This window comes from Candoia aspera, chromosome 1 (assembly GCF_035149785.1).
Source record: "Candoia aspera isolate rCanAsp1 chromosome 1, rCanAsp1.hap2, whole genome shotgun sequence".
Lineage (NCBI taxonomy): Eukaryota > Metazoa > Chordata > Lepidosauria > Squamata > Boidae > Candoia > Candoia aspera.
In genome coordinates, this window is record NC_086153.1 from 29,988,475 (window position 1) to 30,276,832 (window position 288,358).

At 40.3% G+C, this 288,358-nt stretch overlaps 2 protein-coding genes across 5 annotated transcripts; one reads left to right on the plus strand and one right to left on the minus strand.

Moving 5' to 3' along the window:
- The first annotated feature begins 75,581 nt into the window (after positions 1-75,581).
- FANCL (FA complementation group L) lies at positions 75,582-145,127 on the plus strand. Of its 2 annotated transcripts, XM_063301224.1 has the most exons (14): positions 75,582-75,929; positions 80,155-80,213; positions 93,056-93,116; positions 94,124-94,180; positions 96,371-96,468; positions 97,850-97,946; positions 121,127-121,195; positions 136,079-136,229; positions 137,492-137,575; positions 140,318-140,363; positions 140,442-140,523; positions 143,667-143,783; positions 144,350-144,421; positions 144,618-145,127. In XM_063301224.1, the coding sequence occupies exons 1-14, from the start codon at positions 75,834-75,836 to the stop codon at positions 144,651-144,653; spliced, it is 1,125 nt and encodes a 374-aa protein (XP_063157294.1). In that variant the 5' UTR covers positions 75,582-75,833; the 3' UTR covers positions 144,654-145,127. The 2 variants fall into 2 exon arrangements, with proteins under 2 accessions (XP_063157294.1, XP_063157303.1); XM_063301233.1 differs by lacking the exon at positions 137,492-137,575.
- Positions 144,700-214,986, minus strand: VRK2 (VRK serine/threonine kinase 2). Of its 3 annotated transcripts, XM_063301196.1 has the most exons (15): positions 214,910-214,980; positions 213,440-213,464; positions 213,136-213,166; positions 212,180-212,320; positions 208,927-208,982; positions 201,295-201,364; positions 200,955-201,042; positions 200,502-200,610; positions 199,601-199,693; positions 186,809-186,941; positions 171,835-171,955; positions 163,983-164,041; positions 152,671-152,852; positions 147,640-147,804; positions 144,700-144,939 (listed from the first exon to the last, which is right to left on the minus strand). In XM_063301196.1, exons 4-15 carry the CDS (start codon positions 212,313-212,315, stop codon positions 144,700-144,702), a joined length of 1,452 nt encoding a protein of 483 aa, XP_063157266.1. In that variant the 5' UTR covers positions 212,316-212,320; positions 213,136-213,166; positions 213,440-213,464; positions 214,910-214,980. The 3 variants fall into 3 exon arrangements, with proteins under 3 accessions (XP_063157266.1, XP_063157274.1, XP_063157282.1); XM_063301204.1 differs by lacking the exon at positions 213,136-213,166 and having other exon boundaries at positions 214,910-214,986; XM_063301212.1 differs by lacking the exon at positions 147,640-147,804.
- Positions 214,987-288,358: the final 73,372 nt, after the last annotated feature.

Sequence of the window (288,358 nt, forward strand, 5' to 3'; positions counted from 1 at the left end):
TTATTAACTGTGTGAGCCACCCAGAGTCACATATGTGAAATGGGTAGTGATATAAATTGAACAAAATAAATAAATAAATATCTTCAAGCATTTGTATAAATGCTGTGGAAGCTCCAGTTTAAGAACTACATCTGAAATTAGCCTATAAGGTTTTATATTTATAAAACCTTATAGACTAATTTCAGATGTAGTTCTTCTATACTCTTCTGCACTTTTCATCCCAATTTTGACAATGAGCAAAATCATTTTCTGTCTGAGACGCAATTGTGTAAAATACCTATATATACACCTTTTCTTAACATTGTTTGGCACAAGGTTTTGGCCTTCATATCTTGCTATAGCCAAGGCAAAAAGCACCATCCTATGAGCGTTTGTTCAAACATGAGTTCTGTTTCATTCAGTTTGGCTTAATCACGGTGACTCAGTAGAACTGACTTCTGAATAGGCATGTGCAGGATTCCTCTGCAAGTACATTAAGAAAGGTGTACATTTGTGCTCTGTTTACTTGACCTAATTTTCCTCTTCTCCACTGCCATTTCCCCTGCATTGAATTGTAAATTGCAAATCCTTTGGGGCAGGGACCTGTCATTCTGTATTTCATTGAGTGTGTCAAGCATATTGATATATTATATGAAACAAGAAATAGTATGAGGCCTACTCTTGAAAAGTTCTGTGTGCTACCTGTGCAATTATATGTTTAACCTGCATAGGATGACCATCAGAATACTGAAATCATTGATTGCTTTCAACAGGATCCAAATTGTGTATATAATTAAATTTCCATTCCCATCTGTATTTGATGTGCGTTTAGTTGCATGACCTTTGGAAGTAATCTAGTGTGTATACACCACTTTTGCATTCAGATATGCACCCAATTGAGATTCAGTTCCTAATATGCAGAGACAGCTACTTCTGCATGTGGATTAAGATAAAAAAAAACTAATACACACTGATATAAAGTGAGGGAAAAAAAGAAAAAGAAAGAAATCAAAGAGAAAGCTAAAAGTGCAAGAAAGGGAAAAAAGTGAAAGGAAAACAGAAAGGAAAGAAAAAAGGTACAAAGTAGTTGCTTCCGATCTTTTCTACAGCAGTTGTAAGTACAGTTATAAATTTCCCTCTTCCTCTACGGTTACAAGTATCTCTCTCCTTTCTATAATCTATTCTATCTAATCATCAAAACCATAAATCATAAGTTCATTTTTTTCTGTTTCACACAAAAAGTCTATAAGGGGTTTCCAGTCAGCAATAAACTGAGATATTGCCTTTTCTCTGATCAAAGAAGTCAATTTAGCCATCTCAGCAAGTTCCATCATCTTCACCAATCATTCCTCCATTGTGGGTAGTGCCAAATCTTTCCATCTTTGTACATACAATAATCTTGCTGCAGTTATCATGTACAAAAACAAAGTTCCATGACTTTTTTCTAACTGTTTGTCCATTAATCGCAAAGAGAAACCTCTGGTTTTGTCTCTGTGTATGTTTGTGTATGTATATGAAATAGCTTGGACATAGCTCTTGGTACATTTATTTATTTACATTACTTCACATTGTTAAAAATAATCTATAATGCCATTCTGTGGGAGTTGCCATTACAGACAGTAGCAGCTGTTACGGTCTATTGTGTAACTAAGTAATTATGGAATTTACAGACTGTCATGTAAATATGTAATTATGGACTTTTAAAAGTGTGTGTTATTCCCTCCATGTATTATTTACTCAGCTTGCTACAGTTCCTTGGGATGGAGCCCATCCAGCCTATTTGAAAAAAACATGTTACAACCAAACTATATATATATATTATTTGTTCCATAGTATTAGTTTCAATGCATGAATGAGATGCATTTTAAATGGAAGTATGTGCATAATTACTCTGCTAACATCCAACAGCTCTCTTTGTTTCAGGAAAAGCTGAGCTCAATATACCAATATACTCATTCTCCAGGTGGTAATAATCTTACCGCCCAAACGGTACCAACTATATACAACAGGGCAGTTAACAATAGAATCTGGTGAATCTAAAGCTTTGAGTATCACTAATAATTCTTTAAATAATAATGGGAGGGGAAATAGTATGGGTTAATGAAGACTGAGTATGCTGCTTGGGTTAATAAAGACTGAGTATGCTGCTTCTGGCTGCTTAGAAAATGTAGTTCATGGAGTAGGTACACTCTACACTAGAAGTCATCTAATCATTACTTTTTAAAAGTCTCTCTAAAAGTGAATTGAATTATTTGCATATGAAAGTTATTAACAGATGTGTATCATCATCACCATCATCCAATGATGCATTATTTAATTTCTATATTGTTGTTACTCCCAGAGGAACCTAGAGCAGTGTACAAATAAATAATTTAAGAATCTGATATAAAACTATCTTTATAAAAACCAACAATCCTTAGAAGGTCTGTGTGTGTGTGTAACATTTAAATCATAAATAAAAGAGTCTACATACCGTTTAGTTCTGGAGTAGACTGATATTCTACAAATACACCACTGTGGACTGGCTTTCAGAGGTATTGATGTAATGCAGCTGACATGATTATTGATTTAGCCTGGGTGAAACTGATTTTTTTCTCAAAAGAAAAGCTAGATCCAGCATCAAGACTAAAACAGCCAAATCTTCATAAGGAGATCTGGATGTTCAATGTTTAATCCTTCTTGTGGTTCTTGCTTTGGGATGCTCATCTTCTAAGACCTAATCCTCCCTTGCCTCTGTCATCTCTTAATCCTCAAACATGGTCTGAAATGTAACTTGTTCCTAGGTCCAGTATAGTTGGATATTCTGAGACCTTCATAGTTCACTCAGATCTCTCTCCAAGGCCTAAGCAGAGTCTGTTCAGAGAATATGAAGCATTTGCTTCCTTGCAGAATGCAAACTTTTCAAGTGAAATTCTAACCATAAGAACAAAAAGGCATGTTTAGGGTCTTAATATCATAACACTGACCTCTGAGCCTAAGAAATCACCTTTCTCCTTGTGCAGCCATATTTTATAATAGACTGATAATTTGATACCTTCTGATAAGAGACATCAGGGATAGAGAATTTTAGTTCTCATTTTAACACACACCAGTCTGGTTTTTTTCTTTTTTAACTCATATACAAACCAGAACACAATTATCCTTTAGTTTTTGTACTCCTCAGAATGTTGTGACAGCAGATAAAAAACTGCATACAGAAATGTGAATGTTAGAGAAAATAGCATACAAATACACATATATTAGAAGAAATAAAAATGTGTTTTTAGTTTTTCATGAAGTTTTTTTCTACCAAAAATTCCAACCAGATGAAGAAATACAAAGAAACGAAATACTTCCACAAATCCTAGAGAGAGACTTCAACTACAGAGATGTGACCTAGATCTCTGCTCCCTTGAATGGCTGCACCACAGTGAAATATCATAAGCCACTAGGACCTCCACTGCTCCATCTTTTCCCTAGTGTGACGGGTTATTGCTTTCCCCCACCCTTTATAAAGCTTTTGCTTCTTAGCAGCTGACTTTCTCTGTGCTCAAAAGTCCACAAATATTGAGTTTCTAGCCAGGGGTTACTTCTTGCTGTTTCCAATCACCTTAGCAGCACCCTCTGGCAGGTTGGGAAAGAAGTGAGATACTCTCTTTATTTGTGTGCAGTATGAAGATAAGAAATGGTGGGAGTCCCTTCAGCTGCTGTGGGTTGTTATTGTTTTAACTCTCTTGAAAACTGCAATGGAAATTAGACCTTTGGAGTAAGGATGTATGATGCTGCTGGATGTTCTTCCTTAAAAAGGTCTGGAGGCACTTTCCTCCGGTGAGTATATTTGTGGATGCCTATCAGCACAACAGAACAAAACCCCTATTTCCTCCTGCTTACAAATGCCTATTCTGACAGTCTCTAATTTACCTTCTGTTGCTACATGCTTTTCCTTGGTTCCTCAGCTGTGCCAGTTCCTTCTGCATTTTTCTTTCTCTACTTTTGAGTTATTTGCTTGGTTTGGGGGGAGTTGATCTCATCCTGTCTCTGTAATCTGCCATTTTTCCTCCCACCTAAGTTTATCTTGAGCAGCTTTCAGAAAAAGCTATCCCCTGCATAATTCTATATCCTTCTCCTCTTTTTAGGGAAAGTGCTAAAATTCCTCTTCTGGATCTCAACGTCTGTTTCCCATGTTCCCCCCTGCTTTGTTTATTCTGGAGGCCCTGGTGGCATTCACAAGGTCATGCCAGATATTCCTCGTCACACTATATTGCCTATGCATGAAATCCTCATTTTGTGTGATGCTCACAAATATATATTCATGTCATAATATCTTAACGTCCAGGAAGGATTCAGCAAGCAGAAGCAAGAGAATTCACTGTATGCTTTCTGCATTATTGTAACTAAACAGCCCAGTGGGAAATGTTGACAGTTCAAGACTGGAAATGCATAAGGGAAGGAGGAAAAATAGAAAGGCTTAAGTTAGTTGGCATTGTAGAACTAGGGCATTCAGCCAAAGAATGAGAGAGAGAAAAGTCAAAGGAATAAATTGCCTATCAAGGGTTGCAATTAGTTATGTGTGAAGCTGATGTACCAATCTGAAAACAGTGTCTGCATTTTTGTGAGAATAACTGCAGAGCCATTTTCAAGGTGGGATTATGGGCAAGAAGCCCCCAGGGGCCATTGCTGCCCATGCAGTAAATCCTCATTTCATACAGACTTAATGAGAAAGAGAATTTCTTGTAAGGCATTCTGGGTATTGTTACTTGTTCTCCCACATCGAGACAAGGTTGTACTGTTTGGACAGAATAAAGACAGAGATCATTTGGTACATGTGGGCATAAATCCCCTCTGCTAAGTGCTCCAACACTACAGTCAAGCCAGAATTAAGACTTTTCAGTATGCATTAAAAGCTTCAAGCCAAAGGGCTTTTCTTTCTTTCTTTTCTAGATTGCTGCCTGCAAATTCCTTGCTATATCTTCTGCATTCTTAGTTATGCCACAGTGGACTTGACTGTTCTGGCTGGCAGGACTTGGCAAAGAGGACTACGGGTAGAATCTTCATGCTTTTTTAATGCACAGAGGAATGATAGGGAGGAATGGGGAGGAATGGGGTAGATTGGAATGACAGGGATGATAGCAACGATAGGGAGGGATAGGGAGGAATACGAGTAGATTTCAGTCCAAATTCTACATACAGATTGAAGTAGCTTTGGGGATTGGATCCCACCCTATCATTCCTCTGTACATTAAAAAAGCATGAAGCTGGTAGTGTAGAGGATTTCACCCAAATGAAACAATATAGACCAAGACTTGCATGATACATTGCTGTGAATTGAGATTTAAGGATCTGATTGGTTTGGAATCTGAGGTCTGCATCTATCTTTAGGAAGCTGTACCCTCAGTGACCATCACAACAATATTTTTTTATGATAAATGTGCAGCTGCTATGTTGAACTGGTATAAATAATATGCTAATTCTTTTAATAAGATCTTGAAAGCCAATAGATTTTTCTCTAATTGGACTTTTAAAAAAATATCCAGAAGTGGTGTATCAGATAGTATGCCTATGGTGCCCTATCATTCAACTCCCTTATTACTCAATACCTGCAAGAAAATGTATGCACATGGCATCAAATGAGGAAAGTATGATTAGCAAAATGAGAAATGTCCTGTTGATTTTTGTGCACTAGGTTTTCTGCAGAATTCATTATGTCTCAGCTTCCTGCTGTAAGCACAAAGTCACGCCAGATACAACTCGTCACACTATATTGCCAATGCATGAAATTCTCATTTTGCTCAACACTCCAAAATATATATTCATGTCATAATATCTTACCGTCCACTTATAATCTGGGAGAGTCTTCCTATTACATATGCAGCATGTTGGAAGGCAAATCCAGCAACAGTTCTGAGATTTCTTCTTCCTCAATACACATGCTAACTCCCATTAGATGAAAGTTTTTTAGCGAACTGAGAAGGCAAATTCAGCATGAACATAAATGAAGCTGCCTTAGGACAAGTCAGGCCATTGATCCATTTAGCCCCAACATTGCCTTTGGCTGGAAGTGACTAAAGACAGACTAGGGCAGACCTTTTGATTTGGGACAGAGAGAAGAGAGCTTTGTTGTTGTTTATTCGTTTAGTCGCTTCCAACTCTTCGTGACTTCATGGACCAGCCCACGCCAGAGCTTCCTGTTGGCCGTCAACACCCCCAGCTCCCCCAGGGACGAGTCCGTCACCTCTAGAATATCATCCATCCATCTTGCCCTTGGTCGGCCCCTCTTCCTTTTGCCCTCCACTCTCCCTAGCATCAGCATCTTCTCCAGGGTGTCCTGTCTTCTCATTATGTGGCCAAAGTATTTCAGTTTTGCCTTTAATATCATTCCCTCAAGCGAGCAGTCTGGCTTTCTTTCCTGGAGGATGGACTGGTTTGATCTTCTTGCAGTCCAAGGCACTCTCAGAATTTTCCTCCAGCACCACAGTTCCAAAGCATCGATCTTCCTTCTCTCAGCCTTCCTTATGGTCCAGCTCTCACAGCCATATGTTACTACGGGGAACACCATTGCTTTAACTATGTGGAGAAGAAAGCTCGGAAGTGTTTATTCCTTCACCAGTTGGATTATGCTTATTCCTATTTTGTTCAACCAGCTTTATTAGTAATAAATGACACGGGCAGTGTAGCACAATATAGCACTGTTAATGCCATTGTAAGTGTCAGCGTGGCATAATAGCTTGAAGATGTTGGTCAAGGACTGGGAAAATCAAGCTGTAAATGCAGTCTCAGATAGGGAAGCTCACACCAAGAGACCTTCAATTAGTTGCGATCAGCTCAACCTTCCTTACAGAGTTGAGGCTGTGAGGAGAAACTGTAAGAGTGCTATACAGGATGCCTTGAGCTTCAAGAAGGAAGGGAGAATATAATATAATAATGACTAAATAAATAAAAAATGTCCATAATGTGATCTTAGACCAGAATTACATAACAGTACAAAGAAGTCGAATTGAAAAGGAAAAAATTGTGCCAGAGCAAGCACTGAGTAGAAATGGATCAAGAATGGAATGGACGAAGTTTTCAAGGCATAATGATAGTAGTTCAGGGAATGTTTCAGGATCCAAAAGTCTTGTGCTAAGCAACTTTGAGTGGAAATTCTATTATAACATTCATTTCTTTACAAATCATGTTTCCCACTTACAGTAAGTTGAAATGCAAATCTAAAGTCAAAATAAATTAGAGAAGATTCCAGTGAACTAATTAAATCGATTTCACTGGAAATGCTTTGGAAGGGTAAATTGGAGCTTGCAAATTGGAGTACAGGGCCTAGATCTAGCATTATTACTTATATGGTAGTTACGGACATGCTGTCAGCTTGGAATGAGTATACAGTACAGCGGCAGCTGGAATGTAAACTCCCATTGCTTGGGCAAAAGGTTCTTGGAATCATGACAAGTGGACAAATCTTCACATGCATACCAAAAAAGAGTGGAATCAGATAGCAAAGCTAGAGATGCCACACTATCAGGCAAGACTGGTGGAGAAAATATCCAGAGGGCCTCTACAGAGATATATGGACAATTGCATCTATTTGAACTTTCTGTCCTGCTAACTTGACAGAAAACCTGTATAGGAATCCCCTCCTGCTTATTTCAGGAGTATTTTTCTGCCTCACTCTTGGTTTCCGTCAACAAGCTCTATCTCAAAAAGTGTGTCTATTTAAGTGATAATGAAGGTCCGGCTCTGCATTCCATCTCCATTGGAAGTAAAGCTGAAACTGCAGAATATCACCCCTTCCCACTTTGAACAACCAAGCTTCACTTTAATATTGAACACTAATTGCTGTTAGACTGTTTTTACTAGCTTACTTTGACCCTGCTTCTAATGTGCTTTAATTGGCATATTTTGATGTTTTGACCTTTTAAAGCTGTTTGAATATCTATTTAAGTTGTGTTTTTATTACTATAATAATCAGTTTTATTGTTGGTCTCTTTGAATATGGCTGTATAGAAAAGTGTGTGTGTGTGTGTGTGTCTAGAGAGAGAGGTTGGGGAAGAGAGAGAGAGTCAACTATGCCACCAAATATGTGCTACGTGGCAATGTCCCAGCTCTTTAGCTCTCTTTTCCTCCTATAAAACTATGTTTGACAATAAGTGCCCAAGGAACACACTGATAGTAATTATCCTACCAATGCATTTTACATGTCTATATGTTTTGATCATCAGAATCTCACATCAATTAAATGAGTTGCAATTTTACCTTAAAAAAAGCGTAAGTGATGCATTGCTTACAGTACCACCTAATGTATCTGAATGCCCCAAGAGAGTCTAATCAAAAGTTGAATGGGTAGAAATGCTTATATTTACATTGACATGAGCTTGTCAAGGGAGCCACTTCGATTTCACATAATTAGCAGTTGGTACCAGATTTAGTTATACTAGGACCAGACCTACTATAATGAATGGGATTTAATTTGGTCATGACAAATATTCCATCATTTTAAACAGGTCTACTTTAAATACGACTAGGTCTGGATTCAATCATAGGATGATCTGAACTGGTCCTTCTCCCAAAGTTTCATTCTTGAAACGCACAGAAATTGGAAGAGCAACAGGTTCTAAAAAAATGCAGGCTGGGACATTGTAGTAGTGATAGTTATTATAGAAATTGTTTTATGTAAATATATCTTTATTGTAAGGCAGTGTTTCTCAACCTTGCCAACTGAAGATGTGTGGACTTCAACGCCCAGAATTCCCCAGCCAACGAAGATGTGGTCCACACATCTTCAAGCTGCCAAGGCTGAGAAACACTGTTCTAAAGTGAGCTTACAAAAAACAGTTTCTTAGCTTTAGAGACAAAGTTTATAGAGGTAATAAAAGTAGTAAATTACTCTGTACTGTCTTTTTAGCTTGGGGTTTACGTCTGGCCTTCCTCTTTTACATTTAAACAGTTCGTTTTGTTCTATACTGGTCTTTGGCCAAAATAAACTTGGAACTCAACAGAAACCAGTATATAGTATATACTGAACAGGGATTTGCAAACATTCTCTGCACAGGATAGCTAATTTCAGGTGTTCCATGTCTATAATTAAATGTGTGTTTGGTCCAAGCTTGGACTGAAACATGTGCTTTTCAGGCAAAAGTGTTTTGTGGGGGCAAGAGCAGGAAAAAGGCAAGAACGTTGGTGGCAGCTGCTATAGAGAGGCAGAGAAAGAAAGGTGCTGGAAAGATCAGGAGGGGTGGGAAGGCTAGTGGGACACACCTTGCTTTAACTTGGGGGGAGCAGCAGTAAAAGGGAGGTCAGATGCCACTGGGAAAAGTGGCAGGCAGCCTGGCCCACAGGCCACGCAGAGGAGGAGAGGAGTGAGTTGTGAAGAGTAAGAAAGATTTCCCTGGCCACAAGCCAGCACAACCTAAATGTTCTGCCAAACCGTAGCCTGCCTGGGATGGTTCCCCTGCACTTCCAAAACACAATATGCTCGTTTTGGTTTCAAAATAAAATATATTTTCCATGTTGTACACACTCCTAATATGGAACCTGGAAGTATTATTTGGAAGAGACCTATCAGCTAATGTCTCCAAGCCAAATCACTGAATCCCTGTAACAGTTTTACAGCTCTTTTTAAAAAATAACTCTAGCAATGAAGGGATAAATATTGCATTCCAAAAAATATGATAGATCAAGAAAGGAGTAAGGCCAATGACTGAACCATTGCTACATTAATTTGTAAGATTTTTATTTTATGCTTATTGTGAGCCTCCAGATCAGTAGCAACCACGTACGTAGAGTTACTGGGTATTCTGAGAATACATGGTGAAGTTTCAGCCTATGGAAAAGCACTGTTTATCTATGGAATACCCACACCATCATCCTTGGTCCTCCTAAAGTTTCATACCAGTAGTGGGTCTTCTGCAAGACACTGAGTATTTTATCTAAAGATTAAAAGAAGAGTATTTCATGGTAAGTGGAATATTATAAGGAGAGTAGAAGGTCCTCTTTAAGAAAGAGCAGCTCACACACCCCAATGGCCATATCACTCTGGAGCAGACTGTGTCCAAAAGAATATTCCACTTTCACTACTCCTCCCTCCCCCACTTTCTTGAAGCACTAAATGTCCCGTCTTGGTCTGTTCTTGTGGGCAGCAGAGAAGACTGCTAATGCTAAATGCTCATATCCTTCCTGGAATGTGTGTTTTGCATTTTCCAAATGCAAAAACTGCCTCAGAAAGATATTAAGAATCATATTTTCCTGGGTCACCAGCATTTGTCCAACAGTTTTATACACTAATCAGGACACTACTTTTTGTTCTTTGGTAGGGGCGATGCTTGAAAACATCCAGCCAATCCTGTATTGCTGTGCTGCATATCTTGCAACTGTGGTGCTTAAACACTGTGTGGATTCATCCAATTCATCACACTGTAATGAAAAAGCATAGCACAGAGAAGATAGCTGAAGTGGTTTTTATGTGCCCAATCTGTGACAGCATAGTAGAAAATGCAAATCACAGTATTTTATTATCCTTATTATTGAATGTTTAGGGTTTTTTTTTCCTTTTTGATTGTTGTATGTGCGTAACTATGATCACAACTATCCAGTACCTAGTGATCTTGACTGTTCTCAGAAGCTAAGTAGAACTAGCCCTGATTAGTATTTGGGTGAGGGAACAAGTGAAGAACCCACGGCTGCATGCCAGGCTAAGAAGTGAACATTGATCCTGTAAGTCACTGGGAGTCGGGCAGCATATACATTTAATAAATTGTTGTTGTTGTTATTATTATTAAGAGGAAGACACAAGCAGACCTTTCCTATAATCCTGCCAAGAACATTGCATCAGGAGTCAAGCTCCGTTCTAGGGTGCCTTACCTTTACCTTGCTCCTGTTTTTACCTCCCCCCCTTCCTAGAATTTGGGGTTTGGAAGGTGGGGGGAGGTAAATTCTGGACCGGGGGAACTGGAGTTACTTTCACTTTTAACCATTGTTTTAAAAAGCATATATTTTTAACCTTTCAAGAAATAATGATGGGGGCTCTGCTTGCCTTTGTATTTTTCCATAGCTGCCACCCGACAGAAAGAAGAGGTGTGAAGGGGAACCCTCTCTTCAGCTGCTGACTAGCATCTTGATCTTCACATTGATCAACCAGGCCAATCTCATTAGTGACGTCTGAGCCTATCTTGCTTGGTTGCCTCCACTTCACAGAATATTCAGTAGATTCTATAGAGCCACATCAGTTAAATATCAACTGATAGAATTTTTCTTCTGCGTAACATCATCTATCTTACTTTAAAGGGAGCAGTGGGTTATACAATTTTATGCAGTAGATGATTATTGTAATCTATAGATTTTTCTTTTCTCTCCCAGTGGTCCTGCGATCACTGTCCATCTCACTGGTCGGGGGACCTGGGTTGTTTTATAGAAACAACAGAAACATGGCTTTCCATATATACATTTTGTTCAGCTTAAACCTCCTAGAGAGGAAAGGCTTTATGATTTGATTTAAAAGTAATAGAAAAATTGTTGTACTTTCCTTTTCCTCATGGTATTGGACTGTCACAACCTTTGCCTGTTTTGCACTAGAATTTCCATCTCTGAATACTGGCTGTGCTATTGAGGCTCAAGGAGGTTTTTGTTGAAAACATCTGGAAGAAGGCTGACTTGTATCTTTCCACCTTCACCTTAATTTCGGTTTGCCTTGTTTGCTACATTAAACCTATTCTTGTTATTCCCAGAGAGGATTCAGTGTCTAGTATTCTAGGGGTCATTTTGAATTGGAAAGCAAGATGGCAGGAAGACATTTTGTACATTGCCCAGATCCCTATTTCTTATTGAACAAAATGGAATAAATATGTAACATGTATGTAGTATAACATACGTTTTGCATTTTATAATTAGAATGTTAACAGACTGAAATTACCTAACAAGTAAAAATGAGGTCTGTGTTGCTTATTCAGCAATGCAGGAAGGAAAATAACTCTAGTTATGCTCAGAGATTCAAGTTTTAGCACTACATCTGCATAATCTGCTGCTCGTCAACGGCAAAGGAGGTCTCAACGGCTTGGGTGACCCATATCAAAACCTTACTGGGAGAATGAAAATGCCTGGCACAACTCCCTGTCCCTCTCAGAGCGAGCGAGCGTTTCTTTTCTTCCCTCCACGTGGGAATGCATCCACAAGCGCGCTTTCTCAAAAAGCAAGGGGGCTTTCCTTCCCCGTTCCTTGTTGTCGCCCTTCTCCTCCCAGAAGACGGGGTCCTGCCTTATTCGCCTCCCTTCTTCCCCCTCTCCAATGAACTCGCGCAGCCAAGCTCTTTCTCCAGACGGCTGAGCTGACGGGAGGGCGAGGTTTTCTCGCTGCCTCTCCAAGCCCCTCTTTTGCAACCCCCGAGAGTTCATTCGCGGAAAACAGGACAACTCAGTTACGACCCGCGCCTGCGGAATCCAGTCCCCCCCAGTGAGTTTCTGCCTAGAAGAGCGAGAGCCCCTGACGCGCCCGGCCGTTGCGTAAGAGCAAAGCCTCGCCACACGTTGCGCGCTCCGGCCGCTGCGTAAAGGGCGCGACCTTCCAGAAACCCTCCCGTCCTCCGGGGCAGCTACAACCCACTGGCCCCTACTACTGTACTGGGGAATAGAGGAGGGGAGGGTGAGAGGGAGGGGAAAAGGGGCTTTTTGGGAGGTAAGGGGCGATTCGGGAAGGGTTTTCACCGCTACCCCGGGTTGCTGTCCCACTTACCCGGGCCGCAGCGACGTTCCTGCCATCTCCTGGGGAGTTTCTTCAGTCCATAATCCACACAGCCTTTGAGGGTGCCAAATAGAAACGCTCCGCCATGATTTCTTTTGTTTAGCTAATTCCTCTGCTTCAGGCTTTCCCGCTTACAGCAACCCCCCCCCTCCGTTTCTCTTCTTTATTTATATATTTAATCATTTACTCCATCCCTATTTTTAAGTGGTTGCGGCTGCTTCCCCAGATTTAAGGAAGATTTGCTACTGGTTTACATTCTTTATTTTAAGAAAAGCTTTGTCAGCATTTTTTTTTAACTTTTGCCCACCCCGACAACGTTGTTGTATTCAAAGGAAGGTAAGAAATAGTCTGTTGGTTTTAAAATTCTTTGTAAAATTTTAGAGGAGCCAGGACATAGGGAAGTAAGAGTGCAGATTCCACCTGAAAAGTTGTCAACTTTTCAATTGGCCTTTATACTTAACATGCATTTGCTTGATGTATGACCATTAGCAAGTGAACAGGTATGCCATGCTGAAGGCTTGTGTTAAGGCATAAGAGCTGCTTAGATTGATACAGTTTGGTTCAGTTGGCAATCCTTTTAGCAAATAAGGTCCTTTTCCCAGCCCCAAATAATCACTCTAGACATGCTTAGCAAGTGAAGCTTACCCCTTCACCTTCAAACTGGAAAAGGCCTGGCTAAATTTGTATCCCAAGGTAGATGATAAAAGCCTTGTCAAACTGCCAAGGGTAGGGGGAATGATAGCTTTAAAATAATCACCTCCTCTATCTCACATCTTATAATTCTTGCTACTAAAGTTGCAAATTCTTTGTTTTGTGAATTGATTTCAGCCCAAATTTTTGCTTGTTTTGTGGCTGCAAAAAGAATAATAAAGCTGGCATCTCTTCACTTTTCCCTTAAATAATTGAAAGATTTTATATGATGTGGAATTATTAGTCTATAACTTCAAGTATTGCCAGTTGAAGATTACAACTGTAATGAATTAGAAAGTAAACATAATTGAATGCAATGATACTTAGGGGTAAACATTTTAGGATTAGGCTCAAACCATAATAAAAAGTAAAATCCCAGGGAAAACTGTGTGATTTATTTCTGAGTAAACATGGGGCAATACATTTTTTGCATGACCAGAATTGTCTGCTTTTGACTGACAGTGCTTCTATACATTTAATAGCTTCATGGATGAATTAAGTTCAGTAAGTTCTTATCAGCACAGTTTCATGCTAATTAAAGCTTTATTTGTTGTGCTTTCATTTGTCATACATAGAATCCTTCCATTTTTTAAAAAAAATGGCTACTCTTTGAATCATGAAAGGCATAAACTACTGTGGCAGTTTGCTTTCGTGCTAAGGATTTGTTGAACAACTTCTGCATCATGTTTACTTCCGATGCTGCTGTTTTGAGAATCCCTCTTTCTGTTGGCTCACATAACGCTTCATCATCTTTTATCTGTGTGTGTAACATTAGGAAAGATGGCAGTTCCTCCCTGACCCAGGGGATATAATGTCACATTGAATTAATGAAAGAATTGTTGGGATACCTCTGGCTATGCTGTACCTGCACATTTTCAAAATGCAGGCAGAATATCAAACGAGAAAGAAAAACCAAACAGAAACCCAGTTTCTCTGGGTGAGAATCACATAAGTGAAGGAGTTCATTTCTAAAAATAAGATCTTACACCTCTCAATGTTATTTTAAAGAGAGGGTTTCTGATGCACTTTCTACTGAGCTTCCGAAGATATGTAAAATCCAGAAGATGCAGCTTTCTTTCCAGCATAGACATGGAATATTATAGAAAACTTTGATTGATTTCATGCCATCAAGTCATTTTCAGCTCCTAGTGACCACGTAGATAGATTTTCTCCGTGACAATCTATCCCTAACCTGTTATTTCAAGTCTCCCAACGGTGCACTCATCGCCACTGTAGCTGAATCCATCCACCTTGCTGCTGGTCTTTCTCTTCTTCCCTTTCTTTCCACCTTTCCCAACATTAGAGCCTTCTCCAGAGGGCTAGGTTTTTGTATTATGTGTTCAAAGTAGATAATCTGAGCCTGGTCATTTGTGCCTCAAGTGAGAACTCTGGGTTGATTTGTTTGATGACCAATTGGTTTGTTGTTTTGGCTGTCCACAGTATACCCGGGAGCGTTCTCCAACACCAAAGTTCAAAAGCGTCAATACTCTTCCTATCATGCTTCTTTACAATCCAACTTTCGCTTCCATAGAGTGTGAAAAGGAATATCATGGCTTGCACTATTGTGATCTGTGTAGGTATAGACACATCACAATATTTGAATATCTTTTCCAAGCCTTTAGGGCTGCTCTACCAAGGGCTAGTCTGCAGCAAATGTCTTGACTACTTGTTCCTTTACAGTTCATGGTTGATCCTAATAAGGCAGAAGCTATTTACCACTTCAGTTTATTCACTGTCAATTCTAAGGCTGGTTGTTTTACCTGTTGTCATTAGTTTAGTCCTTTTTATATTTAATTTTAGTGCCATTTTTTCACTGTGCTCTTTGACTTTTAGTACTAGGGTTTGCATATCTTTTGCAGTTTCAGCTATCAGGGTAGTGTCATCAGCATAGCACAGGTTATTGATGTTTCTTCCTCCAATTTTAAAACCATGCTCATCTTCTCTCAATCCCACTTCCATTCAGCATATGGGTTGAATAAATAAGGGAAGAGTACGCAGCCTTGTCGCATTCCTTTGCCAACCTGGAGCCAGTGTGTTTCACCATGTTCTGTCTGTACTGTGGCTTCCTGACCTGTATATAAAGGCTCAGTTCTTAACTATGGGTTGTCCAAAAACTAGGCATTCTTAACTCGGGGACTACCTGTATAAGTGTCTCATAAGGACAATGAGATGTTCTGGGATTTCCATTTTTCTGAGCACTTTCCACAATTTGACATGATCGACACAATCAAGGACTTTTCTATAATTGATGAAGCATCTACTGACTTCTTTTTGGTGTTCTTTGGCTTTCTCAATTACCCAGCGGGCATCATCAATAATGTCTCATGTTCCTTGGCCTTTTAGAAAGCCAGCTTGAACATCTGGCATCTCTTTTTCCATGTAGGGCTCTAATCTGCAGTGGGTGATCCTAAGCACTATTTTGCTAGCATGTGAAATTAAGGATATTGTACAATAGTTTGCACACTGTTCCTTTTTTTGGTATTAGAATGTAAATAGACATTTTCCAATTGTGGAGTCCTTGGTGTTCTCTGAACCTTGCTGTTTTCTTGCAGACGTTTCATTGCCAGACTAGGCAACATCTTCAGTGCAAAGAGGGAGTGGGCCTTGCTCTCAGTTTATATACTGTGGCTTGCCCTGCTTGCGTTGGTGGGGGTATTGTTCTCTCCTTGGGAGTTCTTTGGGCTGTTCTTTGCTGCTTGGTTGATTGCCTGAGTTAATAGTTCCTTGATTAGGGTGTATTGTGCTGTGTGATGGTTCATCTGGTGTTAATCCTAGTGTTGATTTTTGCATATCTGGGTGTTGATTGCTGGCAAGGGAGTGTACTGGTCTTTTGGCTTTTCTATTGTCTCTTTTGAATGGTATGTAAATGTTGTTTACCTCTATGTGTCTGTTGATGGCTGCTTGGTCTGAGTGCCAGGCTTCCAGGAATTCTCTGGTGTTTTTGGATTTGGCTTGGTTTAGGATGCTCAACATTTCCCAGTTGAAACTATGGTTGAGTCTGTCCATGTGTTGTGAGATTAAGGAGTTCTCATCGTGTCTTCTGACTGCTAGTTGGTGTTCGTGGTTGCGCTCTGCTAGTCTTCTGCCTGTCTGTCCTACATAGTGGCTGTTACTGTCTTTGCATTGTATGTTGTAAACAACTCCTGTTTTTTCTTGGGATATTGGGTCTTTTGGGTTGCTTAATATGTTTTGAAGAGTTTTAGTTGGCTTATGTGCTACGGTGATGCCATGTGGTTGTAACAGTCTGTTGGTGGTTTCTGAGATGTTTCTGATGCATGGCAGTGTTATCCTTTTCATAGTTTCCATTGGTTGGGTTGTAGTGGGTTGGGTGGTGAGGCGCTTTTTGATAAAGTTGAGCAGGTATCCATTTTGTTGGAAGATGTTGTGCAGATGTTCTTTTTTCTTTTTTCTGGTGTTCTGGGTTGCTGCAGTGTGTAAGTGCTCATCTGAATAATGTTCTTACACAGCTTCTCTTGTGGGAGGTTGGAGCACTTGGTTGGTGTGGGTAGCTTTCCTGCAGACTTGTGTTTCTAACTTACCGTCATTTCCTCTACTGATGAGGATGTCCAGGAATGGTAGTGAGTTGTTGTTTTCTTCCCCCCTTATGTATTTTATTCCATTAAAGATGTTATTGATGGTTTTGTGGGTTTTTTCCAGTTGTTTCTTTTGTATTAGCATACCAATTCAAGGTTGGAACCTCCTTCTGAGTTCAGACATTGGTTGAAAGACTTCCCTTGTTTTTCCATGTCTGTTCCATCTTCACTGTCTTTGAAGATGTTGTGGTAATACTGCTTCTTTTCTAGCAACTCTCTGAAATTCTTTTTTAAGTCTTTCGTGGCTTTGGCTTCTCTTCTCTTCTTGGCAATTTCCACTGTTTGTTCTGACATCCAGTTTGCTTTCTTTTCTTTCTTCATTTTTGACAGTGTTTTTTTCATGTTCATCCTTAACAACTTCTTTAAGTTCATTCCATAATTCCTCTGGTTCTCTATCAATGACCTTCAGGACTTCAGAATGATTCCTGATGTTCTCCTTGAAAATGGTGGGTATATATTCAAGATCATATTGCGAAAACTGACTGGCTTTCTTTTTCTTTAGTTTAATTTGGAGCTTGCACATGAGCTGTTTGTGATCTGTTCCTCAGTCAGCACCTGGCGGTATCTTTCATGATATAATTGACTCCTCCACCTCCTTTTAGCAATAATATAGACAATTTGATTTCTATGCACTCCATCTGGTGACATCCATGTATAGATGCATCGTTTGGTTGCTTGAGGACAGAAATCATTGCAGTGGCAGAAATTGATAAGTTTGTCTCCTGATTCATTTGAGTTTCCTAAGCCATACAATCCAACTACATTTTTCTCTTTCATGGTTCCAACCTTGGCATTCCAGTCTCCAGTCACAAGCAGCACATCTAGCTTGTGTGTTCTGTCAATTTCAAATTGGACTTGATCATAGAAGTCATCAACCTCCTCTTCTGCATCTGTGGTTGGAACATAAACTTGAATGATCGTCATATTAAAGAGTTGTCCATGAAGTCTAATTTATATTGTTTGGCCATTGATTGCATTGTGGCCAAGTACTGTTCTTGCTATACCCTTCGTAACTAATAAAGCAACACCGTTTCTCCTTTGTTTTTTAATGTCCTGAGTAATAAAGGGTGTGATCTTATGAATGAAAGTGTCTAATCCCAGTCCATCTCAATTCACTGATGCCTAAGATGTCAATCTGTAGTCATTTCATTTCATCTTTCACTGTCAGGCCTAGCCCAAGAATGACAACAAAGCAATCCAGCCAAACTTCAGTTCTTTATTTGTGCATACTGTACAGCTTTCCTGTGTTCATGTTTCTTACGTTCCACATTCCTACTGTAATTCTATCTTTGCAGCTTCAGATTTTCTTTTCCTGTATGGCGGTGTTAGCAACCAGATGTCCCAAAGGCTTTAATGTAGCCATGTCATAAGCACCATTAGTACTCTGAAAGATCCTCAGCTCTTCTTCAGCAGCACGTTCAGTGTCATTTGATCTGAGGGGCCCATCACCCAACACTAAACCACTGCCTTCTCCCGCACAGTACGAATGGATGCCTTTGCCATTGTCACTACATTGTGATTGTCTGCCTCTGGCATCTTCCTATATTGCTGCTGCCCAATACAGGTGCCTGCTTGCTTTAGCTGGCCAGCTGGGATGACCTTCATGCCTTGGGTGACCCTGCTTAGAATATATATTCTTGACATGCACTCCCAACATTGTTCGCTAATCCCTCCCCACCTTGATGAGGTAGCACAGCAGGACTGCATTACAAGTACATAAGAATCATGCTGAATGGGACTGAGACTTCTTAGTGGCCATCACTACATTTTAGTGCAAGTGAATTATTTTTTAAAGTAAAAAGGCCCAAATATTCCTTTTCTTAAGGTCCCTTTTTAAGAAGAAAAAAAATGTTTTTTTATCCCGCCTTTATTATTTTTACAAATAACTCAAGGTGGGGAACATGCCGAATACTCCATCCTCCTCCTATTTTCCCCACAACAACCCTGTAAGGTGAGTTGGGCTGAGAGAGAGGGACTGGCCCAAGGTCACCATTAGCGCAATTCTTTTTCAACTGCATGTTGTGTAAGGGGGACAATGGCATGCTGAGGGATGACAAAAACCTCTTTTGCAGCATCAGTGGCTCTGTACCTAGAACGTGTCTCAGATGGTGAAAGGACGGTGGTAATGGAATAAATCTTAAGATTTGCTAAATGCTGTAAAACCAAGAGGCAAAAATTTGCTGGATGGAATAATTCTGTATATAATGTAGAGTAACAGTCTAACGATGTAGACTTTCCAGGTTAGAAGATTACCTGCAGGGTTATTGTAAGGATTTTTCACAGCATCGGTCAGATATTTTATTTTATTTTATTTTATTTTATTTTTTTATATATATATATATATATATATATATATATATATATATATATATATCCCACCTTTATTATTTTTATAAATCACTCAAGGTGGCGAACATACCTAACGCTCCTTCCTCCTCCTATTTTCCCCACAGCAACCACCCTGTGAGGTGAGCTGGGCTGAGAGAGAGTGACTGGCCCAAAGTCACCCAGCCGGCTTTCATGCCTAAGGTGGGACTAGAATTCACAGCCTCCTGGTTTCTAGCCCAGCAACTTAACCACCAGACCAAAATATTGCTGAGATTGTTTGTGCAGGCTGAGACACAGTGTGATGTGGTTATCTGGGAAGAGTTTGATCCTCTTGACCCTGAGGAAGTAGACAGGATCCTTGGAGCTGTTCATGTAGCCACCTGTATTTTAGATTCATACCCTTCCTGGTTGGCTGGGGGTGGCATGTGGATGGGGCCAAGCAGTGGTATTTTTTTCCTTGAGAGAGGAAGTGCCCTGCCTATGCTTGAGGAGGCTGTGGTCCACCCCATCCTTAAGTAGCCATCACTGGATCTGACCATGCTGAATAATTTTCAGCCTGTCTCCATCCTTCAATTTTATAGATAAGGTTGTTGAGAAGGTAGTCACTCTACAGCTCCAATGGGCCCTGGATGAAGCTGATTATCTGGATCCCTTTCAGTCAGGTTTCCAACCTGAGCATGGTATGGGATTGCATTGGTTGTAATGGAGGTGGCATATCCATAGTGGGCTTCAGGGATGTCTTGGCAGCCTTTGATACCATTGATCATAATAACCTTCTAGCCTGGCTAGGGAATAGGGACCAGGAGGCATGGTATCACAGTGATTCTCTTCCTTCTTCTAGAGCTGGTTCCAGTCAGTGTTGGTGAGGGGCAGAGATCTGGCCCAAGGCCCTTACTTCGTTGGGTACTAAGGGTTCAGTTCTCTCCCACTCTTTAATCAGCATGGATTAGCTATCATTATGTAGGTGGACTTCAATTATATATCTCATCCATGGGCCCTCCAATGGAAGTTCTGTCTTGGTCTGGAGTCTGTAGGGGTCTAGATGGGGTAAAAGATGCTCAGGTTCAACCCTCATAGGAATAAGTGGCTGTGGCTTGTAGAACACTCAGGATCTGGAGATTTTCCATCTTTGGTTCTGGATGAGACTGTTTTATATAAGGCTGCCTTTAAAGACTACCTTGCAATTACAATTAATCCAGAATGCAGCAGCCCATGTCTTAAGTGCTTCCTGTCATTAGGAACATATTACATGTATATTGTATGCCCTGTACTGGTTACCAGTTCAGTTGTGAGTACAATTTAAAGCGCTGAGGTTAAGCTATAAAGCCCTTCATGGCTTGCTGCCTGGATACCTATGGGACTACCTTCTCCAGCTGGATTCAGCCCAACCTGTTAGATCATGTTAATTTTGTTGTAAGGAGGGAGGTTATATAACAACTGTGCTTTTTTGTATTTGTGGACCTTACTGGCACAAAGTGGCTGAAAGATCTATGAAAATCATCCCAGATCTGGATCGCCTGCAGAATTCTGTGTACTGTTTTTTACAAGCCCATTATACTGGATTCTACAGAGCTCTGTTCCTTAGAAGTACAAAATAAAATCAATTGTAGCCAGAAAAAAGGAAGTTTTTTCCTTCTCTGTTGTATTATCCTGAGTTACCAAATTGCTGTTTTATAACAATAACTGTACATTAATTATGCCAATTTTCCCCACATGAGGACAGATTACAGTGAGCAATTCATCATTGTAACATATTAATCGTGAGTATTAGTTTTTAAATGGAAGAATCACATCTGTAACATACTTGTCAGATTAGTGAAAATTACCACAATGATGAAAAATAACCCCCCAGCTTCTACATGCATTGACAAAACAGGTGGGGGAGGGGGGAAGCATGATTTCCTATCCCAGTTTTCTGTAACTACAAATTGTTGTAAAGAATGATAATTTTCTTTTGATAACTGAAGCATTTGGGATGAGCAAGTATGGTCACACCCTTCTCCAAGAGAGAAAACGTTTCTGAATGTAACATTAAACCATGGGATGTGCCCTCTGATTCATGTGGTCTCCTTTTTTTCTTTGGCAGGGTTGTAAGGAGGAAACTCGGAGTTGGGCCCCACATAGGGCTATGCAGAGCTTTGAAGGGGTGCTCCGGTTCAACTCTTTGATCAAAATACTATTTAGAAATGAAGCATTCAGTCAAAGCAAATGAAATAAAGAGATCATAGAGTGTCATTGGTGTACTGCACACTTTGGGAGGACAATGCAAATCACCTTCCAAATGGATTTGGCTGGATCTTCAATGGAAGCTTCAGCTATGAGATGCTCAAATGCCTGCTTTGCATTACAAGCTGCCTTATGTTCTTGTTTGGGTTGTTTTGCATTAAGAAAAGAGAGCTGAGGTGAATGCCTGCCTCTGAAATACGATGTTCAACTCCAGAAAGATCCATTGCTGAAAGCTAGATCCTGTCGTGTTTAGTAGTTTTTACATCTGCTAGTCTTGCACAGTTATTGCTGTCTGAGAACCTGTACTCAACACACTCATGCTTTTCTATATTGGTAAAAAGCTAACTTCTGCCTTTTGTGTCCATTTATACTGGGGAATCTGTCTTGTTCAGAAGTATCTTTAAATAGCGATTCTCCAATATTCTGATCTCGTAAGATGTGAAATCTCTCTTATCGGACAGCGTAAAACTAATTCCACGTCAATGGTTTTTTTCTTTTATGCAAGGTGAGTTTCATTATGTTATGTGTAGGGAAGATGGAGGGCAGGAGATGATGATTCACATGCAGTATAGATGCAAATGCAGATCCTCTGAGTCCACAACAGTTGCTGATTGCTTTAGGTGAGTTGCTGGTCAGAATGGTGGAAGTTAAGGTAAAAAAGGAGTTGTATCTTAATTGATGGAGACCACTGTTGATGCCTGGCAACCACATCTTTAAAATGGAGGATCACAAGCTCATTAGTTCCTGCAAAGAATTTTCGGATCTGGCATCCATGCTCAGCAAAGTGCCAGAAGATTTTAGGATTTAAGTGGCTATGAAGTGACTGGTTATAGCCATTAATGTGAATAAAGTAATCAATGCTTGGTGTGGGAAAATAGATGAAAAGGACTGGAAAGGCATGTGGAATGACACAGGGCACTGTGGGCTGAACACTAATTATTTGTAGGTCTGCCAGCCTTGCACTGATGAATTCTGCCTAAGAAGCCATACTGAACACACACATGCTTTTATACTGTATATTTCTCAACTGCTAATTTCTGCCTTATATTATTAGTGCTCATTTATACTGTGTCAGGCCAGAGAATCTTACTCAGAATTGTTCAGCTAGCAATTGTTCATCAGGGTCTTCAATCATCATCTTTCCTAGACCTTGTACTTAAGGTCTGTGTGTTGGTGATGTCAATGAATGAACATGAGATTAAAACCAGCCCCAAATTACAACAATGCTGATTTATAGGCTGCTGTTCTGTTTACTGAGAGCCATTTGGTGCAGTGGTCAAGGCATCAGGCTAGAAATCGGGAGACCATGAGTTCTAGTCCTGCCTTAGGCACAAAGCCAGCTGGCTGACCCTGGGCCAGTCACTTTCTCTCAGCCCAAACCACTTCTGAAAAACCTTGCCAAGAAAACTGCAGGGACTTGTCCAGGCAGTCTCTGAGGATCAGACATGATTGAACAGATTAAGAAAAAAAATTCTGTTTACTGCTTACATAGGAAACATGATTTTAAAACTGCCATCTGCAAGGCAAATATGTTTTACTTAGATGGGGGCAAAGGCACATTTTCAAAACAATTTTAAAACCAACAGTGATATCAAGCTGCTCCTAATACAGACAGCAGCAGTGCTAAATAGAAAAGTGTATTGGTATTTAAATAGTTTTCAGGTGCTTTTAACTTGTGTCTAAAAAGAAATCTCCAGCAGGAGGACATTGTCATGCTTCGGCACCACCACCAAAAAGCTTCCTTTTATGTTTCCAAAAAGGAGGACCTGAAACCTTCAAGAATTGCAGGAGCTTGGGAGAATTATATTCCCGTGGGTTAGTGCAACTCATCGCCAGTATAATGGGAGAGAAAAGCAGGGAGACCTTTTCCCTTTCTTTTGCTCCAGCTCTTATCAGTGCCAGGCTTCCAAATAAACAGAAGAGGGAAACATATGGGGGTGTACCATTGGATGCCTAAGAGGATTCCACACAATTTCCCCAGGATTCTGGGCATCTTGAAAAAAAATGGCAGTATGAGAAGAGCTATGGAGAAATTGCCCATCTCTAATTGCTATTTAGTCTCATGAGTTTGAATGTTACTGAAGATTTTTCTTAGTAACAACAAATTTAAAAGGGTTTTTTGGGGGGGGTGGAAGATAGGCATGTAAATTAAATACTGGAAATATGGCATTTTCTATTTTGCATTTCAGTTCCATTTATTCCTAGGGTACAGAGAGCAGATAGATTTTTGTTTAAATTCTATCATTCAGCTTCTTTACAAAAGAGGTTTTATATAATGTTTTTGGCTTTTTATAATTAAGCCAGTTTACATCAATTAAAACATGAATAAAGGGAAATGGAGAAGCAGTTTTCTCTCCAAAAGAACAAACTTGGTTTTCTTCCAAAAAGGGATGTATTTTTAACATAAAGCTCTTTAAAAAAAAAGTTAAGAAAGCAGTTCTCATAGAAAATGTCAGTTTTTGAGCATTTTAAATGTTCTCATATGTGTTCATCGGGACTCAAACAGAAGGGAAGCTGCTTTGGAGAGATACAAGTTAGACTGGTTATAAAAATACATTTTCATTTTGGCTTTAAATGTTTTTTTAATCTCTCCTTTTTTAATATCTAAAGCATTTGGTGCACACTGCTTATATTCTTCCAGGTGTTTATATGGCATTTTAGCTGTTCAGTCCCTTGAAAAGGCCTTTTGCACCTGACACCTTAGCTTTATTAGGAAGCATAACGGTGCACAACGTCTACGTGTGGCAGGGAATCGAATGGTGTTTTAGTCAACAAGAGTGCCCACTGGCATTCTTGCCCAGGGTGGTCTGCTATGGGAGTGGCATTGTCCGTTTGGTGTATGTTGCAACTTAGTGCTTGCATGAAAAAGGACTCCAGGAATTCAGGGATAGTTGGGGATCAGTAACATCCGTTGTGGTGGTGCTGGGGTCAAACCAGTCAGTCTGATGAGAACAACGTTATGCCTCCAGTTCACCCTTGCAATGTTGCACACATCCAAAAGGGACAGAGCTGGCAGCACAACAGCATGATGCTGTTTTTGTCATTTGGACCAAATGTCATCCTTATATTGTTTAGGAAATTGTTAAAGGCTGGTTGTCCTCCCAGGTCTTGGGGATAAGGTGATTATGGACCCCCCCCCTTTAGTGGTGGTGGTGGGGGGGTTGGTTGGTTAATGTTTGTTCTTCCAGTCAGTTCTATAAGCATTGTCTTTTATTTGTTAGTTGCCCAGAGTCAGTCAGCCTCAAAATTAGAGATAGAGAGATAGATAGATAGATAGATAGATAGATAGATAGATAGATAGATAGAGTTAGATAGACAGACAGACTGACAGACTGAGCAGCAGGAGCTCTGGACATCCATCTTAGGGATATTCATGCTGAACATTGATCAGTACAATTGTAAGCACATGCTGAGGGCATCTGTAAGCAGTCAAGGTGTCAAGGAATATGGAGATAAACTTGAAGAAGGAATGAATAAACCATTGGGGGGAAAATGACATCTCAGTCCTGGGAAAGTAGAAGGTGTGAAAAATAAATTAAAAATGCCTCCCCACTACATTCTATTTGGTATAAGAGAGGGCAGAGATGGGGTTATTTTCAGTTTCTTTCTCAGGTGTTTCACTTTCCCAGGACTGAGTTGTTTTTCCCTTCATGATTTAGGCATTTCTTCATCAAGGTTATTTCCACAGTGCTTTACACATGAGGACATCTGTGGCATCTCCTCCTCCTCTGACCCATGGAAGATGAGGGGTTCTGGATGCTGGTATGCACCTGTGGGAGCTGAAGTACTGGCTGGCTCATTTGGCACCAAAGCACTGCACATGTAGGCAGGCAGGCTGCATGTAAATGTTTGCATGGCCTGGTCAGACTGGTGTGCAGCACAGCATGCATGACAACTGGGCACATAGCAAAGAGGTTTCTCTACAGAGAATGCTATGGGAAAGGAAGCACGAGGAAGCAGGTGGAAGTGCAAGAGAGAAGCAATCTCCATGTCCCCCAAATGTGGAAGTCCTGGATGTATGTGTGGCTTGTGGGAAGTTTCCATCATGGCGGAGGTGTCTACCTGCTGAATCTGGACTGGAACCCTGGAGTAGTCCCCTGGAACAAAGTACAGAGCAGAATCTGAAAAGAATGTGGTTTGACAAAAGCCAAGAATGGAGCAGGGATCCTTTGGCTATGCTTAGAGGCAGGGATCTGATGCTCCCTGGCACAATGGGAGAGCAACTTTTAGCAGATAGGAGGAGAAATGGCAGAGTGGACCACCAGCTCAATATTATCCCTCCCCCTCTATTACTGCCATTGCACAGTATTACTGCAGTGCAAAGAAGCAGCAGTGTCCATTCATGTAAATGAGTCCTTTCACTTTTCCTGTGATTTACCAATCCAATGCAGCCGCTGCAGGGCCTTTTTTTCCCCTACACATTCTGGCAACGGGACGCTGAAATTTTTGTCATGACCCCAGAAGATTTCTGTCCAATTGGCTGGTTCACCATTCCACGGGTGCATCCCTTTAATAATAATAATAATAAAAAGTTACAAGGGCACCTGCTGTCCCATGAGTGGGATGCTGAAATACTCACCGAGCATGAAAAACAGCACAGTGAGTATTTAACTGTTCACCAGTTCACTAGGTGAGGGGGAAAAAGAGAGAGAGAGAGTGTGTGACTCTAGTTGGGGATACAGAGGAAATATATACACTGAAGGGGCAGGCTGTTGTCGATATGCTCATGGGCAGGTAAGCAAATGATGCTTGCTTTCCCTGCAAAGATGGGGCGAAAGCAAGGAAACAGTCAATTGAGGGGCATGATAGCTGCAGGCCGGAGAGAATACCTGGTTTGCATGGTTGCCAAAGCATTGCAGTGTGGACAGCAATTTCTTAAGTTCTAAAGCAATTTCTGTAGGTCTAGCTGGTATCAGCATGGGAGGCAAGCAGCTTAAAGCTGTTGTTCAGGATTGTCCATTGTCTTCAGTTATTTTACTGCTGCAAATCCTTTAGAAAGCTAATAGGGCTATTATGCCTCCAGATGGTACAAAAAAAGAGTGCAAGACTGCTGGTGGCTAACACATTACACCAATTCTGCACCAGTTGCTTTTTCCCCAGGCCTGATTTAGAAGCTACAAATGATTTATCTGATAGACCACCTTCCTCTGTGTAGGCCTGTGCAAACTGGCTAAAAGAGTTGAGCTGTATGCTATCAAATGGGTACGTTTTATATGTACTGTGATAATAGAAAATATGGGTTTTGTATACGTATTTGCACTTGCAAACCCTAAAACTTTCCACCAAAACATTTATAGTTTATGGCTTCCTTGTTTGATAATTGTCAGTTGTTGCTGCTGCTGTTGTTGTTGTTATGTTAACTGCTTAGTGACCACATAGATAGATTTTCTCCATTATGATTTCTCCCTAGCCTGGTCCCTCAGATCTTCTAATGATGCACTCATCACCACTGAACTGAGTCCATCCATCTTTCTGCTGGTCTTCCTCTTCCCTTTTCTTCCAACTTTCCCAGCATTAGAGCCTTCTCCAGAGAGTAGGTCTTTTTATAATGTGTCCAAAGTAGGATAATTTGAGCCTGGTCATTAGTACCTCAAGTGAGAACTTTGGATTCATGTGTTCAATGATTCATTTGTTTCTTTTCTTGGCTTTCCATGGTATTCTCAGGAGTCTTCTCCAACTTCAGAGTTCAAAAGTGTCAATACTGTTCCTATCTTGCTTCTTCAAAGTCCAACCTTCATTTCCAGAGTGTCACAGGAAATACCATTGCTTGCAGTATTGTGATCTTTGTAGGTATAGACACATCACAGCATCTGAATATCTTTTCTAAGGCCTTCATGTCTGCTCTACCAAGTGCTAGTCTGTGTCGTATTTCCTGACTGCTTGTTCTTTATTGTTGCTGGTTGATCCTAAAAGGCAAAAGCTATCCACCACTTCAATATCTTCATTGCTAATTCTAAGGCTGGTTGTTCTACCTGTTGTCATTAGTTTGGTCTTCTGTATATTTAATTTTAGTCCCATTTTTTCACTGTTCTCCTTGACTTTTATTACTAGAGCTTGCAGATTATTTGCATTTTTGTCTATCAGAGTAGTTTATCAGCATTGTGCAGGTTATTGATGTTTTTTCCTCCAGTTTTAAAACCATGCTCATCTTCCTCCAATCCAGCTTCCCTTAATATGTATTCAGAATATAGGTTGAATCAATAAGGGGAAAGTGTACAGCCTTGTTGCATTCCTTTGCCAACCTGGAGCCAGTCTGTTTCACCATGTTCTGTTCATAAATTCTCATTAATAATCCTGTTCAATTACCATGGAGTAGTAGGTAAGTCAGTCCTTTCAAAAATCAGAACACTGGGTTCGAAGGCATAATTGCAAAAGTTAGGCTTAACTTTGGCTGAACAAACAAGATTCCTCTGGGCCACTAAGTCAAAGGTTCAAGAGCTCTGCTAACACACCTTCTTAAAGAACAGCACAATTTCCTTACACTTAGGCTGACCATATTTCCTTGAAACAAAAATGGGATATTGGGATGGCAAATGGGACGGGGTTAAACTTATGTAATATTTTGTATTCATGAAAAAGATGATAAAAAAAGTTATCAACAGTAAGCTGGGAAGGTACAGGAGGAGGAAGTGTGGCAATGGTTGGGTCCAGAGAGACTGGTGCAGGGGTGGCGTTGGGCAGTGAGGTTGCAGGAGGGCTGAGGGCGGCAGCGAGCTGGGACGGGAGGACACGAATGAGTCGGCAGGAGGCTGGAGAAGCAGAGGGCTGAGGGAGGCGATGAGTTGGGATGGGAGGACAGGAATGAGTTGGCAGGAGGCTGGAGAAGCAGAGGGCTGAGGGCGGCGGCGAGCTGGGACAGGAGGACAGGAACAGAGGAGTCTAGTGAATGGTTGTCCCCAACAACCTGTTCCTCTCTGGCGCACCCTTTTATTTTATTTTCTTCCCGCTGTTTTGGCCTGAGAGCCAATCGGCTTCTTTTCTGGTGGGCGCTTTTCCGACCGTCTTCCACTGCACTGATTGGCAGCAACTCTTCCTCTTGCTCACTGCCAATCAGCTGTTCTTGCAGTTCCCTCTCTCAGTTTCCTGCTGGATTGAGAACTACTGCCAAGTCAGCCTCCTTTTCAATTTCAATTTTTTCCCGCTTTTCCCAATAATGGCTCCAACGTTTTTAAAAAAGGGACAAAATTGACATTTATATTAAAACGATGGGAGGGTCGGGAAATGTTAAAAAAACAGGAGGTATGGTCTGCCTACTTACACTTGTGTTTAGCTACTTGGGGCTGATTCATGTTGTACTTGAGCAGCTTTTTCAGTGATGTTAGAAGACTGGAACCACATGAGACAGGCTAGGCATTGGGTCAGTACCAACCAGTCATTGGGTCAGTACCAACCAGTACCAACCAGTGGTTAGAAAAGTCCACTTCAAGGCACAGTAGAGGTACAGTATATAACATTAAGAATGGTATAGAAAAGATGGAGAGAGAAAACTTTTTCTCTTTGCTCCATTAAACCTAGGGCTGCCAGTTCTCAGCTAGAAAAATGGAAGTATTAGATGTAGCAAAGAGAAAACACTAAGTCAGTGCTGCTGTCTAATGCTTGTCCAGATTTTTCAACCCAGATGTGATGGCCCTATTTAAAACTAAATGCAGAATGCTTCAGAACTGATTAAATGAAGAACCTCTCTATATAGCACTTCATTAACTCTGAATTTGCTGTCCTCAGATGTAATATCAGGGTACAAATTTAGTCGTTTTGAAAGGACTGAACTAATTCAAGGATGGTCAGGCCATCAGTGGCTAGTAATCTGACCCTTGTGTTTTATCTCCTGAATCACCCTAAATGCAATCTGCTGGGAAGTGACAATAGATATTCCTGGAATGTTGGACTACTTATTCCACTGGTATGATTCAGCCCTGCTCTTGTTTTGTTCCGATTATACAGCCCTACTTTTTTTTTCAGATAGAAAAGGGAGGGGCTTTTCACAAGGTTTCAGGGGTGGAAGGATTGCAAAGTTGGTAGTGGGGGCACATGAAAGTGATTAATGCTGATCCAGTTTGATCAGTTAAATTGATTACTGTAGATCCCTAAGCTTCAGGAGATCCTGAAACAGCACATCTTCTGACATCACATTCTCAAGAGTCTCCACATGGTGAAGAGCACTGGGGCAACTGCAGGAGGAGGAACTAAAAAATGCCTTCCTGCAAATAAACTTTAGATGCTGAACTCTAAAGCACTTCCCTTTTATTGAAAAGTATTCCAGCTTCATTACTCTATACAACTCAAATTGTAATGATGCCATTTGAAAGAGCCAATCAAGGTGAGAAAAATGGCAAACACTGTAATAAACACCTACCAAATTATGCTATTAACATTTTAGAATCTGTCTAAGGAGGAAAAAAAAAAGACAATAGGCTCCAAGTTGCAACTACAGACAAAAAGCAAAAATATTTTTTTGAAAAATATGGGCAGGGAAGCAAATGTCTACCAATCGAAGCGAATGACTGCTGTATACTAGTAAAGCACAGCATAATCTTTACAACTTCTGCGATGTTACCTTCTTGTTGAAGTATGACATTGTACTATTGGATATGATTGTCCTACCTTGGTTACTATCTAAGCAGCAGCACAGAGTGCTTAGCAGAACAGTTCTTGAATGAGATATTGGAATGGAGGACCACGGGCAGAACTAGGCTTGAGTGAAAGTTTCTCAAAAAAGATTTTTATTCCATTGTGTGCTTAGGCTTCCTACGAACTGTGGTCTGATTTCCCACTTTATTTGCGGGGAGGGGAGCATCCTTGATAGGGGATTATAACCACAATACATACAGAAAGCACTAAATTGTGGTAAGCACCAAAAAAGTCTCCAACTGGATTTTATAATGAACTTCCTTAAGAATGAAATGTTAAGGTAACAGAGCTAGAGAGTAACTTTGCTGAATTGGTTGAGGAATCATGCATTGGGAGTTATAGGGACCTAATTAGAAGTTATGTTGGGATGTAGATTATATCTCCCATGTCTTTTTTTTATTATTTTCCTGATTACCATTGGGGAAGTAGAGCAGACTGGTTTTCCCCTCCATTCCTCATACACATGTATGGTACCTTGATTCTCATCCAGACCACCTGCTACAACTGTTTTGAGTAGAATGAAATCATGGTGGCAAAGCCAATGCCTTATTCCTCACATTGTAGCCAGTCTGATTCTTTAAGAAAGCATAGTGGGAAATTGGGATCTTCCAGATTTAATTATATTCCTATATTTCTATATATATTCCTTGTTTCTAACAGTTCTGCCTAGACCAGTGGGAGTTATATTCTAATCACACCTGGAGGGCCTCAGATTGTCTAACTTTACCTTAGCAGGAGATTGATACAAACGTTCTGGGAACTGCTTCTCCATGGCTCATACCTTGCTGATCTTATGATAAAGGGAGAAACAAACAGGAAGGGAAGATTTTGGAATGACATCCAGAAGCAATCTTAGATACAGAGAGGGTGACATTACTGTGGACTTCATCTCTAGGCCATTCACATAATTCTTCCATACTTCTGTTGCTCAAATAATGCAGGAAATAGCTATGGAAAAGCTGTTCTCATACTTTTTTTTTTACTACTTGCTTTATTTACTGCTTTCTTTGCTCAAAGGATTCAATATACCTTTGTATGTATGTGGAAAGTCTTTCCTGGTGCTTCCATTTATGTACAAGCTGGATAGGAAAAGCACTTTTCATGTGTATGGAGGTACCCTTGTATTTATCACTGCTTTTCCGATGTTTCTGATAATCCTGGATACAAAAACAGATTCCAGAACCGATTCACACTTTGTGATGATCCATGGCTTGTTAAAGAATAGCTAATAAACCACAATTGGCTTGGTTTGCTTAACCTGTTAATGATAAACCATGGGTTACTAACAGTGGATTTGCATATGCTAAGGCAAAACAAACCACATTATTACTTAGTGCAAGATGCAAACCTAGTCATTGTTTTACTTTTTGTCAATGTTGTGGGCTGATGGAAGAGAAGCTTAGTGATAGAACACATACTTTACATATAAAAGATCCCACAGTTTGCATCTTCATTACCTCTGAATAAGGAGACTTGAGTTAGCAATGGTTGAAGATGACCTCTACCTGAGACATTCAGTAGCTGCATTCAAGCACAGTCAAAAATGGTGGGTTAGATGGAACAACTGCTCATTCAAGATGAGGCAAATTTGCACAGTCCCTGAGCATAATTTAAGCCTAGTAGTCTGGATTTTTTAAACTGGAAGTCCTGCTTTACAGCTTCAAGAGCTTGACAACACGAGAACCAAAGGGATGATTGAACAACTTGACATTCTTTTACCAGAGCATACTGTAAAAAATATTTCAAAGTCAGTTTGACACCTGGGAAAGAAAACCTTAGATCAAGAAATGTCAGTTTGGCACTTCACAGAAAGAGAAGGATGTGATATATTATGTCATTCAGTAGCCAAGGTGGTACAAACCAACACCTATAAACTTTCCTTATTGAATGCTATAACACACCATATCCTTGGAAAGTCCAATCAAATGGATCATTATAGATATTTGTGAAATGTTGTGACATGGAAGTCCCAAAATTGAAACTGACCCATATATCTCGATCTAGCTGTTACAGCTGAAGATTCTCCTCTTTTATCCGGATTGCCCTGCTGGTTTTCTTTGATGTCAAAAAGCTATGTTTGGAGCTGATAAATAGAGTGACAAGCACTCTAACTATAAAGTTTTTCTTAGGGCAAATGAGGGCAGGGTTCTTCAGCCTTTAAGATGATATCCAGTCCATGCAATATACCTCTCAGCTTCCTCCAAGGAATCCCTCATAAAACTACCGTCTTATGGATCTCTCATAACTATAGCTCTGATAAAAACACAGCCCCTTTATGGGAAGGAATTAGAGCTAATTATATGTAAGGAGGCTGTGTCATAATAGTGAGCAACTTTTTCAGCCTGGGAACCATGGTATGATTTTCTGTTCTGCCTGAGTCTGGCAGGGAGTGTGGCCAGACTATTCAAATTGTGGGCTGGGGGAATAAGAGATATCAGGGCAAAATGGGTACCTTAAGCCTTGAAAAGACATAGCATTCATTTTGCCCTTAAACCCTTGAAAATGAAGTGGATGAGTGAAATTTTCAGGCCCTTTGTTTTTGAAAGGGGCTTAATGTAGCAAAATGCAACTACTTTACCCCTTAAAACCCTCAAAAAATAAAGGAAAAACCTGCCATTTGGGGTGCTTTTTCAATCTTTTAAGGGGGGCTTTTTCTGGAGCTTAAATATCCTCTCCCTCTTCTCATTTCACCCTGTTTGCAATTTGTTCAATCTGTTATGGTTTAGTAAAGGCCCTTGTATATGCCATAATCCTCTCATGTGTTCTTACCTCTACAAACATGGAAAGTCCTCTCAGCCTGCTTATATTTGGGATATGTCATGTTATGTCAAAAATATTTAGCACTCTGAGAATGAGCTTGCTATTAGTACACAGCAGATGAGCTTTTGCAACTTGGCGTCTGTCTGTCTGTCTGTCTGTCTGTCTGTCTGTCTGTCTATCTATCTATCTATCTATCTATCTATCTATCTATCTATCTATCAAATTTAAATAACCTTCCAGATTATGAGTGCATCTCCTAAGATCACTAGTCAGCAAGACTACTGGCAAAGAATTTTGAGAATGGCGATCCTCACACATCTGTAGAACATGAGGCTGGGGAACCCCAGGTTGTTATTTTTACAACCCTAAAACACTGTAGGGTAGAACTTCAGGGTTTTGACTGTATTGGAGGAGAGAAGGCACTGAACACTTGCACTGAATATGCAGTAGGACTCAAATTCTGCCTAAGTCATATCCAGTATTGTCTACTTAGACTAGCTGCAGGTCTTCAGCTGTATCTTTCCCAGCCCAGCTATTTAAGATCTTTTTATCTTGGGATGTTAGAAGCTGAAAATTTGGACCTTTTGCATGTAGAGAGCACTGTTGAGTGCTTTGGATGTGATTTCCAAAAAGTGCTGTATTTATGTTCCTGCATACTGGAAAGCACTTGAATCTGAAGCACTGAACAGCCCTTTGACACCATCATAGAACTATGCTCTCTCTATAGCATAGCAGAAGCATGAGGGTTCCCTGCCCCAAGGGTTTCCGAAGAAGGATGCTTATGTAGATGCCCCCTTCCCTAAAGAGAGTAAAGCTCTGTTGAGCCAGGAGCTCCCTTGAACAGCTTTGAATTATGATTGCCTTCATCTGTGTTGTTGCTGTTTTCTTAGTCTTTATTTTTCTCTTCTTTCTATGTACACATTTGAAAGCGGGGGGGGGGGGGGGCTATACATGAGTATTGGGCAAGGCCAGGTAGATTTATTACAGATTATGATTGCTGAATGGCTTGTGTTAAAAAATTCTCTTTGAAATGCCAAGACATTATTTGAAATTCCCTGCCCCTCTTCATGTAATACAAGAGAAGAGCAGTTCTAGAATCTTAAGAATAATCTTTTGAAGCATGCAGTTTCCTTTGAGTTCATCCATTTCTGAAACTAGTTCTAGATAAGTGTTCTTGCTTCAGGCTTTCATAGACTTATTACAAGTATGGACAGGACGTGCTATTACCACAGCAGAATACCCATTAAAACTTCAAAGCACTCTTTTAATCTAAATTTTGCTTATTGCAGAGCATGGAGCACTTATTTGAAAAAAAGGAAGGGGAATGTATGAATATGCACCCATGTGAAAAGCCTGCTTTTTTGTAGACTGAACTAGCACTAAGGTTTTAAAAACATCAGTAAAGAGTCTAGATTTCCTGATTTGTTTTGATTTGTTACTAGCCCCCCTTAAGACACAAGTGAACATTGGTCATGCGCTGCAACACATGTACACAGGCATTTCTGAAAAGAGAAGGCTGTTTTTAAATGACTATAGAGAAAATAACCTAAATGGAGAGTGGAAAAAAAAAAAGATGCTACTACTGAGAAATGAGATATGTATTATAATTCAAAAGATTCTTGTTTTTGTAGTAAATTTTATTAAGTTTGAAGAAAAGAATAAAAACTACAAAGAAACAAAAAAACTACAAAGAAAGGAAAAAAACTAAAAAAAGTGCAAAAACACAATTTTTTTTTCAAATTTACAAAAAGATTTGTAAATTTTGACAGCAAGGATATACAAAGATTTCCGTAATCAATCTCTCTATAATATACAAAACACCACATTATTTCTATAAGTCATTTCGCTTTAACACATAATAAAAATTACCAAGTACAGTTATTCCTCCTCCTTATATTAAAACGAAGAAAAAAAAGTTCATATAAACCTCCTAAACCTCTTTCTCCCCTCCAAAATATAATTCAAAAGATTCTTAAAATGAATGTACAATTGAAACCAGAATTTTTTCTTTTGGGTTTGATGGACAAACAACTTGAAACAAAATTTGGGACTTCGTTTTTGTAAATGGCAATGGCAGAGATGGCAAATATTTCATCTTCTTCCACTTCTATTAACATCTAGAAAAATCTTTTGTAGAATTGTTCTTTATTTTTCTTTGGAGTGTAGATGGAGGCCAGAGTGGTTATTTTACCATCTTTCTGCCATTTCAAAATTAAAATTCTTGCTTTGTCTTTAAATTGACCCAATGCCTACCAAGTTGGTGACTTGATATAAATTGCTATTCCACTGTTCCTGTTTTCTTCAGAGGCTATATATTCTTCTCCTAATTTCCTTTCCTTTCCTTTAACCAGTGAGCATGTCTTATTTTTATATGTGTTTCTTATAACAGACAATATCGACCTTTTGTTTTTTCAATTTGTTAAAAAAATTGCTATATTTTTGTGGTGAATTTAGCCTGCTGATATTCAGCAAGATTAATGTCTCAATTTTGAAATTAGGCCAATGCTGCTGCTATATCCAGTTATCCTTCTTTTTGTCAACAGTATCCTGTTCCATGTTGACACAATTTTGATCTGAAATGTCCTGAGTTGTTAGCTCTTTTTGCAATGAGAGTGCTTCTGAAATTGTTTTTATTAGAACTTTCTTTGTGTTCCAGAAAAACCTCCAGTGCAAATGAAATCTTCCACCTGAATCTGAGTTGTTTTGTTCTTAAAGTAGCTGTCAGTGATGCAATTTTTCTTTTCTTTTTTTAAAACATTCTTGAGGAGACATCTTGCAATATTGGGTAGAGTTGTGAGAGGTAATGAGCTGCATTCTTTTAATTTTTGGAGGACCATTGATTGTCCATCCTTGATGTAGATGCTGTTTAATTCCAGCTGCCAATCCCAGGTGCTGAGATGACAGTGGTGACATATTGTGGTGTTACCTGGACATTTATAACTGTGGATATCAAAGCAGTAGACTTTGTAGATCTTAGTCTGGCCACTTGTGGACTGGGCCCCCATCTGGCTGGTTAAAGTGGTCAGGGAATGGACTAGACTACACACAGTAGTCAATACTTATTTGAGGGAAGGAGAAGTTCTAGCAGCTTTAGAAGAGGTGCTGGTTTGCTATTTCCTTAAGAAGCCAAACTTGAATCTGGAACAGTGGGAAAACATGTGATTGAGAGGATTGATATTCACATTATATTATAACCCAAAAGAGACATTTTACAAAATGATGTACCATTGGTATACTGTATGACTCCAGAAAAATTATCTAGAATGCATAAAGGTACCTCAGATTTACATTGGAAATGTGGACAACATGAAGGGTCATTTTATCATGTGTGGTGGACTTGTAAAAAAGCCACAGAATTTTGGGTTCAAATACTCATACTGATATAAGACTAAAATTCAGCTGAATCCAGAACTTTTTTTGTTGGGATTAATGGACAGACAACTAGAAAAAGCCAGATTATTTTTATATTTGATCTGTCAGCCTTACGAGGTAGATCAGACAGGAAACACAACAAGATGAGCTAATTCTACTTTATTATAAGGTTACACTAACAGAATCTTACCAAGTCTGAAAGTACTTCTCTCTCCCATCCCCTTCACAGCCCAAAAACTAGTGAGGGTCTCTTTTGAGCCTCTTGCCCCACTGCAGGTTAAGCTGCCTTTTATTTGACTGTTCCCTTGATTGTGTCTCATTGCCCTGTCTCCCAAGGTCATTCCCAAATACCATTACATGATCACTGCTGTGAGACAACTATATGTGCAAAAATGGAAAGATTCTGAAATACCCAAAATGGAGGAATGGTTGGTGAAGATGATGGAACCTAGCAGAGACAGCAAAATTAACTTGTTTCCTTAGAGAAAGGTCAATTTTACCTCATTTGTTAGTGACTGGAAACCTCTTACGGACTTTTTGCTGAAAAAAGGAAAAAGTGAACTGATGATTTATGGATTTGATGATTAGAAGGAGTAGATTATGGAAAGAAGGAAACTTTGATGTAACCTTAGAGAGAGAGGGTAAAATATAAATGTACTTAATAACTGCTGTCAAGAAGACTGGAAGCCACTTTATTATTCTTTTTTCCCCCTTTTTTCCTATCTCTTTTTCTTTCTTTTTCACTTTTCTATTCATTTTCTCTCTTTTGCTTATCTTTAACTTAAAATTCGTATTGTTCTTACTCGGTGGCCACATAAAAATTGTGTGTGTGTGTGAGAGAGACAGAGAGAAACTTGAATCCAGCAGTAATGGATAACCATTCTATCTTCCACCTCTACTTCCTGGGGAAGGTTGTTGAGAATGTTGTGGGGCTGCACTTACTGATGGCTCTGAAGGATATACGTTCAACCCTGAGCTACAAATATTCGCTTCAATTGGTATAGGTTATCTGGACCCATGGAATTCAGGCCCAGACTTGAGATAAAAACTGCAGTAGTTGTTCTCCTGGTTGACTTGTTGAAACTTTTAAATGGAGGGAATAGGACTGACCTGTAGATAGTAAGGAAGATGACCTTGGTGGAAATATGCAAGAACTATTAGTGAGGCAAAAGGAGCTGAGATATTTTTTTAAGTCAGAATAACAAGATAGCATTCAGAAAGGGCTCAGGCAGACACCTCTCTAACTCACTGGAGTACGAGAAGGGGGAGGAGGTACAGCACAATCAGACTTGCAAGATTCTGTTGTTATAGTCAATTTCAATAAAAGTAGTTAGCCTGGAATTGATTCTGGTCTACCTAGTGGGGCTGACATAACCTTGTCCTCTAGGAGACTGCCAATACTATCACCCACAATATCTTTATGGACTGCCTGCAAAGTTTGGGAGTTGGGACCATCATATTACAGTGGTTTCACTCTCATCTGCATGGGCAGGTCCAGTTGGTAGGCTCTTGACTGCTCTGTTGTTGTCTGCCTCCAAGATCAGTCCTTTCCCCTATCCCTGTCTAACATCTACATGAAGCATCTGGGAGAGGTCATCTGTTGCTTTAGGGTGAGGTGTCATGGTTCCAGCCTGAACCCAACAAAGCAGCACTTTTGTCACAATGCAGGTGTGAAAGAGTCTTTATTGGGTCAGCATCCAAAACACGTTAAAGATTCGAGTAACTTAGTGACACGTGAGTAACAGTATAAGTACCTTCGTCCCCCCTCCTGTCCAGAAGCCCCTGGCACCTTGGTTTATTTCCCTGTCTTACACTCCTCCATGAGAATTCACTGTCAGCGCGGCTGTTCGCTTTCATCTGTCCAAGGTGCTGAATTGCCGTGTTTGCCTATCAGCTAATCTACAAAGCCTGTCCACTGCGTTCACGCCTCAGCCTTCTTCTGACAGTGTTTCCTATCTATCGGCTGATAAGCGCTTTCCTGTTGGCACCCAGCCAAGGTGGCCTGGTGGCTGCCAGTTGTCAGGATGGTCCCCGGGGGGCCATCATGACATGAGGTATCATCAATATGCTGATGATACCCAGCTGTATATCTCCACCCTGGGCCCAACAGGGGATGCAGTAGAGGTTCTGACCTTGTGCCTGGAAACTGACAGGGCTTGGATTAGAAAAAATAGGCTCAGATTCAGCCAAGGAAGACAGAGTAGTTGTTAATTCAGAAGCTTATTGACTCCAGAAAAGTATCAACTTTGACTCTTAGTGGGGTTTTGTTTCCCAAGAAAGAACAAGCTCATGATATAGGTGTCCTGCTGCACTCCCAGGTTCTGCTGGAACAGCAGGAAGGCACCCAGATTGTAAGCCTGCTCTCTCTCTGTGAAAGCAGAACCTCCAGAAGAGGAGGTCAGGAGGGCTTTTGAACCAGGTGTGGCCTTACCTCGAACAGGATATGTGAAGGGCGATGACTTATCTTCTTATCATTTCTTCTCTAGATTATTTTAATTCATCTACACTGGGCACCACTTGACTATCCAGGAATGTCAGTTGGTTCAAAAGGCAGCAATCTGTATACCTCCTGGTCAGTTGCATCACTAGAATGTCACACTCCTGCTGTGGGAACTACACTGGCTTACCAGTGTGTTTCTGAGCGCAGTTCAACGTGCTGGTTTTGACCTTTCAAGCTGGTTGCTATCTTGGGGCCTAAGAAACAGCGTTTTCCAGATAGTTCTGGCTGCTTGATCTGGACAGAGAGCACCTGCTAAGAGTCCCACGCTACCATGCAGTACGATAAGAGGGGGAATGACCATGTGTGTTCTTTGTGGGGTCTCCCCTCCTAAGGAGCAGCCTGTCCCCAAAGCAGGGACAGCCCTCAGTCTCATGGCCTTCCAGAAGTTGTTAAAATCATGGGTCTTCCAGAGGCCTTTGGATTTACTGTGGTGTCATCAGTGCCAATATAAGTTTTATTGTCTTATTTTATTATCAGTGTATATATTGCTTGGCTTCAGCAAAGGATCATTACCGTGCCGTGGTGCTGGAGCTTGAGCACCTCAATGATGCCATCAGCTAAACCGTGAAGGGCCACCCAAGACGGGAAGGTCATGACAGAGAGGTCAGACTAAATGCAATCCCGGGGGAAGGTAATGGTAACCCACCCCAGTATTCTTGCCGTGAAAACTAAATGGATCAGTACAACCAGAGATATGTCGGTATACCTTTGGAAGATGGGACTCCCAGGTCGGAAGATGGTCAAAATGCTACTGGGGAGGAACAGAGGATGAGTTCAACTAGCCCCAGACGTGATGATGCAGCTAGCTCAAAGCCGAAAGGACGGCTAGCGGCTGATGGTGCTGGTGGTGAATGGCAAATCCGATGTTCTATGGATCAACACACCATTGGAACCGAGAATGTAAGATCTATGAGTCAGGGCAAATTGGATGTGGTTATTGGTGAGATGTCAAGATTAAATATAGACATTTTGGGCGTCAGTGAACTGAAATGGACTGGAATGGGCCACTTCACATCAAATGACCACCAGATCTACTACTGTGGACAAGAGGACCACAGAAGAAATGGAGTAGCCTTCATAATTAATAGTCAAGTGGCTAAAGCAGTGCTTGGATACAACCCAAAAAACGATAGAATGATCTCAATTCGAATTCGGGGCAAGCCATCTAACATCACAGTGATCCAAATATATGCCTCAACCATAGATGCTGAAGAAGCTGAAGTAGAGCAGTTCTATGAGGATCTGCAGCACCTACTGGACAACACGCCTAAAAGAGATGTTATTTTCATCACAGGAGACTGGAATGCTAAGGTGGGCGGTCAAACGACACCTGGAATTACAAGTAAGCATGGCCTGGGAGAACAAAACGAAGCAGGACATAGGCTGATAGAATTTTGCCAAGACAACTCACTCTGCATAACAAACACCCTCTTCCAACAACCTAAGAGATGGCTTTATACATGGACTTCCCCAGATGGACAACACCAAAATCAGATTGACTACATCCTTTGCAGCCAAAGGTGGCAGACATCTATACAGTCGGTAAAAACAAGACCTGGAGCTGACTGTAGTTCCAATCACAAACTTCTTATTGCACAATTTAGGATCAAACTAAAGAGATTAGGGAAGACCCACAGATCAGCTAGATATGAGCTCACTAATTTCCCTAAGGAATATGCAGTGGAGGTGAAGAATAGATTTAAGGGACTGGACTTAGTAGATAGGGTCCCGGAAGAACTATGGACAGAAGTCCGCAACATTGTTCAGGAGGCGGCAACAAAATACATCCCAAAGAAAGAGAAAACCAAGAAGGCAAAGTGGCTGTCTTCTGAGACACGAGAAGTAGCCCAAGAAAGAAGGAAAGCAAAAGGCAACAGTGACAGGGGGAGATATGCCCAATTAAATGCAAAATTCCAGAGGTTAGCCAGAAGAGATAAGGAATTATTTTTAAACAAGCAATGCGTGGAAGTGGAAGAAGACAATAGAATAGGAAGGACAAGAGACCTCTTCCAGAAAATTAGAACCATCGGAGGTAAATTCCAGGCCAAAATGGGTATGATCAAAAACAAAGATGGCAAGGACCTAACAGAAGAAGAAGAGATCAAGAAAAGGTGGCAAGAATATACGGAAGACCTGTATAGGAAGGATAACAATATCGGGGATAGCTTTGACGGTGTGGTCCTAGACATCCTGAAGAGTGAGGTTGAATGGGCCTTAAGAAGCATTGCTAATAACAAGGCAGCAGGAGATGACGACATCCCAGCTGAACTGTTCAAAATCTTGCAAGATGATGCTGTCAAGGTAATGCATGCTATATGCCAGCAAATTTGGAAAACACAAGAATGGCCATCAGACTGGAAAAAATCAACTTATATCCCCATACCAAAAAAGGGAAACAGTAAAGAATGTTCAAACTATCGAACAGTGGCACTCATTTCACATGCCAGTAAGGTAATGCTCAAGATCCTGCAAGGTAGACTTCAGCAATTCATGGAGCAAGAATTGCCAGATGCACAAGCTGGGTTTAGAAAAGGCAGAGGAACTAGGGACCAAATTGCCAATATCCGCTGGATAATGGAAGAAGCCAGGGAGTTTCAGAAAAACATCTATTTCTGTTTTATTGACTATTCTAAAGCCTTTGACTGTGTGGACCATAACAAATTGTGGCAAGTTCTTAGCAGTATGGGGATACCAAGTCATCTTGTCTGCCTCCTGAAGAATCTGTATAACGACCAAGTACCAACAGTAAGAACAGACCATGGTACAACAGACTGGTTTAAGATTGGGAAGGGAGTACGGCAGGGCTGTATACTCTCACCCTACCTATTCAACTTGTATGCAGAACACATCATGCAACATGCTGGGCTTGAGGAATCCAAGGCTGGAGTTAAAATCGCTGGAAGAAACATCAACAATCTCAGATATGCAGATGATACCACTTTGATGGCTGAAAGCGAAGAGGAACTGAGGAGCCTTATGATGAAGGTGAAAGAAAGTGCAAAAGCTGGCTTGCAGCTAAACCTCAAAAAAACCAAGATTATGGCAACCGGCTTGATTGATAACTGGCAAGTAGAGGGAGAAAATGTAGAAGCAGTGAAAGACTTTGTATTTCTAGGTGTGAAGATTACTGCAGATGCTGACTGCAGTCAGGAAATCAGAAGATGTTTAATCCTTGGAAGAAGAGCAATGACAAATCTCGATAAAATAGTTAAGAGCAGAGACATCACACTGACAACAAAGGCCCGCATAGTTAAAGCAATGGTATCCCCAGCAGTAACGTATGGCTGCGAGAGCTGGACCATAAGGAAGGCTGAGAGAAGGAAGATAGATGCTTTTGAATTGTGGTGTTGGAGGAAAATTCTGAGAGTGCCTCAGACTGCAAGAAGATCAAACCAGTCCATCCTCCAGGAAAGAAAGCCAGACTGCTCACTTGAGGGAACGATATTAAAGGCAAAACTGAAATACTTTGGCCACAGAATGAGAAGACAGGACACCCTGGAGAAGATGCTGATGCTAGGGAGAGTGGAAGGGAAAAGGAAGAGGGGCCAACCAAGGGCAAGATGGATGGATGGTATTCTAGAGGTGATGGACTCATCCCTGGGGGAGCTGGGGGTGTTGACGACCGACAGGAAGCTCTGGCGTGGGCTGGTCCATGAAGTCCCGAAGAGTCGGAAGCGACTGAACGAATAAACAACAACATATATTGCTTGGAGTCTGTTTGAATTGAGGCAGTACATAAATCTCATAAATAAGATGGATGGATGATATTCTAGAGGTGACGGACTCGTCCCTGGGGGAGCTGGGGGTGTTGACGACCGACAGGAAGCTCTGGCGTGGGCTGGTCCATGAAGTCACGAAGAGTCGGAAGCGACTAAACGAATAAACAACAACAACAAGGTAATGAATACTTCCTAACTTGTTAGGAATGAAACTAGTGTGTTAGGGACCAGTGGGTTTCTAGAGTAATGAGAACTTTTATTTTGAAAGCTGTATATTGAGTAAGGCAATTAGACTCATTCCGATTCTGCATTCCTCAAGCAGTTTAGGAAGTTTAGGTAAGTAGATTTATTGCAGAGAGTTAGGAAACCATACATGCTACCCAGAGAGAATTCCTGAGTACCTAATAACATCAAGAAACCCTTCCCTTTATATAAGTTAGTCATTAAGGTTTGACTTCTGGGTCTCCCTGTGTTTTGGGCTCAGTGGCCATGTTGGTACAGTACTTGTTTCCCAGCCAGACTCTAGGCAGCTTACAGAATTTGACACAGCCTCTTCCCCCTTCTCTTCTCCTGCATGACCAAAACTATAGGACAGATTGTCTCATCCATGGTATTCAAGGTGTTGCAGAAAGACAGTTCTCCCTTACCAGCCCTGTTGGGGAGGTGTGGTTCAGCAAGTTCTTGAAGAACATAATTTTGTGAGACCTGCTTGTGTAGAACTGCCATTAGTCATAGCAACCAATATAAAGTTACCTAGATAGAAAGTCCCACCTACAGCCTCAAATGTGTTTTATGTTCCACATTGCTCTATCTGATATGAGAAGTACGGAAATAAAAAAACAAAACATGTAAACTACTGTATAGTAGAAGCCTAGAGGCATTTCCTGTGGAGTTGTTATATTCATTACAGCAGGGGTGTCACAACCCACAACCCACAGATCCCAGTTTTTCAGCCTGCAAAGCAACAAAGATTGTGTTACCAGAATCCTGCAACTAAAGGCCCAGTTTTCAGTAGCACTTTTTGGTCCAGAACACCCAAATAGGAATGGAACCGGGTGTTATAGACCTCTGTGAGGCAGAAAGCATCCATTGCCATCTGTAAACAACAACAACAACAATGTTCCCTCCTCCCAAAGCCAGCAATATTCAGTACTGTATCATTAGACATCCTGTGTTACTCAGAAGTATTCTCTATAAGTCTCTTATATAGCTGTATATCCAATCTTCTCCACATAAAAATCCTCATGTGTGTTTTAAATTAACATCAAGCAGAGAAGTATGCTGCAATTTTCTCAAAAATGAGTTAGTTTTCTGCATGTGGACATAGTTGTATTTGTTTTTAAATGCTCCTACAAGTTTAGAAGATGATCTTGCTATATCTCCCAAGTGGTAATGGACCAGAATTCTAGAACCTCAATCACCTCATTTTATGTAATGTGTAGATCAAATTTCCAATGAATAATTTTGGTACATAGCATTTGAGGCCAAGGTGGCTTCAAAATTATGCCTAAAATGCAGAAAAGAGAAGAAAAGAGATTTTATAACTGCATATTATAAAGTAACACTATTTGTTCCAGTAGAGACTTCTGCTTTTGGATTTCTGTGGCGTCCAAAAATGAAAGACTAAAATCTGAAAACTAAGCCTGATGAAAAACTGTTTCAATTGTTATGTATGCTTACTACCATTTATCTCTTGAAAAAACACAAACACACATGCCGAGCAAGAAAAACAATATGATGACTACAATATAAAGGAACACTTACCACATCTTATTTTAACAGGGATCAAATAAATGTCATCAATCCAGTTCAGAAGAGGTATATATACTTGGTACACTAGTTTGTCTAAATTTGTCTCTTTTTTGGAAGACAAACAATTATTCAAGACTTTGTGCCCCCACCCCCAAAAGTCAGCAGAACTGATATACTCTAATTGCATAACCTAAGAGGAATCTTAGAACATTTCCTGATTTATTCTAGGCCAGCCATCTCCAGTCCATTTGCCCCCACAAGTGTTGAAGCTGCTACTCCTTGCCTAACCAACTTGGGCAATAAAAAGGCTGGATCCAGGGGAATTGTAAAATGCAACATAGTTTTTTTCCCCCCTTAATGGGAATGCAATTCCATCTAGGAAAAAAAATGACATGCTGTTCCTGGACTGATAAAATATCATTCTTTAATGACTTACTTTGCATTTGGTGATACATATTGATACATCATGTTAGGAAACTGGAAAATTAAGCTGGGAATGAAGAGATTTTTTTAAATGTATGCTTCCTGACACAATAAAGAGGGAGAAAAATTTGCAAAATTCACTCATGTGCCAAGAAAAACCACCTTTTGCATAGTCGCCACTTTGGGAATGACGAATAAAAGAATATTTCAGGAGCAAAGAGAGAAAAGTATTGGGGAGTATCATCCTTCCTTTACAGCTTTTGCACAGATTTCTGGTCCTCAAAAGTCAGTGTTAGATGGAGTTTCCAACAGCTGGAAGTCAAATCCCTATCAATAACTGATTGATAAGGAATCCCTATCAGCTGTGCTAGTGCTCTTTGGGTTTGCTCACTATGCTCATTGGCTTCCTGAAACTATGGTTCTCCTGGAGCTGGGGACTCAAACCAGTTGAAAGGGTCCATATTAGTATATCACTCTATTCCAGATCCACCTGATCAGTGTCCTATAGGATGTGAAACCCAATTCAGTTGGGTTGCTTCAGGACCCAGACAACCTGTGTTTCCGAAGTCTGAGAAGGCAGCATATTTTAGTAGTTTGATTCAGCTCCTGTAAGTCTAAGTCAGTGGAGGAGCTTGACAGGCTACTGCCTGCATGAGAGTGACAGTGCTGGGCTCACATCCAGCCCTGGAGGAGGGGTGGTCTGGCTTCAGATGACTCAAAACAATTTCTTTCTGGAATAAACAAAAAACTGGGAAGTGTGAGGAAAGCCTGGGCTGGCTTTCTCTCTACAATTCTCCTGAGTGACTTCAGTTATAAAAGGAGATGGAAAAAGATGGAAAAAGAAGATCTGAGCAAAGCCAGGTAGCAAGATGGGGTTTCCTTTTCACTTTATTAGAGATTGATACCTGAGGGAAAAGTATTACTAGTCTAGGTAAATCTCATCTTGGAGAAGTGGGGGACAAATGGGTGATCAAGACTAATAAAGGCAGAAAAAATTAAAAAGTTCAGAAAGAGAGTAAAGGGGGAAATGGAAGTGCCTGGGTTCTGTGAGTCATTGACAAGCTTACTAACAAAATGAATGGCCCAGAATGAGCTCGTGGCTCTTAGCTCATTACCTTACCCTCTTTTGCTACATTTATCTTTGTTCTACCAAGAACCTGCAATGAGAGATTCAAAAGGGAAGAATTGAAGAGCAATGTTTGGGCATTTTTAGTTTGGAAAAGTCATCCCTGTATCCTTTCCAGAATCATTTTTATTCCCAGTTGCCACTAGAATTGCTGTACATGGAAATGACAATTGAAGACACTTGGCTTTTTTTCAAACTGGGTTACCTTTCCCAACTAGAATATCTACCAGATTCCTCCTAGTATATAAGGCCATCAGTGGTCAGAGAACTATTCCTTGCAATCAGCATCTTTGACCTCTTGGTTTGATCATATTATTAAGTTTGTGCAAACCTTGTGCCAAATCTGGAATATAATTTAGAGGAGGAGGGAGCAAATCACATAACTATTATTACTATCTGGGTGCTATTTTACTACTGTGTTGAACTTCTCAGACAATAAGGAATAGAATCCAAATTCATAAATAGATATATATTAATGCCTTCATTGCTTATGAAAGCACAGTTCTCAGGTGGAAGCTTTCTCCATCCTTTTTAGCACATGTTTAAATCAAAGGGCAAGAGTCCTTGATCTGAGGAAACCAGAAGTCCTTTGGATTTGTGCTCATGAAAACTTGTATCTCTTCATCGCCTGCTCCACAACTCTTCCCGCCACTGCCTATAACAAAATTGTGATTTACAACTGTATTCTACGTTATCAGAAAATAACATTGTTGCATCCAGGCAGCTAGCCCCCAGTGTCATACATGGTTACCATTGTTTCTGTGGAAATAAATGACTCTTGGTTATCATGGGCCACTCTGACAAGGTAATGTAAAATCTTATTTGGGGCTCTGGTGTTCATGATGATAACATAACGTTACTAACAATACAAACCTGGAGAAAATTCCTTGGAATTCTTGTTTATTAACGCATTCAGATTCTGGCTACAGCACATTAAAGGGTGGTATTCTTAATACCAGTTGGGAAATTATACTACCAGCAGCCTAGGTTTGTCAGGAACAACACATTCAGCAGGAAGGCCCAACCTCCTGATAGGTATATGTATGTGATGGGTGCATTTGCAAACAAGTGTTTTTGTTATCGTTATAATTATTTACACATTTCTGATTTACCTGATAACCAGGTTCTTGGGACAGCTTCCAGGTGATTGCAATTTTATTTTTTTACATATAAACTATCACCACATTACTCATTTCCAGTGGAGGAGCACAAGAGGATCTGGTTTTCAGCATGAGACAGTTTTTAAATGTTCTAATCCTACTGATTAACTCTTTAGTGCCCTGACTGTGAAGAAACGGTACAGAAAGTACCAGTTCAAATGCCTAGAGCTATGTAGTTTTGGCTCAGCAATCAAATATATAACAGGGATAAGGATGGGATGAGTCCATTTAAATAATGAGCCAACTATGGGCAGCTTCATGATCTCTGCAAAACCTGAAAATGGTAGCAATTTCTCCTAGCCCTCCCTCTTTCTTATGTCCTCTTGTAATTTTTTAATGTCAATCATATTTCTTTGGTCAGGAATGCACTTTTTAAAATATACTATAAATGAAAAAAGAAGTTCCAACAAAAATGTAATATGCTCATTGACTTTTAGTAAGTAAGGACAAAATGTGACTTACAGAATTGTCTTTGGGGCTTCTCAGGCAGCCAACCCAAAATGAACAAAGAGAAAAGTTACATTTTCTTTCCCTCCTGAAGTCCCTGCTATGCAAACCAGTTTTGTTCTCAGTTTTACATATTTGCTTGCTACTAATTAAATTGAACTCTAATTCCAATGAAAATGCTGGTTTTCTTAAACAGAACACAGCAAAATGGCAGTGCCATGTAATTTGGCACGTGACTGTTTTAGCAATAATTTGCTTGAATATCTACTGAGTGAAACCCAGTGAAATCATTACAACTTTACCCATCAGTTTCATTGGGGGCAATATTCCATTGGCTGCATTATTTTAAATTCCCCTTCTAAAATGCTTTAGAGCCTCCCTTCTGATTGGTTGCGATGGATACACAAGGAAGAAATGTAATCATTTTGGGTAACTTGATATTGAAACAGGCTACCACATAATTTTTGTGCATCCTCAGACTAGAAGTCTTTGGCTTGTTTGCTATCTAAATGTTCTTTGTTTTTGTTTTTGTTTTAATTTCACTGAGAAAATGTATAGTCTGAATTTAGGCAGTTTACAGAAATGAGTAAAAAGAATTATAAAAAAGACAAAAAGCGAGAAATATGAAATATGAAATATTGATTGATTGATCAAATTTATCACCGCCCATCTCCCAAAAGGGACTCTGGGCGGTTTACAATAAAAGATAGATAAAAATATAAAACTATAAAACCCTATAATACAGATACAATAAATATAATAAAAACCTCGATGGTTAAAAGTTCTTTATGATTTGCAGGCAGAACTGGGTCCTTCTAAGGAACTAACCATCCCCAGAAATGGCTACTCTCCCTCCCACCCCAGGCATAATTACAAAACCAGGTCTTTAGCTATTTCCTAAAGTCCAGGAGGGAGGGAGCTAATCTCACTTCCAGGGGAAGGATATTCCAAAGGGCGAGTGCTATTGCAGAGAAGGCCTGCCTCCTGGACCCCGCCAGATGGAATTCTCTCACAGACAGGGTCCGTAGCATGCCCTCTCTACATGACCGGGTGGGACGGGCTGATGTGATGGGGAGGAGACGGTCCCTTAGGTTTTGAAACTAAAATTGAAATTAAATTAAATTTAATTTAAATTTAATTAAAACTAATATTAAATTAAATTAAAAATTCAATTCAATTCAATTAAAACTAATATTGAAACTAAAACTGTGAACATTTAATATTAAAATACTAAAATTAGTGTTTTTACCACCTTCTAAACTGTAATGAGGCAAAGGCTTCTACAGTAGTGGCAATTTGTTCCATAATATAGGTTCTAGTATTAAGAAAGCAAAATTAATTGGTAATATAAAGTACATCCATTGTGGGATGTGCAACAAGTATCTGCTTGACCAACTAAGAGACTTCAACTGCTCTAACAAGAAACCATGATCCACTGTATGAAAGGCCACTGAGAAAACCAAGAGTATAAACTGCCTGATGCTCCTCTTGGGGTGTATGTGTGTGTGTATCACATACACATACATATGCGCGTGCACACAAAGACACATACATAATCTCTCTCTCTCTCTCTCTCTCTGTATATAGAGACTAAGTCTAATTTATCTGAATATGCGAAGTTCCCAGTGATCCACCAAATTCAGGGTTGTCTGTTTTGACTGACAGTAGCTCTCTAAAGCCTCCAAGGAGGAGCCTTAACTAATCCAAATATATGACATTTTTTAACTGTAGATGTTAAGGATTTAGCCTGAGACCATCAACACAGAGGACATAAATTATACCACTGAGTTATAGACCTCCCCCTTCTGTCTGCTACCTGTTTGACATTCTGCCTTTTTTTTTAACCTTTCCTAAGACTTGACAATACTCTGCTTCTTCAATCAGTCTCAGTTCCTGCCTCTGCTCACTCATGCTGAGAAGAAACCTCTTTTCCAGCCAACTTCTTGAATGAAGAATGGCTTTAGCACATGAGTGATATAGAAGATTTAGATTCTGGGCTTTCAAAAGCAAAGCAAAAAATATCTGACAATGGTTTCTGCTTATTAGTCAAGTCACATGTTCCCTTCCATATAATGAGATTTATTCAGACTATATCAGGATAGCCACAAGGTTGGTATGAATTACATACATTTGGATCAGAGCCCCATATCCCAATATTGTTGCAAATAGATCAACCTGTAGTATGTGCCAGATTATTTGTGTGACCTCAATCAGTATGGGCTAAGGTGTGGCCCACTCACACAGTCCAGGAGACTGCAGGATTCTATCAGACTTGCAATATGAATGTTTTAAATTGAATTCCAGTCACGAGCTAGGGATTGAACTTTTTTGCCTAAATGATTCTTCCAACTCTCCTTCCATGCACAATTGTTTTTTGCTGTAACAATTACTACAATCATTTCATAAACATATATCAGCTACACTGATGGGGGAAGGTTGTCTGTAGGATGTTATCTCCATGGATTAGAGAGTTAAACATAGTAGAGTTATATGAAGGGGGAACTATATGCCAAACTAATGGTGACTGTCCAGCAGGGATGCACAACTTCCATCAACTGGTTAGCTACACTTAGGCATGCCAAGAACCACATGCTGTAATAAGGTGACTCCTTAAAGCAGAAACATTTTTCAGGTTCACACAGGATGTTTTTACTTTATTTAGTAATTAAGAGGTGCTGTGCTAGAGCTTGTGTAAGGTCCAAAGCACTTCTGAATAATTTTTGCAGCATACACAGTGTTACTAGACAATCCATGTTGGTTTGAATCACCAATCTAATCCTTAACCTCATTCTAAGGCTGCCCCCTCCTCTATCTTCAGCTCACCCCCATCAACATTGGTACATGATGGAATTCCCTTCTCATTAGAATATGTTGGCAGGCTTGGTTCACAAAGCTATATACTTGATCATTTATACAACTCATGTTTCATCCCCCAGCTCCTTTTTTAAAATCACCACATAGTTAAGTCGCCAAGATTTCAGTTTCACCAATGTAAATATGAAGATTGGTTTCATAACAGCAATTATTCGCTTACAATCAAAAGACTTACTGTTCAGCACTAGAAAGACAAACGTAGCTCCAACTATTCAGGAGTTTGCAGAATTGATTAATATACATAAACTATGGATGACTGTAATGAATCATGGCTTCAATTTATTGATATATGTATGTCTGTCAATATAAGTCTTATATGTTTTTGTTACTTTTTTTCAGCTTTCCCCTCTTTTATAATTTATAATCTTTTATAATCTTTTTTGTTTTTTGTATTCAGTTAATGAAAAAATACAAGAATAAAAACAATAATTCACGATCTCTGATTTACTTTTAAAAAAACCAGAATATTAAATTGTCTTTGATCAAAATCCTATTTCCTTTGTAAAAAGAGGACTGTCATCCCTTGTAAAGCAAATATGTCATTTTCTAGAACACTGCAAAGAAAACATTGCCAGCCTGATATTCAGAACTAATCCCCAGCTGAATCCTCAAGTTAATAATATCAGGCATGATTTAGCTGCTTCTTTGAAAATCCTGGAATGAGAAAGCAAAAATCTCTTGCTTCTATCAGAATGATGCCAGGAATATTTGAAATTCAGGTGGCTTTAGAAGAAGGAGAGAAGTTTATGAGTAAAAGCTATCTTTGGAAACAGATATAACACAAATAAGAGAGATTGCTGGTGATGAAAATCTCCTTGATCACACTCAGCTCTACATCACTACTCCAGGCCAGCTACTGAGCCCATTGAAGTCCTGTCCTGGTGCCTAGAGACTGAAAATGTTTGGGTGGGACACAGCAGGCTTAAAATGAATCCTAACAATACAGAGCTACTAGAATAGCAGGTGGAGGTCACACCCAGGAGGGCCTTTCCCCTGCTTTGGCTGGTGCTCTAGTTTCAACCCTACCTAGAGTGAGAGGACCTTGCTACAATGACCTATGCCCTCATAACTACTCATTTAGTCTGCTGCAACACACTCTAGATGGGGCTGATTTAAGAGACCACTTAGACACTGCAGTTGGTTCTAAGCACAGTGGCTTGTGTGTTAGCCAGTGGAAGCACATTACACCAGTGCTATGGACCTTCCATTGCTCACCAGTAGGCTTCTAATTAAAAGTGCCGGTGCTGACCTATTAAGCCATATAAAGTGTGGTGCCAAATTATTGTACATTATCCCATTAGAATCAGCCCATTGAATTTTATCTAGTCAGGAGAAGCTGTGAGTGGTTCCCTGCTTTAGGGAGGTGAAGGGGCTAAGGCTCAGAAATGCAGGTTTTCAAGGACAGTGTTGGTCCTCTGGGATGGCCTCCCAGTGGACATAAAGATATTCCCACTTGGACTGCTGGAAGTAGCTCAAAACTAGGATCTTCTGGAGAGTGTTTGGGCCATGAGACCATATTGGTTCAGTTTATAGAGTGGTTTTACATATTTTACATTTTATGCTTTATTTTTAATTGGGTTGTGGATGTTTTAATTGTGTATTTTAATTGCGTTTTTTAATCTATGTGAACCACCAAGAGTCGTTTGGGATCGCAGCAGTCTATAAATGTGATAAATCAGTAAATCAATAAAATATATTATCCTTCCTATTTTAGAGATGAGATGGCTTTTACAAAATAACAACAATAACAGGAATACAAATTTAAAAATCAAAATTCATATGAAATCCCTTACCTGGTTTCTTGATGCTAGATCTCACACCTTAGATCATTTTCTGTTGGCAAATGAATGTAGCTTTTTTCTTCTTCATGCACATCAAAGACTATTAAATTAGTTGTGTTCCTGTGCCAAACGGTGGTGCTCCTAAGTAGATACAACTGCATTTAAGAGAACTAGCTTGTAGGTCTTTGATGTGGGATAACTCTAAACTTAATTTCCTTCCCTGAAGGTCAGTTTCCATGATATTATGATGGAGCACATTTAAAATGGGTACAAATTCCATTTTCTGGCACTGAGACTTTCTAACCCACTGATTCTAGCCATCCTAGGATCTGAGTGGATGAAGTTCTCAGAATTGTATTAGAAATTTTCCTGCAATTCCTTACATTCTTTAAGTAAGATTTTCTAAAGGCTGAGTTAATAACAAGAAGAAAAGGTAAAGAAGTGAAGGATCACTCTCCATATTTTAATCTGTCCTGATAGCATTCTTGTAATAGGCTCTCTATCACCAACATAGAATTAATTAATTAATTGATTAATTTGTACACCAACCAACTCCCAACGACTCTGGACAGTTCACAAAAAACATAAAAACTATAAAATAATAAAAACAATGCAGCAATAAAAGAAGCAAAGAAGGGGAAAACAGCATCTCACACACACACACACACACACACCTTGAAAGGGGCTTCACCCTTCCTAGCCAAAGGCCTGGGAGAAGGACCAGGTATTCAAGACCCTGCAAAATACCAGTAGGGTGGGAGCCATCCAGATGGGGGTAACTCATCCCAGAGGGCAGGTACTGCAACAAAGAAGGCACACTTCTGGGTCCCGATAGAGGGTGTTGTTTAATCAAAGGAACCTAGAACGCACCAACTCTGCCAGATCAAAGCAGCCAGACAGATACTAGGGAAGATAGGTGGCCCCTCAACTAGCTGGGCCCTATGCCATATAGCAGGGGTTCCCAGGCCGCAGACTGGTACCAGTCCGTGGCCTGTTAGGAACGGGCCGCACAGCAGGAGGTAAGTGGTGGGCGAGCGAGCGAATTTACACCCTGAGTGCTTACAGATGCTCCCCATCACTCGCATTACAGCCTGAGCTCCGCCTCCTGTCAGAGAAAGCAAGCCCATTGGCTGCTATCTCCAAATGGCACGAAGAAAAAAGAATAAAAGGTCGGGAAAAAGAGGAGACGCTTGAATCATCCTGAAACGATCCCCCCAACCCCCGGTCCGTGGAAAAATTGTCTTCCATGAAACTGGTCCCTGGTGCCAAAAAGGTTGGGAACTGCTGCCATATAGGACACATTGAACTGCACCTGGAAGCAAACTGGGAACCAGTGCAGCTTGCAGAGCAGAGGTGTTACATGGGCATAGTGAAGCATGCTCATCACTGCCCATGCCGCCACATTCTGGACCAGTTGAAGCTTCTGGCTGGTCTTCAAGGGCAGCCTCACATACAGTGCATTGCAATAGTCAGGCTGAGAGGTGACCTGGGGCTTGACTGTCTGAAGGGTCTCCCAATCTAGGAAGGGATGCCATTGGTGCACCAGATGAAATTGTACAAAGGCCTTTCTGAACGCAGTTCATCAAGCAGGAGCTGTGAGTCCAGGAAGTTCCCCAGACTGTGTACCACTTTTGAATGGGACAGTAATACCCCATCCAAGATTAAAGATGGAACATCCGCAGATCTGGGTGGCCCAAACACACACAGGCATTCTGTCCTGGTAGGACTGAGCTGGAGATGATCCCTCCCCATCCAAACCTGCACAGCCTCCAGGTTGTGGAGACAGAACTTTGACAGCCTCACTGTTGCAATACTGCAGCTGACAGGCACTCTTTGTAGGGAAGCTGCACAGTGTAGCAGGACAGACGTGTCTAGGTGGTTGTGCTGTACAGCAGGAAACTCAGGCCCCTCATACAGCTTGCCCTGTTAATTGAGGAAAACCTGGATCAAATCAAGTTATCCATTAAAACTTGCCTCCTAACCTTCCCCATACCATATTAAGGAAAATGATTTATGGATGCTTTCTTACTGGATGGAGATGTTTGGTGGGAAGGGAAAAAAACAAAGCCAATGGAATCCACCCAGTCCCTTTCCTTGACGTGACCTGCACACAGTACATAAAAATGCCACCATTTGGTGGAATCCTGCCTATGGCAGGAGAGGAATCAGCAAGGGGAGGCAGTAAGTTGTATGCTAATTCAGTTTCCTGCCAGCTCAGGGATGAGTGAAGAGCACTTTAAATTAGCTATGACAACTACTCTTGATGGTCCAAAGTTAGCAGAAGTGAAGATGATTGTGTGGCTGGTGTCAAAATAGTTTCAAGGATTGGAGTGCCATGTAGAAATGTTCATAGAGAATGAGGGAAGAAAGACTACTACACACAAGGAGTTTTGTAGGAGATCTGGATCTTCACATCCCTAATATGAATTGCCTAATATATGCTTTTCATATCCATGCAAATATTGAAATGACATATTAGAACAGCAGTTCTCAAACAAGCTTTCTTGGAAGAATTTCAGGTCTTTCTCAGAATTAGGACTGGTAGATAACCCTGAATAACTGCTATTATTATAAAGCTTTCCCAGCAATCCTCAATTACTGGGGAATGCTTTCAGGTGCAGCTTCAGTTCACAAGGTCAAAGAAATCTCATGGACTGAAATTGTGGAGTGAAATATGCAGGAGTTCTTTAAATATGCTAAAGGAACCCCATCAAAGTTAAGGCAGAAAATATAGATAATAAGCCTCCTCCTCTGTCCTGGTGTTGTCCCCCTATCTAGTGCCTATAAAGGATGGAAGCTTCGTGTAGCCATATTATGGCAAATATATAATATCAATCTATTCCACAGATACACACAGAGAACATGTCATATTTCTGTGATCTTCAGTTAAAATTTAATAAAATAATCCATCCTGCATACTGTTTGAATGCTGTTGATACATTCATCTGGGGTGAACTGTCTAATTTGAAGTGATAACACACGTCCCACTTCCTAGCTCATTTAATCTTTAGAAAAAAAACCAGGGATTTTTAAAATTAGTTTTACTATTTTTCCCTTCTTTGCACAATATGCTCAAATGGCTAGACTGTGCCAAATGCTAGTCTCCAGTAGTTATGTACCAGACATCCCTTAACAGAAACAGCAAGCATCCAGCAGTGATGTTGGATAATCAATAGAGTCTTCAAGGATAAAAATAAGCTGGGCAAAATCTATAGTTTTTCCTTGCTTCTAGTGTGTTTGGGAAACACTGTTAATGAAAAATGAGGTGGATGTACCCACTGCACATTTTTGGATTACTGTTTGGTGCCATCAATCTGAAGCCTAATGAAACATAGACCACCTACAGGGGAGGAATATTGTGTCCTTCTGACAAACAGCATCTAATTTTCTAGCTGAAACTGGCATCCCTGACTAGCATCAACTGAAAACATTTCCTGTTTCTGATCAAACATTGCAAACAGAAATCTCAGTCCACCCCCCTTATCATCCAAGAAGGAAAATTCTTCTTGTTATAAATGCTAAGAAAGGAATTTCAGCCATCTGCATTACACTGAAATGTCAGATGTCTCTCCTCCAAGGATGGACACAGCTGATTTTCCAGTCAAAGCTAATAAAAGTTCCCTTGCAGTGATGTAATATGACTGGCCAGCACAAGTGCTACTCTAGGAGGCCCCATAAGCTGCAAGTTTGATTCATAAGGGAATTGTAACTCCATCCAAATCAGCATGTCCTCTGAAGCCTGAAGAACAGCCCCCTGGGTTTTGAAATTGACCTGTCCATTGTTCGCTGTGAATAAAAATTTAAAATTTTGATGAAGAACAGTCCTTCCAAACTGATTGTCTCCAGATGTGTTGGACTTTAATTCCTATCAGCCCCAACAAATAAAGCCACTGAGCCGTTTATCCTTATCATATTCCACTGAACTTATCCAGTTGTGTGTGTGTACTTAGGATGTATGCATAGTAGATGCATGTTGCTTACACATGTTCTTAATGTTGTCTTCCACTGGGGATTTGAGGAAAATGGAAAAAAAAATTACTGCTCACTGTATTTAATATTATTATGCAAGAAACAAGCATATTTCCACTTGAATTTGAATGACCTGTCGGTAAAAGAAATAACCTTAAATAAAAATGCCATTGCCTAATCTAATTTCAGCAGGGTGTGGCAGGGTGAGATGCCCTGACTGAAGTAGAGTGTTTTCTATGGTCTGATCCTCTGACACAAAGCAAGAAAACCCAGGCAATGTCTATGCAAGTTTATGCAAAATGTTACAGACCAAGAATTGAAATGGAGGTGTGAATTCTTAAATTAGATTTCAGGGGCATTTTATCTATTCTTCAACTGTGTGGAATTCATTTGCTCAAGAGAAGGTAGGTGTCTGGGTAAGCATTTAAAGAAATCTACTAATAGAGGCTTATGAGGTAGGACTTTTCTCCCATTCCAGTACTGGCACCCTGTTATCAAAGTGACAATTTTACCTTCAGAATGAACATGAATGGCCACCTCCTACATGACTAGGTAAATGAAATGTTCTTAAAATGGCTTACACATATTCATGAAGGAGTGAGACTGGCAGACAAAGAATGGATTGGGCATCTGTTCCTGTCCTAGTCAGAATTTGCCTACATTGGTCACAGACAATCTATTCCTGATGCACTTTTGAGCCATCTCCCTCCACTGGGGGTAGGTGGTTTGTGGCTTAGTGTAAATTCAGTTCAATTTAGTACCATGTGAATTGACCACCAGGAGGCAGTACATGACTGGTTGCATCCTTATTGGAAATCATCAGATGTATGTATGTATGTATGTATGTAGCCAGATCTATTTCTATGAGGTTCAAACCCTCTATCAGGAATTGAACTCATGGGCTGTCACACTTTATATGGCTATATACAGTGCATTAGCTTTAAGAGCTACCCAGGTCCTGGCACTCAGCAATTTTTCAGGAAAGGATATATAGAATCTATCAGAGTGGTAGATAGGGAAGATATACAGTATATCCTATATATACTATTCTGTTAGATTCTACATTAATGTCCATCATTATTTTAGCCAATTCCTTTGGTTAGGGAAAAACACCCTCAAATCATCATGATTATCATGCTGATTTTATTTATTTATTTAATTTATCTATCAAATTTTATCACTGCCCATCTCCCCCAAAGGAGGGACTCTGGGTGGTTTACAATAAGACAAAGTTTAAAATTCAATACAATTATAAAATAATAAATATAAATAATAAATATATTATATATTATATTTTAGATATAATGCCTCCTCCATATACATAGCCTTGAACTTAGGGTAGTATGCAGCCTGTACAAGGTCTTGAGCTGAGCTTGTCCCCCTGCAACTTCAAGGACATATCCATGTAGTTTTCTTTGCAGCAATACAGAAGTGTTTTACTATTGCCTTTTACTGGGATGTTTCTTCAACATCTCAGTCTAGCCTATAGTTACTGGTTTTTCTGGTGGTCTCCCATCCAAAATCAGACAGGTGTTGTGAAATGTTATGGCATGTACGTTATATAACTACCTGTAATATGTTTGTATGCTACTAGATGTAATAGTAACACCTTTTCCCTATATGAATTCATAAAGCATATACTTTAAATCAACCCCTTATATCAATAATTACTTGGATTTAAATTAATTAGCTTTTATATCTGTTATTTTCCTATGCACTTTTCCAATATGTAACTTTTTCAAGCAAAGAATTATAGAAGCCAGCAAGTCTATTTGCCACTATAATCAGTGGTTCAGAATATTTTGTAAAAACAAATCCATGGTAGATTCCTTTTCTATCTTTACTTGAATGTACAAGAAAAATTATCTTCATCAGTTGTGATGGTTAGACTTTGAAAAGTTCAAAGAGAAGTCTGTCTCTCCTGTAATATTTGGTGTCCAGGAGTTACATTTTACATTTGAGGGAGAGGAGAGATGAGGAGGGAGGACCGTATCACATATTTATGGGCCAAGTTTTTCCATTGGTTTCCTGGATTTGGTGGAAGTTTGAAAGGTTTCTTTTTTAAAAACCATGTTAAGCCTACTTTGGGGCTTATACTACATTTTTGTGTGCTTCCCACATCATAGTGGTAGGAAGCTATGCTATTGAATTTTGGCCATTGTGAACAAAGGAGACTCAGAGGAACTGCAAAAACACACACACACACACACACACACACACGAGTTTGGAGGGAGGTGGATGCTATCTATCTCTGCATTATGATCTGGGCTGCTTCTAATTTTGCTTTCTTTTTTGCTTGCTGCTTTTACAGTAGACTGTTTGATTTTTTGGCAGGGGGGTAATGTTTTACTGTTGTATTTGACCTGGTTTAGTCCGACTTATCTCAAAAGTCAAAGAATAAATACCAGAAATAACACAATAAACAATACATAGGAAGGGGTATAGAGAGTAAGAAATACTGTATGTCCTTGACAGATATGCAGGAGCTGTGGCCTAAGCAAAAGAAGCTTTTTTTTTTTAAAGTCCAGTACTTCCAGATAATATTTGGAAGTGACTTAGACAGACATCTCCCTAATTCACTAAACTATAAGGAGAAGGAAGTACAGTACAATCAGACTTGCAAGATACTGTTATCATAGCCAAACGCAATAAAATAATTTTTAGCTTTCTTGTGGAGTTGATTTCCAAATTAAACATATTCAGACTTTCACCAGTTTTTTGTGGGACTTTGTTTCTGGTCTCCTCATTAGTTTGGTTATTGCCCTCCTCTGGACACGCTCTGGTTTTTTGGTGTAAAATAATATTTTTTCTAATAGCAATGGAATATTCTTTTTTAGGTACTCTTCACTATGAAATGAACTTGTCTTTCCCAATATATGAGATTAATTGTCAGTAATTGAACACAGTTTGGAGGCTAATTATGTCAAAATTGGTATTAAAAGAATACTACTGAATTGATGGAGTTTAGCAGTTCATATTTAGTTTTACAAATTACATGAGTTGAAAGGCAGCAGTAAGAAACAATAAAAATCCACTGAGAGCTGCTAAAGCAAATTAAGGTTTACTAGTCCTTTGAAAGACAAATGATCCAAGCACTTGTAATGCAAAGAGGGTAGTAAAATTGTTCATGACATTTACTATAGATTTAAAATATCAAATGGTCTTGGATGCCATATGTTGAACACATTTCCTTTCTATTTTCCTTTTAGGATAAAGACATTTTTATTCCAAAGGATGGTAAAGAACAAAGGAACCCAGCCTAAGCTCTTCTGGCTCTAGTTTTCTTATGTTGCAGTAGGAATTTGAAGATCTTATGGTTTTCAAACCATGTTCCAAACAAAATGCTGAGATTATTCTGAAATACATTAGATATTTTTCTAAAAATAGTTACCTAGGTGTAAGCATGTCCGAGGAAAAGAAATGTGTTAAATCAGGAGGTCCAAGATTCAAATTCTGTCATCTCCAATTAAAAGGATCAAGTAACAAACAAATTATCACCCAGAGTAGTTTGCAGCTATTGTTCTTTTGGCTATTTTTTTCTCAACTGTTTTTATACTGGTCTATAAAGCACTTTTTCTTAACCTTTGTATTTGCTCTTTTATCTTGTTCTGAATCACTTCTGATGAAGGGTGATATATAAATTTGTTGCAGAGGTATGCACAAAATTGAAAATATATTTATTTTCAAATCCAAAATAAACATGTTATATTTCAGGAAGTTCTGCCAAACAATTGCAGGTGGGCTATAGATGGTAGAACCTGGATTAGTAAAAACCTGGAGGTATCTTTTGGAGTCAGGAGGCAATGCTGGTGTGCCTTATTCCTCTCTGCCCTCCTATGCACGGCCTGTACCCCAAGCCCCCAGTCGTCCCCTTAACCACCACCAATGTTTTTGGCTTCAAGCAAGACATATCCAAGTGGCACACTCCCCTGCCGCCAAACTTACCAGTCCCTTCCTACCTCCCTTAGACACATCTACCACTATTACCTTTTTTCCGCACTCCCCCCACACACTTCAGCTTGGAACACATTTTATGGTCAGTGCCTGGACCAAACACATGCGTGTTGGTGCATACACGGACCACCTAAAACTAGTTACTCCATGAATATAATTGTGTATGGATCTTTTGCACATACCTAATTTGTTTTATAAATAAAACAAGGTCTTCCTTGATCCATTAGAAATTTTCCATTGCAACCTGGTTCCTCCAAGAGGAGAAGAAACCATTCTATTTATAGAGGAGCAATTTTAGATCTGACCCCATGAATGTCTTTGATAAATATTCAACTGACATGCTTATACAATAAACTTTTTTAAAAATATGAAATATACTCATGGATGACAAATAGATGTGTTAAAGGTTGACACATAGTCTACTAAAATATTTCAAGTGAAAATTATCCTAGTAGAAATATTAGGATGATAGCTTTTACTGGCAAGCTATTTAGGACAAAGAAAAATATAGCAACTTTATAGGTTCCAGCATTTCTGCAAAAGTATATGTGCCATGTAAAGTTCCATAGCTGATGAGAGAGAAAGCAAAAGTTAAGTTTGACCAGATGGTAAAATTGGATGTTATCAAATGAAATCACATGGTCAACTGGTCCCTATTATAAAACCAAGTAAGCCAAATGTTTTTAAAGTTCAAAAAGACAAGGACAGAAATGGTGCATGAAAGGAAACTACTTGCAGCTCAAGAATGTGTTTGAGGGGTTCATGTATAGACTCCAAATGTGAACAGCTTTCCCCCCCATTTTGGATGCAGACCAAGAGCTTTGGGAGGCAAGTCTTCATAGTAGATTATATAGAATTCTGTACTTTCTTTCAACAGCTGTTTTGAGAAAGCAAAGAGTAATCTCCAGAGATGAGGCAATACCAAAATGCAATGTATGTGAGAGGGATACATTCAGATAAATTGTCCCCAGTATGGGTTTAGCAGATCAACATCAGAACTTGGTGTCTGTTTATGTTAGAAACCAATTTTTTAATCAATCACAAACACTGTAAACCAACCTACATTCATTTCACCATTCTGAAACTGATGAATTGAGGGGTATATATTAGTGGGAAACAACATTTCTTGCAGAACTGGCATACATATCCTTTAGGAATCTAGAATATTTACAAGAAGCATATCTAGTCAAGAGTCAGACATAGGATCAGCTTTATAGCTTAGGATTTATGTTACATTAGTATCTGGTGGGCAGTCTAGAGCCTCTATATTGGCTAGGCCTTGTCTGAAGAACTATGGCTATCTATTCTTGCCTGGCCAACTGACCATTTCCTATCTCAGATCTCAGAGACCCAGAGCTAAAATCTTGATTGATATACAGTTGACTGTAGCCCAAGACTGCCTTGACATAGCCAAAAAAAGCAAAGAGTAATTCAAAGCTAGGCAAGTATTAAAATCCAAGGATAACAAAGCAAGCTAATGGATTACAGCAAGACTTAGAGACTTTTCCTGTCTCTTTAAGTAATACTACTGAGAATTCAGTGGATTTAAGCCCAGTATAATGCATCTGGCTCTAATTTCCATGATGATGTGTGCCAAAGTGCAAGACTTGGGATGAATCTTGACACCATAGGAGATCCAACTTGGAAGTTGTGTACTGAGCGTATGCTAAGCCACCCTTCCACAACCTGGTGCTTTCCAGATGTGATGGGACTACAACATTCAGACTTCCCAGTCCATATGTCCTTGGCCATACTGGCTGTGAATTCTGGGAGTTATAGTCCCAGCACATCTGGAACATGCCAAAATAGGGGACTTCTGGGGAAGAAATGGCCAACTGAAGACAGCTCTGCTAAAAGTGGAGCTGATGGCCATGGTGGAATGAAGAGAGGGCTTCATAATTCCTCCCCGGACAAGAAGAGGAGATCGCCCACAAGTGCGTCAGACAGTTGATCCTCATGAAGAGACCGCAAGACAGTAGTCTGGTGGGTTTAAAGCTCTAGGAAATGAGGGAATGGCTATCTTGGTCAACCCACAGTCGGTGCCTTCAAGGACACTGGGTTTGCATACTTCCTTTTCTAATCACTTTCAGAAATTGCTTGTTAACTGCTTTTCAGCTATTAGGAACCTTTGGATAGACAAGTTCTACAACACTGGGTGAGTTTCCTTCAATCCTTAGTGAAAAAAGTTTTAAATACAAGATTAAGGACTTAATTTTTTTTAAAAAATAAAACGAAAGGGTGATTAGAACTTTGATTTTGGAAAGTTACAAATCGACGAAGGGTCCAGATAAATTTGAAATAAGATTTTGGAATTAATTATAAGAATCCTTCCTGTGAGAAAATGCTTTTGTTTTGAATTCCTTAAAAAAACATGATAGGATGAGACTTTGAAAGTTGGACACTAGAGGGAAGATTACAATTAAAGGAGAAGAGCACTTACATTTGACTTAATACAGAATGAAGCAAAATATTTTAACATTGGACATATTGAAGGAACAATGCACCCAGAAGTTAATTTTAAGGGTGTCTGCCTCTTAAACATCTATAGATTGTGTTTAAAAGGTGTTATGGAAGAGAAACAAGTTTTACCTGACAAGATTGAGACTGATCTGAAAGTGGATTTAAAAATGACAGGCTACAAGCATGATATGGAAAAAAGGAGCTACACTGGACATATAAAAGAAACCGGCTGATGTTTTAATAATTAAAAGGGATGTACAAATAACAAACCAAGAGAGTGACCTGGATAATTTTACTATATTGGATTTACAAAAGAGGGTTGTTAAAGCTTTGAAGGATCTTGTGAGAAGAGACAAAGAAAACATGAAAAGAAATCAAGTTCTAGGACATTATTTGAAGGGACTAAAGATCAAGACTGTTAAAAGTAAAAGGAAGGAATATAAAGTTGGTTTATGTGACCAAGGTTAAAATACATATGTCGTTATCTCTGGTAACCCTTAATGGACTTTTGCTGATCAGGACTGAAACAATGAGGTTTTTAAGGATTTATTTATAGATAAGAGATGGGATATGGGAAGAAGAGATCATTTATTTTAAGAGAAGATGATATGTTACTAACATTGTTTATACTTGTTGTGATGAAGGGGGAAGTCATTTCTTTGTATATTTCTTTTTTCTTTATCCTTATTTTTTCTTTCTTTTCTATTCTTTTCAACTTCTATTTTTCTTTCTTTTTTTTAGTTTGTGTTAGTTTTTTTATTGTTGTAGTTGTAATTTTTAATAAAATTACTATTAAAATGGAATATGCCAAAATAGGAAAGCAGTGCACACAGTTGCTTCACCATATGCTGTTCAATCCACATTTTTGTGTTATTCCTATGAACTGGTCATCTTGCAAGTTAATATATCCAAACAAAAGGTTTATATTATATATAGTGATCCCCTCTATTAACCATTCCACTTGTTCTATATTGAGTTTCCATATATGAGAAAACATCTTTCCCTATGTCCTTCAAGGTTTTTAAAGTTGAGATTCATTCATTCATTCAATTTGCCATCCATTCACTATGTCACCTAATGCTCCTGAATGCCATGTTGGTCTCTAATAAAACTCACCTTATTCAAGATTTGATCCTGGATGAGGGCTGACTTGGTGTATGTCACTGAGGCCTGGCTGGGTGCCAGAGGAGAAGTACTCCTCTCCAAATTATGCCCTTCTCCGAAATGTGCTCAGACAGATTTCGGGATTGCTATTGTTTTTCAGGGAGATTCTGAGGGTTATCAGGGATGCAATGCCATAGATAGATGAGTAGGAAACCCTGTGTGTGAGGCTGGGCCTTAGGGATTAGGTGGGATTGCTGCTACTGTACCAGCTTCCCTGCTGCATAGAAGCTTCCCTGTCCATGCTGCTCAATGTTGTCACTGGGTTGGCAGTGGTGTTCCCCAGGCTTATGATTCTGGGGACCACAAACTGGGCTTCATGTGGATGCTAAATAGGTGCAAGAGAGTCAAACCCCAAGACACTCTACAAAGCATGGACCTAAGTTAGATTATGTTAGATGCCATTTATTTTTAAGACTTATTTTACTATATTACTACATCTTAATTTTCATGCAGTTTAGTCATAACGGTTTATAAAATAAAACTTGTGGTACTTACTGTAATATCTCGAGGAACTTACCAGTTTAGTCCTTTTAGTATCCCTGACTCATCATCTACCAGAATTTTAACAACCCTGCTTAAAAATGTGATATGATGGATAATTTGCCATTAGGTAGCCAGCTTGTCAGGAAATAAATGTTACTGAAGTCAGACAGACTCCTTAAAAAAGACACATGTAGGATTCAGATGTAAGTCTTTGAATTCTGCATTTTTTTCAACTTTCTGAAAAATAACCTTGGGTAGTGACAATGCTGAGGATTTGTCCTGAGGGCTTCATGGTGAGAAGACCTGAAAAACAGACATCTCTCATCTTGGTAGAACATTACTACACCGTTTCATTACATATTGATGAAATCAGACTAGCCTTCTGCTATTTGATGCCCTCTAAATATATTATAATTTTCTTAATTCCTCAGGCTGCTGGGGAAATATAGCTCAATACATCTAGAAAATCAGTACCAGGTTGTGGAAGGCTGATCCAAACCATTTCAATCTAGATTCAAGCTGGATACAACATGGATAAAATCTTATTTTGAGTGATGACTTTTATCAGGAGAGATGGGAAAACATCAGGAGTCTGGTTGCACCTTTTCTGATTAATATTTTTTATTAAACATAAACTTTCATGAGCTGCAGCTCACTTCATCAGACATATCTCAGTGACATTTGACACCACTGATCATGGTATCTCTGTGGATGGGAACTGGAGCACTGTATTGCAGTATTTGTGCCTGTAGGACCATTGCCAAGAAAGTAGAATGTTTAGCCCCAGGGCATAGAGTGTGTGATGTTCCACAAGATTCCATTCTCTCTTGCTGCTAGATGGCATCCATCCATCCATCCACTTAGTGCTACTGTAGTGGTTCACCATCACTAAGGAGTTCATAGAGAAAGGAAGAGGGGAAAAAAAATCAGAGGAAAAGGCTGCTGAGACAGTCAGGAGTTGCGTTCTTTTATGGCTGATGGAGTAAGAACAAACAGGAGTGTAATCAGCCCTGGTTTACAGAAGTTCTGTTTCATTTTTTTTTACCAACAGTTTTCAGTGGGAGAAAGGATCATAAGAATAATCATAATCACTGCAGAGAAGAGATAGTGATTAGGCAGTTGTGTAGGATTATATTTTTGATTATGTGTGTACAGTTTGTTTGCAGTTCAATTTTGTAAGTAGAAACATTCCTCAGTGGCAAGCTTGAGTGAATATCAACATTTAATGTGAATCTACATTTTTTTCTTTCTTGATCTGCTCTTTAAGGAATGGCTCTTTAAGTACTGTATATCAGGATCTTTCATCTACTTCTAAACCAAAATTTAAAATATATAAGGATTTCCTTTTTTGGATTGGAAAAACGAACTCTTCAGTAAAATAGATGATGGCAGACTATTTTTGAAGGTTTGTGCTGCTGCATCAAGAAGATACTGCTGGGTATTCTTGGTTAGCTCCTAGCCCAGAAAAAGTGCTAAGAGTGCCAGGTAGTCAAGAGAAAAGGGTGGGGATATGAGATACAAAGGACATATATTGTCCAAAAATTCCATTTGAATCCAGAGATGTTTATTAGCTAGATGATGTCCAATGAATAAGTTAAACCCAGATTTAGCAGAGGTATTGTGAATAGGTTCCCCCCAAGACTTGTTATACTGTTTCTTCATGATGAGCATGCATGTGTGTTCCTGGGAGGAATGGGCAAAGGGCATTGGATGTGTACGCCAAAAATACGTATTTCCAGTAGGGTCACTAAGCCATGAAGGCCATCCCAGCTGCCCCGCAAAAGCAAGAAGGCACTTATATTGGGCAGCAAAGATATAAGAAACTGCTGGAGACAAATGATCAGTTTAGTGACAACAGCAAAGACATCATTTCATACTGTGCGAGAAAAGGCAATGATAAACCACTCCTGTACTTTACCAAGAAAACCACATGAACAGACAAGACAAAGTGATTGATGATATAAGTTAGATGGCACTCAAGTCAGATGGCACTCAAGTTCCTACTGAGGAAAAGCTGAGGATCTTTTGGAGTACTAATGGATTTATGAAACAACCAAACTGAAGCTTTTAGGACATCTGGTTGCTGATGTTGCCATGACTGAACAGAACATCCAAAGCTGCAAGGTCAGAATTACAGCAGGAACATAGAACATACGAAGTACAAACATGGGAAAGCTCAACACAGTGACAGATGAAATATACCACAGACTAGCATTTGATAAGGTCTTCAGAAAAAGAAATATGAAGGCCTTGGGGAAAAAATATTCAGATGCCATGATATGTCTGCATCTACAAAGATCAGAATTGTGCAGGCATTCTTTTTTCCTGTGGCCCTCTATGGATGACAAATCTGTACTTTAAATAAGCAGGATAGAAAGGGTATTGATGCTTTTGTACTTTGGTGTTGGAGAAGACTCTTGACAATTTCACTTATTTGGTAAATTTATATAGCTGCCCATCTCAAATATGTGACTCTGAGTGGCATTTGTTGTTGTTTATCCGTTTAGTCGCTTCCGACTCTTCGTGACTTCATGGACCAGCCCGCGCCAGAGCTTCCTGTTGGTCGTCAACACCCCCAGCTCCCCCAGGGACGAGTCCGTCACCTCTAGAATATCATCCATCTTGCCCTTGGTTGGCCCCTCTTCCTTTTCCCTTCCACTCTCCCTAGCGTCAGCATCTTCTCCAGGGTGTCCTGTCTTCTCATTCTGTGGCCAAAGTATTTCAGTTTTGCCTTTAATATCATTCCCTCAAGTGAGCAGTCTGGCTTTGTTTCCTGGAGGATGGACTCGTTTGATCTTCTTGCAGTCCAAGGCACTCTCAGAATTTTCCTCCAACACCACAGTTCAAAAGCATCGATCTTCCTTCTCTCAGCCTTCCTTATGGTCCAGCTCTTGTAGCCATATGTTACTACGGGGAACACCATTGCTTTAACTATGCGGACCTTTGTTGTCAGTGTGATGTCTCTGCTCTTAACTATTTTATCGAGATTTGTCATTGCTCTTCTCCCAAGGATTAAGCGTCTTCTGATTTCCTGACTGCAGTCAGCATCTGCAGTAATCTTCACACCTAGAAATACAAAGTCTTTCACTGCTTCTACATTTTCTCCCTCTATTTGCCAGTTATCAATCAAGCTGGTTGCCATAATCTTGGTTTTTTTGAGGTTTAGCTGCAAGCCAGCTTTTGCACTTTCTTCTTTCACCTTCATCATAAGGCTCCTCAGTTCCTCTTTGCTTTCAGCCATCAAAGTGGTATCATCTGCATATCTGAGATTGTTAATGTTTCCTCCAGCAATTTTAACTCCAGGCTTGGATTACTCAAGCCCAGCATGTTGCATGATGTGTTCTGCGTACAAGTTGAATAGGTAGGGTGAGACTATACAGCCCTGCCGTACTCCTTTCCCAATCTTAAACCAGTCCGTTGTTCCGTGGTCTGTTCTTACTGTTGCTACTTGGTCATTATACAGATTCTTCAGGAGGCATACAAGATGAGTTGGTATCCCCATGCCACTAAGAACTTGCCACAATTTGTATGGTCCACACAGTCAAAGGCTTTAGAATAGTCAATAAAACAGAAATAGATCTTTTTCTGAAACTCCCTGGCTTTTTCCATTATCCAGCGGATATTGGCAATTTGGTCTCTAGTTCCTCTGCCTTTTCTAAACCCAGTGTCATGAGTACTGATGGTGAGCAGGAGGGGGCCCCTATCCAGGGGGGAAAACGCATGCGTAGTACTGAGGAGTTAAGCAGCCATTCAAAGAGACACAGATCAGACCCGCCTTGACTTTTGGGGTTTATCTGTCTGGGTATTTCCCACGCTTCTTCAGTTTGTTAGGATTTTCCATCTAATGTAGCAGTAATAAAACACTAAAGACCTATTCCTTGTCTCAGCGTGGTTCCTGACTGTTAGGACACCCAGCTTGTACATTTGGCAATTCTCACTCCATGAATTGCTGAAGTCTACCTTGCAGGAACTTGAGCATTACCTTGCTAGCATGTGAAATGAGTGCCACTGTTCGATAGTTTGAACATTCTTTAGTGTTTCCCTTTTTTGGTATGGGGATATAAGTTGATTTTTTCCAGTCTGATGGCCGTTCTTGTGTTTTCCAAATTTGCTGGCATATAGCATGCATTACCTTGACAGCATCATCTTGCAAGATTTTGAACAGTTCAGCTGGGATGTCGTCATCTCCTGCTGCCTTGTTATTAGCAATGCTTTTTAAGGCCCATTCAACCTCACTCTTCAGGATGTCTAGGACCACACCATCAAAGCTATCCCCGATATTGTTATCCTTCCTATACAGGTCTTCCGTATATTCTTGCCACCTTTTCTTGATCTCTTCTTCTTCTGTTAGGTCCTTGCCATCTTTGTTTTTGATCATACCCATTTTGGCCTGGAATTTACCTCCAATGTTTCTAATTTTCTGGAAGAGGTCTCTTGTCCTTCCTATTCTATTGTCTTCTTCCACTTCCATGCATTGCTTGTTTAAAAATAATTCCTTATCTCTTCTGGCTAACCTCTGGAATTTTGCATTTAACTGGGCATATCTCCCCCTATCACTGTTGCCTTTTGCTTTCCTTCTTTCTTGGGCTACTTCTAGTGTCTCAGCAGACAGCCATTTTGCCTTCTTGGTTTTCTCTTTCTTTGGGATGTATTTTGTTGCCGCCTCCTGAACAATGTTGCGGACTTCTGTCCATAGTTCTTCCGGGACCCTATCTACTAAGTCCAGTCCCTTAAATCGATTCTTCACCTCCACTGTATATTCCTTAGGAATATTAGTGAGCTCATATCTAGCTGATCTGTGGGTCTTCCCTAATCTCTTTAGTCTGATCCTAAATGGTGCAGTAAGAAGTTCGTGATCGGAACTACAGTCAGCTCCAGGTCTTGTTTTTACCGACTGTACAGATGTCCGCCACCTTTGTCTGCAAAGGATGTAGTCAATCTGATTTTGGTGTTGTCCATCTGGGGAAGTCCATGTATAAAGCCGTCTCTTAGGTTGCTGGAAGAGAGTGTTTGTTATGCAGAGTGAGTTGTCTTGGCAAAATTCTATCAGCCTATGTCCTGCTTCGTTTTGTTCTCCCAGGCCATGATTACCTGTAATTCCAGGTGTCATCTGACTGCCCACCTTAGCATTCCAGACTCCTGTGATGAAAATAACATCTCTTTTAGGCGTGTTGTCCAGTAGGTGCTGCAGATCCTCATAGAACTGCTCTACTTCAGCTTCTTCAGCGTCTGTGGTTGGGGCGTATATTTGGATCACTGTGATGTTAGATGAGTGGCATACCAAGTTAAAAAACACAAAAACAATGTAACAAAATGATGTTTTATTTTGTGTTTAAAATAAATACAAATACATAACAAAAATAATTAAAGAAACTTTTGAAAACAGTGAAAAAAAATTAAAATCATTAAAAAAATATGCAGGAGAGCACACTCAATTTCCTTAGCAATACAGCCACTTTGCAGGCTCCATACCCACCTTACCAGATCCCCAGGCCAGAAAGCAAAGCCATGTTTTAAAGCCCTTCTGAAAGGCCAGCAAGGTTGGGGTGAATCTGACCTAGGGTAAATGATGTTCCAAAGGCAGATGCTGTGGCAGAAAGGTTCTCCTCCTGTTTCCTGTCAGATGACATTCCTTTGTAGATGGACCTGCAACACATCTGTCTGCCAGACCTGATTTGAAGGGCAGAAGTGATTGGGAAGAGGTGGTCCCTCAAATAACCTGGCCCCATGTCATGTAGGTCATTACCAGCACCTTGAATTGAACCTGGAAGCAAACCGATAACCAATATAGCTCACAGAGCAGACAGGTAATGCATGCTGACCTAGGTGCGCACATAACTGCCCACATCACATTTTGTACCAGCTTAAGCTTCCAGATCTTCAGGGGAAGCCCCATGTACAGTGCATTACAGTAATCCATGTGGGATTAATTCTATAGCATTCATCTTTATTGTGTACAGTTGCTTTGGAAATATTTCTAATAAAGAAAAACAGGCAAAACATTTTCTAAATAAGTAAATAAATAAAATATCTACTATACTTTCTTTGCTTAGGTCCTGGAATATATCTTTGATGATGGGGAGTTAAGTAAATTGTTTGGAAGTAGACATCTAAACTATATTGATTATCTGGAAAATGCTGAGAGTATATAGACAAAAGGTTTGAAAAGTTACTTGTAGATTGAATCAGAGAATAAAAAGTTAAAATTGCCGGAATGCTGAATTTTAAACTTGGTTGAAAGAAAATCACTTTACTCTGATCAACTGATTACACAGAACAAACAACAAAGTGAGAAAGAGAAAAAACTAAGAAATGAAAAGCATAAAATTAAGGTAAAATGCAATTTAAAAAGGAAAAACATGATGTGGGTTTTTAAATTCTCCCCCCCACCTGTGCTTAACTAATTAAAATTATAGTGAAAATGAAAGAGACTAAACTTGTATCTTTCTCCTACTGTTACTGTCTTTTTAATCATCTTAGTATTCAAAGATGTTACTTTGTTCATTAGAGCCTTACAATTCAAAATTGTTTTATTCCGTTTCTTAAAATGTTTCTCCCTAAATATGAATTTGGATTTTCTCAATTGTTTTCTATCCTGCTTTCCTTTCTTCCTTCCCTTACATTTTTCCTCATTTCCTCTGTTATATCATATATTGTTTCAATTTGTGGGTTATTTTTGCTCTAGAATTTGTTACCTGATGATGGATTTCTCAATTGTTTATCTTTATAGCGATGTTTACATGTAAATTTACCAGTACTATCTATCTGTACTTTGATAAGAAAATCTTATAGGTAGGAAAAACTATAGAAAATACAGCTTTGATGATCAGAAAAAGTTATGCTGAAAAAGTACATTTTGAAGGATTCATAGGAACATTAAAAAAAACACAAAAGAATAATGGTAATGCAAAACATCATAAAGGTCTTATTTGAGAGTTTCAGAATTTCCACCCGCCCTTTCTGAAGAGAAAACCTTCAGCGGACAGTCTGGAAAAGCTCCAAGTATTTTCAAGGTTTGGAAGGGATTAACAGCATCCTTTTGGGCTTTCAAAATCAGTACAGCATATGGATTGGTCTGGTCTTGCATTGTTGGCTATGTCTGCAAAGGGAATATTTTTTATAATTCAAGGAGATATAAATGAGTCATTAGAGAACCTATGTACTTTATGTGCGGAAGGCAGCTGATTTATGTGGTTGCTGTTGGACATTTGCCAGGAAGAAATAATTCTGGGGAGCCAAGATCAAGCTTTGTATATGCAGATAGATAAATCTCAAGGCCGTTGATGTTATGTTTTAGAGAAACAGGTACCAACATTTGTCACATTAGAATAGCTGAGTGCAAGCTGCTGTACATTCCCTCTTTTTGTGCTGGTATGGAAATTGGAACTGATTCGTAACATTCAGCATGAAATCTTCCTCATCGTTGTTGTTCTCTGCTGGATATACTATGGTTGATATTGTTCTTAAATTGTGATGTAGTTGGAAGCAAAACTGAATTATATCATTGCATCTTCTAATTTGGATATTGCTATTGGAATTATTGTAGTTTTGAGTGGCTTATAATTTGGGTGGTTTTATAGATTATATTTTTGTTTTTTTTTTATTTTTGTGAACTGTAATCTTAAATGGGGATTAGCCAATAAATGATGGCTGAAAGCGAAGAGGAACTGAGGAGCCTTATGATGAAGGTGAAAGAAGAAAGTGCAAAAGCTGGCTTGCAGCTAAATCTCAAAAAAACCAAGATTATGGCAACCAGCTTGATTGATAACTGGCAAATAGAGGGAGAAAATGTAGAAGCAGTGAAAGACTTTGTATTTCTAGGTGCGAAGATTACTGCAGATGCTGACTGCAGTCAGGAAATCAGAAGACGCTTAATCCTTGGGAGAAGAGCAATGACGAATCTCGATAAAATAGTCAAGAGCAGAGACATCACACTGACAACAAAGGTCCACATAGTTAAAGCAATGGTGTTCCCCGTAGTAACATATGGCTGTGAGAGCTGGACCATAAGGAAGGCTGAGAGAAGGAAGATAGATGCTTTGGAACTGTGGTGTTGGAGGAAAATTCTGAGAGTGCCTTGGACTGCAAGAAGATCAAACCAGTCCATACTCCAGGAAATAAAGCCAGACTGCTCACTTGAGGGAATTGTATTAAAAGCAAAAATGAAATACTTTGGCCACAGAATGAGAAGACAGGACACCCTGGAGAAGATGCTGATGCTAGGGAGAGTGGAAGGCAAAAGGAAGAGGGACCGACCAAGGGCAAGGTGGATGGATGATATTCTAGAGGTGACGGACTCGTCCCTGGGGGAGCTGGGGGTGTTGACGACTGACAGGAAGCTCTGATGTGGGCTGGTCCATGAAGTCACGAAGAGTCAGAAGCGACTAAACGAATAAACAACAAGCCAATAAATAAAATAACATCTATCTATCTATCTAATTTATCCCCGCCCATCTCCTCCCATCGGAGGCATCTGGGAGATTTAACAACTGATTAAAACCATCAGAATAATACAAAAAAATAAAATAACAGTAAAAATACTATAAACAGAAATAAAGAATAAAGAATAAAAAATCCAAGCAATGAAACATCTAAAACAGTCCAAGTGTGGGAGGAGTGGTCTATAACAACCATCCCCATGTAGCTCTATTCCCCTCTCCACCCCAAGCGAGGCGGCAGAGCCAGGTCTTCCCATCCAGGGTGGAAAACGCATGCGTAGTACTGAGGAATTAAGCAGCCATTCAAAGAGACATAGATCAGGCCTGCCTTAGCTTTTGGGGTTTATATGTCTGGGTTTTTCCCACGCTTATTCAGTTTGTTAGGATTCTGTTTATGTAGCAGTAATAAACACTAGAGAACTACTCCTCGTCTCAGTGTGATTCTCACTGTTAGGACACAAAGGGTCAATTTACTTGGGACAAGTTTTGTAGCCCTTCAACCTCTCCCCTGCCAAGTTGCTTAGTTAGGCATACAGGTAGTCCTTGACTTACGACCACAATTGGGACCAGAACTTCCGTCACTAAACAATGTAGTCATTAAGGAGTTGCGCCTGATTTTACACCTTTTTTGCCATGGTCATTAAACAAATCACATGGCCGTTAAGCAAATCTGGCTTCCCCCATTGACTTTGATTGTGAGAAGTCCCTTAGGAAAGTCACAAATGGCTACTGCCTGACCTTGGGATGCTACAACCGTCGTAAATACATGCTGGTTGCCAAGTGCCTGAATTCTGATTATGTTACCGCAGGAATGCTGCAACGGCCATAAGCGTGAAGACCAGTCGTCACTTTTTTCAGTGCTGTCGGAACTTTGAACGGTCGTTAAACAAATGGTCATGAGTTAAGAACTACCTGTAGTGAGGATTAGCTTCATTATTGTGTGTCTAGCAGGTATTGGATGCCTAGCTAAGGCACCCAAGTGGTGGGAAATAATTATCTAACTGGGGTTAGAGCATGAAGTGTGTTATCTCACAGCTTGGGAGAGTTAAGTAGGAAGAGCTAGCATGTCTAAGCAGCCTCTCTTCCTAGTGTTAACTAAAAAATGCAATCAGAGGACATTGACTATACCTCTTTCTTGATAAAACTGAACAATGTGGGATGGATTGTCCCACTACCAGATGGATTAACAGTTGGTTGAGCTGCATCCAACCTGTGTCCTTAATGGTTTTATGTCTATATGGAGAGAGGTGTGCAGTGGAGAACCGCAGGGTTCTATCCAGTGCTCTTCAATATTTTCATAAATGATTTAGATGACAGAATAGAAGGGATGCTCATCAAATTTGCAAATAACACAAAGCCAACACCTCAGAAGACAGGGTCAAGGTTCAAAGGGATCTTGAAAGACTTGAACATTGGGCCTTATCCAATAATATGCAGTTCAGTGGTGAGAAATGTAAGGTTCTACATTTACGTAGGAAAAAACAGATTCACAGGTATAATGTAGGTGGTGCCTGGCTCAGCAGCAGTGCTTGTGAAACAGATCTGATTATCTTGGTAGATCACAAATGTACTAGTTGCCATAATATGAGAAGGACACTGAAGAACTGGAAAGAATGTAAAGAACAACAAAGATGGTGAGGGGCTTAGATGCTAAGTCCTATGAAGAACAGTGACAGGGATTGGGTATATTTGGCCTAAAGAAAGGAAGACTAAAGGGGGACCCTTCCAATATTTGAAGGGCTGTCACAGCAAAGAGGTTGTGGATTCCACATAGTGCCTGTGGGTAGGACAAGAACCAAAAGGTGGAAGTTTTAGAGGGAGATCCAAAATCAAAGTGAGGAATGGAACAGCCTGCCTTCTGGAATTGTGGGCGTTCTATCACAGGAGATTTCAAGCAAAGGATGAACAGTCATTTATCTTAAATAGTATCAGGTTTCCTGCCCTGGGCAGGGGTTGAACTAGAAGACCTTCAAGTCCCTTCCAGTCCTATATTTCTATGAAATTACCAAATAGCACATGTGAACCCAGTCTCAGTGTAGGAATAGAGTTGAGGTATAAAGTCATCCTATTTGCTCTAGGCTTGTGATTTTACGTGGGCACAGATCTAGACAGAGTACAGCAGTTTCTGGTGAAATATGAGGAAAGGACTAATGATATAGTTACTGAAGAAGTAAATAATTGATTTCTGGATCGTAGATCGTGTGCGTATCTTAATTTTTAATACCCTTCATATAAAAGACTTTTTCAGCATATGAAGGAGAATATAGGACCATTCTTCTACTTGATATGCTAATCTCATGTAATTTATCCTTGATTGCCATTTTATGCTTTTTATTATCTGTTTTCTGTTATTGTTGTTACCTGCTACTTATATTTGGTGTTTTAAGCTGTGTCAACTGCCCAGTTACTCTTGTGACATGGGTGGCCACATCTATTGAATTGAATAAATATATTTTTGGTTACAATAAATAAGTACTGTAAGCTATTGATATACAGTAATCACAAATTTAGAGGGAAACGCCCACATTTTGTGCTACATGCAATCTCCGACCTCTCCAATGAGGCAGTTCTATGTATGGCGCTTTAAATAACCTAAAGACTAGGTACTATAGTTTGAAATGAGCGAGCCCAATCCTCACTGATCAGAAAGGCAGTCTGCCGGCATCTTTAAATAGGCTGATAAATAACAATACTAGCCCTTAAAAACGAAATTATGTCATGGTGATGAGACATACCCGCTCAGGTAATTGGGCCTAGGACCGCAGTCTCCTAGGGCTGCAATATTACCGCGTTTGCCGACAAGAAAATCCTACTGCACTGAACCGGTCTGTAAAGAACCGCACTGTAAATGTTGATTTCAACGCAATCCGCATCGAGTCTCTTTCCTCAGAGAAAGCCTGACGCGAGGAGGAAGAAGCCGGTCCAGACCAAAGAGAGACAAGCCGCCCAAAGGCAGGCGGGCCGGGAGGCCCTGCATCTCACAAGCCCCGCCCCTTCGAGTTCTTTCCCGCGCGACGCTGTGGCCGTTCTGTCCAATCACGAGAGAGCGGCAACTCGCCTCTTCAAAACAGGGCGCGCGATTGTTTTCCTCCGGTCGGTTGCTTCCTTGCACTACTTTCCGTGGTTTTGCCTCATTCTTCTCCAAGGGTTCCGCCGCTTAATCGAGATTAATCAGAAAACACGCATGCGCCCACATAAATATTTTCGCCCGAAAAAAAGTTTTCCTGGCGGGAGAGGAGGCGCATGCGCTTGTTTTGGCGGGGCAGGGTGTCCTGTTTGAAGGGCGAAGGGAAAGGGGCAGCCGAGAAATGGCTACTGGATTCGGGTCATTGCTGCGCGAGTGCCCGCTCCTCCTGCCCCAGAACCGGGAAAAGAGTGTCTATGAGGGCTTCGTCACCGCCCAGGTACCGAAACACTCCGGGGCGGACGAGGGGGTGGCGGCGGCGGCAGTTGAAACATCTCAGTTCCCGTTTATCCGGTACTTTTTCCATTTCTTTTCCAAGAACGTGGTGAAGCAGGTAAGGGGTAGGATGGTCCCTAAAGCCGACCCTGGTGAGTTCCACGCCCAGGGAGGATTGCGATCCTGCGCTTCTTGGGAAATAGATCCACGCCCTGCATTGGCTCTTTACAGCTGCAGAAAGTGCCTTGCCCCCTATGGAGGAGATGCTTCATAAATGTCCCTGTTGCAGTCTCTAGCATCTCCAACAGCATACGCACAGAATAGAGATTGTAGGACAGCAGCGGAAGCCTCAGGTATCAGAGATGAGGAGGAGGCTGGTAGCCCCTTTTAAGGCTAACCAATTTTATTATTATCAGATCCAAAATAATGTAGATAGTGACCTGAAAGTTTTGGGTTACTCAACCCTGGAGAACCCATGCACGGTTCCCAGCCTTAAGCTAGCCTAGCCTCCCAGTTCTGTCCTCTAGAGCAGGGTTCCTCAACCTTGGCAACTCTAAGCTTTGCCGGCTGGGGAATTCTGGGAGTTGAAGTCCACACAGCTTAGAGTTGCCAAGGTTGAGGAACCCTGCTCTAGATTAAGTAGGCTGCAGTCCCTTTATTTTCTGCCAGGATAACTAAGGCCTCTCAGTTCAGAGTGATGGGATATATCCTAGAGCAGTGTTCTGGGAGTTGAAGTCCACACATCTTAAAGTTGCTGAGGTTGAGAAACACTGTCCTAGGGAAACAACTGCTAGAAACAATAGATAGCATCAAGGGAAAAATAACTTCCTATCATAGGAATAGGAGAAAAGAGTGCAGATTACTTTTACTGTATTTTCCTTCTGCTTTTCAAAAGAATTTGCATCACTTGTTTTCTAAAAAAAACCTTCCATTTGTAGCTTACAAAATGAAACAGAGTACACTTGGGAAAGGAAGTAGAGGATAAAAAGTCTCCTAAGATGACTTCAGGGACTTGCCCATGTATAATGTGGCAATAATACAGAGGCAGTTTGATGTTGCTCTCTTCTACAATGTTTTTTCCTGCTTCCCGACATATGCTACAGCCCTGATATTCCCATCCAAGTACTAACCAGGCCCAACCATACTTAGCGGCTGAGCCCAGTCAAGGCTGGCTAGATGCTGCCATCTGCTGAGTCAGCAGAGGATAAACTAAAGATCAGTTTGGTGGTGCCAGGATTGGAGCATGGTTGACCTTCCCATGTTGGCAATTTGGTTGAACAGAGGTGTTGTAACAGACCATGTTTTCTCATTACATCTTCACTAATTTAGAGAAAAACTTTTGCAGCTGCTTATGCTTAGGCTTATGGATGGAGCCAACCTGATATTTAACTATAGATTTAGTTCTCAAAAGCTGGGAATATAGCCTTCAAGTGGAGATTGGTTCATCTAGCTGTAGTAAAGTCAAGATTTTCTGGAGAGTGGAAGGCAAAAGGAAGAGGGGCCGACCAAGGGCAAGATGGATGGATGATATTCTAGAGGTGACGGACTCGTCCCTGGGGGAGCTGGGGATGTTGACGACCGACAGGAAGCTCTGGCGTGGGCTGGTCCATGAAGTCACGAAGAGTCGGAAGCGACTAAACGAATAAACAACAAACTGATAAATGTATTATCTGAAAGAGAAATATCTTTTGATTTTCTTCCTTGTATAATTCTTTCTTTTCCACTGCTTCTCTCCTCAAAACAAGGTAACAGAAGTAACTCGTTGGTTGCAAAGAACAGTTGGAAAAAAGGGAAGAACTACCCTCCTCTCCCCATATATTTATTAAAGCTATTGCCCATTTAGAATTTACATCTATGTCTGGTTCTATTTTTTCCAGTATTGGGCAGGTTTGAAGTTTTTTAAAAAAGTAATGATACACTGAATTATAGTTATTTGACCTTTACAAAAGGTCACAATTACATCTGCTTTTTATTTCATAAAAAGGCTATTTAAATGTAATAGAAGTGAGAGTTATAACATACTATGAAACTAAAGGTTATAGGATACATTAATTGTACTTCTCTGCTTATCACTAAACTGGGCATTAATACTTTCCAAATTAGAGCTTTATGAACCATGCTGGGAAATTGTGACATCTTTGTTTCCCAAATTTGGCCACTAGCAATCCTTATTGGAAAACTTGCCGAAGACTTTAAGATTAATTGAAGGCTGAATTCCTATAGGCACCTATCTATGAGTACAAACCATGAATTTAGTTGAATAGTTTTTCCATTAGAAATTATATCAGTTTTTGTAGCCAATTATTTCATCAGATGATTAGAAATTCAAACCTTTCCTGGCCTTGACATGTTATATTTTAGTTAATATATTTGGTATAGAGTATCTTGATGATGTATTATAATGGAGCAAAATCTATACACTCTATTAATATTGTAATTAAAATATGCCATTTTAGTTGATTTGTGTGTGTGTGTTTTTATGAGACCACACAAAGTTGAAATGGCAGGATTTGATATATTTTCTGTATATTTTGTTTGTTTGTTTCCAAGTACCATAACCTGTGACATTAACACATGACTGGATAGTTTAATTAATAGTTTCAGGTGTTGAACAAATAGTTCTAAGCTGTCTACTGTATTTTCTGAGGTATGAAGTAGTTTTTCATACTGATTCTCTATAGAAATATTGATATGGTGAAATGGGGCTAGCCATACACAAGGAAGAGGTATACGTACATTTGTGGGAACTACAAGTTTTACAGATGTACATGACAACTTTAGGAAAACATAGGACAGAATTATAATATTATATAATTATATTAGTCATGAGAGAGAGGAACTTGTAGGAGAATGAGAAGTAATGGGATAAGGTTTAATGACATTTAAGCATAACTTTTTCTTCAGATTCTGAAAGCTATTCTTGATATACAAGTAGCTGCTGGAATTAAAAAAAAACGAATGCTTAAATGAGATAATTAATTGGTCACTAAGATTTCTTGAATGGGTGTTAACTGAAACTTCTTAATATCTTTAGAAGAATTGTGACCTATAGGATAGTATATAAATGAAGAAAACATTGTGGAGTCCTTGGTGCTCTCTTAGCCTTGTTTTTTTCCTGCAGACGTTTCATTGCCAGACTAGGCAACATCTTCATTGCAAAGAGGGAGTGGGCCTTGCTCTCAGTTTTATATACCGTGGCTTGCCCTGCTTGTGTTGGTGGGGGTGTTCTCTCCTTGGGCGTTCTTTGATTGGGCTGTTGTTTGCTGCTTGGTTGATTGCCTGAGTTAATAGTTCCTTGATTAGGGTGTATTGTGCTGTTTGATGGTTCATCTGGTGTTAATCCTAGTGTTGAGTCTGTCCATAGTTTCAACTGGGAAACTGTGAGCATCCTAAACCAAGCCAAATCCAAAAACACCAGAGAATTCCTGGAAGCCTGGCACTCAGACCAAGCAGCCATCAACAGACACATAGAGGTAAACAACATTTACATACCATTCAAAAGAGACAATAGAAAAGCCAAAAGACCAGTACACTCCCTTGCCAGCAATCAACACCCAGATATGCAAAAATCAACACTAGGATTAACACCAGATGAACCATCAAACAGCACAGTACACCCCAATCAAGGAACTATTAACTCAGGCAATCAACCAAGCAGCAAACAACAGCCCAATCAAAGAACGCCCAAGGAGAGAACAATACCCCCACCAACACAAGCAGGGCAAGCCACTGTATATAAACTGAGAGGATCACACTTTAAGAAACACTGGTATATGTGATAGCAGTTGGTGTATGTTCATCAATCAGCTTTATTGCTGAGTAGGGATTTTAATCTTGGTTCTGCTCCTAGCTTCTTTTTCTTTTCAATCATGTCTTTCCTTTAACAAATGAGATGTGTGTGTGTGTGTGTATAAATAATCATAACCTGTATGTACCAAGTCTGGCTATCTGCCCATTTATTACTATGTTTCTCTATGAAGTTGTTGAGCAAATAGTCCTTATTGCTTTGTATTGACAACTTAGTGCCATGATGTTTGGTATATTAGTTAATAGAGTTCTATTATTGTATAGGGTTTAAAATAGAAGAGTTTAAATGCAAGTTTAAAAAATGTAAAAAGTTAACATTAGTCAAAACATACCTTAAAAACCCATGCCATTCTCAAGCATGTAAGTTTTGCTAAATACGTATATCTGAAAATATTATGCCTAATTTGATTCTGTATTTCCAGGGCAGAGACTTTCATATAAGGATATTGTTACCAGAGGATCATCAGTTGAAAAATGCTAGGTGAGGTGCATAATTTCTCTATTTTTCTATATACTGTATGAAATCATTTCATTTTCCCTTGTGGAAAGAAATGATAATTCATTTGGTTTGAAGAGATTTCCAGTATGTCAGCAATTTTAGTGATAGAATTGTTGTCACTAATCTTGATACTAGTTAGCTCAAGTGTAATCAGTCAGGCCATCGTATGGGAACACTTAATACAATTTATGAGAATGAGAAAATATTTTATAATTCTGCAGGCTAGAACTACAGAAATGTAATAGAAAGAAAGTACTAGAAAGATGTATTTAGGTCTTGGAGCCAACCAAACTGAGGTTAGACAGTAATTGGCTGTTATAAAACTAAAATGTTTTTAATGCACTAGCCAAGAAAGTGTCATCTCCCTTCCCCAGCAGTAAGATATGCACTAGGATGTTCTGACTCATAGCACATGCTATTTGTATGATGTATCTGATACATCAAGATTCACACATTTTTTAGGTAATATCTCTGTCAGATTTGGCTTGGGAGGCTCTGTAGTAAGGTATGGATATCCCTACCGAGTAAGGCCCCAAGTTATTGCAGTATCACCCTTGCCAGATTGGCTCACCCTGTATGTCTCACTTCTCAGAATAGATGTGCTACTATATTTGAGTCACACCCTCTTTACTTCCTTGAGTAGGCTGTTGTTCAAGAAGTTCAAGAATCAGTCCAAGTTTGGCTTTTTAGGGCTTTTTTTTAACTTGATGTTTTATAAATAGATACAAAATTGAGCATCTAAAATTTGATTATATGGTAACAAAAGTCAGCATCCTTATCTAAGGAAAGGAAAGGGGAAATGTCATGTGCGCCGTTTCAATGTATTTGATGCATCGTAACGTTTCGCATGTCATTAATTGGATGCGTGTTTCATTTGTCTAGGGAGGATGGGAACGATTATATTTTGGCTTTGCTTTGGAATGTATTTGTGTTATCTACTGCGCTCAAGGTTACTTTCCCAGGCTAGCAACTCTGACGATTGCTGGCACCTGTGCCGGGCGGGGCTGTTACGAGGGAGGCGGGATACGTTTGAAGCAAGGGTTTAAGTTTGTATTTGGCGCGCTTTTGCTCATTCTCAGCTTTCTCTGTATTTGTCTTTAGTACTCTAATAAATCAGATTTCATTTAGCATCCTCTTGTGAGTCTGAGTATTTGGGGCTAGGGCAATCATTACATAAAGCTGAGAATCTCAGTTCCTAACTCCGCTGGCCCCTGTCCAGGAAAGACAAGCGTCTAACCTGTGAGGGAGAGAGCCCGCGATGACCGAACCCGACATCGTGATGATGGAGGAAGGGGAACCGGACTCGACCGTGAGGCCGTCCGGCCGACCGTCCCAAGGTGGGGAGCTGTCCGCCATCAGAGAGGAGGCGAGCTCCGGGTCGAAGAGCGAAGCCGGGGGGCTGAAAACGGCCCCGGAGACCACCGTGAATTCTCCGGGCGAGCTGCTCACCTGGGATGAGACCCGAGGAGATGCCACAGCAGCGGGGGGCCCATCCTGGAGGCAGAGATACCCCTTATCCCCCAACGTGGTGCCGGTGCAGCCAACGGAGGGCTCACCCACTCCGGATCGGATCCGAGTGCTGGAGTCGAAAATGGATTCGTTGGAGGCTATCCTGAAACAGCTGAGCTTGGATGTAACCTCGATGCCAGAGGTCCGGGAAGAATCAAGCCAGAGGCATTCAACCCCTTCTTCCCAGGGGCTGACCCCGGAACGGCGACGGGTGGTGCGGAGGCGCGAAGGGGACCAGTCGGTCCAGATGGAAATCGCAGCATCGCCCGGGCGATCGCCCCGGGGCCCCGTGCCGCCCCGAGTCAGGGAAGCACCAGCCGCAGCAGCCCCGGTGGTGGGGCGCAGCCCGGCGGGAGGCGGCATGCGAGACTTCCCTGTCAAGTTTGATGGGGACCCGACCAAACTCTCGTTCTTCCTGACGAATGCGAAAGCCTATATGGAGGAATGGGGGGCGGTTTTCCAATCGGAGAAGGCAAGAATCATCACCATTGCCACCAAACTGAAGGGGAGGGCGGCAGACTGGTATGTCCAGATGTGCCAGTCGGAAGCGCCTGAACTGGAAAATCTCGAGGAGTTCCTCTGGGCGTTGAAGCAACACTTCGAGGACCCCTTAGCAAAGGAGAGAGCAAAGCGAGCCCTGAAGGAACTCAAGCAGGGGTCCCGATCAGTGGCCGATTATGCTTTGGAGTTTAAAGCGCTAGCTGGGAAGGTGGATGACTGGTCCCAAGCAACCATTATCGAGCTCTTCAAAGATGGCTTGAATACAGAGGTGCTGCGCTGGTCCCTGGGGAGGGACGACCCATACACGCTGTATGAGTGGATCCTGCTGGCAGGAAGGGCTGAACATGCCCAAGAGATCTTTGCCCAGCGGAAGACCGCCAAGTCGGGGCGGGAGGTGAAGCCCAGCCGCCCATCGACCACCGGGGGGAAACCGGGACAACGACCCTGGGACGAGGAGCGGGAGAAGCGGTACGCAAAAGGCTTGTGTCTGAGATGTGGTAAGGAGGGGCATCGAGTGGCAGCATGCCCGAAGGCAAAGGTAGAGGAACGGCCCGGAAAACCGCCGGCGAAGTCCCCTGCGTTGCCGAGGAAACAGAAAGCTGCGGTGGCTGAGACCGAGGGAGACGATGTGATGTTCTACGAAATTGAAGGGGAGACCGAAATCCCGCAGCCGGCGGGAAACGCCAGCCACCTGCTCTAAAGGGCGCCGCTGGGCAGGTGGTAGAGGACGGGCGCGAGCCTCCATCGGTGAGTGGCACTTACCGCATACTCATGGTGAAATTGAAATTGGGTTCCCAAGTCAAGACGGTGGAAGTATGGGCCATGATTGATTCGGGGTGTTCCCGGTGTCTGATGCACCCTGACGTGGTGGCAGCTTTGGAGCTCCCCACTTTCCCTCTACAAAGACCCATCGCATTTACTCAATTGGATGGGTCCATGGCAGGGGGCAAACCGGTCACCCATTTTACAGGGCGGGTAGCCTTGCAACTGGGCAGTCACCAGGAAGGGTTGTCTTTTGTCGTGGCTCCCGTAGGGGGGCCATTGGTGGTGTTGGGGGTACCATGGTTGGTGCAGCAAAACCCCCAAATAAACTGGGTTTACCGGACCATCACATTTAGGGATGGGTTTTATCAAGCGGCAGAGGGGAAGGGTGCCCCAGAGGAGATGGTGGGGGTTGCGGCAGCTGCGACTCCGCCTTACCCGGCCTCTCCTCTGGAAGGCTTGCCGGCCGAGTACAGGATGTTTGCTGATGTATTCGGTGAAAAGGAAGCTGACCAGTTGCCCCCCCATCGAAAGACGGACTGTGCCATAGAACTGCTGCCCAACACTCAATTGCCTAAACCAAAAATTTATTCCATGACGCAAAAGGAACTGACTCTGTTGAGGGAATTTGTGGACAAAAATTTGGCGCGCGGATTCATTGAGCCGGCGAATTCACCCGTGGGGGCGCCGGTTCTTTTTCGCCCAAAAAAGGATGGGACATTGAGACTTTGTACGGATTTCCGCGGATTAAATGCCGTCTCAATTTCCAACAAATATCCCTTGCCATTGATAAAGGACATGTTGTCACATCTGGCCAAAGGCAAGATCTTCTCTAAACTGGATTTAAGAGAAGCCTACTATCGTGTACGAATCAAGGAGGGTGATGAGTGGAAAACTGCATTCAATTGCCCGTTGGGAGCCTTCCAGTATAAGGTGTTGCCGTTTGGGTTGGCTGGGGCCCCTGGGGTATTTATGCAATTAATCAATGAAGTTTTGCATGAACATCTGTTTAAAGGTGTACTGGTGTATTTGGATGATGTGTTGATTTATACGGAAACCATGAAAGAGCATGTAGCTCTGGTAAAGAAAGTCTTGTGTAAACTCAGATCTGCTGAATTGTATGCAAAGCTATCGAAATGTGCCTTTCATCAGACCCAAATTGACTACTTGGGGTATAGGATTTCTGATAAAGGTATAGAAATGGACCCTGCCAAGGTGCAGGCTATCATGGACTGGGAGAGTCCCCGTACCCGCAGGCAACTTCAAAGTTTCCTGGGGTTCAGCAACTACTACAGATTATTCATAAGGGGGTTCGCTGAGATTGCCTTGCCCCTAACGGACCTGCTTCGAACAAAAGGGGTGGGAGATACTAGGAGAGTCAAGAATCCCGGAGCGCTGTTGAGGTGGACGCCTGCTTGTCAAACGGCGTTTGAGCGGCTGAAAGCAGCTTTCGTCAAAGAGCCCATTTTACAACACCCTGATCCCTCAAAGCCTTTTGTTGTACAGGCAGATGCCTCCGATTATTCTATTGGCGCATTGTTGATGCAAAAAGACGAGGCAGGATGCCTCAAGCCCTGTGCCTATCTATCCCGCAAGTTCTCTGAGACTGAGAGGCGTTGGCATGTTTGGGAAAAGGAGGCATTTGCAGTAAAAGCTGCATTAGAAGCTTGGCGGCATCTGTTGGAAGGGGCAAATCATCCCTTTGAGGTATGGACTGATCATAAAAACTTGGAGGCACTTAGTACCCCTCGAAAACTGAGCCCTAAACAGGTTCGTTGGGCTCAATTTTTCAATCGATTCAATTTTCAGTTCAAATTTATTCCAGGGAAAAAGAACTTCTTGGCTGATGCCTTGTCAAGGCAACCTCAAGACTCCGGGGCGGCGCCAGATGTGGTAAGCACCCTATGGTCGGCGCCCCAATTGGGCATGCAAGCTGTGACGCGAAGCCAAACGCGCGCGCAGCAACCGCCCACCACAAGCGCGGCTCAGCCAAGCACTTTGTCAATTCCCTCCCAGTTGCAACAAAAGTTTTTAAAAGAACTAAAAACGGATACTTGGTTGCTTGCGAATAAAGACAATGTTACTTTTGACAGAGGCTTCGCTTGGAAATCCGACCGCCTTTACGTTCCTGCAAACCTCCGAAAAGATGTGTTAACACGTTCACACGATGACAAACTCGCAGGTCACTTCGGGTTTGTAAAAACCTTGCACCTCGTTCGGAGGCAATTCTGGTGGCCCACATTACGTAAAGATGTCAGAGACTACATTGCTTCCTGCACTGTCTGTGCAATGTCCAAGCGCAAGGTGGGCAAGCCCCAAGGGCTGCTGCAGCCGGTAGCAGCCCCCTCTTCCCCTTGGGAAGAAATCTCCATGGATTTTATTGTAGAGCTACCACCCAGCCAACGCAAAACGGTCATTTGGGTGGTCAAGGATTATTTCTCCAAACAAGCTCACTTTATCCCTTGCGTGTCCATTCCGTCAGCGCGTCAATTGGCCCGCCTATTCCTTGTACACGTGTACAGGCTACACGGATGTCCCTCCCGCTTGATTTCAGACAGAGGTACACAATTTACCTCGCAGTTTTGGCGGGCGTTTCTCAAGCTGTTAGGCACGAAGCAAGCCCTATCCACGGCTTGGCATCCTCAGACGGACGGGGCCACTGAGGCGGTTAACTCTACTCTAGAGCAGTACCTTCGCGCTTTTGTGAATTATCAGCAGGACAATTGGGTAGACCTCCTACCATTTGCTGAAGTGGCTTACAACAATGCGGTGCATCAAAGCACTGGGCAAACCCCGTTTCGGGTGGCTCAGGGTAAAGACTTTGTACCTATCACTGATCTCCCACAACCTCCTGCAGGTGCAGTCACTACAGATGATTGGTCAACACAACTGGCTGACTCTTGGCCAATGATTCAAAAGGCATTGGCTGATGCACAGGCAGATTATAAACTGTATGCTGATCGGAAGCGAGCCCCACAACCTGCGTTCCAAGTTGGGGACTCGGTATACCTTTCTACCAAGTTTATCAAGTCTGCACAACCTTCAAAGAAACTGGCGCCTAAATTTGTGGGTCCTTTCCCAATTGTCGCTCAAATTAACCCTGTGACTTTTAAACTTGACTTGCCTCATAACCTTAAACGCTTACACCCTGTTTTTCATTGCAGCTTACTCAAACCGACTATTCCTTCTGATCGTTGGCATCGGCAACCTCCACCTCCCACCCCCATCATGATTGATGGTCAGCAACACTTTGAAGTTAAAGAAATTTTGGACTCTAGACGCCTTCGCAATACTTTGCAATATTTAGTTCGTTGGAAGCATTTCCCTCATCCTGAGTGGGTCGCTGCACCAGATGTGGCTTCCCCGGTTCTGGTGGCCCGTTTCCACTCCGCTTATCCCTCGAAACCAGGTCCCTAGGGGTATTTTAGGAGGGCGGTATGTCATGTGCGCCGTTTCAATGTATTTGATGCATCGTAACGTTTCGCATGTCATTAATTGGATGCGTGTTTCATTTGTCTAGGGAGGATGGGAACGATTATATTTTGGCTTTGCTTTGGAATGTATTTGTGTTATCTACTGCGCTCAAGGTTACTTTCCCAGGCTAGCAACTCTGACGATTGCTGGCACCTGTGCCGGGCGGGGCTGTTACGAGGGAGGCGGGATACGTTTGAAGCAAGGGTTTAAGTTTGTATTTGGCGCGCTTTTGCTCATTCTCAGCTTTCTCTGTATTTGTCTTTAGTACTCTAATAAATCAGATTTCATTTAGCATCCTCTTGTGAGTCTGAGTATTTGGGGCTAGGGCAATCATTACAGGAAAGAAAAGAGGAAAGTAGGGCATGAGGAAATTTCTCTGAAGGTGTTTCAAAGGTGGAGTGTCTTCTACATTCTGACATTGTTATCACCATTTGTTGTACTTCACTGATCTCTCAGAGTCAGCTTGAGGTGGAGGAGGGATGCTAAGGAAAGCAGGAATTATTGGGGTGTTTTGTTCTAGGAAGCTAAGTGACATTTTCCTTCTAGAGGGAGAAAAAGTGCCTGGGCTTTTAAAATGTAGGTCTCCTTATTCTTCTCATTGGTTCCCAATCCATCTTCTCCATACATGGAGCAACCTTTGGCCTTCTTTCAAAACTCTTTCTTTCCATCTGCACAAGTAATCTCTTTCTATCTGCACAGGCTTGTTACTTGTGTCTGTCTCTGCTTGTGGTTTGATGCCAACTTTATGTTTCTTGCTTCTTCTGAAAACTCTGCATTTAGAATTGGCTTACTGTGTAAAATCTAAGGCCCCTGAGAAAGATCATGGGGGTTACAGAATGCTACATAAAATAGATCGGGGGCCCATGATCCCTCTACAAAAATCATACCAAAGCAAAAGTCAATTTCTGACATGGCTTTCTTTTTTTTTAATTGTAATTTTATTAAAAATTACAATTGCAAAGATAAAAACTAATAGAAACTAAAAAAGGTAAAAGGATAAAAAAAATAGAAGGTGCAGAAAAGAAAAAAAATAGAGAAATAGGAATAGAAAAGAAAGAAAAAATAAGGATAAAGAAAAAAGAAATATACAAAGAAATGACTTCCCCCTTCATCACAACAAGTATAAACAATGTTAGTAACATATCACCTTCTCTTAAAATAAATGATCTCTTCTTCCCATATCCCATCTCTTATCTATAAATAAATCCTTAAAAACCTCATTGTTTCAGTCCTGATCAGCAAAAGTCCATTAAGGGTTACCAGAGATAACGACATATGTATTTTAACCTTGGTCACATAAACCAACTTTATATTCCTTCCTTTTACTTTCAACAGTCTTGATCTTTAGTCCCTTCAAATAATGTCCTAGAACTTGATTTCTTTTCATGTTTTCTTTGTCTCTTCTCACAAGATTCTTCAAAGCTTTAACAACCCTCTTTTGTAAATCCAATATAGTAAAATTATCCAGGTCACTCTCTTGGTTTGTTATTTGTACATCCCTTTTAATTATTAAAACATCAGCCGGTTTCTTTTATATGTCCAGTGTAGCTCCTTTTTTCCATATCATGCTTGTAGCCTGTCATTTTTAAATCCACTTTCAGATCAGTCTCAATCTTGTCAGGTAAAACTTGTTTCTCTTCCATAACACCTTTTAAACACAATCTATAGATGTTTAAGAGGCAGACACCCTTAAAATTAACTTCTGGGTGCATTGTTCCTTCAATATGTCCAATGTTAAAATATTTTGCTTCATTCTGTATTAAGTCAAATGTAAGTGCTCTTCTCCTTTAATTGTAATCTTCCCTCTAGTGTCCAACTTTCAAAGTCTCATCCTATCATGTTTTTTTAAGGAATTCAAAACAAAAGCATTTTCTCACAGGAAGGATTCTTATAATTAATTCCAAAATCTTATTTCAAATTTATCTGGACCCTTCGTCGATTTGTAACTTTCCAAAATCAAAGTTCTAATCAGTCTTTTGCTTTTTATTTATTTTGTTTTTAAATTAAGTCCTTAATCTTGTATTTAAAACTTTTTTCGCTAAGGATTGAAAGAAACTCACCCAGTGCTGTAAAACCTGTTGATCCAAAATTCCTAATAGCTGAAAAGCAGTTAACAAACAATTTCCAGAGATGATTAGAGTAGAAAGTATGCAAACCCAGTGTCCTTAAAGGTGCTGACGATGGGTTGAGCAAGATGGCTATTCCCTTGTCTCCCAGAGCTCTAAATCCCCTGGAGACCGCTGTCTTGTGGCCTCCTTGCAAGGAGCAACTGTCTGGAGCACTTGAGAGCGATCTCAAGTCCTCTCCTTGTCCGGAGAGGAATTACGAAGAGCCGGTCCACTCACTGGCTCTTCATTCCGTTGCGATTTTAGCAGGGCTTTCTTCAGTTCACCATTTCTTCCCTGGAAGTCCCTGACATGGCTTTCTTCATTCTATCTGGCTTTGAAGTCCAGACCTGACATTTGATATGCCTTTAGCTTGAAAAGTTCATTAAAACAAACTAATTTGGATTATTTTAATAGATCAGATAACTTTACAAACGTCTGTACAGCATTTACATATGAAATGTGATGACCTAGGAACATGTATTCCTTTCATTCCTTTGAACAATTTAGTAAGAAATTATTTGTGTAGTAACATTAAGTAGATACTAGCTGTACTAACATTATTTAAATCTAGTAGAATTCATCCAGGATTATATTAGAACATATGATTACAGAAAGTGAGCTTAGCTTGAAAAAAACTATCAATATTACATAGTCCTTTTATGAGGCTGTTTATAAGACACAGGAGAACAGTCGATTTTGTCTTTCAGAACTTACTCATTGCCCATACTGAAAAGGATGTTGTTCTCTCTGCTGCAAAGATTCCATGAAATTTGTACTAGTTTTAAGGATATGTAATAAAAATAAAAGCTGTTAGAAATGGCTGGTTTCCCAGGTTTGGAGGAAAGTGACGAACCCTTTAGTGAAGCTAAATGACAATGAAAATGGCTACTTTTTCTTTTGTAATTATGCCACTCTAAGTAGAGAGAAAATATTCATATGTTTGTTTATTGTATCAAAGTATAAGATGCTGAATTTACAGTATAGATGAAATTAAAAAGTCAGGTACTCCCTTGATTAAAATAGGTCTACTCTAACTATTGATTCACTTATTTAAATGTTTTTAATGCATTCTATCAAGGCCTGTGTTTTATAATGAGACATGAGGCGACCTTTTTGGCGCAACACGTTTTTAAAAAAAGTATCAATTGTTGGTGGTATAGTACGTAATTGTCATGAGTAAGGATAGTGAGCAGGGGGCTCCCTTCCAGACTGTTAAGCGCATGCGTAGCACTGAGGAATTGGTGAGCCATTCCAAGAGGCACAGATTGGGACCGCCTTAACCTGCGGGGTTTATATGGCTTGGTTTTTCCCACGCTTGTTCAGTTGTTAGGATTACTGTTATGTATTAGCAATAAACATTAGAGAACAGTTCCCTGTCTCAGAGTGTTTCCTGGGAGTCAGGACAGTAATGTGGCAAACAGTTACTTTAAATTTGAATTATCATCTTTACTAATGAAGCTATTTAATTAGAAGAAGAGGATGATTGATAAACATTTTCCTATTCTCCTGAGCAGATATCATGAAATAAGGACAGCCCTGCTGGATCCAGCCACAGTCCCATCTAGTCCAGCATTCTGGGTCACACTGATCGACTGTATGCATTTGGAAAGCCAGGACTAAAGGCATTACCCCCCTTCTGTGGCAACCAGTATTTAACACATACTGCCTAAGATTCAGAAAATAGAAAACAGCCATCAAAATTAGTAGCCTTTCATACCTTCCATTAACCTGTCCAACCCTCTTTTAAACCTTTCAAATTGGTTGCCACTACCCAGAACTGCTGGTACAAATTTCACAGTTCTGCTATGTGCAACACAAAAGGAATTTTCTTCTGTCAGTCCTGAATCTCCTGTGTTTATTTCAACAGATGACCTTGAATTCTAATATTGTGTGAGGGAGAAAAAACTATTTTTTATGCTATGCATGGCTTTATGTACCTCTGTCACACCTGTCCAACTTTTTCATTCCAAACTAAACAACCTTAGTTGCTGTAGTCTTTCCTTATAAGGATTGCTGCTCCTGCTCTGTAATGATTTTGCTTGCCCTTTTGTACACATTTGTAACTCAGAAGCTTTTTTAAGGTACAGTCCCCAGAAATGTACATAATATTCCTAGTGTGGTTTAATCATATATTTGTATAAGTGCCTTATTGGATTGGCAGTTCAATTTTCTTTCCTAATGATTCCAACCCAAGAATTTGGCCTTTTTTTTTTTTTTTTTTTTTTAGAGAAGCTGCATGGTAGGTTGATGTTTCATTGAGCTGTCTACCATGACTTAAAAATTTCTTTCCTGGTCAGTCACTGCCAACTCAAATCTCATTGTGTAGGTGAATCTGGATTCCTGTGGCAGCATGTATCACTTTACATTTTCTTACATTGAACTTGCCATTTTGAAGCCCATTCCCCTAAACTGGAGACAACCTTTTGGAGCTTCTCACAATCCCTTTTAGATTTTATTATCCCAAACAGCTTGCCATCATTGGCAAACAGGGCTACTTCACTGCTCAGCCCTGAATTCCAGATCATTTACATACAAGTTATAATGTACTGCTCCAACACCAATCTGTAAGTGATGCCACTTTGCAGATCTTAACATTGTGAGAATTCCCAAGGTAGTCCTACTTTGTATATCCTTTTTGTAGAAATTGGTGTCACATTCACTATTTTTCTGTCTGTGGGAACAGATGCTGATGATAAAGAGGTTCTGTCATGGCAAATGTTCTACAGGGTGGTGAGAAAAGGATATGCTATTTTGCAGTAGCAATGTTTAGAGCTTCCAGATTAAGCAACTAAGTGAGGTTATTAACTGTGTGGAAGATATGGCTGCCAACTGTATAAGTGTAACAGTGACTAGAATTCTGTAAATGTCAAGGTTTTCTTCAAAAAATGGAAAGCTGTCCTGCTGAGGAAAACAACAAGGGAGAGCAAAGCTGTAAAGCATAGCTTCTAAACCTTTTTCCAGTCCCTTGAATAGGAGCTTCATTTTGTGTCATGTGACCAGGAAGGAAGGGCATATAATGGAGCAATCAGCACAATTTGAGTTGCTGCCCCAATGGTGTCTCCCATTGGGATGCATTGGGGGATTGTTCTCACCCTCCATCCCCAGGTTTTTTTTCCTTCACAAATCATGCTTGGATGTAGCGCATTTTCTAATTCAATATTTCTTCACTGGCTTTTCTTCCTGTACCAGATTTGCTCCTGATTTTTAAAGCTTTTGGAGTGTTACTGTGTTATGACTCCCTGTACATAATTCCTTTACGACATTTTACTGGGTTGAAAACATTCTGCATGGATGTGTGTGTGTTTCTGTCGACAGGCAGGTTTTTTCCCTCAAAACATTAGGACAATGTTTATCTAATGAAGCTGATTAGAAGAAGGTTTAGAACAGTTTTTTTTTTAAAGTAATTATATAGTGCAGTGTTTCTCAATTTTGCCAATGCTGGCGGGGGAATTCTGGGAGTTGAAGTCTACACATCTTAAAGTTGCCAAAGTTGAGAAACACTGATATAGTGCATAATTAATCTGTGGACTTCTTATAACTTGATGCAGTACCCATTAACCTGGAAGATTTAAGTGCCTGTATGGAATGGGACTCTGCAGTATTTTGGATTCAGAGGCAAAAAGTGTTTAAGAGTATACCAGGGCATGAGCATAGTAGCACTTATCTGCAACAGCTGTTATACTGGATATCATTTCAATTGAATGAATAGAAGGGGCAGGGCTTCATAAGAGTTGTCCAATGTACTGCTTTGATTTGAACAGTATTTGTTTCCGCAAAGTTTAATGTAAGAAAATGAAACTTACTGAAGGAAAATGCAGTTGGGTTTTCAAAAACCCTTTAAAGTTTGTATTTTGTTATTTGTTGTCCTTTAATTTCTAGAGATTTGTAGTGTTTCAGATTCAGAGCCAAAAAAGTGCTTTGGAGCAGGCATGGGCTCCCATACTGTACTTGTTGCAGGAAAATAAACATTTGAGTTAAGGAGGCGCTGGCAGCTTGCCCACATCCACTCTGAAGCCGCAGTCTTACTCTTGCAAGTTTTCCCTGGGATTGCACAACTACCATGCAAGCCCAGGAAAAGACACACTGATGCATTGACAGGTGCAAGGTGCATGCCCATGCTCTCTCTAAAGTACCTTTTCAGCTTTGGATCTATAACACTGCACAGCCCTACTAATTTACAAAGCATAAACTTGTTAAATGTATTATATAAACATTACAGATGTCGTTCAAATGCTGTATGACAATACTTCATAGAGATTTGGTTTCTTCTATAAACATGTGTAATACAAGAATTTTTAGTTGTAAAGTATTGAAATGTTAATATTTAAGATGCAAAAACTAAAAATAAAATAATGGGCTAGTCTATTTTTTTCTTCTTCCAATCTACAAATAAATACTCAAGCATATCTCTTTTTTTCATTTGAGTCTTGGCTTGCCTGGTTTACTTGATCCTGAAAACCTGTTTTACAGGATTCAGTGTAGCTGGCATCTGAAAAAGTTGCTTCATGGATATCATCTGATTTTAAAGCAGGTATTCTTTCAAACTTTTAAAAAAAAATATAGTATCTACATTTATTCAGAAATCATGACCGCTATATTGATTTCTATTGGAATGCTTCGAAGTGCATGGTTTATGGATTTTATCTAAAGCACAACAAATTATGACCTTAATTCCAAGTTAGGGAGAAAGGGAATCCAACAGTGGGGGCTTCTTTGGAGGAGGAAAGTCTACTCTGGAGTCATGTGCCTATAGCTAATAGAACAAAGTAGAGTTTGTAGGAAATGCAGAGCAGTTAGAGCTACTATCAAATAAGGAAATAAAATGTCAAGAAAATGCTGGGAAAAAAGCCAGTGGGATAGACAAAAATAAAACTGAACTAGATTGAATCAGAGACCAAGCTACAGTGTCTTTCACGAAGTGGTATGGAAAATCTTTCAAGTATTAAAAATAGGAAGGGGGGGGGATTGGAAGTGACCACATTGTTTCCCCAAAGAATGCCTTCATTGTCTATAAACTATGACATACATTATTATTTTTCAGGCAGTACCTTTATATTCTAGTGAATTAGTTACATATTTGGTCTGCATTTAACCGCTCAGTTCCCTGTCAGAATTTTTCTTCATTACCCCTTTCAACCTCCTGCACCTTTCCAGTCTGCAGCTCAGAAACAGGATCTGCATACCCACAAGATAGGGTTTTTTGGGGGTGGTGGTGTTGGTGGAAATCCACTCAGCTGTCAATGTCCATTCTGCTGGTTGATGGTCATGATATGGTAACTCATGTTCCTTCTGAGGAAGGTAATTCATGTTCCTTCAGAGAGCTGAGGCAGCCTTGATAGAGGGACAGGCACTTTAACTATCTGCCTCCTTCTGAACTACACCACAATGCTAGTTTCACACTTTCTGTTGTGAGTCTTCAACTTCACTTTAAGAACATTATTTGTCAACTACATGTTGAAAAAATAGTCCATATCTAGCATAATACATATATTCACCAAAGAAACTGCATGAAGTCATTAACAAAAATGTGTTTTTCAGAGGTTGCAGCATTCTTCAGATCTAGTCAGTTTCATGGTAGAGTTGAAGACTATTTTGGTGAGTTACTATTTTGCAGAGGACTACTGATACCAATTTGTTGATTGTCATTAATGCTATAATAAACGTGATCCTCTTCATTAATAATCTTAATACCTACCTTTAAAATATAATCCTTGTAAGGAACAATTATCTGTACAGAAAAATGCTATTGCTTGTATAATTTCACTTTTCAAATCAATAGTTATAAATCTGGATACTGCAAAACTAGCTGTTATAAAGATCATTTTTGCAATGTTGAATAGTCAGTATGCAGATTAGATATTTATTTCATTGTTAGCAATAAATAGTCTTCAGTTTCTTGTGAATAGGATCAATATCGGTATGACAGAACAAAGAGCAACTGTGTTGAATGTCCACTTTTCTTCCTTGTTTTCTTCCTCATTAAGGGGAACACGAAGCTATATGAATCTATTAGTTTCCATGTATATTTACGTTCTTGAGTATGCCATGTACAGTGCATGATTCTAATGTAGGGATATGTCTTTGCTGTCTATTCTGATTTTATAGTGGTAAGTGGGAATAGCAATAATTTTAGTAAGATGAAGTCTGGTGACAGGTTCAAAAGAACCATTTTTTTTTCATTCATGTAATTAATAAAATATGAACATTTCATTTACAGCAAACAGTATCTGCACACACCCTTCCTTGCTTCAATGTGTTTTCCGCTTTTCATCCCCTTTCCTAGTCTGTAAATAGTCCTTTACTTAGAATGTTTAGAGTGCAATTATTACTTATTACAGAGGATCCTGATTTTCTGTTTAAAGCATAACAATATTTTGCTGCTCAGAGAATGTCATTTGATAGGGTATCCTTTGTAGTAAATACAGCACATAATGTGGTATAAGTGTACCTCTTAGATACTGCTTTTGACATTTTTATCATAGACTCCTCTGTATCTTCCATTATTTTATTCTGTTTCAATTTATTAATTCTTTTAGAGATTGATTGTTCCCTTATTGTAGCACTTGTATAGCCCTTAAAAGAAGAAAATAAAGAGCACAAGCAAAGTTCATGTTAACTAGTCCCTTAACTCCTATAAAAAGATCTTTTAATTATTATTTTGTATGTTAATTGTTTTATAAGGATGTGCCCTCCCCTTCCTGTGCTATGAAGTCTATATCTTTGTACCTTGTTTTTATAAAAAAGATTAAAGTAGACAAGCCAGCAATGCCCTGCACAAGGCAACTGAATGCAATGTGTTAAGTGTGGATGCAGCATTATAGTGCTGCATACTTTGTGGTTTGCATGAGTATGTTACCTAGGGAAAACACTGTGTTTATCACCAGATAATCCTTTAAAAACTGAACTCTTAGAAACTGAACTGAAATTGGATGATGTAGACTTCTCTGTTGTCAGCCATCTTGAGCCCAGGGGTGGTGGTAGAGAAAAAGAATGGCATAACCCAGTAGATAACTGTTAAAGAGATTGTTATCACATTACCTTTAATTTATTTAGGTTACCTCTTATTCTGAAATATAGTCACCAAAAATTCTTCCTGGGTATCATTTTTTTAACTAAGTGCAGTGAAAAAGCTGCACTATATTCCATGGGGAATTGTGCTGATGTTGGGAATTTTCTATATGTGTCTTCCCATTAAGACAGCCATTCATTTAATGGATCCCTTTCTTTTTAAAGTGTGCTTTTAGTCAGAGTGTTTGACTATTACCATTTTTTAAACTCTGATGCATACTTCATATATATGCATATATGCATGGAATAATACCTGTTTAAAATGTGGAGGGGTTTCTAGCCAAGTGTTTAAAAGCAGTTTAATGGATTAAGGTTTTTCTGTTTTAGCCAAGAGACCTGGCTGCTATCCATCTAAAATTGTCATGATTAGAAGTGCAGCCCAATTTGTATCTCCCAGAAAACCCTACTGAAATGATTTACTCCCAGGTAGTTGTGTATTTATGAACAATTACCTGCACCTAATCACTTTGATTATTTTCAAGATTATTTCTGAGTGGCATGCATAGTTGTAGTGTAAGTGCATAGTAATAGTGTAAGTCATATTGAACAGGAATGTGAGTAGAAGTATTTCTGGTTTTAATTTTAAGATGGGTGGGTGGGTACATGGATAGGTAGGAACCATGATATTCAAACCCAACCCATGAAAGAAGCCATAGTTTGCAAGCCACAAAAAAGATGCTTTAAATAAACATGTTGCTTTTTTTTTAAATAAAACAGGAAGTTGCTTTGAAAAACACAGAAGAATTGCATGCGCAACCACCTCCACAATATTATTCTGGCCTCATCGGAGATATAGAAACTTTGGGATGGAATAAGTATTCATGTTTATTATCTTCTGCAAATACCAAAAAATTAACCCTCCAGCTTTTAAAATATTTATATATACTGGATTTTGCTCTGATTAATTCAATACTTACAGTTTTGCTTTTTAAATAACATTTATTGTATAGGTAATCAATACTTAATACAGTTTAAAATCTGAAGATCATGTATATAAAAGCTAATGTCATTTATACTTACAATGATTCTTCTACTGAATTTGGTTTTTTAGAGCAAAACTCCCAATCTTCTTCAGGATATTTAGGGCATTAGCATTTTGGGCTTCTTGCTCTACACTATCTTAAGGGAACTGATGTCTAGCTTAGCTTATGGCTTAGAGGAATTGAGTCTGGCTCCATTCCAATTTAGCCTGAGTTTTGTTAGCAAATCATAGTGTTTTCTAAGGAAGAATACTGTTAGAGGGTCACTTCTTTTATATTCTACCTGATAGGGTAAACACAAAGCTTGTGTAGTGGATAAGGAATGTAGTACAAGCTTCATAGGAACGTTCATCCCCTTATAGAAAAACAGGTGTAATATGCCATGATATGGTCAACCAGCCTTTATATTTCTACCTCTCTCATTTACCTTGGTAGGATTAGCAACTTTCAATAGTAATTGTCTGGAATAACAAGGATAGTGGAGATCAAAATGCATAGAGAAAAAGAAATATTGTTATATGAACAGGCAAGTGGGAGGAATAACCCCTGATGGGTTCCAATTAAAGCTTTTTATCTGCTATTGTCCCTCCCAATTTTGGCTATTACTCTTTTGGATATCTGCCTCTAGAATGAATTTTAAGAATAATTCTATAAGCTTATATCTGGAGTATTTCACTTGTTTGAAGGAATATTTTGTTGTCTATAATCTATAGAATGAATGACTTTTCTGTGAAATGTAAATGTATGCTAAAGCTAGGTTTATAGCTCCAGCCAAAACAGTGTTGTGAGAAATGTGCTTAAATGTATGAACCATTGTAGTACATTTGTGTGTGTGTGTGTGTTTGTGTGTAATGAAAAAAGTTTATTGAAAGTAAAAAAAATCAGATCCCACTGCAAGAATGGATCAAAATGTTGCCAGGAAGTGTAATGTGTAGAGAAATAAAGGCTGACAGAAACACACTGTATATGACAAAGGTTCCAGAGATAGAAAACTGAAACTGTGTTCATTGTCCACAGCATAAGTTCCGATACAAAGTATAAATAACCCAAAGATATATGACTGAATCAAACAGTTTACTTATATATTAACAGCAGTAAATCTGCAACAGCAAAAAGGACTGTCATATGGATGATTTCCAATTAATATATTTAGAATAGACTAATAGGAATGAGTTACTAAGAGTTACACCAGAACTTGTTTCCTTTTTCCTTTTAGGGTTGTGTTTATAGATCCTGGTTTTAGTACCATCAGGTTAAAAGCTGAAGACTCTTCTGGTCGGGATCATCAAATCACTCTGAAATTAAATCCGAAGGTAAGAGTTTTTAAAATGTTGGAGAAATCATAACTTTATGAAACTGCCACACATAAGATTTTTATGGATATTGATCAGCTGAATAATCACATATTTTAAAGCTAATTTAAGGATAATCATTCGTATCTTAAGAACTGCTTTTGCTTTCAGTTTAAATTATGCAGTAGGGTTGAAACTGTCAGAGGTTTCCAATATAAAGAAACCAGAAGGACCAAGAGGGAGTTTTGGATTTTGCCTGGGGAATTAACAGTCCTGTCTAGGCAGTCTTCTGGACTGATACAAAGATTAGGTTTCTCCATTTCTGTTCACAGTCAGATTTAAAATATTTATCTGGGGATCAGTCATTTTACTTAAACTTTGTATTAGTAGGATGGCTTTCCAGTTAGATTTTGTTTAACCAGATAGGCCCTTATCCCTATCTGGGTAAACAGTTTCCTGTACAAGTATATGGAGAGAAGATTGCAAAGGAGTGCATTACAGATGTGAAGTTGAATTTTATTTTTCCATTCCATGCATGTTGGGTATATTCCAAGGCAATTTACTTAGTTACTTTGTGTAATCCTACCCAGCATCCTGATTCTTTGTTAATTCTTATATGCAGCTCAGTAATTCAGAAAAAATCAGGTTGCTAAATTTACTGTCAGAAGTATGAAGAAATTTCTGCTTCAAGTAAATGCTCTAAAAGCACTGCAGCAGACCTGGTAGAGTGGAATGATTTTGAAGGAAAAGACTTGGCATGATTCCAGTGAGGAACCAGTCAACTGTTGCTCTACTTTGAAGATTTCTGTGATATACATCAGTGAACAGAACTGTCACAGTGGTTCACCAGCATCCAAATTGTCTCAAATAAAACAGTATAAACTAACCACAGAAGAAGTTTTAAAAATGCAAAGCAGAGCTATAATAATCAGAAGAAATCAATGAGATAAAAGGCAACTGGCATGCTGAAAATTCTGGGTGTATTAAATAAAAGTCTTCAACCAGCTAGCACTTGGGCACTGTATATTGGGTGTGGGATGAGGCTTGCTGGAGAGGACTTTCAATACAAGGATTGCCAGCAATTAAATATTTATCTACATCATTTTAGAGAAAGGTACTTGTTAGTCTTGTTCATCCAACCTGCAGGGTGTCAAGTAAAGCCCCTCCCTCCCTCAAAGCCTGCCCTCTGTATTGCTTCTAGCAAATACATGGTACGGGCCTGAGTTATTTGCAGACAGCCTTTTCCTGGTTATTTCTACCTGTCCCACTAGGTCTGGCAGGAGGGGTATGCTTGGGGTTCCTTCTATTAAAAAATGTCATATTATGGGACCTTGGAAGCATGCAAGACCTGTCCTCTGGAACACCATACCCCCAAGATCAGATTGGCCCTGACTCTGCTGGCCTTTCATAAAGGCTGAAGACCTGGAGTGCTCCAGGGCCTGGGGGTTGGGACTTTAGAAGGCCTATTGAAAGGTCTATTTATTGTCTTGTTGGGTTAATCCTTGTTGATCCTTGTTGACATTTTATCCCACTGATACTGGTTTTTATTGTTTTAATTGTTAGCTGCCCAGAATCACATTTGTGAGATGGGTGGCCATATAAACTGATTAAATAAAAGCTGATGCTTGGAAAGACTGCAACTGCTATCTGAGAAATACTTGCTATTTAGGAAAGCAGAACAGACCAAACAATAGCTGACGCTTTCAGAGATTCTCATTTGAGAATATACAAGGCCTTGCATTGGCTATGGGACTGGGTGGAAAGGAATTAATTTGTGGAGTCCTTGGTGCTCTCTGAGCCTTGTTGTTTTCTTGCAGACGTTTCACTGCCAGACTAGGCAGCATCTTCAGTGCTAAATGGGAGTCGGGCTTGCTGTCTGTTTATATACCGTAGTTTGTCCTGCTTGTGTTGGTGTTGTTCTCTTCCTGGACATTCCTTGATTAATTTCTCCATGAGGAATTAATTCTCCATGAGGGAGATGCATGGAACAGCAACTCATTCTTCTTTTTCATGGAAAAAATGGCTCTTTTCTTTAATGAGATGGAGGCTTGGAGAACAAGTTAGCCTTTGTTTTAGTGGATAAAGAAATGCTTGCTGATTGTAATGTATGAGGTTTTTGGGACAGAGATTTTCCAGAAGCCTGGCCTATTTAGAGTAAAATGTTCCAATCCATTCCGTAGTCTTGACTGCATGTCTCACTCCTGCTTTTAGGAAGTGTGGATTTGAAGATTTGAAGAAAGCTATCAAGAATCCTGCTGGATTGGGTCAATGGCCCATTTAATCCAAGAATTCATGGCATTTGGGTTGTGCAGATCTACCCAGGAATTTTACAAGAAGTAGTGAAATAGTATGGTTTGCTGCCTTGGATTCAGAATATAGTAGATGGCCATGAGGAGGAGGAGGAGAAGTCATTGATAGCTTTGGTTTTCATGAAAAGTCTAATTTTCAAACTCTCTAGATCAGTAGCTGTTACTGGGTCGGATGGCAGTTCTTCCTATTTTCAATTCCAGATATTCCCTCCTTTAGCTTCAGAATATGATCCCAGTATAAATATTGTGAGGGGAATATTTCCTGTGTCTTCATATTTTCCATGCCACATATACTTTTATATATTAATCTCAAAATGGTACCCAGTTAGGTTGTTGTATTTAGGCAGTGAGGTTCTTTTCTGTTTTCAAGGATGATTTTTCAGTGAGATTGTAATAGCTGAGGTGAGAGAGCAAGATACGAAGTGGATTGTATTTTAGGAAGAGTAGTGGTTGAGAAGGTACTGGATGTCAGAGGATGTATTGCAGGGAAGGTTGTTAGGAGTTGATGAATGGAGGCCTGGATGTTGGAGAAAGAAAGTTATGGAAAAGAGTACTGAGAAGGAGGTGCAAGAGTCTGGACACTGGGAAATGAGTTTGAGCCAAGCCATTCCTGGTGAATAATGGAGACAGAGGGTGAGCCAGCTCTTGGCAACTCTTCCCACAAAGGTAACTGTTTGGGGGATGAGAAAACACTGAAGTGGCTGCCATTGTTGATCACACAGCTGTGGAAGATATGACTAGTGAGGGAAGTCATTCTTGTGGTTAGAGCACAAGTGGAGGCTGTAAAAGGGGCATCTGGGACAAAAGGTAGAGAAATCTATGCCAGAGATTGCTGGAAAGCATTTAGCCCAAGAGATCAGAAAAATCACACATCAGGCATTTCTATAAAAATAAATGTATTTACAGAAAGCACAAAAACATTTTTTTACAAGCTGTGCATTCACACGCGCTCAGAGAGCACCGGGAAGAGAGGCTGTGTAGAAAGAAGGAAACTGAAACTAAAACAAGTCCAGGCAAGTTCCTCCCCCAGGCAATGCAGCTTTTAACACCCAAACTGAGGACAGTTAAGTTCGACCGCTTCACCCTGCCGATACTTAAGGAAGTACTCAATTACCATGGTAACATTAATTTCTGTAGCAGAAAACAATATACCAACAATCTAAAGGTAGATTTGGAGCAGGGTATGAAGCTGGGAATGCTGCTGTTTCCAAAAAGAAGTTTTATAGTGACTGGAGGGCACAGAGGAAGATTTGGAACAAACAGCCAAGAAATCCAAGCAGAAGGATTGATTGTGAATACATTATTAAACCAGACTCCTCAGGTAAAAGACAGGGAGCTGTAAAGAGGTCACTTCCTGGGGAATTCACAATAGGGTGTGGGAACAGTGGGCCTCTCTGAATGGTTTGAAGAGTGGATTGTTACAGATAGTAGAGAGTGGAAGGCAAGGGTCAGTGTGACTGATGGTGAATGATGGGAGACTGAATATTGTCATCATGATTGTGGATTTGAGTTTGGAGTATGTGGATGGGAAATTGGGGTAGGCCTGAAGAATTGTCCTTGCAGCCAGTGCAGGTTGAATGGATAGCAGGAGCCAAATGGGATGCTGGGGTGGGGAGTGAGGAGATGGGGGCTGATAGACTGAGGTAGGTAGAAGAAGTTATAGTGGGGGACACTGGGTAGGCTGTTAGAGAAAGGTAAGCTAGCAAGTCTCCCAACTCCCCATCCTTTTAGGGAACTTTCTTAAAGAGATCAAGCCATATCAGCTGAACAGTTACTAAAAGAAACAGATTATTTAGATCCCTTTCAGTGAATATTTAATGTCTTCATGAAATCCCTGGGAGAGGTCATCCATTGGTTTGAGTAAAGTGTCATCAGTATGCTGTTGATTCTCAGTTGTACATGAGCACTCCAGGCTGATCTGGAGATGCTGCATGAGTCTTGAGCTAGTGTATGGAGGCTATAAAGGACTGGATGGGGAGAAGCAAGCCTTTTGTGGTATGATGCCAGGATACATTAGGGACCACTTTAGTATGTATGATTCTGCCAGCATGGCATGGCCATCTAGAGAAGATCTGAAGTAAATATAAGTGCAGGTAGTACCGACCACTTGTTCAGAGACTGTTCAAAATTATGATGGAGCTGAAAAAAATAACTTTACGATCCATTTACAACTTTTGCAATGTCCCTCAGTCACATGATTGCCATCACAGTCAGTATGTGCCTGACCTGTGTTTTTTTCTTTTTTCTCCCTCTTGAAGAGCAGATTGGTTGGAGAGAAAGGGATTGCAAGAAAATAAGCTTTTTGCTCTTCTACACTTCAAAAGCAATGTGATTGTGCCAGCACCCTGGGATTGGGAGCCACGGCACGCTACTACTCTCTTGAAATCTCTTTCTTTCCAATCTCTCTGCTTTGCGGAGGGTGGGAGAAAAAAAGCAAGCAATTTCTGTAGGCAATCTCTTCTTTGCCTGACCCTTTCCCGCTGCTGGTGCGATTGCTCTTTATGTGTAGAAGAGCAAACAACTTACTATCTTGAAATCTCTTTCCCTCCAATCTCTCCTTTGCCTGACCCTTCCCCCCTCCTCTGGTCCCAGTTAGGGTCGCTAAGCGAGGACTACTTGTAACAAGAGTATAGTCAGAAGGCAGGCCTTTTCTTTATGAGTCCTTGAAGAGTGGAATATGCTGCTCTGAAGGTATGCTTGGTCATTACCCTTCTGATGTTTCAGCAGATGCTTAAAACCATTCTTTTTCAGTAGGCCTTTGGCCTGGAATGAATAATTATAGGCAGCTAGCTAGCTTTGTAGCTTTTGTTGTGTTCATTTGTGGTGAGGTCGGGGGTTAGTTAGGGTTAGCCTTTTTACCACCCAGAATCTGTGGATAGAGGTGGTCTACACATGCTCTAAAATAAATAAATAAATTAGATGGCCATATCATAGTGTTACTAACTTAGCAGAGAGTTGATCTTAGGTAATTATTCATAAGTGAAAAAGAGTGGGTAGAACTGTAATCTGGATCAGCTGCAGATAGTTTTATAATGCTTTCAGCTGACAAAGAATCTATAGCTCTTAGTTTGTCTTATACACATTCTTCTAAGCAAATATTTGTAGCTCAGGGTTGAACTGTGGAGTCCTTGGTGCTCTCTGAGCCTTGTTGTTTTCTTGCAGATGTTTCATTGCCAGACTAGGCAACATCTTCAGTGCGAAGAGGGAGTGGGCCTTGCTCTCAGTTTATATACTGTGGCTTGCCCTGCTTGTGTTAGTAGGGGTGTTGTTCTCTCCTTGGGAGTTCTTTGATTGGGCTGTTCTTTGCTGCTTGGTTGATTGCCTGAGTTAATAGTTCCTTGATTGGGGTGTACTGTGCTGTTTGATGGTTCATCTGGTGTTAATCCTAGTGTTGATTTTTGCATATCTGGGTGTTGATTGCTGGCAAGGGAGTGTACTGATCTTTTGGCTTTTCTATTGTCTCTTTTGAATGGTATGTAAATGTTGTTTACCTCTATGTGTCTGTTGATGGCTGCTTGGTCTGAGTGCCAGGCTTCCAGGAATTCTCTGGTGTTTTTGGATTTGGCTTGGTTTAGGATGCTCACCGTTTCCCAGTTGAATCTATGGTTGAGTCTGTCCATGTGTTGTGAGATTAAGGAGTTCTCATCATGTCTTCTGACTGCTAGTTGGTGTTTGTGGATGCGCTCTGCTAGTCTTCTGCCTGTCTGTCCTACATAGTGGCTGTTACAGTCTTTGCATTGTATGTTGTAAACAACTCCTGTTTTTTCTTGGGATATTGGGTCTTTTGGGTTGCTTAATATGTTTTGAAGAGTTTTAGTTGGCTTATGTGCTATGGTGATGCCGTGTGGTTGTAACAGTCTGTTGGTGGTTTCTGAGATGTTTCTGATGCATGGCAGTGTTATCCTTTTCAAAGTTTCCATTGGTTGGGTTGTAGTGGGTTGGGTGGTGAGGCACTTTTTGATAAAGTTGAGCGGGTATGCATTTTGTTGGAAGATGCTGTGCAGATGTTCTTTTTCTTTTTTCTGGTGTTCTGGGTTGCTGCAGTGTGTAAGTGCTCATCTGAATAATGTTCTTACACAGCTTCTCTTGTGGGAGGTTGGATTGTTACTTTGGTAGTGGAGCACTTGGTTGGTGTCCTAACAGCCAGGAACCACGCTGAGACAAGAAATAGGTCTCTAGTGTTTATTATTGCTACATAACAGAGAATCCTAACAAACTGAAGAAGCGTGGGAAAACCCAGACATATAAACCCCAAAGACTAAGGCGGGCCCGATCTGTGTCTCTTTGAATGGCCACCTAATTCCTCAGTACTATGCATGCGCTTTACAGCCTGGATGGGAGCCCCCTGCTCGCCATCCTCACTCATGACATCACCCTCCCCTCCAGATTTACATTCCATTTCAGCCCCCTCCCTTCCAGAGTTCCTTCCTCCCTCCAGAGTCTCATGAGAGTCCATCTCCCCCTCCAAGCTCCCATGGGAACTGGGCAACGATGGAAAGTCTTCAAAGGAAAACTCCTCCAGGGATGAATCAGTGCTGCTCTCCAGGTCTGATAACGCGTCTGGCCCAGGTGGCCGCTGCTGGAAAATAGCTAGATAATTAGAAGAGTCGTCCCCCCTCCCCCTGGGAAATGCACGCCTGAGGTGGAGGGCTGCGCCCCCCCCCCTCTGTAACTGGAGTCAAGGCTTCAGGTGGGGGTGGAAGGTGCAGACTTATGAATTCCTCTGCCTGCTCATCCAAGTGAGGAATCTCTGGTAGAGTGTGAGGCTTGGGTTTGTGAGGGAAAAGCTGATGGAATCGATGAACCAGTGCTGGAGCATGTACATCTCTGGCATTCTCCCACGTGCGCTCTTCCTCAGGGTACCCTTTCCAGTGTATGAAATATTGGATGCCCCGTCCCCTCCTCCTAGAGTCCAGAATTTCCTCAACTTCGTATTCCTCCTCCCCCTCCACAATTACTGGAGGTGGGGGGGGCAGTTGCGATTGTAAGGTACTTGGGGGAGGGTCTTTGGCTAGCAATGATCTGTGAAACACTGGATGGACTTTCATGGATGCTGGTAGCTGTAAACAATAAGCCACTGGATTTATGTGCTGTACCACAGTGAAAGGGCCCACAAACTTAGAGTCCAATTTCTTGGAGGGCCTGGTAGAGTTCAAAAACTTGGTAGGGAGCCACTCTGTCTCCTACTGCAATCGCTGGCCCCTCTTGTCGGTGAGCATCTGCAGCTCTCTTGTAAGCACTCTTTGCCCTGTTCAGCTGCTCCTTTAACAACTCCTGTGCGGCTTGTTGCTCTTTAAGAAAATCAGCCACGGCTGGAACAGTTCCCTGCTGGGAGGAGGTGGGCAACACCCAAGGGTTAACCCCGTAGAGTGCCTGGAAAGGGGACATCTTGGTAGAGGACTGTACAGAATTATTATATGTAAATTCTGCCATGGGGAGCAGGGCTGGCCAATTGTCTTGCTGATAAGTGGTGTAACACCTGAGATACTGCTGTAACCATTGGTTAATTTTCTCGGCTTGCCCGTTACTAGCAGGATGATGCGATGATGACAGGTGGATCTGGACCCCTAATGACTGGAAAAGGGCCCTCCAGAACCTGGAAGTGAACTGTGGGCCTTTGTCACTCACCAAGTGATTCACCATGCCTCTATACCTAAAAACATGGTCCATGAACAACTGCGCTGTGGCTGGTGCAGATGGGAGGCCCTTGCAAGGAATAAAATGCGCCATTTTTGTGAAAAGGTCCACCACCACTAGTATGGAAGTCAGCCCCTGGACCGGGGGTAAATCAATGATGAAATCCATGGAGATTGTATCCCAAGGCCTACTGGGGGTGGGTAGGGGTTGCAAGAGTCCTGTGGGCTTCCCTGGGAGAGCCTTGGCTCATCTGCAGGTGTGACAAGAAGCAATGTAACCCTTTATGTCTGCAGTCATCTTAGGCCACCAGTAGTCTCTCAGAGCTCTATGGAGAGTTTTGAAAACACCTCCGTGGCCTGCCGTTTGGTGGTCATGGCAAAGTCTCAGTACTTCTTCCCTCAATGAGGGGGGAATGTATAATCGCCCGCTATGCCAGAGGATTCCTGCCTCCACATTGAATGGGGGGGGGCAGTGTCTTGCGGGTCCCTCTGGAGGTCATCCATCCTGGCCCTGGCATACGGGTCCTGTTGCTGCTGAGCTCTGACTCTTGTAAATAGGTCCTCTGCTTGTCTGCCTGCTGCTAAAATCTCTGTTTGGTTCCCCCTCATAGACTGATCAAAGTTGTGAGGTTGTAATATAGTAGCCTGTACCTCCTGGTGAGTGGCGGGGGTTGCCTGAAAGGATCGAGACAGGGCGTCTGCCAAGCAGTTTTGCGCCCCGGGCACATAAGAAATAACAAAATTGAAACAGGAGAAAAACTGGCTCCATCTGATTTGGCGTGGGGTGAGGGATCTGGTGTTTTGTAGAAGCTGTAAATTCTTGTGATCGGTGCAGACTTTCACAGGAAAGGTCGCCCCTTCTAGCCAGTGCCTCCACTCTTGGAATGCTGCTTTAATTGCCAGCAACTCCTTGTTAAAAACATCATAGTTTCTCTCTGCTGGTGAGAGCATGCGTGAAAAAAAGGCACACGGAAGCAATGTATTCTCGGTTTTGTTTGTATATTGCAATAACACTGCCCCAATGGCAATATCGGAAGCATCTGAATGCATTATGAATTGCTTCGTGGGATCAGGGTGTCTTAACAGCGGCTGGGATGCAAAGCGTTGCTTAAATTCTTGGAAGGCTGCTTGCTCTCTCTCCCCCCAAATGAATTTTGATCCTTTCTTCAAAAGCTGTGTGAGGGGTCTAGCCCTGTCACTAAAGTTTTTTATGAACCGCCTGTAGAAATAGCAAAATCCTAGATATCTTTGTACTTCTTTAACATTTCGGGGAGGTGGCCAAGAGAGAATTGCCAGGACCTTAGAAGGATCCATGGATATGCCTTCTGTTGATACTTTATAGCCCAGGAAATGTAATTCAGTTAAATCAAAGGCACACTTCTCTAGCTTGGCGAATAGCTTGTTCTCTCTCAGTCTTTGTAAGACATTACGTACATGGGTTACATGAGTTGTAGCATCCTCAGAGAAAATTAATATGTCATCTAGATAAACGACCAGATACTTATCTAGTAAATCAGAGAAAAATTGATTCATAAATCTGGAAAATATGGCTCCTGCATTAGACAAGCCAAAGGGCAAAACAAGGTACTCAAATTTACCAAACCTGGTGTCAAAGGCAGTTAGATATTCATGCCCCTCTTTTATCTGGATCAGATTGTACGCATTCCTGAGATCCAACCTGGTAAAAATGTGTGCTTTCTGTAAGCGATCCAGCAGATCAGAGATTAAAGGCAATGGATAAGTCTCTTTTTGTGTTTGTTTATTTAAAAAACTGAAATCGTGGACCACTCTCATGGGTGTCTCCTGGTTTGCAGGTGCCAACGGGTCAGGCTTCTTTGGTACGAAGAAGGTAGGAGCAGACGCTGGGGAAGTAGATGGTCGGATGAACCCCTTTTGGAGATTAGAATCCAAGTAATCCTTTAAGGTGGCTAGTTCTTTGCGAGACTTGGGATATTGTTTCCTTGCTGGAATCCTGGCTCCTGGTATCAACTCAATGGTGCAATCACAGTCCCTATGGGGGGGTAGTGCTGTGGCCTCTTGTTCGCTGAAAACGTCTGTGAAATCTGCATACTTGGCTGGCAACTGGACCCCCCCTGCTTCCGTGACTGTGTTGATTGCTGGAGAGTGGGGAGAGGCTTGAATCTTGTGGTGCTGGCATTCCTTAGCTGGAAAGGAGATTGCTCCCGTAGTCCAGTTTAGCATTGGGTTGTGGATCCTCAGCCAAGGCGTGCCTAGGATTACAGGCACATTAAGCGATGCAGTAACATAAAGCTGGATCCACTCAGTGTGGTCTCCTGTAGTCAGTTGCACCGGTTCTGTGAACCTTCTAATCGGCCCTGCCTTGAGGGGCTGGCCGTCAATGGTCTCCACTTCTATGGGACATGGCAATTCTCTGGTCGGGATGTTGAAGTCTTGTACGGTCTGTACATCAATAAAATTGGTTGAAGCTCCGGAATCCACGAGGGCCTCTAGCATGACCTGGTGCTCTGGGTTGACGTGCATTATTACTGGTAAGTAGTAAAAGGATCTTCAGCAAAAGATCGTTACCTTGTCGTGGTGCTGGAGCTTGAGCACCTCAATGATGCCATGAGCTAAACCGTGAAGGGCCACCCAAGACGGGAAGGTCATGACAGAGAGGTCAGACTAAATGCGATCCCTGGGGAAGGTAATGGCAACCCACCCCAGTATTCTTGCCATGAAAACTAAATGGATCAGTACAACCAGAGATATGTCGGTATACCATCGGAAGATGAGACCCCCAGGTCGGAAGAGGGTCAAAATGCTACTGGGGAGGAACAGAGGATGAGTTCAACTAGCCCCAGACGTGATGACGCAGCTAGCTCAAAGCCGAAAGTACGGTTAGCGGCCGATGGTGCTGGTGGTGAACGGCGAATCCGATGTTCTGAGGATCAACACGCCATTGGAACCTGGAATATAAGATCTATGAGCCAGGGCAAATTGGATGTGGTTATTGGTGAGATGTCAAGATTAAAGATAGACATTTTGGGCATCAGCGAACTGAAATGGACTGGAATGGGCCACTTCACATCAAATGACCACCAGATCTACTACTGTGGACAAGAGGACCACAGAAGAAATGGAGTAGCCTTCATAATTAATAGTCAAGTGGCTAAAGCAGTGCTTGGATACAACCCAAAAAACGATAGAATGATCTCAATTCGAATTCAGGGCAAGCCATCTAACATCACAGTGATCCAAATATACGCCCCAACCACAGATGCTGAAGAAGCTGAAGTAGAGCAGTTCTATGAGGATCTGCAGCACCTACTGGACAACACGCCTAAAAGAGATGTTATTTTCATCACAGGAGACTGGAATGCTAAGGTGGGCAATCAAATGACACCTGGAATTACAGGTAAGCATGGCCTGGGAGAGCAAAATGAAGCAGGACATAGGCTGATAGAATTTTGCCAAGATAACTCACTCTGCATAACGAACACTCTCTTCCAACAACCTAAGAGACGGCTTTATACATGGACTTCACCAGATGGAGAACACCGAAATCAGATTGACTACATCCTTTGCAGCCAAAGGTGGCGGTCCTCTATACAGTTGGTAAAAACAAGACCTGGAGCTGACTGTAGTTCTGATCACGAACTTCTTCTTGCACAATTTAGGATCAGACTAAAGAGATTAGGGAAGACCCACAGATCAGCTAGATATGAGCTCACTAATATCCCTCAGGAATATGCAGTGGAGGTAAAGAATCGATTTAAGGGACTGGACTTAGTAGATAGGGTCCCGGAAGAACTCTGGACAGAAGTTTGCAACATTGTTCAGGAGGCGGCAACAAAATACATCCCAAAGGAAGAGAAAACCAAGAAGGCAAAGTGGCTGTCTGCTGAGACACTAGATGTAGCCCAAGAAAGAAGGAAAGCAAAAGGCAACAGTGATAGGGGGAGATATGCCCAATTAAATGCAAAATTCCAGAGGTTAGCCAGAAGAGATAAGGAATTATTTTTAAACAAGCAATGCGCGGAAGTGGAAGAAGACAATAGAATAGGAAGGACAAGAGACCTCTTCCAGAAAATTAGAAATATTGGAGGTAAATTCCAGGCCAAAATAGGTATGATCAAAAACAAAGATGGCAAGGACCTAACAGAAGAAGAAGAGATCAAGAAAAGGTGGCAAGAATATACGGAAGATCTGTATAGGAAGGATAACAATATCGGGGATAGCTTTGACGGTGTGGTCAGTGAGCTAGAGCCAGACATCCTGAAGAGTGAGGTTGAATGGGCCTTAAGAAGCATTGCTAATAACAAGGCAGCAGGAGACGACGGCATCCCAGCGGAACTGTTCAAAATCTTGCAAGATGATGCTGTCAAGGTAATGCATGCTATATGCCAGCAAATTTGGAAAACACAGGAATGGCCATCAGATTGGAAAAAATCAACTTACATCCCCATACCAAAAAAGGGAAACACTAAAGAATGTTCGAACTATCGAACAGTGGCACTCATTTCACATGCCAGTAAGGTAATGCTCAAGGTCCTGCAAGGTAGACTTCAGCAATTCATGGAGCGAGAATTGCCAGATGTACAAGCTGGGTTTAGAAAAGGCAGAGGAACTAGGGACCAAATTGCCAATATCCGCTGGATAATGGAAAAAGCCAGGGAGTTTCAGAAAAACATCTATTTCTGTTTTATTGACTATTCTAAAGCCTTTGACTGTGTGGACCATAACAAATTGTGGCAAGTTCTTAGTGGTATGGGGATACCAAGTCATCTTGTCTGCCTCCTGAAGAATCTGTATAACGACCAAGTAGCAACAGTAAGAACAGACCACGGAACAACGGACTGGTTTAAGATTGGGAAAGGAGTACGGCAGGGCTGTATACTCTCACCCTACCTATTCAACTTGTACGCAGAACACATCATGTGACATGCTGGGCTTGAGGAATCCAAGGCTAGAGTTAAAATTGCTGGAAGAAACATTAACAGTCTCAGATATGCAGATGATACCACTTTGATGGCTGAAAGCGAAGAGGAACTGAGGAGCCTTATGATGAAGGTGAAAGAAGAAAGTGCAAAAGCTGGCTTGCAACTAAACCTCAAAACAACCAAGATTATGGCAACCAGCTTGATTGATAACTGGCAAATAGAGGGAGAAAATGTAGAAGCAGTGAAAGACTTTGTATTTCTAGGTGCGAAGATTACTGCAGATGCTGACTGCAGTCAGGAAATCAGAAGACGCTTAATCCTTGGGAGAAGAGCAATGACAAATCTCAATAAAATAGTTAAGAGCAGAGACATCACACTGACAACAAAGCTCCGCATAGTTAAAGCAATGGTGTTCCCTGTAGTAACATATGGCTGCGAGAGCTGGACCATAAGGAAGGCTGAGAGAAGGAAGATAGATGCTTTTGAACTGTGGTGTTGGAGGAAAATTCTGAGAGTGCCTTGGACTGCAAGAAGATGAAACCAGTCCATCCTCCAGGAAATAAAGCCAGACTGCTCACTTGAGGGAATGATATTCAAGGCAAAACTGAAATACTTTGGCCACAGAATGAGAAGACAGGACACCCTGGAGAAGATGCTGATGCTAGGAAGAGTGGAGGGCAAAAGGAAGAGGGGCCGACCAAGGGCAAGGTGAATGGATGATATTCTAGAGGTGATGGACTCGTCCCTGGGGGAGCTGGGGGTGTTGACGACCGACAGGCGTGGGCTGGTCCATGAAGTCACGAAGAGTCGGAAGCGACTGAATGAATAAACAACAAAAGTAAAAGGATTGCCTGGAATCCTCGGAATGAGCCCTCCTTAATTGATTGATGGTCTCCCTGCTGAGCTCTGTGGAGGGAGACCGACGGAGTTTCCCTGGTTGGAAGCAGAGGCGGAGATGGCTCTTGTTTCAGCTGCTTGCCCTGGGGTCTTACTGAAGTTGCTTGGCTTCTCGCTGGGCAAGCTCGCACCATGTGCCCCTGGGCTCTGCAGTAAAAACAGAGGGCTCTCTCTCTCCTTCTCTGCCTCTCAGCCTCGGAAATAAGCATCCTGCTCGCCCCGATCTGCATCGGCTCCTCTGGTCCTGAGTGAGCGGATGCCACGGAGAGAGCTGGGTATCCTGGAAGTGCTCTGAGGGCCCTGTTTCTCCCGGGCTGCATCTGTCTGAGCTCTTCTAGCCTGGCATTTATGACCACAGACAACTGATATAAGGCTTCTAGGTTAGCTGGTGTTCCCTGGCGCACTAATTCATTCTTAATTTCTTCATCCAGCCCGTTTGAACTGGTCTTTTAATGCACTCTCATTCCAGTCTAGATCTCCTGCTAACAACTTGAAATCAGCAATGTAGATTCCCACCCTCTTGTTACCTTGCTTGAGCTTCCGAATTTCCCGGCTGGCAGTGACCTCTCTGATCGGGTTGTCAAAGTGTGCTCGGAAACTTGCCAAAAAGTTCTGGTAGTCGTTGAGAATCGGGTCGTTGTTCTCCACCATGGGAATAGCCCATTTGGCTGCTGGTCCCTTTAGCAGACTTAGGATGAAGGTGACTCTGGTTCTGTCTGTGGGAAACTCTGCCGGTCTGCTGTCGAAAAACATAGTGCACTGTGTGAGGAAGGTTCTCAACTGTCTTGCTTCTCCTCCAAACTTCTCTGGTAGACTGCCCTGGGATCTCAAGACTACTGGCGGAGCTGCTGCTGCTGGCTCCGGTTGTGGGTTAATCGGAGCTGGTTGTTGTAACTGCTGTAGCATGGCATCTTGTAATGTGTTGACCTGTAGATCTACCGGTTGTTGGTGTTGCTGCAGGGCTGCTGCCAATTGTTGGATGGCGAGCTGAATTTCTTGGTTTTCTGAAGACATTTCCAAATGTCTCCCCTTTAAATTCTTTGTTCCTCCCTCTTTCGATGGGAGTAAGTGTTTGTTAGGATTGATGTCCTAACAGCCAGGAACCACGCTGAGACAAGGAATAGGTCTCTAGTATTTATTACTGCTACATAACAGAGAATCCTAACAAACTGAAGAAGCGTGAGAAAACCCAGACATATAAACCCCAAAGACTAAGGCGGGCCCGATCTGTGTCTCTTTGAATGGATACCTAATTCCTCAGTACTACGCATGCACTTTACAGCCTGGATGGGAGCCCCCTGCTCGCCATCCTCACTCATGACAGTTGGTGTGGGTAGCTTTCCTGTAGACCTGTGTTTCTAACTTACCATCATTTCCTCTACTGATGAGGATGTCCAGGAATGGTAGTGAGTTGTTGTTTTCTTCCTCCCTTGTCAATTTTATTCCATTAAAGATGTTATTGATGGTTTTGTGGGTTTCTTCCAGTTGTTTCTTTTGTATGCTGACAAAGGTGTCATCTACATACCCGATCCATACTTTGGGTTTGATGTGTGGGAGTGCTATCCTTTCCAGACGCTGCATTACGATCTCTGCTATAAGTCCTGAAATCGGTGATCCCATGGGTGTTCCTTTGATCGGTTGGTATATTTCTCCATCAAACTGAAAGTAGGTTGTAAGGCAGAGGTTGATGAGGTCCATTATCCTGGGTATTTCTATTTTGGTGTATTTGGCTAGGTCCGGTGTGTTGCGCAGAACTGCAGCCATGGATTCTTTTGCTAGTGCCGGGTCTATGGTTGTGAAGAGAGCTGTAACGTCGAATGATACCATGATCTCATCTTCTTCTATTTTTATGTTTTTGATTTTCTGGAGGCACTGTAGTGGAGAGTTGATCGAATGTTCACTCTCCTCTGTGAGGTGTCTGAGTTTTCTTGTAAGCTCTTTAGCTATGTTATGTGTGGGAATCCCTGGTAATGATACAATGGGCTGAAGTGGTATGCCCGGCTTGTGTATCTTGGGGCGTCCGTAGAAACGTGGGAGGACGGGTCCACTGCTTTTCATTTGCCTCTGTTCTTCTTGTGTAATTTGGCCTTTCTTGGTGAGGTTGTTGAGAACTCTTTTTACCTGGCAATGAAATGTCTGCAAGAAAACAACAAGGCTCAGAAAGCACCAAGGACTCCACACATTTTTCTGACCAATAACATGAAGAGCAAACACTTAAATGAAATCTTTAAGTTAAGGATTTGATTATTTTTTGTACATTTAATTAGATGTTACGGAATATAGTTTTAAAATGTCTGTTCCTTTTGAGGCATTACTCAAAAAATAGTGTTTACCAAGACTATTCAAATTCAGTTTCTTTTATACTCTGTGTTTTGTATTATCTAACATGAAAACATTGGATAGAAAGTTATTTTAGTTGCAGCTTGCAAAGTTTAGATTATGCAAGTATCTAGTTGAAACCCATGATCATCAATCAACTCTGTTTCACAAGATTATAGTGATGAAAGGATCAATTGTGTTTGTCCTTTTTAAAAATGTGTCTGGCATTTAAACTTGCCACTGGAGAAAATTAATATATGAAACGTGTGCTTGATGACGGGAATTTGATTTGTAGTAATTTCTGTAATAAATGTTCTGAGCAGTTCATTCATATGTTACATTTACTTAAAGAAACAAAAGCAATATGTTTTTTGTGGACAATTCTGCCAAAGTGAAATATATTCAAGGGCTATTGATTTCAAAGGGAGAAATTTAAGCATATGTTAAACTGAACTCTCATTGAAATCAATAAACTTAAAGTACCCTCTTGTCTTATAATGTTCTAAAATTATAAAATGTCAAATTTGGGGGAATTCCTCACATATTTAATGTTCCTTCAATAGAACAAATAACTTTTTTTTTCTGACTCTCTGTGTCCTTCTTCCTTCTCCATTAATTTATGCTGATTTTCCCCAGCGTCCAAACACAGTTTGTGTGCACAAACCTAGTGGAGATTTATAAAATGATTGTGAAGAAAGTATATAGAATTTTATTTCCATCCTCCCATAATGATGGAATTTGGTATATACAATTATGGCATTGATTACCAGTATAGTCTAGGACAAATAAAAGAAAGTCCTTTTTAATGTAACAAGTAATTTACAGTATGCTGGTCTAAAGTTAGATAAGGGACAATATCTTAAACAGTTTTACATGGGACTAAATGTGTTAATGTCATAATTGCAGAAATAGCATTTGAAAATCATCAAAACAAGGGAGCTGTTGTGTTCATGCCATACTTCCCAGAAATAGTGGGTTTGCTGATTAGAACTGGGGTGTTATACCTGATGTCCTTTTAGTTTAATACTATAACTCCATTTAAGTTCTAACGTTATCTCTTGTTCTACTTTCTAGTAATAGTTACTGCAGTTTTCCCTGAGAAGCTACAGTAATCTTGCATTTGGACTACACCACTTCAGAAGAAAGCAAAAAATATTTTACCAGGATTTATAGCCAACGCAGTTTTAAATCTGCACAACAGCAGCAAAGTATTTTGCATTCAAAAGGAAGTTTTAACATTTTGCAGTTTGGGAAACTGTAAAAATATAAATATTTACAAGATAATAAACATTTTCAGAGATACATGATATGAGTAAAATGAGACAAAATTGCATTTCAAATAAATGAAGCAGTAATTTAAATGATACTTTGTTGAAATATGGGCTGATTATTAAAAATATTCTATATTTTATTTCCTTATATTTAAAGAAAATATTGCAAAATTATATATCTACTAAATGAGATTTTTTTTGTCTTTGGAATATCTGAATGTTAATTCGTACATGCTGGTTACATATTCGGTAATGGTGGTTAATATAATTGTAATTCTTAGAAGTAGAACTTATAAAGCCATACGGAACTACTAATTTTGTTACAACACTTTTTATCATCAAGAGTTATTTATACAAAATTTTGCAAGTACAATAGGAAATTTAAGTTAATGATTATAAGAATGAACAGATAAACCCACATGAGCCAAATATTCAGAAAGAATGTAAGATATTTGTATTATTTAGAAACCAATAACTTAACATCTGTATTTTTGAATGATAATTATTGGACTCTTAAGAATAAATTCCATTGAACATACCTGTTATTTCTTCTTCCATTTGAATACACCATTTATATTGCAGAATCATCTAATGCCAAATCATATTTTCTACTGGTTTTTGCTCTAATTTATTGCCATGCTGTTTTTAGCTAAACTTTTTTTCCCTAATATTACAGGTTGAAAATTTGCAGATTCCTTATTTAAATATTATTTTCTACAAGGTTAAGATATTTACAATAACTTAATTTATTTTACCAAATCCAAAAGGTAGTTTGCAGAGAAAGAAAATGGTGCTTGGCTTCTCATCTGTGATTCAGATGAATTTCTTTAATCACTCCTTTTCTATTTTGTCACTTGTTCAAAAGTCATTAGTGTAACTGACTGAAAATAGCATAATAACAAAGCATAAGAGCTTTTGCAAGCCATAAAACTTTTGTTTAAAAAATGGAAAATACAGCAGGGAACATAAAACATAGTAGACATAATAAAATATAAGTGCAAATTTGAATACCAAATAGCCAGAGAAATGAAAATAAATTTGAGTGTAACATAGATGAGGAGCAGGTGTGAAGAATCAGTAGGAGATTACCAGAGGCAGATATAAAGTTACAGAGAAACTGAAGTTCATTACCATAAAAGTCAATTGGATGTGGTCTGCTATTGAATTAAGTTTAGCAGGAAGACTAAAAACAAAGAAGAATAGTACATTCAAAGTAGTAAGTGGCAAGTATCCAACATTTGGGTGGATTCATTTGGGAAGATTTAAATTGTGTTTATATTTAACCTTGGTTCCTCTTAACATGTCAGATGTTCTGACTTTTGATAATGAGTTTTATTAAGGTGGATTAGGGAAAAGTACTGATATTTTAATCAGTGCACCTATTTCAGTACTGGCTGTACTTGGGTTTTTGCTGCTCTTGTGTTCATTTGAATGCACGAAGCTCATTTATATCAATTGGAACACTGGTATCTGGGTGTGTGTGTGTGTATACATATATGCACACACACACATATATGCACACACACACACACATATATAACATACACACATAATGAAATCAGTAGAATGATGTGAGTGATAACTTCTGTGAAGCTAGACAACTGATGGTTAATTTTCTTCCCGCATATTGGAAACATTTTTAATTATTATTGGTAAATAGCAAGTTATCTTGTTTATGGAGCAATTAGTGGACAGCTAGGACCACTGCATGGAGCAGAGTTTAACACAGTGGAGAAGCTGCACCCAGAAAAAGAATATTATCTTAAATAGCTTTAATGAGCACGTCAGAGAAACATAGGTTATTGATCTTACACACTTAGACCTCCCAAGCATAAAGAAACACACGCTTAAACAGAGTAGGTTTAAGGTAAGTAAAAAGAGTCTTAACTGAATTTATTCTTGTTTCAGTTACATCCATCTTCGGTAGAAAAATGATGTTACTTGTTTCTTCTGTTCTTTCCCTATACTTAGTGATCTCTCAGCCCTATAGCTGCCAAGAGCTGCATGTAGAAAATGGGAATTCCAGGCCCACCACATGGCGCCCAGAGATATGGAGCAGCACACAGCCATGTGCTTAGCTCCTGGTGGAAGAAGGAGGAAGAGAGAGAGAGAGGAAATGGGAGTGGCAACAAACAGCTTCCTCAATAGCACGGAGAGTTGCATCCTGGGAGAAACTCAATTTACATGCTAATTGAGGCATGCTGATTTGTTAACATTTCCAATAGTTTACACATACCATGTTTTTGGCTAGAGTTGGAAAAATGCTGAGTAATACCATAAAAATCCAACTATAAGAAAATTCTTTATAGTTTAATCTATAGTTTGGATGAGCAGCGGTTTCCTGACAAGAAAATTGTTGTTGTTTATTCGTTTAGTCGCTTCCGACTATTCGTGACTTCATGGACCAGCCCACGCCAGAGCTTCCTGTCGGTCGTCAACACCCCCAGCTCCCCCAGGGACGAGTCCGTCACCTCTAGAATATCATCCATCCATCTTGCCCTTGGTCGGCCCCTCTTCCTTTTGCCTTCCACTCTCCCTAGCATCAGCATCTTCTCCAGGGTGTCCTGTCTTCTCATGATGTGGCCAAAGTATTTCAGTTTTGCCTTTAATATCATTCCCTCAAGTGAGCAGTCTGGCTTTATTTCCTGGAGGATGGACTGGTTTGATCTTCTTGCAGTCCAAGGCACTCTCAGAATTTTCCTCCAACACCACAGTTCAAAAGCATCGATCTTCCTTCGCTCAGCCTTCCTTATGGTCCAGCTCTCGCAGCCATATGTTACTACGGGGAACACCATTGCTTTAACTATGCGGACCTTTGTTGTCAGTGTGATGTCTCTGCTCTTAACTATTTTATTGAGATTTGTCATTGCTCTTCTCCCAAGGATTAAGCGTCTTCTGATTTCCTGACTGCAGTCAGCATCTGCAGTAATCTTCGCACCTAGAAATACAAAGTCTTTCACTGCTTCTACATTTTCTCCCTCTATTTGCCAGTTATCAATCAAGCTGGTTGCCATAATCTTGGTTTTTTTGAGGTTTAGCTGCAAACCAGCTTTTGCACTTTCTTCTTTCACCTTCATCATAAGGCTCCTCAGTTCCTCTTCGCTTTCAGCCATCAAAGTGGTATCATCTGCATATCTGAGATTGTTAATGTTTCTTCCAGAGATTTTAACTCCAACCTTGGATTCCTCAAGCCCAGCTTGTCGCATGATGTGTTCTGCATACAAGTTGAATAGGTAGGGTGAGAGTATACAGCCCTGCCGTACTCCTTTCCCAATCCTAAACCAGTCAGTTGTTCCGTGGTCTGTTCTTACTGTTGCTACTTGGTCGTTATACAGATTCTTCAGGAGGCAGACAAGATGACTTGGTATCCCCATACCGCTAAGAACTTGCCACAATTTGTTATGGTCCACACAGTCAAAGGCTTTAGAATAGTCAATAAAACAGAAATAGATGTTTTTCTGAAACTCCCTGGCTTTTTCCATTATCCAGCGGATATTGGCAATTTGGTCTCTAGTTCCTCTGCCTTTTCTAAACCCAGCTTGTACATCTGGCAATTCTCGCTCCATGAACTGCTGAAGTCTACCTTGCAGGATCTTGAGCATTACCTTACTGGCATGCGAAATGAGTTCCACTGTTCGATAGTTTGAACATTCTTTAGTGTTTCCCTTTTTTGGTATGGGGATATAAGTTGATTTTTTCCAATCTGATGGCCATTCCTGTGTTTTCCAAATTTGCTGGCATATAGCATGCATTACCTTGACAGCATCATCTTGCAAGATTTTGAACAGTTCCGCTGGGATGCCGTCGTCTCCTGCTGCCTTGTTATTAGCAATGCTTCTTAAGGCCCACTCAACCTCACTCTTCAGGATGTCTGGCTCTAGCTCACTGACCACACCGTCAAAGCTATCCCCGATATTGTTATCCTTCCTATACAGGTCTTCTGTATATTCTTGCCACCTTTTCTTGATCTCTTCTTCTTCTGTTAGGTCCTTGCCATCTTTGTTTTTGATCATACCCAGTTTTGCCTGGAATTTTCCTCCAATGTTTCTAATTTTCTGGAAGAGGTCTCTTGTCCTTCCTATTCTGTTGTCTTCTTCCACTTCCGCACATTGCTTGTTTAAAAATAATTCCTTATCTCTTCTGGCTAACCTCTGGAATTTTGCATTTAATTGGGCATATCTCCCTTATCACTGTTGCCTTTTGCTTTCCTTCTTTCTTGGGCTACTTCTAGTGTCTCAGCAGACAGCCATTTTGCCTTCTTGGTTTTCTCTTTCTTTGGGATGTATTTTGTTGCCGCCTCCTGAACAATGCTGCCAACTTCTGTCCAGAGTTCTTCTGGGACCCTATCTACTAAGTCCAGTCCCTTAAATCTATTCTTCACCTCCACTGCATATTCCTTAGGAATATTAGTGAGCTCATATCTAGCTGATCTGTGGGTCTTCCCTAATCTCTTTAGTCTGATCCTAAATTGTGCAAGAAGAAGTTCGTGATCGGAACTACAGTCAGCTCCAGGCCTTGTTTTTACCGAGTATACAGATGTCCGCCACCTTTGGCTGCAAAGGATGTAATCAATCTGATTTCGGTGTTGTCCATCTGGTGAAGTCCATGTATAAAGCCTTCTCTTAGGTTGTTGGAAGAGAGTGTTTGTTATGCAGAGTGAATTGTCTTGGCAAAATTCTATCAGCCTATGTCCTGCTTCATTTTGTTCTCCCAGGCCATACTTACCTGTAATTCGAGGTGTCATTTGACTGCCCACCTTAGCATTCCAGTCTCCTGTGATGAAAACAACATCTCTTTTAGGCGTGTTGTCCAGTAGGTGCTGCAGATCCTCATAGAACTGCTCTACTTCAGCTTCTTCAGCATTTGTGGTTGGGGCGTATATTTGGATCACTGTGATGTTAGATGGCTTGCCCTGAATTCGAATTGAGATCATTCTGTCGTTTTTTGGGTTGTATCCAAGCACTGCTTTAGCCACTTGACTATTAATTATGAAGGCTACTCCATTTCTTCTGTGGTCCTCTTGTCCACAGTAGTAGATCTGGTGGTCATTTGATGTGAAGTGGCCCATTCCAGTCCATTTCAGTTCACTGACGCCCAGAATGTCTATCTTTAATCTTGACATCTCACCAATAACCACATCCAATTTGCCCTGGCTCATAGATCTTACATTCCAGGTTCCGATGGCGTGTTGATCCTTAGAACATCGGATTCGCCGTTCACCACCAGCACCGTCGGCCACTAGCTGTCCTTTCGGCTTTGAGCTAGCTGCGTCATCACGTCTGGGGCTAGTTGAACTCATCCTCTGTTCCTCCCCAGTAGCATTTTGACCATCTTCCGACCTGGGGGTCTCATCTTCCGATGGTATACCGACATATCTCTGTTTGTACTGATCCATTTAGTTTTCACGGCAAGAATACTGGGGTGGGTTGCCATTACCTTCCCCAGGGATCGCATTTAGTCTGACCTCTCTGTCATGACCTTCCCGTCTTGGGTGGCCCTTCACGGTTTAGCTCATGGCATCATTGAGGTGCTCAAGCTCCAGCACCACGACAAGGTAACGATCCTTTGCTGAAGGACAAGAAAATAGTTTTAAATAATGTGTTCCTGTATTTAGGAAAATATTTGGAAGAATCCTTTTGGTTCTTTATACAGTATTTCATAAGTTCCTGGGAGTCAGATGGCATATAAATTTAATAAAGTATTATTAGACTGACCTTTCTATTTATGAAATAGAGGAAATGCAGTTAATTCAACCTGTTTTTATTTCCTTTTTCTTCTTTGGGTTTATTTAATCTATTGTCTGGTTTTGTTGCAAAAATTACTCATAAGGTATAAACATTATGAACATTTTCTATTTTTCTCTCTCAGTATCCCAGAGAGCCACCGGATTGTCTTGTTGACTTACCAGTTGAGTTTTCTTTTTCCTGGACTCCCCACGTAAGCAACCCTCCACTTGTTCCTTTGTGAAGTATGTATGTATTTGAGAAGCTGTTAGGATCATATCTAATAATACTATTTAAGCAATTTCTTACTGTATGGATTAATAATTCAATTAAATTAATCTTGAATGTACTATAAATGGCATAGTATCCAATGAACCATAAAATGAGTTCTAGGCTTAAGAGTATGTGTGTGTGTCAATTATTCACATTTTGAACAAAGTAAAATTGGAAGAAAAAAGATTTTTTCTTCCAGTGAATCTTATGGATGCATATCCAACAGTGTTCAGTAGGAATTATTCACAAGCAAGTGGTCATTGAACTTTTGTCAGTGCAATATTACTTCTGAACCTTTTTCTATGGTGGCAACATTACCTCCAATCCCATAAGTGTCAATCTTTCTAAAAATAAACAGGGGTGTAACCTGAGAGAGACAATGAGAGACAGTTTGGCGTAGTGGCTAAGATGCTAGACTAGAAACCCAGCAGACCTGAGTTCTGGCTCTCCTTTAGGCATGCAAGCTGGCTGGGTGACTTTGGGCCAGTTGCTCTCTCTCAGCCCAATCTATTTCACAGGGTGGGTTGTTGTGGGGAAAAGCAGGAGGTGGAGTATTATGTATCCTGCCTTGTGTTGTACAAAAATAAGTCAGGATGTAAATATAATCTGAAAGTAAGTGATGTAACAAGAACTGATGATGCAACCTGTAGTACTTCTGGGGCAAAACAGATTTAAGGGCTGTATGTGTGCTATAGATAGCCTACCTGTTAGATGTCAACATCCAGAAAGCACTTTCAGTTTAGCAATGTATAACTTCTGTTGTTTCCAAGAGGGCTCTGGTAAGTCTTGTTTCTTGTTCAAGTTAATTGCAGAGTTTACCGGCAATCCACATTGTTAACAGGGCTGGTGACTGGAATGCAGGCATATCATAGTTATTTCTAAATCCTAAGCAAAGCCTTGAGGTGACTTTAGAAATATTTTGTGAGTGTACAGAGATGACTTAGAACCTTTAATAAGATACACCTGAGATAGACCGAAATAGTTACTAGATACAGATAATCAGAAATTACTTATGACATAGTGAATACTATACCTTAACCTGGTAGAAAATGTTAAGAATCTTTCGTGTCTGTTAAATATAGATTCTTGCAAATCATACTTTATTTTCACACAATTAAAAGTCTGTGCTGCTGATGGGATGCCCCCCTCTGGCAAGAAGGCAAAATGCTTAATTTTTCCATCCTTTTCATGTGGAATGAACATTTTTGATACTGTTCTTATTCCATTGGGTATAAAGAGAGCAGCAGATGAAAAGAAAAGCCTGCCTATCTTCAATCCAGATGCACACAGACTTTTTTTTTTTATGAAGGATGAAACATGTGGCTATCTGCTATGAAATTTCAGGATACTGAATGTTAAACAAAAATTACACTAGAATTCATGCTCAGTATTTCATCTAAAACCATGTGTTGGGTTCTGTGTGTCTAATCAAAGAACAGCTGGTAGGGTATGTCCATTTTTTCTTGGAGAAAGCAAAATTGAATTTATTCACTTTGTTTAGTTTCTAGTTCACAATCCCTTAGGTATTAGACCTATGCCACTATACAGCATAGCCTTAAATTTCTAACCTATGGTTTCCTTCTGGCTATAGCTTCAGAGCTGGATAATCTTTCTTTCTTGTGATTTTTTTCCCTGATGTTACCAGCCCTATAAGTATGTAGCACCTGTTCCCTAAGCAAAATATAGTACATAAGCTTTAGGACTTTCTACTATATTACTGTAAATGTGTTGAAAAATTTCTTCATACAGGTAAATTTTGTGAATATTTGTGTAAGCTCCTATTAAAACCTTTGACGATCTCATTCATTTTCTTAAGAGCCTCCTCAATGTCTTCATGAAGGTTTTTTTGTTGATTTTAGAAGCTGAACAAAAAAAAAGGGGGGGGTTATGGTAGCAAATTTTGTCCATTGTCTAAAGCTGACAGTACCCTAACTTTTGCTGCCAAAATGATACTATCAAGAGGGAGTTTTTGAAGATTTAGGGAAGCTCCAAGATCTGCTGAAGCACAGAAGACCTTAAGAAAAGCAGTGTAAGAAGTGGGATATCCAAAAATACGAAATTGAGATAGTCACAGAATATTTATTGACTCTTAAAGAGGGGAAATGAATTAGAGTCTTGTGGAGAGCATAACTGATGGATGGAAACAATAAGCAGAATATTATTGACCTGTGCTACACCCTAGGAAAAATCAAGCTGTTTAAATATGACTTGTAACTGGTAAAAATGACAGCCTTTTCAAATATAACACTTTAGAAATGGACATTTCATTCTGTAATACATCAGGTCCAATACAAATGTTATAAAGAGTCCCCTTTTCGGGAGAGGTGGGCAGTGATAGAAATTTGAAATATAAACAAACAAATAAATATTTTAAAACTCACCTTTTTATATATTTTGTTACCCAATCATTAACCCCCTAATATTGTTTTTGGTTTTGGTAGCTTCTTTTTATTCCTTTTTTCTTTCATTGTTTTTAATCTAGTTTTTATTTATTTTACTGATATAAACTGCTTTAGATGTTCAAATAAGTGATATATAAATATTTTAACAACAACAATAAATAAAATAATGGTCAAACCTACTATCTTTTTTGTTGTTGGCATCAGCATCAGGCCATGGGTGGTGATAATTTATGCTGCTGTGTTGTAAATGTGGAATATCTTAAATATTAACATATTAACACAGTAAATACCTTTTTGGAAAAAATAGTGGTCTAAAACTGGAAATAGGATTGCAAACATATGTTTTTAAAAGCATAATCTGTAATTTACTGTGGGACAATTTGGTGGGGGGGACATGCATGCCTAAGTAAAACAAATACAAGCTTATCTCCTCAAATAGCATCAAGCCTACATGTATATTGAAATAGTAAAGATTTAATTCCTATGTTAGAACATATTTAAATAAGCATGTCCTAAAATAATTTCATATATAAAGTATCCCTTATGTATAGTTTTGTACCATGTTCACCAAATAAGAAATGAGTGTGTATCAGTATACTGCATGTACTTCCTCGTTAGTGGGATGTTGGCAACAATGTGTTGGCTTGCAAGGTAGTCTGTAGATTAGAGTTCCTAGCTTGCCTAGAATAGTGTGAGCATGCATGATTTCTTGGGGAAACCCAAGAAAGTATCTCCTCCCTTCATAGTCAAATCAGACTGACATATACCATCTGAAGGAGATGGTTCCTATAGTATCCTGGAGCCAAGCTATGTAACATTTTGTAGGTCAAAACCAGCACTTTGAATTAGAATTGTTAACCAGAATAATGACAGAGCACTGATGTTACATTACAATAAAGTCTCAAGTTGTTAACATCCTGGTTATGCATTTTCTACTAACAGCAGTTTCTGGGTTGCCTTCAAAGGTGGCCCCATGTAGAACATACTACATGGTGATGTAGCTATGACCCCACACCCCAGCCACAGCTTTCACCTACTATTCCAATAGGATCCATGAGTTATGAATGACCCCGAAATCACTGATGTGAAGCTTTATTGGCATGGCAACTCTACCCAGAGCTATCACTAGGGCCACCTTTGAGCCAAGATGTTTCTGGACAAACAGTGAATTGTCTTGCTGGTATTTAGCTAAGCTTGTCCAGACTCATAGCCTCCAAACAACAGGTCAGTACTTCCACAGAATCTCCAGGTAAGCCTAGGATGGTGAAATATAATTGGGTAATCATAGCACACTAATGATATATGTTTTTAAAGAATTTTATTAAGTTTCAGAAAAAGATAAAAGATACAGAAAAACTAAAAACTAAAAAAACTAAAAAAAGTGTGAAAACACAAGAGAATTTTTTTTAAAATAATTACAAAAAGAAGTGACTTCTGACTTTAAACATCAAGGATATACAACAATTTTCCATAATCAATCCCTTACTCTATATTAAACCAAAATCACATTATTTCTATAAATCAACCCCTTAGCACATTATAAAAATCACTAAATACCATTGCTCCCTCTCCTTATATTAAAAGAAAAAATATAAATCACCTAATCAACTATCCCCCCAAAAATAACAATCACTTAATTATTCCCTTCCTGTCTACTATAATAAAGATCAAAAATTAATATATATATTTGTTGTTTATTCGTTTAGTCGCTTCCGACTCTTCGTGACTTCATGGACCAGCCCACGCCAGAGCTACCTGTTGGTCGTCAACACCCCCAGCTCCCCCAGGGACGAGTCCGTCACCTCTAGAATATCATCCATCCACCTTGCCCTTAGTCAGCCCCTCTTCCTTTTGCCCTCCACTCTCCCTAGCATCAGCATCTTCTCCAGGGTGTCCTGTCTTCTCATTATGTGGCCAAAGTATTTCAGTTTTGCCTTTAATATCATTCCCTCAAGTGAGCAGTCTGGCTTTATTTCCTGGAGGATGGACTGGTTGGATCTTCTTGCAGTCCAAGGCACTCTCAGAATTTTCCTCCAACACCACAGTTCAAAAGCATCAATTTTCCTTTGCTCAGCCTTCCTTATGGTCCAGCTCTCGCAGCCATATGTTACTACAGGGAACACCATTGCTTTAACTATGCGGGCCTTTGTTGTCAGTGTGATGTCTCTGCTCTTAACTATTTTATCGAGATTTGTCATTGCTCTTCTCCCAAGGATTAAGCGCCTTCTGATTTCCTGACTGCAGTCAGCATCTGCAGTAATCTTTGCACCTAGGAATACAAAGTCTTTCACTGCTTCTACATTTTCTCCCTCTATTTGCCAGTTATCAATCAAGCTGGTTGCCATAATCTTGGTTTTTTTTAGGTTTAGCTGCAAGCCAGCTTTTGCACTTTCTTCTTTCACCTTCATCATAAGGCTCCTCAGTTCCTCTTCGCTTTCAGCCATCAAAGTGGTATCATCTGCATATCTGAGATTGTTAATGTTTCTTCCAGCAATTTTAACTCTAGCCTTGGATTCCTCAAGCCCAGCATGTCACATGATGTGTTCTGCGTACAAGTTGAATAGGTAGGGTGAGAGTATACAGCCCTGCCGTACTCTTTTCCCAATCTTAAACCAGTCCGTTGTTCCGTGGTCTGTTCTTACTGTTGCTACTTGGTCGTTATACAGATTCTTCAGGAGGCAGACAAGATGACTTGGTATCCCCATACCACTAAGAACTTGCCACAATTTGGTATGGTCCACACAGTCAAAGGCTTTAGAATAGTCAATAAAACAGAAATAGATGTTTTTCTGAAACTCCCTGGCTCTTTCCATTATCCAGCGGATATTGGCAATTTGGTCCCTAGTTCCTCTGCCTTTTCTAAACCCAGCTTGTACATCTGGCAATTCTCGCTCCATGAATTGCTGAAGTCTACCTTGCAGGACCTTGAGCATTACCTTACTGGCATGTGAAATGAGTGTTTCTTCCAGAGATTTTAACTCCAGCTAGCTAGCTAGCTAGCTAAATAAATAAATAAATAAATAAATAAATGGTAAAGGTTTCCCTTGACGTAAAGTCCAGTCGTATCCGACTCTAGGGGGCGGTGCTTATCTCCGTTTCTAAGCCTTGGAGCCGGCATTGTCATAGACACTTCCGGGTCATGTGGCCAGCATGACGACTCGGAACGCCGTTACCTTCCCGCCGAAGCGGTACCTATTGATCTACTCACATTTGCATGTTTTCGAACGGCTAGGTGAGCAGGAGCTGGGATTAACAACGGGAGCTCACCCCGCCGCGCGGTTATATATATATATATATATATATATATATATATATATATATATATTGTCATTATAATTAATACAACAACATGAATTAATATTTTTTTAAAAAGCCTTAATAATCTTAATCCCAATAATTAACGATAAATAAAATCCTCCTAAGCCAAAAGACCATCCAGATAAATATTTTTAGCCCCTTAACCCACTTCAAAATAGACCAAAGCATTTACATATCCCCATAATACAGAGCTATTTTCTTAAAGAAATCAAACAGCCCAACTGCTCCCCTCACAAACATTTTTCTCCTCAAAAAATCTCCCATACATAATAACCCCTTCTTTTCCATAACATTCCATCAGAAGATCAAATTCACTCATGTCTTGCAACTCAATTTCTCCCTTAAACTTCTTCAATTCAGCATTGTCAATTTCATCCAGCATTTCATCAGAAGCCCCAATCTCACTCTTAGAAGAAACATTTCCATCCCTGTTAAATTCTTCAATTTCATCCACAACATCCCCAACCAGATGGCACATTTTAGACCACATATTTTCCACAATGCTCAGTTGTTCTTGCACTACTGTTGACTAAAACTGCTGACTGAGATACAAGCGGACTCAGAATGGTGCTTTCAGATCCCAAGACACACAGGTAATTCAGCAAGATAGCATGATTAGTGGTATTACAAACAATGGAGTCTAAAAGTACCAGGAGGAGAAGACTCCCACATACCAGGTCACAATGAAAGTCATCTGCTAGAGTGACTGATGCAGTTTAAATCCTGTGCTTGGACCTTATCAGGAGGAATGTAGATAATCTGCATCATCTAGGATCCCTGTAGCTGATTCTCCACCACCTCTAAAACCTACCCAGAAACTACTTCATTCTAAGAAAGATCGTGTTCACTTCCTGTGTTTCCACATGATCATACTATTCCCAGATAACATTGCAAAATGTTACCCCAGTCATCATGCTAGATTCCATTCAGATGACATCTTCAAACTAGCATGAGCAATTTTAGCATGAAGATAACTTACAGATATTTCTCAATGGCCAGTCAGAACATTGTCCTGCCTGTTCCTTCCCAAAAAACAGCAGGTTACCTAAACAGGGCCTTGGAACAAGAAGCTGTGTAGGCAGTAAGAGCAGAGAAATAAGCATGCTTTGCCACTTTTATGGCTCCAGGGTAGGGCCCAGTGTGTCTGCTTGGTTGTATTTGCTCTTTGTTTTCTGCTATCACATTTACCTGTTTCAAATCACAAAACTTCTCAGTAAGCGATGGTATGCCCTGGAATTGGCACTTGGAGAGATTCTGCTCAGGAGCAAATACATCCAATGTCCTGACTGGCTCTGTATGCAAACGTATGGCAGAACGGTCTGCCAGATCATTGGGAAAATCCCCAAAGGGCCTCAAAAATTCATCAGATGCATCATGTACCTGGGGCTAACCATACCGGTTGGCCCTCCACCTTTGCAGAGCTCGAGGATGGCAATAATATGCAACTTAACCAGAAAATGATTTGGCCACAGCAAAAGACTGATGACAGTGACCTCCATTATCAGATCACACATCAGTTACTCTGAGGTTTTTTCCCCCCTTTCTTGTACTTTTAGCTTTTGCTTTGATTTCTTTTTCTTTTCTTTTTCTTTTTCTTATATTAGTTTGTATTAGTTTTTATCTTTTCAAAAAGCTTTAATAAAAATTAAAGATAAAATATAATTTTATTAAAGGTTGTTTAAAAGGAAGATTAAAAACTAATGCAAGCTAATATAAAGTAAGAAAAATAAAATTAAAAGAGAAAGGTAAAAGTGCAAGAAAGGGAAAAAAAACTCAGAGTAACTGATGTGTGATCTGATAATGGAGGTCATATATATACAGTATATATATATACACACACACACAGTATGCGTATATGTGTGTATATATTGTGCACACACACACACTCTGAGGTGAACACTATGCTTAAGATGACCACCCACATGAACTGGAGATAAGTTTGGATAAGCCTGTTGCCATGGTGACAATCTTGAGCATCTCTAGATTTCACTCCCAGGGCATGGAAGTTAAAATCCCCCTGCACTATAAACCTGGGAAATTCCACCACCAACCCAGCAATGAGATCAGGTCTCAGAAAGGGCAAAAAAGGCAGCAGCCTTAACTGGTACATATAATCCAGTATCATATAAAGACACTTACAACCTTGCACTACCAGAGCAGCACATTTAGGCATTGAAAATATATCACAGTCATGGCACCAGCTTCCTGAGCATTGACATCTTGGCTGCTGGAGGACCTGAAACCAAGACAGGCAAATCTCTCATAAGGTTACATCCTTGTTCTTGACCAGCCAAGTCTCAGTAGTACACTTCAGGACCATCTGTTCATCGACTACCTCATCATGGATGAATAAGGTCTTACTCTGGATGAGCCAGGTGTTTAGCAACAGCAGCCTGAGGCCAAGGTAACCCATGATCCAGACCCCCCTGCAGTACCTGAACCAGAAGTGGATATATGTCAGATTGCTTGTTAATGGCTTCAGCTTGGATGGAATTATTGGATGAGGGAGTTGAGAGGACACTTAGGAATTTTACAGATGACACAAAGCTGGGTGTGTGTGTAAAATACTTTAGAGGAAAGAAGGAAGATTCCAAAACATCTAAATAGGCTTGAGGAGTGACTGAAATGAACAGGATGGGATTTAACAGGGAAAGTTCTGCATCTGAATAGGAAACATTGAAAGGCACAAATATAGGATGAGGGAAATCTTGTCTTAGCAGTAGTACATTGTGAAAATACGCTTGTTTTTGTTGACCAGTAGTTAAATATGAGTAAGCAGTATAATGTAGCTGCTAAAAAGGCAAATGCTATCTTGGGGTGCATTATCAAGAGCATATTGTCCAGATCATGTGCAGTAATTGTTCCGTTCAACTTTTGTTGATCAGATAGGTATTTCACAGAAAGCCAGACTTCCATTTAGATATAAATGGTTCCACATTGTTGACTAAAGAACCAGAATGATTGGCAGTGAATGTTAGATAGATTGTAGTATGCAATGAGAAGAAGGAATCTGAAAACTAATATAACAAATACCAAGGTAGTCATGTTTGATAAGGAAAATTGAGTGCACAATTGCTAGTTATATGTAAACAGCAAAAAACACTTAGAGCAAGTAGATGCATTTGTGTACCTTAGTAGAAAGTTTGCAAAAGATGGGAAAATTGAGAATGTTTAAGTTAGACAAATGCTAGTAAAAAGATAGTGGATAAAATGTGGTCTGTTGCAAGTAATGAATATCAAATAAGTGAAAATGAGTGAGTGTAGTGAATCGTGTTTATTTTTGGCTTGTTGTTTCTTACTCCTTTTTTGCACTTTGCCCAGCACTGCTTATACCCAAAGGGAATAGTATAATGGGTATGTATTGTCTAATGTTCTTGTTCAGGTTGGCTTTTTCCAAAAATTAGAAGATTCATATATGTTCAGTGAGCTATTTGGCAGATTCTCATTTGTTCTTGGTATTATGTGTATTCAGCACGTGTGTTCTAATGCTTGATGGGTATTTAATTCCAACAACTGTAGGTCATCTTAATGAAAATGTTGACAAGACCCTTAACTCGAAGAGGACAAATGTCAGAATTAGAATACCAGCACAGATTTGTTTAAAGAGAATCTAAATAGATTTCAGATACAATAATTGATTTTTTTTCCCCCTAACATCTGTTTCCCAATTTGTGTTCTTCTCGTACTTTTGGACTCAAAGCCTGATGGTGGTTCTCCCCCCTCTTGCTTTTTATATAATAATAGACATGGCTTTATGGCATCTGTATTAAAAATGGGTAATTTTCCTTATGGTCCCTGTCTTCCTGCTGGGTTGATAATGTTTTGATGTATTTTTCTTGTGCTCTGATGAGAGGTCTGCTGCTGCTGCTCTGACATATTCATTTGGATGAATAATTATAACGTGCACAGTGTCAAGCTGAAGATGGTAGGGTTTTGTGCATCATGACAAGCCTAGTAGCCAGTGCAGGTGTCTCACAGCAGGATCAGCAGCAGCCAGTGGATTCTGGCGCAGAGGAGACATTTTAAAATAGTCAGAAATCGGTACTAAGGGCAAGGCTGCTGCCATTGTTCTAGCTGCCATACAGACAGAGAGCTTTCCAGTGACAAGTCCTAGTACAACTACTTACTTCACTTTCATGTTTTCTTTTGTCTCATGAGCAAAATTTATTCGCTCATCTATATCTATTTCGTTTTTTAAAATGTCCAACGACTGCAGGTATTTCTTCACGGGTTAAGTCATTGCCTTTTCCTCTGAATTTTTAGTTAAACTATTTCTATTAAAATACGTCATATTGGATTTTCCAATGCATGGAGCATTTCTAGCTTTGGTGACTATGTCTGCAGTGAAATTGTGGAATATTAAATCAATAATATGTACAAAGCTTTGGATGGTTGACAACAGGAGATGTTTAATTAAAATCTGGCACTAATTTTTCTGGTCAATGTGTGGATCAGGAGGGATGCTGGAGAAAGGGGTTCAGCTCAAGTAAATGGCAAACAGAAGTCATTTTCCAAGCAAATCTGAAAAAAGCATAAATTAGTAAGCGAACTAGAAGGTCATCTTATCCATATTTTTGCTGTGTCAGGACCTGTTCACTACAGTATATTTTTCTTTTGTTTTTAACTTAATACTGCAATCAATGTAGCAAGTCTTTTGCTCCATTATTTAGATGAAAATTTTATTAATTTCCACATAAGCTTCTATCTTTTACCTTTACCTTTACCTGGACTTTTACCTTAAATTATGTGGCTTGATACCCAAAAGTAGTATTGCAGATCATGGAAGCATCTACAGATCAATGGATTGTGAAGCACAAATGCTTTTTAAGATGTTCTAATGAATATGTAGGGAATAGCGACTGTATCCCTTAACATTGTGTTTTAAAGTAAGCTAAATTGGAAAAGCCGGTGGTTGTTATTTTAAAAAAAGTAAATGTTTCAATATTATACTCTGTTTAATAGTTATTCGCCTAGTCAAGTGCCAGTCAGTTTGGAAGCAAGATGTGGTCGAGTAGCTTCTACATACTTGGGGGAGTTTCTTGGTATAAGTTCTAACTAAAAGAGTGTTTTAAAAAAATCCCAAAATTGTCATAAAGGAAATTGTGAGCTTATAACATGCTGATGGAAACTGAGCCAATAAACCTTTGGCCATGCTGGGAACTGCATTTGCAGCATCTCTAAAGGACACCAGATTGAAAGGTGGTGGTGGACAAGAGCTGAACAAATAAAAATCATGCAGGAGTGTGAATTTGTTAGTTCAGTCCAAACTAGTCTTGTCTCATACAGGAATTGCTATAGAATCCTAATTATTTTGATTGCCCTTTGGGTGCATTTTACAGCTCTGTGATAACTTTTGAAATGTGGTAAGCATACCATAAGGAAATTTTAAATATCCAAGCAAAGGGACCATCTCCCCCTGGTTATTTCTACCCATTCCATCCAGTCCAGCAGGAGGGGCATGGTTGGGGTCCCGTCTGCTAAGGAATGTCAGCTGGCAGGGCCCAGGCCCATATCTGCGGTGGCATCTGCCCTCTGTCATTCCTCTGGAGATTAGATTGGCACTGTCAGCCTTCCAGAAGGCCTTGGAGACTTGACTCTGTGCTCAGCCCTGAGTGTATGACTGAGCTTGTTTCTTGATTGTGTTGAATGATTGGGTGATGTCTTTGTAATTTTTCCTGGCTGCTGTGTGTTTATGTTTTTGTATATGTTCATGATTTTTAATATTGTTAGCTGCCCAGAGTCATGTAGTTGAGATGGGCGACCATATAAATTGAATGAATGAATGAATAAATGAATAAATAATAAGTGCCACTGAAAGTATATTGAGGGTGCCATCTGAAGACTGGAGGGAGGACAGGGAAACAAACAGCAAATTGATGTTTTTAAATTCCTAAAAAAGTACAGCGTTCTGGAGATAGCAGTTCAAGTAAGCAACTGTATATATGATGTTAAAACCTCACCTATTCATGCTATATGGCAGAGTTGGGCATCCATGCTGGCAAACTATGTGTGAATTCTTTCCAGGTTCAGAGTGCTAGAATTTGATGGCATGATTTTCTCGTTTGTTAATAGAAAGAGGAAGCAATAGTGATGTATTAAGCCTGCAATAGGATAAATCAGAGGTGTGCAACATGTCCCCTGAGCCACATATGCCACCTTCAGCATCTTGGGATCCTGTCACTGAAATTTGATGGCAAAATGTCCAAAATTTCACTAGTGCATCCCCCCCCCCTTGCTAATGGTAGGGGTGTGTGCATGCTTTGAAAATGATTGGGAAGAAGAGTTTTGGACCATGCAGATACAGTACCTCTTTACTATTCATTAAAGTAACCTGACATTTTTCATGCTTCCAGGAGAACCTCTGAGAAGGTGCTGCTGCTTTAAGAGTGTTTGATTCATAAAGGAGGATCATCTTTTTTTCAGGCTCATACAGAAACCTGCAAAAAGTCACACTGCTTTAGGAATAGCAGACAGATGTTGTGTTCACCTGAGGTTTGAATCACTTCTTCCAGATCATTTCCAAAACATTTATATGCCTAATAAATGGAGTGGAAAGTCCTGATAGAAGATTTTACATATATAGAACTTAAATACAAATATATTTCATATTCATATATCTTACCTTTAGTATTAATATATTAGAAGCATTTGCACTTTTATTATGGCTCTGAAACCATGTTTTATTTCCTTGAAGAGTTGTGTTGGCTTTCTTACTCTTCCTTCCTAACAGGCCTTGATAGATAGCTGTGCCCCTAGAAACAAGATAAGGTGTACATTCCAAAGATAGCTTCTCCAGAGGAAAGGCATTGTTTAATCATGGTCAAGGGGCCCTAGCAAGGAGGGAAGGACGTCCCTTGTATGGAATGATGTTAAGATAGAGTGAAGGAAGAAAATTCCTAATATGGAATGATGCTAAGGGGGAGTATGGGTAACTGAGTAAGGGGTGGTATTCTAAAGGAGGAGTTGAATGGAATGTATATCATGTGCTGTAAGGAGGGGGTCCTGTGTGATCGCCCACCCAACAGCTTGCTGTCACTGCTTTTGCTCTTGGGTGAAGAATAAAGAACTTAATTTCATGCAACTGCCTGTTTCTTTGATCCTGGCTCAGAAGTGAATCTGGTAAGGAAATAAAAAAATTCTAACAGTCCTGAAGTAGAAAAATAACAGAAAAGTTCTCTGTCCTACTCTAGCAATTTCCTCCATTTCTGTAAAGATCCATGAAATGTCTATACCTGTTCTAGAATTAACCTGCAAATTTTGTAGTTTCCTCTTGCTCATGTCTTATTTTAAAATAAAATGTCTTCAATAGGGCTTCACTTGCACCACTGTTTCAGAGAAACGCATATAGCTATTTTCACATTAGTTTGGGTGGGGAGGGTCATTGTATATCAAAGCTTATTCACTGCCTTGAGAAAGATAAGGGGCAGCTATAAATGTGCTAAGTAAATAATGCTTTCTGTCCTAAAAATCATGAGGCAGCAGATTGGCTATCTATTTCATTACTGAATCTTGCCATGTAAATTGTTTAAAGGGAATAAATATGTACAGAAATGTTCTGATTGAAATGTAAAATTAGGAATAAATTCTTTATAATTTGCATGACAAAGTACTGTAGATGTTTTTAAGATAGAGATTCAGATATGCATATGGAAAGTCAACTGCAACATCAATGAAACATGCAAATAAGATCAGATGAGCAGATCACTTTAAGATTTTGCTACCTTTCAAGAAACATCACTGAAAAATTGCAATTAGTATTAAAATTAATTGGATTTCAAAATTCTAATCCCTTGATGTCTCTTTATTTTTACTAAAAAATTCCTTTGAATTCCCCAAAGAAAAAGATAAAAATGACTATTAAACAGATTTGTCTGTATATGATGTAGGAAAATGTAAAAAAATCAAAATGGAAAGCAACTGTTGCAAGTACCAGAAAATTATGCTATTAATTTAAGTGTCATCAGAGCACAAAAGATCACATTCCAAGACTGTGTGAAAATTATTAAAATACTGGAAATAATAGTACTTAAGATGAAGATATTATGCTCTAAGATCTGGTTAAGTGATTGACACTATTATATCACTTCAGGTATTATAAAAGTAACAAAATGCTTTTAAAGATAATAAGCGTTACATTTTGAGATTGGCAGTATTCACACTTTTCTGCTTAAGTGCTTTCTCACTTTAATATAATTTAATAACAGCAGGGAGAATAAATCCAACATGTTCTTTCTCAAGCTCTGTCCTTCCTTTTAAAAATATTTTTCAAGTGTATAAAATAAAAAAAAACTCACCTGAGCAATTTTTAAACCTTCCAAAACTTCATGAAGAAAATCGATGAAAAGATCCATGTTTGTATATTCCTCATAAAAAGTATCATTTCTGCTCTGCTTATTAAACACACTCCCCTGCTAAAATACGAGGCTTCTTTCTGCCATACCTGTGGAAAAAAGTTTGGTATTCTCTGGCTTGGAGATATACATGCTCTACCAGCTCTCTGTTAATCGTGTGGAAGGATTTCAGGATCTCTGTTTATTTTAGAAGTGCGTTAGATTTAATAAGTAACTGCGGAGCTCTTCCTCCTCCTAAAATTAGAAAAATTGGCCCAAATTATTGTCAGAAGATAGTTTTAAACAGAGACATAATATGTTTGTGGTCCATTTTTTAGTTGCTTTAGCATTCCAAATTACTTGGAATTTTGTACGTGAATGAGTTTCAGGAGCTTTGCAAAACAAAACTGCAGTTTTTTTTCCTTATTCGCAGGTACGCTTCATTAAATTCAAAAGAACTCATTTGTTACATGATTGTTAACTATAGAGTTTTAAGTTTGAATTTAAAAAGGTATTATAAATATTTTAAAATATGCTTAAAAGGTGAATCTTTTTAAAAAGGGAAAGAGAAATTGTAATATACTGCTAAAATGAGTATTTGCATAGCTCATTAAAAACATGCTCTTAAAAGTATTGAGTCTTTTTTCTGTCATGTGTTTTACAATTACATGTGTGCTAGATTTTTAAAAGTTGAAACAGTTATTAAAAAGCTCTTCTTTATTGGTTTTGTAAAAGGCCATCTATATCATTTGTTACAATTTCCTTCCACACTAGAGTTCGTTACTGAGCATTCACAGTCAGTTCTTGGCAGCATTAGAATCACTGAAGGAGTTTTGGGATGTTCTAGGTGAAGTTGATGAGAAGACCTGGGTCCTTGAGCCAGAGAAACCCACAAGGAACTCCACAAGGCGAAGGATTGCAATTGGTAAGAATAAAAAAAGATAACTGTATAGTGGCTTTAGTGGTTAAGGGAGATATAAAAAAAAACATAAAAAAGCAAAACTTTTAAGAAATTGTGTTTCTATAAACGCTTTTTTGTCCTTTTAGACATAACATTTCAAAATTTAGATTATTATTTCACTGAGGCAGAAACTTCCCCTTCTCCCTGGTATTAAGTAAGGTATAGTTAGTAATATTAATAGTTACAACTACTACTACTGTTTACAGAGGTTCTCAAACTGGGTCATAACATCCAGATGGTTTATAAGCAACTTTTTTTTGGGGGGGGGGTGTCTCTTTTAAAAAACAAAACAAAACTGGGGTTATAGAAACAAAGTGGTCACCCTATCAAACCACCACATCTGCTTTCCTCGGGCAAGTATTATCCCCTCTAAACTATAAGCCTTTTCTTCAGCAAATCTTTCATTTTGGAAGACATGCAGATACCATACCAGCTATCAGTTTTTATGGCACAGAAGGAAAGGCCTCTTAATACACCTGCCATATATGATTTTTTTAAATACCTGAACATTATTAAATTATTTTTATACAAATGTGCATTTATAATGTATTGAAATATGTTTAGTTGATCTAATTGATAAACGAGTTCAAATAAATAATCAGTATAAATAAATAGAAACAAGGAAGTAGGAAGAAAGGTCAAGTGAACCTGGACTTGTTAGATACAGGTAGTCCTTGCTTCATGAGCACAATTGAGACCAGAATTTTGGTTGCTAAACGAAGTGGTCATTAAGTGAATCCAACCTGATTTTATGCCCTTTTTTTGCGGCGGTCATGAAGTGAATCACCATGGCCATTAAGCAGACCTCATGGTCGTTAAGTGAATCACACGGTTCCCCATTGATTTTGCTTGCCAGAAGCCATCCAGGAAGGTCAAAAATGGAGATCACGTGATCATGGGATGCTGCAATGGTCAAAAATGTGAACCAGTTGCCAAGCTCCCAAATTGTGACCATGGGGACACTGCAATGGTCATAAGTGTGAGCACCGGTTGTAAGTCGGTTTTCTAACCCTAACTCTAACCAAATAGTCATTAAGTGAGGACTACCTGTACTAAGACTAAAGACTAGTCACTTTCACAGAGAGATTTAGAAATGACAGGTTTGAGTTAAAGGGCAGAATTGTAATTCTTGCAGTTCTGGAATATGTGACATCTGTATGGGTAAGAATAAAGCCTTTTTAAAAAAATAGACTGGATAGCTATATATGTGTGTGTGTCTGTTTCAGGGAGCAACATTTCCCTTAATATAGAGGTAGATCCCAGACACCCCACCATGCTTCCTGAGTGTTATTTTCTTGGAGCTGACCATGGTAGGATGACTTCTCTTTCATAGCTTTTCTGTTGCAGTGTCTTATTTTATGCTACTATAGGTTATCTCTATAGAAAATTGAGTATACTTGTTTCAGGCAAGCAATACTAGAATCACATCATTGAACTTAATTTTTAAAAAATTCTACGTGTATATTGTTCAGAAAATCATTAAGATGCAATATGCTACAAAGCAATTTTACACCATTTCAGATCCATTTAGCTGCAAAATAACAGACATGTCATATGCAGAACATGTTTCTTAAAATGTTATATGTCACTTCTCATGCCATAGTAGCAAAACTGCAGGACAACACTGAAAATACAATTATGGCTGGAGGGATGTGGATAGCTCCCTGTCACTATGCCTAATTCCTATGCCCAGGTCTGAAATGAATGTTTGAGTTTTCTGTTTTCTGGGGAAGTAACTCATTTTGTTGAATGATTGATTTTGTAATTTCTGTTTTGTGATCAGCTATGTCAAGGTCAGGCTACAGCAGGACTTCGCTGAGAAAAGACGTATCTTCTTGCTTGTATAGACCTATGTCTTTAGAGACACACCAAGTCTGTATCAAAACCAAACAGGTGGAAAAGGCTCCATGGTCTCAATTCTTATTATTTATTTTCTCTCTCCCCCCACACCCCAAGTTTAAAGAAGACAGAAGGCTTATTTAAAGTGTGTGTTCCTGGTCAAAGACACAATCCTTCCAAGTATTCTGAACTACTTTTTCCTCCTAAATATATTACTAGGGCCTGCATCAAAGTTGGGCAGAATATAGGTCACTCAGGATCTGCTGCTTGTTCAGATCATTAAGTGATTTATATCACCCAGGAAGGCACTTACATATTTTTCAGCAAGAAGTGATTCTTGGCATCACTTAATGCAGATTAATTATGTCATAAATGTTGAGAGGTCTGTGAATGCATTCTTGATTTGTAAATTAGCACATCAGTGAACCACAAGAATCTAATTTTGTAAAGCACATACATGTACAGGAATAAAAGCAAGCTATGCAAAACAATGAAAGGGACGCGGTGGCGCTGCGGGTTAAACCGCTGAGCTGTCGATCGGAAGGTCGGCGGTTCGAAACCACGTGGCGGGGTGAGCTCCCGTTGTTAATCCCAGCTCCTGCTCACCTAGCAGTTCGAAAACATGCAAATGTGAGTAGATCAATAGGTACCACTTCGGCGGGAAGGTAACGGCGTTCCGTGTCATGCTGGCCACATGACCCGGAAGTGTCCTATGGACGCCGGCTCCAAGGCTTAGAAACGGAGATGAGCACCGCCCCCTAGAGTCAGACTTGACTGGACTTTACGTCAAGGGAAACCTTTACCTTTACCTTATGCAAAACAATTCTCCCCATCTTTATCCCAGAAACTGATTTTCTCAAGGGACGGTTCTCATAGTTCTAATGGGGCCATTTTTTCCTTTTTGCCCCTTGTTCCCATTGTAGGAGACTTAAGCTCTGTTTTAACGCAGGGATACTGTGTTTGTCTTTTCCTGTCTTTATCATTAGACAGATCAAAAGCAAGTTGATTATTCAGTTCTTGTCTGAAGGCAGCAGTAAGTTCATAGAATTGGGAAGATTAAATTATATAGATGCTTTATCAAGATCAGAAATGCTTGTTTAGTGGGTTTTGCAAAACTTCAGTGGGATGGTTTGATCAAATTATTGCACTAAAGCATACCCTTGAAGGTGACAGTTTCCAGTGCATGTGTAGAAGCCACTTGGCTTCAAGCAAAACAGCCATACTCACTTGGCTGAATGAAGCTCTGAGGCAGGTTGTACTGATTTTGCCTATGCTAATCAGCCAGAAATCTGATTCCAATCGTTGATGCAGTTTGGAAAATCAATCAGATTTGATTCAGATGATTGAAATGTGAAAATGAGAAGATTCAAATGGAGTTTCCGAATTAATTTGGAAAAAGCTACTTACGTACATGCACAAATATTCTGAAGCTACCTAGCTCCCTTTGTGACTGAGGTGCAATTCATAGTGATTTTATAAAGTTGGTAGCATTCCTTCAGAAATTTGATCCAATTTTCTTTAGTCAAATCTCCAAACTGAGTCATTCTAGAGCCCCATTATCAAGGCTATGTCACATGCGCATTTCTGTTTAGACAAATTTTCATTGTATGTTGATGAGTTCTGAATAGTTCTGAAACAGACATCTGATATCTAATGTGAACAGCTGTATACTCTTGAAAATCAAGACAATTTATGCAAACCAACCGTCACATTCACTTGTACAGAAAACTATCACTGAAGATATGATACATACATGACGCATATACATTAAAAGTATGTGGTGGTGCAATTAAAAAACCATCGTTGAAGATATGATATATACATGGTGAGCATGCCTTAAAAGTACAGAACATGGCGGTGCTATTCAAAAACCATCATTGGAGATAAGATATACACATGGTGCTTGTACATTAAAAGTACATGGTGCAATTCTTTGTGGTTTGAATTTGAGGATACGATGACACATGCACCACATTTCTTCCATTGCAAATGACATTATCTTGATTATCTAATTTATAACTTGTCTTATGAAGTTAGTTGCTTTGAGACTCAATATGAAAAAAAGTTTGGTATAAATAGAAAAATACATTTTTGATCATGAATCCATTCTCTGCAGAATTAGGCAGCCAATTATAGATGTACCCCTTATGGAGTAAGTATTCTAATAATGTTTTCTTGTGAAAAATGTAAACCTGTGCACATTTTGCTTTCAGTGGTGAATCCGTTAAAAATCAAGCTGAATAGCAACATACACATGTGGTAAGTATATCTGCTTGTAAATATGTTTGGTTCATAATTTTATTCAAGTATTTATAATAGTGTTTGTTCCTTTTTTAGGGATCCAGAAAATAGCTTATTAAAAAATTTAAAAGACATTTTAGAAATTGATTTCCCATCTCAAGAAGCTCTAGAAAAAACTGTAAGTTACCTCACACTTTCTATGCTCATCGTGCTTGAATACCATGTATTTGGAAATAACATTTAAGTATTTTTCAAAGAGAATGAAGGTGATTAAAAAATGTCTACTTAGACAGGGGGACTGTTCTCACTCTGAGTGATCCCCTATTCCTTTGATGAGATTTTGAATGGTATGTGTATAGGAAGGCCTTGTATTGTACACAGTTGTTTGGTGTCAGAAATAATTTTAAATGTAATAAATTTAATGCAAAAAAACCTGTTTCAGGTGAGAAAGTGCTCTAAGAGAAAGAAATTCACATTCTTCTGCCCACCTCCCTGTCTTGTTCTTTCCAATGTTGGAAAATTCTGAGAACAGGCTAAATAGAATATGACCTATTTATGTTGGGCAGCTGTGCAGGAAGGCCTGTGGACCCCAAAAATCCATAAGCATTCCCATTCACAACCTTGCCTCTAACACAGGATAAAATGCATCTTAGTTATTGAAGTTGGCCTAAATTTATTTGCTCACAATGAATGAGAACATTAAAAACAAAAACCAGATAGGATAGTGAATACTGCTTCTTCCCTGCCCATAGAATGTTGGGCCTGCGAACACTCTGACTAGGTATTCATTTGCTCTACAAATGAATTTTGGAATGTATCAGTATAATTTTCATGATGTTGTTTATTCATGGAGAATTAGCGATACCTTGAACATATCTGTGACACTTTGCAATAATGTAATGGTAGGTCACTGTAATTTGAGAGCTTTCTTATCACCTAATGCCCTTTCCTATAAAAAGAGGTATACATCAAGATCAGTTGAGAAAGGAATTGCTTGAGATTTATCAAAGCTCCATTTGAATCTGTTTATATGTTATGATTTCCCATCTCCAGACGACTAATAGAAAATCTGTAGCAGAATATCATAAAGGCAATATTTGTCCATGTATCCTGCCTTCGGTATCATTGTTTTTACCATCCTGTGAGTGAAAGAATGTAAAGCTATAAGCTGACTGAGAGATCTTAGTTAATTAAAGAGGAGTACAAAAAGTTAAATTTGTATGCAAATAAAACACTGGATGGGCAAAAAGAATATTTATTTTTAGATGGCCTCTGGTGATGTGCATATATATATATATATATATATCCATATCTCCATACACACACATACTCCTACCTACCTACCTACCATCTTAGAAAAAGCATTCTCTCATCTGAGATGGTGGCTATCATATATGAGTTTTATAAATACTGATTAAAACATTTAAACTTGCTTTAAAAGACCACAATTAATTAGAAACACTAATGTGTGTTTTAACCAATTAAGTTTAAGACTAATTCTTCATTGTGGCTCTGTGATTATCTCACATGGGATGTGAGAAGAGCCCATTCAGAACAATCTAGAACTTAATGGAATTTCTTGGTAGGAGCTCTGTCCCATGTGTGGCATGCACAATAAGGCATGCTTCCTTTAATCCCTTTAGTTTTATTTTCTACCACCACAGTAAATAGCATGTTCACTTTTAGAGATAATTGATTCTTCTAGAATTCTTCCTTTTCTTCACTTTGTACTATTTTCAAACAATTGTATACCTTTGTTTCAGGGATTGTAGGATATAGGTTACTGACCCCATTCACATACCTCCTGGCCTTAACTTATAGCCTTGAAGGCTCCATTCCACAGGTATCAGCATTATGGTAATAAACGTTCCCCCCTTGGATGGATACAACCTAGACTCTTGCAAGCATTGTCAGAGGTTTACAAAATAGGACTGTGCAGTGGTTCAGATTAGATTCTAAAAAGGTGGTTTGGAGCCCATATGGAAGGAAACATCATACTAGGCAGCAGATCCCTAAAGGAACCATGTCTATTTGTAAGACTGCATGGCCACTATGGTGGGCAACCCCTTGATTCTGGGAAAAGATGTAGCTGCTTTAAGAACTGCAAACAGTTCCTTTGTTCACACCCCGAAACTCTGAAGCATCCTTTTGGAATCAGCTAAGATATTGTACAGCCCTACAGAATGGGCTCAGCACAGTTGCTCCTCTCATCTACAACCCATTTTTTGGGAACAAGCTCTTAGCTTCTTCATTCAAATTTACTACATTTCAAAAAATTTCTCAGTGTCCCTAATTTGATTTATGCGCCTTCAAGTCTTTGTCAACTCTTACTGACCTTAAAAAGCACCTACTTTCCAGTGGCATCAAACAATATTCAAAGACACCAGTGACTGTTTTTGGCTTTTCGGGGCCTTTCTCTTTAGCATTTTCCAAGTAAGTAGTTTCAATCGTCAAACTTTGTTACAAGCTAGGTAAGAAACTGTGTCCCCTCATGATCTCTGATCATTCTACATGATCTACAGGTACATATGTGACCATTCTATGCATAATCTCTCAGAATTATGCAGGGTGACTCCCTTGGACCAAGCCTTCTACTTTTATCCAATATTATGGTATGGAACTCTGTTCTCAGAAGGATGAAGCCATTGGAAAAGCAGTCATTTCTTCAGTCACTTTATGAGTATCAGAACTTGCCTGTATGGATGAATCATAGCAGCCGTGATGAACAACTAGCTATGTATCTGAAACAGAAGTTCTTTAATCTGTTAGTCTCTGAATTCACATAATCGATTATCCTTCCCCACGTGGTACTGGGTGATCTGTGTCCCACTATCAGTTTTAGATAGGAAGAGATTCAGCACAGGCATGACTAGTTATGAATGCTATGCACAGGGCAGGACTCCTATCAAGAAATTCCATTAAGTCATAGAGGATGCAAAAGGCTATGTGCAGATGCATAATTCATGGATATGAATTCACAGATCACTACTTGAAAGCACAACTATACCAGTTTACCTCATAAGTAAACTCTCTACACTCTATTAACTGTACAGTATAATATAAAATTGATAAAATTAATGGTAAAGTGCAATACTTATGGTTTTATATTTTTAAAAAGAAAACATTAACATGTTTTAGAACTAGGCATAATTGATCTTTAGAAATCCTGTTGAGCCATCATGTAGTTTGGTTTCTCTTTGTATGTTGTGTAATGTCTGCCAATTGTGTTTTTAATAAACCCTGGTTGAACTTTGGCTTAGTGCAGTGCATGTACCAAGCCCAACCACCTCACCTAATACAGTTCTATTTCATATTTTTAAGGACTTCTCTATGGACTGTGGGATTTGCTACGCTTACCGTCTTGATGGAGCTACTCCAGACCAAGTCTGTGATGACTCTCATTGTGGCCAACCTTTCCATCAAGTTTGTTTATATGAGGTATAGTTATCAGAAGCATTCATTATTATGTTTCTAGGTTTATTAACTCCATACAGTAACTGTACTAATTTAAAACTAAGGGGAATCCAAGTGGTTAATAGAGAACTAAATGGGTTTTTACAAAAAAATCTACCAATACACTGATGTAGAATATTATTGCTCAGTGTTATGCATCATTGTTTGCTATTAATTTTATCTCTGTCCTGTGCTCAATCTTCTCCCTAAATAGTTTTGTTGTTTATTCGTTTAGTCGCTTCCGACTCTTCGTGACTTACTGCAAAATCTACTTTCAGATAAGTCTTAAGACTTTTTTTTAAACAAATGTAACCCTAAGCATAACAAAACTATCAGAATTGGTTCTCTTAAGCAATTCCACTTCCAGAAAAGGTAACTCTTCAGTACAGCCAGCAAACCTACTATACGTATATATGCCATTTGTTGAATCAGAGTGTACTCCTGATTTAAAGCCTTGAATAGCAGAGATGCTTATCCTGTTCACAGCATTTTCATAGCCATCATCTTAACTTCAAATGCAGCAAATAATAAAACCTTGTATTACTCTACAGTGGTTACGTGGGCTCCCTTCAAGTCGACAAAGTTTTAATGTCATATTTGGTGAATGCCCATATTGTAATAAGGTAAGCAAAGATGATTTAGCTATCTAAAAAAATGCTTCCAAATAAAGTAACACATGATTCTAATTCTTGGGAAACTTCACTATAGGTTTCTAGTGCATACTAGTGTACAAGCAGTAAAATCTGGAAGTTTTGGGGAGGATACATACTTGAAACATTTAAAATAACATGAGTCTGCTTTAAAACAAATTCATTCCAGCAAATCACACTGAAAATATCTACTAAGAAAATCTGAATACAACTGTCTGACTGCATTTCCTGAGCACTTGCTGGAGAAGATATCAAAGGAAATAGAGAGAAAGCAATACTAAGAGGAGGAGGACAACAATGGCCACAATATACTGAAACAGTTCTTCATGCAGTCCTATCTGAGAAGTGCTGCATATGGAAGAGCTGGTCAGAGTATGAATACATTCTGGTTGATAGACTGCTGAATATGTAACTCCGGTTTCTCTACAATTTTCTTCAGCATTCTGGAAATAACTGCAGGAATCTGTCCAGGGCAATGGTTTTATATTGTCCTGAAGAAGAAGGCAAAAAACATTACTGATGGCAATTTGACTAAGAGCAAATGTTCAGTACTCTGTTGCTCGAGAGGTTGTTTAAACACTTTCCCCTTTGTTCTTAACTCATATTACCAAAGCTAACTAATAACAGTAGCTGCTTCATTTTCTTTTTTTTTTAAACAATAAATTAGAATGATCAAAAAGATATATCTGAAGAATCTTTTGTTAAGAACGTTTTGCTGCAAACTATGGGTGCAGCCTTACAGTTGTTTTATCTATCTATCTATCATCTAGCTATCAAAATTCGTCACTGTTCATCTCCCCCAAAAGAGGGACTCTGGGCACTTTACAATAAAGCTAAAAAAGATTAAAATACAATAAAAACAAGATATATTACATAAAGTATAAATATAAGTATAAAGTATAAAATAGCATCCAAGTTGGCAGTTAAAAGTTCTGATTCATATTTATAAATACATGGGGACCATTTAAGGTGCTAGCCACCCCCAGGATTGACTACCCTCCTTCCTGCCCCAGGCAAGATGGCAGAGCCAGGTCTTTAACTTTTTCCAGAAGGCCAGGAGAGAGTGGGCTTGCCTTACCTCTGGGGGAAGTGTTCCAAAGGGCAGGGGCCACGGCAGAGAAGGCTTGCTTCCTGGACCCCGCCAACTGACATTCTCTCATGGATGGGGTCCATAACATGCCCTCTCTGCCTGACTGGGTGGGAAGGTCAATATAACGGGGATGAGACAGTCCCTCAGATAACCTGGGCCCATGCCATGTAGGGCTTTAAAGGTGATAACGAACACCTTGAGTTGGACCCAGAAGCAAACTGGCACCCAATTCAGCTCCCACAGCAGAAGTGTTACATGCGCTGTCCTTGGGGCACCCAAGACTGCCCGCATGGTCGCATTCTGAACCAGCTGTAGCTTCTGGATACTCTTCAAGGGTAGCCCTGTGTAGAGCACATTGCACTAGTCTATATGGGAGATGACTAGGGCATGAGTGGCTGACTGGAGGGCCTCTTGATCTAGGAGACTGGCATACAACATGAAGTTGAGCAAAGGCCCTCCTGGCCATGACTGCCACCTGCTCTTTGAGCAGGAGTCATGAGTCCAGGGGGACCCCCGGATTACATACTGGGTCCGTCTGTGGCAGTGCAACCCCATCCAGAACTAGAGATGGTAAGTTCCCAGATACAGAGGAGCCCCCAACCCACAGCCACTCCATCTTACCAGGGTTCAGCTGAAGCCTGTTGTTCCCCATCCAGACCCCTACAGCCCCCAGGCACTGAGAGAGGGCAGTTACAGCATCACTTAGCTCACCCAGGATGGAGATGTACAATTGAGTATCGTCAGCATATTGATGATATCTCATCCCGTGGTGATGGATGATCTCACCCAGTGGTTTCATGTAGATGTTGAAGAGGAGCGGAGAGAGTACCAAACCCTGTGGCACCCCACAAAGGAGGGGCCGGGGGTTGGACCTCTCATCTCCTATCACCACCAATTGGGACCGGCCCTGGAAGAAGGAGGTGAACCAACACAAAACTCTTCCACCCACCTCCAACTCCCTAAGCAACCCAAAAGGACACCATGGTCGATGGTATTCAAAGCTGCTGAGAGGTCAAGAAGAGCAAGGATGGATGCATGGCCCCCATGCATGGAGGTGGGAGACCAGATGAAAACTGTCCAGCACAGTGGGGTCCAGTGACAGTTTCTTGAGGGAGGGGGTGCACTAGTACCTCCTTAAAGGCAGCCGGAAACACTCCCTCTCAAGGATGAATTAACCATTGTCTGGACCCAACCACGTGTCACCTCCCAAGCTGCCTTCACCAGCCAGGTGGGGCATGGATCTAAGTGATAAGTGGTGGCATTTACAGTCCGGAGGACCCTGTCCACTTCCTTGGGCCCAACAGGATTGAACTCTTCCAAGATAACCAGGTAAGTACGTTCAGTACAGTTGTTCCAATTGGAAAGACCACTAACATTTGTCTTGTCCAAGCACTCTGCAAATAATCATGCACTAGAAAGCTAACATCTAAACTTTATTAATTATGGAGAACGTACAAGTCTAAGGACTGTTGCCCATGCCCAACCACATGCAAATCAAAATTTCTATTTATTTCTTGCAGATCATTCTTAGTTTATAAAATCACTGAAAATTACAATTTTCCAAAGGTGTGGTTTCTGAATCTAACTGAAGCATTGCATAAACACTCATCGTACTTAAATATCCTTATCCTTAAGTACCCATTTGTTTGTAGCATTATGAGTCACAGCATTTGTTAATATAAGATATGGACAATAGGAAATCAGGCTCAGTTAGCTTAATCTTGCAATGGGTATTAAATACATAATAAAGTTTCTAAATTTTAGAAGACTGAGTAAATCTGGAAGCCATTAAATTTAGGAAGCACCATAGTAATTGTAATAATGGAACGGAATATTTGTTTTTAATGGCACATTAGGTCCTGAAAATGATCTATGGCAACACTTATTTGGGGCATCAGGGCACATTACTTGTTTGATAGTAATTTCTAGTAAATTCTAGCAACATTTCCGTATTCATGGAAAGCATATATTTCAAGACAAGTTAACTTTGCTTGACTTCCATTTCTCATCTGTACTTTATGTTCTTCTAGAACAAAAAGTAAAATTAGGAAAACAAGGTTTCAACCAGTAGGTACAATTTAACACAACATAACAAACTCACCATTGAAGCTTGAGGAAGTTTATTCAATCTAACCAGCATTGGATTATCTTGTACTTGGCTACCTTTCATTTGCGCAGTGGCTTTTCTACAATAAAAAAACTCCTTGTTCTCTGATTTGCCTTCCTTTCCTTTAACTTGCTTCTGTGTTGGCATCAGCAAATGAGCCTATTAAAAGTACAAATTAAGTGATTCTGAGTGCAATCCATGAAGTGTGAATACTGCAGCCTTGATCTACTGAATTAGTTTTGTGTTAAAAGAAGTTGGGTGAGTCCTAACATGAAATAGATAGCACATAATACTAACATTAATGCACCCATGCAAGAGGTAGACAAATTTTATGAAATTAGCAGCTATTTAAAGTGACTGCAATTTGCTTTTCTAAGACAGCATTACTTTTTAAAAATTGTTTCAATACTCTTTTTACAGAAACCAAGATAACTGTTATTAACCTTTACTGGAGGTGAAACCAAGCTTGTCAATAACTAACATATTGAAGCTATATTTTCTTTTTTTTTAATTTCAGTGTCTCAAATGAGAAATATTAACTTTTTAAAATGTTCCCAAGCTCTTAAATAGAGTAACCTAGCTTTAGCTATAACATGTTGATAGGCAAAATCTCTGTCGGTTTCCTTATGCCTCTTCCCTTAAAATTCCATATTACATTAAAGCTGTTGGTTTACATGCATCAGGAGGCTGTTTAGTTTGAAATCTGAACAGTTGCAAAACACATTTGTGCTCTGAAGTCTAGGGAAAGAGCAGTAACAGCAAAAGGAATGGGAAAGATTAGCAGATTATACCAATGTTTAGATGTAGTAAGAGTTATAAAGTAGGATGGACTGGGGGTGGCAGTGCACTAAGACCATCAAATAAAATGCACTGCTTGAAGCACACACTTGAATGTGGATCTCCAACTCCAGTATTCTACTCATTCTACCAGGAGGCAGCAGAAGTTATGATCTGGTTGTGAATTATTGGATTATTTGCAGAGAGCGAGCAAGGATTTCTCATATCCAGTCCTTTAAATCTATTTTTACAATTTAAAAACTTTCTTCCAAATACCAGGGAAATATAAATGTTTTAATTGGGCAGTGATTCTATGTTCTTTTGGATGTCAGTCTTCTCAGAAAGGCACTCCAAAGCCAGAGATCTTAGAATCATCTAAGTAGGTATCGATCCCTATATTTATCAGCACCTTGATACAATAAACCCTCATTTTAATGGAACTGTTTAGTAGATATCCTGGATCTGAGTTTTGCCCAGATTGAATCAGTTGCGGTAATAATTGACTTCTATCAGTAAAGATGTTTTTCTTTCACACAAGACTAGAAAAGTCCTATTCATCATTTAGCAAACATTCAGCTTCAGGAGACACCCCTTCCTGTCTTAATTTGTTAAATCAAGGATTTACTGTATTATGATAATTAAACACCAGACATATTTAACAACTAAAAGCATAATGACTTTTTATAAGCTCTCGCCAATATGATTAAATCCCTATGCTTCTGTTGACTCCATTTGGAATGTGAAGCATCCCCTTCCACTCTTTTGTATGTTGTGGACAGAACAAAGAACAAATGGATTATATTCTATTTGCTACCATATGACATACCTAGCTACAAATTTTAAAGAATTAAACCTTGAAAATACACCTAGTAGAAAATTATTGTCATATATAAATTATTCAATTCTACAAACCTTGAAATGGAAGTTTATTTGTCCTACTTCCATCCCAAATCTGAACTGCAGATTATTTCTTTTTCTTTATTTGGACAGATAGCTCTGTAGCAATTATATTGGTAAAAACTAAGGATGGAATCCACCTATCAAATTTGGAATTAGTTCAAGCTTTTTATAAAATACAGACTTCTTGTTTTTAGAAATACACAATGTAGCAACAGAAGCTGTGACAATTGACATTTTTTGTTCATGGACTTTATATGCATCTGCAAACAGCAAACCGCTGTTCTCCCTGTTCTTACCATCACAGTTCAGCAGGATTTCCTTGATGCTAATACTGTAACCTGAGACAGGTTTTAAGCTAATTCTCAAAAAGTTAAGTTTTGCATTTTCAGACTAATCATAGCCTAACAGTGTATCGAGAGAAATTCTGTAACCCATTCCTATATTGAAATAATACAGGTATTACAGCTGGGATCACTGGTGCTGTTAATTTTCTTTTCCACATCCCCTTCCTCACCTTTTGTTTTACTGCCTTTTTTTGGACTTGTACCAGCATAGAACATGTGTTGCACTTCCTCTCACACACACCCATGATAATGACTATAATGTCCTATGGTTAAGTGCTTGAAAAACATGTTAGCCACCAAAATACAAACTGCCAGTTTCAAAACCTACTGTAATTTTTACTAAGGAAAAGAAAGTGCAGGCAACTAAATGCAAGAGGGGAGGCTCTAATCATGGAAGGTTTAAGTTTGTTTCTCAGAAACCCCTTCCCCTCACCACTGCAATCCTGCGTGGCAAAAGTGCAACTGAAATAAAGCTTTAAAAGCAGGTGCATTGTAACATATAAACAAGCTGTTCAAAGAAAAAAAAAATCCTTCAGGCATGCCTAAGATGTTTGCAGATCATAACCATGGGCTAGAATCCATTTATGCAGGCTGTGCTCTGGTACTGTAGGAAGGAAATGAAAACAGAAGAACGCTTAATGATGTTAAAATATTTTCTGATATTTAAAATAAATACTTCCCATTGCAGGAAAATTGGTCTAAATTTTCTCCCAAGTCTGAGACATGAGAAAGCAGATAAGGCTTGAGATTCTTTGAATGTACTGTTCTGCCAGTTTATCAGTTTTGGATTTCCCAAACTTGTAAAGCTTGGAGGAGAATGTGGAGGCAGGAGGCTGAATCTGAGACTGGAAGTCTGCTTTGCTTTATGAGGAACTATATAAATCCTAAGATTATGCTCTTATGCCCCAAGGGGAGTTTTCACAGCAGAATTATTAAGAATATTAAGGATACTGCTATAGCTTTAATAGAATCAGTGACTATAACGTAGATCTATGTTACAGTTGAGAGAAGTAAACTTTGTCAAAAAGCAGATTTCTTAATTAAAAATATACATATTTCAATTAACTTTAGAAAATTGTGCCAATCACAGATACAAAAAGAAGCTGCTCCAATTAATCTAGATTAAATGGCAACCACAGCAGCAAGGAAATGGCTTTTTGCTTTGTGGGAAAAGTGATGAAAAAATACCAAAGTCTATAAAACTCTGGGGAAAAAAAGTCTTGGCAATTACCAAGATCAAAATCCAGTGGCTTTTTATTAAACATGAACTTTTGTTCTGCTTTTCTGCACAACGTAAATAGTGTTGACAATTGGGTTTCCAAAGGCACTTGCTACAATAAAATGTAATTGTATCATGAGAGAAAGGTGACAATCGGGAGATCATGAAAAAATTACATATTCTCACTGGTAGTTAATTAGCCACGCAAAAGCCCCTCAAACAGAGATTCTCTTCTATTAGGAATGATTACTATGCAGACCTACCGATGTCAATACTAGAGTCATTCAAATACTTCTTTTGCTACTAATTGAAGGTTGTAAAGCTTTGGTGCCAAGGTTTGGCTTCCAAAGAGCTAATTTATGACTAGGCTGCTATTTTATGTCTTCAGTTGCAACAGCTACAAAACTCAGCAAATCAAAACCATCTGTGCACTAAGATTTGAATCACCATGTATCTTACAGCCGATCAGTCACTTAAGTTTGCATCCCACATTTTTTGACTAACGTATTATTGTGACAGTCCAAAGTTCACTAGGGATATTAAAACTGAATGACATCTTGACCTTGCCTTAATGAATACCCATCAACAAAGACTTCAGACTTATCCATATGGCAAGACAAACCATCTCATGTTTCTAATTGGGGTTGGGAAATGCTGTTAATCATATTAATCCAAGATTAAAACAAAAGTTTGTTACTACTGTTACTACTACTACTATTACTATAAGTTTCCAGATATACACTAACACAATAAAAATGAGCACTGTGGTATCACAGTTAAATTATATTGAGATACATATCATAATCCAAGTATAGAGCTTTCGAAAGGAAAGAATGAATATATGGCAAAAAAAAAGCCTTGAGGTTGGTACTAGTGATGGGGAGAATGAAATAGCTGGAGCAATAAAAAGCAACTGCTTTAAATATGGTCTGTGAAAAGTTGCTGGCATTCAAGTTGATTCACAAATATCACAGAACACAAGCTGAACTCCATTATGCAGAAAGAAGGTGAATTTACACATATCTGCTCTAAGGAAGACAACATCCCCCAACTTGAGTGTGACATTCAGTTTTTGAAATGTGGATCAAAGTTGCATAATAAATTAGATTATCTAATCTGGAAATTTAGCACTCCTAAACACCGAGCCATGCTTGTTCCACATGTTAAACCAGAGATACTTTAAAAAAATCATAATCTACTTTCTAGTTTACTTAAGATGCCATGGAGTCCATTTTTACTCTGAGTGACTGGATGGACAAATGCTCACCATCCTAATCTGTCACTAGCAATAATTGGAAGCTCTTCCAAGGTGAAATCTGTTAATTCAAGCCTGGTACTGAACAGCTTCATGGAAATACTGATGCAGTTCCTCTGAAAGCAGCACTAACATGGTTTGTCACTGTCTTCTTCTGGAATGTTTTTTGATTTCCCAGTCTAGCCTACAAGGATATTTCACGGAGGTCTTCAATCCATGTACTAACCAGGTCCAACTCTACTTAGCTTTTGAGCCCAGATCAGCCAAATTCTGTCACCTGCCAAGGACATACCTGTAATCTCTCTGATCCTCACCTCACCTATTTTCTCCTCCTCCTACTTCCCTCAAAGGTTCACCACTTTTCCAATTCAGCAATTAATAGGAATAATTTGAAAAACACATCTCATACACTCCTTCTACAAGTGTAATTTTTCCAAATATTAAATTCGCTTTAAAGTTAACTATTCTTTACAAGATGTATTATTACCTTATATTTATGTAGTCCTGACCTTTATTGTTTCATTACTTACTTTCCTGTGGTAAGTAGTGCATTCATTTAGAGAGGTTTGAACAGTGGTTAAATTCGGTGTCTCATTGTAACAGATTCCTTTATGTTCCAGGCCACTCAAAAGAATTTTCCTCAGTGTTTCATACTGCGGTTTTTCATCGTATGCTAAATTAAACACGTTTTTTAAGAATATGGCTATTTCACCTGAAAAAAACACAATAGATCAGTTAACTGGCATACAAATCATCTAATTTTAATCATACAAGAACTTACTAGATTAGGCCATATATCTACCTAGTCCCTCATTCTACTTTCAACAGAAGCTAATCAAATGCCTTTGTGACAGCTACAGCTTTTCTCTTGTACCAAATAAGCATATATTTTAGCAGGCATTTTTGGAGCAAATTCATAGAAATAATGCAATTTATATTGCTTTTCATGTGACTAAATAATGCAATTTATATTGCTTTTCATGTGACTTCTGGCTACAACATGACCCAGACTTAGTTTCATTCACTGACCAACTAAACAGATGTGTATTAGCTTAGTTTAGCTACTTGACTGCTTTGGTTGAGTACCTGAAAAAGTTGTTTCTACAAAACTACAAATAGATACAAATGCACCAGTTTATTTCACATCAACATATTTAAACATGGATGAAGTACAAATAACCCAAAGCATAGGGCTAGTAGTACTGAACTCCAGATATTTTTCTAAAAGGATACATCTCAAAAGAAAAAAAAGGGGGGGTAGGGAGAGAAGGATCAAATGTACATCTTTAAAGTAAGGGTGATCCCCTATGAGCAAACCCTTTACCTAGTATCCTAGCCTAGCTGAGAAAAAATGGACACAACCACATAGTGGTTCATCAGTGTAAAGAAAATAAAAATTTACAATTTGCACTTAAGGCTACAGTTTACAGCCCACTATTTGATCCAAGGTACAATTCAATTCAATTCAATAATATTTATTTGGCCAATGACCAGCAAAATTTAAAAGGAGAAAAACAAGGTACAATTTATGCTATCTCTGTCCTTTTATAATTTGCCCTATGCTCCCTTGACTTCACCACATTTTTGTAGAGTTAAAATTCAGAAATGTATCTAATGTAACTGTTATTACAATTGTAGTAGGGTGTTTTCTTCAGGTTATGAACAAGTTCCGAAAGTGGATTATAAATAAACTGTTACATTCTTGTGAGCCACTCAGGGTTATTGTATATAAGATGGGAAGCCATATAAGTCTTTTCAAACAAACTAACCATCAAAATATTAGGGTTTATTTGAATGTTACATTAAAAAAAGGGGGGCTCTACATGGGGCTACCCTTGAAGAGTATCCGGAAGCTTCAACTGGTCCAGAATGCGGCCATGCGGGTAGTTATTGGTGCCTCTAAATCAACACGTGATACCATTCCTGCGCGAGCTGCACTGGGTGCCGGTCTGCTATCACCTTTAAAGCCCTGCATGGCATGGGGCCAGGGTATTTGAGGCACCATCTCATCCCCATCACATCATCCTGTCCCACCCAGTCATGCAGAGAGGGCATGCTACGGACCCTGTCAACGAGGGAATTCCATCTAGCGGGGTCCAGGAGGCGAGCCTTCTCTGCAGTGGCACCCACCCTTTGGAATAGTCTGCAGAGCTTTTCGCCACAATGGATCTTATATCTATCTATTTATAATGATAGTTTGCATTATAAATTAGGTTTTATGGTTTTAAATTCTTGATTTTGTTGTAAACTGCCCAGAGTCCCCTCGGGGGAGATGGGCAGTGACAGAAATTTGGAATATAAATAAATAAATAAATAAATAAATAAATAAATCTAAATATTTTATATGGAATGGAAATACTTGGTTCAGTAATGTTCATAGATAATGGCTAAATGCACATTCCAAATATGATAAAGAGGATACCCAGAACTATTGGCTTAGTACAGTTGGTTGTTGAACAAAGGGGAGGTAGATATAAGGCCCACTGACACTCAAAAGCTAAAGTGAGGTCTCAGCCAATGGCAGCACCTGACCAATCTGCTGAAAAGCTTGTTCAGACCCAGCCCTGTTTCGTGCTTGGAGAGACCACCAGAGAATTTCAGAACTATAGGAAGTAAAAAAAAAATCCTGAAAGAAGGCAATGAGAAATGACATCAATACTGTTGCCAAGAAAACTGCCTAGTCATCAAAAATGGGCTCAACTTGAGGGCATCTGGACTTTTATTTCATGAGATGTTTAATTAAATCAAATGGAAGCAGGGGTTTGTCAACAAATGTAACTTAGAACTAAATGAAAATAGGGAATTCCTGTGTAAGAAACTTGTCAAAAATAGACAAAAAACAATTGAAAGGATACCATCTCCCCAGAATGCTTGCAGTTATTCAAACACATAACAGAAACCCAGCTAAAATGTGTGCCATAACTTAGATATTATCTAGCTCAAGAGACCACCAAAATGGTTTCTGTGAAGCATCATAGAAACTAATAATCCAAACCACCCAGAGTCCCCCAATGGGAGGAGATGGGCGGAGATAAATTGAATGAATGAATGAATAAATAAATAAATAAATACAAAAAAGTCGTCTTTTACAAAAACAAGAACAGAAAGGAATATAACCTTACTCAAAAAGCATGCAAAGAGATAATATGGATTACAATAAACAAACAACACAACACAATAATTAATGGTTCGAATTGGGCTAAAAGCAATGATTAAAATTACAGAAATCCCTACTAACGATGCTGTAGGACTGCTGGGGAGAAAAGGAGATCGGGATATGAAAAAGTTATCAGGAGACCGCAGAGAAGCTACATGAATTGTCTTTACTACTGGAAATGTATGACAATACTCATATTTGAACTGATATACATAGAAAGGAAGTCTGAAATAGTGACATAAATAGTTCCTTGAAACTCAGTTGGCAGGACCTGCTGGTATTCAGCCACAGACAAGACAAAATGTATAAATGCTGATCTTTTAACAATATTACATGTCCTTAAAATCAATCTCTGTACTCAAAAAAGTACTAGAGGAAAATTAGCCTTTGAACTAGAGAAAGTACAGTAGCTAATGGATCTAGGGAGCAATCTAGGAAATGACAGGCTGGTTAGTTTAATATATGTTCCAATTGAACTATTAAAAGTATTAGCAGAAATGTTATCAAGTCAGTAGGACAAACCTTGCCAAAGAATGTTTGTTTTTGCAGAAACTATCACACTAACCTTCAGCAAAGGATCGTTACCTTGTCGTGGTGCTGGAGCTTGAGCACCTCGATGCCATGAGCTAAACTGTGAAGGGCCACCCAAGACGGGAAGGTCATGACAGAGAGGTCAGACTAAATGCGATCCCTGGGGAAGGTAATGGCAACCCACCCCAGTATTCTTGCCATGAAAACTAAATGGATCAGTACAACCAGAGATATGTTGGGATACCATCCTCCCTCAGGTCGGAAGATGGTCAAAATGCTACTGGGGAGGAACAGAGGATGAGTTCAACTAGCCCCAGACGTGATGACGCAGCTAGCTCAAAGCCGAAAGGACGGCTAGCGGCCGACGGCGCTGGTGGTGAACGGCGAATCCGATGTTCTAAGGATCAACACACCATTGGAACCTGGAATGTAAGATCTATGAGCCAGGGCAAATTGGATGTGGTTATTGGTGAGATGTCAAGATTAAAGGTAGACATTCTGGGCATCAGTGAACTGAAATGGACTGGAATGGGCCACTTCACATCAAATGACCACTAGATCTACTACTGTGGACAAGAGGACCACAGAAGAAATGGAGTAGCCTTCATAACTAATAGTAAAGTGGCTAAAGCAGTGCTTGGATACAATCCAAAAAATGATAGAATGATCTCAATTCGAATTCAGGGCAAGCCATCTAACATCATAGTGATCCAAATATACGCCCCAACCACAGATGCTGAAGAAGCTGAAGTAGAGCGGTTCTGTGAGGATCTGCAACACCTACTGGACAACAAGCCTAAAAGAGATGTTATTTTCATCACGGGAAACTGGAATGCTAAGGTGGGCAGTCAAATGACACCTGGAATTACAGGTAAGCATGGCCTGGGAGAACAAAACGAAGCAGGACATAGGCTGATAGAATTTTGCCAGGAAAACTCACTCTGCATAACAAACACTCTCTTCCAACAACCTAAGAGACAGCTTTATACATGGACTTCCCCAGATGGACAACACCGAAATCAGATTAACTACATCCTTTGCAGCCAAAGGTGGTGGACATCTATACAGTCAGTAAAAACAAGACCTGGAGCTGACTGTAGTTCCAATCACTGTAATGACTGCCTATTCTAATATACTCAGACTCACAAGCAAGAGCTTAATAATATCTGATTTATTAAAGAATAGTGTGCAAATACAAAGAAAGCTGAGAATGAGCAAAAGCGCGCCAAATACAAACTAAAAACCCTTGGTGCAAACGTAATCCCTCCCCTTGCCCAACTGTTTCAAATTCCCCACCCCAGGTGCTGGCAAAGAATTCTGCTGATCTCCTGGGAAGAAAACCTTGAACACACTGGATAACCCAAACACATTCTATTCCACTGAATACAGATAACAACCCCTGCAGAAGGAGTCGGCACAGTCCCTCCCAAACAGAACACGCATCAGCAACTTGACATGTGAAACGTTACGATGTACAATGCACATTGAAACGGTGAACATGACATACCGCCCCCCCCAAACAAAGTCAAAACATCAAGGAGCAGGCTTCAAAGGGTAAGCTAGATGAAAGCACCTAACTAAAACAGGAGTGTTAACGTTGCGAGCAGACACCCACTCAGGGTGTGTGAAGTGCTTCCAGCGGATAAGGTACTGAAGTGTGCCACGAAGCCTGCGGGAATCAAGGACGTCCTTCACTTCAAAATGCTGCTGCCCGTCAATCATGATCGGAGCAGGCAGGGGGAGGTTGGGCATGCCAATGGGAAGAGTGGCTGACAGGCTTGAGCAAGCTGCAATGAAAAACAGGATGCAAACATTTCAGTTTGTGAGGTAAATCCAACTTAAAAGTGACCGGATTTACAATGCCAATAATGAGGAAAGGGCCAACAAATTTCAGGGCTAACTTTCGAGATGGCTGTGGGGATTTTATGAACTTGGTGGAAAGATACACCTGATCGCCAACTTTAAAATCAGGCTGAACATCCCTTCGCTTGTCCGCGTGCAATTTGTAAGCAGAGTGGGCATCAGCCAAAGCCTGCTGAATCACCGGCCATGAATCAGCCAGTTGAGCAGCCCAATCAGAAGCAGAACAGGGCTGGGTAGGAGGTTGTGGCAACTCAGGAATGGGCACGAAGTCCCATCCTGAAACTACACGAAAAGGGGTGTGCCCCGTGCTCTGATGGACTGCATTGTTGTAAGCCACCTCAGCAAAAGGGAGCAAATCAACCCGATTGTCCTGTTGGTAGTTTATAAAAGCCCTTAAAAATTGTTCAAGGGTCGAATTTAAAACCTCCGTAGATCCGTCAGTCTCAGGATGTGAAGCAGTGGACAATGCCTGCTTGGTGCCAATCAATTTCAAAAATGATTTCCAAAATTGGGAAGTGAACTGTGTCCCACGTTCCGTGACCAAACGGGAGGGGCTACCGTGGAGCCGGTAGATGTGAATTAGGAAAAGGCGTGCCAATTGTGGGGCAGAAGGAATAGAAGCACATGGAATGAAATGGGCTTGCTTGGAAAAATAATCCTTGACTACCCAAATTACTGTCGTCTTCTGGCTGGGAGGAAGGTCAACAATAAAATCCATAGAAATCTCTTCCCACAGGCAGGATGGGCTCGCCACTGGCTGCAGGAGCCCTTGCTTTTTACCCCCTTTTCGTTTTGACATGGCACACACAGGACAGGAAGCAACATAGTCTTTCACATCGCGCCTCAGAGTGGGCCACCAAAACTGGCGCCTAACCAGGTGCAACGTTTTCACAAACCCAAAGTGCCCAGCCACCTTATCATCATGAGAACGGATTAGAATTTCAGCCCGCAACTGTTCAGGCACATAGAGGCGGTTTTGCTTCCAAGCTAAACCACCGTCAAAGGAAACATTGTCTCTGTTCACCTGCAACCAAGTATCAGATTTCAGTGTCTGGAGAAACTGTTGTTGCAATTGAGAGGGAATCTGTGTCCTCCTCCCTGCTGGTGCAACCTGGGTCGGAGGCAGCTGTGTCCGGGTTTGGCTGCGTGTTACAGCCTGTAGACCCAGCTGTGGCTCCGTCCACACAGTACCCATGATCTCAGTCGCGTGGACAGAATCTTGGGGTAACCGTGAGAGAGCATCAGCAAGGAAGTTTTTCTTACCCAGAATACACTTCAGCTGGAAATCGAAACGACTAAAAAACTGAGCCCGGCAAATCTGTTTAGGACTGAGTCTCCAGGTGGTGCGGAGCACTTCTAAATTTTTATGGTCAGTCCAAACTTCAAAAGGACATTTAGCCCCCTCTAAGAGGTGGCGCCATGCTTCTAAAGCTGCCTTAACTGCAAAAGCCTCCTTCTCCCAAACATGCCACCTCCGTTCGGTCTCAGAAAACTTCCTGGACAAATAAGCACAAGGCTTCAAGTGAGTGTCAGAATCTTTTTGCAGCAAAAGCGCCCCAATTGAAAAATCAGAAGCATCTACTTGAACCACAAAGGGTCGAGTGGGATCGGGGTGCTGCAAAATGAGTTCAGCAGTGAAAAGGCTTTTAAGTTTTTTGAAAGCTGCCTGGCACTCAGGTGTCCAGTTGAGTACTGCCCCCGGGTTCTTCACCTTGCGTGTGTCTCCCTACCCGTTGGTATGTAGTAAATCAATAAGGGGCAAGGCAATTTCAGCGAACCCCTGGATAAACTGGCGGTAATAATTGCTAAATCCAAGAAAACTTTGTAGTTGCCTCCTGGTACGTGGGCATTCCCACCCCAATATTGCTTGAATTTTAACGGGGTCCATCTCAATGCCCTTGTCAGATATCCTATACCCCAGATAGTCGAGTTTTGTGAAACTCACATTTTGAAAGTTTGGCATAAAGTTTGGTACTCCTAAGCTTGCTAAGCACCTGCCTAATGAGGCGTTTGTGCTCTTCCTCAGTCTCCGTGTAAATCAAAACATCATCTAGATACACCTTTAAACAAATGGTCATGTAACACTTCATTAATCAGTTGCATAAACACCCCGGGTGCTCCCGCCAACCCAAAAGGTAGGACTTTGTACTGGAAAGAACCCAATGGACAATTAAAAGCAGTCTTCCACTCATCCCCCTCTCGTATGCGGATGCAGAAATAGGCTTCCCGGAAATCCAGCTTGGAGAAAATTTTGCCCTTTGACAAATGGGCTAATATGTCTTTTATTAACGGCAAAGGGTACTTGTTTGATATTGAGACTGCATTTAACCCCCGGTAGTCTGTACAGAGTCTTAGCGTGCCATCCTTTTTGTCCCGGAACAGCACGGGGGCTCCGACTGGAGAATTCGCTGGTTCGATAAACCCCCTGGCCAAGTTTTTATCAACGAAGTCCCACAGCGCCTCAAGCTCTTTTTGAGTCATTGCATAAATCTTCGGCTTGGGCAGTTGAGCGTTGGGGACCAATTCTATCGTACAGTCAGTTTTTCGATGACGAGGGAGTTGGTCCGCTTCCATCTCCCCAAACACATCAGCAAACTCCTGGTATCTATCCGGTAAGCCCTCCAGAGGTGTCACAGTAAAACGTGGGGTTGCCGCCACAGCCCTCCCCACCGCAGCACAAGGAACTAGGTCCGCCATAGGGGCTTGGTAAAAGCCATCTGAAAAAGTTAGAGTCCTGTGTAGGGGTTTCTTTGGACCAACCAGGGAATCCCTAGGATGACCAAGGGATGACCAACAGGTGCCACTACAAACTTTAGCCCCTCACGGTGGCTACCTAATTGCAACGCCACTTCCGACTCTTCGTGACTTCATGGACCAGCCCACGCCAGAGCTTCCTGTCGGTCGTCAACACCCCCAGCTCCCCCAGGGACGAGTCCGTCACCTCTAGAATATCATCCATCCACCTTGCCCTTGGTCAGCCCCTCTACCTTTTGCCCTCCACTCTCCCTAGCATCAGCATCTTCTCCAGGGTGTCCTGCCTTCTCATTATGTGGCCAAAGTATTTCAGTTTTGCCTTTAATATCATTCCCTCAAGTGAGCAGTCTGGCCTTCTTGCAGTCCAAGGCACTCTCAGAATTTTCCTCCAAAACCAGTTCAAAAGCATCTATCTTCCTTCTCTCAGCCTTCCTTATGGTCCAGCTCTCGCAGCCATATGTTACTACAGGGAACACCATTGCTTTAACTATACGGACCTTTGTTGTCAGTGTGATGTCTCTGCTCTTAACTATTTTATTGAGATTTGTCATTGCTCTTCTCCCAAGGATTAAGCGTCTTCTGATTTCCTGACTGCAGTCAGCATCTGCAGTAATCTTCGCACCTAGGAATACAAAGTCTTTCACTGCTTCTACATTTTCTCCCTCTATTTGCCAGTTATCAATCAAGCTGGTTGCCATAATCTTGGTTTTTTTGAGGTTTAGCTGCAAGCCAGCTTTTGCACTTTCTTCTTTCACCTTCATCATAAGGCTCCTTAGTTCCTCTTCGCTTTCAGCCATCGAAGTAGTATCATCCGCATATCTGAGATTGTTAATGTTTCTTCCAGCGATTTTAACTCCAGGCTTGGATTCCTCAAGCCCAGCACGTCGCATGATGTGTTCTGCGTACAAGTTGAATAGGTAGGGTGAGAGTATACTGCCCTGCCGTACTCCTTTCCCAATCTTAAACCAGTCCGTTGTTCCATGGTCTGTTCTTACTGTTGCTACTTGATCGTTATACAGATGCTTCAGGAGGCAGACAAGATGACTTGGTATCCCCATACCACTAAGAACTTGCCACAATTTGTTATGGTCCACACAGTCAAAGGCTTTAGAATAGTCAAATTTAGGATCAGACTAAAGAGATTAGGGAAGACCCACAGAAATAGATGTTTTTCTGAAACTCCCTGGCTTTTTCCATTATCCAGCGGATATTGGCAATTTGGTCTCTAGTTCCTCTGCCTTTTCTGTTCCCAGCCTGTACATCTGGCAATTCTCGCTCCATGAATTGCTGAAGTCTACCTTGCAGGATCTTGAGCATTACCTTACTGGCATGTGAAATGAGTGCCACTGTTTGATAGTTTGAACATTCTTTAGTGTTTCCCTTTATTGGTATGGGGATATAAGATGATTTTTTCCAGTCTGATGGCCATTCTTGTGTTTTCCAAATTTGCTGGCATATAGCATGCATTACCTTGACAGCATCATCTCGCAAGATTTTGAACAGTTCAGCTGGGATGCCATCGTCTCCTGCTGCCTTGTTATTAGCAATGCTTCTTAAGGCCCATTCAACCTCATTGTTTTTGATCATACCCATTTTGGCCTGGAATTTACCTCCGATGATTCTAATTTTCTGGAAGAGGTCTCTTGTCCTTCCTATTCTATTGTCTTCTTCCACTTCCACACATTGCTTGTTTAAAAATAATTCCTTATCTCTTCTGGCTAACCTCTGGAATTTTGAATTTAATTGGGCATATCTCCCCCTATCACTGTTGCCTTTTGCTTTCCTTCTTTCTTGGGCTACTTCTAGTGTCTCAGCAGACAGCCATTTTGCCTTCTTGGTTTTCTCTTTCTTTGGGATGTATTTTGTTGCCGCCTCCTGAACAATGTTGCAAACTTCTGTCCAGAGTTCTTCCGGGACCCTATCTCCTAAGTCCAGTCCCTTAAATCTATTCTTCACCTCCATTGCATATTCCTTAGGAATATTAGTGAGCTCATATCTAGCTCATCTGTGGGTCTTCCCTAATCTCTTTAGTCTGATCCTAAATTGTGCAAGAAGTTCGTGATCGGAACTACAGTCAGCTCCAGGTCTTGTTTTTACCGACTCTATAGATGTCCGCCACCGTTGTCTGCAAAGGATGTAGTCAATCTGATTTCGGTGTTGTCCATCTGGTGAAGTCCATGTATAAAGCCGTCTCTTAGGTTGTTGGAAGAGAGTGTTTGTTATGCAGAGTGAGTTTTCCTGGCAAAATTCTATCAGCCTATGTCCTGCTTCGTTTTGTTCTCCCAGGCCATGCTTACCTGTAATTCCAGGTGTCATTTGACTGCCCACCTTAGCATTCCAGTCTCCCGTGATGAAAATAACATCTCTTTTAGGCTTGTTGTCCAGTAGGTGTTGCAGATCCTCACAGAACCGCTCTACTTCAGCTTCTTCAGCATCTGTGGTTGGGGCGTATATTTGGATCACTATGATGTTAGATGGCTTGCCCTGAATTCGAATTGAGATCATTCTATCATTTTTTGGATTGTATCCAAGCACTGCTTTAGCCACTTTACTATTAGTTATGAAGGCTACTCCATTTCTTCTGTGGTCCTCTTGTCCACAGTAGTAGATCTGGTGGTCATTTGATGTGAAGTGGCCCATTCCAGTCCATTTCAGTTCACTGATGCCCAGAATGTCTACCTTTAATCTTGACATCTCACCAATAACCACATCCAATTTGCCCTGGCTCATAGATCTTACATCCAGGTTCCAATGGTGTGTTGATCCTTAGAACATCGGATTCACCGTTCACCACCAGCACCGTCGGCCGCTAGCTGTCCTTTTGGCTTTGAGCTAGCTGCGTCATCATGTCTGGGGCTAGTTGAACTCATCCTCTGTTCCTCCCCAGTAGCATTTTGACCATCTTCTGACCTGGGGGTCTCATCTTCCGATGGTGTACCGACACATCTCTGGTTGTACCGATCCATTTAGTTTTCACGGCAAGAATACTGGGGTGGGTTGCCATTACCTTCCCCAGGGATCGCATTTAGTCTGACCTCTCTGTCATGACCTTCCCGTCTTGGGTGGCCCTTCATTGTTTAGCTCATGGCATCATTGAGGCGCTCAAGCTCCAGCACCACGACAAGGTAACGATCCTTTGCTGAAGCTATTGAGCCTACATCCCTCGTTTCTCTTTTAGAAAAGCACTGTATCAAGGTCAAAGAGACTGGTAGGTGGCTAAGGGTTGTCCACTTTTATGGAAGGTGTAAGAGACTCTTCTCATTCAAGGTAGCTCTAGAACACATTGTAGTATGCTGCGCCTGGCTGAAGGGTAAAGCGGGAAAGTAAGGGAAAAAGATTTTGAGCAGGCCCACAGCTCAGCACGCTTGGAGGAAAGAGTGTCCCTTTCTCCTCTACCCACTGTGAAGATAAGCCTTTCAGTATTTTCAAATCAAGTTCAAAACAGAAATGTTGGCCATTTGGAATCATAAACCAAGCAATTTGAGTGGCTATCCTCAAGCAAGAAATACAATAATGCTCACATGTGTTTATACTTACCACAATATGCTCCTGCAGGAGCCCACCTTGTTACTGAATCTGGCAGTTCATCAAGGAGCCTAGAACCATAAGAATGAGCCACTTGTGAGACGGGGCAAAACTGGTAATCCTCCCTGTGGAAGCTAACAAATTCTGGGTATCTTTTCTCTTTGGGAACTGAAAATACCTAGCAAATCTCTCTCTCTTCTATATTAACTCTTTAGAGACAGATATTAGACTACAGAGAATTATGGCCATGAAAATAAATTCACAAGAGCTCCTGCCAAAAGCTTTGTAACTAAGGGAAGAAATTCCTCGCAGGATAAATTTGCTTCCTTTCCTATCAGGCTATAGATTAATAGCTGCCTTTTAAAGAGTTCAGCACAGTTCACCTAACTCCTCCTTGTTGCTCACAAGTAGATTTTATACACAGATGGTATTTGATAAATTTGCTATTCCTATATATGTCTATTCAGTTCAATGAGGCTTATTCCAAGTAAGGATACATAGAATAGCAATCTAACGTAATTTCAGAACCGCACCAAATCAAGAACCAGGAAGTTTCTTACTTAATGAATTTTAGGCTAAACTGTACATCTCTTTCTATAGCAGAGAATGCTATAGCAAAGATGATGCATACCTTTTAATCAAACTGACATGTCTTTTCTGAAAATTATCTCTAGAAGCTAAGGGTTGAGAGAACCTTGGGATATGTGTTTATCACATGCCTTCAAATCTCTAAAAGTTTACTTTTAACAGAGGAAAATTTAAACAAAAAATTTAAAAAGAGGCAGACCAAAAATGGGACTCAATGGTTCCAATGTTTTAGCGTTTTTTTGCCTTCACCTCCTGTCCTGACATTATTAGCAAAGTTTGTACTGTTCAGAAGCTGGTCTGAAGTCAACATGTCGGTCAATTGCTTATACTGTACAGGCTTACAGAAAAAACAGTCCACCACAGTGTCCACATCTTTCTGTGGTAAAACACATGCATGCACACACACCCATGCACAAATCCAGCAGCCCCAAATAAACACATTATAGCCCTTACAACTGGAATGTACAGATCGCTGGACTAGATCACTGTCAGTTCCGTTATGCCCTAAAGGCAGGAATCCAAAGGAAACAATTCGTGGCAGGTCGCTGCTTAGCCTCTGCTTAAGCACATCTAGCACAGGAGAGATCACCACCTCTGACAGTTATCGGCTTCACTGTCCAAATGCTCATAAACGGTCTTTGTTTATTATTAATATACATGATATTTAGGGCTAATAATGTTCATTTAAAACTCTTTACCATTATATGAACTCAACAAACTTATATAATATTTGTTGTATCAATATGGCTTATTTATTTATTTATTTTAGGGTTAATTGGTAGCTTGGAAAATGAAAAAAAAATACTTTTGTTATACAGTTTTAAGTAATCATCACTGTAACTGTAAGGAAGATTCAACAGCAGAACAAGTTACTAAGAGAGATTCTGCTGTCTATAGCCTCTGTACTTTTTTCAAAGCAAGACTGGCCAGTAATTAAATATAGCTTTGGTAAGTTTCTTTGAGGCAGTGCTGATTCCTGGTGATTGCCTGGACAAGTCCCTGCAGTTTTCTTTGGCAAGGCTTTTCAGAAGTGGCTTCCCATTGCTTCCTTCCTTGGGCTGAGAGAGAGTGACTGGCCTAAGGTCACCCAGCTGACTTCATGCTTAAGGTGGGACCAGAACTCACAGTCTCCTGGCTTCTAGCCTGGTGCCTTAACCATATTCCAGAGATTTCCCAACCTTCAGAAGCAGCTTTGGGGACATGAGAGAATTATAATGGGAAAATACACCATGGAAACAACTACTATTTAACTTCAGCTTTTATGCAGGCTTAGACTAGATGTGCATGGCAAACACTGAGAAAATAGCAAGAAAATTATTTGGAAAAAAGAAGCAATTGATGGATGCTTAACTTTGTCATGTTCACTGTTTCAATGTGCACTGTACATCGTAACGTTTCACATGCCATGGCGCTGATGTGCGTTTCTGTTGGGAGGGAGCTGCTGTGAAACCTTGTACCAAGCTCTTTATCTATGTTCATTTCAATGGAATGTGTTTGGGTTATGTGCTCTGTTCAAGGACTTTTCCCGCAGACCATCAGAAGCCGTTAGGAGCACCTGGGATTGTGAGCTTGGGAAGATTCTACGGGGGGAGGGATCTCATTTGCACCAAGGGTTTTTAGTTTGCATTTGGCGTGCTTTTATCATTCTCAGCTTTCTTTGTGATCCTGCATACTATTCCTTAATAAATCAGATATCTTTGCATTCCTGCTCATGAGTCTGAGAGTGGTTTAGAATAGGCATTCTTTACATAAAGCTGAGAATCACCAAAGTTGTACCGTTAGCTCCTACCAAGATCAGTTTCTTGTGAGGGAAAATAGTTTACAATGGCCGAGTCCAAGCTCACGACCGGGGGACTTGAGGAGCCGGCTAGCTTGATGCCTGAGTCGACGGTCAAGAGCGAGAACTGAGCCTCACCCCAGAACCTTCAGATTTCCGGCAGGATTCGAGTTCCAGCCCTGAGGTGGGAATCTAACGATGGGGGAGAACCAGAGCAACCGGCACCCAGTGAATCGCCCACAGAGTTGATCACCTGGGATGCAGTGGGAGAACCCCAGCCAGGGACGTCCCAGGCGTCCTGGAAGCATCGCTTCCCGCTGACCCCAGACGTAGAATCTACCACGGTATCAACGGAGAGAGAGCCTAACACGCGAGGGAGGGAGGAATCTCAAACCCCTGAAAGGCTAAGAGTGGTGGAGGCCAAAATAGAATCGATGGAGTACATGTTAAGAAACCTGTGTCTATCTTTGGGGGGGCAGGGGAGGCACGACGGAGGTCCCAGCTTCACACAACCATCCCCCATCCTCCCATCCGGACTGCCAGCAGAGTGGGGCTGGAGACGGCTCCGGGATGAATCTCCACCCTGCAGAGCGACAACTACTGTAACCTGGGGCCCAAACACTCAAGCAGCCGCCGGTTCCGCTCCAACAGGAGTGGGGGTGAAAGACTTTTCTGTCAAGTTTGATGGGGATCCAACCAAGTTATCTTTCTTTCTAACCAATGCTAAAAGTTACATGAGGCAGTTTGGAGCATACTTCCCTTCCGAAGAGGCTATGATAACTGCCATTGCCACCAAGTTAAAGGGTCAAGTGGCTGACTGGTATGTTCAATTAAGTGAGGCTGACTCCCCTGAACTTGAGTATTTCGAGGACTTTATGAGGGCGTTAAAGCTGCATTTTGAGGATCCTCTGGCCAAGGCAAGAGCTAAGAAGGCGCTGAAGGATCTCACCCAGGGCCAGCTGTCTGTAGCTGATTACGCCCTGGAGTTTAAGGCTTTAGCTGCGAAAATCCCCGACTGGTCTCAGTCAACCTTAATAGAACGGTTTAAAGAGGGACTCAACCAGGACGTCCTACGATGGGCGTTGTGTAGAGACGACCCAGAGTCATTGTATGAATGGATCTGTCTGGCCGGCAAGGCTGAGCACGCCCAGCATACCTTCATGCAAACCAGACGACCTGAAAAATCACCAGCCACCATGAGGGGACCCCGAAGTGCCTCAACTGCTGCCCGGCCAGGCTATAGAGCCTGGGAAGAGGAGAGAGATCGGCGCTATGCGAGGGGTCAGTGTCTCCGATGCGGAAAGGAAGGGCATCGAGCAGCTGATTGCCCAAAAGCCAAGGCTGGAGATCGAGCGGGCAAGCTGCCGGCCAAATCGCCCCCCTCCCTCACGGTGGATGACAGCAGCCAAGGGGGCAGCCGACAATGAGGAAGTATTCCACTTCTTGGGGGAGGCTGAAGATGACTCTAAAACGCCAGCCACCTGCCATGAAGAGCGCCTGCGGGCAGGTGGAGGAGGATGGGCGCGAGGATGCTATGGTGAGTGCTGACTGTCCCACTTTAGCAGTAAAAGTGAAATTGGGCTCCCACACAAAGACTACAGAGGTCTGGGCTTTAGTTGACTCTGGGTGTTCCAGGTGTCTAATTCACCCTGATTTGGTTGCTGCTTTGGACCTGCCTAGCTTCCCCCTCTGGCAGCCTTTGATCTTTATACAGTTGGATGGTTCAACGGCGGGGGGGGGGGCGGCAACCCATTTCACTGGAACATGTTAGCTCACTTGTCTAAGGGCAAGATTTTCTCCAAGCTCGATCTTCGTGAAGCCTATTTCCGCATCCGCATACGAGCTGGAGATGAGTGGAAAACCGCTTTTAATTGTCCACTGGGTTCATTTCAGTACAAAGTCCTCCCTTTTGGGTTGGCAGGGAATCTCAAGAATCAGATATTTATTTTATTTTCTATCCCATCTTTATTATTTTTATAAATAACTCAAAGTGGCGAATGTACCTAATACACCTTCCCCCTATTTTCCCCACAACAGCAACCCTGTGAGGTGAGTTGAGCTGAGAGAGAGTGACTGGCCCAAGGTCACCCAGCCGGCTTTCATGCCTAAGGTGGGACTAGAACTCTCAGTCTCCTAATATGCCTCCACTTTCATTTATCCAGCATTCCTTATCCCAGCATCTAAAAGTTTACACAAAACACTGGCTGGGTTCACACAATATGCTTCACCAGGCCAGTTAAAGATTTATCAGTCGCTTTCACGTAACATATTAAGCTTTTACTTGCTGGGTTCCTTAAAAAGCCAGGAGGGCAGGGACCAAGCCCACAAGTGGCCAGGGACAGCTTTGAGAGCACACTATCTACTTCATCAGAGTTCACAAGCCAAAACTAATCCCAGATAACAAGGCTAGATATTGCCCCAGTCACTACAACACACTCTGCCCTTGCGGAGCCAAGATTTTGGAACAAAATTTACGGAACAAAATGCTATGCTAAACTACCACAGTGGCCAGATGGGAATTGGCCATCTGAAACAGGACTGCTGGACAACAACTTACCAAAGCAATAAGGGAGGAAAAGTTAAATATGCTTTGCCTCCCTTGTCAAGGAATCAGCTCAAATGTAACTCATTCTTGTGCTCAATTAGATTCACCTTCTGTCTTCCTCCACCATCACTGTAGGCATTTCTTCAGTTATTTCATTTCCCAGAGCCCTTCAGAAAACCAAGGGGCCATCCTAGGTTGGCCAACAGAGAGGGGCTACTTTGCAGCAATCCTGTCAAGCATCTATATCACCCCTTGTTGCCAGTGGCTAATGAGGCACATAACAGAATGGCTTGCAAGATCCTTGGGAAAATCCTCAAGTGCCTGCTGGAAATTACTCAGATCCATATGGGCCTCAGGTGGACCATCTAAATTTGCTCTGAATGCTCTACGGGGGTTTATAGGTGACAATCAATTTCATCTGTACTAAGGAGTCATCTAACCATAGGAAAGGGCTGATAGAGATGCCCTTCATATTCAGATCACCATCTATCTGCTCTGTGATGAAGGTGAGGCATCAATTGTGCCCTCTTACATGTACTGGGCCAGAGATTACCTAGGACAAGCCCATGGCCATCATGCAGGCCATGAATTCACAAGTGTTACTCAAACCAGCCCCAAGAGCATGGAAACTGAAGTCACAGAACACCTGGCATTAAATATCAAGAGCCCAAGACCTTCTGGATTAGCTGATTGCTCACGTGTTTGGATAAAGGTGTTTGCACAGCATGCTACCTCCTCTACCCTATCACTCAGAAGCATATCATCTGAACAGGGCTACCAAGTAGCATTTAAAAGCATGGGAGATCATTTGTCCTTCAATACACATTAGTATCAGCGGTCAAGGTAAGAATTAAACATTTTAATTTTTAAATTTTTTTAGCACAAAACACAAAATCTTGCAGGGTGTATATGTGTGTATATATGGTAAGGGGGCTGTTGGGAAGGAGACCCTTTCATGGGGTTAACTCTTTGAGTGTAGAATTAATAAAAAAAAAATTAAGGATTACATTGACTGAATACTGAATTGCCTAAGAGGCAGGTTGTGGGGAATTGTAACGATCAAAAGTTCTAAAGGGGAAAATATTAAACAATACTGTACAAAGTCAACATTTACAGATGTAATCTGTATTATCTGCAGCCTGCAGGCTAACCTCCCTCCCTTTCTCTGCAGAGAGCCAGTGCCAAACTGAATGTGCAGATTGATTTCTTCAGAGCAAGCTATCCCTATTGTGTACCTCTGTTGTGACTTGTCCTATTTAAAAGTTTGCTGCCTTCGCTACTTGTAACACTTCATTGCAGCATAGCTGGTGTTCTATGTTCCAAGGAACCGGCTGTGTGGGGCCCAATAATTCACTTACTTAGGTCCCACCAGTAAGAGCAAAGAAGCTCTACATTTTGCTGGGGCTAATTATGTGCTTTCAGGGAGGAAAACAGGTGGAATTCCAGTTTTATTTTGTTTTTCACACTTATGAATGGCCTTTCTGAAAATACTCTTTAAAAAAAATTTGAATAAATGGCAACAATGAAACCAACGTTAAAAAGCAAAGTGTCGAGACCTTAGAAATAAAACTTACAATAACTTACCAACAACGTCTTTTGTTAGTCAATATTCAGTCAAAGCCACATGCAAACATGGGTTCCAGTCAAGTTAAAGATAATTATAGAGACAAAGTCTCTGGAATAAATAGAATACTGTAGTTGCAACTAATAATTGTCCAGTTGTATTCAATGAGACTTTGGTGCAAAATTATTCCCAAGGTTAGATTGTATTTTAAAAATTCCAAACAGTAAGATACTACATTCTTAGTCTCATAATAAGGCAGCAGCAAATAAAAGCATGCATCATAAAGTGCACAGGGAGCTCTCTTTTCTTCACAGAGTTCTGTCTCCTGAAAGTCAGATGCAGAACTGTATGTAACACAGGCTTAAAAACAATTCCAACATTTGGCCGTGGGTAACCAAAATGCCAGGAAAAGCAACACTGTTCAGCCTGGTTGCATCTATTTAAATTAAAGAGATACACACTGCAGCGTAGGGGACAGTGTATTGGAATTAGGGCGGACAAACTTAAGCGATGGGGTGCTTAGAACTAGCCATCTCACAATATTGTTCTGACAGCATGTAAGCCACCATCCTTGGAGAATAAGTTTTAAAAGTTTCATAAGAATATATTCCTTGGAGAATAAGTGGGATCCAAGAGTGGATGAATATATAGAGCAGCTTTACAGCAAAATTAGACTGAATGTCAACTCTCTGAGACTTTTTAGAGGAGTTCTCTAGGCTGAGATTATTCAAGAAAAATTAATTCATTGGGGATTAATCCTGGAGCCTAACACAAGCAAAACAAAAAATCCCTCTTTGCCCATCCCAGTTATTGGGAATGCGCTACTGTTATCATCTGCCCAAAGGACAGTCTGGCCCACATGCTCTTGTTGGTAGAGCAACAATGGCAGAAATCTTGTGCTTTTTCTCAAGAAGGAAAGGGCTCATCTGTGATCCTCCTGGCAGCTTAGCACCCTTCTACTGTCACCTTCATTAGAATTGCCAGCTGCTGTCCTTAGCACAGACAATACAAAAGAGGAGAAGGAAACAACCCAACTCCCCCAGCAATAAGTAGCTTGCCCTCCATGGATTTTATAGAACTGAATCAAATATGGAAATTAAAATAAGAGCAATATGCACAGTTAACGTGGATTGTATTCTTGTAATTATTTCAGAAATGTAACTTAGGGGCCAATGCTTTCCATCCAAAAAGGTATTTTATTCCATACATCTATATCTAGGTTTCCCTGTTCTTCTTTGATTTGCTGGTTTTTCGGGGGGAGGGGGAATTGATTCATTACAAAGATGACCTCACACACATTTTCCCACTATATATCACATCCTTTTAACCTGTCCTCATCTATAGAGTTATAGGGCAGAACATGTAATTAAATAAATAACACTTTTTTTACTTTGTTTTTGCAGCCTGCACAGCACTGGGATACTTCAAACTCTGCTCCCAGGGTAGACTTCCACACATCCACTGCAACATACAGTAGCCCAGGATTTCAAGGTCCCCTCTTCTGGAAGGTGCTAAATAGGGAATTTGAAGGAGGAAAGAGAAATTATCATTGAGCTAGTGTCCACATCACCACCACCTTTTAAAAAAAAATAAAAACTAGTAACTTAATGCAATAGTCCAGCAAGAGAGAGAATCAGGCAGAATTATGCCGTGTTTTTTCAGCTGTCCCAAGAACTCCAAATGGCCTGCCTTTTGGCTGCAGTCCACAGCCAGGCAACAATTTGTTGCTCCTGGGGAGGGGCAGCTTCCTCACCTCCTCCATCCCTTCTCTTGCCCCGTCACATGAACTTGATCCCTGTGGCCTCTGACATGATCCAGACAGCCCATAACCCGGCACCGACACTTTCTCCAAGAGCCAGGCAGTAAAACAAAGAAATAAATGTCTGCTCCTAAATTGCTAACACATGTTCCAGGAAGTCCATGGGGTCCACATTGGTCATGCCGAGACCCTTCGAGAGCAGACTAAACAGTGATGGCCTTTCCTGCTCCACTAAACCAGAGCTGCTTGATGACCGATAGCATGACAATAGTGCCCTCTAGTGGGCTTACAACTTGAGCTGCAACATCTGCACAAAGAAACAGGAACGCTTTCATATAGCTTGAAATCATAAATCCCTTGGCTCTTTTTGACTGAAGCTGTTCATTCAATTTAAATCTAGCTTTATTTCCAAGCTATTCAAGGTATGTAGCATGTAGTAGCACAGCTAGTATAAACAACAACCTGTCTTAAACATATGTAAGTTTCTCACTGGCTCTTTCTAGCAAGGTACATCTAAACACTTCATTCAAGATAGACAAACTAAAAATCGAGATATTATGACTCATGAGTTGCAAGAGAAGGAACATACACACACGCACACAAAACAGAATGTAAAAATCTTTTTTTCTAAGATTTTCTAAACAAAAGACAGGATTCTGTACTTGTATTGTGCATATATTCAAAACATGTTCTCAAATTTGCAATAACAAATGGGGGAGAATAATTAACACTACAGAAATCAGAAAATCATGCCTGGTAGAGATGACAGGATTTATAATCCAAGTTATCTGGAAGTCCTATATTGGGAAAAGTTCTTTCTAACTCCATCTCCATTCTGCACTACGAATCTGAGAGTTTAGATTCAGGAAAGGATGGATGACCCACAGAGGATGCACCCATCGTTGACCCAACAAGTGTATTATGAACTTTCATTAAAGAAATTTCTAGAGACACCCCTGAATATTTAATTATAAAATGTGACTTCTTCAAAGTCTAGTTCTAATAGAACTCAATCCATTACCGCACACACATGCACAGCTTTCTCTGTTATGATGAAAGCACATAAATTCTTGCATGTTCTCTCTATATTAACTGCTGCTCGACTACTGGATTATGAAAGACTCTTCAATCTAGCAGGATGCCATCTAATCGTTTTGAGGGTCGTTTTTATCCTATGCTAGCTTTCATTCTGTCCAAATCCAAAAGCACTGTTTCTGGTATTAAAACAAGCAAAATCAAGCTTCAACATATAGCATTCTTCTGTAGTATTTTAGTTGAATTCCAATAGTGAAATTTGACAAATTATTCCCATTCATGTCTACAAGTGCTATCCTAACACAATCACTTCACAGTTCTCAAAATATTAATCAAAAACACATTGCAGACATGGAGAAACTATAGCTGATCTCCTAGAGAAGAGTGTCAGAATTATGGAAATAGTACTCATCATCTATCATCAAAGGAAAGTGTCACATTATATTTAGTCCAGAGTAAATGTCCAGTCATTTAGTCTTCTGTAGCTTCAAAAGTGAAACATTAGAGTGCCTAATTTGTCCAGTTCTGTAGATAGGCAGCAATACCAAAAGTATTTTTGATTTTCCAAGTTTTAGATTTACAAGCCTATTTTTCTTTGCTACTTTTATATTTATGTTAACCTATACAGTCACATTATTTTTGAAATTAGCATGTTTTCTAAATTCTCTGGTCTCCAGGAGAAAGAAAATGGTTTGCTATTTCCTGTATTCAGTCCAACTCTGGTAAGATATACATACTAAAAATGAGTACTATCAAAGATAAGGAACAAGACCTAATTAAGCTGATTTAATATCAAATAGAAAGTTAGAGTGCACAGAATGTTGTCAGTTTTTTATCTTGAATTAAGTTTCTCTCTTCATGGAAAAAAAAATCATTCCTAAGTATATTATGTACCATATTATATGCCAAGGTGATTGCACTGTTGTTATCCTGCTTTTCTTCACATTGTGAGGTTAAATGGAAATACTGACAAATAACCATAATGCTGATATTGGAAAAAAGACCAGTAAAATGTGCAAAAACTGAATTACTGGAGCTCCCCATTTTTATTCTTAAGAAAAGATAATTCTGTGTATATAAGAGGACAAAATAACATATTACATCATTTTTAAGATGTCATAAACAAAATGACAATTTGGATAATTTCATGTCTGAAAAGCCCAATGTTTCTCTCTATAATCTAACATTTTTGTAAGCCTATATTTTGCTAACAAGCCAACTTTCATTTAGAATCAGGTTATAATCACTTTCTGTAGGCAAGTAGGATTCCTCAACTGGAACTATGAAAAATAGGTACTGTATTTTTAAAAGACCAATAGTTTTTTCCCAAAACATTATTTTTAAATTATTTTAGAAGTATAAAACATAAAATATTTTTGTCTGTTCTGTCAACTTTCCCTTTGGGGAGTGGTCTTGTTTTCATGAATAATTCTACTAAGCTAAATAAGTATTTTTATGCGGTAGTTGTTTAACAGTATAGATGGTACATTTTAAATTTCTACATTTTATAAACCCCTTTTACCTTTTTCACATAAAAGTAACACAATAACTGTTTTACAGAAGTGCAACTATTGCAGCTGAACCAATTCTGTTGCATGTTGTAATGTTAAAACAAGAAGTAGGTTCCTTAGAGCAATGTTTCTCAACCTCGGCAACTTTAAGATGTGTGAACACATCCACACGTCTTAAAGTTGCCAAGGTTGAGAAACACTGCCTTAGAGGAGTGTGATGGCCAGCACAAAAGAGCCAGCAATCAGCAGTGTAAAGGGGAGGACAGAATTTCAGGCACAGACTTGATGACAGCATTTCTCATTAACGAAAAGGGTTTCAAGAAAGGAGAGGGTACATACTGTGGTTAACACATGCAAATGCAAACTTTAGTGGCAACGAATTTAGCATGCTGAGAACTTTAGCTTTCAATTTTCCAGTGCTTTGGTGTGTATAGGTTGCCTGGTAAAATTGTGGAAATCCAAATTTGGCTCTGGAGTGATGCTTGGAAAGGAGCAGGTGTGTGGTAATAAAAGGGACTCCAACCTAACACAAGTGTACTGCAGTCACTACCAAATCTATGAGATGCCCCCTCTCCCACTTATGTGTGAACTGCTTAAAGTGCAGTTGTGAAAACATTGACCCTGAGTGGCGAAAGAGGGAAGGATCAGTCAGGAACCTGTGGCCCAGTAAACCAAATTGCGTCTATTCCCTGACCATATTTCAGAGATAGTATGGCTAGCATGCTGACTTAGTAGGAAGGGATAAATAATAAGGTCATGTGGATGGGTTTATCAAAAACACTCCAACATCAAGCTTTAATTTCCACCGTGTCTGCCTTTTTCTTTGTCTTGCCTTTGCAATGTAGTAGGCCAGGGGTGTATAAGCTCTGCTTCTGCCTTTGCTCAGGCTGCCCAACAAGCTGCCAATGCTTTTCTGGGAGCCTAGTGTACACTCTATTGATTGCATGCCTAAAAAAATTATGCTGTATCTTCAAAGTGGTTTGCTTGCTCTAGGTGAGCCAGGTTTTAGCCTCAACAGCTGAAAAGGGGAAAGAAAGTAAAGCTTCAGTGTCATGCACGAACATCAGTTGCTTCTTCATAATGGTTTTCTGCAAGTTTCAAAAAGCAAACACACCTAAAATGCTTTATGTATAAAAACTGTATTAAATTTACTCTTTACTCCTCCCCATCCGGAAACATGAAATACACACTGCTAAAGAGAGAAATGAGATTTTACCACACACTGTGGAGTGGAATGGGCAACCAGTGAATTATCCAAGACCGCAAGGCAATCCCCAAGTACCTTGAGAAAAAAGTGGGCTGGAAGCCTCCAAGCCACTGTTACATTTACCCTACTGCTAACAACCCTACAGTACCTATAGCAGAAGTAATTTCAATTCTACTTTTCTTTCATCTTAGATGCCAGGGATTGAACTAGGAGTTTAACACATGCCCCATTCCCTGAATTCCAGCTGTTCCAATCTGCAACAATCTGATGTTGGCAACAGTTTCAGAAATGGTGCAACCACTGCATGGAATGAGGTGCAGCCTCAGGTAGAAGTGGGGAAAAGGAGCTTGGCAACAACTTTAAAATACCCTAGTAATCCTTCTGATGACATTAGTCTGTAAGCATTTTTCTACATGGATCAAGGTCTGGCCTAGAAAGAGGAAGGGTAGATCCTACTTATTATAAATCCTTCTTCAGGACCATGCCATGGTTTTGTCTGTGACCAAGCAGATATCAGTTTCTTTACAGAACTAGAGAAACAATTGTGATATACAAAACTGATATTACGTATGAAGCTTGTTTATCTGCAAGAAGCAATATGCAAAACATTCTATAATACGTTTTTGAATGGCACACAATTATCCTTGTGATCAGTAGAAATCAGTTCTCTAAAGATAATTTTTTTTTTAAAAATCATAAAATACAATTATTTATTTTTAAATTACATCTTGTTTGCATGACTAAAAGAGAAAATTACATAAAAGTAATTTAAAAGCAAAAGCCTAAGCAAATAGGCTCAAGATAAAAATAGTAAATAGAACAACATGAGGCATGCTTATTTTAATATTTCCTTGGCACTGAAAGCACATCAAACTTCTGATATCACTGCTAGAAAATCCTACCCACAGTTGCAGAGGGAGATCCAGAGAAGGAATTCCAAGGAACAGTACACTGATCAGGCTGTTCATGTACAAGAAGAGGTCCTTGTAACAGATTCAGCAATTCTCCACTCTAAGCCAAAAAATAAAAACATCTTTTCCCCCAAACCCAATTTACTGTATAGTGGGGAATGCTGGGCAGATGTTACTCCTTCACAGCCAGCTTCCCTACTGCAACAACATCACAGTATCAGGTTGGATCAGATACCAATACAGTCTGGCTAGCCTGGCGAGATCTTCTTCAAAAATATGTTACATCACCACCATGAAAATCACCTAAATGATCTGCCCATCTCATTCAATTGCATCATGTTCACAGAATCATAAATTCTGCGTTACCGATTCAGTCTGCAATGAAGCCAAGAGAAAAATGTGGATCCCCATATTTTAAATTAAGAACAATTTTCCTATCACCTAGGATGGGGAGACAGTGGAGGACAGGAAGCCTGGTGTGCTATGGTCCATGGGGTCACAAAGGGTCAGACACGACTTCACGACTGAACAACAACAAAGGATGTTTCTTGGATCCCTGTTTATTTTAAAATCAAAGAGGCTGGACAAAACAGCTTCTCTGTTGGTGACTGGCAGAGCAAATGTTACACTTCAGTAGTTGGCTATTCTGCAAAAGATTTCTCCTCTTACCTTACCATCCCCTATAAGTGAAGGCATCTTGCATTTACAGTGTATTCTTTTCTAATTTCACATTTTTGACTTACAATATTGATTTTAATAATGCCTTATATAGCTTTTGTCGTCTTAATATTATATTGGTTATTTTTATACTGTATTTTGTTATGTAAACTGCTTTCAGTCCCCACCCCAGAAAAGCAGTATTTAAATATTTTAACAATGATATTTATTCAGTGTGCTTCTACTTTGATTTAGTAGTCTAGTCAATGTAGTAATCTAGTCAATTTGCTCTGCGTTTTTTTTTTTTTTAAAAAAACAGCTGTGCTGGTTCTAATCTGCTTTTTGTTGTTGTTTTGCATTCCAAAAATCTGTGTATAATCTGCATTTTATTTATTGTCTTAATTTTGTAAGCTGCACTGTGACAGAAGTAATATAAGGAAAAAAAATCCTCATAATAAATTTATCTCAAACTACACGAGACTGTTCCAAAGGCAACTCCATCGTGGTTGCTTCCTGAGTGAATATGGTTTTGAATTCAAGTCTGAAATTCATATTAAGCTCCATATATCGAACTGCCCTGCTCTTATTTTAAGCTATGAACGAACATGCTTCAGTGCTATTTTCCCAAATTAATAAAGCCTATTGAGATGTTGACTTGCACTCTTCTAGAAAAAGAGTAAAGCTGTTAACAGTAGTTTTGTAATTCAGTTGTTAAAGGAATAGGACAGATGGCACCTGAATTGTCTCACCTTCCATCCCACCCTGATATACACCTACTGGAACAAATTTAATTCAGACAGTTCATACTCCTCTGATGTCCATCAACGATGGCAAATTAAAACCAGTCTTATGCACTTGGTACGCAGAGCCTAGAGTATTTAAAAGAAGCTCGATACGTTGAGTGCAGTATATCTCCTGAGAAATTAGGTATTGACTGCATGCCTCACTGAGTAGAAAATCTACAAAAATCCATACACAGCATTGACCCAAATATTACTTTTTAACACTACTAACAATGTAACAAATTTTAAAGAAGTATGCTTGATACAGATATAATTCTCTTTAATTATCAAGAAACAAGCAGGAAAAAGCAACACTATTTTCACAATGCAGCATTTCAAAAAATGAATGCTCAATAAAATGCAGTCAGGTACCATGATAAAAATAAGCCAATTGTATAGTTGCTTAAGCGCTGGTCTTAAGGACAAGAAACTTAATCTGGAGGAACAGGAGCAAGAAATGCTAAATGTTTACTACTTAAACAGCATTTTTATGAGTTTTCAGCTGTTTTTATTGTATTTGTCACTAGATAGTCATAATTCTACTTCAAAGGCCAAACAAACCTAGTTATGCATGCAGGACAGAAATATATATATTTTTATTGTCACTTTAGGAACACAGGCGAGTACCATACAATAAGCTGATCCATTAATCCATATAGCCCAGTATTATTTATATTAAGATGGTTTCATACAGGGCTGTTACTTAGGAAAACCAGGGACCAGAGTGGGACTGCTTGTGCAAAAAGCATGTGCTCTGCTTGCACCATGCAGGAACTCTAGCACCCCCTGCCATTCTCTCCAACGTCCTCCCTTTTCATGCCATACCCATTCCACAATGTGTCTGAGGAGTCCCTCCAGAGAGATTCCTACAGGGCAGCCAGGTGGAATGGCAGGACCCTCCTGAGACCTGGGAAAGTGACGGCTCCAGGAAGCAACTGCTGCAGGCTAATGTGATAGTACTTGAGGGCCCATTCATCACCAGAAGTGGTTGCTTTGTTGCGCCTAGCAGTAGGACTGGCCAGGAACCTATGGCTCCTCCTCTGAAACTTGAGACTCTTGAACTGTACCACAAGTCATGAATGAGAGTTCCTATGGTTTGTATGTATGACTCAGTGCAGGAAAGAAATAGATCTCAGGGTGGTGGTGGGTGTGGGGGAAGAAGCCAAAAAGTTCGGTCTAAATTAGCAGATCAAGAAAGCTCATATTCTAGGATTGTGTCCTGTTCAGACTATGAGACAGCCAGGCAGAATTACTAATAAATTCTTTATTTACAACAACTATTTACAGCAGCAAAAGTCTTTGAAATAGATTAGACAGTGCAGTTCAATCAAGACCACCCAGGCAGTAGAAGATGACCAGGCAAGGCTGCAGGTTCGGATCATGGCAGAACAGTGAGGCAGAACTCAGCTAATTCTCTTAACAAGGCTGCAAGACTCAGTAAGGCTAGAACGCGTGGCAAAGAGAGGCTTAAGGCACAAGCCTTGGAACAGGTGTGGAGGCTAGACTAGGCTGATGCGCAAAGGCTAGGCAAGATGAGGCTGAAGCATCAAGATGAAGCTCAGATCTGAAGACAAGGCTGGGTTTGGCTGGAGCTTCAAGGCAAGACTTGGAGCTAGGAACAAGGCTGGACTGGACTGGAGCATCACGATGAGGCTTGGGACTGGAGGCAGGACTGGACTGAACTGGAATGACAAGACGAGGCGTGGAGCTGGAAGCAAGGCTGAATTGGGCTGGAACAGCGAGACGAGGCTTGGAGCTGGATGCGAGGCTATGCTCAGCTGGATCAGCAAGAACAGACTCGGCTGGAGTGATATGTGCAGGAAGCAGGTCCATGACGGCAGAAGGAGCTGGCTGTGATTCCGCGTAGGCTACAGGCAAGGCTTCTGACTCTGGTAAGGACTCTTCCGCAGGTGCTGTGAGCTCAAAGGATCGGTTGTCTCCGGCAGCTTGCTCTTGGTGTGCTCGCCTTTTTAAGCGATCCTTTCCGCGCCGTTTCTCCTTTGCAGCCAATCGGATTGCCTTCTGATCTGCGCGCTTCTCTGCTCTTCTCTCTCGAGCACTGATTGGAAGATTCGAACCTCCCTCCAAAGTTTGTCCAATCAGCACCTTCAATTTCTCCCGCTCTGCAGAGTCACTCTGGTATCTATTTCTCCAATTCCTTCCTGATAAGTTTTGTTTTCCCCTCCTGGCTTAAAATAAGTTTCCTTTTCAGAGTCAGGATCAGGCTCAAACCTCAGAGATTGCCTCCATAGCATATGAATGGTTATAGCAGATTTTTTTGTTTTTGCACAAGCTACTATGTTAAATGTAGATGGAACTTGGAAGTAGTCAATATTTATTATTAACATCTATCGCCACACAGAAAAAAAATGTTAGAGAAACAGCTTTATCCCCTTAGAAGCTAAAACTGGAAACTATCTCCAAATTGCAATCAGATTTTAAAATACATCATCTTTCCTCATATCTTTAACTGCCTACAACCACAGAAACAGAAAGAAAATGACTTTTGCAGGGATGAAGTACAATCCCATCCACTGTGGGAATGTTCTCTTGTCAGAACACATATGCAATTTCTCCTTAAAATATAGAACAACTTCTCTTTAGGGACTTAACTATAACAAAATAAATATGCCGGCTGTGATTCTACAAGGACTTTTAACCCTTTTGGCTTCCTGTCTTATTCTGCAGAAAACCAATTCCACATACAAAAGGGTGCTTCACACATAAAAGAAATGTTTTCAATAGTAAAAATTTGGCAACAAGCAACTCAGAAAGTACTCTGCCATGAAATTTCTAAAATGTTAAGTATTGCACAGACCTTGATACTTTGAGAAAGCTATTTTTTGCAAAATTAAAACCTCACCCCACACATTTCTAGCTCTCACGAGTACAGACCCTGGAGGACACATATACCATTTGCTTTTGCAAAACTAACACATTAAATAACAGATGACCTGACCACAGAGGTAGAACACATCATCTAAATGCATTGGATTTAACTTTGTCCCAGAGCTGAGCAATATGCCACAGGGACAGTAAACAGCTCAATGTCCACCCAACCAGTGGCTACAAATCCCTATTTTTCATCCAATAATTCTGCATAAAGTTGCCTTTCACCAAACAAGGATTCCCCAGCTCTAAAAAAACAGAAACAAAAAACAACACAGCATCAGTAGACTTAACAGATTTTCATTCTTCTTATCCCATTGTCTGGGTCAGGAACTGCTTGGCCATTACAGCTTCTTTACTCCAAAATGCTTCTGGTAGGTCAAACAGTGCAATTGTCTCAGCATCAGAGAGGCACAAGAGTCCCATTTCATTTTTCCTAATGACCAGCCTTAAATGACTGCAGGTCTTAAAAGTGCTGGCAAATTATCAAGGCCTTCTAACATTACATGGTCAATGGTCCTTTTAATAGAAAAAGCAATAATATATAGTTGTTTGTGCCAAGTAAAACTCGTTAGAAAGTATTAGTTTAAGATAACAGTTCAGGAGCTATTAACAACCACAAATGTTTGCAGAAACAACTCTCCCTCCCTCCTGCCTTCAAGTGAGCTGCAGAAGATGAGGGTTATGAAATAAAGAAAAAAAAAGCCTGTATTTCGTACTATAAGTGGCTTGCTGGCTGGAAATTTATCGTTGAAATTCAACAAATTTGGAGAAGGCTGAATTACACTGACTTAAGCTGGAATGTGGACTATGAAATGGTTAAAAGAAATTATAGATGAGGTGGGCATTGAAGGAAAAAACATATAGTGTCACATAGGAACACCAGAAAGGATTTCTAGGTAGAACTCAAAGGGTCCAAGAATCTCAAACAAAAGTCAAACTTTGCCAATAATCACTTTTATTTTTTTATACTAGCATAACATGAGAATTGACTTTGTGTCTTGCTGACACAGCAACTAAGAAAGTCATGTTGCATTGACCATTATTGATTGCAAGCAATGCAAGCCTGGGAGTGGGGGAGGGACACCTATGCCACACCATATATTTTCAATATTGACCTTCCACTCCTTTTGTATGGCTCTTTGGGCTGGCTATTGAATTTGGACTGCAGTGTAATAAACAGCTGAGGTTTAATTAATGGTAAATGAATACAAGACACAGGTTATGACTTTAACTAATTAGGGAATTGTTGTATTAAGTCTGCCTTGGAATGCAAGACAGTACAATCAATACCCAATAAAAGGACTATGTATGTAATTTACCTGCAAATGTGTTTCCAATACCATCAAAGTGAGTTTAAATAAGTAAGATATATGAAAGGCTACCAGAAAAAAAGTTTTTTTTTTAAGTTAACACTTCACATAGCTTATAGAACAATGAGAAAAACAACTAGTTTAATATGAAAGAAGACTAATCTTGCCCACAGACTCGGTGTAAGGGGAGATGAGAAGTAAATGAAACTATCACCAAGCCTAGTAACAGCAAAATGATGAACTGAAAGACTAGCAAGAGTTTTGTGGCTGAATGTTTGGTAAGAGGTAGAAAACTAGTTGGGGGGAGACAGCATGTGAAAAAGATGCATTCTCCTGTTTGTGCATAGTAAACCATCATGTATGGGGGAAAAGCACACTGAGAAGCTTCGTGCCAAACCACTTAATCTTGGTTGGGGAACAGCCTTGTTTTTAGGCTCTAAGTATGCAAATGACCCCCACTTGGGAAGCTTACCTCCCCAGCCTGTTCTCTAGGAACATGGCTAAACTCTTTTTTAGAAAGGCTTTTGTAAATGCCACAGTCGTTTAACATATATTTCAAAAGTGCATTTTCAGCTAGTCCACATATACAGGTGGTCCTTGCTTAATGACCACTTGTTCAGTGACTGTTCAAACTTATGGCACTGAACAAGTGGTACTTACAACTGGTCCTTGTACTTACGATGGTCAGTGTCCCCACGGTCACATGATCACTATCCAGGTGCTAGGTGACTAGCTCACAATCATGACATCAGTGTCCTGAGGTCACTTGAATGCCATTTGTGACCTTCTTCGCTGGCTTCCTACAAGCAAAGTCAATGGGGAAGACAGCAGGAGGTCGCAAATGGCGACCATGTGACATCACTCTTAACAACATTGCAAGAATCACTCAACAACAGCAACCGGAAGTACCAGAATTTCCATTGCTAAGTGGCAGTCATGTGACATCATGCTTTATGACCGTATCGCTTAGCAATGGAAATTCTGATCGCAATTACTGTTGTTAAATGAGGACTAGCTGTATTTCCACTTTTAATTTATTATGTTGGTTGACTTAGAATTCATTGACAAAAAGAATGTAGGTTTTTAAAAACTCAAAGAAGTGTAATCCCTTCTCCAAATGTCAATTGCAAAGCAATTTATCTCTCTAGATTTCAAAAAAAGGCCCAGAACTACAGTTCATTACCTTGTCCTAACCCAATAATTTTCACACTTTGCAATGTAGTGATCCCTTAAAAGGATAAATGAATTTGTGTGACCCACCCAAACTAATGATCTCATTGATACTACAGTTGGATAATACCTATCTTACTATTAAGAATTAATTTTGATATGTACATCACACAGGGGTCCTCAATCGCCTTCTTTGGGCATGTGCGGATAAATTAAGGAGCAAAGCACTGAGTGAGTTTTGACAATGTTCACACTTTGCCTGACCAGTTGTGTATGTGTGTTTTAATGCGACACTCCTCGAATTGCTCATGACTTCCTGAGGGGAGAGGGAAGTCCCACAGGTTTGAGAATTCCTATTTTAACCAGTTTCATACCTAAACCTCCTCAAAATTAGATAATATAGTACAAAATCCAAGATTCACACAGAGGCATTCACAAAGACAAGATGATAATTTTCTCCATGCTATTCCAGGAGTGTGTATTTATATAGCAAAGTGTTCCATGTTAATGGAACAATATTATATGCTAGGAGCTCTATGCTTTCCCTCTATCACTAAAAATGTATGTATGCACTTGTTTTTTAATGCAAGTTGTAATATCAGAAGACACTTTGGTAAAACTTTATGTGATGACTGGAACACTCGAGCTTTCACTCAATTAAGACTCATAAGCCATTGCTTAGAAATCTATTTAATGAAGCGAAGCATTCAGTACATATAAAAAATTGTGAATGGCATTTCCCGTGCATTTCTACATTTAAAATCACAAAGGCTTCAAATTCCACCCCCCCTGCCCCCTTAGGTATGTGCCCCTCCTTCCCGTGTTAGCAGATGGCTGGAACAGTTTCTCTCCCAATGACCTTGGGGCAAGGAGCATCTAGCCCAAACAAAATGATTCACACTCCAATCCAGCTCCCCCTCCCTGCTGGCAATTCGCAGGTTGACACGGATTGCTGGAAGACGGATGCAAGTCCGATAAGTGTTCTGGGAACATCTGATTGGGGAGTGTGACACTCAATGTATACACTACAGTCAAACATTTGATTACAAGCCTGGCCAACTATCCACCACAGGAATAATTTACAGTCTTATACCAGAAATAATAGTTGTTTAGACATACTGTAAGCATTTCATTTAATTATCTGCACATAAATAAAAAACAATAATTCTGAAGCAGAAAGAACACTTTGGGTTTAGAAGATTCATGCAGAAGAGAAGCAACTTAAAAGAGGCATTCCTTCTTCTAATATATTCATATTATACTATACTATATACTATGTCTCAGTTACTCAAGAATTTGTTATTTTAGAACATCAGACGTCAAAATCCAATGAAGCAGACCTAATTCTAATTAAACAGAGAGTCACTGAAAGCATGAGTGTTAGGAAACCAGACTTCTTCCACAACTGCTGAGGACAGAACAACTAGGTTCACACAGAACATCTCTCCATTGTTTACATGACAACACTGAGTGAATCACAACGTAGCATACTGTGTGAACACAAAGATATTCAGTCAACCAAATCACATTTGGGATCCCCCACATTTTTGGTCTGGTAAATACACTTGAAAATTTGAGAGCATATTGCAGGCTTTTGCACAAAATGGCTGCTGCAGGGGGGGATTACTTACTCAAAAGAGGTTGTCATAAGAGACATGACCAAATACAAAGCACAGATTTACCTGTATGCTATGAACCACTTCCCTCTAGCCCTCCTTCCTATCCCTTCCTTATCTATGTTTTTTCTGGGTAAATGGGTATATTTCCAACTCCAGGTCCCCTCCCTTAAATCTTCCCACCTGATGCAACCTCGGAGGCATGCCTTCTTGGTGGCCACCCGTCCTTTGGAATAGCCTCCCACCTGAGATCAGAGGGATCCCTACCTTTTTAGCCTTCTGGAAGGCTGTAAAGACCTGGCTCTTCCCCAAGCATTGGGCTAGGATAAGGGTTTAGCTGCAAGGATGTGTGGCCTGGTGCCTGGGGGAGAGGATACTTTTGTTTTTAACCATGTTTTTATGGATTGTTGTGAGCCGCCTAGAGTTACTGTATGAGATAGGCAGCCATATAAGTCCTATAAATAATCAATCAACCAATCAATCAGAGTGCAGCCACCCCTTATTTATAGGTGCTAAGAACATTTACACAGAACATTTGGTTTTCTAAGGAAGTTTAGCAGGCCTCTAAGGATGTAAAAGTGATACAAGAGAGTGGTGCTTTCCTTTTCAGTATGCCAGCTTCCCATTTTTAATTAAAATATCTTTTTAAATTTGTAAAAAACTATCTATGCAGTGAGACTTGTGGTACCAAGATTCCACACACTCATGAATCCAATCATTGAATATTTGGAAAGGAAGAGACAGGTGGCCTAAGGATCAACTGAATGCAGCTTTCCTGAGGCTCAATTGTAATTGACTACAAGTCTCATAGTCCCCAATCAGCAATGGCCACAATGACTGGCACCAGATTGGGTAAAATGTGCCACACTGGGTAAAATCTCCCTTGCTAAAGTGGGAAGACCCACGTTGAAGATACCAGGAGACTTCAGGCTAGTCACTATTTCTCAGGGGATGTAGTTGTGGGACAAAACTTGGAGGGAGTATTTTCTGCTGCCTTGAACTTCTAGAGAAAAAATAGCATGCAAATAAGTGTATAAATAAAAAATAACATTGGAGCCTTCTAGTTGTATGGCTCAGTGCTTCTCATTCAGACCATACATAGTTCCCTCCACCAATCTGCAGCCCAGATGAAGCAGGGACTTGGCTTCTAGCCCATGGAGCACACAGCACAAGACCCACAAAGATTCCAGAAAGATTTCAGAAATACTTTCAGAAGCTATGCTTGCAAAAGAGAGAGAGAGAGAGAGAGAGAGAGAGAGTTCCCTCTAGTTTTTATGAACAAAAAAATCAACATCCACTCATTTTGCATCATTCTATCTTTCAAAATAGCACAGATAACTACATTCATCTTAATAGGACAGAAAGCCACCATATGCAAAAGCCACTTCAGCTTTTTTGAGATCCACCATTGCTCCAACCTGTTTCACAAATTCAGTGAGTAATTTCTGAAGTGTCTGAAAGTGGGGAGGAGGAAGGTTGGGAGGGGGAGGAAAAAAGATGAAAAAAAAACTAACCTACTCCCTTGTGTGCATCTACGCTGGTAAACTCCATTGTCCCATTATGGCCCTTTTTAGGATTTTCCTGATATTCTTTGTGGTTCCCACCGGGACAATATCTGTAGGCGAGTCCATAATCAGCAAGATAAACCTGGAAGACAGGAGCAGAGACATGAATGATGCTTTCGTCCTCTGAAAAAGTATAACCTTCCTAATTAAGCCAGAGGAAAATGGTGGCTTAAGGACACTGTTAGATCTGCATTTTATTAAGCCAAATTGCACCTCAGGATAAAATATGTACATCTGGGGGCTATTAACAGCTACTTTCCCCATCTAAGTTGTGTGCTTCTATGTGCTGCCTTATTTCTGAGCAGAACAGACTAAAATCACATTTTGTTCCTAGGCTCTCTTCTCTCCAGGTGGGCATCCAGACATCATAAAATGCAATATGTCTTTTATCTTTCTTCATGCTGCTTATGGGAGCCCTCCTTCTCCTTACGAAACACACTCACAAACAGATCCCACCTTTCAACAGCCAGTCCTTCAACAAGTTCAAAACAGGCTCAGTTACAGGCAAGAACACAGGGGAAGTTTCACAAACACCAGCTGCATTAACATACCAATTTCCTTCCCAGAAAGCATTCTAGGAAAATGCATCTCCACAATTGAACAGATGCTTTTAAGAACATTTGTAAGACATCATCATCCCCCAAAGTGAAGACAATACCCTGAAAAGGTGCATTCTGCAATACCTAGATTTGGCAGAGATGAACAAAACAGAAGTCCAAGGGCAGAAATCTGAAGCAACCCCAACTGTCCTCTCAACATTGTATTCTTATCTTATAGCACTTTTATTCAATGAGAAAAATTACCTGGATATGATTTTGATAGGGTAGGAGGAGGGCAACTGCAAAGCGCTTTTTCTTAATTATTTTTTATATTTTATGTTAATATTAACATATAAACATGGAATTACAAAATAAATCAACTTAAACCTATAAACTATCATAGAATGCAAGGCCTCTACTTCACATTTTGTTTCTAGACCAAAGTAAGGTTTTGAAACTAACAGCAGATGGCCAAGTGTGGAGAGAGAAAAGTCCTGTTTCAGCATATTCTTCACCTTCTTCTCCAATGGAATGCTTTCCATTTCCACATATATAGCATCAAATTTAGAAAGGAAAAAAAACCCATGAAGGGCCATTTTTTCAGCAGGGGTGAGGCATACTCTCTATTTGCATTCCATATTTCAGTCTGCTATAAAAACAGTAATTCAACCAGATCAGGAAGGATCCATCTCAGTATGACGTTTTGTTTCCCACAGAGCCCAACTAGCTGCAGGTAAAAAATGGAGATATATTTTTTCCTACCATTGTTCTGCTGCAATTGGTGTTTAGAGTCACTCTGTTCCTAATTCAGAAGTAACATTAGTATTTCCTCCTTAGTAACTTTTTAGCATCACCCATCACATCAGGGTGATGTAAAGCCTGTCCTCACTATTATTATTTTGGCAGAACAATGGTGGTTTTTAAGAACAAGAGTTTTTAAGACTACAGTACTATCTCTTGATCTGTTCTCCAAGAATTTATCCAATCTTCCTTTAAAACTATCCAAGTTAATGATCATTACCATTAAATTTTGTGTTAATTCCACAGGTTAAGTTCGCACTGTGTTAAGCATTTGCCTTTGTCTCTTCTATAAAACTTTCCAATCAACTTCATTGGTGACCCCCGTACTAGTGTTTTGCAGGAGTAATAAAAGTTTTTCCCTATCTGCTACCTCAAAACCATGCATGATTTTATAGAATTTAATAATATCTCATTGCTGTTTTAAGGTCTGTCAGTCCTGATTATTTTGGTGACCATCTTCTGCATTTAGTAAAAACAAATTAACCATTATAAGCCGCCCAGAGTTGTTGAGAGTCAGGTGACATACAAGTTTAATATACTGTTGTTGTTATTCTCAGATCTTTTCCCTAGTTTGTTTATTTAATATCCCGCCTTTATTATTTTTATAAATAACTCAAGGCAGCGAACATATGAAATACTCCTTCCTCCTCCTATTTTCCCCACAACAGCAACCCTGTGAGGTGAGTTGGGCTGAGAGTGAGTGACTGGCCCAAGGTCACCCAGCCGGCTTTCATGCCCAAGGCGGGACTAGAACTCTCAGTCTCCTGGTTTCTAGCCTGTTAGTTACAGACCACTCAGTTCCCATCAGTTTATAACAGAAAGTAAGATTTTCTGGCCAAATATGCTTCACTTTGCACTTACTTAAACTGAATGCTTTTTGGTTGACTTTCACCCAATTGGAAGATACCCTTCTGTCTTCTATTCTATTTTGGTCTTCAGCACCTTGAACATTTTAGTGTTGTCCACAAACTTTCCAGCTTGTTACTTATCTCTAAATTAAAATAATTTCTGTATAGATTAAAAGGCACCAGTCCTAACCCAGATTATGAACTCCATTTCCTACTTCCCTCCACTGAAAAAATGGCTTATTTATTCCTCCTCTTTGTCTTCTATTTTTAATCAATTAGCAATCCATAAAAGGCCAGAAACCTTTATCCCATGGCAACTAACAGCTTCTGATTATAAATTCTATATGCTTGGAGTTTCAAAAAGTCTTTGACAATGTTTTCTGGATCACCTTCATTCACATGCCTCTTGACTTTCTTAAGTAATTCTAGGAGGCGAGGCACAATTTACCTTTACGATATCTACACTAATGTTCCTTCAGTAAGGCTTGTTTCTCTAGGTGCTTCATTATTTTTCTATCCATTTTCCTGAAACAGATGTTAAACTTACTCAGTCTATAGATTCCCATGAATCCCTTTTATTTAAAAAAATGTGTCATATTGGCTATCTCCCATTTTTGGCCTGGAGCCTGACTTGAGGGACAAGGTGCATATTTTTGTTAGACCAGCAATTTCACATTTGAATACAGTACTTTAAGAACTCTTGGGTGAATGCCACATGTTCAGAAAGCTTACACGATCAATTGTCAACATTTTAAAAACCCAAGAAGCAAATTACAAAGTTTTAGGAATCAAAACACAGTCTAGGGGTTTTAAGAGAAAAAGCAACCATTAAAAAATTGCCAGAAAAAAGTGTTCTGAAGCAGATTTCTCTGAAATAAAGAGGCCCACAGGTCTTTTACAACTTAAAAGATATGGGGCACACCACAGACAGGGCCCTACTTTATGATGCAATAGAGAAGCAAAAAGATGGGCATGAGAAAAGGCACTGTCAAATGCTGGTGCAACACTAATGCCAACTTATGAGAATGGAAGCTTTCCATTTGCTATTAGAATTTATGTATACCTCTTCTCTGCGAGCAGTTGGAAAAGAGGTATACATAAGAGTTATCATGCTCCAGGCAGAACAAAAAGACAAGCCTTAACGTTGTATTTTCTGACTGTAAAGCTATTCAAAGAAATTACATAATCTTGTATGCACTATTCTGGTTCTATAGTCAAAGGAGCAAAATAATAAGAAACAAAAATTAAAGATCTTGGAAGTATGTATTCAAAGGAAGTGCCAGAAAGAAGGAAGAAAAGTTACGGAAAAGCATCACTTTCTTCTCCAAGACATCTACTTAAATAGGTATTATACCCCTCTACATCACAGATGTGCATCTATTACTGGCCGAAGCGATGGGTGGTGTTTCAAAGGCAATTCTTTAAATAGTAGTGCAAAGATGAAGAATCAGGATAAAAATGTAATTTGATTTCCTTTCACTCAACATTTAATTAAATACAACCAATATGATTACTATACAATATGACTAATTAAGAGAAAGGAACATTAGATTACCTTAGTCATAGCTGCACAGCATGCAATGTTTCTTCTGAATGATATGGACAGCATGGTCAGTTATGGCAAAATTTGGGTAGCATGTTGCAAGTACAGCCAAAGTCCAGAGTGCACAAACTATTCAATGCAAGCAAGCATCTCTAAATAATACCCTGCAAACCAACACACTGAGAGCCAGTCTGGTGTAGTAGTTAAGGCATCAGGCTAGAAATGAGGAGACTGTGAGTTCTAGTCCTGCCTTAGACTCAAAGCCAGCTGGGTGACCTGGGCCAGTCACTCTCTTTCAGGCCTAGGAAGCAGACAATTGCAAACCACTTCTGAAATCTTGCCAAGACTGCAGGGACTTGTCCAGGCAGTTGCCAGGAGTCAATACTGACTTAAAGGCACCAAGACAACAACAACATGTTATTGCCTGCATCCCACCAATTAGTAGGTGCATGCAATGTGTAAATAGCTCAGGAGAGTTGCGTACATTTAGAGAAGCATAGTGGTAGGAACATGTTACTTAGATGTGCAGTAAGAATGAATAGGTAATAAATTGAATACCAAAGTTAGTGACCAAGCATAAACAAGTATGTTAAAGATTGAAGAAGTCAGGACTAATAGAGTTGATGAGATCCTCAAAAAGGAAGAAATGAGGGGAATAAAAGACAGTTTATGAATTGATGTGTGGATGTGCAGATGCAAGGTATGAAGGGATGATGTTAATGATGTCAGTGTTAAGATTTCCTTTTCTTTCCCTTATCTCTTGCTTCTGATTTTTTTTGCTTACAACCTTCTACTTTTTCTGTGCTTTGTATAATACCGCTTGCCTCAAAAAAGATTTAACATGATGGCTACATATGCCTGTCTTATAAAATTACTGAATATATGAATATACTGTGTTTAATATTTGTCGTATTAAAAGTTAAAATTGGATACAATTTCTGAGAATCCCTGAGCAAAACTAAAAAAAAAAAAAAACCCTCAAAAAAACTTTAAAAGTTTTTGAGGGCTGCACACGTCCCTCTAAGTTTACACCTTTGCTCTACCTTCATACAACCAAGTCTTTCATAGCATTAATGGCTAGTAGAAGAATGAAGCTGGCAGTATACAAACTTAATAAATAATTTCCTCCACCATTATATGGCTCTTACTGAAGGACAAAAGTGGTGCCAGTCAAGAATACAGGTACAAATCCACATGATCAAGGAAATATTTAAACAATCCAAAATTGAACAATGATTTTATTAGGACTTTGGAATGCTTTTTGCACCTTAATGGGAAACTATTTAGCAGAAATTGAGAGAGGTATCCTTACCCCATACCCCACACACTTTGAAAGTAGCCATTTTTAAACACAGCCAGCACAAAGAGGGTAGTTGGGGGAGGAGGAAAATGGGAAACAGTTCTAATTTACCATCTACAAAGTTGAAGAAAATGCTTTTTGTATCACTCCTTAACTATTTTTGTGTTCTCCTTGGAGGCAAGTTCCTGTCTTGAAAAATATGAACAGCACAAGGAATGATCTGGCTCTTAATTTAATTATGTTGCTCTTGATGCTGTTCTTCTGATCTTTTTTTTTTTCCAAAGCCAAAGGGAAATAAGCAAGTTATCTTGTAACTGATTCTATTAAAATGATTAGCTCCTCTTTGGGCTTCAGGCAAGTTTTGCAGTCTTGGGATGGCTGAAGTGGTGTGTTTTAAAATACCATTCCTTGTTGCAGTATCTTCTGTGCATATTGAGAACATGGCACCAGGAACATGGTGTTCTTATTTCATGGGATGGTTCTTTTAAGATTATGCCAGTACATTTCTCATTTAACAGACCTGTACAAAGTACGATACAAAGACTGAAGACTGGAGGCAGCATCTGGAATTCTGGGACAAGGCAAAAAGCTTTATCAGGCTGACTGCCTCTATTTGCTCTTGCATTCTCTGGTGGATTCACTTTGCTTGGTATTCAACCTAGCCAAGCCGGAAGACAATAATGCATCAAGCTGATGTGATGGAAAACACAACTTAGTGGAATTGACTGAAACTATACCACTGAGCCTATCAATTTAAGAGGCAGCCTTATCCCAATGTAATGTTGGCACGGGTGAAGAGGATATATATTACAGGCAAACCCATACAAACTCCACCCACAATTTAAATTTACTTAAATGTTCAAGCAATCGAAACCATGGAACAAAAGGATTCCATATAATTATCTCATATACAAGGGAGTTAACCTAATCTAACAAGCACAGGAAGGGAAGTCAGTGCATTAAGGCTAGAGGGAAGATGATCAGCCTCACTGTTACAGCAGTTTAGATAAGGAAATCAACAGTCAAGGACATTGCAGAATGATACAGTGTGGTTTTCAAGGGAAGTCTGGAAGATCAACTGTTGTGGATTCTTAAGTAAAGGGACACAGGAATATACCAGATCAGAGCAAGGGACCCACAGATTTATTATTCTTGATACTGAGTTCATGTAATATTCTAACTCATTATATGGCTTGTTTAGATTTGGCTTAGCGTGTTGTGTAAATCCAGTCAGTGTTGTCTATACATCATTACAGGGGTATAGCATATTATGTGAGCCCAGCCAATTGTGACTCATTCAACAAACTGTGATGGCTTTAAGGCTCTGTATGATATACAACTTCAGCAAAGGATCTTTACCTTGTCGTGGTGCTGGAGCTTGAGCACCTCAATGATGCCATGAGCTAAACCGTGAAGGGCCACCCAAGACAGGAAGGTCATGACAGAGAGGTCAGACTAAATGCAATCCCTGGGGAAGGTAATGGCAACCCACCCCAGTATTCTTGCCATGAAAACTAAATGGATCAGTACAACCAGAGATATGTCGGTATACCATCGGAAGATGAGACCCCCCAGGTCGGAAGATGGTCAAAATGCTACTGGGGAGGAACAGAGGATGAGTTCAACTAGCCCCAGACATGATGACGCAGCTAGCTCAAAGCCGAAAGGATGGCTAGCAGCCGACGGTGCTGGTGGTGAACGGCGAATCCGATGTTCTAAGGATCAACACACCATTGGAACCTGGAATGTAAGATCTATGAGCCAGGGCAAATTGGATGTGGTTATTGGTGAGATGTCAAGATTAAAGGTAGACATTTTGGGCGTCAGCGAACTGAAATGGACTGGAATGGGCCACTTTACATCAAATGACCACCAGATCTACTACTGTGGACAAGAGGACCACAGAAGAAATGGAGTAGCCTTCATAATTAATAGTAAAGTGGCTAAAGCAGTGCTTGGATACAATCCAAAAAACGACAGAACGATCTCAATTCGAATTCAGGGCAAGCCATCTAACATCACAGTGATCCAAATATACGCCCCAACCACAAATGCTGAAGAAGCTGAAGTAGAGCAGTTCTATGAGGATCTGCAGCACCTACTGGACAACACACCTAAAAGAGATGTTATTTTCATCATAGGAGACTGGAATGCTAAGGTGGGCAGTCAAATGACACCTGGAATTACAGGTAAGTATGGCCTGGGAGAACAAAATGAAGCAGGACATAGGCTGATAGAATTTTGCCAAGACAATTCACTCTGCATAACAAACACTCTCTTCCAACAACCTAAGAGACGGCTTTATACATGGACTTCACCAGATGGACAACACCGAAATCAGATTGACTACATCCTTTGCAACCAAAGGTGGCGGACATCTGTACAGTCGGTAAAACAAGACCTGGAGCTGACTGTAGTTCAGATCACGAACTTCTTCTTGCACAATTTAGGATCAGACTAAAGAGATTAGGGAAGACCCACAGATCAGCTAGATATGAGCTCACTAATATTCCTAAGGAATATGCAGTGGAGGTGAAGAATCGATTTAAGGGACTGGACTTAGTAGATAGGGTCCCGGAAGAACTCTGGACAGAAGTCCGCAGCATTGTTCAGGAGGCAGCAGCAAAATACCTCCCAAAGAAAGAGAAAACCAAGAAGGCAAAATGGCTGTCTGCTGAGACACTAGAAGTAGCCCAAGAAAGAAGGAAAGCAAAAGGCAACAGTGATAGGGGGAGATATGCCCAATTAAATGCAAAATTCCAGAGGTTAGCCAGAAGAGATAAGGAATTATTTTTAAACAAGCAATGCGCGGAAGTGGAAGAAGACAATAGAATAGGAAGGACAAGAGACCTCTTCCAGAAAATTAGAAACATCGGAGGTAAATTCCAGGCCAAAATGGGTATGATCAAAAACAAAGATGGCAAGGACCTAACAGAAGAAGAAGAGATCAAGAAAAGGTGGCAAGAATATACAGAAAACCTGTATAGGAAGGATAACAATATCGGGGATAGCTTTGACGGTGTGGTCAGTGAGCTAGAGCCAGACATCCTGAAGAGTGAGGTTGAGTGGGCCTTAAGAAGCATTGCTAATAAGAAGGCAGCAGGAGATGATGGCATCCCAGCTGAACTGTTCAAAATCTTACAAGATGATGCTGTCAAGGTAATGCATGCTATATGCCAGCAAATTTGGAAAACACAAGAATGGCCATCAGATTGGAAAAAATCAACTTATATCCCCATACCAAAAAAGGGAAACACTAAAGAATGTTCAAACTATCGAACAGTGGCACTCATCTCACATGCCAGTAAGGTAATGCTCAAGATCCTTCAAGGTAGACTTCAGCAGTTCATGGAGCGAGAATTGCCAGATGTACAAGCTGGGTTTAGAAAAGGCAGAGGAACTAGAGACCAAATTGCCAATATCCGCTGGATAATGGAAAAAGCCAGGGAGTTTCAGAAAAACATCTATTTCTGTTTTATTGACTATTCTAAAGCCTTTGACTGTGTGGACCATAACAAATTGTGGCAAGTTCTTAGTGGTATGGGGACACCAAGTCATCTTGTATGCCTCCTGAAAAATCTGTATAACGACCAAGTAGCAACAGTAAGAACAGACCACGGAACAACAGACTGGTTTAAGATTGGGAAAGGAGTCCGGCAGGGCTGTATACTCTCACCCTACCTATTCAACTTGTATGCAGAACACATCATGCGACAAGCTGGGCTTGAGGAATCCAAGGCTGGAGTTAAAATCTCTGGAAGAAACATTAACAATCTCAGATATGCAGATGATACCACTTTGATGGCTGAAAGTGAAGAGGAACTGAGGAGCCTTATGATGAAGGTCAAAGAAGAAAGTGCAAAAGCTGGCTTGCAGCTAAACCTCAAAAAAACCAAGATTATGGCAACCAGCTTGATTGATAACTGGCAAATAGAGGGAGAAAATGTAGAAGCAGTGAAAGACTTTGTATTCCTAGGTGCAAAGATTACTGCAGATGCTGACTGCAGTCAGGAAATCAGAAGACGCTTAATCCTTGGGAGAAGAGCAATGACAAATCTCGATAAAATAGTTAAAAGCAGAGACATCACACTGACAACAAAGGCCCGCATAGTTAAAGCAATGGTGTTCCCCATAGGAACATATGGCTGCGAGAGCTGGACCATAAGGAAGGCTGAGAGAAGGAAGATCGATGCTTTTGAGCTGTGGTGTTGGAGGAAAATTCTGAGAGTGCCTTGGACTGCAAGAAGATCAAACCAGTCCATCCTCCAGGAAATAAAGCCAGACTGCTCACTTGAGGGAATGATATTAAAGGCAAAACTGAAATACTTTGGCCACATAATGAGAAGACAGGACACCCTGGAGAAGATGCTGATGCTAGGGAGAGTGGAAGGCAAAAGGAAGAGGGGCCAACCAAAGGCAAGATGGATGGATGATATTCTAGAGGTGACGGACTTGTCCCTGGGGGAGCTGGGGGTGTCGACGACCGACAGGAAGATCTGGCATGGGCTGGTCCATGAAGTCACGAAGAGTCAGAAGCGACTAAACGAATAAACAACAACAATGATATACAAAGCAGCTCTTTGGGTTTTCAATCTAGGTTCTTTTTCAGCCCTACCTTGATATGCGAGGGATTGAACCTTGAATTCTTGGCATACAAAACATGTGCTCTATCCATCAACTATAGCTTACCCCAACAGAACCCAGCTACAGAATATTCAAGCTTAACAACAAAAACTGGAATTGATTAGTAGCTTTCAAATGACATTCAGATGTTAAAGAGCTCCTTAAGAAGAAAATTAGTAATGAAAAACAAGCTTCCTTGAAAGCAGCTTGTCCAGTGCTGATCTCTCTGCAAAGCAGACCTACAGGATAGCATTGCTGGAAATCTTCAAAACATTCTCATTCATGAATAGTCCTCTGCATTACCCTTTCTTTCACAAAGGAGAGGAAAGTTTCTCTTATCACATTCCTGTATTTTGTGGAGTGCACAAGAATTGTGCTTGAGTTCAACAGCCAAGAAAATAGTGGAACTCCCTCCACATATTCTCTGGAATTCTCACTAGAAAAGAGAAAGAGTAGAAGACTATTCCTGAGTGAGAAAATTACACATGCACAGAGAATCCAACTTAAATGTTTAGAATCCACAAGCACCAACCTTATCAGATGAAAATTCTTTATTGTAAAACAACTTAAGATTGGTTTTATCACATAGCACTAAGTAGTAAGACAATTATAACTAATTTTTGCATTACTACAATAAAATACAAATACAAAAAACTGTCCTCAGATCCTTTGGAGGGAAAATGCACTACTGGAAATATTTATGCACAAAAGACTTAAAATCCTGCCCTTTTGCTTAGCTGTTCAAAGAACAGTATTCCAAACAACGCATTCTAAGTAAAGGCTTTGCATTGGATTCCAAGAAAGCAAAGTTGTGTTTTAAAATATTCACATACAAGCCTCAATTATCCATGTTTGAATTTTCTACCCACAATATTTTAAAGCCGAAGTATCCACAGGGTAGGAGAAAAACAGGTTGGAGAAAAACATTAGAAAACATGGGAAGTATTTCACCTTCCATTTTTTTAGTCAATGGAGCTGCCATATAAACCTGATGAGATATATTGCTTTGTTAGCACAGTAATAAATTTGGATCACCAGTGTATTAGGAGGCCAACTTAATTAGGCCGCAGAACTCAATGACGGCGTTATTAGCAGTAAAACGGCAATCAACTGCAGCACAAGATGTAAAACTTGATCTTCCCAAAGCATTTATCCTTGGGGGCAAGGGGTTCTCATTGACTTCTAGAGCATTTGTAAGCAGGGAGCCTGATCCAGCTGTCCCATGCAGAGACAAAATCGTTCTCTTGTTGATGTTGCAGGGATCACTCAGCACACAAGTCCTCACAGCTATACCATATAAAGCTTTACTTATTTTTACACTGCAAAACATACTTAAGTGCCCTAATTGTACACTTGGAAATTTAACTCTATGTTTGGTCACAATTTTCTGTAAAGTGTTTATCTTAAAGCAAAATAAAAGCAGCCACTATATATTTAACATGTCCATGTTAATGCCCACAGGGTTCTCTCTTCCCACTTAAAAGGTACAAATGGATCATGTCCGATAGGCATAACATGGCTGAATCTGAATCAGTCAGGATTGCTCTGTAGAGGCTACAAAAATTAATGAAGTTTGAGAATATATTCTTCAGTATTGTGCCTGGTATCTATTTACCACACTTATATCTTGGTTTTCCTTGATTTAATTATCCCACTCTCTCTTTTTATCCTGACAATCATATCAACCAGTAGACTGGCTAACTGATGTCACTGAGTTTCATAGTCAAGTGAAGACTTAAACTTGGGCTACCTCTTCATTCTCTCATCTTCTAACTACTGTATCAGTTTACTTTGTACTTCATTGTATTTTCACATGAGCCAGTGAAAGAAAAGGCCCATACAGTGCCATGTCTATTCTAGAAAAATTCTCTTCTGAAGAAGAGTAGGAATTGCAAAGCTGGAAAGACTCTGAAGGCCCTCATCCTCCAGAAGGCAACTTATACAGTAGTCTGCAAAATATAGCAAATGAGCTTGGACTTGGAAAAACCTCCAACAAATTCCACAGAAAGAAGGTGGTTGAAGTAGCAAGCTATGAGGCATCATTCAAAACAGTAAAATGTGTTGGCAGAGTGCTAGAAAGCATTTGGCCCAGGAGAGATCAGAAAAGTCACACACCAGGCATTTCTATAAAAATAATTTTATTTACAGAAAACAAACATATTTAAAGGCTGTTTGCTGAGAGGAGAGATTTCTTTCAGCTGCATATTCTCTGCAAGCCTACACAGAAGGGAAACTGAAACTAAAACAAGTCCAGGCAAGTTCTTCCCCTTAGGCAACGCACCATTAACACATGAAAAGGGGACAATTAAATTCAACCTCTTCACCCGCCAAAATGATTAGTTACCATAGTAACCTTAATCTGTAGTAGAAAACATATTAACAAAATGTACATTACAATATGTGATAAAACAGTTCCATTTATGTAACCACACTGGAGTGCTATGCAATAAAAAGGTAACTATGAATCTGTGGATTCCCACCTAAAAGTTTTCTGTCAAAACAAAACTGTTTATTTTAAGGAAGGAATTTCCTGAACATATCAGGCCGCACTATGATTTTCTTTGAAAAATCAAGTTTATTCCATAAGTCTGCCACAAGCACAACCACAGATGCCTTTAAAACTGGATTTGGCCACCAGAGCCATCCTCTCAATTTGTCAACTTTGAAAGAGGTAAAGAGAACAGAAATACATTTTAAACTGGTAGAATATGCATCTTTCTATAGGCTAACTAGTGGTAAATGTATCTTTCCATGTTGATTTTAATGAATCTATATGAAAAAAATGAGCACATAGATCAACTTCTTCCATATATATAAACAAGGTATCCAGCTTTTAAAAGCATGGGAAGTTCAGATGTTTTTCAAAGTTTCTGTAACAGATCACTTCATAGAGGTAACTACACAGAGTAACAGTTTGAAAATCAGACTGCAAATTTCACCTGAATAAGGACACAAACCCTCATGCTTTCTTCTCTCTGAAAACAATGTGTGCAGTTTAAGCAACAACTAAGTCTATAACATCCTGCTAGGAACATTTATCAATGACAAATAATGTGTATGGAAATTGGATGCAATGTATTTATTTACCTTATGTGGATTTTTGTAGCCCAAAAGTAAATTTGCTGCTTTAATATCCCCGTGCACATATTCATTTTCATGAATATATTCCAAGACATCCAGCTAGTGGGGAAGGGAAAACTATATTAAAAAGGAAACCAGAATTTGTATTTATATTACAATCATCCCCAGAATATTTTTAAAGACTTCACAAGTTTTATTAAATACATGATAAAGGGAAATATTATTCTGAAGGAAAAGCATATTTCTTAATTCAGAGTGAACAAGAGAAGCAAGCCATTTTATTAAACATACAGATAACATAACACATAGGTAGTACACTTTGAACAACCACTTAAAAGGGGCGTGGCAACTAATAGCCCACAGCCTTTCTTCCCACCCTTCAGAACTCTGAAATCATACCACTGAAATTTGGTGGCACACTGCTCATAAAATGGATCTTATATTTATCAATGGATCTTATATTTATCTATTTATAATGATAGTCTGTATTGTAAATTATGTTTTATGGTTTTAATTTATTTTGTTGTAAACCACCCAGAGTCCCCCTTTGGGGGGAGACGGGCAGTGACAGAAATTTGGAATATAAACAAACAAACAAACAAACAAAGCTCAATGTCCTGCCAATTTTTAGAGTTCCATGTAAGAAAAAGATACACAGGCCATGATAGACTAAACAATGCTTTTAAGAAAATGAAATCCAGAAGCCCAGCTCAAGTCAACTTAATTAGCTCCAAATCATTACAGCAGTGGAAGAGAAGGATGGACAAAGTACTAACATCTCCTCCTTTGAGGTCTTCCTTTCAAGACTAAACAAAGATCATTTAAAAAACACATATGCAAGACAGTAGTTCAAACTCAGTGGCCCATTGATCCCCATTCCAGGTTTACTCTGAGGTTTCATACCCACCAGGTGCATCCCAATCTGCAGAACAGTTTCCTTGTTAAACTTTCTCCCTTCTCTTTCAAAGGTGGTTTGGAGATCTTCTCCTAATCTTTCCATCACCATAAATCTGTAACTAATACAGTATGATCACAAAGAAAAAAAGTAAAAACATACTGCCTCACATTAAAAGTCAACAGCAAAACCTAATACATATGAGTGCCCTAATTTGTTTACTAAATTAGACATTAATCCACCTAACATGGCAGTGGTTCTCCTGGACCACAGGCCCAGCTCTGCTATCCAAGATCCTTTTCCTTGAATAAAAGAGCAGACTGAGTCCAAAATCTTATGCAAAGCCTATGCTTCCACATTGTCCTAGAGTGCTTCCCCATTCTTTCCAGGGAAGGACAAATCAAATTCCCTACCCCAGAAAGCCAATTCTTGTTCAGCTTTACTGTACTGTAATGTCTTCCTTACCTTTTACCAATATGTTTGACCTGGCCTGATCCCAAGAAAACAGGAATGCCTAAAAAAGTTAGTTGTTTCAGCTTCATCCATTTCTTGACTGAGAAAAGGATAAACATTAGAGGAGAGCAGGTTCTTTAAAATGTCCAGCTTCTTTTTAAAACAAAAGATAATTATGAGTTTTTAAAGCATCAGAATACAATGTTCTAAAAATGAATATACATATTAGGTATGTTTGCTAAAGGTAAAACTGAAGTAAAAGTTAAATCTTCAAACTATTATTCACAAGCTATTATTCCTGAAAAAGTACAAGTGGTAGCTTGAGAAAGGACAGTTCTGTTGCCTGACTTACTGTGCTGTTGTTTTGCAGCTCGTTGGTAGAATTTCAGTTCAGAAAATAAGGGCCCGTTTTCAAGATATTCCTATACACACACATATAAAAAAAAAAGCAACAACATTTTCGTGTGAATTATGTGATACACAGATCATGTGAACTGCCTTAGGAAGTACTGTCCATATTGGTCATTAAATGCATGTGTATGAATGCATGCAAGTATGTTTATCTGCTCAAAAGGTCCTTTGGCCCTTCCTAGCAATATTACAGTGCAGAGAAGCAGAGATGACCTTGGAGAAGGTATGTGGAGACCATGAGCAAAACATTTTACTTATTCATTCAATTTATTCCTTCAATTCAACTTACATGGCCACCCATCTCAAACAAGTGACTCTGGGCAACTAACAACAATAAAAAAATCAGCAAAAGAGAACAAAAAATATAAAATGAAAAGACAATAGGCAGCTGAGATTTAAAAAAAACAACCATAAATACAAATACAAATACAATAAAATTATTTTAATAAAACTAATTCACAGGCTCTAATAGACACTCCAATCTCCAAGCCTGATCATTTTCCTCAATGAATAAATGAACAAGTATAATCTTTTTGACTCATTTTTAAGTTGGGTTCTCTTTATCTAGTTTTAGAACTTGTGTGGAAAACAGATCATATTTTAGGTCATATTCTTGAATATGAAGAAATATTGAAAATTCAAAAGGGTTCACAAACTTTTAAGCACCACTGCTTATCAGCAGCTGCATGAAATAGGGAAGGTGCTAAGAGAATGTGGAGCTTGACTGAATATGAGGAGAGAGAAGGACAATACACATCAGCCTTGCCCTATTCACTCCATCTGGATTTTGCTTGATCTGACATCTGGAACCACCAAGGCATTCCAGGATTCCGTTCTGCTGAACTCTGGTTGGCTTGAAACAGTCTGGCAGCACATTGGAAAGCAAACGTTTTGTACTGGGTTCGACACAAAACATTTTCCATGTTTTGTGTATACCCCTAGATGAGGATAATGCCTTCCAACAATAAATTGCAGAACTTTCAGAGGCATGAAATCACAGTGATGGGAGGCTTTAATTACTGAAACATCTTTTAGGAGATTAACTCTGCCAAGTATGGTCTCTTCCAGGAAATTCCTAACTTCTCTTGTGGCAACTTTGTCCTTCAAGTGGTGGAGAAAAGCACAAGAGAATCAGGTATCCTTGCCTTCATATTTATCAGGTTTTATCAGATTTCAGTACCAAGGACATTAAGGTAAACTACCCATATATAAAATTCTTGAATTAAGAGAAACTAAAACTGTGTGTAGTCAAATGTTTATCTTGGACTTCAGAAAAGCAGATTTTAATAAACTCAGAGCAGTGATAACTGTGATTCCAAGACAGGAGGAGCTAGTGAGAAGAGGAGCTCAAGATTGGTATGAATTCCTAAAGGAGATACTAAAACCACAATTGCAAACAATTCCAATTAGGAAAAAAAAAGGAAGACAGCAAAATAAGCGAAAACTTAGTAAAGATCTCAATATGGAAAAAAGACCCAGAAAAATGGAAATAGGACAGGTTACAAAGTTACAGACCAGGTTATGGGTCCCTTCTTTGAGGGAAGTTAATCTAGTGGGACCACGAAAAAGGGGCCTTCTCCATGTGGCTCCCTCCCTGTGGAACATCATTCCTCCAGAGATTAGATTGGCCCCCATCTTGATACTTTTCCGAAAGACCCAGAAGACATGGTTCTGTCAGCGGGCCTGGAGACCCCAGTTTGAGACAGAGCCAATCAACTGGATTATCTGATTGTGTTGTAGCTGCTGTGGGGGCTGGGGGTCACTGGATTTTTTATATTGTGAATTTTAATTTTGTAAGCTGCCCAGAGTCACTGTGTGTGAGTTGGGCAGCTATATAAACTTATTACATAAATAAATAAATAAATAAAATAAAGAGTACAGACAGGTAACCCTGAACTGTAAGGATGGTGTCAGGAAAGCAAAAGCTCAGAAAGACCTGAAGTTAGTAAAGAATGCAAGAGTAACAGAAAAAGGTTTCTTGTGCTACGTTCAAAAGAAAGGAAAACCAACAGGACACCAGTTCCTTAATGAAAAAAGTAAAATTCTAACAGCTAAGAAAGAAAAGGCAGGGCTGCTCAACTCCTATTCTGAGTTTGGTCCTTTTCAGCAAAAAAGTATGTATTGCACAAATAGATTGTGAAGATTAGGACTGAAGCTGGAGACTGATAAAAATATGGAGAAGAAATACCTCTTTACTTTTAATAAGTTTAAATCTCCAGGACCAGATGAACTGCATTGCTAGAATACTGAAGTAACTTGTTGATGGCCTGGCTAAACTTGTATGTAATATCTTTGAGAAATTCTGGAGAAAAGCACAGTAACAAATGTCTGAAAAACAAATATATCTATCCTCAAAAAGGAGGAAAACTACACAACAGTCTGTCTGACATTGTACCCTGGAAGATTTTAGAGCACATCATGAGAATATCAATCTGGAAGCACCTTGAAAAGAAAGTGGTAGCTACAAAAAGTCACCATCAACTTGTCAATAGTAAATCTTGAAAGTCTAGCCTTAACTCATTTTTTGATCAATTAACTTCTTTAACAGAGTACGGGAATGCTATAAGAATAATACATATTTCCACAAAGCATTTGGCATCTGACTAGGAAGCTAGTTAAGTATGGATTGGATGGAAAGACAATTAACTGGATACACAGCTGACTTGAAAATTATAGTCAAAGATACTCATCAATGGTTCCTCATCAAATGGGAGAGAATATGCTACACAAATCAGTTATAGGTGTCCTACTTTTCAACAATTTTGGACGAAGAAATGGAGAGAATGCTTATCAAATTTGCAGATGACACAAAATTGGATTAGATGGGTAACACCCTAGAACACAGAAATGAAATTCAAAACAATCTTGAAAGGTTAGATAAATGCTATGAAAATAATCAAATGAAGTTTAACAGAGATAAGTGCAAAGTTCTTTACTTAGGATACAAAAATCAAATACAGAGGTGCAGGACAGCAGATACTTGGCTTGGTAGTAATATTTAACAAGATAATTTTGAAATAACATTTTACTGCAAATTGAATATAAATCAACAGTGAGATGTGGCTGCAAAAAGAAAAGGCAAACAGAATTTTAGTCTGCATTAACAGACTAAATCATGGGAAGTAATGAAATAAATGAAAACACATAATGGTTTAGCACAATATGTGATTCCACAAATGTATTTGATCAAGAAAGCATACACAGAATACTCTGTGAATGATAGGTATAAATAGTACCAATCCGCAGCTCAAGGAGGGGAGAGTCTGCATCTGGGTCCCCCAGAGAAGACCACTTTCATTAAAGATAGCATTAATTGTTTTTTCAAATTCAAAGAAATGTGGAAAGACATTAACGTAGTTCAAACTCTGCCCATCTGTCTACTGGCACAATAACTCTCCAAAAACTAAATGGAGCAGGACCAGATTTGGTCTGGGGGAAGCAGCTGGGAAAAGAAAGATGGAATCCAAAAATGGGTGGATCAGGCTGGAGAACAGAACAGAACAGAACAAAATAGCTTTATTGTCATTCCACTATACACTATACACCAAGTGCATAATAAAATGAAATTTTGTTGCAGTTGGCTCACAAACACAATCAGAAACAAAAATAAAAATACCACAATTACTATAAAATATACATTCTTTACACATTCCACATTCCACTTAAAAAACTTATTGAGTATTCAGGAGTCTAACAGTCTGGGGGACAAAGCTGTTACCCAATCTGGCTGTTCTACATCGGATGCAGTAGAACCTTTTCCCAGAGGGTACCAGATATATATTTATTCGGTCAATGACCAGCAAAATTTAAAAGAAAAAAAGTACAATCAAGAAATACAATAATAAACTACGAACTAACAAAATATATCACATAATGATACAGCATTCACTCTGCCATTACTGTATTAATACATTTGTTACCTTATGGGGTGAGCCTAAAACATTAGAAATTATACAGTAAGAAATTATAAAATGAAAATAAAAATATATATCCCCTGACAATTTATCTATTAAAATATTTCAAATTTAAAAGTACTTTTTAAAATAGGGAGTCATTTCTTTGTCTGGATTTGTCTTATTTTCATTGCAGCAACACAGAATTTGGCAACTGTACATGTAATGTAAGGTTTTAAATCCTGAAGTAGATAGTTCACGTAAAAATTATCTGGATACCCAGGGAGTTTTTCTGTTAGGGGCAAAATGTAAATTGACCTGATATCCCTACAAAATTTACAGTGTAGCAGTACATGTAAAATGGCTTCTACTTCTTCACCGCATGGGCACATTCACTCAGCTATGGGGACTTTGTTGTATCTGCCTTGGAGTAGTGCAGATAGGAGAATATTGAATCTGGCTTTAAAGAATGCGATTCTCAACTTAGGAAATGTTAAATTTAGGAGATATCTTGCTGGTTCCCATATGCCCCTGTTTATCCAAATTCTGTTATGTTGTGGGAGCCTATTAAGTTCATTCTGAAACTCCATGTCCTTCATTCTTTGGATGACTATTTGTGTCATGAGTACTGATGGTGAGCAGGAGGGGGCCCCTATCCAGGGGGGAAAATGCATGCGTAGTACTGAGGAATTAAGCAGCCATTCAAAGAGACACAGATCAGACCCGCCTTAACTTTTGGGGTTTATCTGTCTGGGTTTTCCCACACTTCTTCAGTTTGTTAGGATTTTCGGTCTTGTGTAGCAGTAGTAAACACTAGAGACCTACTCCTCGTCTCAGCATGATTCCTGACTGTTAGGACAGTTTGTTTGGCTTGATCGTAGCCTAATGATGTTAAGAATAGAGGAGAGAGTCCATACAAAGCCAGCTTATATTCTACCACCTGCTTCCAGGGTGATCTACTAGGACTAAAGGAGTTAAACCAACTGGGAAAAATTGGATTTTTAGCCAATAATTTATCATCAGCTTCCAGGCCCTCACTTGATTTGACGGCATTCCTGTCTCGAGCCTTAACTGGGCATTTGATGTACCATTGGGTGCGGCCAAAATTAATCACAGGAATTTTGTTTGGACTATTTCCTGCGGCACCTTCTTCTTATAAATTCCTATTTGTGCCCCGTAAGGAATTTGAGCCAAAGTTTTGTCCTCAAAAAGTTTTAAAGCTGCAGGTACTAATTGTCCTCTGCCAGTATAAAAAAAAAAAAAGTTTAATGGCATTTGTTGACCTGAAGGCTGATTGTGTTGCGTAGTTCTGGTGAGCATTCCGAGTACCTTTCGAGTGGAAGACCACCCCAAGGTATTTAAATACATTGACCTGTTCTAATTTATGCCCTTCTATTTTCCAGGAATGCTGCCTAGCTTTCTTGGCAAAAACTAAAATTTTTGATTTGTCAAAGTTGAGAACCAAATGGTTTTGTCTACAGTATCTTAATGTTGCTGCAATTGCTCTTTTCAATCCAGTGGGGGTTTGCAAAATTAAAGCAGCATCGTCAGCATATAGGAGAATTGGGATTTTGTGGTGCTAGGCTGGGTGCATGAGTATCCGTGTTATGTAAGAGGTCCACGAATGAATTAATAGATTAAAAAGGGTGGGGGCAAGAATACATCCTTGTTGCACTCCTTTTCTGCACATTTACTATGCCAGAGAGGGTCCCAAGAGGGTTACACCTCACTCTTAAGATAGAATTGGAATATAATTTCCGCATGAGGTGGACAAGGCGCCTATCAATAGTTGTATTTTTTAAATTTTTCCCAAAGGACATTTCTGGACATTGAGTCAAAAGCTTGTTTAAAATCAAGGAAGGCTACAAAGAGGGATGATTTCTTTTTGTACGTATTTCTTGATTGTACTTTTCTTTTAAATTTTGCTGGTCATTGACTGAATAAATATGTATCTTTTCCCAGAGGGTAACAAAGAAAACAGTCCATGAGGAGGATGGGAGGAGTCACTGACGATCATTCAAGCTCTGGACAGACAGCGTGCGCATGCTATATCCTGGATGAGAGGCAGTGAGATCCCAATTATCTTCTCTGCTGCCCTTACCACCCTCTGTACAGACTTACTATCCGAGGCACTACAGCCTCCAAACCAGATGGAAATACAGTTAACCAATACACTCTCTATAGTGCCTCTATAGAAAGTAAGGAGGATGGGAGGTGGAAGATGTACTTTCCTCCTCCGGCGCAAAAAATGCAGATGTTGCTGTGCTCGTTTTACCAAAAATGCGGTGTTAAGAGACCAAGTCAGACTATTCGTTATCTGCACCCCCAGGAATCTAATGCTACTAAAATTCCTCCATCTCTATAGGAGAAACAGTTGGGAAGTGGATTGGAACATTACTGAGTATTCCATTCTAAGTGTCATTCTTTCCTGGTCATGAGATCCAGGGCAGAGCATACAGAGCCCACCCCTTATGCTTTCAAGTGCACACACTAACATATACAGATATAAAAAACTTGCTCCCAAATTCATTGGTCCTTTTCCTATTATCGATGTTGTCAATCCAGTTACTGTTAAGTTGGAACTGCCTCACAATTTGAAGTGTTTGCACCCTGTTTTCCATTGCAGCTTGCTTAAGCCTGTACACCACTCGCCCCACTGGCACCCTCAACCTCCTCCTCCTGCTCCCATTATGATTGACGGCCAACAACACTTTGAAGTCAAGGACATCGTTGATTCCTGCAAACTTCGAGGCGCCCTGCAGTATCTCGTCCAATGGAAACATTTTCCATATCCTGAACGGGTATCTGCTCACCATGTTAACACTCCTGATTTAGTTAACCGTTTCCACCTTGCTTATCCTTTAAAGCCTGCTGCTTGATGTATTCTTTATTTTGGGGGTGCAGTATGTCATGTTCACTGATTCAATGTAGTTTATACATCGTAACATTTCACATGCCATGGCGCTCACGCGCAGTTCTGTTTGGGAGGGAGCTGCTGTGAGACCTTGTACCAAGCTCTGTATATGGAATCAGTACAATGGAATGTGTTTGGAACTATGTTATCTGTTCAAGGCCATTTCCGGCAGACCATCAGAAACCGTTAGGAGCACCTGGGATTGTGAACTTGAGAAGATTCCATGGGGGGAGGGGTTTCATGTGCACCAAGGGTTTTTCAGTTTGAATTTGGTGCGCTTTAATCACTCTCAGCCTTCTCTGTGATCCTGCATACTATTCTTTAATAAATCAGATATCTTTGAATTCTTACTCATGAGTCTGATAGTGTTTTAGAATAGGCAATCATTACAGTGACATGAGGGGAGAGCTGAAACACAAAAATACATATCAACATGCAAGATTACAAAGAACACAATAAAACTACCTCCTACAACAACTGTTAGTAAAGGGAAAGAATTCCAGAAGCCATGCTTGTGGCTTGCACAGAATCAAGATAAGAACTAGTGCTCAGTTTTCTAATTTTCCTTTTCCTTCGTTATGTCTTTTTAAGACTGTAATTCATAGAGCAAGGATTGTCTTGATTCCACCATACTCTGAGCTGCTCTGGGAGCCTTCTGTCTAAAAGGATACAGTCACTTCAAATAAACAAATAAATAATAAAGTGGGGAAAGCATGCAATTCCAACAATAAAAAGATGACAATATTTTCAAAGTTATAAAAATTACCACTTTAATGACATGCGCAGCATTGTCTTCTACTGGTACATCAAGACAAGGGGAAGCTACAAGATAAAATTAAGGCAGAGAAAGTTATGGAAGACTTGAGCCACTTCATTCAGAATTGAATTTCAACTTAACAGGAGATACAATGTAGTTAAGTTCATGTACACATTATATTAAAAACTGAAAAAGAAGCATTTTTCTTTAACAAGAATTTGGCTACAAATGATTGAAATAATGTGATTTTTTTCATTGTTTTCTTTATCATATGTGATAAATTTCTACCATTAATATTATGCCTGTTTTTCAAGATTTAAAGAAGTATGCCAGGAGGTCACCAGTTTGACTTCAAGTTATCCAGTGAATGCATCAGAACAGACTTGGAACCTCAGGATTCCTCAGGTACATAATTTAGGGCAGCTTTTCCTAAGATGGATATGATTAGGCACATAGATTCCAGATCTCAAAATTTTCAACCAAAGGCCATGCTGGCTGGGGAATTCTGGGAGTTGAATACCACAGATCTGGAAGACCTTTAGGAACTGTGATTCGGAATCCAGAACTCCTGTAAATTAAGCCTTCTGAGCAGAAGCAAGTACTTTCTCACCCCCAATGTTGGCTATATCCGTATTTTCCTCTCCTTATCTTACACCATTAGGAAATAGCTGGCTTCCATTGGGACTCTGAAATTCACCCCCATCCTAATTAGTCCTTTTGCATAATATTTGCCCCATGCTTCATGAAAACCTGATTCAGAACAGGCTCATTCCTTCAACATGATTTACAGCAGGTCCATTCCAAGTGTATCTTCGCCAAGTATCACTTCAGTCTCACCTCTTAGGACTCTACTACTACCAATCATTTTATGATTGTCTTTCTACACAGACTTCTTCCAACCTATCTACTGCGCACAACTTCATACTGTATCAAAATTTTTCAAGTGCTGGCCAAAGTAATTTAGTAAGCTTTGAGTAAAGAATATATTAATAAAGCCATTGAAATCCAAGTCAGATTACAAAATCAGTGAGAGGAGGAGAAATTGGCTATCTTTGCCTTACTATGTTATTCCCTCATTTTGCGCATATTCATTGGAAATGATGACAGGTGTACTGCAGAACATGAGGAGGGTGTCTAATGATAATCTCTGGCTGTTCAATTCAAACCCTTTAACGCTTAATCTTTTGTTTGCTCCTGTCCATTTTATGCATACTCTCTATATAAAGAAACTCAATAAACTATATAAACCCAAGGTTTTCTTGACTTGTGCAACTTTAATAAAAAGATACCCTATGCAACTCTTTCATACAGAGTCGGACACTTTTTCCAGCTAACCAAGTATTATCTACTGAAAGTGGTCTTGCTCAGCTGATAAGAAGAGAAAAAAAAATCTAAGACCCTCTGCCTGCACAGCAGGAGCTCCGCCATTAAGCTATGGCTTTTCCCCACAGCTTTTATTAGTTTCAACATGCAAAAGTAACATCAGAGCACACTTCTGGAGAATATTGCTTTTTTTCTCCCCACACAATGATAACCTGGCACCATGACACCCAGAAGTCCGACAAAGTAACTTGCTGGTTTTGCTTGCCAGCTGGAACCTACAAATTTCCATGTACAACAGTTTATTTGTGTGGCAACCATCTCCTGGAATAATGGAGAAAGTGCCTGCAGTACATCTTATGGAGTCAGTTTTGCAGGCAAAGTTTACACAGAGGGAAGAGGAAAGCAGTGCTACTGGCAATTAAATAGAATTCCCAACTCCTGTCCACAGCTGATCTCATTGCCACTGCTGGAGCTCTGGCAACAAATACTCATTTTGCAAATATGGATGGCCTCAAGAAAGTGGAGGTTTGTGTGTGAGCATGCTGTGGTTATAAAAATTTGAAGAGTAATAATTTCCTATGAGCTTTACTTATATGCTAACATCACAATATCTGCAATCTGTAGACATTCCAGGATCAGGAAGTACAAATTGTGGTGACTTTTTTCAAAATTCTTTGCTACTTTTGCAAAGTAACTGCTATGATGATGGGATTTACTTTCATGTTTTCCTTTATCTTTTGCATCAGCCTTCACTGATCAGGTGCCCTCCAGCTGTGTTAGGGAAATTTACAGAATTCCCATCTGATAAGCCAAGACATATAAACCAAATACATCTGAAAGGCCTCTGGTCAAGGAAGGCTTGTTTACACACTTCTTCTTTCATAATCTCCCACTTCTTCTACTTAAACCAGCAACGAAGCTAAATGGGCATGAAACTGATTAGCACCCAAGCTGGAGACCAAAGGAAATATCATTTTAAGAACTTTCAGCTTTGCAAAAGTAAAGCAAGGCAAGGGTATTTATATAATGTAAAATTATTTTAACCAAGGAAGGTAAAACATTTGCTAGCTTCTGCCTGGGTACCAATCCTAGTAAACTATGCAGGACTGTGCATCACTGGGACCTAAGATTTCCAGATAGGTATAAAGTTATCTAATCTTGTCTGATTAACAGAGCTGGTATATTCCTGGTTTATAATCTTCTTCAATCCCTAGTGCAACTGAGAGAAATAACCGTAAATTGAAAACCAGGAGATCAAACTTAGTTCCCTGACCTATTCCCCACCAATTCTTCACAACTGCCATCTATGGAAAGCAGGGTGCATGGGAACAAAGTAAAACCAACAGAACATAATCACTAGATTCATTTGCACCATGAAGTACAATTATATAAAGAAATATTCAGAAATTTGGTGTTTTCATTTACTACAGTATTTGGTTTGGAATAACAATTAAAAAATAGCACAATTTGACTGAAACTGAATCAGAAAATGTCTGATTCAATTTTGTATCCAAATCAAGAATCCAAAGATAGAATGGAAAACTGATAAACTATTGTAACTTTTTTTTAAAAAAACTTTCAGCTATGTGAGGTTATAAACAGAAATAGAATCTTCCAACAGAAAAAATGTCTAATTTCAGAGATTCAGATGGAAAATTTTGGAAGCAGGCCCTTTAAATCCTAATTACTATTATTTTTCAGGAAAGTAGATATAGTTTTTCCACCTTTATGTAAAGAATTAAATCACTTTTGCAGACAAAATATAAAGCTCAACATTCACTTCTGAAGTGACCAGTGTCAAAGATGTCACGGTGGACTTCTAGGAAGCAAAAAAAAAAAAAAAAGCAGAGGGAATATATCCATTTCCTAGATACAATGAGGGATGGGTCTAAGTAGTAAGCTCTCCTACACAAAATATTTCGTACTACTTATGATTTACCTAAGTAGACCAAGCCAAATCCTCCATGAGCAATCATAGGACCCAATCTCCATTCCCGTTTTTGGGTATCCTTCAATATTATTCCTTCTTGAAGAGGATCTGGGAGGTTGTTTTTATTATGCTTTTTTGGAGGCATTACACCTTAACAGAAGAAATAAAAGACAATTCTTAGGAAAAGCAACACATACTGTTTCCTCATAGGCTTCTTATATATTTTTTAAAAAACACCACCTTATAACCTCACATTCTGATAATGCAGACATCACCAAGCTTACCCTCTTTGTTACACTTAAAGTGATTCAGATGCTGATATAAGAAGTCCTTGCTGAATATATTTGAGAAGGGCAGCTTTGGCCATAATACAATCACCTTGAGTCATGAGAAGTAACATGGGGTGGAAATGTTACAATAAATATATAATGGTGACAATTTGCCTTGTCAGTTTCAACTGTTCAGACTTGTCCAGATTGATGTTTATAGCAATAACAGCTCTGTCCTTGTAAACTGCAAGCATTTGGCTTGATTCTGGCATTGTTTGATATGTTTGGTAAAGATGGATCTTCACTTGTTAGATACCTTTGGCAAGAATCTATCTGCCCTCTTCGGTGCATATTTGGCTAGCTTTGCTTCTCATGTGTGAATAAAAAGCTCAGTCTTTTCTCCTTGAGACAAAAGTCCGAAAACCGCTCAAGATTATTGAAAGTGAGTGTCATATCATTTTGTCCGTATTTTGGCAATATTATCAATTTGGTATATTTTTCAGCTGTTTTTCTCTATGCACACAATTGCTTGCTCATACTTTAGCTGTAACTAAAGCATTTCAGATAAAAACCCTGAGTGATTTTGATACAATTCATGGTTGATTTCAGTGCTCTAAACCCATGTTGATTAGGCTGCCAAAAGCAGCATATTGTCAAGACTTAAAATAAGCTCACAGCAAAAAGCATCTTTAATACCTTTATATGTTCTCCGCTTGGATTCTCTCCCCTATTAAGTTACAGAGAAGAAAGGCTCAGTTAACAAAAGGTGAGGGGGTACACTCTCCTTCCACTGTTAATCCCACACTAATGGGAGAGGTTCAGATTCTAAGACAAGTGTCAAAATCCCAAACCCAAGTTTTCAACCTTCTTTTTCATTTTGGAAACAAAAAGCTGAATGTTTTACTCTTTTCATTACCTGTATCATAACACCTTTTTCTTTAAAAAAAAAAGGGGGGGAGGGCGTTTTTCCTGCCATGGAAATAAATGGAAAAAGACTCACCTGTTTAATTTCTGTGTGCCAGCAACTGAAAAGACACAAGACCAAGTTCAGAAAAAAAGGTAGTTGCAATTCAAACAGAAAGGAAGAGCAACTCTGTGAAGTGTTTGTTATTTCATTCAAACCAGGGCAAGCAAAATTAATTAATTAAATTTCACTTAAAAGGGGACAGTAAAAACAAGATTGATTAAAGGTATGTGTTACAACATAGCACTCTCCAGGAGTGATAGACTAAGCTTCTATAGTCCCAAGCCAGTATGGTTAGTGTTTCAGGAATTGTTAGCTTAATTTTTTTGTAAAGCTCTGAGGTCCACACAAGAGCAAAAGCAACTGCTACTCCAGGCCAGCTTGATTAGCAATTACAGAAGTGAAAATTGTGAGTACTTATATCCACAGTGTAGAGTACTTGAACCATGATTTATATTCTACATGACAACACTTTGAAATTCAAAACAAAGGATATGTTGTTATAGGTTATTTGTACATATAACAAATATTAATTTTCTTATTTAAAAAGAAATGTGGTGCTTTGCCCCAAAGATGAAATAGAAACAAAATGTATTGATACATGTAGATATACAAGCTATCATTCATAGAGCTCTCAGTGTTCTGTTACACTCCCAGAGAGGAAGAAACAAACAACTCAGGATGGAACATGCCAAGTCTATGGAGGAAGGGGTGGCTTGAGCCTCAAGGATCGATTTCCCAGAATCAATATCTAAGTCACACTTTCTCTACAGCACTGTCCTCCATTTGAGTGATCATATGTATTGCCACAGAGCATTCAAAAGAGGGGGGAGTTGTACCCTCCCTATCAACTCCAACGAAAGCAGGATTGACACAAGCAGCAATCCGGTGGAAGCTGCCTTTACGGTCTATCTTTGTGGAGGCCATTTATATGACACACTACCACCAGCAATCTTAAAGAGAAGGAGAATTCATTTCCCAGCTTTTCAACATCCAGAGTAATAGTACCTACACATTAGAAGAAAGCACCGGGAACTTTGGAGAAACTCCTCGGGTTACAGACTTCTAAACAGGACAGAGCAGTATTTGGGGAGGGGGAAGTTTAAAAACAATTCACTAAGCCTGAAAATAGTGAGTAGACAGGAGAGAATTAAGTAGGTGACCAAGAAACCACAAATGGAGCGGGGCTGCTACGGAGCTGCCCATAGGGCAGCCTCCAGTTGCCCTTCTCCCTTGACTCTCATACCGCCAGCATTTCTGACTATCGCGTCCAAAACTGCCAAAAGACAGGTTAAGGGGGCAATGGGGGGAAAGGGCCGAAGCTCCCGGCGTTCGCTTCGGAGACAGGAGAGGCTGAGGAAGGCACCGCACACACTGCCGAGAAGAGACGCAGTCCTCCCCGGCCTCCACAACGGCGCAAAGACACCCATTTTCCTTCTACGTCCCCTCACATTCCTGCGGGGAAGAGCTGTATCGCCACCTACCCCTGGAAAACGGAGGCCGCACCCCCAACTTTCCCGCAAGGGCTCGGCGCTGCTTCCCTTTCTCCCCTTCCCCTTGGCGTTCCCCTGGCTCTGGCCAATTCCAAGGGACCTTCGCGGCAGGCTGCCTATCCTACGGGAGCGTCCCTGCCGCACGCCACTCAGCGCCCCGTCACGTGGCGCGGCATCCAACTCGTCTCCGGAAGTTACTCGCCCGCGAAAAAGTAACGGCGGGAAGAAAGTGGGACGCCCGCCTCCTGGCGATTGGCTGCGCGTTGCCTCTTCCCCAAGACCAAGCCAATCGGAAAAGGTGGGACGGACCCCGCCTTCTTTCACTGAAGTGAGTGCGGGAGTTGAGGATGCTTGAAGAAAAGGCGGTGACGGTCCCGCGGGATGCTGAGATGGGCGGAAGAGAGAAGGAACGCTTGCAAACCAAACCGACCGGCACTGCTTTAAATAATTATTTATTAAACTTGTGTGCCGCCCGACTCTCAATGACTCTGCGCGGCTCACAACAATCAAACAAAGAAATGACAAATCAATAAAGGATGAAGATAAAAGATGGCAAGAGCAATGAAGCGAGGGGTCTCACGCCCCCGCCTAAGGCCTGGGTGAAGAACCAGGTCTTCACAGTTCTTCTAATCAACAGCAGAGTGGGGTGATCTGGGGTGCAGGGAACCTCATTCCAGAGAGTAGGTGATGCTCCAGAGAAGGTATTTTCCAGGGTCCTGATAAATGACATTAATTGAAGAACCCTGAACATGCCTGAGTACGGCAGGGCTGTATACTCTCACCCTACCTATTCAACTTGTACGCAGAACACATCATGCGACATGCTGGGCTTGAGGAATCCAAGGCTGGAGTTAAAATCGCTGGAAGAAACATTAACAATCTCCAATATGCAGACGATACCACTTTGACGGCTGAAAGCGAAGAGGAACTGAGGAGCCTTATGAAGGTGAAAGAAGAAAGTGCAAAAGCTGGCTTGCAGCTAAACCTCAAAAAAACCAAGATTATGGCAACCAGCTTGATTGATAACTGGCAAATAGAGGGAGAATATGTAGAAGCAGTGAAAGACTTTGTATTTCTAGGTGCAAAGATTGCTGCAGACGCTGACTGCAGTCAGGAAATCAGAAGACGCTTAATCCTTGGGAGAAGAGCAATGACAAATCCCGATAAAATAGTTAAGAGCAGAGACATCACACTGACAACAAAGGTCCGCATAGTTAAAGCAATGGTGTTCCCCGTAGTAACATATGGCTGCGAGAGCTGGACCATAAGGAAGGCTGAGAGAAGGAAGATTGATGCTTTTGAACTGTGGTGTTGGAGGAAAATTCTGAGAGTACCTTGGACTGCAAGAAGATCAAACCAGTCCATCCTCCAGGAAATAAAGCCAGACTGCTCACTTGAGGGAATTGTATTAAAGGCAAAAATGAAATACTTTGGCCACAGAATGAGAAGACAGGACACCCTGGAGAAGATGCTGATGCTAGGGAGAGTGGAAGGCAAAAGGAAGAGGGGCCAACCAAGGGCAAGGTGGATGGATGATATTCTAGAGGTGACGGACTCGTCCCTGGGGGAGCTGGGGGTGTTGACGACTGACAGGAAGCTCTGGCGTGGGCTGGTCCATGAAGTCACGAAGAGTCGGAAGCGACTAAACGAATAAACAAGAACGAACATGCCTACCCTGCAGGATAGAATTGGCAGGGCAGATGCTATGGGAGACAAGTGGTCCCTCAGATAACCAGGCCCTATTCAGTGTAGGTCTTTAGGTAACTACTAGCACCTTGAACCATACCTGGAAGCAAACTGGCAATCAGTGCAACTCTTGAAGCAGAGGTGTTACATGGACATACCAAGGCATACCCATCACTTCCCGTGCCACTGCATTCTGGAGTAGTTGAAGTTTCCAGGTGGTTTTCAAGGGCAGTTCCACGTAGAGCTCATTGCAGTAGTCAAGTTTTGTACTTTTTGGAGTTTTAATGCTCTGTACCTGTACTGAAAATACAGTTATTATGGGGGAGATGGGCGGTGACAGAAATTTGAAATATAAATAAATATAAATACGTGCTTATTACATATATATTCTAACTTTCGTCAATTTTTTTATCCCTGCAACCCTGTGAAATTGAGTCAGTTGCTGCCAGCCTGTCTATATCCTGCTTTGCATAGATTTTATAGAATAAGAGAGATGGCGCTCAAGTTTGCTACCCTCAGTCAGACTGACTTCATAAGAGTTATGAGGATTAAAAAGGCAGAATTACATGCATAGGATGCGAAATACCATTCGTGATCCTTAGTAGGTGACCTTGGAGTATTATTTCCCTGCCATCTGGTGGTTGTCTGGACTTTTACAGCCCAGAACGTATGAACCATTAAATGGGGGCAAAGGATCCTAAATGAGTCTGCCTGACTTGTTAGGGCTGGTTTGGGGTGCCACCCCCACATAAAGTGATGGGGGCCTTCCCAGAAAACAAACCTTCTCAGTTGTGACCCAATCACTATGGAACAAGCTGCCAGTAGAAATACCTTTGCCCTTATACTCCTGGCTGTTAGGAAGCTTCCTTTTTAAAATACAGGTCGTCCTCATTTAGCAACCCCAGTTGATTCCAGCAAAATGGTGGCTCGCGAACCACATGACTCACAGACGCTGTGAAGATCACTGGTTGCTGCCGTCTCATTTAGATAAAGGTATCATATAGCAACGCCAGCATTACTCTCAGCCTGCTGTGTGTTGTTGTCAGGCACAGAAATTTGGGTGCAACTGCATGCATTGGTCAGAAAATGATTTTTTAATTACTGTTTATTACCATTGTATTTGTGAATGGTTGCTTAACGAGGCAGTTGCTAAATGAGGACTACCTGTAGACTTTTGATGCTTTAGAAGCCTAGTAGGGAAGAAGGATAGCCACAGTCATGAGACTGGAAAGATGTAGAAATTATGTTAAGTAAACATTCAGTACCAATAGTCCATGTTTTTTCTCTTCTAGTGCACATTTTAGCAATTACTTGTACATGAGTAAAAATGCCAGTATTTTGCTGAAGCTGTTTATAATGGTTGACTAAGTAAGCTTGTACTTTGAAGCCACAGTAGATTCTTGTATTGGAACAAGTCTGAAGTCTGAACCCTGAAGTCAGTGTTATTTGATTCTGAATAAGCATCAAGGAAGCCTGTATTTTACATATGGCTGTGCTGTAAACTGCTGAGTATTTTTAACGTTAAAACAACTGAAACCATTATGGTCAATTTATGAAAGACAAAATATGCAATGATCTGTTTACATTTTCTCTCCTCCCAAGTCCCTATATAGAATTCTGATCCAGTTCAGGATTACCATGGTACCAACAGAAAAGAATACCCCCATCCACCCCCATGCACACGTGCATATAAACACACACATTACCACCACCGCTTGCAAGTTTTAATTTTTTTAAAAATCCAGTGGGGAGGCCAATTTTCAGGAGGTGAATGGCAGGAGGAGGTAGAACTCTCACCTCTTTGTACAAGCCAGACCCAACTGGAGTTGATATCCTGTACATTTATTCACAGCTAAAGCAAAAACCGCCCAGAGTCTCTTGTTGAGATGGGCAGCTATAGAAATTGAATAAATAAAATAAAAAGAGGTAGGACAATTACTTCGTATGAGGTAAGATGAAATTGATTTGTCTAAATTAAAGTGAAACAGACTATTGCAGGGTGACATAATGCAATTTTAGGCTGTGTGGAAGAGCAGGCTGCTTAACAAAAATGCAGGCACTTGTGCTGCCTTCTTTCCCTCCCATTTGAGCCTTTCCTCAAGTGTCAGCCTGGCAGAGTTGCTAATAAAGCTGCAACCTTGACACTGGTGTGGGAGGTGAAGTGTGTTTTGGAGCTCTGCAGCCACCAGGAAAAGAGTATAGCAGCCAAACAAAAGTGTTTTTCCTTCAGAAGGAGTGGACAGTCCAAAAGAGAGGAAAAGAAGTATAGCAGCACAGCAAGACAAAGCACAATGTAAAATAGGTGCAAGAGCTCTACGTGCTGGCCATTCACAGAAAAAGGAGAAAAAGTCTCAAAGAGAGGGGACTTAAGACAGAACATGCTTTAAAAAATGTTGGTGCATACTAGTAACAGTATAAAAGGTAAAGGTTTCCCTTGACGTAAAGTCCAGTCGTGTCCGACTCTAGGGGGCGGTGCTCATCTCCGTTTCTAACCCTTGGAGCCAGCGTTGTCATAGACACTTCCGGGTCATGTGGCCAGCATGATGACTCGGAACGCCGTTACCTTCCCGCCGAAGCGGTACCTATTGATCTACTCACATTTGCATGTTTTCGAACTGCTAGGTGAGCAGGAGCTGGGACTAGCAACGGGAGCTCACCCCGCCGCGCGGTTTTGAACCGCCGACCTTCCGATCGACAGCTCAGCGGTTTAACCCGCAGCGCCACCGCGTCCCTATTAGTAACAGTATAGAGCATAAAATAAAGGTAATTGTAATAGAGTAATTGATTATTTATTTATTTGTCAATTTTTTAGGGTAAAGGTAAAGGTTTCCCTTGACGTAAAGTCCAGTTGTGTTCGACTCTAGGGGGGCAGTGCTCATCTCCGTTTCTAAGCCGTTAGAGCCGGCGTTGTCCGTAGACACTTCCGGGTCATGTGGCCAGCATGACGACTCGGAACGCCGTTACCTTCCCGCCGAAGCGGTACCTATTGATCTACTCACATTTGCATGTTTTCGAACTGCTAGGTGAGCAGGAGCTGGGACTAGCAACGGGAGCTCACCCCGTTGCGCAGTTTCAAACCACCGACCTTCTGATCGACAGCTCAGCGGTTTAACCCGCAGCGCCATTGCGTCCCTCTAATTTTTTATCACCGCCCATTTCCCCCCAAAGGAGGGACTCTGGGCAGTTTACAATAAAAGTAAAATTTAAAATTCAATAAAACTATCAATAACGCATTAAATATAGATATAAATAGAAGAGAGAGCGAGGGATAGATAGATAGATAGATAATAGTGATAGAATAGTATAGTATATTGAATAGTATAGTATATTAGTATAGTATATTGAATAGTAATAGTATAAAGCAGTGTTTCTTAACCTTGGCCATACATCAGAAAGTGGCCAAGGTTGAGAAACACTGGTATAAGCATTGTCATAGTAATCATAAGTGAAGAGTAATAGTATAATGTAATGGTAATTATCATAGTAATAGTATAGAGTTAGCAATAGAATAGAATATAGGAAGCACTCACATATCACTTCCATGTTTGTTTTTAAAAAATAAAACATCTCCCCAATCCTTATAGGGAGATAGAAAGAAACCACCTGTCCAGGGTCCAGCGCTTTTGTCTCTCTCTTGAGTCTGGATCAATCTAATTGGGGGCAGTTAAAAAAAAAAAAGTGACAGATTGCATCAATGGAAGTATAATTTATGCATCATGGGAAGTAAAACTGTAGTTCCATTATTTTTATGACCATTTCAAGTACTGTACCCATTTCTGGGCGCTACATTTCAAAGTACTATAAAAGGTGGAAAAAAAATTCCAAGAAATTACAGTTGGGGGTAGAAACTTAGTGCTACAGAGAGATATTGAAGGAACTGGGGATATGTTTAGCGTTGAAAAGGGAAATCAAAAACCTGAAGGAATATCACTATGATGACTGGAACACTCATGCATTCATTCAATTACAGCTCATAAGCTTCTGCTTATAAATCTATTTTAATGAAGCGTAGCGTTCAGTACAGAGAAAAAGTTGCGAATGGAATTTCCTGTGCATTTCTACATTTTAAAATCACAGTAACTTCAATTCCCCCCCCCCTGCCCCCTTAGGTATGTGCCCCCTCCTTCTCGTGCCAGCAGATGGCTGTAACTGTTCTTCGCAGATGACCTTGGTGCGAAGAGCAACTAGCCCAAACAAGATGATTCACACTCCAGTCATGCTCCCCCTCACTGCTGGTCGACTCGCAGGTTGACACAGGTTGCTGCAAGATGGATGCAAGTCTGATAAGATGTTCTGGGAACGTTTGATCAGGGAGCATGACAATCACTGAGGAACATGTCATAATCTGTTACCTGTATTCCAAGACTACTGTTACAGGAAGGAAGATACTGGTTAAAAATTAAGTAAGAACTAAAAGTAAAAACAGGTCAATGGTGAGACTAATTATTGAGAGAAACTGGACTCCACTGGATTTGTTCAAGCAGAAGCTGGAAACCAGCTGCCAGGGTTGGTTTCATTTGGATTTTTTCACCAATTGGGAGCTGGATTTGAGGGGCTAAATGATTCTTTCCAACTCTTTAATTCTACGTATTGCATGCAATTATTTGAAGAAAAAAAATAGAGGAAATCAGTGAAAGCCAGTATGCTATGGTGGCCAGAGTAATCCACCAAGATCCTAGTTCTCATTCTTACTTAGCCTAATTACCTTAAGATAAAAATAAACGCTTAATATAATCCACAATCTACCTAGCCATTTAAATTAAATTAAGATGTATGTCATGTGATCTCAAGCTTAATATTCATTACACTGTCAGGTTTTTAAAATTTTTGACTATGTCATATTTCTTTAGGGTTTGTTGATTGGTTGGTTGGAAATTATGCTGCAATCCACCAAACCTAGTGCAGTTGCCTTTGAATTCTTTGAATTGGGTAGAATTCTGCAGTTTAGTGTCACTCATAACAACATAAGGAAGTCTGTTGTCATCTACCCTCTTCCCCCTTAACAGCAAGTACACAGAGGTGTAATGCCTCTGAACTTGAATACTCTGTGCAGCAAAAGTACCTAATAGGCTAGGTTCATCAACCTTGAACTTGTCTAATCCTAAAACTGTCCCAGCCTGAGGCTATCATCACATCATGTCACAGTGAATTCCTTCTAATTGATGTATGAGATAATTAACTGGATTTTTATTATTTATTTGTGAAAGAAGAAGATCCAACTACAAATCACTTACTTGAAAAAAAAGGAAAATAAAATCCCCTTTTTTCCTACTTTAAGTAGCCTGTGTGTTTCCTACACATAGCATGGCTATTTTTGTATTGTAGACTTTCACTTCTCTGAAGAGCCTAATCTTTTTTGCTGTTGAAGAATTGCTCTGACCTCCAGCACAGCTTATGCCTTTATGACAATCTGTAGTCATCAATGAAGTATGGTGGCTTTTGGGTCATCACTAATGTCAGCTGCAGATCTCAAAGGGCTGTGCAGAATGGATGGCAGAGCTGTAACTGCTTACACTGAGTTACATTATCTCTCTACAGAGGAGAAAAAAAAACTCACTGTTTTTCATAAATCCAGATATTTCAATTGCCTAAAAAGACATGGCTCAGGCTAAAATATTTTTCTTTCTTTCCCCCCAGTATTTCTTTAAAAAGTCCAATATATAACAATATTTCTAGTTGACAAGGTTATATGTAGACTGCGAGTAGAAAACCTGTTGCCTGTGGCTGGATGTGACTATTTGTTTCCCCTCTAGCCCATTGTTATGTTCTGGAGGTCCAAGGTCCTCTTCTCAACTATGGAAATCAATGGGTGACTTCAGTCACCGCCTCTTAGTCTAACCTACCTCATAAAGCTGTTACTTTGAGGATAAAATTGGAAGGAGGAGTGCTATATATGCTGTCTGAAGCTTCTGGAACGAAAACAATCAAATCAAGGTGGGCTAATTTCAGTTCTGAGTAATCTATCTGCTATTTTATAAAGAGTCCTGAGGTTCATTTATGTGTGTAAACAGATACAAGCAAAACAAAAAACAAAAACTGGTGCAGAGCTAAAAGCTTCTTTTTCCAAAGACATGCCCTATCACGTAACTACAGCTTCCAAAATGCCAGCTGGGAAATGTAAAAATTGAAGTCCCAACACATCTGAATTGTGCCAGGTTAAAAGGCAGATTTAGAGTCAGGCTAGGACTGAACCAGTCACCATCCTGAGTTCCTTGAAGAATTAAAGGGATTAAAATGTAATAGTATATTCTCTGAGTTTGTTCAATATACTCCACCATAAACCTGGATTAACAAAACTCATTGTATTTATATTATAAACCATATGATGCTTAACATGGTAGCCTGGTTCCCATAGCATGCTGGATTACAAACTGGGGACAAATGTTCTCGATTCACAAATGTGAATTAAATAAAATATTTATTTAAATATTTTACTTTGCACATTTAGATACCATCTCTCCAAAAGGATATTTTTTTTCAAAGTGGCTAACATTAAGCAGAACAAAAAACCATGAGAGTCTTAGTACACAGGTATTTTGTCTCAAGGCAATCCAGAATCTATAGAAAGAGAAATGGAATGTGGCATGAAGAGGAAGCTACTGTTGCGGATTGGTCGCACAGCAGCCTTCTAATATCATCTTGCTATGGGGAATATAAAAATTCCTGTTCATTTCCAGTTGACTCTGAACTGCCATGAGGGTCAGTAAGCAATGGCAGCTCTGTCCTTCCTTAAAGCAGAGACTGAAAAGAAGATTAGAAGGGACCTTCAAGGCAGAGCTGCCTGTAATTTTCTTAGGGATTGGTGACCACTACAGCTGCTGGGAGGTTTCTTTCCACCAGATGTTTCTATAATTGGCAGGTGTATGAACTGAGACTAACACTGATGTTTAGACAGAATATAACTTAATTTTTTAAAAAAATCTCAGAAGTTGATAGTAGGTGATACAGAATATTATAGATGTTGCTCTGATTTAACACTTTTTATTATTTGGTATTAAAGCATATTAAAGTATATTGAAGCTAAGATCTACTTCCCTTTCCCATGCTATATTTTTTCATTATACTGTGTGTGTGTGTGTTTATGTGTGTGTGTGTGTGTGTGTGTGAGTATGTATGTGTGTGTGTGTGTGTGAGTGTGTATGTGTATGTATGTATATGTATAGCTACTCATTTCAAACTAGAACTGTGGATAACAACGAATGGTGCAATTATCTTGAAACCTTACCGTTTCACACCTACACTTGGAACAGCAGTTGCAAGGGATGTGCAACTTCTCACGCTGTTGCCTAGCATGACACCCTTGTGGTATTTAACACTGACATTTCAGCACTTTCTCTCTTCATCCTTTTTCCCTTTAGCCCCAGAGTGCTTAAAATACCATTGCTAAAATTACACTAAGGGACATCACCGCCTAGTATAAAGAACATCAGCATTGCAGCAAGGGAAGCATGAAGTATATTCCCCCATAATGACCATCACAAGAGATTTTTTTTTCCATGTCCATATAGGATGCTGGCAGCTTGGTTTTGTTGATTGGTGTGTTTTCTACTTGCTTCCACCAAGTTCTCTAAAACTTCTCAGATAATTACTCCTCCAAGTACCAAGGGGGCTTTAATGTCCAAGGAGTATGCCATGCTTTTCTGTCAATGTCTGGGGTGCACTGACACCATTTTAAAGGCTCTGGCACAATTTCATATGTCTGGCCTCATGATTGAGATAATGCAATTACAATAATTAAGGACCTTCACCTCAGAATATTATGAAAGTGACCCATCTAAACTCAAGTCCATATGGTTGGAAATAGCTAATGAGTCAGTTAATGTACTATGTCTAGGAGAATGTGTACTAAATATGGATGGGGCACACTGGAGTAATTTGCCAATGTGATGTCTTATAAAAAGTTTTTTTTTTTCTCCCTGCTCCATCCTCTACCCCCATCCCAAGTGGACAATTGTTAATGTTCACTGATGTATTATGAGTTCAAAGTTTTTCTAAATACTATTATGTGCAACTGTGTGTTTGTTTATGTAAAACAGAAGAAAGGGGTTGAGACTAGGAAGAGGACTTGTTCAATTGATTCTTTCAAAAAGTCTTAGTGGCCTGATCAATTAACTATGTATAAATCTGTAGATAATCAACAAGATAATTCTGAAAAATTATCGTTTCTTAATGTGTACATGACATTGTAGGGTTTCAAAAAAAGTATTGTCTCCTTTCTTACTTAGGAAGAACAGGAAACTGACGTATATTCCAGATCATATCATTCATCCAATTAGCTCAAGTTCTCCTCTGTGACTGACACTGACTCCTGTGGGTGGGGTTGACCATAATTGGTGCAACAGGGGCATATTCTAAATACTAGCTGGCTATGCCAGGACAAAAACAAAATTTTATTTTATTTCATTGTAATATGCATGTTATTAAATTAAATCCAGTTAATAGAATTTATCTCCAGTCATATATTTAATAATACATTCCATGACTATACAAATGTAGAGGCCCATGGGAGCCATATTCAAGGAGTTGTATGGAGTCCAGAGAGTGCTTTGCCTCCTGATTCTCTTTTGTACTTGAGATTTCAACCCAACACCTGCATGCAAACCAAATGTGGATTATTTATGTAGAATGCATTGACCTAGCCATTACCATATTGCACCATTTCTGAAAGGGGCATTGCATATATATAGACTGAACTGCTGCAGTCATCAATGGTGGCTCTTTTGGTCATGCCGCATTAAGTGGATCTCAACAAGGAAGACAGGTTTTTTTGTTGAGGCACCTACATTATTGATATAGGATATTTTTTTTAAAGAAAAAAATGAAAATGTCTTTTATATGGGTATTTAAATAAATGTTTTTATAGTAAACATGAAGATTTTTCTCCTTAAAATGTGTATTTCTAAACATCTCTCTCAAAGGTAGAATTTTAAAAAAATATTTATAAATATTTGAAGGCATGAACTGCATCAGAATATTGAGAACTATAAAGGAAACAGATTTCCCAATCCTTCTCTGTGCATTAGTCCAACAGGTGCAGTTTAGTCAGTTCATGTCAGGGATTGTCAAAATTCAGATTTCTTAAGCCTGGAAAATGCTTAAATGTCACAGAAAATGGTATTTCAACTCTAAAGGCGTGTGACGTAGTATTCACCCTGCTAGCTGAAGGGAAGCATCTAAACCTTGTGTGCCCCTCCGTAAGTCTGGGATCCAGATCCCAGAATCCTTCCAAAGGTTAACACCAAATTATAGTTTTACTGTGACAGAGAGGGAAATTGTTAACTATGTGGAGAACAATCACACAAACTTTATTTAATGTATTATTAAGTCAGTCCTCAATTTAGTTTTTGTCCTAGCCTCACTTATTTTTGGGAGTGCAGCCCTGAGGTGCCTCAGGCATCAGACATCTTTGCTGTAAAAAGTCTTGCTTGGAAGTGGATCACTGATCTGAAGGAGAATGACTGGAAAAAGTTAGCACTCCTGTCCACATTAGAGGGGCTCCAGTTCCAGTGGATACTCCCCAATTTCTCTTCTAGTTAGCAATGAAACAGGCCCCATCACCTCAGCTGCTCCCATCTCTCCATTTCACACAGTCCGTCCCCATCTTTTCCTAAGCCAGAAAGCCTTCACTTTGAGGAACCCAGAGTGGGAGCAGGGAACAGGGGTCTCCTCTGTACTGGGAAGGCCACTTTCTTAGAAGAAGGCAGGCAGGCACTGAAATAGAACAAGAGAGGGAGAGAGGAGTCCTAGTTGCCGAATGATTTAATTTGGCCCAATGAATTCTGAAAAATACAGTTCTTATTCAAGGGCACTGTGGAAAAAAAGACCTTAACAATATAATTTTTAAAAATGCATAATTCTCCTTGTCCATATTGAAAATAATTCAGAAAAAAGTATTCTCTTTCTTAGAAGCAACACTGTTTATCTATTCAACATTTGTACTCCAATTCCACAGACTCTGAGAAGCTAATATAAAACCATATCATAAATATCATAAAAAGCAATCGGTTAAAACCATATCATTAAAACAGTAGGCACCTCACACACAAACACCCAAACCCTACAAAGAGTATTTATTTGATCTGCACTCTTTTCCCTCCTGGAAATTTTGTTTGTTGTTCGTTTACTATTTATATGTTGCTCCAGTCCAAACAGGACTCTGAGTGGCTTACATATGTCAATAAGAAAATTAAAAATTAATCAACACATCAGAAATAGCCACAATCCCAGCACCCAAGGAGCAAACACATACAGAAATGCATCAGCAGAGAGGTCACTTCAGAACAAATCTATTTCTAAGGCTTTCTGGAATAGCCAGGTTGTAATGGCTTTCCCCAAACCCAATAATGTGGGGGCAGTCTAATTTCAGGGGAAATGCCATCCAAAAAAGACAGGCAAGTTAGTGACTGAGAAAGCTCATTTCATGGTCCTTGAAGAGGACCACAAGCCCCATGATTCTCAGCTAGAAATGACCTTCCTTGCCACCAAAGGGCAATCTGTGCAAGGTCTCTGTGTCAGCTAGGATTGTCCTTTTGTAGGATAATGCCCCTTCATTTGGGGTGGAGGATAAAGGATACAGAGGAAGAGGAAGCAGGAGGTAGATTGGGTTCACCCAGACATTTACTCTAAAAGTCTGTCCAGTTTCAGGGAGGAGTTGTGAATTCTATGAATGCTCGAATGCCCCTTTGTATGTGAGACATTTGTTGTCTAAGCAACACTTCAAGCTTTATCATGATGTTTTATCTTTATCCTGTAATTTTTTTTCCTGTTGACTACAAAAGGCAACATCTATAGAATGAAGGACACCCTAGCCTGGAATTTTACTACTTCTGAATGTCTGCTGCAAACAAGGCTTTTGGTATTCACACATCTCTAATTCACAATATTGGAAAGTAGTTATTGCAATACCTCCTCCTGTTCCCCCTTCCTTTGGCTCTTCCACTCATATAATTACACCACTGTGTCTATAATAATATCTTAAATGCCAGCAATATGTTCTCCATTCAGTAGTTCAATGTGTATATAGTGCATCATGCAGTAAAACAAACAGCTGTACCCTGTGCGGAATCATTCAACCTTCTGAACAAATCTCTACAGTAAGTCTCATTTTATTGCACAGGGAGAATGCTCTGTACCATCCACAAGTATTATTTTTTTGATGGAGGGCTAGCACTTAGCTTTTGGAAAACCACTGGAACCGTGTTTTGAGGACATTACTTGCGGGTTGTAATGGAGGGTACCCAGCTGTCTTCTCTTGTTTTAAACACAGCATTATTGTATTATCATGTATATTATTTATACTTGGAAGCAAGATAAGCAGGAAAGTATTGGAATTTGGATGTTGGCCATCTTCTTGATAAAGACAGTTGTGACTGTATATAAGTGAACATGTAAACCTTCGGATTATGCCCTCAACTTGGAAAAGGATTGTCAACAGAATCAATGCGTATATCCAAGCGCTTTTGCTTGATCTTGCAAACAGGTACACATGCTTACTTTGCATATAAACAAAGAATGAAATAAATGTTGCATTCCAAACAGCATTTCCTAGGGTGGGATAAGCATACTAAATGATTCAAGGGTCATCCAGTTCTCTAAGATATGTAACAATATACTGTATGTATGTATGTATGTGTATATACTGTTTATACACACACACACACACATATACATACATATACATACAGTAGGGGTCCTTGGGCAAAGACTCCCTAACGCCTACCTCAAATATGAGAGTGACATGAACTAAGAGAGTCACGCCGGCTCGGACCTCGCCTGGATTAACAAGGTCCGCGTCAGATGTTGGGGAACCAGGACAATCTGACAGTAAGTGGGCTACTGGAACAAACTATACATGGATGAGACAAGAGAACCTGGAATTGATGGAATGCTACTACAACAGTAGGGGATATATGAAACATATGAGGGAACTACAGATGGACAGAAGACCTGCATCCACACTAACTGAGAAACAGCTAGTTACCCAATGCTTCAACATAGTGAAGAGGAAGCTGCTCTCACAACTTGAGATAGACCAACTATACATGACATCCCAGACTCAAGAAAACCCAGAAGAACAACTGAAGGTGCAGCCAACACCTGAAGTTGGAACATCACTGCCACCCCCTCCATTACAGAGCACAGCAGCTGATATGAGGCAAAAGGTCATGGATAAACTAGCTACAGTCAACTCTCAAGACTGATTACCAAAGCTCAGTGGAGAAGTACCATCAGATAGTATGCTAGAAGATGCCAGCAGAGCCCTCACAACAATCCCTACTACCACTATAACTCAAACCAATGAACTGGTATATGCTACAGCCACTGTAATCCTGGAGATGCTTGGCTACATGATCAAGAAGAACAGCAGTACATACCCCCCCTGGAAAATGAGGTTGGAGGCTAAGATCAAGGCAACTCAGAGAGAAGTCAGCTGGTGGAACTACAGAAGGACGTGGAGATTAAGGATAAGACTCAGCTACTGAAAAAATACCAGGGCCTGACTCCATCTGAAGCCCTGGAGACTGCTAAACAAAGACTCACAGCACGGGCTACCAGGCTAAGGAGATACACTAGAGAAGCAGAGGCCAAGAAGGTAAATGCCCTGTTTGCCAAAGAACCATCCAAGATGACTCCTAAGTGCGGTGCAACAACACAGTAACAGCAGAGCCACCAACAGCAGAAACTGAACAGTACTAGAAGAACGTACGGGAGAAAGAGAAGACACATAACACCAGTGCAAAGTGGCTGCAGGACCTGAGAGCAGATCATGGAAATCTCCCAGAGCAGGAACCAGTCACCATTACAGTAGCAGATATCCAACAGCGGGTCAAGAACATGAAGAGCTGGACAGCACCTGGCCCGGACATGATCCACACCTACTGGCTAAAGAAACTAACAGCAGTGCATGAACACCTAGCAGCACAGATGAACCAGCTGCTAGCAGCAGGCTCCCACCCAGACTGTATAACACAAGGTAGGACAGTGCTGATGATGAAAGACCCCAACGAGGGAGCAACACCGTCCAACTACCAGCCAATAACCTGCCTCCCCACAACATGAAAAGTCATAGCTGCCAAGCTGCAGGACCGTATAGGCCAGTACATAAGCACAGCTCAGAAGGACATTGGGAACAACACCAGAGGCTCCAAACATCAGTTGCTCATAGATAGAGCAGTCGCCCAAGACTCAAGGTCTAGACAGACCAATCTGAGCACAGCCTGGATTGACTACAGGAAAGCCTATGACTGAATGCCACATACATGGATCTGTGAATGCCTGGCACTATACAAAGTCCACAGGACACTCAGGACCTTCCTCAAGAACTCAGTGGGACTGTGGAAGACAACATCGGATATCAACTCAAGGCAGCTCGCACAAGTAGCCATCAAGTGTGGCATATACCAAAGTGATACTGTTCCCACTGCTGTTCTTCAGGGGCTTGAACCCCCTCTGCCAGTTTATCACAAGAACTGGATATGGATACAAGTTCAAGAGTGGAACTACCATCAGCCACCTCCTCTACATGGATGACATCAAGCTGTATGCTTGTGAACAAGACATCGACTCACTGATCCACCTGACATGGATCTATACTGGGATGTCATTCAGACTAGAGAAGTGTGGCCGGATGGTAGTAAAGAGAGGAAAGGTAGTTAAGACTGATGGGGTGGAACTACCAGCAGGCCACATAGCAGATATACAGACCAGCTACAAGTACCTTGGTATCCAACAGTCACATGGGAACCACGATGAGGAGGCAAGGAAGACAGCAACATCCAAGTACCACCAAAGGATAAGACAGGTCCTGAAGAGCCAGCTCAATGGGAAGAACAAGTTCCACACCATCAACATGTACGCCCTGCCAGTCATCAGATACCCTGCCAGTACAGTGAGCTGGCCAAAGGAGGACATGGTGAAGACCTGGAAGCTCCTCACAATGTACAGAGGTTTCCACCCAAGTCCAACACCCAGAGACAGTACATCAGGCGGAAAGAGGGCAGCTGGGATCCGGTGAGTGTCAAAGCCACTGTCCTGGATGAGAGCCAGAGCATCCAGGAGTACATCAGTAAAATAGCACCTAAAGATGAGCTGCTGAGAGAATGCCTGAGGCAGTAGCAGACATGGAAGGAGGATCAAACAGAGGAAGTGCCTTGGCAAGACAAGACCCTGCATGGGATGTAGCATTGACAGATAGCTGAGGTGGCTGACCTTGGGAAATCCTACCAGTGGCTGGAAAGGGCTGGACTAAAAGACAGCACTGAGGCACTGATCATAGCAGCAGAAGAACAGGCACTAAGCACCCGATCCATAGAAGCAGGGGTCTACCATATTAGACAGGACCCAAGGTGCAGACTGTGCAGAGAGGCCTCAGAGACAGTCCAACACATAGTGGCAGGGTGTAAGATGCAGGCAGGAACAGCATACACTGAACGGAACAACCAAGTAGCTGTCATTGTGTACAGGAACATCTGCACAGCACAGGGGCTAGACCCCCCAAAGTCCAGATGGGAGATTCCACATAAAGTCGTGGAGAAAGACAGGGCTAAGTTAGCCCCCACCCCCTTTCTCTTTCTCTTTCTCTCTCTCTCCACTTAGCCCTGTCATTCTCCACAACTTTATTTCAATAACTTGGCTGGGAATGCAGTTATCTTGAGCATCTAATGTTTAGATGTCTTCTGGACTGAACATAATTTCCACCAAAAGTTTTCTCCATCTTGGAAAGTAAAGTAAGATGTTAGATGTTCTCAGCAGTTACATTCAAATAAGCAGCTTTCTAGTTTTGTGATCACAAAAATATGGGAAAGTTCTTCCAGGTTAGAAAAATTCTCAGTGGCAATGCAACATCCACTCAAACCTCAATACTTCTTTTCTGTGAAATTTAGAGGCTCCCCCCTCCTTGTAGACTTATTTAAGAGCCATTAAAGATTCTATATACATTCTATATAGATATTTCTACACACATTATTTTATTTGATTTTAATAATTTGTTTAGATGCTTTTAAGGTTTTTTTTAATGAGAAGTTGGCATCAATAGAGTGAAGTGCCAGCCTATAACATTATTTTGGTTTAAAAAGCCCCAAATTCATTCATAGAAAATAAACGAGTGGCCAGCTGCAGCTCAGTACTGTGGTTGAAGTGTGCCTTTAACAAAGGTATCTGGGAGGAGAAAGCATCCTGATTTGAAGCAGGGAGAAATCTCATCTATTTTGTAGTGTGGCAAATGGCTATACTGTGCCTGGACATTTTCCTGAGAGTGCCCATTTCATGCTGTCAACATTCAAAATCTACCCACCAATCCTACCTTATTTTCATTTCCAAAAAGGTAGGTCATCACTTCAGTTTATTTATTTATAAAAATTCTGTTCTACTTTTTCCTCATTTCCTTTTCTGTTGTGATGGCTGCTCTTTGGAACAGTCTCCTTTCTGAAATTTGTTTGGCCCCAACCCTGTTAGTCTTCAGAAAAGTTCTAAAAACATGGTTTTCCCCTCAGGCACGGCCAGGAGCCTGTGTTTGGGAGGCGGAGTGCAGGTTTGGTGGGCCCTGACTGTATGGTGTTATGTTGATTTTGGCTTTGTTCCTGTTATGTTGTTGGTTTTAAGGATAATTTAGTTTTCCTTTGGTTTTATTAATATATACCACTTGGAGTCAAGTTTATGCAAGTGGGGTGGCCATATAAATCTCCTAAATAAATATATTTAGAAAATATATTTTCTAAAAATAGTCTCATGCCAGGATTAAGTTTGTTATTAAAAGAAACTAATGGAATGGGCAACAAAATACTGCAGTGTATCCACACATCACAGCTAACTCACTGCTTTCATTCAGGGTCCCAAGAAACCATGATACTTCCCCTGAGATAAGGTCAAGCAGGATATCACACCCCTATTCATTTTTTTTTCTTTCCTAACTGACATGCAGCACTCTTCGGCTACCAGGCTACTTAGTGGGATTTTTAAGCATATTCTCTCCCCCCGCCCCATTGTTAGGTCCCAAATATTTCTCATAGTTTGCCTACAAACTTCTCATCTGATGTAAGTATGAGAAAGATGTATGTTGATAATATAGTATGATGCAGTACTGGTACTCCATCCTAGATTACATGGCCTGATTCCTTGAATCTCTGACCAGTGACTCCAAGATTCTTCTGGTCATACCAATCTCTACCTCCAGAGCAATTCATTCAGATCTGCTCTGCTTTGTTATTCAGTGGTAGAGAGACACAGATGTCCATCTTGGATGTCTACCACTGATTCTCCTGGGCCAACCAATGACTAACATGTCAAGATGCCCAGACAAGCAGAGGACCCCAAATGTCCTCTTCTAAGAGTGTTCACACTGTTGCCTTTATGGCTCTGAAAGGGCCATTGAATACAGAGGCAGACAATTATTATATTTACATTAAATGAAATTAAGGCAGAATGCCCACCTCTTTAACTTTATGCTCCTTTAATGGACAATCATTCTTCATCTTTCTCCTTCAAGCCAGAGGATGCTCAAAAGGCATAAAACAGGCTTCATTTTAATAAGACAAAATAAGAGGCCTGCCAGATCGAAAATGACTAAATTATGCTCAGTTTAGGGGGTTTCACTTTGATGTTTTGCCTCAGGCTTTGGGGACATTAAGGACATGTTATAAATCCTGGCCAGTGCTTTCTTCTAAAGAGCAGAAATGAGAGTTTATTAGTATCACAGTGGTTGCCTCAATAATGACAAAACAGTTGCTCATTACTGCTCATTAGATTCATATTAGATTCATTTGCAGGAGCCATACATCTTCTATTCAGAGTCGATTGCAAAACAACGGATATGATTTGACACCTGCTGTAGAACCGAATTCATTAGACAGTAATAACACAAACAGGAATTCAAAGGATGGCCTTTTGCTTGGTCCCGCTTGGAGGGTTCTGGAAAGTTGCAGAATCTGTATAGAATAAATAAAGGCAGCAATCAATCGTGTTAAACACTATAGCAAGCTAGCTTGATATACCTGACTGTAAAGTCCATACCATTTTGACGGATGCAGCCTGTGTACAGTAGATAAGCCGCATGAGACCTACACATGTAGATAAAAGTTTTATCTTTTGGTGGGGAGAAAGATGTTCAGGAGGTTTATATGAATTTTTTTTTCTTTATTTTAATATAAGGGGGAGGAGTAACTGTACTTACAGATTTTTATTGTGTGTTAAAGTGGAATGACTTACAGAAATAATGTGGTGTTTTGGTTTAATATAAAGAGATTGATTATGGAAATTTTGTATATCCTTGCTGTTAAAAGTTGGAAGCTACATCTTTTGGTAAATTTAAAAATTTTTCTCATGTGTTTTTAGTTTTTTTCCCCTTCTTTGTAGTTTCTTTTTTTGTAGTTTTTATTCTTTTCTTGAAACCTAATAAAATTTAGTATAAAAAAAGAGACCTACACATCTTCTGAAAAGTCCATGTGACTCAGTGCATTGACAGATAGTGCACTCTAAAGAACAGCAGTGTTCTTTAACCTGGTGCACTCCAGATGTGTTTTGTTTGCAAATAATTCTCAGTTGCTGGCCCTGCTAGAATTGTAGCCAGGTAGCAAAGCTGCAGTACAAGATCTTTGCAATAGGGATTTGGCCATCCTCTGTCAAAAGCAGGGGACATCCACCAGATAGCACACACAGTCCAGCCTGGCTTAAGTTCCCACCCACTTCCTCTACCTGGAACACCTGAACTGCTTCTGAGGTCATAAGGAATGGGAAAGATATCATAGCCTCTCACCAGCTTTCTTAGATTTACATTGAATGTCTGCAAGAGGAAGAGCTACCAAAGAGCCAAAGGCAATGCTTTAGAGGTGAGTTCCTCTTACGGGATTTGAGGATGAAACCTATTGTCTCTATTTAGCTGAGAAGTCATCAAAGATTTAAATGCATGCTGTATGGACACAACCCTATTTTTAGCCTCTTGGTCACTTCACTGGGTGAGATTTCTGTTTTTAACAGGTTAAAAAAAAATCTTATAGGTCATTAAAATAGAGGATCTTCTTTATTTCCCTTCTGGCAAATGCAAAACAACCTCTTTGAGCTTTATCTTAGGTTTTTGTTTTTAATGAGATGGGGAAGATATAGCAATGCAAATATATTAATATTGCATGGTTAGGGCTAGTTGCTATTAATATGCCTTTAATATAATCTTTTAACTACATTAAATGATCACCTAGATCAATAATTATTTAGAGGTCAGGAAGAAATCGATCCTGCAGTAAAAGTGAGTCATATTTAATATATGCCTCATGACACTATGTGTGGATGTGAATAATGAATAATGATTGATGATTTCTCCTTAAAGTAGCAGCAGCATATGTGATAGTAATGTTATTCTACCCAATTAGCATTCACTTTTCTGATTTAAGATAATGGAGTCACAAAATTGGAAGGGACCATTTAGACCAGAGACCTCAGCAACTTTAAGATGTGTGGACTTCAACTCTCAGAAAGCTGTCTGGGGGATTCTGGGAGTTGAAGTCCACACATCTTAAAATTGCCAAGGTTGGGAAATGCTGATTTAGACCATCAAGCCTTACCTCCTGCTGAATGCAGGAATCCAAATTAAGCATCTTAGAGGTGATTGGCCTCTGTTTGAACATATCCAGTTTGAACATATCCAAGACAAGTCCACCACCTCTCTGGATAATTGGCTGCATTGTCAAACTGGCTGCACTGTCAAACTCTTATTATTAGGAAGTATTTTCCAACATTCAGCTGGAATCTGCCTTCTTGTAACTTAAATCTATTATCCCATGTCCTGCACTCTGGAATGAGAGAATAGGTCTTCCATTGTATAACTTATTTTCAGATATTTGAAGACTGCTATAATATCCTCCTTAGTTATCTTTTCTGAAGGATATAATTTCCCTGTTCTTTCAATCTATCTTCATAGGACTTAATTGTTAATCTCCTGATAATCCTCACTGTTCTTCTCTGAACCTGGTCCAGTTTGTCATAATCCTTCTGAAAGTATGGTATTCAGAGCTGGGCAAAGTATATATGAAGTGGGTCTGGACAGTGAAGAATGAAGTGTAACTAAAACTTCTCATAATTTGAAACTACATTTGTATTGCTGCAACTAGCACTGCATTTGCCTTATTTACATCCATATCATAGTATTGATCCATAATTGATTTGCAATCAATTACTATTTCAAGATCTTTTTCACAATTACCACTACCAAGCCAGGAACCTGCGATTCTATATCTATGTATCTGTTTTCAGAGAGAATAACTTCATATTTGTCTCTCTTTTGTTATTTTTTCACTTTATTTTTCTAACTTATCAAGGTCATTTTGGATTTCATTTTTGTCTTCTAAAGTATTAGCTTGTTGTTTATTCATTTAGTCACTTCCGACTCTTCGTGACTTCATGGACCAGCCCACGCCAGAGCTTCCTGTTGGTCGTCAACACCCCCAGCTCCCCCATGGACGAGTCCGTCACCTCTAGAATATCATCCATCCACCTTGCCCTTGGTCAGCCCCTCTTCCTTTTGCCCTCCACTCTCCCTAGCATCAGCATCTTCTCCAGGGTGTCCTGTCTTCTCATTATGTGGCCAAAGTATTTCAGTTTTGCCTTTAATATCATTCCCTCAAGTGAGCAGTCTGGCTTTCTTTCCTGGAGGATGGACTGGTTTGATCTTCTTGCAGTCCAAGGCACTCTCAGAATTTTCCTCCAACACCACAGTTCCAAAGCATCGATCTTCCTTCTCTCAGCCTTCCTTATGGTCCAGCACTTGCAGCCATATGTTACTATGGGGAACACCATTGCTTTAACTATGCAGGCCTTTGTTGTCAGTGTGATGTCTCTGCTCTTAACTATTTTATCAAGATTTGTCATTGCTCTTCTTCCAAGGATTAAATGTCTTCTGATTTCCTGACTGCAGTCAGCATCTGCAGTAATCTTTTGAACTGTGGTGTTGGAGGAATATTCTGAGAGTGCCTTGGACTGCAAGAAGATCAAACCAATCCATCCTCCAGGAAATAAAGCCAGACTGCTCACTTGAGGGAATGATATTAAAGGCAAAACTGAAATACTTTGGCCACAGAATGAGAAGACAGGACAGCCTGGAGAAGATGCTGATGCTAGGGAGAGTGGAGGGCAAAAGGAAGAGGGGCCGACCAAGGGCAAGGTGGATGGATGATATTCTAGAGGTGACGGACTCGTCCCTGGGGGAGTTGGGGGTGTTGACGACCGACAGGAAGCTCTGGCGTGGGCTGGTCCATGAAGTCACAAAGAGTCGGAAGCGACTAAACGAATAAACAACACCAGGTCTTGTTTTTACCGACTGTATAGATGTCCGCCACCTTTGGCTGCAAAGGATGTAGTCAATCTGATTTCAGTGTTGTCCATCTGGTGAAGTCCATGTATAAAGCTGTCTCTTAGGTTGTTGGAAGAAAGTGTTTGTTATGCTGAGTGAGTTGTCTTGGCAAAATTCTATCAGCCTATGTCCTGCTTCGTTTTGTTCTCCCAGGCCATGCTTACCTGTAATTCCAGGTGTCATCTGACTGCCCACCTTAGCATTCCAGTCTCCTATGATGAAAATAACATCTCTTTTAGGAGTGTTGTCCAGTAGGTGCTGCAGATCCTCATAGAACTGCTCTACTTCAGCTTCTTCAGCATCTGTGGTTGGGGCGTATATCTGGATCACTGTGATGTTAGATGGTTTGCCCTGAATTCAAACTGAGATCATTCTATTGTTTTTTGGATTGTATCCAAGCACTGCTTTAGCCACTTGACTATTAATTATGAAGGCTACTCCATTTCTTCTGTGGTCCTCTTGTCCACAGTAGTAGATCTGGTGGTCATTTGATGTGAAGTGGCCCATTCCAGTCCATTTCAGTTCACTGACACCCAAAATGTCTATCTTGAATCTTGACATCTCACCAATAGCCACATCCAATTTGCCCTGGCTCATAGATCTTACATTCCAGGTTCCAATGGTGTGTTGATCCTCAGAACATCGGATTCGCCGTTCACCACCAGCACCGCCAGCCGCTAGCCGTCCTTTCAGCTTTGAGCTAGCTGCGTCATCACATCTGGGGCTAGTTGAACTCATCCTCTGTTCCTCCCCAGTAGCATTTTGACCATCTTCCGACCTGGGGGTCTCATCTTCCGATGGTATCCCAACATATCTCTGGTTGTACTGATCCATTTAGTTTTCATGGCAAGAATACTGGGGTGGGTTGCCATTACCTTCCCCAGGGATTGCATTTATTCTGACCTCTCTGTCATGACCTTCCTGTCTTGGGTGGCCCTTCACGGTTTAGCTCATGGCATCATTGAGGTGCTCAAGCTCCAGCACCACGACAAGGTAACGATCCTTTGCTGAAGAAAGTATTAGCTATCCCAATCAATTTCTGCCCCCTAGAGATTTAATAAGCATTCCTCCATCTCTTCATCCAAGTTAATAATATAAATTGAAGAATATAGAACCTAGAATTTATCTTGTGGTAGCCCACTTGATACTGTACTCCAGTTTCATCAGCAACCATTGATGACCACTTTTAATATGATTTCCAAGACAGATCTCTATCCATTTAACTGTTAGTCCATTAAGCTCACACTTACTTAGCTTGATAATCAGAATATCGTGGGCTACAACTGTGTGACAACTGAAGCATGATTGCATCTAGTCTGCATTTCTGTTTAGGTAAGTTACATTAAAATGCAAACTAAATGTATTTCTCAAGTCTTTCAGTTCAAAGTGGTATGTGTGAAGATAGGTAATATGTTCTAAAATAAGCCCCCAAATATTTCATAATGTCCATTCTTCATATGCACCAGACAAGTTGATGTGAAAACAATTCTCTGCAGATAGCAAAACTATTTTCTTGTTTCTTAGGGTCCTTTAAAGAATGGGTCCTCAAGAAGGAAAGATAGCTCAATGGGAGAGAATGTCTGTAAGCAGAACGGGGTTCCCTGACCTGTTCGGGTTCAACAGATTGGGTAGCTAGAAAAATGCTGCCAATCAGAGCAAACCAATTCTAGGTCAAATAAGCAATATTTTGATCTGGTATAAGGCATCTTCCTATGTAAAACCCTCTGGCCTGTCTCTTCTTGACAGTGGTTTTGCTCTGAGGAGAAGTACATGATGAAAACAGCAGTATTCCCACTTCTCTTCCAACCAGATATTATATCTTGATACTGAACAAAAGACAGGGCAAGTTTATCTGTTTTTGTGGGCTTCGGTTCACTAATCTCTTGGATGATCTGGAGGGAATCATCCTATTGACAGCAAATTGTGCTTCCCAAGATCCTAAGAGAGTGTGTAGAACACAATTATTCGTTACAGATGCTCACATTTTACAGACCTTCTAAATGCAACCATTAGTGGGTGATCATGTGGCATTAGCTCACATGTTTTAACTAACTATGTTGATGGTTACTACAGATATGCCAAGCCTGCCCAAAAAAGTCATGTTGATGCACCATAATTCTATCTGAGCTTGTTTCATTTTTCTTCTTGATAGGAAACTCACATGGATTACTGACATGTGCTTTGGGTGAAACTGATGCATTTGATTATCTTGTGACTACAGGACTTGGGATATAATTGTTGCTTTATTACTGTACAAGTATTGAAACCATTTTATGATTGTTATATGTATATATATATTAGCCAGTTTGGTGTAATGTTTACAGCATCAGGCTAGAAACCAGGAGACTGGGAGTTCTAGTCCCGCCTTAGGCACAAAGCCAGCTGGATGACCTTGGGCCAGTCACTCTCTCTCAGCCCTAGGAAGCAGGCAATGGCAAGCCACTTCCGAAAACCTTGCCAGAAAAACTGCAGGGACTAGTCCTTGCCATCACCAGTACAAAAAACCGACTCAAAGGCACACACAGTATATTATATTTTTGTTCTGAGCAACTTAGAGTCAGAATAATTGAAGTGGCATAAAAGAAACAACAACAACAACACCTTTGTGTGCTGGATAAAACCTTTTCATTATCCTCAGATTGCTAATATAAGGACATAAACACACTGTTGAGAGCAAGATGGTTCATGGTACATGCAGCACAACTTGTATTCATGTTTTCGGTGGGTGGTGCAGGTGTACATTGCCACTTGAGATGCTTTGAAAGACCTGCTGAAATTCATTTTGTTTCCCTCAAAACATATCCTTGTATTTCCAATTTAGATGAAATTGGATGGCAACTCAATTTCCTTTTAACTTTAGAAATATTTCCAGAACAAAAACTACCTGTCAAAATTATGAACCGTTTTTCTTAATTATTTTACTCAGTCTTTCTCAGGAACAAATTATTTTAACAAACTTTTCTTCAACACCTCTGCCATCATTATCTTCTCTCTCTCCCCCACCTCCCCATTAAGCTCAATCAGTGAAGTTTCTTTATATTTACACTGTAAGATCTTTGAGCGGAAACCTTCTTTTCTCCCAAACCTTCTCTGGTACTAAGCATCTTTTTCAGATCTCCCAGTTTCACAAATGAAGTAGGGGTTGACTGAAAAGGAAGTAATAGCAGTATACTAGCTTTGGAGTATCCTATATTGGCGGCAATTCATTTTATTTTTAAAGGCTAACTTTTTAAAAGTAGAAAACCCCAGTCCCACCTACAAGTATGACAACAGGCCTACATACTTTGCATCATGAAGAAAAATTCTGCCTATATGGAAGCACTGGTTACTATGATACTATCAAAGGTAGCCTCCAGCTACCAAAGGTTTAGTGAGACATGAATGACTTTAGCCTGATTTCATCAGTTTTGTCTGGTGCATGTTTGTTTCATTGATCATTATGGGTTCGTTGAGCAATATCCATATCCATATATTAATATATCTATATATTAAGCTGCTCGGAAAACTTTCTGTTAGAAATATTTCATAAATTCTTAAAATAAATGTTATAAAATGGTAATAAAAATAGAACTCACAACTTGACTTTTGCGGTCATGGTTCAAATAACAGACACTTTTGTTCTATACATAGTATTGAAAGTAATATTCAATAACAGACATATTAACTGAATATGATATCCTTATTGCATTCAATGGGACTTATGCCTAGATGTTCTTGATAATGCAGTCTTACTTGTTTATTTCCTGTGACTTTTGGCAACTATGAAAGCAATCCATATTTTTGCTAGTATTTTTGCACAAAGGTCAGAATTTGACTAAATCTCTGCATTCTGTGGGCACTTCTGTAACAGATGTGGCAATATGTGAGGGTACTCTAGTCCTATACATACATACATACATACACACATACATACATACATGTGTATGAATTTCTAAAGCAACAAGGGTTACTTTCATTGTCACTTGAATCAGTTTCTGTGATCTTTGGGAGCAACTCCAGCCTATGCAAAGGATTTTTGGGAATGTTAGTTCTGAAAGAGTATGTTTCATCCTGGGATATTACTGTCTTCATATGATAAGTGTCTCATTAGCATTAATGACCCTGAGTATGAGACTAGGAGGAGCAGAAACTCCTGGTAAGATCACCCTTGCCAGCAATAATGAGAGGGGAGGGGGAGCCAAGAGCAATCCACAATGGGGACAAGGTCAGGAATGAGGGAAGCCTATGAGATGGAACTTGAGAATCAAACTCAGAAGAAGGCAGTGGCAAATTATTTCTGTATGGTTGTCAAGTAACGTGTATAGACCTGGTTTACATTTAAATGAGTGGGTAGAGGACATAGGGAATGGCCTTGAAGGACAGGATGAAGAGCCACTACCAAGGCAATGGTTAGATAAGAGGAGTGTGACCCTGGGCCAAGAAAAATAACTTGAAAAAACAATTCAAACAAGTTCACAGAAAGATAAAGGGAGGGAGGGAGAAGCACATTCAGACTTGCAAGATTCTGTTACATTAGCTGTTACAATAAAAACAGTCCTGACCTATATGGCATTGATTTCTTGATCTGGTCTACCTTTTGGGGCTGGCAGTTTGGATGCCAGATGATGAGACTCCCAGGTCAGAGAGCATTCCTCTAGTTATTGTGGAAGAGCATCACTCTAGATCTGGAGGTTATAACATGGATAGACCAAAGCAACAAGAAAGTCTGTTCAATGATGGTGTTGCTATGGGAAGAGAAATGCCTTGTTTTACAAGGATATACATGTATTGGAATGGGTGACTTTAACTCAGTTGATTACATAATACTGTTCACCATAAGAAACCATGCAGAGGATTGGAGTGGCAATAATACTCAGAAAGGACTTTGCTAGGTATATGCTCAGCTACAACCATATAAATGACAGAATTATATCTACTGGAAGTAATGAATATCCACAAACAAAGAGCTAAACAAGGGTATTTATCTACTACAAGCATAGTAGAGGGGGAAGACTTTGAGGAAATCTACTGCAAATTATAAGTAGTGTAAATGAAGCATCAAGTAACAACATATATGAAACTACTAATGTGTGATTGGAATGCAAAACAGAAAAATAGAGGAATCACAAAATATTTCATTAGATAAATGTCCTAATGCATATACTATTGCAGGGGACAGGTCAACAGAATTTTATGAAGAACATTCTTTGCTGCCAATACTTGTTTCAAATAACATAAATGCAGACTCTACATAAAATCAATACCAGATGGACAACACTGAAATCAAATAGACAATGGACATGAAACTAAAAATCATTGAGTATAAGAGCTGGAAAGGATCTTGGAAATCACGTAATTCAACCCTTTGCCCAATACAGGAGTCTATTACTCCAGAGACCCCAACAAATTAGCATCCAACCTCTGTTTAGACATGTCTACTGAAGGACATAATCACATACAAAGGCAGTCTGTTCCATTGTTGAACAACAACTATTCTTAGGAATTTTTTCCTGATGTCCATCCTAAATCTACTTCCTTGTAATTTAAACCTATTGTTTATTATCCGGACTTCTGGGACGATTCTGAACAATTTGGCTGTAACTTCTACATCCTTCAGATACTTGAAGACAGCCATCAAAATTTCCTTTTTTTTTTCCAGGTTAAATATACCCAATGCTTCCAACTATTCCTAATAAGTTTTTCTTTCTGGGCCCCTATCTGACTGGAGCATTTCACTAGACTAGGGCACCTGAAAGTGCAGATTGTAGAACACACCGTGAATTGTTGGTGTTAAATGTTTTTAAAATGATCAGAGCAATACCATGAAAATTTACACCTACATTATGAACAATAATCATGGGAGAGTTCTGACAGAAGCAGGTGTGATTAAAGAAAAAGTGAAGGACAATACTAAATCCTTTTATAACTAGAATGAGAGAAAGAAAGAAATATTTATATGTATTAAGGACTATGGACTAGAAGAAAAACCAATGAATTAGTCCTGCACCAGATAAAGTGTGCTATGATCAGCAAGCAGAAACTCACATATTTTGGGCATGTGGCACAAATGGATGATGGATTAGAAAAAAGTGAATATGCTTGGCAAGGTTAAGGGAGTTAGAAAAAGACAAAATAATACAGTAGATGAATAGGATCAAAGCTATTATTGGAATGACCATGTAAGACTTGTGAATTATTATACAGATCAATACAGGTCAAGATTCTAAGCTTTTCCAGAAAGTCACCAGGAGCCAACTCAGCTGGATGGCATCTAACAACAGTATCTTACACAGGGAAGCATAAATCCTTTTGTCTCTCATGCTACAAGTCTTAGGTCACTTCTGCTTTTGACCACCTCTCAACATCAGAATCTACTTGTGCTGCTCTATGAGCATCCTTATTACTGGCTGCTAAGGAGCCTCATAAATACACCAGTGTACCCTGCAGCTGGCCATTGGGAGAAGTACAAACGCTGGCACTTCATCTACTGCCCTGCCCCCATCTTTGTCCTTATCATGTTTATTTTGTGGCAAGGGAAAACAAACCAACATGCATGTCTGTCAGAGATGGCAGGGAGGCTGGGAAAGCTCAGAGCAAGTCAGTTGAAAGATTATCTCATAAATGGCAATTCAGCACAAGTAATGAGACCTCTCAGTGTAAAGGAGGCCAGAAAATTCCTATCAAAGAGAGATTCTGAATTTACTCCATACCAACATTAATATAACTTACTAAAATTTTCCAATTCTCTCTTCTGGTTCATATAGTACCTTTGCATATTCATTCTTGCTTGAACAAGTTCTGCACCTCACCAACCACTGAAAAGACCCCATATGACTGCTAGAGTAATCTGTTGAGTAGGTCTCAGCCAGTTTTCTTCGCTACATGGATGAAACAGCATGGGCCAGACTGCTGGCCTTGTGTGTAGGGCTTAAAGTCTCCCAAGACTCTGTGTTCACATAGGCTTTGAAACGTGTTTTTCAACAGTTCTGTGAAAGGCTCCAGGCAATGAGGATAATAAGAGATAGAACTGACTGATAAAAGAAAGAAAATTTGTGTTAACAGCTGTGTTGTTCTTGCTTCTTTGACTCTGCCAGCTATGTGGGGTTCTGTATAGGGGTGTGGCAAAGTGTCCCTCATATCCATTGGAAAGGTCAGAAGCTGGAATTACTGCTAATGGAAAATTGCCTGCCCTGCAACTTGGAATAAAATGTTTCAGTACTGTCCCTACAACATTTATCAGGAGTAGCAGTTGAGTCAGAAATGAGTCAGTTCAGCTGTAGATCTTCTTAAGGACATTGATGTCATGGGAACACAGGAACATTCACCCATTTGAGGAACAAATGGACTTGTTCATTTGGGCATGGACTTCTGATGGGGACATTGAGGACTGAACAGCTGCGCCAGTGGGCAGAACTGACAATGTGGCAGTTTTTTCAGGCTCAGACAGGTTTCTTCTGAAGCCCAGGAGTGTTTTTCCAGAAAAAGGAAAACACCTGGAATCACCCCATTTGTCCTCTGGACAGGTGCTTGCAGCCAGAAGATTGCAAACAGCATTCACGTTCAACTGGGAGGGGGTGGAAGGGGTCACTAACAATATTTCGGGCTCTGGACAGACAGCGTGAATGTGCTATATCCTGGATGAGAGGCAGTGAGATCCCAATTATCTTCTCTGCTGCCTTCACCACCCTCTGCACAGACTTCTTATCCGAGGCACTACAACCTCCAAACCAGATAGAAATATACTTGGTCAATACACTCGCTATAGTGCCTCTATAGAAAGTAAGAAGGATGGGAGGTGGAAGATGTGCCTTCCTCATCCGGCACAAAAGATACAGATGCTGCTGTGCTCGTTTTACCAAAGATGCAGTATTAAGTAAGGGATTGATTATGGAAATGTTTGTATAACCTGGCTGTTAAAAGTTGGAAGCCATCTCTTTTTGTAACTTTGAAAAAAAAATTCTCTTGTATCTCTACACTTTTTTAGTTTTTTCTCTTCTTTTCTTTGTAGTTTTTTTCTGAGCTTTTATCTTTGTTTGAAACTTAATAAAATTCTCATAAAAAAAAATAACAAAGGGTCATGAAGAGTTCAGCAACTCTCCTTAGTCCAGAAGCCTCTCTCTCATGGATAGATAATATCTCTGTATGTCCTGATAATAGATAGCAGGGCAGAGAAAAATTCTCACTTCTGGCCTTTTGATTTCACTGGCTTTTCTCAGACCCAAACTCATCCCCTTAGCTTTGGGTGGGAGGTAGGAGGAAGAGAATCCAACCATTGCAGAAGACAGACTTCAGGCAAGGAAGAATGTCCCTTTCTGGAACATCCTTTTCTGTGTCCTTCTCTTGTCCAGAAGTCTGTCCTACAGATTTGGGTGAGAGGCACTTCTCTGTTGGTAGTCACCCAGACATGACCCCTTTGTTCCCAAAACATCTTTCTTTTTGATAAATGTGCACTGGTTGGCAATACCAAGGGGTTAATGCATCCTTTTTGCAAATTGCTATTGAATAATTTTTTTAGGCAGGCTAATTCCATTGCAGACATTGGATAGCAAAAATCTATGCTCCAGGTACCAGGTTTGTGGTACAGTTACTGCTTCAATCTATGAGGGAATCAAGGTTCATGACTCCTCAGTCCCCAAACATCTGTGTAATCAAATTATTTGACAAGTAAAATAGGGTGAACATCCTGGGTATCCAATAAGACCAGGCTAGGGGGTTTCAGGACTTGCAAGCAGGGAGTTTGGCATGCCTGAGGGTCAATGTAATGCATCCCTGGTCCCAGTTTGTATGTAAATTGCAGATGTGAAGCCAATCCATCCCAATTCTAAAGGGAAATTCAAAGGGAAAACCAAATAAGGTAGCACATATTCTTTATGGTTGCCAATAATGAACAGAAGAGGTCTGTGCATTCAGAAATTGGCCCAAAACTTAAAAATCTATCATTTATGGCTTCAATCCTCACTGAGTGTTCTACATGCTCAGTGAGAAGACATATTTGCATGCAGTGGAACTGTTTATTAAGTTTCTTACCAGAACCTACCAGGATTTGAAACTTTTTTGCAAAAATCGACCTGAGTTTGAAGAGTAACAGGAAGGACAAAATGTACTTGGCATCACAGGTTTAAGTCCTATTTCATTGTTTGACACACACACACACACACACACACACACAAACTCCTTGGGATTACTCATTTCTTGAGAAACTGTTTATGGAGCACATGGGGCATCTGCTTGCAAAATATTACAAGAACAACAAGTTGTACATGAAGAAATCCATTAATTCGTTAGCTGCAGATTAAAAGTTGCAAGCCATATATACAGTATAGCAGAATCAAAGTTTATTTCTTACAAGTTTGCCAATATAGAACATCTCACTGAAGGCTACCTCTGCATGCACATCAACATGCCTCTACATTGCCTGCAAGCAGCATCTGGAAATAGGGATAAGAGAGAAAATCTTAGAAAATATCTGAGATAGGCAAATCATACAGTAATAAATGTTGGAAATGTCATGAAAGAGAAGGAACATTTTACCACATGTGGTGGGCATGTGAAAAACCTCAAAAGTACTGGAAAGATGTATATCATATAATGCAGAAAATCTTGGAATTTAAATTTGGAATGAAATCACAACTTTTCTTACTGGGTATAATCTCAGAAAAAAATTGAGAAGAAACATCATAATTTAATGAGAAATATCCTTGCATCAGGCTAGAAACCAGGAGACCTTGAGTTCTAGTCCCACCTTAGGCACAATGGCAGCTGGGTGACCTTGGGCCAGTCTCTCTCTCTCAGCCCTAGGAAGGAGGCAATGGCAAACCACTTCTGAAAAACCATGCCAGGAAAACTGCAGGGACATGTCCAGGCAGTCTCTGAGAATTGGACACAACTGAACGGATTAAAAAAAATGCTTACATCAGCAAGAATAGATTTTGCTCAACACTGGAAGAAAGACACAACTCTGACAATGTCTGACTGGGAACTTAAAATTAGAGAGTATACAGTGATGACAAAACTATACACAATATAAGTTTAGCTAAATTTAAGCAAGAACAGTTCCCCATACATACAACACATCACACACCACAGCAAATACTTACAGTCTGGTTTCTAAGAGTACTTAAATATTTACAAACATTGCAAATTAGCAGATGTATAAAAGGGGAGAAGTTAGAAACCCAATAGTTGGTTTTTCCTTTTCCTTTTCCTTTTCTATTTTTTTAGCATTTCAATTCTTGTTAAATTTGCTCCTTTTATCTATCTTTTCCTTTTATTAACATATAATACATGAATGTATGTATGTGTGTGTGTGTATACACACACACACACACATACTGTATATATGTACCAAGTAACAACATAATGGAGACTTTAATATTAAATAATTTTAATAATAATTTTAAATACTTTGATGAGAGTCCCAGCAGTTCCTTTCTCAATGTTATATTCAACTCTAGACGAAAAGCTAAATAATTTTATCCTTGTAATATTGATATCTTAAACGGTAGTTAATATTGACAGAATATTTTTTCTTCTCTATTTTCAATACTCTAAGCTCTCTAAATAATAGAACATCAATAATCTTAAAATGCCAGTTCCAGAGTAGAGAATCTAAGGCTGCCTCAGCTGCAGGTAGACAATGAGGCAGAGGTGGCATCTTGTGGACATGTCCTCTAGAATTGGTTAGTGGCCTGTTCTCATATCAGACCAAAGAGGCTGTGCTGACAGAGAAATGGAATGTCAGATGAGTTGGTCTGATCAGCAGAGCTAATCAGAGGTTTCTGTGACATCTGAGCATGCTCTTTGTAAGGGGTGAGATCAAAAGGCAAACCAGTATCCTGGGAAGGTAAGAATGAACAGGGAAATTTTTCTAAATTTTAATTTTTGATACTTACTTCTAAGGATTGCTATAAACCTCCATAAGTTTCCCAAGAGATGAGCTACAAACAAACAAGCCAGTCATTACTGGCTGAAAATTCTTAGCAGGAGGGAGAGAAGGGAAGGCACTATCTTTCACAGCCAGCTTTATGGACTCTGGGACTGGACTCTCATTGCATTTATGGGTGCTCTGCAAGATTTCTCTGAAAATAAATCATTCTTAAGTTTATTTAGAAGTGCCTATTGGTTTATTCACCACTGTCCCATCATCTTATATTATGTGGTATGAGGGAGGATGCCCCTTATTGCTTGCCTATCCCTTGACTGCCAGAGCACCCCATTCCCCATGACAGTTGGTCTCAGAAAAAGCAACCTTGATATTTTTCTGCAAGCTTATCAGCATTTCCAGCCTTTGCTTGATAAGCTGCCTGCCACTCTACAGTGTTTGTATTTAAAGTTGCTAATAGAAGACAAAGGGGGACAAGTGATAAAATATGTGTCATGACACAAACTCCATCCCTTATATATTTGTATGCAACTTTGTGATGCAAGTATGAAGGGACAGAGCATGCACTGTGATATCATGACATACATTTCATCCTTTTGGCATTATTGTGGTTTAGAATGGATACCTATGGAGGGTTTTTTTTAGTGTTGTGTAGCTCATTTTCTTACCAGTGTATTTATTTCAGGATGAAGGCTAATTATCTACTCTTATATGATTTTGGGATATATATGGATGGGACGCGGTGGCGCTGCGGGTTAAACCGCTGAGCTGCCGATCAGAAGGTCGGCGGTTCGAAACCGCGCAGTGGGGTGAGCTCCCGTTGCTAGTCCCAGCTCCTGCTCACCTAGCAGTTCGAAAACATGCAAATGTGAGTAGATCAATAGGTACCGCTTCGGCGGGAAGGTAACAACGTTCCGTGTCGTCATGCTGGCCACATGACCCGGAAGTGTCTACGGACAACACCGGCTCTAAGGCTTAGAAACGGAGATGAGCACCGCCCCCTAGAGTCGGACACGACTGGACTTTACGTCAAGGGAAACCTTTACCTTTACCTATATGATTTTGATTGTTAAGTTGTTTACCCCACAGGAAGAAATTCACTGAAGCTTTTAGTATTTTATCATAGGGTGAGATGTGTGAGACATGTGAACCAAATTTGGATCCCTGTTTGGCTATAGTGATTGCTTGGTAGCCTCCATAAAGTCAGTGCCATCTAACTTAATCATTATGATTACAGATGAGACAAAATGAACAAGAGGAAACATTTGGCATGCATTAGAACATGATGTATTTTTTATGAATAATTTCTAATTACACTAAAAGCTACAGATTGTACTACCTGAAAGGAACAACCTTTTATTAATGATATGAAAGTTGTCCCAAAGCCACAAGTCTCCACTGCAGGCTTGAAATCTTCAGAAACTTCTCCAAAGAACGCAGAGAAAAATCACAGAATCTAAGAAATAAGAATATGGAATAATGCCACCTATTGGACAAAGGTATTGAATGCAGTCACAGTAAACTTTTGATTAAGACTGGGTGTTCCATTCCACAAGCACAAAACTCTAAGCCCAAAAAGTAATTCTTGGTGGTTCATCATTCATTACCCCACTAAGAAAGTTCTTAATGACCAGTGTCTGAGCTGTACTATTTTAGAGAATCTACTTTCAGGGTTTGGGAAATGCATTTGGATTTAATACTGGGTAAAGAAATTCTCCTCTTTTTTTCCTGCAAGTTCTTATTCAGTTCAATGAAAGAAAAATTGTTTTAGAAACTAACAAAAAAGGAAATTTTGGAGAGATTAGCATAAAAGTTTTGCATTCCTGTGCTTGCTTACTTGTGAAGTGTCCAAGGTAGCTGTGTGAGAGAGGGTGTCTTGTCTTTCATTGTAGTTATATTTTAGAGTTTTCCTGGTTCTCCATTCTTCAATTAAATCTCAGTCATCAACAACGTCTCCCAATGCCATTTTGCAGGAGTTGTGTTAACTAAGACATAGTTCTGCCCTTGAGAAATTATTGAATTATTTCTCCTTTGCCTGGAATTAGGCAAAACTGTCCATCTGATTTCTCTGTCCAAAAATTTGGTAGAGAACTTCAAAAGGTTATTACTACCTGTTCTAACTGTGACCACCAAATGTCAAAGAATCATACCAATAGCTTTCTACCCAAAGCATGAAGGAGAAAACTGGACTAGCTTTCCTTTCAGCTATTGCTATACCCTAATCCTAGTTTTCAGGTCTACAGAGTAGGAATTAGCAAAAGGTTAGTGCCAGGGGAAGTTCTGCAGACATTTCAGAATTGTAAGCAAGCGGCTCTTTAGGTATAAAGCTTTCCTCACATCAGGGATTTGGAACAAAACCATTGTTGCTACAATTACTATTCTTATTACCAGTTATTGTTGTCCTTCTACTCATGTCTACCTCTAAATAGCCTTTTGCTCAACATATTCTCCGAGATCTGCAGACACACATGGACACACACACTCACACACACAGACACACAGACATTGCCACACAAGTTGGACAATCATGATACCAAAAAAAAAAAAAAAAAGAATGAGGAGAACAAAGCTCCCCTTCCCCCTCCCCCTCCCCCTGTAAAGATTCTAAAATCACACACCAAACATTTGTTCTGCTCCAGCTCTTTGTGAACTAATTGGCTCTCCTGGAGGGACAGGTAATTGTACTTGACTACACAAGCTGTCCTGAAGCTTCCATGGAAAGCTCGAGTAAGCTTGCAGCCTTTTTCGCCATCAAGGATTTTACAGGTCAGGCATCCGATCGATACAGCTAAAAGCAGCAGGGACTGTAATGTCGACAGCAGGCTTCAGAAAATGTTGCGAAGTGCCAGTTTGTCCCCCCACTTCATGCAGAAGCTCAAGACAGCTTAATTAACCTTGGAAAATACAATTTATCCAGGGGCTCTTTGGGCCCATACTAGGCCTTACTAGGGAAACTGATAGGAAAGATACCAATGCTAGCAGTTCTAAATTCCACACCCTTGTGTGCAAACACCCCTTTTCATTTTGCCTTGGTTAGGGTGCTGCCCTCCCCAAAAAGTTGGGGTGGGGGATGTTTATGTTGTCCTGAAGCATGTATGTGAGGCAACCAGGGAGGGTATTTCGTTAACTCTCTTGGTGGTTTTGGCTGGAGCCTGGCACAGTGGGGGCATGGTGTGTGTGTGAGTGTGGGAGGGAGAAAGGAGGAGAACAAAACTGAGGTCCAAATGTTTCCTTGCCCTCTTGTAAAGATGTTCCTTTGTTAGTTGTCTATTTCTACTGCCTTTTTAATACTGCCTAGCCATGAAAAACACAAAGTAATTTCTATATCCCCAAACACCTACAGTTTAAAAGACAAAGAACTCATGAGGGGCAGCAGGCCAACAAGAAGTTGGCTCTTTCTGTGATGTGATATTTAAATGTGGGTGTCCAAAGATAAGCAAAGAAGTTAAAGGGCCTTGTCTTTTTCCTTTTCCCTCTCCCTTGCATGCTTCACTTCATACTTACAGTATAGAGCAAACCATTTTTTAAAATTTCATTAAAGTTACCAACCCTTGATTTTGATCATAATGCCTGCTTTCAGTTACTGAATCTTAAAAATGTAGAATTTGCATGTAATATTATATGTTTTAATATGGTTGTTTGTATTTTATTCTATAAGAATGGAAATTATCTGTAGGTTGAAGCTGAATTTAAACAGGGATGGCATTGAACTATTTTATTGGTCATTGCCATCTTTAGTTAGAAGATCACAGTCTATTTGTATGAGGTGGGATGAAACACACAATTCAAGGACTAGTTGAACTCTATTTTATTGTATAATAACAGAATCTTGAAAGCCTGCCAGAGTGTCCTGCTGCCCCCTCTTATACCAAATAGAATCAAGACAGGATTATCTTGAATTTCTTTTTTACTCCTTCCTTCCCAGGACTGAGTAGTCATTTACTTAACTGTCCTTGCATTCCTTCTTCCTTCTCTGTGCTCCTGTGCAAGGACTGCCATTAACTAGAAGGACATATGTATCTACAGCAGCAGGGCTGAGCCCATAGAGTAAAAGATGGAAGGTCTCAAACCTCTTCTCCTAGAGGTCCTCAAGGTTTACACACCCTGGCTCAGCCTTCTGTCTTGGTGTAACTGCTTGCTAATTACTGTTCCCACCAACTATCTTCCAGGGATTCACCTCACCTGATCTCCTCTCCCTCTTGCTGGCAAATAAAAAGAAAGAATAGTATAATAAGTACATTCTACAATATCATCTCTTGACCATGTACATTGAGAAATATGACTAAGGAAAGCAGACCCACCCTGCCTGTGGGATATAGTGTAATCTCACAAAGCATAAATAGAATCAAACTTTATTTTAAAAAGTAAGGAAAAGAGAAAAGATAATATTTTTAATTGAAGATATTCACATTCAAGACATTCAGTGGGGGAGGAGATAAAAATATAGAGCTGCTAAAATTACAGATACCATCTTTAAAGAACCTCCAATAGAAAAAATATGTAGGAAAATATATAGGATGATACTAGCCTGCTTCAGTTTAGAGGTAATTCTGATGTACAGAAGATCCAAATTGCACAAATAATCCACAATGAGTGAGTTTATGTAGAAATAATACATAATAGATAAGGTATTGGACTAGAAATCAAGAGAGTTTTATAATTTATTACTGTCAGAACCAAGCTTGCCTCTGACTCAGAATTAGTTTCACTTTCTGAGTCAGAGGAGGAATTGGAAACTTACCAGGCTGGAACTGGAGAACCGAAACTCCAGCATGACTCAGCAGAGCACGAAGAATCCACAATGCTGGTTTGGAGAGATCCGGAGGAAGATATGAATATGCCAGTCAGCGCACGCCAGAGATGGGCTGAAAAGCACGCGAAGGAGAAGGCAGCTTGATTGGCTGCAGGAGACTCCAAGCACATCCAAAATCAGGATAAAAGGCAGCCGCATAGAGAGCGAGATGCCGGAGACAACCAATCCTCTAACCCTGCAGCTTCGGGAAGAGTCTTTATCGGTATCAGAGTCAGCGTCTGTGGCCGAGGAGGGACCAGACCTCGAGCTCCACTCTGAAGACGAATTGAATCCAGCATCTGCTGCCAGCGAGGAAACAGAATCAGCCATGCCCAGCAGCATTTGCCTTGCTTCCAGCCGTGAGTCTCCGCGATCCCCTCAGCAGCGTGGGCAAGCCTTGGCTTTCCAGCGCCACTGCTTGTCCACAGTTCTATGTGACCGCGCTTTGCAGACTCCAGCGTGTTTTGAAGTTTCACACCTATCTTGTTCAGGATCTGAGTTTGTGGCACATGCGGTCCTTCCAGCTGAGCCCAGCCTAGTTCCAAGTTCCAAGCCTTGCTCCAAGTGCCCAGTCCAGGGAATCCAGCTTAGTCTGGGGCTTCCAGCCAAGTCCAGCCTAGGTCCAAGTTCCAAGCCTTGCTCCACATCTCCAGTCCAGAGAATCCAGCCAAGTCTGGGGCTTCCAGCCGAGTCCAGCCTAGTTCCAAGTTCCAAGCCTTGCTCTAAGCCTCCAGTCCAGAGGATCCAGTCTAGTCTGGGGCTTCCAGCCAAGTCCAGTTCTGCTCCAGTTTCAAGCCTTGTCTTCAAGTCTTGAGTTTAGGGTACCAGCCTAATCTAGAACCCCCAGCTGAATGTAACCTTGCTCTGAGTTTGAGTCCTGATCCAAGTCTCCCGTTTATCCCTGTCTGTTGTTCGTAGTCCTGTTCCTGAGTCTGAGATTCAGCATCAGTACCATTCCAGTCAAGGACTGTTGCCTCCAGTTGTGTGTGTTTAACCAAGTCTCGCATATCAAGGACTTCATTATTATGAATAGTTATTTAATAAAGATTATTCTCTAAGAACCTGTCTGGTACTTAGTCTGAACAGGACAATTACAGTCTTAGACCAGTACAAATCAAGAGTGTAAGTCCTTCCTTAGGCATGAAAGCCAGCTGGGAGACTTCGGATCAGTCACTCTCTCCCAGCCCAACCTCACAGTATTGTTGTTCTGGGGTAAATAGGTGGTGGGAGCATTATGTGCACTGTTGAGTTGTACAAAATAAAGGTGGTATAAAAGAATAAGAATAAGAACAGAAAGCAGTAGCTGGCAAAAACAGAAAAGTAATTAAATGTAATGCATGACTTAGCTAATTTTTTCATTTTCCTCCAGAATATAGACATCTCTTAGAACAGATGTTATCTCTGTGCCCATTTGTTACATGGAACATTCTTCTACTGAAAAATTCCAACTATGCAAAAGTTGGAGAAGTCTTAGGTTTGTCTTTCTCCTTCCCAATCTTGGCACATATTTTCTTTTTTCTCAGAGTTCTGACTGCAGTTTTGACTTCTAGCACTTTCACCTAGAAAAGGAGGGAATCTCTTTTTGCTAAATTATAAATTTTGCTATATATCCGTTCCTACAACAGTGCTGAGTAATAGGGCCTGGATAACTCCTACAGCTAACGCACTGTATATAGTCACCTAAAGTGCAACAACCCATGAGTTCAGTTCTTGGTCGAGGGGTTGGACTCATTAGAAAGATCTATGGCTATGTATGCCTGATGAATCTCAAACAGGATGAAACCAGTCATCTACTGCTTCCTGATGGTCAATATAAGTAAAAACACCACACAGGATATAGCAGAAAAATCCCTCTAAATGGACTTCTGATTTGTCACCTTCTAGAACCTTCTCAAAGAAGCCTTCTGTTTTGGACATGTTAACATTCATACTGTGGCTATATAGGCCATTTTATTCCTGACTGGATCCTTTACATGTCCATGACCTGTTCAGCCCATTTCCAGGAAACAGTTCTTTGTTTCAGAATATCTTGCATAGGATCATGACTGTCTTGGTCATCTTGGCCTTACTGCCTTTAGTTCTGAAAGTCCATAACTTTTTCTACAGCATTCTGAAACATTGGCTTGTTGACATTCCATCCAATCATTTTTCCACCTTTAATAACATCTTTTCTCTGGCCACAGTAGTTTTCTTGTGCTTTCTGTAACTCTTCTATGGACTCAGACATATTCTTGTTGATCACTTTGTTATTCCCAGCCATGTTTCAGCCCTTTAAAAAATTTCCACTTATTTGCCATTTACATGCTAAAATAGCTACATCCAACTCAATGGTTTCAATTTTTTTTACTACTAGTTATAATATACATAAATTGATGCAGTTAGACAAATAATTTTATAAATTGTCGCAGTGTTTTCCAAATCACTATTTTGCCAGCATCAATAAGATTCTTTTTAGCTTCTGTTCCCATTTAAGTACATTTTCTGTACCAAGTTAAGATTTTTCTGTTGCCTAGGGGTTAAAGCTTGTCCAAGACATTTTATTGCGAAAGACAAAGGGCAAGTTGGCATCCTCTCTCATTCCATGTATAGATGCCAAATCTGACTTCAACTCTATATAGTCTTTATTACATATGAGTAGAATAATCTTTTTAGGGGGTGTAGTGTATTGGGTTATTACTATTGGTTGAAGCATGCCTGTGACCTTGAATTGCTACTTAATACCTGTTTATGTTACAGGAGGCCTTGAGTTTTATGCAATAACATCTCAGTAGGACTACCCAGTAAGCATCTACTGTTCCAAACAGTTGTTTCATTCTGACTAATGATAAGACTCACTGCTAGAACAGTTTAAAACTGGTTTTGGGCACAGTCCTTCACACATTAAAGCACAAAATAAGCATCTGCGCTTTCTAGCTAAAATGAGTTCATGCCTTCTAAAGCGTTGACCATAGGATGCTTTTTTTTATGCAATTAAGATTAAAGATGGATTGGGGCCAATTTTAGATTGATGGTGGTTGGCAATGAGGTCTTTTCCACACAAACCTGCCTTAGCAGTACCAAATTCTGGCTGAAGCAGATTAAAAAGCAAACACTTTGGGGACTGTTTGTCATATTGTTATCATACTGGGAGATGTTTTGCTTTGTTTTGTCTGGACCAGTGAGCATATACCTGCAAAAAGACAATCTTAGGTTTCTTTTTCAAAACTGACTCACCCTTTATTTCCTCTGCAAGTTGTTTCCTCTTCTGTCTGAGCAAGGTGAGAATGTATGTTGAATACCCAGCTGTTTCCCAAATAAGTCATCCTCAGAAAGAAAAATGCTAGTGGTTTCCTTCTCAGCCCCCTTCTACCACACACACACAGACACAAAATCCATTGTTTGTCTGCGGTAAATATACTACAAGCCCTTTGTAATCAGAGCAAACTATCTGGGTAGAAGGTAAGGAGAGAGCTTAGCCTTTAGAGCCCAGTTTGGTATTTTACAGCTGATCTTTAAAAGTTAAGGGAGAGAGAAGTAAGATCATCATTCTGAAAAAGAAGATTCACATTGAATCCCAGCATAGTGAATTAACTCTATGGAGATTAGAACTGAAGCCAAGAACTTTCGAACTATGGAGAAAGTTGGTAGGTCAGAAGAAGTATGAATTCAGCTTATTGAACTGCTTCTAAGAAGTATTGAGGGGTCCAGATCTTTGAAAGATTCTGCTAATTGATTTTATTACTATGAAAAGAAAAGATTTTACCAAAACAAGGGGGAAAATTACAGACAAGGCTTAGGTTAAGCATGGTGTGGGAGCTGCATCATGTAATTGGTGTGCAGATTTGGATGGATGAAGAACTCCAGTGCCACTGTAGCCCATTTATTTATTTTATTTATTGGATATATTATGATGAAACACTCCAAATCCTAACCATTGGAATAAATAGTAGCAATCGGTAAAATAGGGACATGTGGTACATAGTTATTTAATATATAAAGAAGGTAAATAATGGGTCTCAGTCCTGAGCAAAAACTTTGAGCAGTTAATATCAGAGGACTAAAAAAACCCACATTATTTAATTTTGGAATATTTTCATTGATGGAAGGCCATCCTTTATTTTTTTTTTATAATTTAGGAACCCAGTTGCTGCTGCTTTCTCTAGGAAATTGCACATTATAGTATAGTATAGAGTTGATCAATTGTCTTCTGCATAGGGTTTGATCAACTCTAACAGATTTTATTTGTTTGTTTGTTTGAATTTATTAGCTGCCCAATGGACTCCATTTTCATAATACATTTCTTGCCCTTGCTCCCTAACAGTGCTGTAGAATCTGCATTCTCCATATTCTTCTCCACAGAAGTAGAAAAAACATTGGCTTTGGTTCAAGAAACTTCTACCTTTCTCAATATGTTTTTCTGATTTGAAAATAAATGACAGAGACGTTGGGAATGAGATTTAAATAAATTGCTGTTCTTCATTCTTTTCCTATATCAAGCTTTAAAGCAAATTGTGGAGTAGATACAACCTATTCAGCTTCTCCTGAGTGGAATCCTCCATCTGTATCTTGGGCCTTAATTAATTTCCTGGGATTCCTTGTTCTTTTCAACCCCAGGTTAGGAGATGTTCCTAACCATCCTTGTACCCACTGCTCTGTTAGGATCCTAAAACAGATTTTTACCTCATTGAAACTCTCAGTATAATTGGATATGAGCATATAAAAAAGGTATTTTAGTTCCAAAGGAGCTGAAACATTTTGCTCCATTGAGGCCTTACATGAAACCATTGATGCTCATTCTGATCACATTCCTTCTGCTACCTTGAATACCAATGCTTCTTTTTCACTCCTCTCTCCCTAGACCGGAAGAACAACATTCAGAATTAATGCATGGAGTACTTATTTGGCTTGCAGGAAGTTTTGTTTTCAGAGCATTCTTCTTGTGCTACTTCTATGCTCTGATCTCCTTAAAGAGCTAGAAGTCTAAACACATCTGGAGAGCACTAGGTCTCACTAAGCCAATCAAACTGTAAAATTCCAGGGATCTCAAAATATAGAGTATGGCAGTGACCATAGCTGTAGTCCCTTTATTCTCTGCTTTGTCACTGTAGTTCAACAGAGAAAGGGACTTCCAGTGTGCCCTTTAGCATTACCGTTTGGATGATCAAAGCTTCCCACTCAGGCTGTTCAACTTGTGTGAAGAGGTGTTTCAGTTCTGCCTGGTTTTGTGAAATCACTGATATACCTACCTCCTTAAGTACAAACAAAGCTGCTTTTCAACTGACATGTCCTAGTGAAATGCTGGTAATTATGATCTACCTGTATTCCAAGTTTACAACCTGCTTACTGTTTGCCTATAGGCAAGGAATGGGCAAATTTTGGTGGCCAAGGATAGCATTTAATATTTAGTGGGAGCTGTGGGCCATAAAATAGGTGGGGCCACATCATACATGTGGAGAGTCAGGGGTAGGAAGAATTGAGAAGGGGGCTGTCTTTTATTTCTTTTGTCTTTATTTTTGGAAGGAAAGCTGATGTACGCCTATTTCAGGGGTTACATTGTAATTCCATGGGTTTTGCATCTCAAAATGGTGGAAAATTTGGTTGTTTCAAGAGCTGCAAAAAGGGAACTTGGATTCCCCTTATTGCCTCAAGGCTGTCGCTTCTACTGCTCTGCTGTAGACTACCAGTTTGAAAAAAGAAATTATAACATAGGAGAACATAGATAAACAACAAGCTGGATGGCATACTCATTTTCTATCTTGTACCCTATCATCTTCAGATGAATGTATGAATTTATGCATGTCTATGTATAGTTGTTTTGGAGGGGTATATATACACACAAGGTGCTATGTAATTCTTATTTTAGTGACTCACTCAGCTTTATCATACCATAACCTTGTAACCCAACAACTGGTCAGTATAGTTAATAACTAGGACCAAGAAGACCCAGATTTAAATCCCTACTCATCTACGATCCTAACTGGCTATCCTTGGACCAATCACTGTTTATTAATCTAATCTCTTACAAACAATTATTGTGAGAATAATATCAGGAGAGAAAACTAAAGCCATTGTATTGGGCTCCTTGGTAGAAAGTTAAGTTTGGCCCACAAATTATCATCAGCATCCTCTCTTTCATTAGCCTTTTTTCCCCCTCATTCCGTTTTCTCCAATCCTTTGTCTCTAGCTTTTTCACCTTCCTTCTACTTTATTGTTTTTATTCCACTGCAGGAGGGGGTAGTGGTGAAACCCTTCTGTCTCACGTAACTAAAAAAAAAAAAGAGGTAAAATAATAAACTCCTGAACTTTTTAAAAAGTTTCTTTTAAAAAAAAACCTAATCTCACAGGAGTAGGAAGCTCAGAAAGATTTTTTTTAAATAGGTTTTGAATTGACAACCTTCTCTATGCTAAGCAAAGATCTTAACCACTCTGTTTCAGCATTGTTGGTAAAGGGTATTATAGAAAGAATCGGGGTGCCTGATAAGCATTGGCTCAATTAGAAAGGAGGTCTTTCTTCTACAAATTAGCCAATACAATAAACTGCTGAGGTAGCCTACGACAAACTGAAGCACTCTGTCCAGGTGGACAGGAGCTCCTGAGGTGACCTAATAGGGAAAAGTGAAGAGCAGAGCAGAGGAACATGCCCTGAGGTCACTTTGAAAAGTAAGGGATTTATAGAGGGTAATATCATTGTAGATAAACTTTTAGCTGATTATTATTGCTAACACAACAAAATATAGAATGTTATAGAATGTTTGAAAATGAGACTTATACTTAAAAAGGTGCTTTAGTTTTGGAAAGGAGAGATCCAACCTAAATGGATTCTGAAATGGCAAGATGCTGCGCATTATATAAGTTGTTGTCAGTCTTATTATTTGAACCTTTATTTGATACTCCCAAATATTCCTCTTAACTTGGGTTGCTGGGAATCCCTACATGGGAGAGACAGACTTTGCATTGCCTTGACATCCCTCTGTCCTGCACAAAAAGTTGATCTTTATATCAGTTTGGATGGCAGTGCTTTTTTATTTGCAATATAACCAGCAATTTTTTAAAAATGATCTGAAAAACACAGCCTCTTACAGTTCTGTCAGAAGTGTTGTGTTCCACTTTACGAACTCTGCAGTAATAACTCTGCAAGAGGTACATGTCGCAGGCTGTTATTGACTTTGAAAGCATTCTTTACTGGTTGACTGTGAACTAAAGCCTTAGTTTTTGCAGTCACCCCAGCACCTGGATAACAACCCATTCTTGCACCTTTGACTTGATTGATATCTCTTAGCAGTAGGACACTGAAGTATTTATGCCATCAAAGTGGGGGAAATGGAATATTTTATGCCACCTGTCTGTGACAACATGGCAAACAGAACTTACAGTCAAATAAAAGTTCAAATTGTTTCATTAGTTATTTAATATGGGGAAATTTGGAAGCTTAAATTAGTTTGGTTTTTTAAAAAACTACTTTCAGGAATACATCATAAAATGTGACAGTAGGAAGAAACATCTGTCTTCAGTATGTTACAATGACAGTTCATAAAACTACACCATGTCAGAGCAGGAAAAGACAATTCTGAACATTTTAGTCATGATCTATAGAGTTATCTACTGACCTTCTGAGTGATTCAGAATTTGACCAGCTAAAATGCTGAGATATATTTAGAGCTTTTCCAGTATGTGCTGGGGAACTGCACTCTCCAGTGACACCCATTATACCTTCTGTCATGATCACCGTTGCGATGCTTGTGACATCGCAACGGCTCACATAACAATACAGGGAAATTGTCCTGATTACCAGGAAATACACTGAGACAATGACTTGGTCTCTAATATTTATTAGTAGTACTTAACAAGAATCCTAACAAACTGAGGAAGCGTGGGAAAACCCCGCCATATAAACCCCAAAGGTTAAGGCGGTCCCGATCTGTGTCTCTTTGAATGGCTGAACAGTTCCTCAGTGCTATGCATGCGCTTGACAGTCTGGGTGGGAGCCCCCTGCTCTCCATCCTTACTCATGACAGAAATGGGTACCAGGCGGATTAAGGGAAAAGGCAACTAGCTAACAAAAGAGAGCAACAGGTGCTGGCAACAAAGTATCGACTCTAGCCGGAGGCGTGGAAGAGAGAGATACAATGTTGCAAAGAAGGTAATTGACAAGACCAGACCATGAGGTGCGCCCAAGCTGTCAAAAGATTACGAACCTGATAGCCCAGCAATGAACCATCACCGGCCGGGAAAACAGTCAAGGAAACGCCTGAGGCCCAGGAGGGGCTCCACGACCCCTCACCTACCAGCAATGGGGCTCGGGGCGCACCCGGAGTAAGAAGGGGTGGAGCGCTGACTGGCGCGGGCTATTTAAATCCCGTTCCGGCGCGCTCCACTCACTCTCAGCTTTTCTAAGGGCATGCATTCTATACTCAAATAAAACCAGAACCTAAGCCTACACTAGTGTCTGTGGTTTTACTGGGTAGCAGGCAGAGCCTGACATAAAGCTGAGAGTCACCAAACCAAAATTGCCAAGCTCCACTGGACGAAAATTTTTCCGCGGGAGAGACCAACTGGCGAAAACCGGAACCGGGGACAGCGATGGAGCCAGCACTTCGCACCAGAGGCGTGAAGGACGGCCCGCAAGAGGCAGAGGTGACCCGACAGCAGCTGGAGACAGCGTACCCGAAAGGGGACATGGACACCCTCCCTGCCCACACCGCACCCCAGTTCCAGACCTGGAGCTCCAACCCAGACGGGAGAACCCCGACAGAAGACGAAGTTGGGGACCAGCAACTCCTCGCTTGGGCCGGTGGAGCAGGACCCTGGACGGGAACACCCTACTCCACCTGGAGGCTCCGCTACCCCCAAACGCCCGAGCAGGAAGGCACAAGACTACGTACCGGACAGCATCTGGCAGCACCGACGTCGGACGACCAGGGCACGCCAGACAGGGTCACGGCCCTGGAAGCCAGGGTACGATACCTTGAGCACCTGCTCCTGTCCCCGACATCGGCAGACAAGGACACGACCCTGAAAGCCAAGGTACGAGACCTGGAACATATGCTCCAGTCCCTAGCAACAATCGTCAGCGAGCGCTCCAAGACTGAGGTGGCACAGGGGGTAAGAGGGGATCGGGGCAACATACCCACCCCGCCAACAACCCCGAGCGGAAGGGGCCAAGCACGAGACTCTGTCGCAGGGATTCGCGGCCCCAGGCCAGTGGGAGCCATCCCTCACCACCCACAGGTAGGGGACCCGCAAACTGGGAGGTTCGCCAAAGACTTCCCCGTACAATTTGATGGGAACCCTATGAAACTGTCCTTCTTTCTAACAAATGCGAGGGACTACATGGCCCAATACAGCCATTGCTTCAACACAGAAGCCGCTAAAATCTTGGCAGTGGCCACCAAGCTCCAAGACAGGGCTGCGGACTGGTACATACAGATGTCCGGGTCCAGAGCCCCAGCCTTGGCCAATTTCCATGACTTCCTTGCCAAGTTGAAGCATTACTTTGAGGACCCCCTGGCGAAAGAAAGGGCCAAGTGCACACTTCAAGCGCTACGCCAGGGAAGAAAACCGGTGGCCGACTACGCCCTCGAGTTCAAGGTCCTCGCAGGCAAAATCATAGAATGGTCTTAGGCCACCCTGATCGACATGTTCAAGCATGGCCTCAACTGGGAGGTGCTTCAATGGGCACTCTACAGGGACGACCCAGCCTCCCTTCATGGGTGGATTTGCCTAGCCGGAAAAGCGGAGCACGCTCAGCGCACATTCCTGCTCGCAACCGCAGATGACAAAATCCCGCCCAGCACAAGAGGACCAGTCCCACAGTCGGGCCCAATCTGGCATGCAGACCAACAATGGAGGCTTGCCCGCGGGCAGTGTACCAGGTGCGGGAAAACGGGCCACCAAGCGGTGGACTGTTTCACAAACAGAAAAATGGATCGCCTGCCCAGACCCACACCAAATATGCTGCACAAGCCATCCAACCCCCCCAGATGGCTGACAGGAGCATTAGCAACCCCGGACGAGGACGCGGACACCTACCTCTCAGGGGACGCGATCGACGCCCAAGAACAGCCAGCGGAAAACGCTCCCCACCTGCTCTAAGCAGCGCCGCTGGGCAGGTGGTGAAGAAGGGGCGCAACAACCCCAGGGTGAGTGACGATTGCTCCATCCTGGCAGGGACAATTGAACTCTCTTACGGCCCTAGAGCCATTGCGGCCAAAGCTATGGTGGATTCTGAGTGCTCCAGAAATCTGATCCACCCGGACATTGTTGCCGCACTAAAACTGCCTTGTTTCCCCCTCCCTAAACCGCTGGCGTTCCATCAACTAGACGATTCTACAGTGGGGGGGAGACTGGCCACCCAGAGGACCGGAATGGTCACCCTGACAATGGGCACCCACAAGGAATCAATAAACTTTGTGGTGACCCAGATAGGGAAACCCATAATAGTGCTGGGGATCCCCTGGCTAGCATGCAACAACCCACACATAGACTGGAGGACACGCTCCATCAAGTTCAAAGACGGGGTCTACCAGGCACCGACACCGGACAAACCATCTGCTCCGATGGTGGGGAGGGCAGAAGTCATCGACCACCCCCCCCCCCCGAAGGACTGCCGGAGCAATATGCAGACTTTGCAGATGTCTTCGGAGAAGAGGAGGCAGACCAATTACCCCCCCACTGCAAGACGGACTGCACAATTGAACTGCTCCCAGACGTCCCATTACCCAAGCCCAAGATCTACCCCATGACCCAGAGAGAATTAGCGGCACTGCGGGAATTCTTGGATAAAAACCTCTCCGGGGCTTCATAGAACCAGCAAACTCGCCGGTTGGAGCACCTGTCCTATTTCGGGAAAAGAAGGACAGCACCCTGAGGCTATGCACCGATTACTGCGGATTAAATTCTGCTTCCCTATCCAACAAATACCCCCTACCCCTCGTAAAGGACATGCTAGCACACCTGTCAAAGGGAAGGGTGTTTTCCAAACTCAACCTTCGCGAGGCGTATTACAGAATCTGCATCAGGGAGGGGGATGAGTGGAAAACGGCATTCAACTGCCCCTTGGGCTCCTTCCAATACAAGGTATTGCCATTCAGTCTTGCAGGGGCCCCGGGGGTCTTCATGCAACTCATCAACGAGGTACTGCATGAACACCTATTCAAGGGTGTACTGGTTTATCTGGATGATGTCCTCATCTACACGAGGACGCAGAGGGAACACGAGAGGTTGGTGAGGCAAGTCCTCACTAAGCTACGGAAAGCCAAACTCTATGCTAAGCTGTCCAAGTGCGAATTCCACAAATCGCGCTTGGACTACCTAGGGTACAGAATCTCTGACAAAGGCATAGAAATGGACCCCGCGAAGGTCCAGGCAGTTTTGAGCTGGGAACGCCCATGCACCAGGCGCCAGCTTCAAAGCTTCCTTGGGTTCGCGAATTTCTATAGGTCCTTCACGAGGGGGTTCACGGAAATCGCCCTACCTTAACCGATTTGCTGAAGACCAAGGGCGTCGGGGAGACGCGCAAGGTAAAAAACCCGGGGGGCGTACTTAATTGGACTCCTGCCTGTCAAACCGCGTTTGACAGGCTAAAAGTGCTGTTCACAGCGGAGCCAATCCTAGCTCACCCGGACCCCGAACAACCTTTTGTGGTGCAGGTGGACGCCTCTGACTTCTCAATAGGCGCCATCCTGCTGCAAAAGGATTCCGCAGGAATCCTGAAGCCATGCGCCTACCTCTCAAGGAAATTCTCGGAGACAGAGAGGCGCTGGCACGTATGGGAAAAGGAAGCGTTTGCAGTTAAAGCAGTGCTGGAGGCTTGGCGTCACCTTTTGGAAGGGACGACTTGCCCGTTTGAGGTCTGGACAGACCACCGCAACCTCAAGGCGCTCCGTACGCCCTGGCACCTCAGTCCCAAGCAAATACGATGGGCTCAGTTCTTCAGCCGGTTCAACTTCCAGCTGAAGTTCATACCAGGCAAAAAGAACTTCCTGGCAGACACACTCTCCCAACTACCCCAGGATGCGGAGCCTATCTCCGACATTGTAGGGACGGTGCTTTCCGATTCCCAGCTGGGTATGGCAGCGGTCACCCGGGGTTGCGCTCGGGGACAGCCTGCCCCCCCCCCACAAACAACTATGACGCAACCCGCCCCTAGACGCAGGCAACCTCTAATACCAGGGGGGCTACAGGCAGATTTCATAATGGCAATCAAATCTGACCCCTGGCTCCTCGCCAACCCCAACAAGGTCACCATGGACCAGGACCTCGCATGGGCAGAGGGAAGACTATATGTACCTGACTCACAACGGCAGGCGATCCTCAACAGATCGCATGACAGCAAACAGGCTGGTCACTTCGGGTTCCTGAAAACCCTACACCTGACTCGGAGACAGTTTTGGTGGCCCTTGCTGAGGAAGGACGTCAAGACGTATGTGGCATCCTGCCCAGTGTGCGCTAGGGCCAAGCGACCAGCTGGCAAACCCCAGGGGCTACTGCAACCCGTAGCTGAACCCTCCCACCCTTGGGATGAAATCTCAATGGACTTCATAGTTGACTTACCGCCCAGCCAAAAGAAAACGGTCATTTGGGTGGTAAAAGACTACTTTTCAAAACAAGCGCATTTCATCCCCTGCGCCTCGATCCCATCAACCCAACAGCTGGCGAAACTGTTCCTAGTCCACGTGTACTGCCTACACGGATGCCCCTCCTGCTTGGTGACTGATAGGGGCACACAATTTACCTCGAGGTTTTGGCGGGCTTTTTTGAAACTGATAGGTACCCAGCAAGCCCTGTCAACCTCCTGGCATCCCCAGACGGACGGATCCACAGAGATCCTTAATGCCACACTGGAGCAATTCCTCTGCTCCTACATAAACTATCACCAAGACGACTGGGTAGACCTCCTCCCGTTTGCAGAGGTCACATACAACAACGCGATACACCAAAGCACCGGAAAAACCCCCTTTGGGGTGGTGTCGGGTCGGGAGTTCGTCCTCATCCCTGAACTACCTCAGCCTCCGTTCCCAACAGTGGCTGCCTGTGATTGGGGTGAGAAAATCGCAGATTCCTGGCCGGTCATCAAGGACACGCTTAAAGAGGCACAAACAGCATACAAATCACAAGCGGACAAACACCGGCGCCAGCAACCAACATTTCAGGTGGGGGACATGGTCTATCTATCCACCAGATTCATAAAATCACCGCAACCGTCGAAGAAGCTGGCCCCCAAGTTTATCGGACCATTCCAGGTGACACAAATAGTGAACCCAGTCACGGTGCGCTTGGACCTGCCCCATAATCTAAAGAGACTGCACCCAGTATTTCACTGCAGCTTACTCAAGCCGGCAAGTGATCCCTCCCGGTGGCACCCACGCACGCGCCCCCCCCCCAGTGATGATAGACGGGCAGCAACACTTCGAAGTAAAGGAGGTGCTTGACTCCCGCAAGCGGTGGGGCTCCCTCCAATACCTCGTAAAGTGGAAACACTTTCCACACCCTGAGTGGGTCGCTGCCCGTGACGTCCAGGCCCCCGACCTGATCCGCACCTTCCACACCACCTACCCCTCCAAACCCGCAGCTTAACCTTCCCGAAGGGGGGCAGTATGTCATGATCACCATTGCGATGCTTGTGACATCGCAACGGCTCACATAACAATACAGGGAAATGGGTACCGGGCGGATTAAGGGAAAAGGCAACTAGCTAACAAAAGAGAGCAACAGGTGCTGGCAACAAAGTATCGACTCTAGCCAGAGGCGTGGAAGAGAGAGATACAATGTTGCAAAGAAGGTAATTGACAAGACCAGACCACGAGGCGCGCCCGAGCTGTCAAAAGATTACGAACCTGATCGCCCGGCAATGAACCATCACCGGCCGGGAAAACAGTCAAGGAAATGGCCGAGGCACAGGAGGGGCTCCACGACCCCTCACCTACCAGCAACGGGACAAACGGGGCTCGGGGCGCACCCGGAGTAAGAAGGGGTGGAGTGCTGACCGGCATGGGCTATTTAAATCCCATTCCGGCGCGCTCCACTCACTCTCAGCTTTTCTAAGGGCATGCATTCTATACTCAAATAAAACCAGAACCTAAGCCTACACTAGTGTCTGTGGTTTTACTGGGTAGCAGGCAGAGCCTGACACCTTCTTCAATTCAATTCTGCCTTCAGCTGAATTTGAATTTTGCAGAGTTTGAACATCACAATTTCCTAATTACCAATCTCTGCATCTCCAGCACTGTCAGAATTCTGGGAACCAGTGAGTTAGGGCACATTAACTACAGTAAAGGTTTATTTTTAATCTAAGCATCTATTAGTCCAGTATCCCACAATGTATTTGATGTTTGCAAATCCATTTGCTACACTACTTTTTTGAAGTACAAGGTGTTCACTTTCAGGAGAAAAAGTTATTAAGGAACTGCATGAAGATACCTGGAATTCTGCCAGAAGTTATCCATACAGAGACCTCTTGCTTTAGTTTTTCAAAAGGAACATTTATTCTTTCAGAGTGCAATGATGCCCCCTGCAACATAAGCAGTGCTTCTTTTCTTCAAGCACAAAGCTTCAGAGAACTCCTCTGAAAGGCCATCACAGTTCCATAACATAACTTATCTTTCAAGTTTTGACCTAACAGTCCTCAGCACAGATCTGAAGTGCCTAGTTATCCAGATATATAGTGTGACATCCACGTATTCTTGGGTCATGGTAAGACTTGTGCAAATAGCACTTACTTTTATTGGAGCATTTGATTATTTGAATATTTTGGATGTCCTCCAATCCCATTTGGACAAATGAAGTCATACTATATCCACTTTTTCTTTCACATTGTCCAGAGGTGTCTCTTAAATGTCTTTCCTGGTATCTTTATGAGCATTCCTCACCTTGATATTTTGCAGCTACACTGAATTTTAGTCTCATTAATCCCTAGTGATGATTGGCAGTTTGCCTTTAATAATCAAGGTGGTTAATTTTGTAAGATGACCTGAAAATGGACTTGAAGAATGTGGTTGTACATTTTTATAATAATGGTTTGTGGGGGTCTCTCAGGGTTCTACCTTCTCCATCATATTATTTGCAAGCAGGATAACTTATGTACAAGCTGCTGGGCACAATAATTATAAAAGGACTATTGCTTCCCTGACCATATTTGTGAGCTTTTTGAATGTAGTTGGTTGGCCACCCAGTGTCACAGTCCTAGACTAAATGAACTATTGTCATGATACAGCATACTTCTTTTTATGTTTTTAAATTATTTATCAAACCACTGGAAGAGGTCATTTTGAACCTGGGGATTCAGCTCCAGTAAGCTAATAATATGAGTGTGCCATAGTAATGTTGGTGCACTAGTTTAGTTATTGGTGTATTCATTAAAGTCTTAGAATAGGATCAGGGTGACCCAGATGCAAGGAATCTTGAATCTATGGAAGCTCAGTAGGTGACTTTGGAGATATCACTCTCTTTCAGTTCAGCCTACTTCTCACAGTTGTTGTGGGGTTGGGAAATGTAAAGGACTTTAGGTAGCCATCTTGAGCATTGACAGAAAAAGCTGAATAGAAATCTAATAGTAAATAAAATGTAAATTATTTCAAATTTTGTCTCTCCATCTAAATTCAAACCTTATAATTCCAACAGTCAACTAGAATTCAACATGTTTTCCATTTACTTTGTATTTGAAGTCACCCCCTTTTCTGCTCCAGATCTGTGCTCTTGCTACAGAATTTGAAGTTCCTTCATACCATTTAATGTGTTCATATATAGTGGTGTTATAATCAAAGCCTGAATATTGAAGAGGGAAGAAATATATCTATAGATAGATGGTCTAATTGTGGAATTATTGAATGATTTGTATGTGTTGGAGAGTCATGAAAGAATTCAACAGGACATGAAAGAAATTACAGCATAAGCATCCTTTGGTATTATTGCTGCTCTTGTTTGCTTTAAAAATGTGTCTTCCCCTATACCCAAGAGAAAAGAGGGGAAAATTTCATAGCTATCTTCTGCTTGCTAGCCCAGAAACCTTGAATCAACTCAAAGAAGTCTTTCTCTCTTCTTTTTTCTTGGGTGAGGATTGCAATTTTTTTCTTTACCAAGAGGAAAGAAGATAAGTGTTAAAAACTTGCTGTAACTTTTGATGTGATAATCTGCCCAACTTGACAAGTTCTGAACTTCAGAATTTTGAGGTTCATTACTCAGCTAAAACCCAGTGCAATTTAGCTGTAGCTTTCTTGCCTATTAGTTTAACCTCAGGTCCACCAGAAATGGAGTATCCAATGTCTTGGGAACAATTAAGATATCCTTCTCCCAACAAACAGGGTGTTACTTTTCAAATAAAAATTATTAAGTGCTTAAGACATATTTAATAGTTGAATTTTCAGTATACCAAATGGAAACACATTGAAAGCTGTTGGGAATATGCATTTATCTTAACATGCAACAAATGCCTAATATTTTATCCAAGCATAATGGGAATAGGGTATCAGATATCCAAGCCTGAAATAATACTAATGATATGTTCAGTGTTGTGGAAAAGGGAGGAGAAAATAAAAGATACAGAGGCCATTTAAAAGAACATGGTGAGAAGTATCACTAATGCAGATTTAATATGCATATGGATATTGATCTGGAGGGGGGAGAGAAAGAAAGGCAGAGAGAGAAAGAGAAGCTTTCATGAATAATAGTTATGCTTCACTGTTAGAAGTTGCAGGAGCTTGGGAATCAAGCATCAGCTGAAGAGCTATTGATGGATTTCGACAGGTCAAACAATGTCATTGTAAAAGCATCTAATCAATATGGACAAATGTGTCAGAAAGGTGATCTGAAAAAAAAGACTTTATAATAAAGGAAGGGGAAGGAAGATACTTCAGCATTCCTTGCCTGAATCCCATATTTTCTGTCTTCCATATTTTTAACTATTTCATATTCACAAATAAAAGAAGTTATCCTGAAATGAAAAGGGACAAATGTTTGTGCCATATAGGTTAGAACATCAATTTTGTTTATACCATCAGTGGCTTATGTGCAGTTGCGATGCCCATGGGCAGAGCCATCATCTAATTCAGAATCAAATGCAGCTTATTTAGTTCTAAGGATGACTGGGTGAAGTAGTCAATTTCTGGTTCATATCATGTTAATATGTTTTCACAAGTGAATAAATTCAATCCTTTTTCTCCAGTAAGTCATGCCACTACCACCACCCAACAACAAAACCTGCATGAAAATTCACATTTCAATATATACTTTGTACATATTCTCTCAAAATCTTTTTTTTAATATGTATGTATGCTTTGCCTTTTTAGAAAAATCAAGAGCTCCATCAAAATTCAAGAAGTGAGACATCCAGCACAAAGTTTATTTCGAGTTCACACATAAAACTAGAACATCAGATGTGCTAGGACTACAATGTTTTCAATCTCTAGTCTTTGGGGCACTATATATCTCAGAATTCTCAGCCAACATGCCCTTCCACAGATTAAAGAAGGGCCAGGTAGGATAGCCTTGAGGACCTCCAGATATGTAGACTTTAATTCCCAGAATTCTTAACAGTGGTCATGTTGCTTGGGGAGTCTAGGGAGGTGAAATCCACCCTTTTAAAGCATGCCTAGGTGGAGGGAGGCTGGTTTAGAAAGCATAGATTAGATCTGAGCATATTGTAAATCTTTGAGATCAAATTCCTTAAATATTTGTACAGGTATTCCTTGACTTACAACCATTCATTTAGCGGCTGTTTGAAATTATTATGGCACTGAAAAAGATGACTTACAACTGGTCCTCACACTTATGACCATTGCTTGATCAAAATTCAGGTGCTTGGCAACCGGCTCACGCTTATGACAGTTGCAGCATTCCAGGGTCACATGATAGCCATTTGCAACCTTCCCAGCTGGCTTCTGACAAGCAAAGTCAATGGGGGAAGCCAGATTTGCTTAACAACCACAGCAAAAAAGGTCATAAAATTGGGTGTGACTCACATAACAACCACCTTGCTTAGCAATGGAAGTTCCAGTCCCAACTGTGGTCATAAGTCGAGGACTACCTGTAGCATCAAGTTCAATTTGCTATATGTCTCAACAAAACATGGATGGAAAACCTGTGTTTTGTGGACAAAAAGTGGTCATCTAGGTCTCTCAGTCTAGATCTACAACCCCTTCTTACAACTTGCACCCACTCCCGAGGCCATGTTGTTTTTTTCTCCAGGTCATACCACTGTCCATCTTATTGGCACCATTCATTTAGTCTGTTCTACTTTTTCTCCCAGCTTCAAAAACTGACGGAGGGCATCTTACATTGACAAAGGAATATGAGTGATTGAAAATGACTTTTCCATCATTTTTCTTCTTGGGCACTGGGCAAAAAAAGAGACACATCTGTATCTGGCTGCTTTGGCTGTTGGAATGTAGTCATAACAAATTGTGACTTGGATTATGCAGGGGTTGACAAGAAAACGTTCCAGAGTGCCTTTTCTAATGGATTTCAACGAAGCTGGGAAAATAACTCTGCCTAAGAGGCTGGGGAAGGGCTACCAGATAAGATAGTTCTCTGCTGGATGGACCAATGGTTCTATTCAGCAAAAGACAACTTCATATGACAGAAAGCTTACATCACCATCACTACTGAATAGCATGAAATAAGAATCAGATGATGAGCTAAATGCTTTCAATAGGAACATGGAAATTAATCTTGAGTTTGGTGGTTGTATAGCCTGGCAGGTGTATTGTTGATAAAGCAACTTGTTGTATTCCATGCAGATACAAAAGGAAAGGAAGTGCAAAACTTTTACAACTCCCTCATGGGGAAGAGAAGAGCCCAATATTGTCATTAATTTCGTTCATTTTTTCAGAGAATTGAATGAATCTATTGTTTCTTTGCACCATCTGGAAACAATAGGAAGCATAATAAATAATGGCGAACAATGGAATCAGTTTCAAAAGATTCAGATTGTAAGTATAGGTATTAGATCAGTAGATGGCAAATGCGGCATGGAAGAGCAGAATTGTTTGGAACAAGACGCCGATCTGGGGAATATTTTCCTAAACAAAACAATTACACGGCACACTGATTAGGGGAGGGTGGGAGGGGAAATGATGCAAAGCTTTGTTATAAGGCCACTGCCGAAACAATGGGGCAAGTGTGAAAAAAATGAGCATAGAAATTTGGATGCCATTTGTATAGTTCATGTCAGGTTATTCTCCCAAAGAGACAAAAACAAGATAAATGCCTAATAACAATGACTTTTAATAGATGAAGGCCAAGATAAAAGAAAACAAACAATGGCATTAAATTATAGGGAGGTAGATTTAGGTGGAAGATTAGGCAGAAAAGAACAAAGAAAATCCAGATTCTTCACTTTGATCCAAGTTTAGCAACTGAACAGGCTGTCTAAGCAAATTGTAGACGGAGATTGCCTTTCTTGAATACTTTAAGGAGATCTTTGATGAGTAACTCGGTGTCTTCTTCCTGTGCAAATATATCTCAAAACTGTGTGGCTAGTCAGGGACTGTGTTCACAGAATACACTCAATGTCATTATTAAATTAACCCATTTTCTCAGTTCAGTTATCACACGGAATCATACATTAAATGGGCTGGGTTATGCCAAGCTACAATAAAACTATGGTTAAAACCAACCAAGTTTAGCATATTATGCAATTGCTGCTGCTAGATCTTTGACTAACCTGATTAAGCATGCTGTATGAACACAGCCAAGGAGATAGGTTCACTGAGTCATAAAGGTGACTTGCCCAGGCTCAACCAGTAACCTGCTCAGCTGAGGGGGTAGGCTTTAAACTACCACTGGACCTGTTATAGTATACTGTCCAGTATTAGGTAAGAACTAAGTAAGTTTTAGATGAGATCTTTCAGAGTTCTCATACGTAAGATGATTTGTACTGGACCATACCAAATCCGCTTCTCTGATCTGTGAGATAATAATATAGCTACCATGAGTAGTTGCTATTGATAATCCCACATTCCTCTCTCCTCCCACCTCCCATGGTGGCCATAAATATAGTTTGTGGCAGTAAATTCCAGTGTATGAATGAAATGAAGATGCATTTCTTCTACTAATCTGGTTCTATTGATGCCACAAGTTTTCTCCACATCATGCATCATTTTATGAAAAATAATATCCTCTTTAGTTCAATGTATTCTAAATTAAAAAGTTGAAAACATTGAAACACTAATTAAAAGAGTAAGCTATTATAAAGTAATCTCTCTATGCAAGACTTTGAGATATATTTTTCCTCTAATAGATGAAAGCATTAGCGAGAAGTGACCTCCACCTTGTAAGTCTATAGTTGCATTGAGACAAGGTTGGTTTGTGTAATTTATTTAATCTTATTAAATGATTCTTTTACAGTACAATTTTAAAATATACTGGTAAGTAGAATAAATAATGAAAGTATAAAAATCTATGAAATGAAAGAATAAAAGGGCAACTTTTAACAATCTACCTACAAAGTCTAAAATACCAGAGAAAACAGTTTAATGTGGTAAACTAAAGTGAACTAAGTGGGCAGCAGATGGATTCTTTGGGGAAGGGTTCCATATCCAGGGTACCACATATGAAGAAAAAAACCTTATCCTTAATTTGTACTTGCCTTACCTCTAATGTCAGGGATGCTGTAATAACAGTACCAATGGAATGTTTTAGCAATTGAGCAAGCTGATACAAAGTGAAACAATTCTTAAGGTATCTCAGTTCTGCTCAAAAGAAAATCAGCAACCAACTGAAGGCTTTCAGAACTGAAGACACATTGTCCCCATTGAACCACACTGCTGAGAATGCTGAATCTCACATCCTGAATCAACAGCAGAGCCTTAACAGTCTTCAAGGATAGACTGATAAGCAGAACATCCAAGCAGTTTAACTGAGATGTTACCGAACAATCATAATCATGTCACAGCAGTCATAACCCCCTTGGGAATACAGTCATGACCACTCTTGTTACCCTGAAATTGATAAGTCCCAAAAGCATGTTCTATGGATGGGATAGCTTTGGACATACCAAATCCAGTATCTTCTCGCTCCCCAAACAGTCCATTCAGAAATGTTCACCTAGGGTAGCCTGGCATAGTGTTTCCCTCAACTTTCATCCATTTGATGGGAGGAATAAAATTAGCTTTGTTAATAAAGGTACAGTTTCCTTTGCCTCAAGTCTAACTCCTGGTGACTAATCATGCATTTTTCTAGGCAATATTATTGAAAACGTTTGCCACAATCTTCTTCTGGGATTAACCCTGCAGCCCTGGAATTTCCTGATGTCTCTTGTTTGGGTGTTAGCAAGCCTGTCTCTGCTGAACTTCATGAAATTAACCAAGGCTGGTTAGGTGCTGCCATTTACCAGGATGCTAATGCCTCCTTCAGCCCCCACTCTTGCAGGACACTCTCTTGAACCTGTGTATACTTTCACCCTTTCTTTCAGCAGGTGGGCCTATTCCCACATAATGGATGAGGTGCAGCCATCCATCGTTACCCATGTAGGAGGCTTGTACTTCTCTTTGGAGGATGACAATTTGTCTTTTTCTAACTTGATGGATTTTTCAAAAAGTGCAAAAAGTCAAGTGAGGCAGGGAACCTGATGAGTGTCTAGGAAGATATTGGCACTCCAAGTAGGAAAATCTAGAATATCTGAGCAAGAAGTTTCCCCCAAAGTTCTCAAAGAACAACCTTTTCCATATCCAATTAAAAGTAAGTCTTGTGTTCAAAAGATTTCCTCTCAAATACTGTAGATGTGAATAGTAGCAGTGGCAAACTTTTCAACTCTAAGAGCCACGTCCAGTGTGTTTAGCATGGCTGATAGCTATCTGCACATCTATGTACAAAGACAAACATATGAAGACACAGAAAGATTTGGGAATGCACTGGAAGGGAACTTGATCTCCCCCAGCCATCCTAAACAAGATCTTAGTTTTTCCATTACTGTCTGCAATAGAGAAGAAGCTGCATCATGAAGGATAGGCCTTGCTTTCTTACACTGCCACTGATTGAAGCTGCTATCAGAGGCAAAAACTGATGAAAAAGTGTGCATGTGTGTGTGTGTGTGTATACACATACACACACACATATAGGTATGTCTCTGTGTATGTATACATACCATTTCCTTTGCTGTGCTTGGCAGTAGTATGAAATGTATTGGAGAAGGGGATGAATCTGTATTTGCAGAAACATGAAAAAAGAAACATAATTGCATCCCCCATAGGCAACAGTTTGTGAGGGCAGATTTAATTTTAATTTATGGTACCAGAATAGTCTGAATAGCTCATGCCAATGCAAGCCTCAGTGCAAAAAGATGGAGCTAGAGAAATCCACTGCTATGCCTGTGTGCGCTTCCCTCTCTGCTGATGGAGACTGCGCAGGGAAATGCAAATGAAAGTGAAGCTCTCTGTTAAAATGTAGGACAGGCTCAAAAAGAAGGTATGCCTGCATTCTTTTTGCCCATAGGCCTGCCTTTGAAATAAACTGTGAACATGGTTACCATGTAATTAGCTGAGCAGTAAGTTAGGTGTTCAAAAATATTTTTTTCAGGTGCCTTTTTGTATGCACACCAGCATCTCAGTCTCAATCAAAGCTGCAACTGAGTTTATCATAAATTATCATGAAAAGGTTTTCTACTGAGTAGATGGTTAATTACTGCCACATTTAAATATTTTTACATATTAATGAGAAATGAATGAAAATCATTTTCAGATTTTTTTAACATCAGCCTGGAAACCCGTCGAGATAATGTGCTCTCTTTTAAGATATATGTGTTCCAGTTTCTTTCTTTTCTTAAAAAAACCTTCCTTCTAACAACTTGTTTTCCATTGGTTATTAATGACACAAAACACTACTCAGTTAGGCTATACAAGTTAATTATGATGTTTTCTGTGGCTAAAAAAGAAAAAGAAAGGAAGGACCAAAAAGTAAGAAAGGTAAAATTGTTTGAACACAGATTTAAAGCAGCTTCTAGTAGGATATTTTCTTAGGTATTTTCTATTGCAATTGATTGAAATAATTCTGGAACAGGAAAATAGCTTTGCCCAATTCTCCTTAATTGACACCCTAGTTAAATTAGAAGACCAAACTTTTAACTGGAATTCAAGTTTGGCTCAAGCTCTTGATGGCATGAGGGAATCCTCAAGCAGTGATTATGAGTGAGTGTCAAAAAACATGATGGTGTCTAAATTCCATTCGTTTGAATAATGAAAATGAATAGGAATTAAAGTGTATGACATGGAAAATTAATGACTTATTTTAAAAGACATGAATGAGAAGCAAATAAAAGCAGTTGTTTCTAATTTGTTTTTATTTTCATTTTGTCCCTTCCAATTGGTTTTCAGGATGGTTCCAGCCAAGCATCTGGGACCAGTAACGGTATTTTCCATTCACCCTAGAATTTTAAGGAATGTCTATGACACCTTAAGAAGAAGGAGGGGGAAATAGGAAAGGAAAAAGCAAACTCTACTACTCCCTACAGGCAACAGATGTGCCAAAACCCACAGAGGGTCTAAAAATAGGGCACTCTGTCACAGAGGTGAGGTATAAACTAAAATGCCTGCTTTGAATGGTAAACTGAGGAAGATTGTAGCTGCAAACAGCGAGAGGCATGCTTGGAGAAACCATGAAATGTTCAGGCCTGTGTTCATATAGATCAGTGTTTTTCAAACTTGGCAACTTTAAGATGTATGGATTTCAATTCCTGGAATTCTGGCTTGCTGGGGAATTCTGGGAGTTGAAGTCCAGACATCTCAAAGTTGCCAAGTTTGGAAAACACTGGTATATATGCTTTAAAAAGATCAAAACACATGGAGACGCTCTCCACCCAGCAAGTAAACAGACTCAGTAACTTAGAATGTAGAATGTTAACAAGCAAACAAACATGGAACTGGAGGAAAAGCAAACTGAAATGAATTGGAAAAGGAACAGAATGGGAATTGACTGGAATTACTTAACAGAACTGTGGGCAAGTTTCTGTACACACTTACCAGGGACTAAGCCTCACTGAATGGATCTCTCAACCTCTCTTCCTCTCCCGCCTTTTTCTGGGAAGCTGTCCCACAACTGCCATGCATTAATTCATTAATTACATTAATTCCTTAGTTAAACCCATATTGAGCTGTCTGATATGATTGTTGCATGAGTTGCTTTTTGCATAAAGTGATGAAAAATGACAAAAGTATAACATACTAATTTGAAGTATATAAGTACCAAAGATAAGTGTAAAACATAAGGTCCTGTGTAATGGTACAAAGAATTGTATTTACCCTGCCTCTGTCTCCCTGAATTTCCTTTTCACCCTATGGTTGTATTATATATACTGTACTTATGTGTAAGAACTGTATGTGTGTGTGTGTGTGTGTGTATACACACACACACACACACACACACATACAATATTTCTCAACAAGTACACTGTTTTCCTGGATTAAAACCTGAACCAAGTTTTTCTTTTCTACTACTAAAGATATATATTTTCTTACGCAGTTTCCTTTGTCAAGCTGTACCCAGACCAATACTTGAACTGGAAGATTTGCAGGCAGAGATTGAAGGATACAGGTTTTGATAAGAACAGTTCATTACAAATACTAGAAATGCGGTTGGTATGACGAAACCTAGCAACTGCAAACTGTTAAGATTCAAGTCAGTCAGATATCTGTCCATCTCAGACACAAGGTTCAGGTCTTTCATTTCTTTTTCCTGCCTGGGTATTGCAATGGGCTGAAGGCCATTTGCTTTGGGGCAGGAGTAGTAGTTGGCAACTTGTGTCTTGTTACTGTAATGGACCAGTCCGTGTATAAGTCTGATTTTACCCGATCTAACCCTCACACCCTAGAGCAGTGGGCAAGAACCGTCTTTGTAACTGCCAGATGACAAAGTTAATGTTACCTGTGAATTGCTTGTTTCACCTCTATTGCTCAACAACAAATGTAGTAATCTAAGGAATCCTTACTCCCTTCCTTCTAACTCATTTTTGATTTATTTTAAGTAATAGCTGTTTTCTACGTTAACTGTTTTATAGTCTTGTTGCATGCCACCCAGAGTCACTTTTTTGTAAGATTGGCTGCCATATAAGTTTGAGGAATAAATAAATTTGATGAATAAATTTGAGGGGAGAGCTCAATAGCCATGATAGCACTTCTCCCACTCTAAAGAGCTTAGAGTCAAAGCACCCATCAGGATGCAAGAGACTCCTTTGGTTCTTCTCTTGTTCCTCTTTCTTCTCTTGTTCCTCTCCTGACCTCTGGGTTTAATTCCAGCCATTTATCAGACCTGTTGTAGAGAAGGCAAACCTCAGCCACAGCAACTGAGCTGGGGTGTACCATCATCCCAACAGTTCTGATAAAGAAGCAGAGGCCTTTACCTTAAGATTCAGGTTACCTGTAAGGAATAGGTAACTATTCTAGTTAGACATTACATTGTCTCTCTGTGTTAGAAAACTTATTCTCTTTTTTTCCATTGCTGTTAGCCCTTTGAGGTAGTCCAGACAAGAATCAGAACCATGAGTACTAACTCTATTATAATGTTATATTAAACTTTCAAGTCTGAAAGTACTTCTCCCATCCCTTACTTTTATTCTCCCAAAAAACTAGGGAGGGTCCCTTCTGAGACGCTTTCTCCATACCTCCTCCTTTGGACTCAAATTTCATTTATCAAATTGTTGTCTAGGCTGTGGCTCTTCCTCCTGTCTCCCAAGGTTATTCCCACATACCATTACAATTGCTCTGCATATGTAGGGCATTCTGTGTAATTCCAGACTGAATTCAAGAATTACTTTTCTCTTTATCAATTTCTTGGGAGCCGACATTGCCATATCTCTCCTGTGATCATTGTAAAAAAGTACAGAGATAATGTTGAAGAAGGAATGCAAGAATGCTTAAGTGAACATCAACTTAGCCCTGGGAAACAATAGGTAGTGAGTGTCCTAACAGCCAGGAACCACGCTGAGACAAGGAATAGGTCTCTAGTGCTTTATTACTGCTACATTAGACAGAAAATCCTAACAAACTGAAGAAGCGTGGGAAAAACCCAGACAGATAAATCCCAAAGGTTAAGGTGGGTCTGATCTGTGTCTCTCTGAATGGCTGCTTAACTCCTCAGTACTACGCATGTGTTTTCCCCCCTGGATAGAGGCCCCCTCCTGCTCACCATCAGTACTCATGACAGTGAGGAGGAAACTCAGAATAATCATACTTTGATTCTCTGTGGTATAAGAAAGGGCAGAAGGACACTCTATCAGGCTTTCAAGATTCTGTTTTTATATCCTACAACAATAGAGTTCCAATAATTTTTGTGCTGCCTTTTCCTGGCCTTATCTAATTCAAAGGGCTAACAATAATTAATTATAATGGACCAGTACCATCTTGGGGTCTGCTGAGAGGATGTATATATATTTTGTAAATCAGACTTCATATATCTTTTGAACTATTCTTTTAAAATAAAGTTGGCTTTTGTTTACCTGTTGCAAGATTGATTCATCTCCCAATGAAGGAACAGCTGAAACCTCTAGCCACATATCTGTATGCTGCAAGGCTAGGACAATGCATTATGGAAATTATTTCATTTTTTCCAGTTTTACCTTTTATTTACCAGGTAGTTAATATAGGTTGTGGGAGCCCTATCTCTCTAACATACAAGGAGAAGGATGCCAAGTAATGTGCTCCCTGGAAGATATGAGATGGCAGCAGTAACTACTAAGATGCTACCAAGGCAGGGGATGGGGCCAGGGTGTGTAGATCCAGTGGGGTTTTAGAGGAGGACATTTGGAACCTCCAGTTTTGCTGCTATAACTACTTCTTTCTTTCTTTTTCCTTCACCAGGAGGACAGAATGTTTAAAGATGCAGTCTTTCTATCAATGCATGTAACTTCCTTAAGTAACTTCCTTTCTATCAATGCATGTAATTTACTTTTTTTTGATATTAGCGTATTTCCTTCAATGTTTCTAGTGAACTTGGTTCTAGTTACAGCCACATTCTCTGCTACATACAGTTTCCAGTGAATAAATGAAAAAAATGTTAACTTGAGTTACAGAATTTTCCCTGCAAAATAATTAACAACAAAGATTCTCTAAATCACCCATTTGAGGGTCTGCCAAAAGTGATAGAAGCATCCCAACAATTATTCTCAAGTTATACTCTGTTGTCTTCTTCTGTGGTCTCCTTGGCTGCTCATATTTTCTACTGTGGAGACAAATATTAATAAACATAATGCAATTGCCTTTGTATCACCCAAATTTTAGAAGGTTGGATAGTCCAATGCTAACACTGGAACCAAATCTTTCCTTTAAAAAAGCCTTCTTATTTATGTCCAATGTTGCAAACACTATTTAATAAAATCAGATTTATTTCACCATATAATCATTCTTCTATATCTTTAATGAATAGACCAATGCAAAAGGCAGATGAGAACATTTTGCTTTTGCTAAACAAGAACACTAATTCCTCACTCCAGCCATACAATTTTGTTCAATTCCACCTTTGGTAATCAATATAATGATACTATTTGCACAAGAGTCAAATACTGTGGAAAGGTGGGGAGGAAATGGGAGGGAAATGACACAGTCAGGGGGATATTGTGGTGCACATAAGAGATACTGGACTGTAGGTAGTCTTATAAGGATTGATTTATAAGGTTGGTTTGTTTTTTAGGTTTTTACCACAAGATTACAAAAAAGAAATCAAGTTTAGAATGAATGAATATATACATACATACATACATACATACACACACACACACACTTTAGGTGTGCTGTAGTAGTTAAACAGTTTGATTAGACCTGGAGAGACCCAGGATGAAGTCCATCCTAAGTCCTTGGGTGACTTCGGGCCAGCCTCTCTCTTTCTGTCAGCTCATCCTACCTCACAGGTTTCTTGTGGGAAATTTAGTGGTTGGATTCTACATACAGTGCCTTGAGCTCCTGGAGAGAAGTCAAGGTACCTATAACAAATCATAATAATTCTCTTGAAAGAACTAATAGAATAACAGAAATGGCATAGTCAAGATCCAATGGGCAAACTTCTTAGGTTTAACATCATCCCAAGTCTTCTGTAATCACTCCCCTTTAATAGGACCTTGAGGCACAGAAACTGTTCTCTTGAGTCTCAGTGGCTCCCTTTTTGGTTTCATTTTGGAGCCACTGAGAATCAAGAGTGGTATTTGTACAGTCAGAGGAAGACAGCAAGGAGGCAAGATTACCAAGATCAAGGAACCCTATGACAACCTTCCCCAATGTGGCATCTTGAGATGTCATGAAACTGCAGCTCCCAGGATTCCCAGTCCAGACTCTGGCAGTGGCAGTCCACACACATCTAAAGAGCACCAGCCCCACCATGTTGGAGGAAGGTTATTCTAAGATGGGCAGCAAAGGTCTTAACAGTTGCCCAATGATCCTTTGTCCTGTTGCTAGTCCCAGAATTTCTTATTTGCTCTATGTAGTGCTCTTATTGTATGTGTTTTGTGCCTTGGAGTCAGTGTTGACTTCTGGTGACTGCCTGGACAAGTCCCTGCAGTTTTCTTAGCAAGGTTTTTTGGATGTGGCTTGCCATTGCCTGCTTCCTAAGGCTGAGAGAGAGTGACTGGCCCAAGGTCACCCAGTTGGCTTTGTGCCTAAGATGGGACTAGAACTCACGGTCTTCCAGTTTCTAGCCCAGTGCCTTAACCACTACACCAAACGGACTCTGTTCTTAGTGTAGGCATAGTTCAAATCCCAGCCTTACCAAAAAGGCACTATTATTAAATAATTCCAGTGGTGTTTCAAAACGTAAAAATGTCTTTGTTTGTAGTAGAAATAGATGATGAGCAGCAAACCTATTATTTCAAGTACAGGATGGCCTGCAAGGATGACATGTTCTTTTTAAAAAGGTTATAATGGCAGCCAAAAGTTAAGAGCTTTGCTGGCATTAACACTTTAATCAGGTGAAAATTTCATCTCTTCTGCCACATAAATGAGGTTTATATATTATTTTCTGATGGGATCCTTTTGTTAATGGTCCAATCCTCAGTGTAACTTAGGCAAATCAAAGAACCTTATCCCTGCAAACAGAAAATCTTGAAGAACCTTAAGAACTTAGTCCACTAGGAATGAGACTCCAGTTATCTATCTATCTATCTATCTATCTATCTATCTATCTATCTATCTATCTATCTATCTATCTATCTATCTATCTATCTATCTACCTACCTACCTACCTACCTACCTACCTACCTATCAAATTTGTCACCACCCATCTCCTCCCACTGGAGGGACTCTGGGCGGTTTACAACAGAAACTCTGGGCCTGCTCAGTTATTTGTACTGTATGGTGTGATAATGGACACATTCCTGGAATCCACACCACCAGATTCATAGGGAGGTCTTTTGTGCATACTGTATTTAGTTATTATTATTAAGCCAATATCTAGCTCTTTGAGTACAGCGCTCAGTCAATATGAATTCATTATGATGTTTGTTATCCAAGTATAAAAAAGGCAGAGCTTGCATTGTAATGGCATGATGCCCCTTGCATTATTGCCCCCCCCCCAATCATGGGCTTGCTCCCTCAGGGGTAGTGCTTCTTCTTCAAGAGACACCACAGAAGCTGATGGAGAGCCACAGTGAATAAACAGCACTTCTGCCCTCCTTGGCTTTAATTTTACCCTGTTTTCCCCATCCCTAACTGCCTTCAGACACCAGGACAATGCCCACACAGCATCTTCAGTTGGGGGGACCTCTCAAGTAAGGGGTGTGCCATAGCTTTCTTCAAAGCTAACAGCACCTCCTCCTCAACTGAGGCATTGACAGTGTCCCAGATCCAAGCTTACAGAGGGCAGAGGACATCCTGGAGAGCACCATATCCACTTCATCAGAGTCCACAGGCCAAAAGGAGTCCCAGTCACATTGGACCTCACCTGTAACATGCTGCTAAATGTTTAAGAACCAGCTCTGTCAGCTCCATTGCTGCCGACGTGCTGCTCCACTAGCCATAGAACAGCTGATTGGCCTGCTAGGCACTGAGGCTCCCCTCTGCTGTCAACTGGCTTGCAAAATTCCAGAAAATTTAACAGTTGGCTCTTGCACACCACTGGACGTGTTGCATGTGGAGTCAGGACTTTGGGGTATCTGAGTGTCTTTGTTGACAAAACAGGGAATTAGGGACCCTAAAGCAGGCCACTGGCCAACAATCTGCCAGTGCAATAAGAAAGAAGTAGAGCTGCTTCACTTCTCTTCTCACCATAGTGTAGTCTTTAACATAAGCTTGGTCAGATTCATTTCTAGATTTTCTCCACCAGTGTGTAATTTCTGCTGCATCGTATCCCAGTCTTCCCAGGTAAACCAAGGAGCACCCTGGGATCAATCAGAAGCCATTTGGGAGCAATCCTATCTAGGGTCTGAGTCACCGTCTATTGCCAGTGAGCAACCGGGCAATTGATGTAGCAGCCTGCCAGATCTTTGGGAAACTCCCCAAGTGCCTTCCAGAAACTTTTCAGATCCACAAAGCACCTCAAGTGGACCATTCTAATAGGTCCAATAATTCAATGGTGGTTCATGGTATCAATCAATTTCAATTGGACCAGAAAATGATCTGACCATAGCACAACTGCTTGGAAGAAAAAGCAAGATCCAAACTGTGTCTGCCTGCATGGGTCAGGCCACAGATTATTTGGGTCAAGCCCATGCTCACCATGGAGGCCATTAATTCCTTAGCCTTTGCTGACCCAATACTCAAAATGAGAGGGTTGAAGTCACCCAACACTTTTTTCAGTTAAACTAATCCTTTCTTGCCTCACTGCTGACCAACTTGCCCACTATTCACCTAGTTTTGTATGTTATGTAAACCCAACCAAAGGCGTCTGAAGGGTTTTTTTTTCACCTTGAACCCAACCAAAGGCATCTGATAGAAACTACAATATTACATATGCCATGATGTGATTGTACACACATTATATAATTTGCATCAAATGCATGTTAAAGTCGTGATACTGAAGATGTCATTTGCCCTCCTTGCCCCCTTGCCCATGAACCCAGCCATTGAGTAGGATTATATAAGAGTATATATTCTGTTGTCTAGGTATTCTAAATTCAAATTCTTTACAACAATGGTGGATGCTCTAGTGCAGTGTTTCTCAACCTTGGCAACTTTAAGATGGGTGGACTTCAATGCCCAGAATTCCCCAGCCAGGCTGGCTGGGGAATCCTGGGAGTTGAAGTCCAACCATCTTAAAGTCGCCAAGGTTGAGAAACACTGATCCAGTGCCTATATTGACAGCATCATCTTATGTCCATGAATGCCAATGAATCACACAACTTTGAGTAAAATAATAGCAATTTGCCAGAAGAACATTAAGGTGAAGTTGGGTTAATGTGGGGGGTGGATCTTGGGGCTGACTTAAGGGAGGCATGAAGCAACCTCACCAATTTACCTTTTGGTAGGTAGGAGAAAATAATGAATAGACTTGCTCATTATGGCAGCCAGTTTTGAATGGGGAACCTGCCTCGCTTTGCCCTGAATAGCCATTCTGTGACATTCTCTCAAATTTCCAATTCTCATTCATTCAAAAAGTTTACCTATACTTGGTACAGAGCATAAGATATAAGAGTCTGCCCCCTTATACTCTAGCAGCAGAGGATCATCTGTGATAGAATATTTGAATTCCAGAAAGGGACCTATGGGAACCATCAATCTAAGTGACTGCTTTGATTTCCCCAGTCTATTTTCATACCACATTTCCCCTTAACTCTCCCTATCTTTGCCTTTGTATATGAACATTGTAAATTAAAAGTCAATATCATAAGCTTCAGTATGTCAGGCAGTTGGATATATATTTATATTCAAATAAGATAACTAGTAAACTTAGGTAAGATGCTCCAGAAATCAAAATAGCCAATATTAAACACTGCAAGTACAGCTGTAGTTTTTAAATATTTTATAATCCAATCAAATTGTTTGAGTAGTAATGCATTTAAATGTTGTTATGGAATTCTCTCTAGACTTTTTAAAATGGTTACTTCATTCTTGGCTTTGCTATTTATGAAATTCATACAGGATGACATTTTTAATAATACAGCATTTAACTTACGGAGTAGCTGTTTTTTTCTCCCTGCAGTCTCAGATATAATCTGTAATTTTCTCACTCCTCTTTGAGAGGGGGCCAGACACATATTATACTTTCATTAATGAGTGCATGCGTCTGTTGTTGTTGCTATAATTTCTCTGACCTTAAGTGAAATACTCTTATGTTTCATTTAGCTTTTTAAAAAATGCTTGGGTGTTCAATGGTTTACAGTGAAATGCAAAAAGATTGTGCTGTAATATGAACATAACAAAATTTGGAATAAGAAATGTGTGAGGCTTGCACCACGAATATTGCCAATGAATTGCTCATCAACTAGTGGCAGTATTTTGTGAGAGTCCAGGCAACCACCCCTCCCAGTTTTTAAGATTCAGTGTCAATATTTCATAGAAGTTTAATAAACTGTTGTTACTTTACCGTTTCTACACAGGAGCCAGTCTGCATATTATTAAGAAGGAGGTGGTTGATTGGGGGGACTTGAATGTTGAACTATAGTATATCAGAATTCAGGCAAGATGTTGGGTTATTTTTTTAAAAAGATTTCCCCTTTAAAGAACTCTCTGTGTTGTAAACTAATATTCAAGAAACATTCAGCATTGCTTTCAGATTAAAGAACACTTCTTATGTAAAGGATTGCTTAAAACTATGATCCACACATTCCAACAAGGGAACAGCCCCCAAACTCTGGCCCATCAGGATAGAGGATTCTTCCCTTCTATTTCTACTTAAATTTTTATTCAAGATGCCATTAAAATGTCTGAAATGGTATAGTCTACTCTGAAAACTTAGTGCTCTAAACAAAGTGCCCTAAAACCAAAGGCACCAAAACAACATCGGAAAATCCTGTCTTCATAGAGTTGGCTGTAGGTACATGTGTGTAAATTCAGGGGCTTCCATGGTGAGGGGACATAAAAAAGGTCAATATGCCAGCTACGACCATGCAGTTGAAGCCCCCTTTTTACATATGTTGCCTGCAGAACACACTAAAAAAGCAAAGGGCTTTAATAGCATGGTCATAGCTGCCGCCTTGACTATTTTTTACCTCTCCGCCATGGAAGCCTCTGTGTAAATGGGAAAAAGTATACAGTATGAATGTGTGAGGACTGAAATGTATATTAATGTATGTGTTAGATGTATGACTGTATGTAGATATAATTGAATAACTGCTGTAAGTTGATGTAAAAGGTAAAGGTAAAGGTTTCCCTTGACGTAAAGTCCAGTCGAATCCGACTCTAGAGGGCGGTGCTCATCTCTGTTTCTAAGCCTTGGAGCCGGCGTTGTCATAGACACTTCCGGGTCATGTGGCCAGCATGACGACTCGGAACGCCGTTACCTTCCCGCCGAAGCGGTACCTATTGATCTACTCACATTTGCATGTTTTCGAACTGCTAGGTGAGCAGGAGCTGGGACGAGCAACGGGAGCTCACCCCGCCGCGCGGTTTCGAACCGCCGACCTTCCGATCGACAGCTCAGCGGTTTAACCCGCAGCGTCACCGCGTCCCTCCTGTTGATGTACATGAGTCTAAAAATGGGGAAATCTTGCTTACTTTTTGTTTCATTCTCACACATGGCTGGCATGTGGGACCTTAAATATTAGCCGTGGGGAGTGTGGTTCTAGGTAAATATTCGCTACCAATCCATAAAGGGTAAATAATACCAGTTGAAATGGATGGGAGAAATCTAAATCAGTACCTCTCCTCTACTCATGGGTTTATTCTGAACTATGATTAATTTGTGGAAGTGAAAGTTGGTTCTGGTTAAGGGAGAATAAGTAGCACTTAATAATAATTAGAGAGGGAAGGCTATTCATAGTGATGCATTGGCTTAATGAGCTAAAGAGACAGGTCAGTAAAAAATTGAACTGATAATTTTACAAATTGGCAAACATTTTCTTGGAGAAACATTGCTAATTATGCCTTTAAAAAAGTTTTGCACAGCTCTAGGTGCCAGCAAATCCTAGCAGAGTTTCCTCATCTTTAATGTAGGGTACCATCTGGAGCTCTGTATTGCTGCTTTGTAACACCAGTTGCAGGACATGAAGTACAAGAGGTCATAAAACAACTGTGCCCTCTAAGTGTTTTGGATCAGTGTTTCTCAAGCTCAGCAACTTTAAGATGTGTGGACTTCAGTTCCCAGAATTCTCTGGCCAGCATGCTGTTAGGAACTGCATGTTGACCAGTCTTAGCAGCCAAGGAAGCTTCCTCATACCAGTAGGCTAGAAGAAACAGATGATACTCCTTAAATAGTACATACACTTCTATATTAGACTTGTTTTCAAGAGTTGTCATCAGGACAAAACTTTGGAGATCTAGAGCCCTGCTCAGCAGATTGAATATAAGGGTTTCTAAATGTGGAAAAGCTGGCTGACCACCATTTGAAATCATCTTACTCTTAACTTCAGACTCTAAAATAACCCACTATAAGTATACAACTGTCACATCTAGCCAGCCTACATCTGGATGCTGCTGCTTCACATTTTAGGATTCTATGTGCTTAAATATTTATCACATTTGTACCCCACCTTATTGCAAAATATTTCCAACCTAACATTAAAAAAATAACATAATAATCAATATAAAACCTCCAATTAAAAGTCAAAGTAGCTTAGCCAGTTACACTGGCTACTTAGATAAATATTTATATAAGAAGGTCATCAAAGAGGGAACAATACAAATACAAAATCTGGGCACAACTACGGAGAAGTTTTGCCAGATATGTATCAGATGTTTTCAGTATGGAAGACATACTCAGCAATTCTACAGACATCACATTGCCTCTGTCTGTGCCCTTCATGAATAAAAAGTGGCCTTCATCCTTAACACTATGTGAGAAGATCTTTCCAAATCAGCAGGAAGCTTGTACAACAGTGGTCTCTGCACGTTCAGTAGCATGCTCAAAGGCCCCTCAAAAAAACCTTTCATGCTATAGAGGTTTGCAGGTCATAGGGAAGCTACCCAGAGTTAGGCCTTCCCCTCCTTGGATAATGGAATATATGGTTTGGTGGATGGGTCATGTGCAGCTCCAAGGGCTTTCTAACAACCCATAAAGCCCTTTCTGATCATGATTGCTGAGAACAGGCAGCCTGTTTTCTGAAGAATAAATAGTGCAAAACTATAGTGCAAACTTGAAAGATGCTTAACACAATGTTTAAAAACAAAGCACTTCCAACACTTATCCCCAGAGCCACAACACCAATGTGACACAATCCTATTCTTTTTGAGCACTGCCCTCCAATGCATCCTCTCCCCAAAACTGAAGGTGGGGACCCACAGGGACAAAAACTGTGCCCACCCCTGACTTAGAGAATACTGGTGAGAATGGGAGGTCTTAACAGGTTCATAAGGGAGAAGGTAGCCCGCCAGGTAGCCTTGCTCTAACTTATTTAGGACTTTATAACCATTGTTTCTAGAAATGTACTGGCACCTATAAAACTGTTTTATCCAACAGATTGCATGCTCTCTTGCTGTACATCTGACTATAGCATTCAGAAGTGGCTGCAGTTTTTGAACCTGTGTTGGGGGACAGTTCCACATGGAATTAGGTTTTAATAATCCTAATGGGATGTAACAAACATACAGCTGCAAAACTGTGAACAACCACAGGTAGATGTCCTTGTGATTTGCATTTTTGTAGTCCAGATATGGAAACCCTAACTAAGGAATATATTAACCTGGCCAGATTAGAATAGCTGAGAATGCTGCCATTGATGTATCAGTCTCAGCTGAGCCAATTACTTTCCTGGCAGTTATCTTAAAAAGCCTCCAGGTCTAACAGGGAATCCAGAAATACCCCTAAATTA

What these genes read in the sequence shown, in the direction of transcription:
- VRK2 (XM_063301204.1), bottom strand. Translation starts at nt 212,315, where the DNA reads ATGCCTCCAAAAAAGCATAATAAAAACAACCTCCCAGATCCTCTTCAA. An exon ending in TCCTGCAGGAGCATATTGTG is followed by an intron (nt 152,853 to 163,982) that starts GTAAGTATAAAC and finishes TGTTTTTTTCAG; the next exon opens with GTGAAATAGCCATATTCTTA. An exon ending in GCACTACTTACCACAGGAAA is followed by an intron (nt 147,805 to 152,670) that starts GTAAGTAATGAA and finishes TACTTTTAATAG; the next exon opens with GCTCATTTGCTGATGCCAAC.
- FANCL (XM_063301224.1), top strand. Translation starts at nt 75,834, where the DNA reads ATGGCTACTGGATTCGGGTCATTGCTGCGCGAGTGCCCGCTCCTCCTG. An exon ending in CATCAGTTGAAAAATGCTAG is followed by an intron (nt 80,214 to 93,055) that starts GTGAGGTGCATA and finishes CCTGTTTTACAG; the next exon opens with GATTCAGTGTAGCTGGCATC. An exon ending in AATAGCAACATACACATGTG is followed by an intron (nt 140,364 to 140,441) that starts GTAAGTATATCT and finishes TTCCTTTTTTAG; the next exon opens with GGATCCAGAAAATAGCTTAT.